Raw genomic sequence first — 249,459 nt, 5'->3', positions numbered from 1 at the left:
GGCAAGCGAATGCGCACAGAAACGCCGGCTTATATATAGACATCCAGAGTATGTATGCCGCCCCATAACAATAAAAAGAATTTTAAATACTGCACTCAAAAGCCAAACTTCAATTAAATATTCCTAAAATATAGCAATTAAAATTTAGACTACATTTTGACACAAACTAAGGAATATCAAATTCTTAAAATGCTTTATACAAAAAGCCAAATCGGCTTGAGCTTCAACTTTTTACGAACCCTGAACCGATCCTAAAGGCTATTTCATTTGACGAATCCAAACACTGTACATATTCCTTTTTATAATATTATTTTAATTAATACCAATTTGATATATTTCAGTTACAATAAATAAATAAACTTAATTAAATTTATAATAAACTGAGCAAAACAAATTTATATTTGGTTCAACAAATTTGTTTGGCAATTAATTAAAAAATATTATTTTGTAATACATTAGACTAAAATTGCATATAAAATATAATAATAATAATGATATAAAAATAATATATAATTATAATTAACTAAACAAAATTTAATAATTAATTCAACAAATTTAATTTTTATAAACGAAAATTATTGTGAAAGTGGCAAATCGAGTTTCTGAAGCGAATTTTAAGGCAAGGCTCTGGGCCTTAACTATTAATTAAATAAGTATTATTAGAAGAGTTTAATTATTCACTTAAATCAAGTTACGAGTTAAGAAAGAATAATATAAACAAATGCTTTGAGGCTTTTTTTAACTATGAACCAAAGTATGATTGAAAGAAACATGATTGGGTTTGATTTAGGGGCAACTGGTTTAATTTATGGGTTCGGCTCATAGTAAATATTAAATTGAAATTTCGCCTTCAAAACGGTTTATCTTTAAGCCACATATCCAACGGAATGTGTTATTTGTTGTCTATATTAGCCTATTCAAAACACTCACTAATGTGATTTTTCAATCTTTCGCAAGCACCAAAAAGTATGCAATGGAAATGTGGCTGCAGTTGGCTGAGAACTCTGCGAGCATGTGACTGCCACCAACATACATACATATAGATATGAATCTTCATAATTTAAGCTGAGCTTCTGCTCTATTGTCCGTTCGCAGTGGCCCAGTTTCTCATCAGCATCAGTTTAAAGCTTCATCTAGTCCATCATTGGCATGGACATTGCTCGTGTCACCTTTGCGACTGTGCAGCCTGGACGGGGCTTAACAATAACTAGCGGGGTGATTCCAGGGATGGGGGATGGGGGATGGTGAATGGGAGTGGGCTAAAGCCTAAAAGGAAAAGAGTACGAGCTGGCATAAGATGTCAGCCAGACAGAGATGCAGCATTATTGTCATCAATATGCAAAGGCCTCCACACGGCACAGGCAGAACCCAAAAAAAAAATGAGAGAAAGGAAAAAAATCAGCAAAAATCGGAATTGTAGCTGCCATTCAATGTGACTGCCGGAGATGCTTCAGCCTTCCCACACACACACACACACACACACACGCACACACATGCACACACACACATGCAGACAAAGCGACATACTGGATGCTGTCCAATTATGCCCTGCACATGCAAATGCAGGCTATCGCACCCTTCTCACCCCCTTCCCCCCCCCCCCCCCCCCCCCCCCTGGCAAACCACTCAGCGCGCTTGTTGTGCCCGCGAGGCTTGGCCAGCAGCGGCAATGCGACACGACGAGGCCGAGCAATGGCGACGTTCTCGGCCTAGGCCTAGGCTCGGTCAGCTCTCAACTCTGTTTCAATTTGCACCCACACGCCCACACACACACACACACACACAGGCGCAGCAATCACTCAGCGTGCAACGAGCCACCCTGCCACGCCCCAGTCAGTGCACTGCGCCCCTACAATTGCTGTCGTTTCCCCCTTCCGCAACCCACGACTTTTTTTCGCGTAACAACAATTTTCGGCGAACTGTGCGCCGAACGGACCTAACTGGGCGCACCTACCCCCTCCCCTTCCCTCACCCACCCATGCAGTGTCCAAAAAGCAGCTGGCTCTTTTACTCCACTTGCAGCGTTCGTCTTCCTATCCCCCCCCCCCCCCCCCCCCCCCCCCTCCCTTCCTCTGCTTGTTGGCTTTGGCTGCAACTCTGTCGCCGTGGCTCGTGTTTTTGCTGCCTCTCTGTCGCTCTCTCACTCTCTCTTACACGCGCTCTCTCAATCTCTCCTGGTGCGTTTGTTGAAACAATCGATTTATTTTCGGTTTCATTTCTGATTGGCAATATTTCATAGCGCTGTGTTTTTTCTGCTCGCCGCTCGCCGCTCTCCGCTCAGCTACTCTTTTATTTACTTTTCTTTCTTTTTTTCCAATTTTTTTCCCCAATTTTAATTTTTTTTGTGATTTTTTTTTTTTTTGGGTTATACGAGCGTTGTGTATCTGATTTTTTGCTGGCCGTTTGTTTGTTTAGTTTGAATGTGTTGCTTGCATTTTTAAATAAAACAGAGCACTGAGAGAAGAAGCAGAGAAAGCATCATATGGAACTACACTCTCTGTAGTTGGCAAGGGGTTTTTTTTTTTATTCAAAGCAATTTTTTGGTTTAGATCCTAAGCTGATAAAATGAAGAGCCTTTACAACAAACTTCAATTTCCTGACGCTATTTTAATAAATATGTACTACGCTAAAAATAAAAATAAAATAAGAATAGTAAAAATAATAGAAATAATATTGATATTAATGATAATAATAATAATAATAATAATAATAATAATAATAATAATAATAATAATAATAATAATAATAATAATAATAATAATAATAATAATGATAACAAACAATAACAATAAAAATAATAATATTAATATTAATAATAATAATATTTATACTGATTACAATACTGTTAAAAACAATAAAAACAACAATAATAATTTACAAAAAAATTAAAAGCACGAATAATAATAATAATAATAACACCAATAACAATAATATATTAAAATAAAACTTAAATACAGTTAAATTAAATTTTATTTCTTTCTTTTTGCTTTAATAATTTTTTAAGTTTTTTTATTTTTTAAATATTTGCATATCACAGATACTTTTATATCTTACAGATACTATATTAATTTATCTTTTAGAATTCGTAATACCTACAGAACTATTTGCATCTAACCGAAACATCTAAACATCAATATTTTTGACTTCGTCGCTCACAAATAGTTTAGCACGTTTTGTAAAATATGAATTATTATTTAATAAGGCAATATTTTAAAAATTAAACTAAATGCAATCAAATCAATTGTCACTTAGTTTATTCAATTTGCTGACGAAATTACCCTCAGGTCCTCTCACAAATCCATTTACAAATTTTTTTTGTTATTTATTTTCCCTTTCGTTTTTTATACATATTTGCTGTGAATGCTCAAACTCAGCGGTTCCTTTTTTATTTTTGTACTTGTATTCACACGTGCTTAACCCGTTAACGCCCACGGCTCGACCGCGCCCCTTTTGTTAATGAAAATTGCTTTTACAAAAGCGACGCCCGTTGACGCCTACAAAAATGTGCGTTGCTTTGACACTTTGTTGTTGCTTTTGTTGTTGTTGTTGTTGTTGATTCTGCTCATGTTCAAAGGCAACAAAAAAATTGTTTGCTTCGCTGGCTACGCGGCGTATGCGCAATATTGCCTCCAACTCACGATTGCCCAACAGTGTTGCCAACTGCCGTTGCGAAAAACTAGCGAGATTCAATATAAGAAACAGCTAAATAGGCACAAACTGTCCATTTTGGCGGCAAAACAGCTAAATCAAGTAAAAATTTCCTTAGTTGCCGTTTGACGAGCTTCGCAAATAGCTGCGCTTAGCTAGAAAAAGGCTGCATTGCCAACACTGAGCGCCGCTCGTATAAAGAATAACGGAATATCACAGTGTCTCTGTGTGAGTCCGTATGTGTGCGTGTGTGTGTGTATGCCTGGGCACTTATCTGACGCTCTGCCGGCAGCCAGCGACGAATTTGTCTTGTCATTTTTTTCCACACAACATTCTGCTCCCCACTTCCCGTTATATCTTGCATCTCTGTCTATGGTAACTCCGTTCTTTTACTGGGATTTTTTTTTCTGCAAGTTCTTTCAATGTGCGTGTTTCTTGTCAGCTTTGTGTTTGTTGCTTGTTTCATTTGTTTGCTAAACTTTGTTTGTTTGACGACATCAGAAAGTGTCAGGTGAAAAAAAAAGTACAATAAGGTTTTTATACCCTGAACCCATTAAAAATGGGTATAAGGGTATATTGTATTTGTGTAACAGGCAGAAGGAAGCATCTCCGAACCCATAAAGTATATATATTCTTGATCAGCATCAATAGCCGAGTCGATCTAGCCATGTCCGTCTGTCTGTCCGTCCGTCCGTCCGTCCGTCCGTCCGTCCGTCCGTCCGTCCGTATGTATGAACGCAAGGATCTCAGAACCTATAAGAGCTGACACTTGAAATTTTAGATGTAGATGCTCTTAGTTCCCGCGCAGATCGAATTTGTTTCCGATAATCGATAACTTACTCGATTTCCAATCAATCGATAAAAATCGATATCGATATCCTGTTTTTTGGGCAATTTTGGTAAATAATAAGAGCTAGAGTAAAATTGAATTGAATTGAATATATATATGCATTTGATGTTGGAAGAAGAGGGTTCAGGGTATCCCCTAGTGCCGACTAGAACCTCTTACTTGTTTAAATATAACTCTATTCTAATTCTGATCAAAATTCAAATGGTCTTAAAACATTCAGCTATTCTCTTATTGCCATGCCAGACATCTATTGTAGCGCCCATTTAAACTGAAATGCGGTTCTAATCCCTCGAAACGTTCCGCATTCGTTATTCATTTATTTATTCAGAGCCCTTTGAGGCAGGCTGCTTTGTCTGCGCGAAACATTTTTGGTATTTTATAATTATTTTTTTTTTTATGGTTAGCCAATTATTTAAATAAATAATGGCCGGGCTGTTGCTGCCACAATATGTTGGGGCTCGGACTGGGTCTGAGTGGAAAGCCCGAATTGAAAATTGCCAAATGCCAATTGAGGCGGCAAAGTGCGATGTTTGTGTTGTGCAACGCGGCATGAAATATGCCATTATATTTGCAGTACCTATATAAGCCATTATATAGATATATATATATATATATATATATCTATACATGCATTTGATGTGCCTCCATACATGTATATATAGCTATGTATATATTGCATATACTTGCCGCATTTTGCGCGACCGCAAAAGTTTCGTTTTATGTTCGGCCACAAACAAAACCCCTTCCCTCACCCCCTCTAAATACAACAAATGCAACAAATAATATGACATAAACAGCGCCAAATGTCAACAATTTTTGTTCAGCTTCTTCCCCCGTACGCGACAAGGATTTATAATTATGGCTGCGGTGTCTGTTCGCCCTGTGTTCTGTGTTCCCAAAATCTAATTCGCCTTTATTTCAACATGCAATTAAATTGTGATTCCTTATATATTAAATATATTTTTCAAAAAATCTCTTCTGAAAATGTTGATATTAAAATAGAAACACAAGATAAATACACACAACGATAAAAAAAATCAAAATTGATTTCGCCAACTAATATTAAATTATTTTATTTTTGCTGGTTCAAATCGGATGAGTTCAGGCCGCTCCGAATGTTCTCATTTAAATTAGTCAAACGGCGGAGCAAAGGGTGGAAGGCTGTGCAAGTGCACAATTTGCATAACCTGCGCGACAGAAATTGTAATTCATATTTTATTCCAAAGAAAAAACAACAAACAAACCCGTTTAAAACCTGCGCGCACAACAGAGACAGCAATAGCGGGCGAAAAAAAAAGCTGTCAATTTTCGCTGCAATTGAATTCGCCCAATTCGCTGCTCACTTACAGGCAAAAGCCTGTGTATAAAACGCATTGCCAAATAACAGTTAATGCAAATGCGACGACATCAGCGGCAACAACAATAGAAACAAGAAAAGAAAAACAGTTAAGTTGAAAACGTCGCAGATTAAATACCCTAACAAATGTTATATTTTTGATTTTTCCCTTTCAATTATGTTTTAGGCGAATAATAAAGCTCATCGTTTGCCATACATAAAGTGATTCTTAATATACTTATACATATACATATCTAGATATACATATATACCATTTCAATGTTGATAAGATCAAGTTGAGAGGCGTCTTCTTCCATGCCCTGCACACTGCCTCGCGACAGATTAATATTGCCCGTTACAAGGGTATAACAAGAACAACAACAACAAATACTTCTACATATCTGTTCACATTTCCGTTATTCTTGTTGTTGTTATTGCTGCAGTCATTGCATTTGAATATGTAATAAAAAAAACATTTGGTACATGGGCTGAGTATTGGCTGCGGGTGGTGGTGTCTGTGAGCGTGTGTGTGCATGCGTGCGTATGTATGTTTGCCTGCGTGTGTCTGTGTGTGTGTGCGGTTTAGTTTGGCATTTTGTTGTAAATTGCCTTTGGGGCAGACCTATGTAGCGCGTGTTGTTGTTGTTGTTGTTGCTGTTTCAACGAGGCAACGTTTTATAATCGGCCCTCGCAACACGCTTGCAGGCGACTTTTGCGGTTTGTTCGGGGCAGTTGCAAAGCTCTGCCATCATATGCTCTATGCGTATTGTTGTTGTTGCCGTTTATTTGGCGTTGCCAGGCTGTCAGTTTTTGCATTGGCTGTCGCCTAAAGTATGCGCGCATTTTATTTAACGCCTTTTTTGGTGCAACAACCACCCTGCCCCGCCCCCCGCTCCCCCCGCCCACTCACAGTTAATGGTTGGCTGGTGAAGTCCGTGTCAGCGACTTAATTGCAAACTCATATTGGCCGGCTTATAACGCGTCAATAGCACATTTGTGCCCCGACCCTAGCCTTAAAAGAGTATTTTCACATCTGCCAGAGTAGAATTTAATGGAATTACGATCTATTTTTAAATCAAAACTGATTTTGACTTTAACGGGGAAATAATGTTTGGCTGGGCGCAGCAAAAGTTTCCTTGCCTGCGAGCACAGACAAATGTTAGATAATTAGCTGTTGCTGACAGGGCTGCTAACCAGAAAAAGAAATGTCGCTGGTTCGAAGCAGGACGCAAGCTAACTTTCTGCTTTAAATGTCGTATCGTGAAGTTGGGTTTTTATCCGCAGAGAAATGCAAAGTTTCGACTTGGACTCGATAGTTTCTTGGTTCGGCTGTTTTTAATTAAAAGATAGAATAAATGAATGTGATATTTTTGTTTTTTAGTATTAAAATTGAACCTTATAATATTTAATTTATAAGTGTATATACACTTTCTTAAATTTAAATGAATATAAGTTTTCTTCATTTCAAATTTAACTATGTTTTCTTAAAGTAAAATGTAAATATATATTATATTATATATTTATAAAAATCTTTAATTAAAATATATATTTTTTTGAATTAAAATGATTTGTTTTAGATAAAATTATTAACATATCTGAAATTCTCGAATACTTAAAGTAATTTTAATTGACAAAATAAAATAAAATATAATAAAAATAAATAAATAAAAATTGATTTATCAATATATGCACATTTTCATTGCTATAAATAGAAATATAAAAAATTGTTACTATAAGGTTTTTATCTTAATTAAATAATTCAAATGTTTCTGTAAGAACTCCATAAACCAACCCTCAACACTTTTAAATCTCATCGCATCACTGCCAAAAATATATTTCAATTATATTTAATATATTTTGTACTTAATCAAGCAATTAAAATATTTCCATTTGCATTTTGATTTGTTGTTGTTTCATATGCATGGAAACAGTTTAATTGTAACGCTTTTCCCATTTTAAGCACAATTTCTGAGCACTTTGTTATTAAATGTCTGAACGCAAATCCCATTAAAATAATTTGCCAATAATAATAATATGCAAATTTGGCCAAAACCAAGCAAAGCAAAAGCACTCGAAAAAATGTTGTTATCAAAATAATTGTTGGGCAAATTGCAAAATGTCAAAAAATTAAAAAAAAAATACATTTTACAATTTGCAATTAATCTCTAAAAATATTTGTAAGCCGCGCAGAGATCACATGCTGTTACCTCAGACACCGCTCAGCCCCGCCGCTGCACCCCTACATGCTTGCATTGCTTTATTAATATTAATTGAAAATAAATGCAGCATAAGCTGCGGCGGTCAAAAGGGGGAGGGGGGGGGGGGGGGGGGGGGGGGGGGGGGGGAAAGCTGGCGGCGGCGGCCGAAAATTCAGTAAAATGCAAATAATTAAATGGCAACCAATAAAATATGCAAATGAGTTGCGCGGTGTCGCGCACAGGACACGGGACACACACACACACACACACACGCACACACACACGCACACATACAGAGAGAGGCGCGGAACATGCACAACAAATGCAGCATGGAGGACAATCATTCCCAGGCACATAGAACTGCGGCTCGCGCCTGGCCATGGGCGGGGCTGGTCCAGCATAATAAAGGGTGGGGGGAGGGGGGTTCGCCGGCTCACTTTATGGCATATTCACAAACTAAACAATTTATACGTGTATCTGGCAAGCAGATTTAATTTCCTGTGCACCCAATTTTGTTAAATATGCTGTTGGCCAATGCAATAACAACTCAAGTGCGAGCGAGACGGCATGCAGCAATTGCCGTTGCCGATTGGCTAACGGCATATTTTTGGTTGCCTTTCATAATTAGTTGATATATATATATATAAATATACGCACATAAACTATATATTCATATATATATATAGTTTTGGGCGATTCAAGCAATAAATGCACGTGCATTTAGCCTTAGATTAGGCCCAACTGCATTTGTTGTTAGCCAAAAGTTGCTTCTTGAGAGTCGATTTGTTCTGTTTGTTGGACAATTCGACAATGGATCAGGTAAGCCTGGTCTGCATAGTCGTAAATTATGTAAAGGTTAAACACTTTTGACTTTCACTTTTCACAACACAGAACTTTAAGCTGGGCCTAAGATTTACTTATGCGAACTTTAATTAATATTGATATATAATATAATTAATTGGTTAATTATTCAACACATTAAATATACTTCTATATAGTCTCACACAACAATCCTTTTAATACACCTTTCACTTTGACTAAACTCTGATATATTGCATATAAAGCCTTAGATATTCTATATAATAATTAGCTAAGCTAAAGTAAACTATATAATTAAAGAATATTCAATTTGTTCAGACTAGAAAGCTAAAGTTTTTATTGTTGCTATCTTATCTGGTAAGTGCCAAAAAGCCAAAAGTGGCAGAAACGTGAAAAACATTTGTATTAATCCTTTTTGCTGGGGTTTAGCTCAAATTCACGCCTCAAAGTGGAATAAACGTGTAAAACTTTCGTATGAAACTTTCGTGCTTAACATTCGTTCAGCCTTAACCCAAATTCAAGTGATCTTTCTTTAAACTTCTTTGAGGCAGATCAAAGGTTGTAGAAACAAAAGTTAAGATTTGCTTCGATCAGCTACAAAATATACTTCTATATACATTATTTAGCTTTCCCCCGGCGGGAAATGGCCGAAAAAGTGAATGAAATTAGCAAAAATTTGTAGAAAAAATTGACAAAACCATTTAATATCCGATATATATATACATATATATATATAAACAGAATCATTAAAATCTCCCAACTTTCAATCTCTAGCCGATCTATTAATTACTCCCTCTCTCTCTCTCTCTCCCTCTCTCTCTCTCTCTCTCTCTCTCCCTCTCTGTCTCTTGACAGGCTTTGGATTACGATTGTGAGATGCAGGGTCAGCAGGACATACCGCAGGCGATTCAGCTGCTGGGCGAGATGAACAGCAATGTGAAGCAGGTGACGGATCTGGTCGAGGGAATGCTGCAGCGCGTCAAGCGCGGCGAGCTGAGCACAGAGTACGGCCTGAGCTTCCTGGAGGTCAAGTACCATATGCTGCTCGATTACTTGATCAATCTGACATATGTGGTGCTGCGCAAGTGCTCCGGCGAGACCATCGAGGGTGATCCCTCGATTGAGCGCCTGATCGAGATACGCACCGTGCTGGAGAAGATACGGCCCATAGACCACAAGCTGCGCTATCAGATTGACAAGCTGGTCAAGACGGCGACAACTGGAGTGTCGAGCAGCACAGATCCCATACTCTACAAGCCAAATCCCGAGGAGATGCTCAGCGCTGCTGGTGCCGACGCTGCGCAGGAGGCCGATGCGGCAGCCAGCGACAGCGCTGAGGATGACGACGAGGAGGGCGACGAGGAGGCCGACGGGGCAGGCGCTGCGAAAAAGCCGCGCAAGGCGGCCACAGCCGGCAAATCGGGCGTCTATGTGCCGCCGCGCATTAAGCCCGTCTACTACGACGGGGATGAGCGGGACGCGGACAAGGAGCAGAAGGCTCTGGAACGTGCCAAAAAGCGTGCCATCACGTAAGACCATATCCATCCAATGCAATCCATATAGATGTATATATATAAATCAATTATCCCCATAGCTCGTCGATGCTGCAGGATCTGAAGGAGGAGTACTTGGATGCGCCCACTGAGCTCTCCTCTGGCTCGCGCGCCCAGCAGCTGCTCTCGCAGGCGCAGAAGGAGAAGCAGGAGTACGAGGAGACCTACCTGGTGCGTCTGCCGGTCACCAAGGCGGAGAAGCATCGTCAGCGTAAGCTCACCACATTGGGTAAGTCATCCTCATCTAATCATGTTTATCCTTAATTTATTCATATTATGTGTTTTACAGGCACTCTGGGCGATGAAATTCTGGGCGAGATCAATCGCGAGTCGGCGCTGCGTGGCGATGGGCTAAGCAAAAAACGCAAATTGGCCAAGAGCCGCGGCAAGGGCAAGAAGCGTGTTGGCAAAAAGCGCAAGTTCCATTAATACGCCGGGGCCCAGTTCAGCTTTGAAAGAGTTTTCCAATCGATTCAAATAATTTGAGTTTTCCATTCGCAACAGAATGCAATTTAAAGCTTAGTTAACAATAGTTTCTGAACTTTTCGATTGTTTCTTCAATTAAATTTAATTAACTTTATTAAAAAAAACAAAATATTTTGTTGCATTTGCATTGTTTTAACCAAATTCTGTTTACATTTTTCCATAATGTTAAGTTTTTCACTATCCGAAACTTGAATTTTTGCTTAATTATAATTTGCATTAAATCAATTTCATTGTTAAAACTTTGCTTTACTTGGATATTATCAAAATATTTATTTTATATAGAATTAAGCAGGCAACAACAACAAAATGCCACAAAAATGCGTTAGAAAGAAACCGAAAAAAAAAGAAATTAACAAACAAAAAAAAAATCATGTATATGCGCATTGTAAACTGCATTAAATTTAGGCCACAAAATTAAGTACATAATATTTTCTTTCGACTTACGCTAAAAATGTATTTTACACTAAATTAAGCAAATGCAAAATTTAAAGGCGAAATTGAAAGCAAAATTCAAAATTAGCAAGAAAATAACAACAACAAGAAGAAGAAAAAAAAACCCCTTCTAGTATATTTATAAATGAAATTTCCACTTAAAACTAAACTTTAAGGCACAGCAAAATTTTTGCATTTAGCAAAAGAAAAGAAAAACTAAAAAACGTTTCGTTGTTTTTAGGAGTCCAACTAAAATGATTAATCAACACATTTTGGCTGCTTAAAATATGCTTTCACAAAATACTTGCTAAATAATGTTAATTTCACGAAAGTTGAGCAACAAAATTCAATGTCAAAAATGCAGTTCCCAGTCACATGTAAAAATGCAAAAACTAAAAGCCTAAACAAAAACAAAATACAAAAAAAAAAAAACAAACACAAAACTGAACACAACAAATTACAAATTCTGTAACAAAAAGCAGTTGCCTTAACAAAAATACAAGAGACCGGTTATACTTACAGTAAGAAAGCTTAAGAAGTGAACAAAAATGGAGGAAAATATTTGACAACAACTTTTCTGTTGCAACACATAGAAAATCAAGCAAATCAAGCAAATCAAGCAAATATACCTATATAGCATATGATAAACGTAAGCCCCACCCAAAAGTAAATTATACAGAAATTAACCAAAAGCTACCCAAAAAAGATTCTGAATTTTTATGGTACGTTCCATTCAAATGTGTGAGGCTCTGGATATTTTATAGTTTCGGGCCGTTTCTTGTTTTACTCAACTACAACAAAAACAAAAAAAAAAGTGAAGCAACAACAAAAACAAAAAACTGAAAAAAAAAAAAGAAAACTCCTAAAAACAACTGAATTTGGACACAAAATTTTATATATTTACTATACGAATATTTAATGTTTAACTAAATTTAAGCAACATTTTTGAATAACCCAAAAAAAGAAGAAGCAGAAATGGAAATTAAGCCAGCGTACGTCCAGTTAAGAGAGAGTTGAAAAGTTTCTTAAATTTAGCAAACGCAGAAAAATTAAACGAAAAAACCAAGCAGTTTATGAGACGAAGGCGCATATGAGAAAGAGTTGAACCAGCGGGTAAATGGAGTCATATGAATGATATATAACAAGCATATATAATTATTACAATAATATGTAAATGATAAAAACAGAGAGAAAAGAAAAACGTAGCAACTAGAATTAAGTTAAAGTACGATTAAACAAAGCAAAGCAAACTTTTGGCTTTTACAACAAACTTCGACTAAGGATGAAAAATTGTTCTTTTCCAAATTTCCATCAAAACGCGATCGAAGACGCATCGCTGTTTGAGATATAAAACTAAATGACTTTTTGGCTATAAACTTGAAAGAGCGCAAAATAAGGCAGACAACGGAAATTACCACATAAATGCAATAGAACACGAAATTATTTACAGGCAGCACTTGAACATTTTGTAATGCGATTAAATAAATTAATTTAATTAATTTATTTATGTTGAAAGCTGAAAGACTGAATATGTTAAATGAAACACGATACGTAAACGAAACGAAACGATACGAAACGAAAACGAAACGAAACGAAAACGAAACAAAAAACAATGTGTAAAACTTTTCTCAAGCAAACAAAAAAGTAAGGTTAGAGTGAGACGTGGAACTTAAATAATTTTAATAGCCGAATTTCTAGCACAAATTATTAAAACTAAAAGATATTACGTTTTTTTTTCTTATATTTTCAATATTGTTTTGTTAACATTTTCTGTTCACAATTTTTCGGTTCTACTTCCATTCAAATGCAATTATTCGTTTTTTGTGTAAAATGAGAAAGAAAAAAAGCCGCAACAAGAGACAAAACAGACAAAGAGACAACGGACAACAAGACAAAAGAGACAACAGAGAAAGCAACTAATATTGTTGAATATATTGCAAAATGTAAAACACAAAACGATAAACAAAACAAAGTGAAAACAACCAAACAAAAGTCGCCTTAGCCTAGCACCAAACACAAACAAAACAAAACGAAACGAAACGAAATGAAATGAAACAAAACCAAATAAAAAAGAGAAACAAAATGGAAACGGTATGAAACATTTGTGAAACATTCAAAAACATTCACGCTCTAAAGCAAATACTTAAACTTAAATATCAATTATTTGTTGTAATTTAAACACACACACACATGCACACACACACATGCACATGCACACCCACACACACATGCTCACCCACACACACACACACACACGCACACACGCACACACACTCATGCACACACACACACACACACACACACACACACACACACACACACACACACACACACACACACACACACACATGCACACACACACGCACACACTCATGCACACGCACACTTGTGCAAAAAGTTCAAAAAGCAAACCTACAAAATGTAACTTAATTTTTATAGCCAAAAAAAGAAGAGGAAGCAGCAGGTAATAGAAGAGCAGTTGGAATAGCGGGATCTTAGAATCTTAGATTAAGTTTAAGCAACTCCAATCAATTGGTTTATTAGTGATAGCTGAGACATGTTTTTAATAACAAATTCGAGCTTACATTTATTTCAAAAAAAAATAAAATAAAAATCCACACGCACACACACACACGCACACACACACACAGCGAAAGAAAAAGCCTTCGACATTAGTTCTCTCCAAACTGGAATTGTTTAAAGCAGAAGTAAAAATTACTAAAATGATGTTGTATAGCAGCAGCAGGTGAGTCAAGTTTAAAAGTAGTGTTTAATGTGCACATTGCAATTGTGTGTGTAAATGGTTGGCAGTCGAAACTATGTAAAATTGATATAATTCGCATTAATCTACCATTTAATAATAATTATAATACTAATAATACTGATAATACTAGTAAGCAACAAGTAAAATCTAACTAATAAACCAAAACCACAATGATAAAAATAAAATTTAATTCTTACAAACCTAAAACTATCGACAGCTAATTTATTGTTTATTTCCTGGTGTATTGCGTTCAGTCTTATAGCTATTCCTCATACATTGTCTATATATATATATGTATATATATTTATACATGCATACATTCCCGACTTATATAAAACAATTTTGATTTTAGGTCAATTTAATGCGCATCATGTAGCTGGGAGTTCAGAAAGGTATGTACCTTAAAAGAAAAAGCTATAGCTCAGTCATATTCTTATAGATTTTTCCTATTTTACGAGATTTAAATCCCTTTTATGAAAATGTTTATAAAAATAATAATTTGAAGAGCTCGACCATGTCAGTTCTTACTTTCGATATATCAATTTAAGTACCCTTTTATACTAGTACGGATACCGACTTTAATATACTATATTTCCAAGATCGAAATTTATTGACCCACTATTGAAATACATAACCATGTCTCACAATCTCTGCCTAAACTTGTAAGTCATATTTTCTAGTGGGGTCAGAGAATTAAGCTGAGAGAGCGCAAAGCAGACAACAAAAAAACTGTGCACAAAAAATAGAGCACGTCGTTTGAGCGCTGTGCAGCAGTAGATAACTCGCTCATTTGGTGAACCGCTTGCATACACTTGCTTGTGTGTGTGTGTATACTCCTGTTTATCTACTAAATCATGCTCCCACGAACATATGCATGTGTGTGTTGTTGTTTATCGCTCTCAACAGAAATTGCTTTCCGCTTGCGACTCCGCAACAACATTCTGCTAGTAGTAAAGTGTATTGCAAATTTTTGTATCTTATTGTCTCATTAAAATATTATTTGTAGTAATAAATTAGACCACCTAGTTAACAGTTTATTTACCCGAAATACGATCATTTGAAGTCTTAGCATAATTTAACCCTGCACAATTACCATATCTAATAATAACACTCAACCAACAATGCAAATTCTTTAGCCTGCCTGAATGTGTATGTATGTAAGTCGAATTGTCTAGTGGGGCTTAATTGACACAGAACTATATTGAGAGGGCGCAAAGCGGAGAGTAAAAACGACGCACAGAAAGAAAAAACGAGAGTTTTGTATGAAGAGATAACTTACATATACACACGCATATGTATATATTTGGCAATCCTTCTTCATACGCCTATTTATGTACATACGTGTATGCTTGTGAGTTATCTACTTAGGCATCGCTATCAATAAAATTTGATTGTATGGATGATCATTTGCTTGCTTCATTCAGCTCGACTTTGCTCTTAGTTAGTCTTACGCCAGCAGTCAATACGATCTGCTGGTAAGCTGCGCGTTGAAGTCGATTAAAGCATTTTAAATATTAAAGTTAAATCTAGGTATAGTGCAATTTCTCCGTTAGCGTGCGTTCTGTATTCGAATGGTAGACTTAAAATAATTGCCTTTAAAATATTTCAACTTTAATGGTGGAAAATTCAATTTGAATGTGTTGCGTCCTGGCACGACCGATTAAAGCTAAAGACGGAATTTTAAGCCTATTTGGTTGAGTAAGGTATTTCGCATATCACATTGACTACAAATTAACACAGAATTAAGTGTGGTGCAGAGCATATTAATATGAGCGCGATGCACTTGTGTAGCAGATAACTCACAAGAAGAAGACCAATGAACAGATATCCAAAACAGGCTATCTCTTTTTTTCGCCCATGAATTTACGTGCGCTTGTTTGTGTGGGTGTTTGCTTTTAAGTTATCTACTACACTTGTGCAGCGCGCTCTTCCGAATTTACATTCTTATTCGGCTGCTTTTTTATGCACGATGCTTTTTTGTTACTTTGCCCATTATTTTGTATCAATTGACCCCAGTAGTCAATATGACGCACAGCAAAAAATTGCTAATTGTGTTTCAAAGCGTTGCATCGCTTTAATACTTATAGACTGTAAAAGGAAATAGTATATAACTTTAAAAAATAATATAAATATAATTTATTTTGTCAATTAAATTGTGATCATGGCCAATGCAAAGCCCCAATCCTGCTCATTAAAATGTCCACATTTAGTTATTCATCAGATTGTCACACAAGTCGCAATTAACAACGGCTCTTAAGCCTGCTGCTGCCGAATTCTCTACTGGGGTGAAACTATCACAAAACAGCGTTGCGCGGGCGCAAAGAGGTCAGCAAAAATCAGCGCGTAGACAGCAATAATAGTTCATACACATGTGTATATTTATGTATGTATTGGTCTGCATAAACTTGTTCGTGCATTTGTTTCTTTGTGCGTTGTCTACTTATTAATGTGTGTCTGCTTAAACGTTATCTTCAAATAGATCGCACTTCATCAAAATTTGTTGTTGCTCATCTGGAAGGAATTTATCTTATTACCGTTTATTTGATCTCTTTTATGTGTGCCGTTTCTTCGTCCGTTATTTAGGTATGTATGTGCGCATATGTAGATAATGCATAAGCACGCATTTACACATGCACACATACATACAAATGCTCGCTCAAATTGGACAGTCTCATCTCAGTCTGTGTTAGTTTCACTCCAAAAATCAATTTACTCCAGTGCAATTATGTGATCGCAATTGAAGAGGGCTTTCTGCTATCTGGCGCCCGTCTGCCGCTATCCATAAGATGAGGACATGGCTTGTGGATATCCTGTTTCGACAATTCTGCACCTGCTGCTACCGCTGCCACGCCCTCCAGATTTCTGGTATTCTTAGCCTTAAATTGTGACTCTCCCTATTTTCTTTTGTATTCGGGTATAATCAACTACGTAGTAGCCGTTGATCTAGTCTGTCTACCGCCAAATTTACTGTCAGATATCATTTTTCCGATTTGCCAAGCCTCCAATGAGCGTTATTTTCGATTGAGCTAAAGTTATTCGTAAGGATATGTCCAAATTATGGCTATAACTAAACAGGCATTTGCGTACTCAGAAATTTGCTAGCAACTCGGACTAACCATGCCGGGATCAGTTCTACAATCAAAATTGAAAATGTTCTGCAAAACTTAATTAATTATGAATTTTGTATAAATAAAAATGCATAAGTGTGCATTGCCTTCGTAGACAATGTTTAAACGAGCATATACACATTCATCTATACATATCCATATGTACGTATATGCATGACAATTCCCTTTTCATAGACTTGTTTGTGTGTGTATTTGCTTGAATGTTATTCATGTATGCATGTGTGTAATTGCCATCAGAGGAATAACTTGCGCGAGTGGACACTAGAGCAAAACTTGCTGAGAGCGACCGGGAGAGCGCAGTGCATACGCAGATAATGCACAAGCAGTCATATGTCACATGTACACACGTTGCGGTTAGCTCTGCTAACCTCTTGTTTGGGTGTGTGTTCGCTGTTGTGTTATCTGCATATGCTCTACGCTGGTCGCTCTCGTGCTGATCGCTGATTGGTCCATGCAAGAGTTGGCTTTGGACGAATTTATCTTAGAATAATTTGCTTTCTCAATTTCTGTGCGCCGGTTTTCGTTGTCCGCTTAACGCAATATAATTCTGTTTTAGTTAAAAGGCAACTGCCGTGTTAAGCTGTTTACAAATATATTAAGTGCGATTTCTCGGATAAATACCGTCCGTTTCTCTAATGGCATAAATTATTAGACTCTAACATGAAAATTCTGCACAAATCGGGAACAGTTAAAACAAATTTATTTTTTGTTTTGTGTAATTTAAAGACTTACAAAGCCTCAAGCTTTTTATAAATGTAATTAACTTTTTCTTTTTCCATAAGTGTGTTCTGCATGCGTAGACATGCCTGTACAATCAGACATATATACATACATACATGCATACGTATACACATACATACATGCATTGCATACACTTGTTTGTATGTGTGTTTGCTAAAATGTTATTTATGTATGCGTGTGTGTAATTGCCATGAGAGAAAGAACTTGCGCGAGCTGACACCACACAAATCTTGCTGAGAGCGATCAAAAATTCGGAAGAGCGCAATAGATAATGCACGAGCAGGCATATACACACACATGCGTATACACATATTTGGCAATTCCCTCAGCATGCACTTATTGAGTTGTGTGATATACTTATGCAGGTGTGTGGCTTTTTGCACGTTATCTGGCTTTGAATTGCGCTCAGTCGAAATTTTGGTTGCCTGCTCCACTTTCTGTATGCCCATCTTTGAGTGCTTTTGGCAACATAATCATGTTTAAGTTAAGCCGTGAGAAGCTGTTAGAAAAATATTTAACTCGTACGAATCGTGATTAACATTTAAAAATTCGCAATTGGTTCCTTAATCAGAGTTATAATGTTGTGGGAACTTTAAAGACTTACTATGCTTAAGGGTATATATTTTCCCAAATCGGATTAATTCAACCGATAAAAAGCGATTCTAAGCTTACAAAAAAATAATTTCTTGTTTTTTTTTTTAAACATTGGCCCGTTTTATGCGTAGACTTATACGCAAATCTTCATATTTTGCACCTGTTAAAAATGTTCGTATGTAATACAATAAAACTTAGTCAGTCATTCACTTAATTTAATTTATACCTTATTCCATTGAAATATTTGTACAATTTTCAGATTAACGGATTAAAGGACTCGTCGACTATAAGGACTTCCACAACTTGTGGACTTGTCAGGTTCGGACTGTATATTAGCCAAATAAAGTCTTTTATTAATCAAGTTCTTATTTTCAGATTCAGCTAAATCTGTAGCTTTCAAGGAAAAAAACAAATCAATATTGTTGGTACCTAGTTGACCCACATATCCTTGGTTATTCCATACAATGGATATAGTCCTAGTGAACCTAGAGGACCGAATTTTAGCAAATGCCCAAGAATATGGTCCAAAAATATGTATGCTTTTTCAGCCTGGTTTCAGCCTTGGTTCCTAGTTGACTGTCATATCCTTGGTTCTACCATACCATCGATATAGCCCTTGGCAACCTACAACAAATCCCTGCGAAATTTGCATTGAAATGATCCAAAAGCATTTATTTTTCTTTCAGCAGCGCCTGTAAATAACCAGCAGCTGCAGCTGCTAATTAACAGCCGATCTTACAGCACTCGTTTTACATTAACTGCTGTTTAACATAACTCATTTTAAATGAGTTACATTTTTGCCCTTACGCGTATGCAACACAAATTTTTATTCGAAAATATTCGGCGACCTTCTGAGCATTTCTGTTCGCCTGGTACTTCAGCAAATTTGGGGACCCAGCCGCCGACGAGGGCGCCCCTTTCGGGTATGCAACAGAAAATTTTTGGACGCTGAAAAATTTTGTCGACCTTCTAGACAATTCTGTTTGCCTGGTATTTCAGCAGAATTTCAGAAGCCGGCGCCTTTAACGGACAGATTTTTAACGACAGTTGATTTTTGAATTTTTTGCAATCCCATATCCTTTAGAAGTAAAAACAGGAATTTATTTAATAAATTATTTTATTTATTTTTGTTTAAATTAACAAATTTGTTGTTTTTCACATATATTTTCAATTTTAACTTAAATGTCTATATTTGGCTTAATATATATCCGATCCTGGAAAAAGTTGCCTCGTTAGATTCGTAAATGTCCTTAGAATCGATTAGAGTCCTTAAATCCTTCAATCTGAAAAGATAAAAACAAATTTGAAACAAAAATGTCAAAAGAGATATGTAAGGGTATTTTGAGGAAAGAAATGGCCATAACTCGGCCATATCCTTGCAGATTTTCAAAGGACATGGTGCGTTAGGATCGTGGGGACCGACTTCATCGAACTGCATTAAAACATTATGGGGTCATCTAAGAATCCTGGACTTGGTAATTTTTCAGTCGCGGGCCCCAAGGAAAATTGGTTGAAATCCCACAATTACAGTAAAATCGCGATATCTCTGAAACTACAAGGACGATCTTGATGTCCTTTGGCCAGATGGTAGTCCTGGTCAGTACAATTGTTTTGACACAGGACTCGTCAGGATACGCCAGGATATGGTCGAGTTATAAGCCATTTTCGGTTTACAAATTTGTCCTTAAAACTTTTTTGTCCGAAGGACTTTCGTCCTTTGGGATGTATATTCGTAAATGGGAGGCTGAGGACTATCTACAGTTCAAAGGACATCGTGATAGTCCTTCAAATGGCGAAGTTAGTCCCGAATTTTTCGATTTTTGGCAATTTTCTGACTAAACCCCTGTGAAAATTTTTAGTGAAATTTTTTGTCGAATCCTGGAATTCCTTGAATGCCAATCGATAGTCCTGCTCCCCACGACTTCAGAAAGGTATATCCTTTGGGTATCTCTAAGGATATGACCAAGATATGGCTATAAAAAGAATATCCTTTTTAGAAAATAAGCCATATCTCTGAAACGACTGGGACGATCTTAATGTCCTTTGGCCTGATTGAAGTCCTAGTCCATACACGCTGTTTGACCCAGGACTTGTCATGATCCGCACGGATACAGCTGAGATATAACTATTTCAATGTACAAAACAAATGTCCTTAAATCTTAGCTATTGGAAGGATCTTCGTCCTTCTCATTGTGTTTTCTGAATGGGCAAGACAAGGATTATCTGATGGTCAAAGGACATGCCGAAAGTCCTTAACATGCCCAAGTTATGTCTAGTTTTATAATAGTATCCTTTTAAGAAGAATAGCCATAACTCGGCCGTATCCTTCGGGATTTTCAAAGGATATGGGGCGTTAGTATCGAGAAGAGCAAGCGCATCGATCTACATCAAAAGGTTATGAGGTCATCTAAGAATCCAGGACTTAGTAATTTTTTGAGCCCCGGATTGCAAGGAAATGGCCATAAGACACAAAATTCTTAATCTCTCCGAAACTACAAGGACGATCGTGATGCCCTGGTCAATACAACTTAAATGACAAAGGACTTGTCAGAATACGAAAGGATATGTTCGAATTACTAGACAATTTTATGAGTAAGCAAATGTCTCTTTTCTTAACTCTTGTAAGGACTTTTGTTCATTTTGTTTTTATATCTTGAATTGACAGGATTCTACATTGGGCAAAGGACATGAGATTAGTGCTTGAAGTAAGCAAGATATAAAATTAATGAAATGAGCGAGTTGTGGCAATTTTTCTTAAAAGTTAATAGCAATAATTTGAATTACTGAATCTCGTTCGAAAATAACGCCCATTGGAGGCTTGGCAAATCGGAAAAATGATATCTGACAATAAATTTGGCGGTAGATAGACTAGATCAACGGCTAGTAGTCGATTATACCCGATTACAACAGAAAATATAGAGAGAGTCATACTTGGAGTTGCGAATACGAGAAATTCTGAAGGGCGTGGCAGCGGCAGCAGCAGGTGCAAAATCGCCGGCCAAGGATATCCACAAGCCATGTCCTCATCTTATTGGCAGCGGCAGACGGGCGAGATGGAGCAGAAAGTCCTCTACAATTGCGATCACATAATTGCACCGACCTCTTTGGCAGACTAGTACAAAGGCGTTGATCCAAAATAGCCCAATAGCCTAAAATATGTAGGTCAATTTTATACAAATTCAAAGGCCTTTAACTTATGCTCTTACCTTGTTTTATGTCAAACAACTTGATGTGGTGCAATATATGGAATCAATCAATGGGATAAGTTAAGTATTCACTCGCCGTCCAAGCGCACGCGATGAGATAGAGAACCGAGAAATGCTGTTCCCCAGCTGAAGGCAACTAAATAAAAGAATAAGTGTTATATTTTATTACCATCAATAGTCCTGATACGTACGCATCCGAGAAGGTATTTAACCAAGACATTGCAAATTATATTTTGCAATAGCTTCAAACGACTTTAATTCGCAACAAAACAACACATCAAATTGACTTCTGGAGTAAAACTAACACAGAATGAGATGAGAATGTCCAATTTGAGCGAACATATGTATGTATGTGTGCATGTGTAAAGGCGTGCCTGTGCATTATCTACATATGCGCACATACATAAATAACGGACGAAGAAACGGCACACAGAAGAGAGATCAAGTAAGCGGTAATAAGATAAATTCCTTCCAGAAGCGATGAGCAACAACAAATTTTGATGAAGTGCGATCTATTTGAAGATAACGTTTAAGCAGACACACATTAATAAGTAGACAACGCACAAGGAAACAAATGCACGAACAAGTTTATGCAAACGAATACATACATAAATATACACATGTGTATAAACTATTATTGCTTTCTGCGCGCTGATTTTTGCTGTTCTCTTTGCGCCCGCGCAACGCTGTTTTGTGATAGTTTCACCCCAGTAGAGAATTCGGCAGCAGCAGGCTGAAGGTTTGGCACTGCCGCTGTTAATTCCCACTTGTGATTGTGTCAATTTGATGAATTCTTAATGCGCGGATTTTAATTTAGAAAATAAATAAACATTATAGTATTTTTAAAAGCTTGAAACGAAACTGATTAAAATAAAGTTTTAAAGCTATCATGAATTAAAACACACGCTAGCATTTTTTTTGTGGTGTGTCATATTGACTACTTGGGTCAATTAATACCAAATGGTGTGCAAGGCAGACGAAGCACCGTACAGAAAATAAGCGGTATGAGCGCGATGCACAAGTGGAGTAGATAATTTAAGCAAATTGACGTGCGAAAGAAAGAGATAGCCTGTTTTGGTTGTCACTTAATTTGGCGCTTCCTGTTTTGCTTGTGCAGGAGTTCTTATGTTGATTTTTTCTTGCTATATTTTGTTGTCTTTTACAAAAAATTAATATTTATATTATTACTAATTATGGGTATTTATCGTCTACTTTACGGCCCACTCGAAAAATGATTTGGTTTTCTGACTTTACATAACTTTACTTGACAATTTTCGGTGCATTTCTACTAACAAGGGTATATAATCTTCGGCGTGTCAATAGTTTTTGTGTTGCGTGATTTTTGGTAAAAAGCGCCATCTACAAGAACTCGGTATTCGATAGCGCCATCTCGATAAACTCTTTGTTCGATAGCGCCATCTACAGAAAATCTTAGTTCGTTAGCGCCATCTACAGAAACGCTTTGTTAAACACCGCCATCTACAGCAATGCAGCACAAGTAGAATCGTAGTTAATTTAATGACCGCATGGCGTCGCCCCTTCCATTGCTCATACGCCCTGCGCCACAATTGCGGTCGCCATGAAATGTGATTTGAAATTGCAACTCGCCGCTGCCGAATAAAAAGCCCGTTACATTGCAATCAAGCAGAATGCTTGACGTAATCTATGGCCATCTCTTTCTGTCAGTCGCACGCTCTCGCTCTTTGACTAATTTTCGGCTGTGCTGGGAAACAACTCGAGCGACAATTTCGCCGGCGCTTGGTGGGCGTAGAACAGGAAATGGTCGATTTGTGTGCCATTTATAAAGCGCACCGAGAGGAGAGATCGCCGATGTGAATGCGAATACATATGTGTATATGTACGTATATGTACATGTATGTAAAATAACTGTTGCATAAGTGTTTTACTTAGTTCGGGCACATGCAACAATTCCGCAACTATTTTAAGCAATCAATGGCTATCAATAGCATTAGCTGCTGCAGTTCGCCTTAGTTCTAGCTAATATACACACAGAGAAAAACGTTGTTCGAAAAAGTCTTCAAAAAACTTGAACTAAGCCCAAAATTATTAAAAACATGTCCATACTCTATAACTACTTATTTAGATTCCAGTACTATATTTGTGTCTATTTTAACGAATTGGGCTTATGTGTCATGCTTTTTCTCTCAGTGTACTTTAATAGGTACTGTGTGCATTCATTCATTCAATGGGCAAAACGTAATTGCATTTCACATTGCACTTTTTAATGCCTCATCATTGTCAGTTGTCACAATTGCTTTTGTTTATTTCGAAATGGGCTTTGAGAATCGCATAGAGGAGTGTGTGAAATGAAATGTTTTCAACTTGTCAAAGTGCGTTTAATAGACCAATTCGCTTGATGAACTAAGTAAGCGAGCATTAATTGCATTTAAGGCTTTTCACGCTAATAAATCACTAAGATATATTTCAATCAGAGCAATTAAAGAGAAACAAATATGTCTGATCTAATGGCAGGTATTGTCCTGTGATCTGGACTCTATGGCAGTATTTCTTCTATAGAAATGACCTCAAACATTCTCAAGCTCAAATATAAAAACATACTCACTTTTGCCTGAGCCTCGTTGCCTTAATGTATCCCTGCCTTGGAGAATTCAGCTCCAGGCTTTGATCTAGGCCAGATCCTGCCAGATCAGATCTTACTATATGCTTTAGTCTTGGCTGTCTTCGGGCTGTGCAATCGCTTCCTTGGACAACTCATCTTTGCAGGCGAATATAGTTTCTGGAACGAAATGTTTTTTGTAAGAATATTTAACTTGTCATGACCACAGTTTGTACGCAAATTCCAATAATTATTATGAAATAAAAATTATTTTGCACATAAATCCGACAAAATGTGCCCAAGTCGAGTTTCCGTTTAAAAGCACAGCGGAATCTAATACTAAATTGCTGCAAAAAATAAATAAACAAAAGAATCGATGCCAAATGCGTTTGTCAGCAGAAACCTTTCCCGCAATTGAAATATAAAACAGGAATTTAGTAATCACACACATAAATGTATATAGATATAGTTGATGGTTAAGCCTAAAACCATTTCAAGGCCGAATACATTCGATTTTGTTATTATTGCCAAACAATATTGATTTTCTGTTTAGCTGGAGATTTCCCTTGTGCCCATTGCTTGTCTAAACTATTCCCTTTGAATGGATGTCAGTCGAGGGAATATTTATTTGAAATTCTATCCATAATAATCTAGCAAATTCAGAGGAGACACTCGAGAGGCGTTGAAAGACAATGCTCCTGTTGTTGTTACCCGGCGGCTTTCAATTGAAAGTCGAGCTCGTGGATGAGGCAAACGCACATACACAGACACACATACTCAAACATACTCATACACAATGGGAGCATACTCATATGTATTCATATATACTCACTTCTACTTAAATATACTTGCACTTAATACACGTATTTGTGCGAGTCGCGGCAGGCGGACAAACCGAATGGAAAACAGCCGCAACTAACAATAAGAATTCTAATGGACATACTTATAGCAATAATAGTAATAATAATAATAATAGCAATGAATTACATAGGCTGAGAAATCAAGGCAGCAGCCAGACGAGACGGGAGGCGACTTTATAAAGTGCGCTCAGTGTCAAAGGAAATCATATTTCATCTGGCAATTAGCCCCGACGAGCCGTGAATTTCTTTTCGTTTTTGCTTTTTTTTTTTTTTAATTGGCCACAGAGTTTCTCCCGGCTAGGGAAAATACTGGAATAATACCTACCCCATACACTGTACATAATCAGTGTCTTCCAGTTCAATTAAACGAAATTGTGTCACGCGCGTGTCTCCATGTCGCTGGACTGAAGACTTATTCCAATACTTGCCCAACTTGCCTGCCAGAATGGTAGGGTATATACGCGCCTCTGTTGGCAGCTATACGTGCCAACTGTAGGGTATATACGCTTCTCTGTTGCCAAATACATCTATTGTAGGGTATATACGCTTCTGTGTTTGTACTATTTGTGCGTGCATTTAGTAGGGTATATACGCATTTCTCTTGGCATTTGTGCTTCCATTTGGTAGGGCATATACGGTTCTGTTCTGCTTCATTTTGTATGGCATAAAGCTTGTTTGACAGCGAATGTTATTTGTGCCCTGCAGAAAATGAGTAGAAAAAGGTAAGAATATTAGTTATAGAATATATACTTATTTGTATATAAGAAACTACTTCAAATTGTTAAAGTTCTTATAGGATATTTTGCTGATATTCAGGAACAGACATTTAAGATTTTTTTGTGAGTTTAGTTTTGGACTGTTTTTAATACTTATGTGTTATACTATATTTTATGATATAATGTTAAATGTTTTGAATAATTTTCTGTATATTATTTCTTGCACTATATTCAAACTCTATAAGTTCCTTAATTCTTCAGATAATTTCTCTGATATTTAGGAATATATCTATCAAAGCAACCGTGACTATGTCTTTTTTGTACTAATTTGTTGTACTATATTTATAGTATTAGGAAAATGCTTTAAGTATTGGTCGGTACATAAATTCATTAGTCTCTTTTCCTTATATGTATAAATTATAATGAGCAGATCTTGGGAATTTGCATTTTGTGGACTGTATTTTAGGAAATTTCTTCTTTTTTTTTGTACTAATTTGTTATATACACAGTGTAAATCTGAATGTATCTTGATTAAGACCGACACTTGTTGCTGTTGTTCAACACGTCGCACAATTTTGCATATGAGAAACCAACTGCGACGTCGATGCCGACGCCGACGCCGACTGAGGCTGAACGGCTGCGTCGGCGTCGCTGCAGCAGAAGAAAATCTGTTGCGGCCCTCTGTGGCAGTTGTCAAAGCGAGAGAAAAGAATCTACTTGATTGAATGTGTGGCACGATGATTGCTCTGCCTGATGCTGCTGATGATCATGATGGTCATGATGGTCATAATAATGACGATGATGATCGCAGCGTTGGGGATAATGATCAACGCCTGCGACTTGAAACGTAGGCGTCGGCGACGCAGCTCTGGGGCTTTGGATTGGATTATGGCACGAGCTGACGACTCAGTTGAGTCCAATTTCTGGAACGGGAAGTGTCGATCAGTCTGTCACCGCGAACGCGTGCGCCGCATCCGAAGAAAAGGAATATCTAGGATATAGCATAAAGCTATATAGACCCGATATATCAAAGGATACTCCATTGTTCAGACGCGGCAAAGTCGTGGAAAAGCGTGAAAAAATGCCAACCATAACCGAGGACTGCATCGATGGTTTTCAACAATATTATTCGCGTCCGCCGGAGCCGCCCAAGAAGAAATCGTTCAAACAGATGATTCACGATCCCGAGGATAATTCATATTTTGGCAGGACTATCGAAAGCTGGGGTAAGTACGGCTAAGGACCAGCCAGGGCCAGGGAAAAATGCCATTGTTTGCTTTTATATTTCTTCAGTTACGTAAAGCGCACAGCGTAAATCTTAATAGATGTCAAGCTGTGCCAGTTTGGATTTAATCAAAATCTTTTGTTGCCGCATTAGCGCAACACACAGAAACAGATAGGCACGGATAGAGATACACACAAATACAGAGAAACGCGGATCCACACAGATACAGGTACAGGTACAGGTGCAGATACAGATACAGATACAGATACGGATACAGATACAGATACAGATACAGATACAGATACAGATACAGATACAGATACAGATACAGATACAGATACAGATACAGATACAGATACAGATACAGATACAGATACAGATACAGATACAGATACAGATACAGATACATAGATACAGATACAGATACAGATACAGATACAGATACAGATACAGATACAGATACAGATACAGATACAGATACGATACAGATACAGATACGATACAGATACAGATACGATACAGATACAGATACAGATACAGATACAGATACAGATACAGATACAGATACAGATACAGATACAGATACGATACAGATACAGATACAGATACAGATACAGATACAGATACAGATACAGATACAGATACAGATACAGATACAGATACAGATACAGATACAGATACAGATACAGATACAGATACAGATACAGATACAGATACAGATACAGATACAGATACAGATACAGATACAGATACAGATACAGATACAGATACAGATACAGATACAGATACAGATACAGATACAGATACAGATACAGATACAGATACAGATACAGATACAGATACAGATACAGATACAGATACAGATACAGATACAGATACAGATACAGATACAGATACAGATACAGATACAGATACAGATACAGATACAGATACAGATACAGATACAGATACAGATACAGATACAGATACAGATACAGATACAGATACAGATACAGATACAGATACAGATACAGATACAGATACAGATACAGATACAGATACAGATACAGATACAGATACAGATACAGATACAGATACAGATACAGATACAGATACAGATACAGATACAGATACAGATACAGATACAGATACAGATACAGATACAGATACAGATACAGATACAGATACAGATACAGATACAGATACAGATACAGATACAGATACAGATACAGATACAGATACAGATACAGATACAGATACAGATACAGATACAGATACAGATACAGATACAGATACAGTACAGATTACAGATAAGATACCGATAAAGATACAGATACAGATAAGATAACAGGGACAGCTACAGATACCGATACATACAGATAAGCACAGATACAGATACAGATACAGATAACAGATACAGATACAGATACAGATACAGATTACGATACAGAACAGATACATATACCGATACAGATACAGATACAGATTACAGATACGATACAGATACAGATACAGATTACAGATACAGATACAGATACAGATACGATACAGATACAGCTACAGATACAATACAGTACAGATACAGATACAGATCAGATACAGATACGATACAGATACAGATACAGATACAGATTACAGATACAGATTACAGATACAGATACAGATACAGATACAGATACAGTACAGATACAGATACAGATACAGATACAGATACAGATACAGTACAGTACAGATACAGATACAGTACAGATACCAGTACAGATACGATACAGCTACAGATACAGATACAGATACAATACAGATACAGGATACAGATACAGAGATACAGATACAGATACAGATACAGATACAGATACAGATACAGATACAGATACGATACAGATACAGATACAGATACAGATACAGATACGATACAGATACAGATACAATACAGATACAGATACAGATACAGATACAGATACAGATCAGATACAGATACAGATACAGATACAGATACAGATACAGATACAGATACAGATACAGATACAGATACAGATACGATCAGATACAGATACAGATACAGATACAGATACAGATACAGATACAGATACAGATACAGATACAGATACAGATACAGATACAGATACAGATACAGATACAGATACAGATACAGATACAGATACAGATACAGATACAGATAAAGATACAGATACAGATACAGATACAGATACAGATACAGATACAGATACAGATACAGATACAGATACAGATACAGTATACAGATACGATACAGATACAGATACAGATACAGATACAGATACAGATACGATACAGATACAGATACAGATAAGATACAGATACAGATACAGATACAGATACAGATACAGAATACAGATACAGATACAGATCAGATACAGATACAGATACAGATACAGATACAGATACAGATACAGATACAGATACAGATACAGATACAGATACAGATACAGATACAGATACAGATACAGATACAGATACAGATACAGATACAGATACAGATACAGATACAGATACAGATACAGATACAGATACAGATACAGATACAGATAGATACAGATACAGATACAGATACAGATACGATACAGATACAGATACAGATACAGATACAGATACAGATACAGATACAGATACAGATACAGATACAGATACAGATACAGATACAGATACAGATACAGATACAGATACAGATACAGATACAGATACAGATACAGATACAGATACAGATACAGATACAGATACAGATACAGATACAGATACAGATACAGATACAGATACAGATACAGATACAGATACAGATACAGATAGATACAGATACAGATACAGATACAGATACAGATAAGATACAATACAGATACAGATACAGATACAGATACAGATACAGATACAGATACAGATACAGATACAGATACAGATACAGATACAAGATACAGATACAGATACAGATACAGATACAGATACAGATACAGATACAGATACAGATACAGATACAGATAAGATACAGATACAGATACAGATACAGATACAGATACAGATACAGATACAGATACAGATACAGATACAGATACAGATACAGATACAGATACAGATACAGATACAGATACAGATACAGATACAGATACAGATACAGATACAGATACAGATACAGATACAGATACAGATACAGATACAGATACAGATACAGATACAGATACAGATACAGATACAGATACAGATACAGATACAGATACAGATACAGATACAGATACAGATACAGATACAGATACAGATACAGATACAGATACAGATACAGATACAGATACAGATACAGATACAGATACAGATACAGATACAGATACAGATACAGATACAGATACAGATACAGATACAGATACAGATACAGATACAGATACAGATACAGATACAGATACAGATACAGATACAGATACAGATACAGATACAGATACAGATACAGATACAGATACAGATACAGATACAGATACAGATACAGATACAGATACAGATACAGATACAGATACAGATACAGATACAGATACAGATACAGATACAGATACAGATACAGTACAGATACAGATACAGATACAGATACAGATACAGATACAGATACAGATACAGATACAGATACAGATACAGATACAGATACAGATACAGATACAGATACAGATACAGATACAGATACAGATACAGATACAGATACAGATACAGATACAGATACAGATACAGATACAGATACAGATACAGATACAGATACAGATACAGATACAGATACAGATACAGATACAGATACAGATACAGATACAGATACAGATACAGATACAGATACAGATACAGATACAGATGCAGATGCAGATGCAGATACAGTTACAGTTACACATGCATATATAGCTGCAAATGCAGATGGATACGCACATATGCAGATACAGACATGCAGATAGATATACAGATACGCAGATAGACATACAAAGATACCGTAGTTTTGCATATGGTCCAGCTTTTTATTGCCTGACTTTCACGCTCGGTACTTTGTTGTTGTCTGTGACCTTTGGCGGATACACACACTTGCGCTAACACACACGCACACAAATACCACAGGGTACTCGACCAATATGCCGGTCAATTATGTCATTATGCAATCAAAGCATGCACCATGGCACAACAATAACAACAACAACAACAACAACTCATAGCTGAGCATATAAAACACGGTCCCACATTTGCTGACATTGAGTGCAAATTCTATTTTATGTTTTCGCAATTCGATTAGGGGAAAATTTGGTATTATATTTAATTAAAATAAAGGAAATTAAAGCGTATAATTTAAACATTACATTTTGATATTAGCTTAAATCCCAAACATTCAACATGAGCTTTTCCATTGACACATTCAAGATAGGTTCTTTTAGAAGGTTTCAAGCAGTTAAAAGAACAAGAATAAGTCTTGCAATAAGAGAAGAATACCTTAGTATAAAAGTGATGAAAACGCACATGATTTGAACAATTCCACTCGTAAGTGTGGAAAATGGGTGTAAGCATTTGTATGCAATTTTTCTTTATCATCGTTTTTCAAATTCGCTTGAATGGTGTTTCACGCCTTTAGGGAAATCCACGCCTTTTGGGTGCAGAAGAATATATCTTTTTAGACATATTTTATATCCCGGGAAAAAATTGGAGGCAATGGTTGTACGGGAGAAGACTCAAATAGCGTCTGATGCGATTTCAGTCTATTTTCACAACTCCAAAAAAGAAATTTAACACTTTGTGGAAAATAAGAAAATAATTTTGAATAATAGAGCTCAAAAAATGCATATGTGGCGAGTAATTGTGCATAAGTTTTAACTAATTTCGAAAGAAGTCTTAAAAGTCGTGAATTTTGATTTTAATGCTTTGCTGATTTAATTAAGCACTTCCCATAGAATTTCTTTTTGTACAAAAGCTTAAAATTGAAATTGAATATAATCTGATGGGCTTAAGCCTGTTTGTGGCATTAGGCGATTATGAAATGCAATCTCATTGTGTGTGTCTCATGTAACTGATGGACAGCCCGTCCTTAGAGCGGAGTGCAGCTAACGGTATACATAACACATAGCATAAGACAATGCACATCTTGTTGGCCATTCAATGGGAACGTTTAACGTTTTAGCCATCAGCCATGAGCCATAAGCCACAGGCCATAAGCCATAAGCCACTTCCATGTCACTCATTGAAAGGCTATCCATTATGCCACAAATGGACGGCTGTCAGTCAGAGATTGGATACAAAGGACAACACTGAGACCACCCCCAGCCCAGCCCCAAGTTGGCATGTCGCACATGTGTGTGCACACTCAACGGACGACAACTAAATAGATAGAGTCTGTGCTCGCTTTTTGGTTTGAGGACTTGCTAATTGGAACACGTCATTCGGTCTGTGCCACCGCTGGACACCTTTTTGTGTAGCCTCTGCCCATTCTGCGACACGAGCTCTTTTATGTTTTACAAAGAAGCAGAAAAGAGAGCAAAAAAATTAAAACCGTTTTAAATGCGAGCGACTATGGGAAAACACAAATCTGGGGCTTGTCACACATTTTGCATGAAGGCTTGCGCGCGCACACACACACGCGCAGATACGCACACGCATACACACACACACACACACATGCTCAACCTCATTCAGGCCCAATCCACACACAGATTCCACGCAAATATTTGCCGCTTTTGCTAAAAAAAAAAAAAAGGGAACGGAGTATCTGCGTAGTAAAAGCCGCGTATTATGGCCAGAACAACCCTTAGCGATAGGCAGCAGCAACCCTCGTGTGGCAAGCGGCAAGCGGCAAGCGGCAAGCGGCGCTGGAAAGCGACAGAGTTTGAATGAAGTTGTTTGAAAAACTGGTTTATGCGGCCACGCCAAGCTCTCCCTCTCTCTCTCTCTCTCTCTCTCTACCTCTCTTTCTCTGTTTATTTGACTCTGCCCAACTCCGCTCGCTGTTTCTGCTGCTCTGAAAGTGGCTCAAAGATACACAAAACACTTGCTGGTATTTGTATAAGTAGTGGCCGTTACTTTCCAGTGATCGCAATGATCCTGCAATGTTTACAAACTCAAAGAGAGAGTGCGTAGAAGAGTGGGCGCGTATAAGAGTGTAGAAGAGCTGCACTCAAGGCTACTCAATAAGCGCTGCAATTTGAGTGCGCGCTCGACTCTGGCTCTGCAATTGTCCTCAGGGCCGCAACACTTGCAAAAACTACAACAACAAAAACAACAACAACAACAACAATTGCAAACAATGAAGTTGCGGACCGCAGTTACCTGTGCATTTGCATTTGACAAAAGCATTTGGAACTAAGCATTGCCGCTGGCACGGAATGGCAGCCTTTGAGCGCATATACTATTAATGCACTGCAAAAAATTAGGGAGTACCAGAGTTGTATATAATATAATATAGCATATTATAAATGAGAACAATTTTGAAATAATAATAAAATCACAAAAAAAAATTAACAATTAATAATTATAGAAATTGTTTTCAAGTGAATTCAGAGTTTTAATTTGTTGATTAAAAAAATATAGCATATGTTATACTCTCAAATTAATAATAATATTTAGGTCGATTGTCTATTATTCATTTACACTGAACCAAACTTGTTATTCTATATATACATATCGTTGACATTTAAAAAGCGTCAATTGTTAACTGAAGCTATTCAGTACACTTGAAGATTTTGTTTCAACGCATTATGATATCGCAGTTGATACAAAAAACTGGATATAATAATATGCAGCTGTTGCAACCGATGACTCTTGCATTGAGCTCTCTCTGTTTTCTGCAAGTCTCTCAAATTATTTGTGCTAATGAATCATCATTAAAAACGTAAACTCTGCTGCAATAACACATTTCTTTAAGCAAGCAACACTGTAATTTCGCTCAGTGTAGCACAAATGTACAGCGGCAAACATAATTTGCGTTGCATGCGCCTAATTAAAACAAGTGCAGCAACAACAACAACAACAACAACAGCAACAACAATGCAACATCAATTACTGGGCAGGGCCCAGGCCCAAATCCCAAGCCCCAAAAATAAAACCAATTGCGAGTCACTCAAAAAAATGTAAATGCCGCCAAAAGCGGGTTTTGCACTCAAAACAAACTCAACGAAAGCAGCGAGAGCGCGAGAGAGCGCAGCAGAGACGCCAGGCTGAACGGTTGTTGTTGCTGTTGTTGCTGCTGCTGCTGCTGCTGCTGCTGCTGCTGCTGCTGAGCCGACTCAACTCAACTGAAACTGAACTCAACGCCAAGCCAAGTCTGTTTTGTTGGCGGGCTGCTCAGTGGCCAGACTTCAGTTTCGGTTTTCAGTCTGAAATTTGTTTTGAGCGTCGACGAAACGTTGCATTAGCGAAGCGGGCAGCGGTCGCAAAGCCAAGCGGGGCAACTTATAAAAAAAAAAAAAAAACAAATAAATTAATATAAAAAAAAGAGGCAAAAGCTAAACTCTGCTTTGTGCAGCAAAAGAAGCCCCGGCCTGGTTGTGTGTTATATTTTTGTGTGTTCTTCAAGTGCCTGGAAAGAAGAAGCAGCAGCAGCAGCAGCAGCAGCAAGTGAAGTGTGCATGTGTGTGTGTGTGTGTTTGAGTTTAACGTTTGTTATTGTTGTGCTCTGCTCTTGTTCATCTGGCACGAGTTGCTGCTGCACGAGCTAAAGATATAAACTGCAAGCTAGCTGCAAGTTTAGGGCCAAAACGTTTCACTAAGATATTCATTCATGTGCTCAAGATATATTTCTAAATTTTGTCACGCCCGGAATGTACACATACGATACACACACACGCACACGCACACACACACACACACACACACTTAGCGTAGCTATTAACATTTATGGGCGCTCGACGCGTAGCTCCGGCTGCTGCTACAAAAAGGTGTGGTTGTGACGGCGGCTTTAAGAGCGGAGCCACTCAAAGTCAAAGCGGCAGCTAAGAGCTACGAAACAATACACAATATGCTCAAAAAATGCGCGCGTGTGTGTGTGCGTGTGTGTGTGCGTGTAGTCGCAGTTTGTTTAGCTTCAGCATAAACATTAAGCTAAGCATAGGGCTAAAGATACAAATGTATCTAGAACGTTCAATGTCAAAGTCAGCACAAAAAGATACAAAATGCATGAGACGGCCACATTTGCAGGCGGCTAACGAGGCAGCAGTCTTTTTGGCCCAGTTGCCGCATTGTTGCACTCTGCGGCGGCGGCGGCCAAGATACATTGTCATTGTATCTGTGAGATACGCGCTGCGGCAGCTCATTGGAATATGTGCTAAGGGCTGACACGTACTTTTCGGGGGGTGAAATTGCCAGCACGGGGGCAGGACAAAAAGGCGCCAAAGTTTTCGTACATCTTGTTATTGTTGCTGCAAGATTCGGGAACGAGTGTACAGAATTTAATGGGAAGCAAAACAAAACAGAGAAGTTGCGGCACAAGAGAGCGAGACAGATGCCAAGAGCAACAGCGAGAGCGAGAGCGAGAGCGAGTGACAAGATACGAATAGGTGTAGAAAAGTTGTAAAGTGTGTGAAAAAAAAAAAAACAGAAAAAATATAAAAAAAATCTGTGCATAAGAAATAAAACAGAAACAGCGCAAAACTAACTGAAAAATGTGTGCAAGATACAAATATAAATAATAAAATAGAAGAAAATATGAAATATTAATATGAGAAGCAAAAATATTATTTTGTAATAAAAGAAAATTAAAAAAGAGCTAATTACTCAAAGAACTTTCTTTAAATGATCAAGTAAAGGCATTAAGCATTTTATATGCAAATTAAATGCTGTAAATAAAAGAAATATTTGCAAATAAAATACAAAAATTGGCAACACAACAATTAATTAATGCATAAAATATTAATTTAATCTTTAAATATATTAAGCTTGATTGAAAATGTGTGTCAAATATAAAGTATAAAAATAAATATAAAAATAAAAAAAGCATAAACAAGAAAAATAAGAATACATTTTACTAAAAAAAATCAAATAATTTAAGGAGTTTAAATTAAATATAAAAAAAAACATAAAGAATTTAACATGTTAATTTATAAAAAATAATAAATATTTTAAAAAGAAAATCTGATATGAGCTAACGCTTAAATATTAAAAATAAATTAATAGAGATTGTAAATAAAAAACAATAAATTATTTTAAATAACAAAAAGCACACACTTTACAATGAAAAATAATAATAATAAAACGTTCAGCACAGCAACAATAAATAATAATAATAATAAATATAAAAATATTAATAAGCAAATGCTTAAAATAATATTAATTCAAATATATCTACAGGCTCTCCAAGTTGGATAGTTTTGTAACCAAATCAAGCAACGAGCGAGTGCATATATATATTAAATTATTTATTTAAACTTGCGTCGCCTAACTGCACTTCATATTTGAAGTAAGCACAAATTAAAATTAATTAAACAAAAATAAGAAAACAACCCACCAAAATGTCGAAACCGGTACCAATGCCATATTCGGAAACGAACGATGATCTACACAATATACGTAAACCCAAACCCTTTCATTTCGGCAAATTTTTATACAACTCCGAGGAGGGCACGGTCATGGGACGAGATCGCGCCTCATGGGGTAAGTTCAAGGGAGTGCAAAGCATATATTAACAGGAGTATAAGGATATAGAGAATACAAATGGAGTTCAATATATATACTTGCAGTACAAGTGCTAGAGAATGAGTTCAGCTCAGCTGCAGATCCTATATAGTTTCCCATTCAAATGGGACTCCACATACATGCAAATATTAGTAATAAAAATAATTACAAACTTAATTGAAAAACCAGGCATTACAAATAGCCTTCAGCTTGATTTATATGCCAAAAGGCTGGGCTGCCGGATGTCAGAAGTCTCAGCTCTGGAATTAGACTGTCCAGCTAGTAAATGTCACTCGGAGCCAGTTAAACAAATAGACTTTATTTCATACATCACAATAAGTATAGCCCTTGACAAATCACTCATCAAGCTAATGCACTCACAAAGTATTCACCTTTTTTTTTCGAGTAGTTGCGAAACATTTCAATTATGAGAAGCGCTTGCCAGTTGATAGACTTTCAGACGTTAGAAGTACCTAAGGTAACAAGATGTTAATGCCCCAACTGACAACTATGGGAAAAGAAGTTATGGCACATAATTCTAGGGGGCAAAATTAGCGACTCTTTTGTCTCATTTTGGCAACAAGTTGAGAAAATTAGAAGTTGAAAAGGCATCTTATATATTAAAGATTTAGTTGTGCGTGGGAAAATGAAAATAATTTTGCTAAATAATATTTTTGTGCTTTACTTGAAAACAAATATTGATTTTATAAAGGCAAGAATACTTTGGAGTGCCAGAGATCTTCGCGTATTTATGATTTTTTTTTAGTTATCATTCTATTATAAATCTAACTATATAGTCAACGTATATATATTTTAAATGCCTTTTTTTTATTTTGCAAAATTTTTGAATAATTCTTTTATACTAAAAAAAACAATACTAGCGAGAGATACATATGAGACCATATTTCATATATGAAAAGTCTAAATAATTTCAGCGGGATATAATTGAATAAAATCATATTTCAAAGTATGATAAGCCCAATTGAAATATATATCTCATATATATATTATTAATTGATTTAATTAATTTAAACAAATTTTTTATTTACGAATATGTTCTTTTTTCTCTCTGTGTCAAAAAAAATATCTAAAATTAAAAACAAATATTGTTTTATTGAAAGCAAAAATCGTTCAGAATATTTGTATCTGCGCGTATTCACGAACCTTTTTTTGAATTCTGCTTTGGATTAGTCTGAACTTTGCGGCTCTAATGCCAAAAATATTAAGAGGAGACTAGCGAAATATATTTCCTACATGATAAATATATAATAAATCTAGCAAATCCCACCAAAAATATTATCATATTTCATATATGATAAAACTTATTTAAAGACTCAGCAAATCTTATTTTGATTTCAAGTGTTTAATTTAAGCATTAAACAAATCTCTTAAGAATATGTTTGTTTCTCTTTGTCTACTCGACCCAAAAACAAACTCAAGCGTCTCTCTACACGAGCTATTTACCGCTTCCGCTCTTTTAAACACTCGCTCACGCTCTCTCACTCGCACTTGCACTCGCAAACGCAGTCTCTACGGCCACTTGTTAAAGATGTTGGCCAAGTTGAGGTTATGTGCACAGCGCTGCTTGTCAATGTGTGCGTGTGCCCGATCGGCAAAGAGAGCGCAGAGCAGCTTGTATGTGCGCTCTTGAGTGACGGCACACAACGAAACTTCGCTTACGTGTCGCTGAGCAAGACGTGCAAGTCTTATACTTGGACCAACGACTTATACGCTCATGATTCACCGCGCTCTGCTGCCATTCTTATACACATCTTTTGTTTACGATTTGCTGAGTTAAAGTCTGGCGCTGAGCGACGACTCCGCGCTTCATCAATTAAGAGTTTAACCCATTGACGACTTTTGGTTTTTTAAGTGTTTAATTTAATCAGCTCAATTGAGCGCGCGACATTGCAGCTACATGAATCTTTAATAATGCTTATTTAATGGGGGCCTGTTCAATCTAATTTGGAATCGTAATCTAATAATGCCCTTTTGCTTTCAGCCAAGATCGGCATCTTCTATATAATCTTCTACGGCGTGCTCGCCGCCCTGGTGGCCATATGCATGTGGGCCTTCTTTCAAACTCTGGATCCACGCATACCCAAATGGACATTGGACAGCTCGATCATTGGCACGAATCCAGGTATAACTAACTATAAACTATAATCGAAGTTGTAATTTACATTCATAATTTCCAACCAGGTCTTGGATTCCGCCCACTGCCGCCCGTTGACAATGTGGAGAGCACATTGATCTGGTACAAGGGCACGCAGCACGAGAACTACAAGCATTGGACGGATTCTCTGGACGAGTTCCTGGCTGGTAAGTATCTATAGCTGGTGTAAAAGTCTTTCAGCCGACATCCCTAGGCAATTGGCCAATTGCGTGTTTCTAGTTCATGTTCGAAATGTCCTTGAACTGATTTCTTTTTTATTGCGCGCATTGTTGTTGCTAGGGTCTACTTAATTGGGTCGCTTTACAACACGCAAACTGTTTTGCATTTATTTTAATTAGAATAAAATATTATAGATTTTTTGTGGTGGGCTTTCAAATCGGGGTCGTAACTAGGCTGAGCACATATCGAAATAATAAATAGTTGAGCGGAATACAAGGCTAAGTAAACTTTAAGGAACTGCAATTCCAGAGATTAAAAATAAGGAAAACATTTACAAAATCTTCTTTAATCAATACCAAAAGATGTGAAGAGCTAAAGAACATAAGAGTTCAATTTTCAATCTTGAGAAAAACTCAAGCAGATTATCAGAAAGAAATAACAGATATACCGGACAGATAAATGGATAATAACTAAATAAAAGACCAGTATAATATTGTAAAAATTGAAAGTTCAATACTCACGTTTGACATTTGTTTCCCATAGTGTACAAAGTGCCCGGCTTGACACCGGGCCGTGGTCAGAACATCTACAACTGTGACTACAACCAGCCCCCGCCGAAGGGTCAGGTGTGCGATGTGGACATTAAGGCCTGGTCGCCGTGCACCAAGGAGAACAATTACAGCTACCACAAGAGTTCGCCGTGCATTTTCCTCAAGCTGAACAAGATCTACGACTGGCTGCCAGAGTTCTACAATAGCTCACAAAATTTGCCAGGCAATATGCCCGAAAACCTGAAGACCTACATAGGGCATGTGGAGAAGACCGAGCCGCACAAGGTGAGACGGCAAATTGAATAACGATGCATTAGAAATAATATTGAGAAATGAATGAATGAAATGAACTTAAACATAATTTTGCTATTTGGAATACAGCTGAACACCATTTGGGTGTCCTGCGAGGGCGAGAATCCTGCCGATCAGGAGAACATTGGCCCCGTCAACTATTTGCCGATACGCGGCTTCCCCGGCTATTTCTATCCCTATCAGAACTCCGAGGGCTATCTGAGTCCCCTCGTCGCGGTGCACTTCCAGCGCCCCAAGCGTGAGTACAGCGCACATATCTTTCGATATATCTGATATATATATATTCCATTGATGCCCAACAGGCGGCATTATCATCAACGTGGAGTGCAAGGCCTGGGCACGCAACATTGGGCACGATCGCAAGGAAAGAATTGGATCCGTGCACTACGAGCTATTGATTGATTAGGCTGCACGTTGAATGAAACTCAAGCAGATGAGAAATCAATCAATTAAAGGACGCTCCTTTGTCTTGTGTAGAGCGAAAAATGAGAAAAATCAACACCAAAATGCAGTTTTTTCCTAAGAAATACTATTAAATAACAGACCATAAATTATATACAAGAAAAAAGACACCGACAACAAACATTTTTGGATACAAAACAAATTTTTGAATGTAGCTTCTTCTTATACAAAATACGATTTAAAACGGATTATATATATATCTTTATATATATATAGCAAGAATGTAGTCTAGCGCCTAAGAGGATTTCTTTAAATTACGAGCGATTTTTGCATTAAATATAAAAAAAGACAAACAAACAAACAAATTATATTATTAAATTGAAATTATAATAATTTAAAATTAATTATAATAATGCTGAATGCCGTTTTGTGAAATGAAAACTCGATAGTTGAAAGCTGAAAGAAGCAAACCCTAAACTTTAAAAGCTAGCCAAGTACGAATCTCATTTAGCGCTGTTCCAAAATGAAACGACACAAATTTACAAATGTTTATTGCTTATTTTCAATTACAAAGCTAAACTGCCACCACAATCACGCATTAGTTAACAACAATTGAAAGTTAACAATAATATAGAGAAAAACCTTTTGACCAAAAAATGAAAGAGAAACTTTGTACGAACTAAAGCTGCAGCTGACCAATTTCGTAGCCAAATACCAATTTTTATTAACCAAACAATTTTGCAACTAGTTTGTAGCATAAATTAAAAAACGTTTCTCCAATTTAACCTAAACAATCTTATATACAAAACAAACCTTATACACACGGCAAACTATATAAAATGTTTTACATATTTACAAACTATTCATATAAATCTAACCCGCAAGTCAAAGTGAAATGTTTAACAATCAAATGCGAGATCAACAAACACAAATTTGCAGCGTTTAGTTATTAAGTTTATTAATGTTAAATCAAATCAAACAAACAATAAAAATGAAAACTGAATAAAAATAACAACAAAATCAAATAAAACAGCAGCTAAGGCTAAACGAATTCATTTCAAGCTGTTCTCAATAAAAATGGGCGATACAAAAAAATAAATAAATTCTTTAAATCTTATTTTTAATAAAATGCCTAAGAAATTAGAATGCAAATTAATTAATTTATTTATTTAAGTAGCACGCACATGTGCTTAGCAACGAGCTTTTCACAGAGCATAGCAACCAGCTTTTGTATGAGAAGCGTATTTGGGAACAGAATACTTTAGAATTTAAGATCTTTTATAAATAAATTTAATTACAATATGAAAGGGACATAGCATAGCAACAAGCTTTTGTATGAGAAGCATATTTGGGAACAGAATAGTTAAAAATTTAAGATCTTTTATAATTAAATTCAATAACAATATGAAAGGGACATAGCAGCCAGCTTTTGTATGAGACGCATATTTGGGAACAGAATACATAAGAATTTAAGATGTTTTATGAATAATTTTAATAACAATATGAAAGGGACATAGCATAGCAACAAACTTTTGTATGAGAGAGCTTTAAATTTTTATTTATTTAAGATCCTAAATATTATGGATATACCCAATGAACTCCATCGAAAACAGCCTTTATAAGGGAAAATGGAATAGGGTTTAAAGAGCTAAGTCTATTTTAAAAAATTAAGGATCAGACTGATCTTCTGCTTAACAAACCCAAAAAACAGTTGAAGTAAATTGGGAAAGCGGAAAAATGTTTAGCCGCGCAATATTTGGCGATAAAAAGCTTCAACTTACGAAAGGGATTTAATTAACAATATAAAATTGTAAGCAATTCTCTAGGCTTGTCGAAAAAGTATTTAACTAAATCTGCTCGTCAGTTGATATCTGCCATGATTGTGGTTGGGCAGAGGGCGCACTCATAGTTATATATTTTGTCATATGCCGTTATTTGAGTTATATAAAAATAATAATTGCTGTCGCAATGTTGCGTAGCCACATGCTGGCTAGATAAGATAGGAAGTACGACAATGCCCGTAGCACTCGTAACCCAGATAATAATCAGAAATCTGTTCAGTCTTTTGCCTTTGGTCAGCCGCGTGGACAAAGTAAGATCGATATATATATATATGTATGTATGTATGTATGGACATAGTGTTTATATATTTTCATGTACTTTATAGATATCTTATCTGACAACTTGGTCAATTGCGTCATTGCAGCTCATTAATAGAAATCTCGCCGTTTACTCATGATATGTTATTTATTTTTTAATGACTTGTCGACGGGTTTTCAGCCCAGAGAGGGTTGTCACCCTGTCTGCAGGTTTTTTTTATAGGGTATGCGCTAGTCGTATACGCTCAACAATAATTCCCAATTTTATTTTAATATTTTTATTTAAGACATTATATCGAAACAAGCCATAAAACTATTTCAGCTTTTATGCATCGATCTGAACGGAAGATCAAACAGAGTTGAGGCACGACTTGACTCGGCTGCGGCTCTTGGAGATTGGCCGCTGCCCAAAGTCAACATTAAGGTGTTAAAATTCGAGCAGGTGAGCCAAATTGTGGCTCTAAAGCACTTCAAGTGCTTCACTCATGCTAACAGGTTATTTCTGGAATCAAGGCAAACAATATTTGTTGTCTGATATTGGTGTTAGGAGAAGCATTCGATGAAATTAATATTGCGCCGATAAACGACAACATGAGTGCCTAGAGTTAGTGCACTACATCAAATAATACACAATCATAGGACTATATATAATATATTTCTTGAGTAGAAGACGAAAGTTTTTATGACTTATGTAACTCCATTTTAATAGAAGAACTGTGATCATGAACAGAGAATCAATGTTCGAAGTACTGTCTATCGAAATAGTTGAATACCATAAGCCGTTCAAGTTTACTTGAATTTATCGATAACTATCGATTTTCAGTTTTAATATTTATACTATTTCAAAAGGAGAACCGTCTAATACGGCTATAGATTAGTGTATAGGAGGCACAGATCAAGAATATATCTCGTTCTGCGAATCTTCTCCTCATGCATAACATTATTTTACTCAACATCGATAAATATCGATTTTCCTGTTTGATTTGATTAATATAAGGAATAAGAGATATTATTTTCGAATGGTTGTCCATTAATTGGTTAAAAATCACATGCAGTTTGCGTTTTTTTCAAATTTATCGATATCTCGTTTTGCAAATCTTCCCCTGTTCCATAGCATTATTTTACTCAACATCGATAAATATCGATTTATGGGTTTCATTTTTCTTAAATTTCTAGAAGATTTTCGAAATTAGAACCACCAAATTCGCCATACTGGTTCAAATTGAATCGCCAAGCGATTTAAACGAACAATATAATATGAATAATAGCACGAATATAAAATATCACGAAATATGCAATTTAATAACAGAGTATGTGATTGATCTGATATCTCTTTCAACTATAGCTATTATTATCAGACTTGGGCAGACTTGACGCTGTCGACTAATTGAGAGCTAATTAGCTGAAACCCAGACGCTTGGCTGACTGCAAATCAGCAAAGTACACAACATACGAAACGGCAAACAATTACTTTTAAACAGGAAAAAAATCAAAACTTCGCTTAATGAGGAAGCGTCCCGCTCGCCAGATCCATCGATAGATGCGCTGTACTGGAAAAATCACACACATTTCGGTTCGAACAGGATAAACTGGTTTCGCTAGATATCACAGAAACCCAGGCAACTGAACTCCCCCTCCGAGTATTCCGAGTAGCCCTGTGCCTTTGTGTTTTATGATTTGCTTAAGTCCAACTTGAATTCAAGCTAAAGCTGAGCCCCAACAAGGGAACTCTTTCATGTGTCGCCTTCGCACCAAAAAGATTATATATATATATATATATATATATATATATATATATATATATATAAGTGTGTAGTTGGTTAACACGAGCCGGTTTTAACCGACTTCAGTTTCAATTGAGCTCTGAGCAGTTCCTTTGCCTGTCAGTTAAATTCCATTAATCCATCACAAGTAAACGCATTCTGAATCTGATCTTTTCTTATCGTTTAGCCTAATGCTGCATTTTAATCTATTTAAATGCTATTCTAGATACTTTTGAACTTAAACTAAAGTTTTGCTTATTTTTTTAATTAAAGCTGTTGACCTAAAATCTTTCCTAAGATTCTGACAGTTTTTAAGCTTTTGCGTCTTTCTGTAGTTCTCTAATTTATGCATAACCAGAAGATGTTTCTTTTGTTAATAAACAGAAAATTATCCTCTGCTTTAACCTATTTTTGTTTATTTAATATTATTTATTGGTTTACATAATAATATAAACATATATAAAATAATAATAATAATAATAATAATAATAATAATACTAATAATAATAATAATGATAATAATAATAATAATAATAAAAAAAAATAATAATAGTAATAATAATAATAATAATAATAATAATAATAATAATAAAAATAATAAAAATAATTATTATTTTTAAAATTAATGAGAATAATAATAATAAATTAAAGCATAAAATAATAAGCATAAAAAAGCACATTTAAGTAAATAGTTTTAATTTAAAATTTATTTATTCCCTCCCCTAAGTGCGTACTGAGAAGAAAAATGTTATAAATTCATCAAAATAAATGAAATTAAAATATGTTCTCTCCACACACAATACCCAACACACAAAATACCCCATTTCAGTCAACTCTGCCAACGCATTCGGTTTTATCTAATCAGCAGATTATAAGAACGGGCCGTTTATGGCCACGTTTATATGGTACATGCATGAGGCCCAAATAAAACTGACGACTGGATGTCTTAGCTGGGCCCAGATGAATTCCTAAGCGGCTAATGAGATGCTCGACAACAGTGACTGGGCGGAATAAGCGGCGGCGTTGTCAAGTATAATTTAATAAATTTATGATGATTACAACAATGAAGCGCACAGATTGAAAGACTGCAGCGTACACCCCACAAAGGCGACAAGATTGAAAGACTGCCATGGTGCTCAGCTTCTCTATAGTGTAGGGTATGGGGCGGGGGTCAATGCTGGAACTTATTTGCAATGGCAACGCGCTCGAGTTGAACTCGAGTTGAACTCGAGTTGCGCTCGGAAATGCTCGCTAATGCGAATTAATAATGTAAAATTGCTGCGACACTTGACAACGGCTTTTAGCTCGATGACTAATGCAAAAGCCCTTGATGAAAAAACAGTAACAAGAAACGTTTTTTTCAGTTTCGCCCTTAAATTCACTTATTTCAGCAAACCACCGCAAAGCAAGCACAAAAGCTTACACACATGTATACAAAACACGAAAATGCAACCCAAAAAAAAAAAAGGTGTTGTGATGCACAAACATAAAAACAGTACACAAAACATAATGTTGGCGCTCCCATGAACGAATACACACACACACGCACTCACGCATTAAAACAAAGATAGAAATCTAGCTGTGGGAGAGTTAGAGCGAGTAGCCGAACATACAAAAGCCAATGTACTCTCAGTCCTTGTCGCTGTATTAGTGTGCATTAGAGAGTGGGAGAGTGCACAAAGAGAGCACATTGAGTTGAATATGTGTGCGTTCGTCATTGCTGCTTTGTGCTTTATTTTAATACATATTAATAAAGCAACAGTTATGCATTAGAAAAAAGCCACAAGGCGTAGCTAAAACTGTGCGGGTTGGGCCGCTGCCTCAATAATTAAAGCAAATGAACATATGTTTATAAAACAATTTAGCTATAAGAATTTATAAGGCTGCATTAGTAAGTTGGCACTGAAATTCATTCGCAGTTGGGATAGTTTTCATTTATAATATTACATGTTATATTGTGCATATATTTTATTTATGGTTTATTAGCTGAGAAAGTCTTTCACCGCAGCGCTCCTGTGATTCACCCTCAACCGTTGCTGTCTGGCCACTGTCTGCAGTCTATCAGCCGTTCTATTTGCGTAGCCACAGTGCAGTGGGCAGAGAGCGCGAGAGCGAGCGAGAGCAGGAGCATTGCTCGCACCTTACAAGAAGCGCTACCAACAGCAACAATAAACACAACAACATTGAACCTAACGATGACGCTCGAAAAGCGCCCACCCACTGCCCGAGCAGCGTCGCCAAGAAGCTTTCTGCTTTCAAAAGCGTTCAACAGCTGTCTGTGCGCGAATACTCGTACTCGTATCTTTTAGCTTTGGTTGCGCTTGTGTGCGTGTTGACTGAGAGGCAGACGTTACGAAAGTGTGAGTGTTGAGCGGCGCAGTAACTGAAGACTGCGCTGTCGACGCTGTCGATTTCGATGTCGGTTTGGCCACCACATTTTGTGGTTCAGTTGGTGATCTTTCGCCGAGAGCGCAACACGCAGCACGCATCACGCAACGAGATTCGAATACCAGTCGCCAATACCTTAATAGTGTTTCGCTTGTGCCTTTTGTGTGTGTGTATGCGTGTGTATTACAGAGTATTCTCGTAGCGGCAAGTTTTAGAATAACAAATTAACTAAAACTTGAAAAAATAATTAACGAAAAGAAACAGCAAATGCTACGTGCTGATTTTTAAAACGAATCACCTTTACAAAGTGTATTGAAGCATTATTGAAAATTGTTCAAATTCTTACGTACCCCGTCCACCGTCCACGTGAGCAGCAAATAGCAAACGCAATCAAAATACGTGCATAAGTACCTACACATATATACACATATATATATATTATAAATAAAATCCACAGCGTGCACTCACGATTTGTAATAACTGTTTGAATAAGTAAAATAATAAAATAATAAAATAATAAAAAAAAACAGAAAAAAAAGCGCCAAAATGTCGAAGAATAACGGAAAAGGTGATCAGTACGAAAATCAATTTCCGCAACCGGCTGAAAAGCAAACTTTGTCGGAAATGATCTACAATCCGAGCAAAGGCACCATCTTTGGTCGCACTGGCAAAAGTTGGGGTAAGTAAGCCAATAAATAGGAGGATCGAGCGGAGTTCAGCGAAAGTGCAGCATCGCTCTCTCTCTCTCTCTCTCTCTCTCTCGCCACACAAATTCAAAGAGTTTTCGAAACGTCAAAGCTGAGCTTAACTGCGCATGGAGTTGTTCTAAAGGACAGTGCGGAGCCAATAACAGACGAGCTCTACTCGACTCTCCCGCTCTCTTTGTTACACTCGCAACGTGAAAGCTGAGCTTAACTCCTTGCATAGCTTATCATCAAAGGGCAAACTCAAGCAGTAACCCACTCTTCCTTTTCTCTCTCAATCTCTCGCTCTCTGTCTCTCACACTATCTTTATTATGGCAATTCGTAGGTGAGTGGCATATGCATAAGCTAGCCCTACATTAATCGAATGCAAAGTCATTTGAGGTACAACAACAAAAAAGGCATCAAAAAGAACGAAATGAGTAAAATGTTTATATTTACATATGCTGAACGTGTCTGCATGTATGTGTGTGTGCATGTGCACATGTATGTGTACATAAATGCAATTCGGTCACTCGGAAACCAGTGCGAGTATAAGCAAATAAAATAAAAGAGCTTATCAGCTACTGCTGTTCGCTCTCCGTTTGAGTGTGAAATGAAAAACAAGCTCTAGATGTCATTGCCATATGTAAAATCTTTTATGAGGAGATAAAAGTGGAAAGGCTGGATACAAATATGCATGTGCTGGCAAATTGATTAGACTAAGCATCTAAATTCACTATAAATTGTCAATATGTATACAGGCACACACACACACACACACACATGAATATTATTTTTAAATGTGTTAAATTTTATGTAAATCTCGCTTTATTTTATGACGCTGTTCAACAGTTGCTAACCGCGTAATTAGTATACGACATTTAATTATTTTTCTAGAAATTTTGCTTGAAATAGATTGTGGTTAAGAAATTGTAAGGTTTTTAAATGACACCTTTTCAAAACTGAAAAGCTTACGCTTACAAATTATTACTACTTATGTATATACAAATAAATTATTATTTGGAAATACCCGAAAATAAATTAAAAGAAAAAAAAACTATTTTATGTTGTAAAATTCTTCAAAACAGTATCAATTTGTTTAACCTTTAAAATACCAAAATACAAAAAATACCAAAATACAAAAAACTACCAAAATTCTGAATTAGTAAATTAAGAAATCTTAATTATTTAAGTCTATTTTGAATGTTTTATCTTGATTAAACAATATTCTAAAATAAATTGTAATTACAACATTTGATTTATTTTCTGGCTATTCTAGAAATTTGAACAGCATTTTTCTCCAAGTGTACTTCCATTGAAAATAACTACATGACTAACCATGCCTCGAAAATACATTATTCACGAAATATATATTTATTTTTGAGAGTTTTGTGTTGCCAACTTCCAAGGCTCAAAAAATAAATTAAATACATAATTACATATATTCTAGTTATGTACAGACGATTGGGCAATTTTATATAGATTTATGTACATATATAAAAAAGTCGAGCAACATTAAAATTTCATTTTGGGTGCTCACAAAAGCAAAAACCATTTTTTTTTCAAGCCAAAAAAAAAAAAAGATAAAAATTGTATGCCAACAAACACGGACGCACGTTTCTATGTATAGCTAAGGAGGGAGCGAGAAAAAGAGAGCCACTGAGAGAGAGAGAGAGAGAGAGGGGCATATAGAGAGCAAAACAAAATATAGATCGTAAAAGAGTCGGGGTCTCAGCAACGGTTAATATATCATCATATTCGTTTTGTAATAAGTTCTGCAAACAAATTCAAGGTTTCGCCCGCTCTCATGCTTACTCTCTCTTCTTTCGCTCTTCCCCTCTCTCTCTCTCTCTCTCACACTTTATCTTAATTTTGGCCGCAGCAAGGCAATTTTTTTTACACATTTCCACGCATGAAAAAACATATATATAAAATAAAATATACTAAAATAAAAAAAGTTATCAAATATATGTTTAATAACACAAAATAATTATTAGATAATTGACAAAGTATTTTTGTTTATTTGTTTAGGAATTTAGAGCGTAACACCCGCACGTAATACCTAACTTATTTGCATTAAATGTGTTCTAAATTAATGCCTAAATTAGTTTGCATTATTTTGTGCTCGTAAGCTCCGTAAAAAGCCCAACAAATTTCTTGTTAAACTAGACAGTATTTTTTTTTCTTTTATGGCCAAGTTTTCATGATCCTCATTATTATGGCCTGTCTGTTGGCCATTTGGCCTTGCCTAAGCCAACTAAGCCAACAAATACACAAGGGTCCTGCCCTTGGAACCCCAGCTGAACCCTTCCGCAGACACACCTGTCGTCTGTGGCATATTTAATGCACCCGTGTGGTATACGAAAACACAAATGGCATGGTATTTACCCGTATATATAGAGAGGGAATATATATAAATGGGCGGGGCCCATTTAGTTTAGTTGGCTCTATTCCCGCCATCTGTATCTATCATTTAATCTATTTCATGGCTTCAGCTATAGGTTTGCCAACTATAAAAATAATAATCATTGACATGTGCATTAAATTTTCGACTTTTTTTTCGAGGTTAGGCCAAAATACTAAAAAATTCCTTAGCCCAATCAAAGTTCAATTTAGTCGAAAACAAGCACGCTTATTGGGCGGTTTAATAAAATACATATTAGAGGTCAGGCTTACAGATACAGATACAGATACAGATACAGATACAGATACAGATACAGATACAGATACAGATACAGATACAGATACAGATACAGATACAGATACAGATACAGATACAGATACAGATACAGATACAGATACAGATACAGATACAGATACAGATACAGATACAGATACAGATACAGATACAGATACAGATACAGATACAGATACAGATACAGATACAGATACAGATACAGATACAGATACAGATACAGATACAGATACAGATACAGATACAGATACAGATACAGATACAGATACAGATACAGATACAGATACAGATACAGATACAGATACAGATACAGATACAGATACAGATACAGATACAGATACAGATACAGATACAGATACAGATACAGATACAGATACAGATACAGATACAGATACAGATACAGATACAGATACAGATACAGATACAGATACAGATACAGATACAGATACAGATACAGATACAGATACAGATACAGATACAGATACAGATACAGATACAGATACAGATACAGATACAGATACAGATACAGATACAGATACAGATACAGATACAGATACAGATGTAGGTACTTATAGTCAGACATAGTTCAGATACAAATAAATCTATTACAGTCTAGATATCCAGGCATTGCTCGGAAATTCAAAATTGTTTGGAATTTCTAAAACTCTTTCCAAGAGAATTATTAAATTGTCTAAAATGAAACCCCATTAAAAGGTCTACAAAAAAATAATTTTCTCGACCATTTTGCGCACATTAATTATATTAAAAACAATTAGTATTGCAAAATGAACGAATGTCAAGTAAAAAATAAATAAAGCGAAAAAAAAGGCCCAAGATCAATTCATGGAACTCATTAGAATGTATCTGTTCTGCGATATCTATGCCATGATTAAAACAAATAACAACAATAACAAAGCATAGACACGCTCGATGCACGATGCCGATTCGGCGTTAATTTCGACTCAGTTCCAGCTAAAAAAAAATAGTTAACAAATGCTACAATTTTTGTTGTTGTTTGTTTTGTTTTTTTAACTTTTAATTTTTATACAGGCCGTGATAAATGAAATGAAACCGGTTCAACGTCTTTTTGATGTGTCTGGAAATGCTTTCATTACAAATGCTGTTGCCAGCATTTTGTATTTGTACTCTGATTCAGAAGTTTTTGTATTTGTTGTTGTTGTTCAACCCTAGAACAACAACAACAAGAGCAACAACAACAACAACAACAGTTGCGGGCACCTGTATGTCAATTCAAGTTCTAGCCAAAACCAGTTTCAGCTGCTAATTGCCAATTCGCGGCATAGAGGGTCATTCCCGCCCCTGGATTTAAATGCAACCGCCGCCCCCTCCTCTCAACCGCATTTCCCCTCATCATCGCGAATTTAGATTTTGAGAGATGCAACAAATTGTTGCATTTAATACACATGCAACACGCAGCATATGCGACCCAGTTAACATTTTTAACTAGCATTTTTTTCCATTTAATTAATTCACAGGAAATACTGCTAATTGTTGGCAAAGTATTCTCATATTTTTTGCCCCCGCATGATATCTGCTTTATAAACAAATTGAATCTGCAAAAATTTCCAACATTTAGTTTTAAATATAAACAAAGAGCTCTTCAGCTGCAATTAAAATGCCAAAACATTAAGTTCCTAGTATGTAAATTAATTTAAAAATTCTTTTAATACAAATTGCGAATTTACATAAATACATAAATGTATATATATAGATGTCCGTTAGATTCAAATAGATCATATAACACATCCTCATTAGAAGTTTATTCAACCCAGATACAAATATTATATATTTATCAAAATAAAATCGATTCTGAAACCGAGGCTTTGTGATTTGCGATCAAATCAAATATTCATAGCCATTTTTTAAGCACAGTAATTTTCAAAGAAGAATTCAAATTTGATCGACATTAATGAAAACATTTGCGCTTGTGAAAAATGCTGTCAAAATATTCAATTAAATTTTCACATTTTTTCCAGTTTTGCCATAATAAAAATTAATATTGAGAACACTTTTGAGCACTTTTTTGATGCTAAGAATCTTGTTCGCAAAAACTAAAGTTAAAAATATAAAAAAATTAAAATTTTTAATAACCGGTTCTTGTTAAAAAATATATTTGTAAAAACTAAAGCGAAAACGATATGAGCCCGAAAGATATGAAAATTTCAAAGCGATTAAAATTTTTATCGCAAAAACTAAGGCTACAAATATTTCAAATCGACTAACTTAAAATAAGTTCATTGCTAAAAAATTATTTGCAAAAGTTAGCCAAAAATATTGAAAATTAAAAAGTCTTGAACATTTTTTCTTTGTTCTTTTTTAAAAAAAAAAGAACTTAAGATTGAACGATTTAAAAACGATATTGAAAATTAGACTGAAAACCCGGTATTTTATTATTATTCAAACGAAAAATTGCTCTTTGTTAAAAACTGTATTCACATAAAGTAAAGTCCATCGATTACTAGGGTGTTTTTTTGCATTTTTTTTTTGTATTTCTCACAAATATTAAACTCAACTTATTAAATTTAAATATTTTTGAGTACTCGAATAATTTTATTTAATTATAATCTTTATTATTTTTATTCTAATTTTTATTGTATGCATAAATTTATTTTAATATATTATGCATTTGAAACAATAAACAAAAACTGCAAACTTGCCAAACATAATCCCAAAATTCCTATAATTCCTATTCGGCTTAATATGCTGGTCAACTATTTTTTAATCTATTTTTGTGTTAAGCAGACTTTAATAAAGCATAAAATGCAATTGAAAAACTCTTAGCAGAAACTTAATTAACTGCCCAATTTTATATGCAATAAAAAGAAGAACTTTTGCAAAGCAAATGTGGCCCCCAAAAATGGAATAGAAAACTTGGTCAAAGTTGGCCGAAATATTTACAATACGTTTAGCCAATCAAGCGGAAAGCTGAACCAAGATCTAATCAGGGGGAGGGTGCAGGGTGCAGGATAAATATGTGAAATTAATTCACTTAAAATGCCGCAAAGTATGCTATAGGCATATATATTGCTGTATATATGAAGGAGAGAGGAGCGAGGAGATGGGTGGAGTGGGAATAGGTAGGGAGTCGCCGGAGCATGTACTTACAAATGGCAACAAACGATGACGATGACGCATGGACAAAGGGTGTGTCGGACAAACAAACAGACAAACTAAACACACGAAGGATTTGGATTACCAGCTGGGATGTGAAGGGGGGGCGCAGGACGGTTAGTTAGTTTGCGGGTGTGGATGCTATATAACAAAGTAGGCGCCGCTGCGACGCCTCGAGGGTGGCATCACCCAAGCCGCCTCCTTGACTGCGCATAAATGTTTCTCTTATCATTGTGGCCAGTGTGGGCGGAGCAGACAAGGAGCGGAGGAGCGTAGGAGGTGGCTGCTCTAATGAGTATAATGATGACATAGACCGGGCAAATTGTTGCTACGCCTTCTAGGTGCAACAGGCAGCGAAGGGGCCGGGTTGACGAGGGATTCGACTCGCGCCTTATAATTGTTGCGCCTGAAAAAACGTCATCGTCGTCGTCGTCGTCGTGCTTGAGGCACATAAATCAAGTGAACTCAAGTGTGTCGCCTTTGAGGGGCGGCTCTAGGGTCAAAGGTTGGCTCTGCTTTCGCCAATTGAGGCCAATTGCAGCTAAGTCGGCTTAAGGAGCAAAAGCTACCTGAAGGCACAATTATAAGTCTCAACGGGCTTTTGCTACCAGACAAGTTACTCAGACGGAGTCATGGTTCCAGGAATTCCCAACACAACTTGGGGCCGGCACGGATGAAAGTCCAGGCTCAAGCTGCGTTAAGCGGCTCTGAGAACCTGTTGTCATCCAGCTTTCAACGGACAGAGCCATGTATTTCATTGGGGAAAGATTATTCTAAGAAAAAGATTGTTGCTTATAGAAATGGTTAAAATCATCTAAAGATGTGATCCAAGAATCTTTTGTTAAAACCTTTAAAATCTTATCCCCTCTCATTGTCGTAGAGGGGAATATTATACTGGATCTACCAGGAACTAAGCGCTCTTTATGGTATATGTTAAAGAAGCTGACAGGAAATGACTTCATTACTTGTTCCCATTTCTATATTCCTTCAAGAACTTATAAGCCCTTTGTATACTTTTATCTAAAGGACTTAAAATAAATGTTATTGGAGTTATGGATGTGTAAAACCAGCTGCACGCAACGAACCTTAAAGGAGGTTGCCGGTTCGAACCGTCAGTAAAATAACCGATTAATTGCCAGTGTCTGGCAGCCCTAGCAGGAGACTTTAAAAAATACTTTCGCTAGCAATTAAAAAAGAACTATATTGCCACGCCCAATTTAAGTTTAGCAAGTTCTTTCATTAACAGTTCATTTGAACTAGATCTAAATCGTAGTCAGCTGAATATGGCATCTATCACAATGCCATTAAGCAAATGAATTGTTCGCCCATTTGCGGTCCTTAAACAAACCTCCCACAATTATGCGGCTGACCGTGCGGTAAACAATTGGGACTTTTACCACAAATGGTGTGAAATCGCACAACTAGCCAAAGTTAACACTGAGAAAGAGAACCCGCAAACGAGTACAGTGAAAACTCGCACAAATAACCGACAGCTGCTTTTGAGAATACTTTATATGAAGTCTTAAGCTTCTTTCTTAGTTTTTAATTGAATGTTATTTGAGTTTAAACTTTCGACACAGTTCTAAAATAAATGCTGAAACAAGCTCATAAAGACCTAATATTGAATTAATTTTTTGTAATTGTTATCACTAGAGAGGCTTTACTGTACTTTTGCAGCATATGTGCGTTCAGCGGTCAGCTAAATTATTAACTTTATTTGGCCTTCGTTGGGAAGGGAGCTTTGGGGGCTGCAGACACGAACGTGGACGCCAGCCCAAGCTGGTCCGAGGAGCCGCAACTGGGGCTGGGGATTCGTCGGTCGGTCGGTCGGTCGGTCGGTCGTGTGGGGTTGGTTTGGGCTGGGTCGGGTTGGGCTGGGTGTGTGCACCCGCATTCTTATATAGGTCACGGGCTCTTTAAGTTTGTTTACCGCAACGTCAGGGCCCAGAGCTGGAGTGTTATTATTGAAACTTGGTCATTGAGTCGCGTCTGGTTGCACAATGCGGCGCCCTTCTACCAAATCACCTGCCCTCCCGCCTCCGCGCTCTCCCTATGTTGCCTTGGTCAGTGCATGTGCCCCATAAACAAAGTTCCAGATGAATTGTGTTTACACACAACTCGTGCTCAACTTTTATATAAATGCAAAACAGGCTCCTGTCGACAGCTGGCCCAGGGTATATAAATGGATTTGCGGGGGGCGCGGCAAGGGTTGCAAGCCCTACATGTGCCACACGCACACACACACACACACACACACAGTTTATTGGTATACAAAATACGTGACTTATGTGGCTTTGGGGGAAACATTTTCATTGTTTTTCTAAACATTTCTTGAAAAAAGTTGAAATAGAATATTTAAACAAATAAAATCAAATTAACCAAAGTTAATTGAATACAAATTTGCTTACGTCAGGAGAGAGAAGGAGAGAGAGAGAGAGAGAGAGAGAGGAAGAGAGAGGAAGTGAGAGGAAGAGAGAGGAAGAGAGAGGGATGGCATTATAATTTTGAAGGAATTGCAATTTGTGGACATTAAAAGTATTTGTATCTCGTATATGGTAAGAAACTGCCCATATGAACTCAATGTATCTTAAAGATATCTTGATGAAACTTGCTGCAGCTGTTGGTACTTCTTGCAGATTATATATACATATAGCAGAATCGACTATAAAATAATGTTATTCAGAGAAATCTATCAAAAAACGAATCTAGACCAAACTTATGCAAGTTTTAATATTTCTTATGCTCTTCTAAAGTGTATTATAATTTTGTCATTAAATGTGTAACGCACAGAAGGAGATATCTTCTACTCCAAACGGTATATATATTCTAGATCAGCATCAACAGTCGAGTTGATATATCCATGTCTAACTTTTGTCTGTCTATCCATATCACCGCCTGCCTGTTTCTATGCGAACTTGTCTCTCAGTTTTATCGTCTTGAAATTTGTGTTAGGTCCGTCTTTCTATTGGAGGCAGTACATATAATGTAATCGGCCGGATCGGACCACAATATATAGTTGCCATAGGAACGATGGGTCCTAAAGTAGATTCTTGTATTGAAAGCCTTTTGGTTTATCAAGATACCTTAAACACACTTGACACTTCTACGTTTTACTCTGCTTCCTACATATGTGCAGAACCTTGTCAACATCGAGCTACTATATCATATGGCTCTACAGGAAGTTTTCTCAAAATTAGTTGGAACCTCTTCAAAATTAAGTTGGTATACAAATTAATTCATAAAATTTTCCAAGCATTTTGCAAAATAAAAATATAATTCATAGATCATTTAGCTGTTGGCTGAGCTGTCATTCAACAGGCCAAATGTTGGCAAAAAGTAGAGTATATTTAAGTCAAGAGCTGCTGATGTCTGCAGTATTTCACGCTGTGTCTTTCACTTTTGCTTCGCATAAATCTATTTGCTTTGCTTTTCAACTTGGATTCGCATACGCAAGATGATTACAAATATCGTATATAGATCTGCTTTGGCCCGATTCTATAATGCCACTCATCGTTCGGTCTGAACATTTGGCATTTGCCTGGCATCTTGCCTTGAAATATATATTATAGATACATTCACGCTCTCTCAAGTACGAAAATAGATGCCAAAAACATGAAACCAGCAAAAAAAAAACAACACTTGAACATTTATTACGAGTTCGCTGTGCCATTTTGACAGGCACCAAAGAGTTCAGCTACCCTACTTCAAACTGAGAATTAGGGTGGCATGAAAAAATCAAGAAAAATGTTTTCTCGTAGTGCGCACTTTTTAATACACTTGCAGGCAAATTGTGGCCAAGGAACTTAGAGAGAAGCTCACTTTTAGAGAGATTTGTAGATACTTTTACTTATTGCTAGAGATAAGTAGAGGGATTGCTAGATGAGATACTTTAATGTGTTGGAGGAAAAGGAAAAATCAATTCTGAATTTCTCGAAACTATTTAATGCTAGCTTTGTGCGGCCTTTCTGTTTTATAAATAGTTAAAAAATGTATTAAATACTTTTTCTTGAATATCCTTTGCAGGGCTCTGTTTTATAGCTATTTGTATATATTTTTTCTATTTAAGTCCTTCATATAGAATATAGTTTACAAATTCAGTCCAACCTTCCAAATACCAAGGCCTTTAGCTAACATTCAGATTAGATCATTCATATAAAATTTGCGGGTTTGAACCAACGACTTCTCCGCTTAACAGCGCAAGAAACCTTGAATTCACAATAGTTTTTCGTTCAGCTATTATTTATGCCAGCTATTTAGTTTTATAATTGACTTTTAAATCAAGTATTCAAAGGATTTTGGCATTGAACTTTCAATAAAGTCCTTGGCCTCTCATCGTAACCTTTTGAACTTGTCCCAACTGCAGCTCCACGGGAACTTAATGGCCTAAACTGCCAGACGTAAAACTAATTGGACGCGACATTTTTCACAGGCCTCAATTTACAATCGAATTTATGCAAATGTGCGTAGAAAATGGGAAAACTAGCAAATGAGAAATGACAATCATTTGGTTTGATTTAGACAACAAGGATCTAGGCGGGTTATAGAAAGGTTATATATATGCTATACAGCATATATATGTATATGTGTGTGTATATATATGATATGATATGGCATGTACAGTGGGCTATCCATCATGTTGAACTAAGTAATTGTTCGAGTCATATGCAAGTGGCTAGAGGCAAATTTATCGATTACGCGCGGAGACAGGGCAAAGTTTTAATATCTAAGTGTGTGTGTGTGTGTGTGTGTAGTATGTTTGTGTTGTTGTGCGTCTGTAATTTCACATAGCTGAAGACATAAGAATGTTGACTGGCCTGTAATCGTAGTACACACGCCTTGATATTGGTAACACATGCGCCGCAGGCGCCCACCTTGGCAAGTTCTGTCTGGACAACTGAACGTAAGGGCGGGCAGGCGGGCGGACGGACGGACGGAAGACGGACTGGTTGGTTGGCGTCATAGCCCGGCGATAGCCCGGCGTTGGCGTCTGGGCCCAAATGCCCGGGGGGCAGCGCCAGCGTGTGGTCATTGCCAAACATATTTCCTTGTACTTGAACGCAAATCATTTTCCTCGGAGAGGGGCGCCTGGTAACAGCAACCGGTCGCTGTGTCTAACAGGCAAGGCTGCCAGACTAGCAGATACCCTGTGCACAGAGTGGCCTTTTGACTTGTACTGCTTTTCCCTTCTATACAAAAATCCCAACTGCAAATTGTGCTTCAGTTTAATCTCAAATATATGTCTTAAATATATAAAATTGTAAAAAATTAAAAAAAAAAATGTTAAAATTGTAAATCCCTGAAACTTTTTTGTTTAGTTTAAAATGAGCAGTAAAAATATATAAAAATTAAGGTTATGAAAGCCAAACGATAAATTAGCTGACATATTGGCCTTAAGAAATTGCGAATTTATGCTCTAGAAATCAAAATCATCGAGATTTATTAATTTTAGCAACGAAAATTCGCAGAAGCTTCCCTGCCTGTTACAAACATTGGCTCAAGCACAGCATACCCTGTTTGTTCCTTACGCCATTTTTATTGGCTACAGGGTATTAAATTTTGATAAACCTGTACAAAGAAAAACTTAAATAGCGAGCATGAAAAGTCGCTGGCTGACATTGATTATTTATTGATAGATTTTCGATTTTCACTTTACGCTTTTGTTGTTTGCTTTTTGTGGCCTACTGTACCCGTCATCGTCGATTCGTGCATTGTATTCGATATTCAATCAAACGATTAATTTGTTTTGGAAATTCGAGCCGCAAGCCGCGAGCCGCGAGCCGCGAGCCCGTAGCCACTTTTGGGTTTGTCGACGTTGCGTTATTTATGCAACTGGCCCCTAATGAAACGGGGCTGGGTCCCATTCAAAAGGGGCCAAATGCTGGATTCTAGCTGACGCCCGTCAATGCCATTGGCATTGAAATGCTCGTAAACTCGTAAACACACTCGTACAATACCTAGCTATATACAAATAGCAGCTATATACACCTATATACTAGCCAGGCAGTGCACAGTAGTTGCCGCTGTTTGTTTTTACTTCCTTTCTGTTTGTTGGTTTTATTGTAATTATTGCATTTGCTGCGGTTTCTATTGGTTTTCAATTTCCCCCTTCCCATTATAACAACAAAAACAAAGGCAACAAAATGTGTCAAAACAAATTTGATGTAAGCGGGCGATATATCGATTTTAATTGCTTAAAATTGTTATCGATAATTAAGGTTTTCAATTAATTTGATTAATTGAGAGTGGATTATTTTCTATGCATTTTAAAAGATAATTGAACGAATTTGAACCAGCGACTTCTTGCTAATCAGTTCGACGCTCAGGCAAATTTAAACAAGTGGGCGAGATATTGAAAATCGATAAATATCGATAATTGAGGTTTTCAATTAGCTTGATTATTTGAGAGATCGGTTTATTTTCTATGAACCAGCGACTTCTTGTTAGTCTGTCCGACGCTCAGGCTCTTGCTACTAACTATAGACTGCTGCTGTTGTTATTTTGGCAAGTAGCTGATCGTATAACCAAAACCTAGTCTTAAAGCTCACTTTTGACAAACTCTTCTATATATATATAAATTGGTATACCCCACAGCATAATTATTAGTAGTAACGACCTAAATAAATTGGCAGTTTTTCAACAATAACTTTTTGGATTTTTTCAGGTCAACTCTTCTTATTTTATGCCATATTCTATATCGTGCTTGGCATACTGTTCACCATTTGCATGCAGGTCATGCTCTCGACTGTGGATAATCATCAGCCTAAATGGAAGCTGGATGAGTCTCTGATTGGCACCAATCCCGGATTGGGTTTCCGACCGCTAAGCGAACAAACCGAACGCGGTTCGGTTATTGAATACGATAGAAAGAAGCCCGCCGAATATGAATACTATATTAGTTTGGTCGATGAATTTTTAAAGGGTACGTAGAAGCGCTGCCTTTTGGCAAGTAGGAATAATACTATATGTATATATTTAATACAATATGCTACAGATTACAATCACACCGAGGGTCGCAAGATGAAGCACTGCGATTTCAAGCAAAACCACAATGACAACGAGGTCTGTGTCGTTAATATTGATAACTTTGGACCCTGCACAGCGGCAAATGGATATGGCTATAAGACTGGCGAGCCCTGCATCTTTCTCAAGCTCAACAAAATATTTGGCTGGGTGCCCGATTTCTATGAGTCGGCCATCAATGGCATGCCCGCCGATCTGCAGGAGCTCATCAATGCTACGAGTGCCGAAGAGGTTTGTTAGGCATTTACCTCTAAATGATGACGCCGCCTTATAGCAGCTAGCATATATCTAAATATACCATGTATTTCGTTACACAGCGCCAACAAATCTGGGTCTCCTGCAACGGTCACTTGAGCAAGGATAAGGAGCAGTTCCATAACATTAGCTATTATCCCAGCCAGGGCTTTCCCTCCTATTACTATCCCTATCTGAATCAGCCCGGCTATTTGAGTCCGCTTGTTGCCGTCCAATTGCACGCCCCGCCCAAGGGCAAGATGTTGGACGTGGAGTGCCGCGCCTGGGCCAAGAATATCATCTACAGCGGCAGCTTACGCGATCGCAAGGGTTCGGTTACCTTCCAGATTTTGTTGGATTAAAATGCGAACGGATTGTTAAGCTAGAAGAACTTGTGATTGCAACAACCTAAGCTGCTAGCCTTATGCGAAATTCTCGTCCCGAGACCAACTACAACAACAACAACAAGAATGAGGAGATGAAGAAGAGTTAATTTTTAGAGCTTAGGCGCCTTCAAGTTTTAAATGTATTGTATATATTTATATGAAGAGAAACGAAATAACAACGCGCACCTATAAACAAAATCAGCCCAAAAAAAAGAAAGAATTATAATATAAAAAACCAGAAAAATTTAAAAAAAAAAAAACCGAAATTTTCACAAAAGTTCAAATCGTACACCCGTAATTGTTGTTATACATAGCTTCCGGCTTTTCTATTGCTATAAGTTAATAATTACAATAATATTAACATTATAATTTTATAGATTCTTGTAAAGCATATGGTTAATTTGTCAGTTGTATTTAGTTTGTATTTATGTACTATGTTATTAATGCCATTTAAATTTGTTCTCCAGTCCAAGTACTCCATTATGCCAGCAGCATACTTTTTAATTTTACAAATATAGAAATCAATCCTCTTTTTTTTAAGTTGTTACATTAAATTTCAGCAACATGCAAATTTGTAAAAATGCGAGAAAAAAAAAACCTCAGCAAGCTACGTAAATAATTTATTTGTTATATAACAATTGCCACGCCTCTGTAAGGATGTGTAAAAAGTATTGAAAACAAAAACAAAAAAAAAAACTAAAAAACATATACATATATCTCCTTTAGTGAAATTTTAGTCATAGCAGCAACAATAACAAAAACAAATTCCAGGCATATTCTTGTTTTACATTTTTAAGCTTCTTTTTTTGAGATTTATATCAATGGAAAATTTTTAGTAAATTCTTTTTTGTTGCATTAATGAGTAAATAAAATTAAAAAACGAAACAAAACCCAAGTACTTTACTACATATAGCAAAATAAAATTATACATAATTTGTGTGCTCACATTTTAAGTTTAAAAATGGCGCCAAAACAATTGAAAATTGCCGAATTAGCTATTCGGACAGTGTGGCAACGCTGCTGACATGCACGGCGCTGCCAACCTGTTTGGCACACAGCTGTGCACACATCACAATTGCGCTGACAGCTAGTCGATATATCGAGCAAAAAATTCATCGGAATTTTTCAGCTTTTTGCTGTTTACGCTATAAAAATTACAATAAAATACAGAAAATCCTATTGAAAACAAATCACTTGACCAATTGAGAGTTGTTAATATAAAAAGCAGGCAGTGGTGTTGCGCCCAGCTGCATTGAACATGGCACAAACGATAGACGTGGGCTGCGTCAAGGAGGAGCACTGTGAGGCGATTTGCAATATGTTTAAAGCCCAGGATTGGCCACTGACCATGCGACACAGGGACCTGGGTCTGGTTAAGATCGAGCAGGACATGAGCTTTGTGTGGCAAAGCAGCCCCAGTGTCACCCTGGACGGCAAGGACCGACAACCAGAGAAGCAGGGCCAAAAAAAGTACGTCCGTCATTTTCATAATAATCGAATCCATAATTATGCTGTATGCTCTTGTGCTCCACAGATTCCAGCACGGTGGCAAAACGCCGTACAGCGGGTCGGCCAGCGAGAAGCCTTTCAAGTGCGCACACTGCCCCAAGGATTTTGCCACCAGCAGCAATCTGAAGGTGCATCTGACGCGCACCCACTCCGGAGATCGCGAGCGCCCGTTTTTGTGCCCCAACTGCCCCAAGTCGTTTGCGACCAATGATAATCTGCAGAAGCACATACGCAGGCATTCGAGCGAGCGCAACTTCAACTGTCCACACTGCCCCAAGGCCTTTGCCACAAAGGATAATCTACAGAAGCACATACGCCGGCACTCGAGCGAACGCAACCTCATCTGTCCGCATTGTCCCAAGGCATTTGCCACCAACGACAATCTGCAGAAGCATATACGCCGGCACTCGAGCGAGCGCACCTTAAATTGTCCACACTGCCCGAAGGCATTTGCCACCAATGATAATCTGCAGCGGCATATACGCGGTCATACGGGTGAGCGACCCTTTAAGTGTCCCTATTGCCCGAAACCCTTTGCCCAAAACAGAGATCTCAAAGCGCACATCCTAGAGCATACGGGCGAGAAGCCCTTCAAGTGTCCACACTGCCCCAAGGCGTGCGTTCGCAGCGAGGGCCTCAAGAAACACATACTGCGCCTGCACAAGGACATCGAACCCGAGCAACGACTGACGGCGACCAAGCAGTGAGTAGATCTCTCTGAGAAATCCGAGCACACCATTTATCTCTTTTTGTTTGTGTCCATAGATGGCCAACGGGCGACCCAAACGGCAGAGTCTTTATGTACAAATACGATCTAACCAAACACACACGAATGCCCACCGGCGAGGCGTAAAAGTTAACCACGCCTTGCCCAGGAAATTGAGCTCAGGGCACACACTGACACACAGACACACACACACACACACTCAAAGCGGAAAACCTTGCAGTTCGAGCAGCCGGGAAAATAGAAGGGATTGGAAACCGACTTGCAAACGAGCATTTGATTTTGAAATGTAACTTTTGAGCGCTTCAAAACTTGGCAAAATGGCAAAATTGATATAAAACTAAACAATTATGTAGCTTTTATAGCCAGCGAGATCTAAGGCTTTCCCACAACCATATCAAAGAATTATGTTTTGATATGCTTTGCATGGGACACTAAAAGATATTCAATTCATTTGTTGTATAAATTTATATATATACACATATATATATATAATGGGCTCAAGCAATCGATTTGATGCAAAAAAATAAAACGCATTTTAATGCTAAATATAGAAAACACAATAAATAGAAATTAATAAATTGCGAATGTAAAAAATAAGGTGGAATATTGCTAGTACAACTCGGTAGAAGACCTGGTTCAATTTAAAAACGTTTTTAAAAATCCAACAAATTTGCAATTTGTCATATTTAAAACAGCTTAAAACATTTTAAATTTAGTTTTAGATTAGTACAAATTAGTTTTGTGTACCATTGTTAAACTTTATTAGTAGGTTTTTATTAAATGTGAGTTATTGTACCTATATTACAGATATTACAGAATATTTCTTTAGTTCATTATTTATTTTTCTTTGTGAATTCTGGGATATTTATTTTATTTGCTAAACTTAGTTGTTTTCTCTTTACTTTTGATATAGTATAAAGTAATCACAAAATATTATTATCACAATTTGCGGATATAAATATTGTATGCTTTTCATATTTGCTATCTTTTTTATTTTAATATATTAACATGCATACATATCTCGTCTGTGTGTATATTTTAATTATTCATTCATTTTTCGTATAGAGTCAACAATGCGAGTTAAAATTTTAACTACATCAAGATTTGTTTAAGTTTGTAGCTTTCTTTAAAGTCAAAAAGTTTAGCTTCAGCTGAGACGAAATTTGAAAAGTTTAGTTGATAGTTTTTTTTTTTTTTTCTTGTTCTGGGAGGCATTAAACAAGTTGGGATTTCGTTATGGTAGAAAATTTAAGTTTGACGAGCACCCCACAGTTCCGTCTCATGATACATACGATAAATATTGTCCCTGATCAGTTTGGCTTTGTCTGTAATATCGTTATAGGAATGTTAGTAAGGCGTTAGTTGGTATTAGATGCATGCTAGATAATTAAATTAAAATGTTTAAACTAGATTTAAATACATATAAGCTGTAGACAAGTCTGGAGATAGCTGCGCAGCATATTTTCATATTCTGTAACTTATCAATTTTTGTGCCTGACAGAAAAATATGCCCATTTACATGATCTGCTACATATGAAGGAGCTAATAACATTAACCTGATCTGGAGAAAACTAGATGGAACAGCCTTGGTCTTAAGTACACGCATTTCTTTGAATGCCATCTTTGTGCGCAGAAAGTTGCAAGGCAATCGGACAAGAAACACCCAAGTTACTTAAGAAAGTAGATTGCTCTGAACCCTAAAAACGATATTAAGCACACTTCCTAAACAATGCTAACAGTAGAAACTATCTTCGGCACTTGAACACACTCTCAAGTTTCCTCTAAATTTCATATAAATGATATAAAGATATATACGATAGAAGGATAATATATTTGTGTTGCACTCACCCTTGGATAGATTGAGCGCCACAACATGTTTCTTTAGAAAATCGAGACACAATTCCTGGCTAGTGCCCAGCGAGTGCATGTTGCACGTGAAGGCACTAAAAATAGAGAACAGATTATTCAGTAATTCGCTTGGGCTACTCTTAAGATGTAGAGCTAACAACCTCAATTGCCGAAATGCAATATCGTCCTGCTCCTTGGCCGATTGCGGCTGGCCCAAGCTGCATTTGCTGGATTTGAGTTTGGCTGTTGCCAACGTCGCCGCCGGCGCGCTGCCCTGGTGCGAAGAGCTTGAGGAGGAATCAACGCCGTTCTTGCGAGCATCGGGCACCACTGACTCCGGCGCTGTTCCTGCTGGGGCTGCTGCAGCTGCAGCTGCTGCTCCGGCTGCAAGGCGCTGCTGCTGCCTTGCCTGACGGCGCTGCTGGCGGCGCAGCTGCGAGCTGAGCCGATGCTCACGCTCAGCCTGCATGGCATCCTGGAAGATGGCGTTCCAGAAGCGCGGCTGCTGCCACAGCGGCTGCTGGCGCAGCGATATGAACAAATACTCGCGATAAGGATCACAGCCAGGAACTTCAACTGCAATGGGGAGCAAGAGTTTAATATAAATATGCGTGCGTTAGTCGAGAGTGCCCGACTAGAAGATACCCCATAAACAGATTCGAGTTGCAGTAGCTCCCTCAACTCACCTTCGTGATAGAACAAGAAACAGAGATTCATAAGCACCGCCGCTGGCGCATGATCCTCGCACTCGCCGCATTCGAACAGCGCCAGGGCAAAGTATTGGGCAAGTGCATTGAATGTTAATGTTTCCAGGCGTTTTGATTTGTTGCGCTGCTCGCTGAGAAATCTGGTGAACCACAGGCGGCCCATCTCCAGACGCAGCAGCACACCAAGCTCGGACTTAAGCTCCAGATTGACAGCTGCCGAATTGCTGAAGAGCAGCTGGGTGAAATGCTTCATGAATTCCTTGACGGGCTCCTCGCCGGCACGACAATCCAAGCTTATGGAGGATGCCCATGAGGGCACCGAATTTTGCGATTCGGAGCGTATAAAGTTGCGCCAATCGCTGGACTCCATGCTGGGGCTGGCCTGCAGCTGATCGGGCTCATCCCGCAGGCTGGTCAACGTGCTGCTGTTCGAGGTGCGACTGCGTGTGGGCACAACTCGCATTGAGCTGTTCGCGCCCCAGGGCTGGCGTGTCATCAAGCTGCCGCCGCCGCCTTCTGTGGGCGGCTGCACATCAATTAGTGGAGGCATGGCCGTGGCCTCAAGCAGCTCACTAATGCGCTGCATATCCTTTTGCATGTCCAGCTCGCTGCGTCGAGCGCCCGCAATGGCTCGGGGCCGCTCATAGCCACCCGAGTGGCGCGACTCAAACTCCAGAGAATTCGAGTGCGTGGTGCTGCTCACATCGTGCGAACGTGCGGCCGCCGTTGGCTCCGGCAGCGACGCGGAGCTGCTGTCGTCGCTGCTGCTGCCGCCGCTGCTGGACGAGGACGGCGAACTGGAGCGCAGCGGGCCGCCCAGCTTGTTGGAGTGACGCGTGCGCGAGAGCTCCAAGCGTGGACCTATAAGTTAGTTTAAGATTGGAGCAGCATATAAATGTAGGAATGTGCTACTCACGCGGCGCCAAATTGGGCTGTCTGAAGCGACCCGAGATGATCTCCTCATGCGCACGACGCGCCTTCACGCGACGCGCCTCAAAATCGATTTTCGTATAGTCAATAGTCTCGTCATCTGGAAAGGGAAAGTGGCAGTAAAAAGGGACTTGTGCAGCTTCTTAAATTTACTTACACTTGGGCAAATCCTCGTCATCGTCGTCGCAATAATCTGAATCGCTGCTGCTGCTGCTCAGCGTTAACTGTAAATGCACAAAAAATGCAGTTATTAGACAATGTTGCCACCCTACAATGAATTACGCATACATATGTATGTATGGCAGCACTTTGCTAAATTTCTTTGAGTTTTGCTTAAATGTGCTCGACTGGTAGATATGCTGCAATCTGGTCTGAGGAGGACGACTAGAGTAAGACAGAGAGGGTGGGAGAGAGAGTAGGTACGAGAAGAGAGAGGGAGAAAGAGAGAGCGAGAGAGATACTCGAAGTCAGAGTGGAGCAGAAAAAGAGTTAAGTTGAGTCTGTGCGAGAAGGAAGCAAGGATAGTGGGAAAGGAAACTATAGTTAGCGGGATTTGGACAGCCAGAAAGAATAAAAAGAAAGAAAGAAAGAAAGAGAGAGCGAGGTGAGTGGAAGAGAGAAAAAGAGCGAGTAAGAGGGATACTTGTCTACTTTAAAAATATACATATGTATACATGAATATACCACGATCAGGGCGATCTTCATTTTCAAAAACAAAGTGCCTGTCGCATAAGTAAATGATGTCTATTGATAAAAAAAAGTCAGCAACACAACAATAGGCAGGCCTTAAAACAAACGAAATTTTTACTCAGCAATCTCTTTAGTTGCGACCTTGGATAAGCGATGCAGTTGGCAAGTATCAAGCGAGTCAACGTAATTGATTGCTTTTGCACTTGCAGCAGCACTTAAGGTACATGGTGTGAAAGAGACAGAGCGAGCCACATAATCCACAATTAAGAGCTCGTCAAATAAAACGAGATGGCAACTTTGTGCCATTTACCGTTGCGATACGTTTACTCGTTTTAACTGAGGCGTGAAGCACTCGACAGCCACTCATATAATTAATTTGAATTCAAGGACGAGTCGAGAGACGAGCATCAATTGTGCTGCAGCCAGTGCTGCAAAGCGCCGTCAGACAAGAGTCAAGTACAATGGCAACAGCTGTGAGCCTGCCCAGCCCCCGAGCAGCAGCAGCTACCACAACAATAATATCGGGGCCAAGTGAAGGTCAAACGAGTGCAGCTGCAGCAGCAGCAGCAGCAACAGCAAAAAAAGAAAGCTATCAAAATGTGGGTTGTATTTGGCCAGCAGCTCCTTTCATTATCAAGGCCTTACCTTGTTTGATATGCCATTGAACAGCTCATTGCTGTTGCCCAACACTGTCAAAAATTTGGACTTTAGCGCACCGATGCTCGGCGTCCGTTCCATAAATAATTTTATTTTCGATCTCTCGCCGGCAAATGCAGCCGGCGGTGTGCCCGGCGTGGGCGTGCGTGTGGGCGGTGGCTTTGCGTCGACCATGGTTGCCACGTGTATTTAGTTGCTTTTGTTGTAGCTGTTCTAACTGTTGTTGTTGCTGTTGTTTTGTCTATTTTTAGCTGTCATTTAATAAGCGTTTTCGTCTGCTGACGCTGACCGCTGACGTCGATGTCGACGTCGACTGCTACGATGACTGCTGCTGCTGCGGCTTCAAGTATCGATTTTTCGTATATATGTATGTATGTATGTAGCACAGCAGCAATGCGCCCCAAGCAGCTGCTTTATTCTTCTTCTGCTTTGCGCTTTGCTATTTTTTTTTCATTTATCAAGACTTGTGCCGTTAGTTATTTTTTTTTTCTTTTAATCTTGCTGAGACAGGAAACAATCTATGTAGTTGGGTTTGGTTAGGTGCAGCTTGTTGTTTAAACGATATCCCATATTATGCACATTAATTTCCGTTGCTTTTCTTGTTTGTGACACATATTTTATTCCATGTTTTCCAGCAACAATTGCATTTTCTTATTTATTTTTGAAATTTTTAACTTCTTTTTTAGTGTTTTTATATTCCAGCACAAAATGTTGTTTTTTTTTTTAAGTTTTATTAGTTCACGTATAATAAAAATGTTTCATTATTGAGGCACCTATAAATATGTGATTTTTTATTATTAGTAATTTAAATATTTTATTTATTATTTAATTTTTTGCTTAGTTTAGTTAGTTTTTTCTTTGGAGCTTTTTTAAGTTTTGTACATATGCTTAAATTGTATTTAGAAAAAATTAATTTAATTTTTTGATGTCATGTAATCATTTATATTAAAATGTTTTGCTTATTTATTTTTTCTTGTTTTATATTTAGGCCTATCATGTGTTTTTCTTGATCTTTTATTTTATATTAATGCAATTAATTAAATTTACATTTGTCATTTAAAGTTAGTTTATTGTCTTTACATTGATTTGTAATATTAAAATGCTTTCTTAAGAGTTTCAAGCATTTGCGTTTAATAAATATTTAAATATATCTCATAATTTTGCCTGTTCTTAACTTGACTTCAATACTTATTATATTATATTCTCAGTTGCATGGTTAATTTTTTTAAATTATTGTTAATAGTTTTTGTTCTTTCAGATTTGTGTTAAATATAATATGTATTTCCCAAGGCTTCATTTGCATTTACATTTATGTATAACATGCTACTCCATAGAAACGCACTTAGTATATAACATTGAATTGTGCTTTGCATTTTTTATTGTCTACGAGCATTACGCAAATGAAATTATGCGCACGGGACACAATTAAAGGCACAATTTGACGCACTATAAATATGTATTTGTGTAGATTATAGTGCTTTAATATTGCACAAGGAGCACATTTAACTGCTATTTTTCTTTAGCAACGCAAGCGGGGTGAGAGCGCAGGGTGGCGTTAAAAAAATCGTTGAATTTTCCGCATAAACACACGCGTTTCACTTGCGTTTCCTGCAACGCGCGCTGCGCAAATGCAGCCGAAAATGTAGTTTTTAGCTTTAAGAATCCGCCGCGTGTGCCAGCGTAATTTCTCGCATGCGATAGAAAATGGCAAAAGCTTTTGCAAAGCTTTTCCGTTAGTCGCAGCAATAACAATAACAACAGCCGGCATTTTGTTTGTTTACGAACAGCTGAGCGAGCCGAACGTGGCCACGCGATACTCGACTTCGGCTCGGCCGCCAAACAGCTGCAAAACGTTGCGCCAGGCATCGATTTGAGACGCAGCAAGCGTCGACGTCGACGTCGACGTCAGCGGCGGGCAAGGTCGTGTTCCGAGTCAATGTGGTTTGCTGCCAAGCAGCGGCGAAGCGGCGAAACGGCGTGGGCGGAGCGCAGGCTTATCAAAAATGCGTGTCTGCAATTATTGGGCTTCGCCTTCACCCTCGTCTTCGAAGCCGACGTCGATGTCGACGTCGACTTTGGCTTTGACTCTTTGACAAATCCGTTTTGCATGTCATTTACTGCTAGCTCAATTTGCACTTATTACCGCGTGCACACACACACACACACACACACACTTATATGAATATGTAACAGTGTGTGTATACGTAATTTTGAATGGCATTACGCATACCACATGTTGCGCCCATGACTGGACTTTATCGTGCCTCGCGCCACGAGGCGCTAATAATAATGACCATAATTCGCAACAGCAGTGGCTAATTCGCATTTATAAATAAATATTTCTTGTATTTATTTATGCATACAAACAACCGTTAATTGTTTTTTGATTTGTATGCACGCTGCCGGCAGGTGGCGCTTTTGAAGCGTGCGTGGTTATTATTTAGAAGTGTACATAATGGGTTTAATAAATCTGTTAAGAGTATATTTTTAACAGCTAGCAGAACATTAAATTCCATTGAATTTATTGTGTTTTCTATTGTATATAAATGTTTAACTGATTTATTTAGGTAGTCCTTTATTAGAAATTAAAAAAAATATAGTTTTTAAGGTGTACGAAAAAGTTCTTCTAATTTCGCGCCTACAAATATTATTATATATTATTATTAGATATACTCGATATACGCGACAATATATTCAGGGGTTTTGGACTAACATATCACTGATATTCAAGAATTTCATTCACCTTTCGTATAAAATGGCTTTATTTTTATACCCTGAATCCATTAAAAATGGGTACAAGGGTATATTCTATTTGTGCAAAATCAAAATGTATGAAACAGGCAGAAGGAAGCTTCTCCGACCCCATAAAGTATAGATATTCTTGATCAGCATCAATAGCCGAGTCGATCTAAACATGTCCGTCTGTCCGCCCGTCCGTATGTATGAACGGAAGGATCTCAGAACCTATAAGAGCTAGAGACTTGAGATGTAAGTCCTCCTAGTGTCCTCGATATTTTACTCCGTTTCCAAGCAATCGATAAAAATCGATATCGATATCCTGTTTTTTGGGCAATTTTGGTAAATAATAAGAGCCTAGAGTCACCAAACTTGACATATAGCTTCTAAAATAGAATATATATATGCATTTGATGTTGGAAGAAGAGGGTTCAGGGTATCCCCTAGTCGGGAGCTCCAGACTAGAACCTCTTACTTGTCTTATACTGATTTATTGAGGAAAGAATTGCAGGCAGGGCCATATTCAGAGAAATCCTCGTGCTCCATTCTATTTTACTCGCAATTTTTATTTTTAAAAGTACATTTTTTTTTTGCAAAATACAGGAAGAAATACGCGCAGACAAAAAAAAGATAAATAAATAAATAATCCGCCACTCAATGTCAACGTCACAAGCAAAACAAGCAACAGATTAAAATGCATGCAAAATGTTTAACAACAATAAGAGAAAAGTTAAGAAAAACCAAAAAAAAAAAGTAAAACAAATTTCAGAAACTTTTTACACACGCGTCAAGCCCGAAAAACTTGAATATACGAACGCTTCGTAGTATTTTTATAAGATAATGCGAAAAGCCGAAAATAGACGCACAAAGAGAGAAACGCACATGATGCAAGAGATTGGAGACACATAGAGAAACTGAGAATTAAGAAAAAAAAAATAGAACATAGGAAAATAGAAAAATATTGCGGCGACAACGTCCCGAAACTGGGGGATTGTGGTAAAAATGTTGTTTAGATGTCCAATAGACAAATCAGTTTGTTGGGAGACGATCGCCGAACGAGACCGTAGCAAAAGTATAATTCATGTCGAGCGGCGCGCACACACATCTTTATATATAGTATCTATAGCTATATATCTATATATCTATATATCTATATATAAGTATATATGTTCATGTGCTAACAGCTGGCAGCAGCAATTTTGAGTGCGGCGGTACGCGAAAAACAAGTAAAATCGAATTATGTAAGTGTTCTTTATAGAGGCTCCCACAACGCACAAGCCAGCCATATATTACAAAAAAAAAAAAAAAAATCAATAACAAATAAATTGAAAAAAATGAAGGAAATATAAAAGAGGTGTGTGCTAAAAATAAACACAACTAAATTTAAACTCAAGCAAAAAATTCAATATATTCAGCTAAAAGTTCAAGGCATTTCGCATTTTCGATAAATAAACCAAATTTATGCATTAAATAAATTAGTTTGCATTTTTTTTTTTTGCATTTTGGCTAATTTGCGGCACAAAAAAAGTTCTATTTAAATTGTGCAAAAAATAAACGCAAAATTTGGGCAATTAACAAGAAGGCAAGAAATAAAGTGTTTAAAAATAGTTTCTGCGCTCGTTTGCACGTGTGTGTGTGTGTGTGTGTGTGTGTGTGCGTGCGTGTGTGTGTGTGTGTTGTGTGTTGTGTGTGTGTGTGTTTGTGTGTGTGGCTGGCTCCCAGGGCAGCTGCCACTTGAAGCTGCCAACGACAACGTGGCAGAAGGCAGAGTGAGAGAGGAGGGAGGAGTAGAACGCGTCGATCAAGATACTTTATAAAAGACGCAAATTAAATTAAAAACAATCTAAAGTTTTTAAAGAAACAAAAATTAATCAATATTTTTCAAAAGACTATTCTATGTTCTTCAAGAAAAACTTTGTTTGAACAAAACTTGTTGAAATAAAACGCAAAAAGAAAACTTTTGTTAAAAATAATAATAATAATCAAAAATATTATATTAGTTGATATAAGTGAAATAATTAATAATTAATAATGGAAGTATAATAACTACAATAATAATAAAATAATCATACAAAATGTGAATTATCCCAGCTATGTAAAAAAAAAAAAAACATTTCTACATGAGGGACTATATAAAAAGGAAAGTTTAAGAAATTGACTTAAAAATATATATACCAATATTATTATATTAATTCATATTAGTTTAATTATTAATAACAGCGTATGTAATAATAACAAATAAATAAATATAATAATAATAAATTTAAATTAATCCAGATATTTAAATAAAAAATATCTGATTGACTATAAAAAAGGAAATTTAAAAAAGTAACTTAAAAAGGATGTATTAAAAATGTTATATTAGTTGATATAACTATAATTATTAATAATAATGAAATAATAAAGAAAAGGGAAACATTAAAAAATAATATTTAAAAACTATATGCAAAAAATATTAGTTGTTTAATTATTAATAACAACAAATATAATAATAACAAATTTTCAAATAAATATAATAATAATTAATATGATAATATTAATATAATAAAAATCAATTATGAATTTTATCTTAAGGACTAGAGAAAAGGAAAACTTTGAGAAAGTTTCTAAAAAATATATAAAAAATGTTATATTATTTGGCATTACTGTAATTATCTATATAACACGACTAAAAAATATTAATTAGCATTTTTGCTGTGGAATTATTTGCTGATCAAAGCATAAAAAGAATTATTTAACCCTTATGCTGTAAGTAAATACCAGCATGGGCTTTAACCCATACGCGAGCCAATTTGTATACACCTTTCTATATAAACAGTTGTCGATTTTAAGCTACATGCTTACTCAATAATAATAATAGATTGCATTAAATTCACTTTTCTGGGTGGAAACGGCGTCCGAGAAAGTATGGAATAATTTGAAAAAATTCACAAATTGGATTATGTTGTATTCAAATTCGTGAATAGAAATGATTAAGTATGGGAAATTCTTTGATTATGCCAGAATATGTTATATGGATATATTATATTGATCAATACATATTCCTAGGGTATTATTAGATATTTGATATATTTTACATTAAAATTAAAGATTATATTTAAATCAAAAACTATTTAAAAATATGTCTATAGTAATTTCCTGTTTCTAAACCTTAGCTTCTTCGACATTTGTCATGCAACATGCGTCAATAGATTGTTGCATATATGCGCGGGCTCTCTCTCTCTCTCTCTCTCTCTCTCTCTCTCTCTCTCTCTTTTTCCCTCTCTTTTCTTCACTCTCTCTCTCTCTCTCTTAAGAGCAACTTTTAATTAGCTATTTTTATCACCTATTCATTTATCTCAATCCGTTTAATATCTTTTGATTTCATTTACTCTTGACTAGTTCATTTCTTATTTGCATTTCTTATTTACTCTTACTTTTTTTTGGTGCTACTCTTTCCATACATTTTCAATTCTCTTCGTCTCTTTCTCTCTCTCTTTGTATTCAAATGCACTTAGACACGCTGTCAGCTCGCACTAATTGAGTCACACGAATTATTTCCTTTTGCTTGTTGCGCCTCGTTTCATAAATAAACAACAAAAATGTAGGCACAAAATTGCGTTTTATGGCAGATCGCCTTAATACCCTGTAAGTTTTGAATTATGACAGAAATGCTTGACTAAATATTGGCATAGTTTTTATGGCAACTCTTTTGAGCATTTCATAAAAACCTTGCATATTTCCAGGCTCAGCTGGAGTTCATTTTGAAATATAAATATTGAAAGCCAGAACTATACTTATATATTTTTTTTAAGTCTATATAGAGAGTATCTTTTAGTCGCGTTCAGCTTGCATTTTAGACTTGTTTTGAATCGAAATATTTTGGCCTATATTTGTACGGTTTATTCGTTGAGCAACTTTGGCGGCGATTGGGCGGATTTTTGTTGCATTATTTCGCATTGCAAACCGCTTTTACCTAGGAACTTGTCTCAAAATTTAGGTGAGCAGGCTAAAAATATTCTAGAAATATTTGAAAAAAACATATATATGAATATATTTTGTTGGCAGTTGTGTGTAATTGAATATGAAGTCTTTTGAAGTGTCCACAAGATATATAGATATATAGATATATATATATATATATATATATATGTATAAATATATTGAAATTTGCACAAAAGTCGCTTGGTTTCTTTTTGAAAATAGATTTATAATATTCCAAAAGGAAAAGAAAAAAACGCAAAGAAAATTCGAAAAGCAATAAAATATTGAATACAGCCATAAAAAATGATGCTTTATCTAGACTTAGAGCATGGTTCCATAAATAAAATAAAAATAAAAAAAACAGTAAAAGCAAAAATTTGCTGGCACATAAACAACTCGTTAAACAGCTCTTTTATATAGGAGAAGCTTCTCCACATACATATGCTTCATTTTTGCTAAATACTTTTTTTTAGATTGAAATAGAAATAAGAAGAAAAAGAGGAAGAAGCAGACGAACTGTACGACAAAACGGCTGCAGCAGACGCAGGCGAAGAGAAAGATGACGACACCGCAATTGCTCAATAAAAATATACGCACAATGCCCGCCTGGGTGGTGAGTAGACCCCAGAGTAGTCTCGGAGTTGGAAAAATTCGAATTATCGATTGTCTTGCATATAGAGCGAGGCGAACGATCGCATTGGACCCAAGCCGCCGCCTACGCCCATGAATGGTAATGCGGCGAGCAATGGAAGTCAGCTGAAGGTGCCGACACTGCCACCCAAGACGAAGAACACACCCGAGCCCGACTACGAAGTGATCGAGTTCTCCAATCAGCAGCAGTACTCAAATGAGCCCATGAAAACTACACAGATTCGTACCAAAACGCCAGGCAAGTGATAGATTATAGAAAATTTATAGAAAATACTAGACGTAATATGTTGTTTATAGAAGAGAAAACGCTAGAGATAAATGCTAGATTATAGAAGAAGAAGAAATTGCCTGAAGAACAAACAGTAGTAGAAAATAATATCTTGAAGTACCAGAAGAAGTAATGATAATACTTTTAGAAGACCCAGAAATACTAAGGAAGTATTACTAGGAAAGAACTTCTAGAAGGCTAATAAAAGTACGGCAGTACACTAGCAGAACACACAGAAGTACTTTTAATAATAATTTTAATAATAGAACTACAAAAATTACTAGAATACTAAAAAAAATTAGTCTCTTACAAAATTAGGGAGTATCGCTACGTAACAGAAAAAAAACAGGCTTAGTACTTAACCAGAAGCAATAGAGTTAGATAAAACTAAAGTTGTACTTCAAGAACTATCAAAAATACTAGAGACGCAATTTTCTAAGAACTATAAATAGCTTAAAAGTGTTTTTCCAAGCGCTAGGGTTAACTGAGCAGTAGTATTACTAGCTCCAGAAATATTAAGTAAGTACTTCCATAAGACCAATAATACTAGGAAACTACTTCCAGATGGACTATGATAATACGTTAGTACTTTAAAGGAATACACAAGAGAAGTACTTTTAGAAATAAAAGAAGCACAAAATTCCAAAATTAACAAAATTATTAGAGAAAAAATTCTGATTGTTAAAAAAACAAATTAGGCAGATCTTTACCAGAAATATCAAATGAAAACAATACCTGACTAGATATATACTAGACTAGATATATAATTTATTATAATATAGATATATAATCATATCTGGAAATACCATAAAGAAAAGAGTATTATCCTTCAAATTCTAGTAGTTCTTCGAGAACTATTGCAAATGCTAGAGTAGGAATTTATCTAGAATCCAAAAATGGTTGAGAAGTATTTATAATAGCACCAGAATTAATACTAATTTATGCTTTTAATAGTTCCAAAAACATAAAGAAAATGGTTCTAGATGAAGCAGAAATAACAGAGTCGTACTTCCGGCAGAACGAAAGATCAGTTAGCTAAAAAGTTTTGCATGAAATTGAGTTAAAAAAAGAATCGTGTAAAAAGTTACATTTAAATATTTATATATATAAATATATTTATCACTCGATATAGATCTATATAGTTACGTTCGTATATCTCTATATAGTATACCAGACTTTTGGCTTTTATCTGAGAAAATAGTTTTGCAGAAATATCTAACATATCGAGGCTTTTTTTCGTGTAGATAACAAACTGAAATGCACACTGTGCGGCTCACAGAATCCCTGGGTGACCTGTGCCGAGTGCGCGGGTCAAATCTTTTGCGCCAGCTGCGATGACATGTTCCACAAGCATCCCAAGCGGAAGCAGCATATACGCAAGGTAGGTTGCCATCGACTGCCCATTTAGAGTATATCAATAATGTGCAAGCCATATCGTATTGCCAGGCTGTGGAGCAGGGCACACCGCCCGTGCCACCGAAGGCGGCGGGAGGTGGCGCACCGCCGGTGGCGCCACCGCGACGCAGCAAGCGCGGCTTGCTGACACCGTTTCTGGGCCGCAAGGAACAGGTACGCCACTGCACGATTTTATAAAACCAAAATACAAACTACGTACTAGTACAAGTGCCTAGGGCCAAGCCAAGCCAAGCCAGCCTAGTTAGCTACCATTTAGTACAAGTTTGTAATTGATTTTTGAATGCTTCAATAAAACAAAAACAAAACAAAAAAAAACCAATAAAATATGAAAGAAAACCTTAATGCTGCCTGCCTCCTGCACGACAAGAACTAGAGAAATGCGAAATGGAAATGCAAACCGAAAAACTCTTTTACAGATGTTGCCACCGCCCTCGCCGACGCCCTCGCACAAGTCCAATGCCAGCGTCTGGCGGGGCACAGGAGCGCCCCAAATGAACAATCGCCCATTGCCGGAGCCGCCACGCTCGGTACCGCCCAGCGAGGGCGGCGGCTCCTCGCGCTCCGGCACGCCCAAATCAGTATTCGACACAATCAGCCGGCCGCCCTCGGTGCAGCTGGAGAAGATCAAGACCAAGGCGAATGCCACACTGGATCGCATGGCCCAGCTGCAGATGCGCTACCGCCAACAGAGGGCGCTGCACGAGACGACGGGCAACTCGAGCAGCTCGGCCCTGGGCAGCGAACAGGTAAGCTCAGACTCTCCCGCCATTCAAATTCCCACAATGTCCCTCATTTAAATCGTGTTCGTATCGTGTGCGTCAATGTCTTGTCCTTGTCTCAACCCACACACGCACTCGCTCTCTCTTTCTCTCTTTCTCGTTCTCTTTCTCGTTTTTTGTGCATTTTCCACACAAACGCAGCATTTACCGAACTTCGAGCATTGGTCAAACAACATTTCACCATCGCCCTCGCATTTTCGTTCCGGCAGCATGTCATCCGGTTTGAATTCATCGCATTTTGATCTATCGGATGATTCACACAATTTTCACAATTCCCTGTTGCTCCAACAACAACAACGACAGGCAGCGAGCGGCCAGCGTCGCCAAATGAGCACCTCCGTCTTCAACTTGAACAGCCTGAACTCGCGTCGTCCTCTCTCCGAGAATCAGCCGAACGGCGCCTGGCTGTCCAATCAGCGCATGCAACAGGTAAGTTCGTTCCTTTTGGGTGAACCTTCATCCTTTTGTCCTTATTTTGTTAACAATCTAAAAACTGAGTCCTGCCCTCCTTCTCGCAGGCCCAATCCATGGCGCAGCTGAACTGCGCCGGCTGCCAGAGCCATCAACAGCCCAACTGGCCGCCGCCGCATCCACATGCCCAAATGCCTGGCGATGAGTGGTCACAGTTTGGCTCCCAGCAGCAGTTCAATCATTCGAATCTGTCGCTGAACCTGGGCGCCGGCTACTTGCCACAGCAGCATCCGGCGCACTATCCGCCGCCCGTGTTCATGACCCAACGCGGCATGATGCCAAATATGTATCCGGGCGCAGCGGGTTATCCCATGATGCATCCAGGTGAGCAGAGACAATGAAAACTATTCTCGCTTTAATTTATACCATGCACATTTACACTCTTAAGGCGTCATGGGCATGCCACCCACAGCTGCCTCACGTGCCACGTCGCGGGCTCGTTACGCCGCCTCGCCCACGCCCAGCCGCAAGTCCGTGTCCGCGCGACGCAAGCGCAGCAGCTATGTGGACGATGAGCTGACCGACGATGAGGACTCCGATCAGGATGATCGTCGTTCCCTGGTCTCGAATCGCTCGGGCATGACCAGCGCCTCGCGCGCCCATCAGCATCATCAGCGTCAACGACGCTTGTCCAGCGCCTCGCAGCTGATCAGCAACGGGGCCAACGATGAGCTGGATTTAGAGCACCAACAGCGACATGGCGGCAGGCAGCACAAAATGCGCGATCGTCGCGGCTCCGTAGCCAAGTCCGTGCAGAGCGAGTGGCTGCCCGAGCGGCGGGATTCCAATGCAGGCGGCACTTTGAAGCGTCATCAGCAGGAGCCATCGAAAACCAGTCGCATCTATTCGGACCTGGAGTCAGAGGGTTCGGGTGCGCGTGCCTTGGTCCAAGCCAAGATACAACAGAAACTGCAGGAGGCAGATCAGCAAAAGACCAAGCGAGCAGAGTCCAAGCGCAAGCCGGAAATGAAGGATGAGAATACGCAGGCCGCCGCAATTGTGCAGAAGCTGACAGACAGCACGCCAGCCAAGACAGAGCAAAGCGAATCCGAGTACGAGGAAGTCGTGGAGGAGGTCACCGCCTCGGAGAGCGAGGCGGAAGCAGAAGTTCCAATAGCACCAATAGCTGCAGTGGAGGAAGCGACGGAAGATGATTTAGGTCCACCGCCCACCACGCCCGACCACGAATGGGAATGCGAGTTCTGCACATTTGTCAATGAGCCCAACATTAAAATCTGTGCCATATGCTGCAAGACGCCATGCAAGCCGCCCGTCAAGCCAAAGGCAACCAACCAGATGGAGACTAGAGCCACAGTTGTGTCCAAGACGACAACAACCCCATCAGAGGTCAAGCTTGTGCGCAAGAGCTCCATTAAGACCACAAGATCCGTGGAGCAGGCTGTTCCGGCCACACAAAGCACGTCCAAGCTGCCAGCTGCAGTCAAGCCCAAGCAGGCAATACAAGCCAACGCCAACACCTCCAACATTAAAAAGTCCACAACAGTTGCCAAGTCCAAGCTGAAATCCGGAAGGGACAATCAAACGGATAGTTCACTCGCCAAGGGTTTCGTACACAAAGGTAGGATTCTCAAGAAAATCTCATTTTTCGAGGGCACCAAGAGCTGAACGGCAAAAAACACACCCTCTCCATTTAACAAGACAAGACTTTAACTTGTGTATACCCTGTAATAACCAACTGTCACTGTTAGAACTACAATTAACGCATTTAATGAAACTATACGAAATACAAGTCAAGTCCCAAACTAAACATCCTTGAGTTTTGTTTTCGTTTTGTTGTCGTTTTGTATTGTGTGCACCACTAAAAGCTCTCATCCATACCTTCCAGAATCCGTTGAGAATATATGGAATACACTGGATGAGAGCATACAGGCACAGGCGGAACAGGTACTCAAACAGGCACAGAAAGTCTCCACCGGCTGTGGCGGCACCCCGCCCAGGGAGCTGGCAGCCCCGAAATTGGATGACCCGCTGCGACAGGCGCGCGAAATGGGCACCTCACCACCACCGCAGCACATCTCCACACAAGTAACAAGAATTCGCATGCAATTTATTCAAGCTCTGGGTTAAATAGAAACTTTTGCAGACCTACGATGCGCTGCCCTTTGGCACGCAGCCATTGGAGGAACCAGCAGCTGCTGCGACTTCCCTTCCTGAGTTGGAGCGGAAGACCTACTATCGCAGCAGCTCACGAGACCCGCAGGAGACCGAGCGGGATTTCAGAATGCAGCCGGAAGCCGCCGCAGTTCAATTAAATAGCGGGCAGCTGACGAGACGTCCGAACTTCATAAACGATCTTAGAACTCTGCAGCATGTAAGTCCATCTGCCAGATGTAGGAAGCGTATTTTCATGTTTATTCTGGTTAACAGCAAACCTCCTCGCCATTTGATTTGCCGCACGAATCGGTTGGCTACAAGCACGAGCCAGCACGAGATCCCGAAATCGAAATGCACATCATACTCAAAGAACTGGAGCTCTATAAATTTACCGTGGAAGAACTGGAAGCAGCACTGAAATATTGCGGCCCGGATATGCATCCCATACAATGGCTACGCGAGAACTGGCACAAGCTGGTCCAGACCGTACAGAGTCTATCCACAAAGTACGGCCAGGAGCGGGCGGCGAATACAATTGGAACTATCTCACAGAACGAGGCGCGTGAGGCGCTTCGGAGTTCGGCTGGAAATGTTTGGCAGGCGGTGGCCGAGTGCATACAACAGCGACAGCAAAAGTATCGCAAGCTGGCGGCCAAGGGCAATTTTCTGAGTGAGGACATTGTGAATGCGTTGACGGCGCATCAAGGTAATGTGGAACAGGCATTGATGGAACTGAATCGCACACAGCTCAAACCATTTCTAATGCGCATCTGGGGCTCGCCGAATGGCGTGGAGAATGAAAGTGCGGCCGTAGATAACAAGTCGGGTTAGTTTGTAGTTCGAAATTCCATATATATATCACTCACTATTCATAGATCTATTTCATCTCTGTATAGACATCCATGAGTTTCTCAACACACATGCTTTGGACTGTTTGCAAATGCAGCACAGTGAGAGTCCAGCGCTTGCCAATCCATTCGATGCTCTGTACACTGATGACACACATAGTCCTGCCAAGTCTACATATGCCACTCCCAGTCCTTACCAGCTAGAGGATAGTACGCTCAAGAATCTCGAAATACTCATTGGCAACATGGAACAGAATCAGGCCAAGCAGAATCAGGAAGTACTTCGTTCAATTGAAACCATGCTGGAGACCTTTAAAGGCAAACCCGATCAGGAGTATGAAACGGATCCGGAAGTCATGCGCATTCTTACCAAAAGTCCGATTAGCACACTGAAATCCCCATCAGCTTTGCCAGACAAGTCCAGCGACGATGTCAAAAACTTTGTCTGGCAGCACATACAGGATATTGTGCCCAATTTGGTGCAGCAGGTGGAGCAAGAACTTATGGAACCTATGGAACCCATAGAAGTAGTGCCAGCAATAAGCACAATTGCGAATGAGCCAATTCCAGAAAAGGAGCCCACACCACCGCCGCCTCATCCTGGGCTTTATATCATGGAAGAGTTTATTAAGCCAAATTTAAGAGAGAGTGTCATGCGTGAGGAATTGCCACCGAATTTTATTTATGCCACGGAAATAGCCAATTTTAAGCTGGAGTTTGATCGTGGCATGGAGAGATGGCATGAATCGGAATTCGAGTTGGATGACCTCGAGGATGCGGAGCATATTGTCTACAAGAGCTATATGGCACCCAAGGTGGACGCTGTAAAGGAAGAAGATGTTCCAGAGGCCACTGTGAGCCAACAGCAGAGCCACAATTTGCCCAATCTGGAGATTGATAGAAAGCCCAACGACAGAGATGCTAGCCCAGCTGCAGTTGTGGAGGCAATCGCGGAGCAGTCTTCTATTCGCTCGGATCCTTCTTCATCTACTGAAAAATCTGCGGAAATAATCCCAAAGGAACCCATCAATAGGCCGACAGACAAGCCATCAACTCACAGCTCTTTAATCCTATCGTCAGAAGAGACTCCACCAGAAGAACCTTCAGCTCCTGAGTCGAGGGTTACAGCTCAGACAACAGCTGAGCTTGATGACAAGCCCAGCCCAAGTCGAGAAAATAGTAAAAGAAATAAAAGATCCCAGTTGACGAAAAAAGGCAGAGCACGCGATCAAAGTCAAAAGCCGGTAAACAGAAATAGGTTGCCCAATAATGCAGCGAAAGTGTTGGAACAAAGCGAACCTAAGGAGCAGATAGAACAGGCCCAGATAAACACAGTGCCAAACATAACTGAGGTTGTAGCAGAGTCTGAAAAAGCAGGAACTGAAGGGGAGACAGAAGCTGTAGAAGGAATTGCAGTAGCTGTAATGGAAGTAAATGCAGAAGCAGGAGTTGCAAGAGAAGCACAAGCTAATGAAGAAACTAAAGCAGTTGTTCAAGATACAGCTGAAGAATCGAAGGCTGAACTAAAAGTGGAAACGGAGGAAGTACAAGCAGTAGAAGCCATGGGGGATGCAGAAACCGAAGCGCTTTTGCAACCTGAAATGGAAGCACAAGCTGGAAGTCCTCCATCAAGAATTCAAATTGAAACAGTTGACACAGCGACAAACAACGAGCACTTTGAGCTATCTGAGACTTTGGCGAATGTTGTGGAAGTCGAAGGAGCTTTACAGGGCTCTGAAGATAATTCAGGGTCCCCACAAGTTCCACAGTTAGCTGCAGCCGAAAACGAGGCAACTAAAGCTGAGGAGAGCTTTCCGAGCTCAGAAGCAGCTGATATACAAGTAACAGAAGCTGCAGAGCAAGCCGAAGCAATGCCATCCTTAGCCGCCCTAGCCCAAGCCGAGCTTCCCACAACCAGCACAATTGAGTTAATTCCAACGATCGCTGTGGCGTCCTATCAGAAACGTAGTCCTAAACGTTTCTCTAAAATACCCGTAAGAACTCTCAGCACAAATAGTCTGCGCAGCGAAAGCCGAAATAGTACGCATACGCCAACAGCAGAGGTTGAAATAACCAACACGAATTCCGAGGAGCATAAGGAATCCAGCACGGAAGAAGGCATACCAGAAGCTCACGATGTTAGCTCCCAAGCAGAACCAAAAACCGAGCGGAGCACACCTGCCGAGGGAGTTACACCCAACGACTCGGAGGAGGTCTTCGAAGATGCCACAGAGTTCGGCAGTGAGGAGCAGCAGGCACACGATGAGTCTCCCTCCGACACAGAGCTCTATAGCCTGGACAGTGAGGAACACCCACCTAAATCGCCACAAAGTGAAGTGCTGCTCGTTCTCAACACTGAGGAGCCAACGAAGAGCTTGAGTGTAGTACAATCTCCCAGCAATACCACAATCAGTTCGCATTCAAGTGAATCTGAGGCAGAGCCGGTGGTGTTTAAGGAGTTCATACCATCGGGAGATCCTAGCAAGCAAAATCTGAGCGAACTTGTGGAAGACACCCAACGTTTGATCAAGCAAATGCGCGATGAGATAAGCATGGATGAGTTTGAGTCCACCGACGACGAGGACTACTCCGAGGACTATTCCGATGAGTACGACGAGGGCGAAGAGGAAGACTGGTATGACAGTGAGGGTGAGGAAGAAGGCACCTATAACGAGCACGCCTCGTTCATTGAAGAGGCCTCCAGTGGTGCAGCTGCTGGTTTGGCGGAAGGCGACGAAGAAGGCACCGAAATCGAAGACATTATGGAGGAGGATGAGCTTGAAGAGGAGGAAGACGCACAGGCAGAACAAAGACAGTTAGCTGACACGCATGAAGCAGTCACGAGCACCTCATCAGTCACGCCCACAAATCATGAGCATGAAAATGAGCCAAGTGAGGAGACTGAGACTGTTTCTTCCACAGGCAGGGCAGTCGAGGAAAGCATCAAATTAGACGCAGCAGCTGCAATTGAATCCGAGCCAGTAGTAGCTTCTCCTTCGGAAGAGCTTGCAAATGCAGCTGAGACTTCAGTCGGAGAGACAGTGAAAAATATTTTCCCAACAGCGGAAACCATTATAGCTCTTACCGAAAGTCGACCAGTAGAACTGCCCGCTGAAATTGTTTTAGAGCCGGTGTCTCAGCCAGCTGAGGAGCCAACTGCCTTGCCCCTAACTCCCGCTTCACCCATTGTCGACTCCGAAACCCGTCCATTGGAACCACCTAGCGAAACAGTATTGGAAGAGCCCAAAAAGGTAATCCCCAACAACACACACGCCACAAAAAGCAAAAAGACAACCAAAACAGAGACACCAACAACTACCAAAGCACTCAGCACACCCAAAACCACCAAGACCCCGGCTAGCAAAATACCTAAGCTCACAAATGAAAGCACAAACAACAACAAGAAATTGCCGTTGCGTTCCAAGTCCTTTTCCGCGCCCATGGGCATCTCCTCGGTCAAACGCATACAGCAGGAGTTTCTGCAGAAGCAAACGCTATCGAGTCCAACGCCAGCAAGCCGTGTGCCGCTCAAGAGTAGCCCCAGCAATAAGAAATCCTTGACTGAGGCCATCAATAAATTCAATACAAAAACCACACTGGATGGGCCCAGCACAAGTGGGGCAGCGGCTGCGGTTAACGCTCTTCTGAAGCCCCGAACTCAGCCCCGGATACCCAAAAAGAAATACCACGAAACCTGTTTCTCGGATGATGATTACGAGACCTCGGCCTCAGAGGAGGATGAACAGGAACAGCTGCCGGCACCAGTCAAGGCAGAAATGCTTCAGCGTAAGCTCAGCATGCCCGTCTTTCGCGCCTATCCCAGTGTCCAGGAACCAGTCATTGAGGAGCCAGCGGTGTGTAGATCCACACGACTAGCTCAGTAAATGCCTGATACAATTGGTTCTCTCTCACTCTCATTTACAGGTGCTGGCGCGCAAATATGTGGAACAGCAGCTGGTGACAAACATTGCGGAAGCACAAATAGCCGCCACTCTAGTGAATATGAAGTTCCAGGAGGATGTCGCTCTGTGGGCTGCCAGAGAATGCTCGGACTTGGATCAAGCCATATCCATGCTGCAGCAGGAATGCGAGCTATGCATGAATAGCTATCCAATGAATCAGATAGTGTCCATGCTGAAGTGCACCCACAAATGTTGCAAACAGTGCGCCAAAAGCTATTTCACCGTGCAGGTGGGTGATCAAGCGACTCGACGGATTTACTCCTACGTAATAATAATATTAAGACAGTTTGTGGACAGCACTGCAATTGAGTCATTCTTCTTCCCTTCCTTATAAAAGGTTGCTGAAGTAGACCTGATTTGAGCTGTTGAGACATTCAAAGACCAGCTGCTTCCTTTCGTCCCAAGCGAAGGCTGATCATTCACTAAGGATGTTCAAAGTTTTATCGCCTGTCTCCAAGCAGAACCTAAGCTTTGCATTTGGGAAGAGACGCATTTTGTGGAAATGATTTCGAACTGTCTTAAGTTGCCTCCGAAGTCTTTTCCTACAGTAAAAGCTTCTCTAATTCCTTCAGGGAATATAATGGTGTAGCCTTAAAACTTTATATTTTTCTAGCCAATTAATGGAGTTTTACTACATCTCCAGTTATTAGTATTTTGTCATACTAAATTCCTTTAGAATTTATTGATTTCTAACCCTTGGAGGTCTTGTTCTTCCCCTAAGCTATTAAACAAGTCAATTACTTCTCGCCGATAGAAGAAGAAGTTTATTCCTTTTAATGCATCCTGAATCTACATAGAAATTATTCCCCTGCTTGCCTTCTTCCATACAGATAACCGATCGGAGTATAAACGATTGCAGCTGCCCGTACTGTAAGCTGCCCGAGCTGAGCAACGAACTGCAGCATGAGGATGAACATTTGGAATACTTTTCCAATTTGGATATATTTCTGAAAAGCATTTTGGACAGCGATGTCCACGAGCTGTTCCAGCGCAAGCTGCGGGATCGTACACTGTTGCAGGATCCCAATTTCAAGTGGTGCATACAGTGCTCCTCGGGTTTCTTTGCGCGACCCAAGCAGAAGCGTTTGATATGCCCCGATTGTGGTTCGGTGACCTGTGCCCAGTGCCGCAAGCCCTGGGAACGCCAGCACGAGGGCACCAGCTGTGAGGCGTATCTCGAATGGAAGCGGGAGAACGATCCGGAGCTGCAGGCACAAGGAGTACAGGAGCATTTGGCGCAAAATGGCATCGATTGTCCCAAGTGCAAGTTTCGCTATTCATTGGCCAGGTGCGCAGCTACTTTTGGCATTTATTCTATATAGAATTATTTCTAATATCTTGCTTTCAGGGGTGGCTGCATGCATTTCACCTGCACCCAGTGTAAATTTGAGTTCTGCTACGGCTGCGCCAGGCCCTTCATGATGGGCGCCAAGTGCAACATTTCCTCCTACTGTGCCAAGCTGGGCTTGCATGCCCATCATCCACGCAATTGTCTCTTCTATCTGCGCGACAAGATACCCTTGCAATTGCAGTTCCTGCTCAAAGAGCACAAGGTCAAGTTCGACACGGAGCCTGTGGAGCTGCAGGACGAGCCAAGCAGCTCCAGCAAGGCGCGCGCCCAGGCACGCTGTCCCATACCGTTGCAGAAGGAGACACCTCAAGGCCTAGTCGACACTGTCTGCAACAGCGAAGTGCCCGAAAAACATGCGGGCATGTGTCGGTAGGTGTTAGAATAATTTCCCGACATTTCCTATTCGAGCACTGCTCCGTTTCATTTGCATTAAACTAGAATACTTAATCGAGCTTTTGAGTTCGAACTGCTCGAGTGTGCAACATGTTCGAACGAGCTCAATCGCCCGAATCGAACGACAATTTTTTTTTTGTTTGCAACTCGAACAGTTCTTACGCTCGATAGAAACAATTTTACGCGCATTCTTTTCGATTGACTAGATGCAGAGCTCTTATGCTTGTAATTGGATCTATGGCTAATCTGTTTTCTTTTTACAGCACACATTACGTAGAGTATTTGGCTGGGAAGGTGGCCAAGGCCAGCATCGATCCGTTGCCCATTTTCGATTTGACGGACTGTGTACAGGAGTTGCGTAGGCGTGGCATTGCCCTGCCCGAACGTGGGCCCTGGGACACCGATGAGATCTACAAAAACATGTGCTCTGAGGTTAGTTAAATGCCATCAGTTGGCGATTTTATAGATATTGATACACTAGAGCAGCAGGGTATATTGATGTGGTAATGAAATGTGTGGAGTATCAAGACCTATACAACTCTGTAGAGTAGATTTTTGAAAATAATTGTCTCAGTTTGGAAAGAAACTTGAATCGAATGAAATTTTGGTAAAGCCAGCATAGATACATCATATAGTTCCCAGAGAAACTACCGATAGTTTCAGAATTTGGGATAAAAAATACTTGCATAAAAAATAGTGCATATCAGAAACTAGATGATGCATAATAAGCTCGTAGCCTAACTTATCAGACTAGCATATCGTAGAGTAATCTATTTTTACGATCAGCATAATATGTTTAATTGTGAGAGTGTATATAAATTTCGGTATTGTGGTCTGCTTGTTGGTTTTCCCTTTCACAAATTGTTTGGCTTTGCGTGTTACTTTTTATTGAGTTTGTTTTACGCGGAAAAACGCATTTCCTGCGGCTGTTTTGACCCGATGAATCAGTTCACGCCCCCGCTATAAATAGCCGTCGATCGATTGAAAACAAAAACATTTGGCTAATACGTACGCCTAAATTTAGCCTCGACTCTGACGTATTTCACACGCGTCTTAATTGATTTTTTTTCTTTCGCCTTTATTAGTATTTAATTGTAAACAAGGAAAATAGCAAATACAATTGTTTACCTCTCGCCTCTTTCTCTATAGGTAATCAAACAACATATACCACTGAAATCGGCCTGAGTGCGATCGTATCTATATATATATATATAGCTGAACCCGGCTGGATATGACTCTTCCTGAACAACTTGGACGTCGCTCTTTGAGTGTTGCACTTTTTTTCATATCATGCAATTCTTTATGATTTATCGCATACATTTTTATATAGACATTTTTATATATACATTTACATATAGAGCATACACACTTACATACACATATATGTTTATGTAAATTTTAGACAGCTTTTTAGACATTCACACGCCTCCGCCCCCGTTCGTACACACCCACATATCTATTTGTTTAGCTAGTAAGCAATTTGAAATGATTTTTGTTTTGCACATCAGCCGAGACACAAACCATAGACTTTATATGGACAGACAGACAGACACGTGGCATTAATGGCATCCAATAAACAAGCTTTTGTGTGTGCAACAATTTATTAATGAATGCATTTTTTTTTTTGCGCTAAGCGTGTTTTAAATATATTCCAAATATTTTCGGCCAGATGCCGTTTACGATGCCAAAATAAACCAATTTATAGAAATCAAAGTGGCTGCGCCTCCAAAAATATTCAAATGTTGATTTAAGAAAAAATAGAAAAAAAAATATGAAAATATGGAATATTTTGAAAAGGTAAGCGTTTATTTGTTTTAACAACATTCGCGGCAGCATCTGGAGAAACAGAATTAGAAATTCTTTGGGCAACGCTATGAAAGGCAATTCTCTAGAGATTGTAATTTATATGGCAGGAACAGCATATTTCGGCATATCAAAAAAGGATTTAAGAACAACTATAAAGCATCCATTAAAAGCTCAATAATGCCTCGATCCGCTATACATAAATATTACATTTAATCTCGATAACAATTATTAAATAATTATAATATAATATTATATTATATAATATTATATAATAATTAAACAAGGATAGATTTAAAATATGTCTCTTGATAAGGCAGTCATCGGAAGATTCAAAGAGAAACATTTACTATTATTTAGTTAATAATTTCACGAGTTAATAATTTCTATTAGGCAGATTTCATATCGTACTTTTACATTATTATTATTTACATATATAAGAAGAGTTTTCATGAACAAAAACAGGGATGTAGATATTGTACAGGGTATATCGCAGTCGAGCACTTTTTCAAATGATTTATAAAATCAAAATCTGAACAACTTAGATAGGCGTCTGCAGTTAACCTTTTTAAATTAGTATAAGTGCATAGACAGGGCTACCTACATCTTACCCTGTATATTTTAGAATAGTACAGGGTATACCTGACACATATATGATATATATAAGATATACAGATGTCTGAATCGATAAGAAAAAAGTGAAAGAAAGACGCAGTCAAGTTTCTTGAAAGTATCTCAAGAGCGGTTCTTCCATTTCCCCGAATCGAAAAGATCTTTCCGAATTGTTGCATACTTTTCGGGGCTGGCATTAACATTAAAATAAGTGCCGCCAATTGGGACACTCGGGCGGACGCAAGATGGAAAATGCGAAATGGCAAATGCGGCTCATAAATTACGCGCGAACAACAACAACAACAAGAGTTGGGCGTACGTGAAAAACTCGTGAAAATTCGCATAGGCGACGCGACTCGTTGGATAAAAGTTGACTCGTAAAAACCTATTTTTGTGCGATTTGATTTAATTTATGCGCGCGGCACAAAACATGTTTTTGCATTTCGTACAGTTTTACACCCATAGAAACCAATTAAATTGGCCAATTTGTATATTTATCGAGATTCCAAAGATCAGATGACTTTCAGCTGGACTGCAAAGGGCGCAACAGCCACAACTAGACGCGTCGGCACGCGTCAGCTCAACTGTTTAAATATAAAACGCATTAATTTTAATATTTATTTCAGCTGACTTCTCACATAAAACTGCGTTAAGTGTTAACATGCGCGCCGAGGTATAAAAATGCGAAAAGTATCCAAAAGCAAATCATAAAAGATGTCTACTGTTGAGTGCCTACACCCTGTAGCCGTAGAAACAATGGGTAAACTAGGGTATTATCAGTTGATGGAGGGACTATTTACACTCAAAAAAGAAACATGCCGTACTTTGCCCTGAAAGTCCCTTTTTCAATATGTCTTTGACATTAAAACCAAATTTTGTGAAATTTATATGGATTAACTATAGTAAAGATTATATCTGCATCTTTTTTTATATTTTTGTCAGCTGTTCCGCTTTTTAATCGAAAATATAATAATGTACTTTGCACGCTTCGAATTAACATATTAAAATGTCTTTTCAAGTTTTTGAAAATATTAAATTTCATTTGATGAGAACAACAGCTACGAATGAATACACATGCATGGCGATACATAACAGGGTATTTTGTCGTCATCAATTGTTTCTTTACTTTTTTATTTGTACAACAAAATAAACAAACAAAAACACGAAAGAGAAGCAGGCACGTGTCGCACGCTGAACCCAAAATTTAATTACAGGTAAATGAACAAGCGAGCAATCAACCAATCAGTCAATCAATCAATCAATCAGCTGGCAACACTTTATTTGATTTGCTTGAAAATTGTATTGCGAGTACAATTTGAAAAAAAGCAAAGGTAAAAGGAGAAAAAGTTAAGTCAATAAAGGTTAACAAATTTAAAAATAAATTAAACCAAGTGCAAGAAGAACAATAAAATGAGGAAGAAGCAATCGAACAGGCAAGTTCACCTTTTGTTTAATCAACCTTCGTTTCTGTTTATTAGATACAGATTTACGACAGCGTCACATCCTGTGCAGGTCCACAGAGCAGCGCAAACAAAGCCGCGAGAAACAACTCGAACAACAACAACTTAAACAACAACTAAAACAACAACTAAAACAACAATTGAAACAACAAGAAATTCATTCATAAATTGTCTAGCCATTATTTTGGCCGCAAAAACTATACAGCCCTGACCGCGGCTGACATTAGACCCAAAACATCAGCTGCCCAACCTTGAAAACTATTGGCAAAAACAAAAAAAGGCCAAAAACGAAAAATATCCATAAACTTTGGCTATATGGCATGGCCCCTGGCAGACAACTGAACAATAATAGATAATTAAAAATGTGAGCAACAATTTTTAATGCATTTAATAATAAATATTTATTGTTAGTTTTTGCTCCTGTTCCCCGCTCCACGCGCTTTTTTTTTTTTTGTTGTTTTTTTTTGTTTTTAAACAATGTGCCACATTTAACAACAAAACGGCTCGTTTTTGCGCACATTTTTATGATGGTTGGGCAAATGTTTAGAAATTTCGCTTTTACGACTAATATCGTGGGCAGACAGATATATATATATATATATATATATATTCTCAAATATATACGATATGTAGGCAAACAATTATTGTCTATATTGTTGTAATTGTTATTAGTTTAAAAGACTTAACTTTCAGGGCAATTGTTGCATGTCGCTGCTATTTACAGAGAGTTTTAAGACTTAAAGAGCTTACGATTTTAGCTGATATACATATATATATTTACATATATATTATCTCTAACACATTCAGTCAATCAGTCAGTCAGGACAAACAGTTTTATATATAGCGATATATGTTTTTGCTCAAGACATCGAGTCAACTTAGTTCGGCGAGAATTTCGATATTAACAAAAACTAGAGACTAAACATTTGGTATATATTAAAGTTGTGTCGTTTAGTTCAGACCAAGTTCGGTTGAACGGATCATTTAAATGAATAACTGAACTTATTCAGTGTTTAGTGAACCAAATCTGTCATTTAGTTCACTCGTTCAGCTATTCAGTGGGTCATGAACGATGTATTCTGTACTCGTTCAGTCGGTCATGAACGATACATTCTTTTGAGATGTTAAGTTCTTAATAAACATAAAAGATATTGGGATTGAATTTCAATTTTGATTTGACTGCATAACTGAACTTAGCGAATAGTTCACGGCCAATGAACGAGTTAACTTATTCAGCAAATTGAACTAGAAATCCCCACTCTAGTATACATATATTTATATATTTCCTATACCATGCGCAGAACTAGCTTATCTTTTTTCCGTTATCTTCTTCCTTTAGCTTAAAATTTAAAACATTTACTTTATTAAATGTTATGATATCTGACTAGTTGATCGTATTTGCCATCAAATAATATGAAAATTGAGATTATATCAAATATGCGCAAGACTTACCTTTGGATGATTTTTATTGCATTTCCAATCGAACAGTTTTAGGCATTGAAATTCTGTGCACCAAGTTTGAAAAGGAACTGAAAAATAGTTTAAATAGAAACAAAAATAAACTAAATAAATCAAAAGAGATAACTGATTAAATATAAAGTCAATATTATATTACTTTATGTTTGTCAAAATGCATAAAATAAATGGAATTAATTAATTGAAGAACCTTTTAACATATTTTGCATGTTGAAGTTTCTATATTTGTTTGCATTTGGTGTACATAGATCATATATATAAATATATTTATACATATATAGATATATAGGTAGTATAATATGGTAAGATTATATACAAGATCGTAGAGTAGGCTAAAAAGTACACATAGATATAAATAAAGTCTAACATATACAGGTGTCGGCATAAACGTAAATATATACTCGGTATAAGTTTAAGACATAGGGCTATGTACTCTATTCAATGTATAATATATATAGATAAGACAACACTTAGATAATAATTGGTCATACATATAGTTTATATCCTTTCGTATAACTAAACATTTAATTCTACATAATTGCATTAGTTGGTATCGTTTATGACGTCTATGTATAAAGTAAATAACGCGTACATCACACAATAAATAGTTTAAATATATATATATATATAAAACTACATATACATATAGATGGATATATATATATATAGATAGATAGATATATGTATTTAATAAAAAACCATCGTAGCGGAAGACTAGAAAGGTAACACTAGTGGAAAGTTAAGTCCATTAACGTGTTTTGCTCTAAGTGGATTTACAAATTTCATAATATACATATTTCTTTCTGAGTACCTCTTGGGGTTAATTTGTTACAAAATTTCAACTACTTATGTAGTTACATACATATATGTGCATAGCAGAAAAATTCGTCTATAAGTATTATGGGGTATTCCGTACCCAATAATATAATTTCAATGAGAAATTACTTTTCGAAATTTTTTTTATCTTATAGATCTCTGAAAAATTTCGTAATTCCCAGAACAGACCAGACTTGGGGCAGCTACTGCGCCATATCCAACGCGTGAAGACTTTCGATCTCGGGATCAAAGTTGGCATCACATGTGGATAGCCAATCCCAGACACGTCGTCGCACCATGGTCTGATCTATGGGTATATCCAGTCCATAGCTGGACATCATGCGTTTGAAGCGCAATTTGTTCTCATCGCCGGAGAGGCGTCCCTCGCGCTGATTCAGATAGATGCACGAGTCCTGATACTGCTGATTTGGTGAGATTAACGTGGCCGATTTGGAGGCCGAGATGCGGCACTCGACCCAGCGATCCTTCATGTATTTGTTCACTTCGGTGATTTTGCAACGATCCTCAGCATCGTGACTCAAATACTTGCGAAAGCAGCGCATAAGACGTGGTGAGAATCGACGGAAATTGTCCGGCACCTTGGTCGTTTTACGCTGTTCGTATTTCATAAAGTTTGCGTAGGCCTGATCCTTGCCCCAATCGGCGGCCTGCCAGGGCGGATTGCCGGTGAGAATGTTGTACAAGAGGATGCCAAACTGCCAGGAATCGCTGATGGGCAAGCACTGGAAACGCTCGTTCTTGATCAGCTCCAGCTGTTCGGGCGGCACACAGCTGGTCCACGTATGCTTCACCTTGTGCACGGGCAGACCCTTCTTGGTGGTGGCACCAAAATCGCACAGCTTTACGCGCGCAAAGTCCGGCGTGAACACCAGCACATTCTCGATCTTGAGATCACGATGCACCAGATTCTTGGAGTGCATAAAACCCAGAGCAGAGCTCAACTGCTCCGCAATCAGCTTGCAGGCCGTCTCGTGCAGACCGTTTGGACCAATATTCGAAGCGAGATCTCCATAGGGGGCATGCTCCATGGCAAAGACAAAGTAGTCCATGGTCTGAAAGGCGACCGCATAGGCGCTGAGTATGTGACGATGATGGGATAGCTCGTAGTTGTAATGGAATTCCTTCTGGAACTCCTTAATGGTCGTCAGCTCGGCGTGCACAGCCTTCAAGACCACGGTCGTGTTTGTGGGTCTGTGCCGGCACAGCAGAATCTTGGCAAAACAGCCCTCGGCCAGCGTCTTCTCGATATTGTACTGATCGGCGAATGTCATCAATGGCAGTTCCACATCGGGTATCAAATGGATTTGACCCCCATCATTCTTGTCCGGCTTCCTGTAAATGCTGCTACGGCGGCTCACCGAGGCACCAGGCACCTCCAGTCGGCCGGTGCTCGTGCTGGTCGGTGTTAAAGGTGTGCTGCATCTCTTCTGGTTGTTATGGTTGTTGTGATTGGTGCAGGTGCTGCTGTTGTTGTTGCTGTTGCGGCTGTTCGTGCTGCCGCCATCGCCGAACGAGCGACGCAGCCGGAAGGAGAAGGAGCGTTTCTCTGTAAGAAATTGAGGAAAAACCTGTGTTAGTTAAATATTTAAAGAGCCACTGAGATTAAATATTAAGTACAACTACTCTAATTTTCTAATTTATTGCAAAAAAGTTCATTAAAAAATAAGTTATGATAAAATATTTATTCTAAAAAAAAAAATATGATTTATTTCTTTGCAACTTTTAATACAAATTAATTAGCACGATTATTTTATTTGTTTTCCTCGGACTATATAAAATATAGCTATTTAATTTAAGTCTTTATTCAAATGAATGTTAGATTTTAAATAAGTTTTCTCTTTCCTATATAAAAATAAATCAAAAATTACTCTTAATCAAAACTCCTCAAAAAGAAAAAACAATTAAGGTTGAAATTTATTTAAAAACTTAGTAAGAATTATTCTCAAGGTAGTTAGAAATACAAGAAATTCAGTTTTATTTTAAATATAAGTTAAATTTAAGAATTTTTATAATTTCCTCAAAAAATAATATTAAGAATATAATTAAGTAGGTGGAAAACTTATTTTAATAGTACGAATTTTTTTTCGAGAAATATAAAAACTGCAACAATAAAAATTAAGTTAGAAAAAAATGTAATATTAGTATAATATATTTTTTTTTTAAATAAATAAACTTGCATTTTTAGTTAAAAACTTTGTTAGTTCGAATAATTTATGTTCCATCCTATATGACTTAACTAATTATTTGATCCTATCTAAAATAAATACTAAATTCTCTTATGCCATACCATTATCATCCCATTCTATCACATCATACCTATTGCTATTTTATCCCATTCGTTTGGTAACAAATATCAGTCTATTCTAGCCTATTCATACCATTTGATATCTGAACCCATTTCATCTGATCGAATTCGATATGATATCATCTTAACCTATCGCATCCCACTTCCATTCCATCCTCACATAACCTGAAGGCGGAAAACAAAGTTCAAAGAATCCAATCTTTTTCGAACTGTTTTCTAGATGCATTCCAATTAAATACCAAAATGCGATTAGACGCTTTGTTTATAAGAAAAAGTCATTTGAAGAATTTAAAAAAAAAATCAACAACAGTATTTCATAAATTATTGATAGATAAATGCTCAGAAATATTTAAAAAATTTCAAATATTTGTAACAAAGAGCAAATTGCAATTGATCAAAACTAAACCTTGACCTGTTGCCCCCGCACAGGTGCCTGGGATCAGTGTCCAAAGCAATTGCGTTCGCACCTCTGTGCTGGGGGGAAGGGGGAGGGGGGCTCAGGCACTTGCCAGTTAAAGTGGCCTCTTTTGAAAAATGGACCAAAGTATTTTTTAGTTATATTTTGTTTATGATTTATAACCGACTTTTGATGTGAACATGCTGCTTTTTGCTTTTTATGTGCCACATTTTTTGCTGTTATTGTTTATTTGGCGAGAATTATTAATTTCGCAGCTAAAATAATAATACAAATAAAAAGAAAACATAGAAAATCGCTTTGTTTTACAGCCCTCAAAGAGACGCCCACGCCCAGAGACGAAGATGTCGCCGAATTGTCTGTGACAAATCTGGCGAAAAACTTGGTGCAAAATTTACGTAAATCGCAGCAGATAAGAATCAGATCGAGCTATATATTTATATATATTTATAAATGTACAGACGTCAGAGTCTGATTGTTAGTCACGGTTAAGTTTTGGAATCCACAAATGTTGCCCCCGCCCCCGCCTAACGAAGAGTGTTTGATTTGAAAATTTATGGCCAGCGCGAAAAATCATTTGATTTTCGCTATAAATGAGACAGCAACTAGATAGATAGGAAAGATCTATAAATATGTATACGCACAGCCACAGATCGTGGCTGGCTGGAGGCAAATCTTATACATTTATAGGGCGTGATGTGATTTGAGAATTAAAAATCGTTTTGCGCTCATTTGAATTTCATTTTATGTCGCCGCCAACATCGAATCAGTGCAAATTAAAAGCTGATTACACGGCTAGAAAAATATTGAAATTTATATATAAAACAAATTATGGCCAAAAGCAAAAGGTATGCAACAACAACAACTAAAAATACATGCATTGCTTGGCTCGACTGAGGTGGCATTTAATTTATGGCTTGTTGCATTCCAAGTGTTTGGGAAACGATATTACAGTTGTACAGGAAGATATTGCTGCATGAGTTATGACCTGTTACATATTGGATAGAGATGTAAATGTGTATAGGAAAGAGTATTTTTTGTTGTTGTTTGCTTATAGACTGATTTCTCAGTGAACAGAAATTTGTTGTTGCTGCAAGACATACAATATTTATTTATATCTTTTTATGAAGAAAACGAGAAAGTTGGGAATACTTTATAAGATTTGTGATAGTTTACTGAAAATATTTTGCCATACGAAAACTCATTTGTCAACCGATTTTGCCTATACAAGAATCCTATATATATAAATTGATAGGATTTTATTAATGTATCAGCAGCATAGTTTAATAAGTAAATTCCCAGATTGTTTCCGATATCTTGACATATAAAAGTTTTTCATACAAGCACCGACTTTTCTACTGATTGTTCCTATAACAGATATATGATATAGAAGTACGATCTTGACAATATTTTTGCAAATATATAAAGAGCATAGTCAAATTAATAAATGCCGAGCTTGATCAAGATATCTTCACCAAAACATACAATAACTTTATTTTTGACCGAACGTACCCTCAACTATATGATATAGTGTTCCGATTCGGTCGGTTCCGACATATGTACTCCCTAAGTTACTTGTACTCCCTTAGTTCGCATAGAAAGAGACAGCCGGACAAATGGATAGACAGTCAGACATTGCTATATCAATCGATTGTTAGAATATATATACATACTTTATAAGGTCATAAGGCTCATAAAGTATATATATAAATTAAATAACAAAATTCATACTATTTTATAACTTATCAAGGAACAAAGCAATCTTATTTTTTTTACTAAATATATACATTTAAGGAGTAATTTAGATCGTTCATTTTTGAAAGGTTTTGGTTATACTAAATTCACTATTCTTAAAAACATTCACAGCCAATTATGACTTAATTTAATAGATTATTTTTGGAAATAAATTTGAAATCTTAATTAATTTCATTTAATCTTAATTAATCGCTTAATTAATAATTTTGTTTAATTACATTTCCAGCTAATTTTGAATTAAATATTTTTTAAATTATTTTATAAGAATATAGATAATAATATATAAAGCTAACCCATTTATTAAAGCATAAACTAAATACTAATAAATAATAAAATATTTCAAATCTTTTAAATGTCTTAATAAACTAATGTAATGTAGTCAAAAACACGTTCCCTCTATCTTTGCTCTACAAAAAGTTTTCTATGTCAAAACTTTTTAAAATCTTTTTGATTTTTTTCAAAGTTCTGCAAATCTCGCCTTACATATATAATAAATAGATGTTATTTATGTTTATTAAGCCATAAATAAGCCATAAACTGGCGTGTTAACTTGTGCGTTTTGATTCGATAAACTTTAATTCTTAAGAAAAGCAGCGTACAATAAAACAAACAATTGTCTCAATTAGCTAATAGATCAATCATATAATGACGTGCCATATACACACACTTGCGTCACGCACAATCCTCAAGCTGGACAGAATTGAGCCCATTAACCCCCACAGCATGGGGACACACACAGGACCGAAATTTAGTGAGATTTGTGTGTGTGTGTTCTTTTTTTTCTATTTAAATTTCTATTTCCGTTCCAGAATTGATTGGCTCGAGGCCAGCGGGTCGCGGCTGGCGGCTAAAACAAATCCAGGCCCCTTAAAATTAAAAAAAAAAAAATAACAAAACAAAAGCCAAGAGTTTACAAAACTAATTATAAACCATTAAGAACCATCAGCAAAGATACAAAAGCCAGCGGTCCGCGTGTGCTCATAAATCAAACTTTCACTTTTTGTTTCTACCAAGCCCCCCTCCCTTCCCCTTCAATGCAGAATCCCGCCTAAGCAGCACACTATATGATAAATTCGTTATGCCAATTTCAATTATTTGTTTGGCCAAAAACAAACACACACACACACACACACTTTGCATGCCAAGAATAGATGCCGTCAAAAGGGTCAACAGGCGAAATGCAGTTTGTGCGGCTAAATTTAACGCGCAGAATTTCCTTATAAATGGACTGAAAAGCAATGCAAACAGTGGGTCAACAAATGCACGGACAGGCAGTCAGTCAGACAAACAGACGGACGGACACGCACATTTAGCTCCAATTGTAAAATGCAATTGCATAAAGCAAGAAGAAGAGCGACAATGACGCCAGGAGATCGACCTGCATAATGCATGAGATATTCTAGCGACAGCCAAAGGCAAAAAACAAAAAAAAAAGAAAAAGATTTATCGAAAATAAAAATGTAATATGCCGAATATTGCATACTCTTTTTGTTCGAAATTTGTACATTTAAATATAATTTATTAAATATAATACTATTCAAAGCTAAATATTTATTGTTTTATGTATATTTTTATATTTGTTTTTTATTTATTAATATATTTTTAATATGATATGACATTTTTAAAAAAAAATGTAATAAAAATATATACAAAATAATTGAGAAATAGATACTTTTTGATATCAGAGATGCTTTCGTACCTTTACACTATACTCTTTAGGACTATAATGTTTTATGGCGAAAAAAAATACAACTTATCTAAATAATAAACTAGTTTTAAATATTCCCTGTACATTTTATTGTTATACTTGGTTTTAATATTCTCTATATACTGTCCTTTTCCAAACACGAACTTTTTAGAATATTTAATCCATAACAAAACACTTATTAGCCTTGACTTTCGGCAGATTGCTTCCAGCGCATAAGTCCAAAACATAATATCGGAAACCCGTTTCCAAAAAAATAGTTATTCTAATGCATATTCATTACTAGAATTCCCTAATGTTAAGAACTAATATTTGTAGCGGGTATAAAAACTAACTCAAATTGTATGTAAGAACTATATCCTGTATTTATAATAATAATAATTTAATTGTTAATAATATAATATAACATAATATTGATAGTAGGCTGTAGAAAAATTCTACATACATATATGCCTAATAAGAAACTATCTTTCATAACTTAAATTAGCTACTAGCAGCGTTTATTCAGTCTTTATCTAGAAATATAGCGGAAAACATGCTCAGGTAAGACTTATATAGTAAATTATTAATACTATTAAGAAAATTGAAAGAGTAGCAGATAATGCTTAGAATCCCTTGCATGTGTCGCATGCACACAGTTCGTTTCAATTTAAAATGGAAATATATATTTGCGCTAATTTACATTTGCTCAAAGCTCAAGTGTCGCAAACGCAATAAAATAGTTGTGTTAACCCAATTTGTAAGTCAAAAAAAAAAACAGCAGCAACTGTTGGGTAGATAGCCTGGCGCAGCATCAAATTGTATGACTGACTGCCAAAATGACTGCGCTCCGGCCCCGGCCGGTCTACCCCTGGCCCCCGGCCCCTGGCAACGCCGGGTTTCCTCCTGCTGTGTGCTACGGTTCGTTTTTCGGTCCGGTCCACGCCCTCGCCCCGCCTGCCTGGCAGCCCGCCCGCCACAGTTTGCGACTTTGGGGGCATTGCTGACGTCAATCGGCAAGTCGTTGTCGGTCGGCGTGCCACATATACAAACACACACACGCACGCACGCACACACACAAACGCACAGACGCACGCATGCACACACAGATTGAAATACATGTATACTTAAATGTATCTTTGGTGCTGCTGCGTCTATGCGAGGCAGCCGCGCGGGCGTCTAGCAAAGAGTTTTAGTTTTTATTATTGTACAAATAATACCTATAGGCAGCGCATGTATAATCGGTGGGGCCAGGGCCCCGACGGCTATTGCCACAATCAGCGTGCTTAATGATAAATTGGCCAACTCCGAGCACGTCGGCCGTGCTGTCTGCGATATTAAATTGGCCAGTCGCTTATATAGCTGCCCCAGACTCAACTCAATACGCCATAGCTGGAGCAGGCATATACATATATCAGAGCTATGTCTGATGTGTACATAAAAATTGCCACAATTGATATTGCCTAAGATCAATTATACACATATCTAATGCTTAGCTTTGATGTGGCAAAGCGCATATCGATTAAACATAATTCTCATAGAGCCGTAAAATCTGTGGGAATTACATTCGATTTGGCTTTATATATATCTAAATATATATATATGCATGCATATTGAATGCTGCTTCAATGTTTCCATTTGTCGTTTTTGTATTTTTAAGTACTATTGTTTACAATTTTAGAAACTAGGTCAACAAAAGATATTCTGTTACATTTACAAACATTTCTAAGGGCAAACGTTGCTTTATATTGCGCGAGCAATTGATTTGGAAGTGATTACGATTTTTAGCAGCTCATTTCTTTTAAATTTTATGTGCTCTTAGTTGCTCTCCGATTTTGTTTAATGTTAAGCTTAATTAGTTACAATTTTTATTTATTTTTATAGCTTTTTTTCTTTAGAGAAAATTTCTATGAAATTGTGTATAAACTGCGTTCAGCTTTTAAAAGATAATGTCAGTTGTTGGCCTAATGTAAATAGGTTTAAGGTGATTGTAATTAATTAAACTTAATTGTAATTAAAGGTGTTTGCTTATGAAAGCTTGGAATCCAATTAAAATTATATAATAATAAAAATAATAATAATAAAAACGATATAATACCTAATCATCTAATAATTGTTAAAATAATAATAATGATAACAATAAAATTATTAATGAACAATTTTCCTGTTTTTAATCTAGATTTCTTATTGTTAAATTATAAAAAACTGTGATCTATATTCAATTTCTGAATTTGTTTTAAAAAGAGCATAACAAATTATTTGAACATTTATGTATCTATTTAGACGAAAGATGCCCTTTATAATAATATGTAAGATTTAGGAAAAAAGTTTAGCCTGCATTGCTGAGGGATTTCTTTGGGAAAGTGTATAAAACAATTAAAGAATTTCCCAGACAGCCGACAAAAGTTGTACTTTTATGCGCCCAGCGAGAATTTTCTATTTGAATAGAGTGATTTCCACAAATACTAAACATTTTAAGTGCCCATTAGATATTATAATATAGCTTGATTTTTTTCAACAAAGTCTTCCTTCTGCGCACTAAAACAACAATATAATAAAATTAAATATATATAAGGCGAGTGTAAAACGAAATTTCCGTTGCGCCCACAACAAAAACAAGTGAAAAGAAATTTAAAAAAAAAAAAAAAAAACATTTATATATATATGAAAATAATATAATAATATACAATAGAATGAACAATGGTGGAACAACAAAATTGATATTTTTAATAATATATATAAGTATAAACAAATGTGTGTGTGTGTGTGTGCGTGTGTGTGTGTGCTTTGCCGTTTTTTATGCGGCGTATTGTAGAAAATAAATAGATTTTATTTATATAAGAAATAAATATAACTAATTGATTTTCTGTTTTGATTTGGGGTGTATTTATAAAAACACGTTTAATTCTGGGATTGCCTCGTCGGATTGGATATATTTTTAGCAAAAGTGGGCATGTCCATGATATTGATATATAGAGCAGCACTTCAGACGGGCAGCAGGTTCTGGGAAACTGCGCACATGACCAGCACACGATGAGCACAATAGGGCGCCACAACTGTGCGAAAGAGAGAGTGCGGATGGAAGGGGAGGGAGAGCAAGGGAGAGAGAAGATTTTGACCTGGCCAATCTTCAAGCCACTTTCCAAGACCTGACAGCGGCCCTGCACCAAGTGCCATGTCACGGCTAATGAGGCCTCAAGAGTGTATGAAGAAAAGTACATGAGCACACACACACACACGCACACACTCACACTCACAGTGAGTGCTGGCAGTATACGTACACGTATTCGCGCACAGGTTAGCGCCCACGCAACGCCAGCTAGCGCTTTATTTTCCATAATTTATTTAAATAGTTCCGCTTTTATGATATATTTAATGTTATTTACATTTTTATAAATAGTACGCTGTAAACATCATCGGCAATGGCTACAATTTTAATTACGCGCGAAAAAAAAATATAAATAAATAACGCCGAAAAAAAAATGTTGAAAAAGTAAAAATGTATCTGCCGGTTTTCAAGGCAAGCGCCGACGTAAGAGCCAAGCGACAATATCATTAATCAAAATTCAGTAGATTATAAAGACCGTATAACTGTAGCGAAGGCTTACAAATGTGTTACACGCCAAATGAACGTAATTAATTATAATTAATTCGTTTAAGGGCCGCTAAAGGAAAGTCGTTGTACGCATATTTTTAGCAACAATTGTGTCCGTCGACGGGGAACCACTTTCTGGCACTCGCAACCACTTTGAGGGTCAGTGCAAAATAAAAATAATAAATAATATAAAAACAATAAATAAACACAAAAACTGTTGGAAACAATTGTTCGTAGTGTGCACTGGTTAATATCTTTGAGAGCATTTTATCTGCTCGTTTTCTCGGAACACTCAGAATGCATCAGTGCGAACGGCTGCTCGTAAATAATTGTAAGTAATGCCTATAATAATAATATTATGATTGCAATTCCCTCTAAATGTTTGGGCGAACGAATTGGGGCGCAACTATTTGACGTCAACCGGCATCAAATTTGTTGCTCAGTTTCAGCTGATCATTTCTTAGATGTTTAGCGGGAAAAGGAAATGATCAGACTATTCAAATTGATTAAGCACGCGATACTTGATTTGTGTGCTTAGCAATCGATAGCTATCGATCAACTTTACGTGCTGCACTTAATTTAGCAGGATGCCGATTGTAAGCATTGAAGTTTAATCGAATATCTGTCAACAAGTGTGACCACATTCCTAAAACAAGTTTATTTAAAAACAATTATTGCTAGTCTTGCTTAATGTTGAAAGTTAAAATGAAAAAAAACCTAAGTTAAATATACCCAGAAAATCTCATATTTTTATACTCTGTAACGATTAACATAATCGTACAGATAAATATAATTCTAATCGATAGCTATCGATCAGTTATAATTGCACTTAATTTAACAGGATTAACTGTATATCCGCCAATCAGTGTGACCATATGCATACATATGTTTAAAAAATAAAAAAGTATTTGCAAGCGGGAAATATATCCTATAAAATATTTGCATCAATTATAATTGGACTTCATTTAACAGGATGCCATAAATATTTGCAAATTTGTGTTAATATTTTAGTTTATGAACTAATTTTATTAGTTTTATTTATATTGAATTTTCTTCCTCATAAAATAACCATGTATAAGCCGAAACGAATCATGTGTAACTGCAGATTTTTGAAATTAGATTAAAGTATTTCAGATATAACTCGCTACAAAATTATTTCCAGATCGTGTCTAGATAGTGTCAGTCAGATATAGCTAAAAAAAAAAAAAACGTTCGCATTTAAGCAACTTGATACAATATGCTTTCCGTTAATATATTAGCCACTTGCTAAACGCATCAGACTGTTGACGCCTTGAGAGCTCATTGAATATCGTTGGAAGAAAGCAAAAGCGACCATAAAAAGCCGCCGCCGACAAACAAAAATAAACAGGAAAATTGTCAATTCAATAAAAGACAGAAAAACACATTGCTCTCTGTTTTAGCAGTAAACACAGCGAAAAAATAAGAAAAGTAATAACAAAAAACAAAAACAGCGAGAAAACCAAATACAAAACTCTGGGAAAGGCGAGACAAAAACAATAACAATTCAAGTGAAAAAGCGAAATACTCAATAGGTTCAACATATCATGTGCTTAGAGTATAGGAAAATCAGTACGCAATAATACGCCCAATACATAACCGCAGAGACAAAGTTCTTGGCCGGCTATTGCGCCGGTTAAGGCCAGTTTCTGTGGCAGTCGACCCAATTATTGGCTGATTACTTTGGGCCATTTCGATTGGGCATCATGCAAATTGCCATTAATCGATTGTTTGTTAATGTTTTATTCTTGTCTGAGTCGCTTTTATGGCTTTGCGCCCACTATTCTATGTCATTCAATTTGGCTGCTCGGTGATTTTCTCAAAACAACTAGCAATTAAATCACAAAATATATTTTTGGATTTCGAGCGAATTCGCTTTTATGCCATGCGTTGGTCTAGCCCAGCTACATAAATTAGACCAATAATTTTCAATCGAATTTGTGCGGGCAACCACCATAGATATAGGCTATAGTCGAAGTCTGTTAATCGCAAACACAACCTCCGCCGATCTGACTTTATATAAGATGTTTTCTATCTTTATCTTTTGTTGTTTCGCCATGTCATGTGTGCGCCTCTGGCTGACGAGCGAAAATTAATAATTTATTAAATACTATATATATATAGTATAAATATAAAAAAAAAAAAAAGAAAATTAAATAAATGCTCCGGGCTATGGCTCTGGGGTGGGCCAGGAGTACGGGAGACGGCTAAGAGCAGAGCAGCGCCAACGACAAGGCGACACCTACGCAATTTTTACTTTCGTGGAAGACCAAAAATAACATTAAAGAGGCATCGAAATCGGTGAGAAATGCTAAGATATGATATGGAAAACTCAGTTATCAGCGGGAATAAGAAAATGAAGTATCCTTATATCAATTACATAGTTAACATAATCTAAAGCAACTAAAAAGTTATCTTAAATGCGAAGTAATTCAGTATGCCTAAAAGTTCCAATCTCGAAGCTAGATTGAAAATCAAAATATTTAATAGATAGATAATAATATTATACAAAATACAATAATAAATAAATTATAAATTATGGATTGCGAAATACAAATTTAAGATATCTAAATACAGCCTACAATATTTTATTCTTAAAACATAAAGTAATTTACTTCCATATTTAAAAACTATTGTTTGCGTGTCGAATGTAATAGACTCAATATATTCTATTACACAATCGATATTAATTTAAGAATATTTGTAAATACTCTAAGTATCGATATATCAATACAAATGAAGAGAGATCTCTTTCGAGAAAAATATACTCTATACTTTCTGAGCAATAGCTGCCTTATGATAATAAAATGCAATTTTCATTTCACGTTCAATAAATCGCAAGCAAATATAACTTTAACTTGTGCTTTATAGATCTGTTTATGATATTTTCATATATATTGGCATAATTTATCGCCTATATCTAGTTTAAATGTAATTCTAAATGGAAATATTTGTTTTAATGTTTTGTTTTTAATATTTATTACTTTAATTTAATTTATAAACATTTGACATTTTTTTTTTCATTTTTTATTTATTTTAATTTAACTTTAATTTTTTTGAATTTTTAGTTTATAATTAATTTTTTATTCATTTATTTTTTTCAATTTAAATCAATATTGTCATATTTATTTCAATTTGTTTATTTCTTACAATTTTTATTTTGCGACAATTTCGTTATTTTGTATTTATTTTAATTTCATTTAGTAATACAGTTTAATAAAATTTTTAGTTTTATACATTTTTTTTTTATTTTTTTTTTAATTTTTTTTTTTTTTTTATATGTAAAATATTCAAAATTTGTAAATAAAAGCAAACATGCCCTCTGACAGCGTATTTCTAGTACTAAAAACAAATTTATTGGCATAGACTAGATTTCTTCTAAGTATTAACGAAATTTAAAGCTGCTTGGAATTTACCTAAACTTAAGTTTATTTTGTTTTTCAAAACAGCAATAAATTAAAGACTAGATATATTTTATATAAACAATAGACTAAATATGTCAAATAATATTTGACAAAAAAATATAATATATATTATATATAATATAATATATAAAAATTAGCTTACAAAAAGAAATGAATTGCTTAGACATTTGAATTATTAAATAAAAGTAATTAAGCAAATATTTAAATGCATAAATTACATTTAAATAATATAATATATATGCTAAGTGACCCTGAGGAATGGCAACATTTAGACACATGTAATAGATGAGCTAAATACAAGTTGTGACAGTCGATTTGTCCCTGATTTGTCAGATCGTCAGCTTTTGGCTCGTCTCCACGCAAACAATTAATAAATAGGCCCAAAAAAAAAATAATGTTATATGTATATGAGCCGAAAAAAAAAATATGTAAATTAATAAAGATATGTTGTGCACATTAAAAATGCTTAATTTTTACAATTTTTAAGTACATATTTTTATTGCGTGTCAATGGCAAAAAGCGCGTCACAACGCACAAAACGACAGACAACCGGCTGCCAGCCAGACAACACAGTTGGCCAAAACGATTCGTTCTTATTGTTGTTGTTGTTGTTAATGCTGTTCGTCGTGCTTATATATTTTATCTTTTGGTTAGCCGTAATATTTCTCGCGCCGACAGGCGACGGCGACCTTGTGCCACGGCTCAACGAGTCGAAAACGAAAAAAATCCAAAAGACAAAATAAAACAATATATCGAAAAAGAACAACAACAAAAAGATATAGTACGAAGAAAAACTACTGCTAACATTCGTCAAAATGATTTTCACTTGAAAATGCAATACAATGTGTGTGCATATAAACAATATAAACATTTTGTTATTGTTTTTGTTTTCGCTGTGTTGCAATATTATTTAGTTTAAGTTGGGTGTTTTTTTTTTGTTTTCTTCGGTTCCACGCGGCGTATGCGCAACGTCTGCAAAGCACTCTGCGCTCTGGGGGACTGCACTGGACGGGCATTAGTTTTATGGCAGCGCATTAAAACAAAAAAAAAAAAAAACAAAATAGAAACAAAATCAAATAAATATATGTGCGGCTTGTTTGCTCGTATCCATTATTTTAACCTGGCGCATTAAAAAACAAATTAGCATAAATCAAGTTTTTACGGCAGAGCTAAACATTTTGCTTGACATTTGCATTCAAGAAGAAGAAAAATAAAGGAAAGGAAGAAACAACAGCCGGAGAGTGGGCTGCCGGATCTGAGCGATTGTACGCTTAATAAGCTAAGTGGCTTTCAAAAAGTCAACAAAAACAAGTAAGAGGTTCTAGTCGGGAGCTCCCGACTAGGGGATACCCTGAACCCTCTTCTTCCAACATCAAATGCATATATATATTCTATTTTAGAAGCTATATGTCAAGTTTGGTGACTCTAGGCTCTTATTATTTACCAAAATTGCCCAAAAAACAGGATATCGATATCGATTTTTATCGATTTCTTGGAAACAGAGTAAGTTATCGATTATCGGAAACAAACAAGATCTGCGCAGGCGCTAGGACAGACAGACATGGCTAGATCGACTCGGCTATTGATGCTGATCAAGAATATATATACTTAATGGGGTCGGAGAAGCTTCCTTCTGCCTGTTACATACATTTGAATTTTGCACAAATACAATATACCCTTATACCCATTTTCAATGGGTTCAGGGTATAAAAAGCGTCAATAAGCTTGCGTAAAGCAAAAAGTTTAAATGCAGTCGAGCATCCCAACTGAATTGAGAATGAAGTAAGGATGAAATTCTAAGATTTTAACTATGCTGCTCTTGTGTCTAAATAGATATCAAATAGCAAATCAGCCCATGTAGCATATTATCTACGCTCTAAGGAACAAAGGATGGTCGAATCTTCCCCAAGACACAATGTTCAAAACTGTCGAACTCTATTTCGAACCTAAGGAAAAGACAACGCTATACATATATAAGTAAAATTTAATTGAATTTATTTAAGCAAATATGAAATTGAGCAAAGAATCACAAAAAGTTTCCTCCAGAATTCCTTAATCACAGTTCTTTCAATTCCCAAGTTTATTAGTAGTATTTTATAATTTTCATTTATTATTTATATTTGAATTACAATTAACATTCGTCGCAATTTTACGATATTCTTGGAATATAATCCGACGATTTTATTTATTTTATAACATAAAATTTCGCCAAGGCTGGACACTAAGTAAATGGAAAAATCTCGAAACCTTTTAGTTGTAAAATTTTGCATTTTCCAAGGAAACACATGCAAATACAATTCACGTTAATTCTGCAGAAAAAAATGTAAATGAAGTCGAGCAGAAATCACATTCACATTAAATATATATATGCACACATCAATCGCTTTACAATTTCAGCTCACGCCAATTGCAAACGACGTCAAGTTTCTGCATAAATCAAGACGTCAATTAAGGGCTTTTAGCCCGGCCCAAAGAGAAGAGAACTACTGATAAAGGCGAACAATTAAGCAACTGAATTGGTTCGTTGCACTCAATGGCTGAAAGACCGCAGCCATAACTCGGACGGCAAGAAAACTCTGTGAATTAATTGCATAAAAGACGCGCTGAAAGGCGCGCAATCAAAAGGCAACTTACACGAACTGAATGACAGATGGGCGGACAGTTGGACGATTGGACAGTCGGACAGTCAGAGAGGCCCATTAGCTGGCGCTGATGATAAAAAACAGCTTGGGCACACGCACATACACATAGAGAAGGAATGGCTTTAGTGCTTCGAAGACATTGCGCATACGCCGCGTGGTACCCAAAGCAAAGCCAATTAAAATTTATAAACAAAATCAAATTGAAATGTGTGCAAAATGTGCGTCGCTTGGCCATTTCATTTTCATTATTCAACATTTCACTTTGCTTTTCTTTTTGTTGCTCTATCTCAAAGTGGGGTCATAAAGACTATGCAAAGCAGCTTGCAATGAACGAGAGTTTACGTCTTTTAGATAAGAGTAAGGCCTGAAGCTAATTCAAAGAACTGCAAGAGATCAGAGCTAAAGCTGACAAAGGTTAAAGCAACAAGCACTGCACAAGTTTCCAAGAAGTTTAGCTAGAGAAAAGACAAATTGTTAAGCGCAGTTGAGCATGCTCAGAATAAAGTAATATTATAATGTAAATACGGAATAAATTATAATTAAATATCATTATATTAATTAGTGCAAGCCTGAAGAAAAAACAAGCACTGAAATATATTTTAAAAATTCACCATTTAAAATAAAAACTTTGATTAAATATATTATTATTCAAATGTGAAGTAGAAAAAAGGATTCCATAAAGTTCTTCCAGATTTCAAGTATTAAAGTCCTTTGTAATTCTAGGATTTCAATTTGGTTTTTCATGAATCTCACTTTTAGAAAAGTGAAACTAAATTTGCAGTTTAGTAAATTATTATAAAATAAAAACTAAACCATATGAACGCCAGCATTAATGCAGAAATTTGTAGAACATTTTATGAAAACAACCAAGCTATAAAATTGCTTTGGAAAAAGTCGTCGCACAAGACTTGGCATTAAAGAAGTCCTAAAAACCTTTGCAAAATTTCATTTAGTATATATTCATCTTCATTAGCTCCAATTAACATTTTCTACGGGGTAAATATAAAGAAACCTGTCGCTAATTGTTAAAAATATTAAAATGTAATTAATAATTATAGAGCATAAATTTAATTCGCATAATTAGCTCGCATTTGCTTTGATTTTTGCTTTTAACCATATTACTAATTTATTAATTAACGCACGCATTCAAAGCCTGGTAAACAACAATTCCATTTGTTTATTTGTGTAATATTAAGAAATATTTTGAAATGTTCGAAAAAATGAGCAATGCTAGTTTTTTGTTTGCTGAAAAGTGGATTGAGGATGAGGTGGGGGGGTGGTGAAGGGGGTTAGCTAAATGCTGCCATATGTTTATAGCTATTTATATACAGTGTCTACTATTGAAATTTTGCAAGCGGCAATTGGCTTCGCACTTCATAAATGCGCATCTCTCTCTCTCTCTTTTCTGCCTCTCTATCGCACTCTTTGTCTGTCTGCCAGTCTCTATGCCCATTGCTTAACACTTTTTACGCATTTCAGAAATATATAGATATATGTATATTTATTGAATTCCAAACGTGCAAACTGGGTGGCCGCAGCCAAAGTGGCCATTTTGGGCTGCCAACTGAAATTGGCTAATTTCAAATTACGTTTTTGGTTTCGCAAGCCACAAAATGTTGTATCTAATCGAAATCAATCAGAAGATATATTCACTGCTCGACTGACTTTTGGTTCGCTAACAAATTCACAGATTTCTACATATATATACATATATATACATATATGATACGGCAATCACATGTAGCTGTACAACGTGACGTATTAGTGATATATTAATTGTATTCGACAAATCTATTTTAAATCGATTTATGTGAATTGCACGCTGCGCATCGCTTGACTTTTTTATTACGCATACCCTACACTAAAAATATACTTAAAGGGGTATCATATTGATACAAAGGATAACCATAAAACACGTATAGTTTTTATCAGCTTGAACAGTTGACAAAAGTTCGACTTAAATAGTCAGTCAGTCAGTCAGTCAATCAGTCAGTCAGTCAGTTAATCAGTCAGTCAGTCAGTCAATCCGTCAGTCAGTCAATCAGTTAATTCGTCAGTTAGTCAGTCAGCCAGTCAATCAGTCAATAAGTCAGTCAGTCAGTCAGTCAGTCAGTTAGTCAGTCAGTCAGTCAGTCAATCAGTCAGTCAGTTAGTCAGTCAATCAGTCAGTCAATCAGTCAGTCAGTTAGTCAATCACTCGGTCAGTCAGTCATTCGGAACAAACAGTTTGATATATGAAGACATATATTATCAATTTACATCCACAGTTTATTCTTCTATAGAAGCTCCAATTATATCACATATTTTATATACTGAATGAGATATTTTATTTTGTTTAAATTTAAACATATTAAACTTTTAAGCATACAGTATCTCACAATATATATAAAATTGAATTGAATAGACCAAATCATTCCCATTTATTTCCCAAAGGAGAACAAGCCATATTATATGCCATACATTTCTTTAACTAAATCCACAAAGCATTAAATTCAAATTTCTTATTCTTGTCTTTCGTTTTCGTTAACTTAATTTATTGATGGCCACAAATTAGATTAACATCAAAGTCGAATGCAAATTGATGGGCTTGATTTTAATTAATAGCGAGAATTTACGTTCGGACATTAATTCAAAGTTAAGCTACAAAATTCACCAGACTAAACTTAGTCTGATATGCTCTGGATTTTGTGTCCCGTTTCAGTAAAAAAATTCATATTGTATAAAAATTGTAGACACAACAACAACCAGCACAAAATAGATCATGTCTAAGGACGAGGAAGCCCATTTGACGCCCCAGCTGAAAGATCATTACGAAAAGGAGGCAGAAATCTTGGGTCTATTGGTGGATATGGAGAAACGTTATTGTGATTATTATCAGTTCTATCAATGCGAACTCGAGACACAGAAAATAATTATCGAACGTTTGTGGCTGTTAACCCAACGATATCTGATACTGATCAGCTCGGCGCCAGGCTGTCGTTATCCCGAGGTGTATACACTCTCCGCCGAGGAGGCGATTATCAATGAATACGAGGAGAAACTGGAAGTTTTGCGCTGCTCCAAGTAATGTCTTTAGATATTGTACATTATATAATCCCATACTATATGCTATATAATTCTATGTTATAGCAATAGCATAAAACACGCCATTTTAGATATCAATGTGGAGTGTAAGAAATTCTATGAGGCCTACAATCAACTGGATCACAGCCTGGAGACGCCCTTCATAATGGGCGATAAACATCATCGGAGCATCAAATGCCACAAGCTAATGGTCATCGATATCTTTAATTATTTCTATTCAGCAGTGCTCAAAATGAAATGCTATATGCATCAATTGGATCCAATTAGTTTGGAGAGCGTCGAGGATTATCGCGAGCTGCTCAAGGCGGACAGCAACAATGAGGATTTTTACGAATTTCTAATGAAATCTTTCGTATACTGCAAATGCCTCCAGCCGAAACCCACCTGTCCCATTGTGAAGGTACAGTGTATGCATGACAAGATTGAAAATCTAAAATATGTTAGCAGAGTCTAAAAATAGACTAAAGCCAGCTGCAAGTGACTGATACTACTATTGAAATAAAGTTTGAAATGTTTAAATTGAACGAATTTTAAGAGATGCGTATAGATCGTATATATTTTTTGGACGTATATCTTTGCCTGGTCTTAAGAACCTACTTTTCGACCGATTCTTCCATGGAGATTCTTCATTTAGTAGTGCGATCTTGTTAAGATTTGGCTGACTGAATTCAGACATGGCTATATCCACACGTTTATTGATGCTGAGCTAGAATATATTTAGTTTATGGGGGGTTGGAGATGCCTGCTCCTATGCGTTACACATTTCTTGACAAAATTATAATACCCTCACACACTCGAGGGTAATGAAAAGAAATTATATTCAACGTCATTCTCATTGTCCTGATAAATATATTTGCTTACAGCTTAACGCAGTCATTAACTTGGCCATTAGCTGAATTTTATCCAGAAACCGTGGCCATTGTCTGCCATCATATTTATTGTTATTAAGAGCTCGTAATGTTCTCCCGTAATTGTCTATGTATTATTGTTGTAGTACTTAATATTCGAGTCAATGGAATCTGTTTATTAAGCAGCGACCTTCAGCGATCTTTCACTGGTTTGTCAATTTTGGGCTTCCTCTTACAGAGCTGTGCGTATATATATATAAATTTTGTGGTTTATAATTTCGTTGCGGCGAATGACAACAATTTACCGATGAACTTTACGCAAATGTCAAGTGCAAATGCGTAAATCCAAGCAGCTACACATAATTACACTGAGCTACATGATTTGGGTACTAACACAAGCTCCTCAAATAAGACACGTTATCAAAGAAAATATGGTCTATATAGTGAACTGACATTACATTTAAATGAATCAAATGTTCATTTTTTATGTTTGTAAACTAAGTGTGAAACATAAATATAAATAACTAGGATAAATAACTAGAATTTTCCAAACAGTTTTGCCATAACATCTATTTTGCAGAATCTTACGTGTTTTACAACACTAAAAAGGCTATTTACCACAGTAGTACAATATGATGAAAAACCATTAAACCCTTCTTACCCATTTTCAATGGGTTCAGGTTATATAACTGAACATTGCCCCTTATTTTCAAATAAGATATTGCTGCGACAAATGTTGAAAAGGCATTGGAGTAACAAGCCTAGGCGTTGTACAACACTGCCAAATTTTTTTCAACTACTGGCAACACCTTTTTTACAAGAATAGACTTATGAAGGTAACTGCATGACTTGTTTCCTTTACAATATATATGTATTTATTTATTTATGTATATATTAAGAATATTTAATTAACGACTGCAAAATAATCATAAAAATTTGAAAAATTATAGCTTCAAACTTCATAAAAATAATATATAAATTTGCTCAGCTAAACTACGATTTGGCTAAGCTTTACCTACAATTTTTGTAAGAAAACTAAAGACAATATTATTTCCAAGTAGAAATCAAAGTATTTTCTGCCATTACTTAACACTTAACGTAATTTGTTGCAAAAACGCAATGCGCAGTGTTGGTTAAAACAATGGCTTTTGTAGAATCGATGGTCACATTCAACTCTGAACTTTTGGGTGACGCAAACGAGAAATTCGCTTGGATACCCGGGTCGGGCTGGCAAACAGGCAAACAGGCAAACAGCATTGAGCAGCATATCAAGCGTGTCTAATACATAGAGGCAAGCATACATAGAACACACCCACACACAGCGGCAGAGGCACACACGCACAACAAATGGCATACAAAGTAGCAACATTCAGATGAAAAACCCCGCTTCTAAAACCGACCCCGTTCCCGCTCCCGTTCCCGCCTAACAGACACTTGTGTCCCCATGGCACAACGAACCCATTGAGCCAAGTGGTTGCCACTGTCTGCTGCCCCTCCTGCTCCTCCTCCACCTCCGACTGGCTGGCTGGCAATCAAAGCGCATTTGTATCTCTAAAGATGGCCGGCTGAGGTGCGGTGAGGTGTGCCAACGAAAGGACACTGCCTGTTCAAGGATAACACGGACAAACACACACACACGCACACACACACACTTATGTATGTATATAGTGTCTATAGGGTTTATTTTTAACTATAGCATAGAAATCAGAGCCGGCACATTTGCGTGCGTCATTCGATTATGACTTAGGTCGGTCAGGTTTTTTTTTCACTTTTCACTGGTTTTTTTTTTTATTTGGATAAACAAAATTTTGATAGAATTAGCGGCCGGAACCTAGACCATGTTTATCATAATGACGTCGTTTGGCATTTTGTCGCGCGAGTGTTGAAAAGCGCCAATTTATTGTTGTGCTTGTCGCTGGGGCTGCTTGTTGTGCGTGCTTGGTTTATTTTTAGCTAGGATAATTGAAAAGCAAACACAAACACACACACACAAACAGGATATGACAACGCCCATTGTTGGGCAACGCCCACATGTAATAATTGAAAAAAGAAATAGAATAAAATCTCTGCTCCTTTCTTTTTGCCGGCATATTGTTCGACTGGCTCAATGGGGTTTATTTATATAATGTTATTAAATTTTGTATTCAAGCCGGGCATCTAAACAGATTACATTTCAGCTCATTTTTGTGGCAAGCTAGTTTAATCAAGAACAATTGAATAACTGTATGAAGTCAACTGAAGTTAATCAACATCCTTAAAATAATTCGAAAGCAAAACTTGGAAGGATTTACTCACTCCGAATACAGCGAAAAATTTAACTGCTTGGCAACTTAAATTAACTTAAAATTAACCAAGGCTTTCCACATTAAACTATATCATAATTAAATATAGAAATTGCAACTGAATTCTAAGAAATAAAATTTAATGAATCGCATCGATTTTAGAGCTGAATTTATACTGTCAAAATTTTAATACCCAATTAATTTCATAATTTTCCAAACATAAAATAGTTTAAATCATTTTTAAAGTTTTCAATTTTGAAGTTCCATTGATTCAATTAAATACAAAAATAAGTAAAAATCTAGTAGTTAAATTCCGCAAGTTTCTGCGCATCTGAGATAGGATCTGATGTCTTTCAAAATATATTATTATGATAGGATTAGAAATCCTGGTTATGTTCGTAGCATAAGCTCTAGTAAAAAATGTGCACAACTAAAGAATAGATTATCTGGTCTGGGACCCCCAAAACTAGCCCTCATATACAATATTTTAATTTGGAATATAACACAAATTAATATAATATTTCTCTACTTCGTTTAAAGTAGAAGACAACTTCATATAATAATTTTTGATGATCATTTTTATAAAATTAAATTTTCTTTAGTTAAATAATAAATGTCTAACCTGAGCAGGCATCTTTTATAAGCTTTTCTTCAAAAAATAGTTATATAAATTTATGGATAAACTGTTTCGTATATTATAATACAATTTTATATAATATTTATCGTTGTTCATTTGTATATGGCTTCTTTCTATAATCGGACATAAAATAGCTAAATTAAACTCAGAACCTTAGCATACATATGTTATACATGCATATACATATGTATTATAAGCTTTACTTAAGCCAATTAACAGTTTCCAAAAATACTTTAAATAAATGTTCAGACAATATTTTAATTTCAAGTAGAGATACGCAAATAAACATGTCAACACAGCCCACTTTAAAGAACAAAAATATTTCACAGATACAAAAGTGGAAGAATCTTTCACCAGGTGCCTGACCTTTTATAGAGTTTAATATAATTTTAAATTATTTTAGCTGGTCCCTGAACCCCAAATCTAGCCCCAACTATTGTAGTTTCATATAATTTTAGATAATATATGTTGAGCTTCACTTTGAGGCATGCATTTTTTCTCCATTCAAATAATAATATATCTAAATTTAGCAAAAAATGTTAGTATACTTCTTAGACATAAATAAACTCTCTACAAAAGTAACTTTAATTTTGGGGATAAATTGTTGTAATTTTGAATGGAGGTACTCACCAATAGTGCCCATTTCGTGGTATTGGCAACAGCTGCTCTTCCCTCGCAATAATCCAAATTCGACTTGAAAACCCACTTTGCAGATTTTTAATTTGTTTTGCTTTCTTTTTTTTCTATTGGGGCAGCAGCGCTTTGATCAATTGGAGATTTTTGTAAGAATTTTTGTTTTGTTTTTGTTATTAATATTATTTGTATTTTTTTGGCAACACAACAAAGTACAATTGGCGGGCGGGTCACGCACACTTAAAAAGTCACATTGCAAATGGCGATTGTAAAAATACTTGAATTTTATTGCACTTGTAAAATTGACAAGTTGTTTGTTTCCAGCGCGCAAATCTTCAAGGTTGTGCACAATGCAAAAATCAAGACGCGGCAAAATAACGCAAATATTAGATGAATGAGAATTTTGTTGTTTTTTTTTTTCGCAGATTATTTTGTTTTTGGTTTTTTAAAGATAAGTAAGCGTAGTGAGAAGCGAGTTGAGCGCGAAAAGAACAAGACGCGTGCTCACAGAAATAATACACAAAACACAAGCAGCGAAAGACGTGTACAGAGATGGAAAGCACGACGCAACACGTCCGTACGTCAGGAGTTTTCCGTTATGAATGTTTTCACATTTTCCAAGCGTTTCGTATTTTATATTTGTTGCATCGTCGCGACTCGGCAAATGCGGCGTTCGGCTCTCGCGCTCGACGCTCGGTTCGCGGCGCGGGGCGCTCGTGCATGGATATTCGGCACTCGTCCATTTTCGTTCGGCCTGGCCGAGCATCATGGGCAACTGGACTTTATTTCTCTTTCTCTCGCGCGCGCTCTCTCTCTCTCTCTCTCTGTCTCTCTCTGTTATTATTTCGCTGAACTTTTGCATGTGGCGAAAAGCTTTCATGCGTTTGCTGCTCAGCTAAAAGCTTTCGATTAACGCAAAGTCTTGCGCTTTGGGTTCAATGCATTGTGCGTAAGTTTTGCATTTCAAACAGGAGCGGATTTGAGCTTAGACAGGTTTTTGGGCTCCATTCGGAGCGGCATAAAATCAAAATTGAATTAATTCAAACATGATACATCATATAGAAATTAAACCATGTTTATTATAAAAACAAAAAAAGATATTTTAAAAAATTTTGAAATTATAAAAAGTTTGTAAAAGATAGCTAAAGATCACAATTTTTCTATGATTTCGGACTAAAATTCTCGAAACTAACGAAACAACTTTTTAAATATAGGAAAGGGGAATATACTTATTTACTTTGATATGATAATATAATGTTTAGTTTACTCGGAAAGTTCCCCTCGAAAAGTTACTAAAGTTGTTTTTATTCTTCAGCTTAATATAATATTAAAATTAGAATTCTAGATTAATTGGTTTCATTGAATCTAAAATATAAGCAAAACCACCAACGAAACTATCAAAAATATTTTTAAAAGAAAGCGTCGTCTAATATCATACAAATGCCCTATCTGTGCGAAATATTCACACAATAATTTCAATAATTTTTTATTTTTTTTTAATAACTTGTTAATCCCATAAACGGATTACATGATTACAAAGAAATGGCCCAATTTTAAACGTTCGTATACTTTTACTTTATTTCGAATAAAATTCGTGCAATTAAAAGTTTTTAACTTTTATTTATTGTCCTATAGCACAGTTCATATCACTTTCATCGCTCCTTCTACAGTCTTCCTTCCCCCCCCCTAATCGTAAACACCCCTGACCTCAATAGACAACTTTTAAGCAACTCCGCCTTAACTGGGCGAAAGTTTATAAAGCGCTTTGACTCACATTACCCCAGAGCGATAAAGCTGCCGCAAAACTATTTATACGCCAAGTCCATTGGAAATGTGTTAAAAGGGGATTGATGTGTTTGGGCAAATGTATGTAACGGACAGAAAGAGGTTCTTGTAGAGTATGCACATCCATGGTAAAGACTCATTATCTTCCAAGATATTAAAGATCACATTTCCTATAGAGTTGGCCTGAGACAAGAAGAAGCACAGTCGCAGTCTAAACTGTGCGACGTGCGTTTGAGTTTTTGTGTGTGAGTATTTAAAATATTTTCAATGATTCAGGATAACTCCAAGTCGTGCAGATTATTTTTTACCCCAGCGATTGAAGCGAAATTAATTACCGTTCCACTTGCAACTACAACTACAACAAGAAGCAGCAAAGGTATCTCGCTCTATACGCTAAATACCAGGTAATCTATAAACAAAATAGTCTGAGCCAAAGATTCGCAAAACTTGAACAGCACGCAAGGACACGACAAGCGGCATAGTTCCGCCGCCGCCGCCTTGACGTATGTGAGGTGTTGCCGTGTGGTTTGGTTGGCACCACCCAACAGCCAACACCCAAGCAACCAACCACCCAACAGCACAGTTGCCACCTGTCATAGCAAGTCGCAACCTGTGCAGAAACTTGCCGCAAATTAAGTTTTGCGGCTGAGACGTCCTTGAACCAAATACCCCAAATTAAAAATATAAAAAAAAAATAGACAAAGCCATGGGAAGGAATGAATTGCCTGACGTAAAGCCTGTCCCTCCCCCAAACCCTGATAACCCTTTGCGGTGACAGTTAACTTGATTATTTTACAAATAATTGAAAAGGCCGCCATTGTACAAATTGCGCAAATAGACGACACTCGCACACCCATCCACTGCCAGCTCGTATTCTCTCGCTCGAACGAGCATTCATATTCATATGAGCCGCGCACGTCACCAAGGCCTGGCCTGGCAGCACCTGTGACGACAAACAACGATTCCAAACAACACCCACAACATGAAGTCAAAAGCAGACAACAACAACAACAAGAACAACAACTGATGTGAGCACAAGCAAGTCGCATTTAATGTCAGAACACGCCAGAGATTCACTATTATCCTTGAATCCTAGCCGAATACTTTGTATATCTGTCCTAAGCATAAATACCCAATTTTGAAAATTATATCTAATTTAAGCTTAAGGAGTTAAAAGCACTAGCAGAATATTATCTTTCCTCAGTAGACGTTATCTATTTAGGCCCAAAGTACTATAAAAAAATAAAATAAAAAACTCCAACTTATCATATTCAATTCTTTTCCCTATCTTTATCTTTTCAATAATACGACGATAGACTCCGCTTTCTTAAAATACCATTTAAATTGCGTTATTTCTGCTTTTTATTAAATCAACATTAAAAGTTCCTCTCAGAATAGGAAACAGAAAATTGGAAAAGAGTATTATCTATGTATTCTCTATAATTTGAAGCGAATCAGAGCTGCCTTACTTGGGCGCTATCTTAAATCTTCAAATTATATATTTATAATTGTCTTAAATCTGTTATATATGATCAAATTTGCTTCCGTGTCATAAAAATCAACTTCATCCTTTGATCAATTTACATTGAGCTCATTTTTATCAAAACCTAACTATTTATATCCTGTTTTCGCATGGTGCTACCAGGTATATCATATTAAGTATCCTACATGTTTCTGAAGCTTTTTAAATGCTTTAATTGAGGTGAAGTTTTGACTAGGATAGTTATTTTTTGTTGCTAAACTCAGCTAATCATTCGCTGTTCTCTTACACTGTCTGTTTTTATTTTAATTTATATTTTATCCTTCATTGTTTCCTATCATGAATATTTTTGGAGGCCCACTAAGAACTGACCTCATATTATCACCTTCTATCTTAAAATTCTATATGTGCCTTAGTCTGTTTTAAATTCATTCAGATTCTTAAGAATTCCTTCTATAATCCCCACGGATGACCCAAGGTCACTAAGGTCACACAAGTCTAGTCTGCCCAGAGATAGGCCAACAAACCTTCACTCAAGTCGACCTAATCCAATGTTAACTCTCAACGAGAAGCACTTATGGCTATGACGCGAATCGAGCTCCTTCAAAGCGTTCGTTTCCGCTTCCGCTCCCGCTCCGGATGGGAGAGCACCTACCTAAGAGTTTTGGCTGGTTTTGTTGCTATTAATAGAGTCGTTTGAGCCGAAACTGAAGTTATGAACTCAACTGGCTCAAATGGTTGCCAGGCAGCCCCCATATGAGGCCCGCCCGTAGTCAAAATTAACAGACACACACACAGACACCCCAATTAGAGATGAGCGCGAGCCAAGCACGACCACGAAAAATGCACGAGACCAATAAAAATATATTTACATTTTTAAATTCTGAAATTTTTGCCGTAATTTTTTTTAAATTAATTTTTTAAATATAGTTTTCTCTTAAGTAATTTCTCACAACTTGTTAAATATGAAATAATCTAACTAACAACTAGACATTTCGATTTGAAATTGCGTGTTTTTAGTAAATTTTTTGGTTTCTTTTCCTTAAATTATTTTTAAAGAGAGTTCGTGCCCTTATCATACCTTTATTTTTCGTGCTTTTGTGGTGTGACGCAAGCACGCACGAAAATGAATTCGGAGGCCCGAGCACGTCGTGCTTGTTTCGTGCTAACAAGAAAGTAAGCACGCCCCGCGCCCATCTCTAGCCCCAAATCACCCAGTGGCCCAGTCAGGCAATTTGTCAGTTAGTCAGACAGCGATTCGCGCTGCGTTCGGAGTGGCAAATCGCATTTGAATTTGCATTTCGTTTGCCAAACGCATCTGGCCACGAATTAGTCGAGGGGCATAGCTCAGCGGGTACGCTATGCACGAGTTGTTGCTCCAAAAGCAGACGCGTCCGAGCAGTGAGCCACATGGAAGCAAGGAGCAGCTCAACGGAGCGCTAAAGCAGCACAAATGCTCGAGTGCCACATTGTGCAATGGGGCAAGGACATCAGACACGCCCACAGCGCCGCCCACAACAGCCGCATTGACAGTGCCCAGCATACAGCTAACGACAGCGCGTGTGCCGGCCCAGAAACCGGACAACAATAACAACAAGGAGAACAACAAGGAAAACAACAAGGAGTGCAACAAGGAAAACAACAAGGAGTGCAACAAGGAGAACTGTGCCAGCCGGCAGCAGGGCGCACCCAACAATTATGTGGCACGTCGCGCCTGGATATCCACGGAGCGCATGAACGAGCTGCGGCGCAAGGCCCAGGAGGCGGCCAAACAGAACAAAATCTTTACCATACGCGGCTGCTTCAATTCGGTGCGTAATGCGCTGCTCGCGCGCGGTTGGGTGGAAAAGCTGGACATGCATCGCAAGGTTGTGCCGCTGGGTCAGATGACCTATGAGGATCTGACGCAGCGGCTGCCCAAACGCAAGGCGGGCGAAACAAGGCGTCAGTATGTGCTCAAGTGCGAGCGGAATATAATGTCCAGATTCTTGGAGCACATGCCCGTTGATTTTCTGTGGACCAATCGCAAGGAGAAGTGCGATTATATTGATCAGGCCAAGAATCCCGGCATGACCATCAATAAATTCCATCGTGCGCCCTTCACCTCCAAGGAGGGTCTGTGCAGTCAACTCCGCGATTTTCACTGGTTCTTCGAGGAGGGCATGGCCGAGATGTATTTTCCGCGCTGCTACAATGTCTGGAGTCCCGAGGAGTTGGGTGAATTCGTGGACAATTTCAAGCTAACCGCCTGCGTGGCCTATCTGCGGGCCATGCTCTGCAGATATCATAAACATGGCGCCGATTCGGTCTTCTCGCCCAGCGGCAAGATACCCTATTCCTCGATAGACTTTGCCTACAAGCGTCTGGTCGATTACATCGATAGCTGCCAGCACAATGACATTGACTACGAGGATCCGCCCAAGGTATGGGAGCACGACTGGGATGCGTTCCTCTACCAGCACCAGCAGCTGGTCAACGAGGATGGACGCATCCAGCATGATGGCCAACGGACGCTCGACCACATGGTCAAGAGCTGTGTTACGCTGGTGGAGAAAATGAAGGTGCATTGGCCACAGTACAGCCTGGATGGCTATCAGAATTTGTGGATTGTCAAGCCGGCAAATAAATGTCGTGGGCGTGGCATATTACTAATGGACAACCTCAAGAAAATCTTGGGCGTCGTGAATCCATCGATAGCCTCCAAGAGTCGCTATGTGGTGCAAAAGTACATAGGTATGTAAAAAAGAAAAAAAGAGAGAAATCTCTGATTTCATTTGCCAAGTATTTACCCACTAAGATACCCTGTAAGGGATGTATTTCAAGTCAGATAAGCATATAATGCAAGGGAAGTAAATAGACTGTTCAATATACAAAATTAAATTGTTTTTAAATGAGCATAGTCGACTAGGTGATACCCTGTAAACCTATCCCCTTTAGATAAGCAAATAATTCAAAGGAACTCAGTAGAAAGTTCAATGTAAAATATTAAAGTAGTATAGAAATGAGCATAGTCAACTAGTAGATACCCTGTAAACAGTTTGAAGTATTACATCCAAAACAAATTTATTTGCTTGCAAACAGCGCTCGACCATAAAATACTCTGGATAAATATCTGAAATTAGAATGCTTGACCTGACGATACCACGGATAAACATAATGGAGCTACCCTGTAAACAGTTTAAAGGTTCCCTATAAAAGACTTTAAGTGATTTAGGTCTTGACCCACTTAAAATAAACTATCGTGACTGAGCCATGTTCGAAAAGGGATATGCCAAATAAGGAGATACCCTGTAAACAGCTTGAAGTATAGATTGCCATAATCGAAAATACTTTGCCTCGAAATACCCAGGAAAAGTAACTAAAATTCTTGATATAGACTATAGAAGAAAGTGATAACCTGGGAAAAAGACTAAAATTCGCTTTATAGACTAGTCAAGAGCTACGTATATGGCAGTGAGTCTTCAGTATAAAGGAACTGTATTTTAACAGATTTTAGACTCTGATGAAAGAATTAATGCGATAGTCAACCTATTTCCAAATTGCTTAAATTCCTCCAAATCTATGCTGTTTCTGTGATACCCTATTTATTGATACAACTTTAATAAATGTGGGCTCTTTTCATATGATTTATTTAAAATTCGCCAAAAATACATACGCTACTAAATATATTCCAGCTCTGGAATAAAACGACATAAACAAACACAGCAAAAGTGGGTCAAAAATCAGGGCGCTGACATTGTTGTGGCTGTTGTTGTTGTTGTTGCTTTTGATGCCTTGGCAGTTGGGCGTAAACCTACGAAGTTTCCACCTACCCGTGACTGCATGGCACGCACATGCCCCACACATTTGTACAGAGATACCTATACAAAAAATATGCATATATGTATGCAAAGGCTAAGCTAAAATGCATACAAAGTCGACTGAAAAGCGCAGCTACTCGTAGTTGTAGCTGTTGTTGATTGCGAATAGAATTCCGAATTTGTTTTATGGGTTTTTGTTGTCAATAAAATAAGTAGTTCATGCAACAGGTTTACAGCGGCAACAGGCCATAAACTGGAACCCAGAAAATAGAATGGAGAGCTTCGAGTAGACAGAGTGGCATAAAGGTGAGAAGACATCGAAATCTACAGCATAAAGCCTAGATGATTGACAAACAAACTAAAAGAGTATTTCATTATAAAAACAAAAAAAAAAGGGTGGAGACTACAAACTGGAGACTATAAGACACAAAAGACTCAAGAGTATAGGTCAAAAATCAAAGATAAGTCGCCGAGAATCGAGATAAAAACCCAGAGTATAGCATAGAGAGAAGCGAGTATTGAAAGAAGCGCACAGAGTAAAAAGGATTGAGAGTTAAAAGTAACGAGTTAAACAACCGGATGGTAAATGGAGCTTAAGAAGAAGAACTTATAGTCTAAAGACTACAGAGTATGGGGCAAAGGCATATAATTAAGCGACTGGAGATTAAGGACTCTACGCAACACCTAATTCCTGACATGACTTGCGTATATTATCATTACCACATATCATTATTAATCGAATAGCTAAACAATTGAGACTGAAACCAGAGAATCCAAATGATGAAGACTAAGCGCTTAAAGGCGTCAATTATAAAAAGTTAATAATTAAATTAAACTCTTAACGATATTCTTGACAGGAAATAAAGGAAACTTTGATCCAAGGCAAGAATTTGTGAATTTTAAACGTACATAACGATAAGTTTAGAATCTTTTAATTGAATATATACGTTAATAACTAATGGTAAAACTTTATAAAAATATATAAATATTTTATGATTCTCCATAGTTAAAAGAAAGTTTTACTCTCCTCATAGCTCTCCACACAAACCTGTCCGCCTAAGCTTACCAATTCTCTCTGATATTTATTCAATTTCTTCTCAAAACTCTCTCTTCAAGAACGACCCTTAATAGTCTTCCAAACCAAGTTCGATATACGCCAATGGTTTCTGATAACCAACACACAGCCTCTGGTGGTCTGGTTCTATCGCGAGAGCTATTTGCGCTTCAGCTCGCAGGAGTACAGCCTGAGCAACCATCACGAATCGGTGCATCTTACCAACTATGCGATACAGAAGAAGTATACGAATGGCAAGCGAGACAAGAGGCTGCCCAGCGAGAATATGTGGGATTGCTATTCGTTTCAGGCCTATCTGCGGCAAATTGGCAAGTCGAACATGTGGCTGGAGCGCATATATCCGGGCATGCGTAAGGCCATAGTGGGCACCATGCTGGCATCCCAGGAGAATATGGATCGTCGGCCCAATACGTTTGAGCTGTTTGGCGCCGATTTCATGATATGCGAGAACTTCTATCCGTGGCTAATTGAAATTAATTCAAGTCCAGATCTGGGCGCCACGACTAGCGTAACGGCGCGCATGTGTCCCAAGTGCCTGGAGGATGTGGTCAAGGGTGAGTACAAAAGCATCTTCGGCTTGTCGTAGATTTACAAATGAGTCTTAAATGCGTTTTATATGCTCAATGTTCCACGATTGTTTCCATGGGTGCTATGTGATAAGGTAGTTCTCAGAGATTGTTTCCACAGGTGGGATCAGATCAGATCTCGTTATTATTTTGTGGTCCGATAGGGGAGGATCCATTTCGCCAGAGATTGACAGACAGGCTGACGAACAAACTGGACTAGGTCGTCTCGACAAGACAACTAATATTAACTAACTATTTGTTCTAGTCGTAATTGATCGCCGCTTGGATCCCAAATCGGATATGGGCAACTTTGAGCTGGCCTATCGTCAGGTGGTGCCGCCCACGCCCGCCTACATGGGACTCAATCTGTTTGTGAAGGGCAAACAGCTGCTGCACAAGCTCAACCATGGCCATGTCCATTACTATCAGCAGCAGCATCATCAGCGCAAGGAGCGCAGCCTGGCCACGAGCAGTGTATTCCGTCAACGTGCCGCAATTGTGCCACCGCCAGCCAATATGTCGCGCATACATCGCGCCATGCCCACCTTCAATGCCACCGAATACATGGAGAAATACATGGTGGAGCCATTGAGCAGCAGTCGCAGCAGCATTAGCAGCAGCACACAGCCAGCAACAGCTGTGCCTACGCTCAAGCCCACGTCGGTGCCTGCAGCAGGAGCAGCAGCAGGAGCAGCAGCGGCAGCAGCAACAACGCCCTGTCCGTACCTGCTGAAGCAGGCGGGTCGCTCCATAACCCAACTGTTGAGCGTCACACACAAGCGCAACACCACAGGCGCTCCAGAGGCAGCTGCCACAAATGCGCTGCCACCGAAGCGACAGCGCAGCTGCGGTCCACGCTTTGTGCAGCAACATGGGGAGGGCACAGAGAAAAAGTTCAAAATACTTATCAAAAATTATGCCTGCAATGCTTCAGATAATCTGCTCGAGAAACAGGAGGCGCCCAGTGCGCCGGCCACGGCGCCAGCTAACAGCGAGCGCAAGTGGCGCAGCCTGCGCAGCATAACCAACAACAACAACAACAACAACAACAACAACAGCAGCAGCAGCTGCACAGCCAACAGCTGCTCCAGATCCCGTGGCACACTGTTAGATGGCATCAAATGCTCACAACGTTTTGCGCGCACCAAATCCGAAATCGAGAGCTCGGCCAGCTTGCATGCCATTGGACGCACCTTCGGGCGCAGATCGTATGGACCCCGGCTGCCCATCAGCATCTCGGTGCAGGCGCTGCATCGTGGCGAGCCCATTGTGTCTGCCATGAAGCAGGCCTCCAGCGAGCTGCAGCTCTCGCAGACGCCACCAATTAGTCCACGCACCGCACAACTGGCCAGCAGCAGCAATAAGTTGACCGTTAACACATTGCTGACAGTGCCACCTCCCACTTGTTGAACCACCCACAACCCCACACACTCCAGCCACAGCATCCACTTAACCACCCACTGCCATTGTTTATGGGGAAAACGTTTATCCGTATCTGAGAGAATTTCAAATATTCAGACGGAATAATATTCGCATTAATACAATCTCTTTGTTTAAGTTCCCGTATCTTTAAATTAAATTTCAACATTTTCAAATATTTCAGAATCCAGCAGCTAAGACTTATTTCAAACGATATAAAAACTCCACTCAAAAATCGATTTCCAAATATTTACTCCAATTCTTAGGTATGAATACATTTTGATGCAACGACCAAAACTATTCTATATATATAAGAACTCCAAATCCTCTAAAAACCCATTTCAAACAAAATAATTTTCGAATTTAAGGAATAACCTGGATTTCAAATCCACTCAAAAATGTACTTCCAAGCTTTACAAATATTCCCAAATCTTAAGTACGAATACATTTCGTTTTTCCAGCTAAACAATATCCTGAAATTGGGAACTTAATAAATCTAAGTCAACGAAAAATGTAATTTTAAATTTTTCAAGAACAAAAAATTTATGCAGCAGCCAAAAAATTTCTCAAGCGAAATAATATGCAAATAAAAGGAATCTCTAAGATTGTAAATTCTTTCAAAATGTATAACTAAATTTTTCAAATATGAAGAGTTTCAAAACTTATGAACAGTATTCGATTCAGCAACTGAAGCTAAATTAACTTTCAAAACTTTCCAACCTACAGCATATATTAGACTAGACTTTTTCAGCATCAAGCTTATGTTCATGGATTCGTTTCGGATTCCGTTCATTATTAAAGAAAAATGTAGTTCCAAGCTTGAACCGGTTCGATTCAAAACAGATTCCGAGTCTTTTCGATGTTTTTATTTTTGATCTAACAAAATTTGTCAGTGGTTCGGTTCACGGTTCTAACCAACTCCTCGAATTAGGATCTAGATATGCTACTTATGTTCATATAAAAAATTTTACCGAATTTTTCAGTGAATCGGTTCAAATTTCGAACCAACTCCCTAAATTTTGTTTTTATTCGTAAACCAGGTTTTTCACATCCATGAACCAGAGTTACATATTTTAGCATACAAATTTGTATCCCTATCCAAAATTTGTCGCCACCCAATATGTGTTAGATCAATGATATAGGTTATTTTTAACCAATCCAAAATAATTTGAACATTTTAGTTGGAACCGACAGTTAACAATTAACTCTTTTGAGTTAACTCTACGGCAAAATGAATATTTTCTTAAAGAATTCTCTTCCCAATTTTCTTAAAAAGTAAAATGAATATTTTAAGTAATTTCGTGCTGACGAGTCAGTAGGTAAACAAATTCAGATGTAAATTTAAAGAGCGTGGAAATAAACAAAATAATAATAAAATAAAATAAAATAATAAATTATTTAAATGTAGAGTTACTTTTTGTTAATAGTACGTGGTTCGGGTAAAAAGTTGTGCTTGGGGTTTTGTTTTATATACCTTTATTCTATAGCATTTTACAAAACATGGATATGTTTATGATTTTTGTTTTCTGAAATAAATCGTTAACTCATTGCTTGCGAGTGTAGTTGAAAATTTACTAATTTACTAATTTGCTTGCGACTTTAACGGATCGATAGCTTGGATAAGCTATTGATTATTGAATGGGATATCAAGTTTGTTAATTAGTCGATTGTTAGCAGTTTAGATGGTTGCAAAGCTTGCAGCTATGTACAAATTGCCTGATGCTATTGAAGGGTTAGGGCATATATTAGTAGTTAAAACTAAATAGAAATAAATGTGCATAAACAATTGCTTACCAGATGTTGTCATTTGGGTGCCGTATATTGTAATGCTAGATTCTCGCGCGCCTTTGAATTCAATGTTGTTTTGTTGCCCACGTGAATAACCCTCGAGTTTCCTTTGGACAGTTTCTAGGGGGAAATGAAAATGATATATATAATGTATAAGAATTGGACTATGGAGTCTCACCTTCATTGCCAGTTTGCCCACAATCACCTTGGTCGGCAGTGTTGATGAAGATTTAGCTTTATCCTTGCCAAATTTACGACTGGTCGTTGTTCTGACATTGTTCAGTATTTTGCGCAACAGGCGAGTCCGTGGAGTATTCCGTAGCTTTGGCATCGAGTCAAATAGTTTCATTTGTGTACCGTTTAGCTCTAGAGGTCTGGTACCGTCAACCTCCTTGTTGACATTGTAATTAACTTGAAAAGCGCGCTCGAACAGGCCTGTTGCGGCCAAGGGATTCCTGGGCACATCCAATACCACACGTATGCAGTCCTTTAACGCCAATGGGCATATTCTCGCTGTTATCTCTGTCGAGGCCGATAGATCTGGCGTCGAATTGATCTCAATCAGTATGGGATTATAATGCTCATCCAACATAAAATCGCAGCCATATAATTCGAATGCATTTGGCACCAACTCCGTCTCGTCCAGGCTAGCCAAAACAACAGCCACCAGATTCTGTTTGATCCCATTGTATACTTTGGACCATGTCCCTTCCGGTGCGCCCACATGACGCAAATGGCATTTAAATTGATCCAATGACCACATATTATTTTTCGGCAAACGCGAATCACGATTTACTTTATTCTTATAGCGCTTCTGCACCGAATTATTGGTTAAGTGTATCGATTCCCGCAGATCATCCATCGTGAACTCCTGGGAGCTAAAGCGCAAATAACAATCGCGATATGTCCAAATTGTCACCTGCGACTCGCTTATTGTAAGCAGCATATATTGCCGAATATCAAACTTGGTGCGATAAATGAGATATGGACGTTCTGAAAATAATTGGAAAATAATAACAATTAAAACAAAGGCAATCAATTAGGTCGAGGAATCATTTTTGTATGATACTTCAAGTACAATATTTTTGGTAGGTAGAATAGAAGCTCTCGTAAAAAAAACTTCTGAGATATGGCCAAAATAAAATAATAACGAAAAAGGTAATCAATCAGCTTTTTTTAATGCATACTATTTTTGAATAAAGCCAAGGCTTTACATTCATTGTAAAACGAAACGAATCGTAATTCATATATTTTATATACCCTGATGTAATATTGAACCGAACCATAAAGTGGATTAGCTCATATCACATAATTGTATCTAATTGATCAATTAAAGTTTGATTGAAATGATTTTTGCTTCTTTTTTAAATATACAAATATACAAAATATAATTGCAAGTCTTAGAACATGAAAAAAAACCCTTCAAAAATTTTGAAAGAAACTAAATAGTTATATTAAAAATTGCTGAGGATCCAATCCTGGATTAGAGTTCGCGAACCGAACCTCAAGCTAAAACCTTGGTTTAAGCTCTGAACACAACCAGCAAGAACGTTTAGAATAGGAAAAGGTTACTTATTTGGAAAAATTATATATAAACAAGTAAGAGGTTCTAGTCGGGAGCTCCCGAATAGGGGATACCCTGAACCCTCTTCTTCCAACATCAAATGCATATATACATATTCTATTTTAGAAGCTATATGTCAAGTTTGGTGCTCTAGCTCTTATTATTTACCAAAATTGCCCAAAAAACAGGATATCGATATCGATTTTTATCGATTGCTTGGAAACGGAGTAAGTTATCGATTATCGGAAACAAACTCGATCTGCGCGGGAACTAGGATACTAGGAACTCTTATAGGAACTTATAGAAACTCTTATAGGTTCTGAAAAAGTTCAATTATAATTTAATAGAAAGTTTAGGTTTTAAGATTTAAATCCTTAAAATTGCGAAAATTAATGTTGATAAAGCGAACCTAATGCAAAGGTCTTGAATGGCTTTGCAAGCTAAAATGTATGATAAATATAATGTATATATAATATATATAATCTAATACTATATATATTACTAAAGAGTATACTTAATATATATTGTATTATTTAAATAAAATGGACATTGTATATAAAATACATAGAATGCAAGAAACTTTACTCGACATTTTAAAAATTGTAAGCTCAAACAAGATAATCTTTTCAAAAACTTGCAATAGATTTCATTTTAAGGAGAGAAGTATTATTGATCTGAGAGCATTAAGAGCTCTGCGATCAAAAGCATATACAAATATGCATATATGTATCCTTTTCCGTTAAATGGCAAATCCCATAGAACTCACCAATATACTTTTGAACAATGTATTTGCGGTTCTGATTGTTAGATGTCCATTGCAGTATCTCATCCAGGGAGCTACGTATAACGATCCCAATGCCACGCGATTGATAGCCTGGCTTCAGTATCCACAAATTGCGACAGCCATCCCAGCAATAATCCTGACGGAGCGACTCGATCTGATCGAGATATTGAGCGGCGAGGCGCGCATACTCCGCCATCACCTTCTCGTTGACCTTGAACTTGGCATGCGTGTGGAGCACCTTGGTCGACTGAACCATGAACGATTGATTCTCGATCATTTCAGTGGGCGTGGGCAATTTAATGCGCGCATCATCTAGAGAATAATGCTCCTTCTGTCTGATCATGTTCTTCACCTTATTCAGGGCAAAGTCAATCGTAATGCTCAGCACGGCACCATGTTCAGGGTCGATCATGTCGGCTGGACGGTGCTCCTTAAGGTAGCGTAGCAAAGAGCGCGCCTGTGTTTGATGGAAATCCTCAATGAATGCCGCACGCTCCTCCATGCTATTGGCGCCCAATCGATAGAAACGTGGATAGCTCATGCCGCACACGCCGTCCTCACGAAACCAGCGCTCCTGTTCGGCGCAACCGACCAGACCCACCTTGGTGGAGAAGTCAAGCAATTGACTGCGTCTCACCCGATTACGATATGGCTTCACCTCGGGGAATAGGTCCCTCTGTGCCTTACTCTGCCAAATGAAGAACGATGGAAAATTGTTGATCATTTTTGATATGACAACTGCTTCATAATCATTGCCACGTCTTGCATGCTCCAGCAGTGAATCCTCTGACATGGCCTGCAGCTTGGCATGCCGATTAGCCGGCAATTTCTCTAGCCAGCCGCGGCGGACAAGCGCTCGCCTAACCGTATGATAGTTGCCATAAACGGTAAATATGCGACGATTGCGATACGCATCGATCACACGCGTTCGATATGTATTACGCAATTGACGCCTATGCGCATCCGGCGCCAAGCCGGCCGTTGCCGTCGATTGGGTCGTGGAGCGCGCCTGGGCCAATAAATTATTAACGCTCGTCTGATGATGCTGGCTGCCCGATTGCTGTGATATGAGACCATTTTGACTATTGCTGGCGATATTCTTTGGCAGCGAACATTGTTTGCATAGGGTTATCAATTCCGCATCCAGATTTTGTATCAACGACTGTATCCTAGAGACAGGATTATAATACCGATTACGGTGTGTATTGAATGCACTCGAGGACGCCTGACTCATGATGTTGTTGTTGTTCCTGTTGTTGTTGTTGTTGTCGTTTTGTTTGGATTGATTTTTGTTATTTTAAATGCGCATGGGAAACTGAAACCGGCTGCCTATAGGATGGGCTTGCTTCGTTAATTGTTCTTCCTATCTCGAGCTGTAGGCGTCTGATGCTATGTTTCAGATTTGACAGTTTTTTTTTCGATTTTTATGCAGCCAACTCTTGTTGCTGCAATTGACGAGAAATTTTGAAGCAGTAGCCAAACCTTTTTCTAACAGTATCGCATTTAAATAGGCAATATCTTTATTGATTTATGAAACATAGCTTCGCTTAAACGGTTAAAATTTGAGACCAAAAAAACTTGTAACGAAACGAGTGCAAGACGAAATTTGAATTAAACATACAAGCGCCTATAAAATACAAAAAAAAAAAAAAATCAGTCGTTATATAATGTTAATATCACAGCTTGCTAAACCCAATCCCCTGGAAGCGTTCAGCAACTGCCATGTGCTACGTTGTTTCTATACAAGTTCTCAGTTTTTTACGCAGTTCGGCGTTTAGGGCAAACATTTGCCCGTGTCCGGGCACAATGTGCTCACACAATTCCGCCAGACGATGCCGCTCTTGAGCCTGCCGCTTCTCGTCCTCGCTGCCCGCAGCCTTCCAAATCTGTGCATCGTCTATGTCCTCGCGCCGCTCGAACAGATCCCCACAAACGCCCACCGTGCCGCTCAACTGTGTATTGTGCACGATGACCGAGACACAGCTCAGCGTGTGTCCAGGCGTCTCCTCGACCAGCACCTCGCCATGTGCATCCAGTGGGCCGGCATGCTCAAAGTATAGATCACGATTGGATGCACACGAGCCGACAATATGCAGACGCGCCTCCTGGAACAGATAATTGCAGCCAATGTGATCCGAGTGTCCATGTGTGCACACGACCACATTTATATCGGCCGGGTGCAAGCCCTGCGCAGCTAGCAAGGATTTCAATTGGTCGCCATCCCAGGCGGTTAGGGTGTCCACAATGATGTTGGTGCCATCGCGACAGCGTATCAGCGTGCAGCTGCAGTTGGCGCGCATTGCATTCGGCTCATTTGCATCCTTGTGCGAGTAGCCTGCCTGCAGCACAATCACCTGATTTTGCGACATTATTTCAATTTACTTTCATTAAATGTTGCCAATCGAGTTGTTTTTTGTTTTGATTTCAAGCATTAGGGGTACCCGTAAAGAAAGTTGTTAAAAAAACCAAAAGCTCATGAGTGAACTGAGCCTGTGAACAAGTTCCTAGCTTTGAACTCTTTTTTTGCACATCTCATTCATACGTCATATTTGCATACACCGTATTTGCACATAATACTTAAATTAACATTTTTTGAAGACTTAACAGTGAGTTAACATTATATTTACATGTTAGTGTGAAGTGTCTGTTTTGTTAACACTCACTGCTCACTCAGCTGAGCCAATGAACATTGCGAATTTTGGGTTCATTTCATTTGTTCGCTTGCGTACGTTCATTTGAACTTGTTTCTATTAACTCGTTTTGGCACAAACAGCTGTTGCAGGGCTGTTAACAGGGCTGCAGCAGATTAACATACAGCTGCTTGCCGCACACGTTGGCAGCACCCATAACGGCTGTTGGTCGCATTGCTCACATTTCACAAGTCGCAATTTGTTTATTATTTAACACATTTTTTCTGTATAAAAGTTGCAATTTTTGCAATGTATTTAAACTACCTGCCGCGTGCGCCATGCAAGTGTCTACAATATTTGCTGCAAATGCGGCAACTGCAACTGTTGTGCCGGCATGTAAACAATGGCGCCAAGCCGCCCATTCGAGACGCCTCCTGGCTGTGCGAGCCGAGGTTGGCAACTGGGCAGCTGCTGCTGCCGCTTCCAATTTCTCACAATTACAGCAGGCGACGTGCGTCTAGCACCGATATCCAAGGCACAGTGGAACAGCAACAGGTGCTCAGCAGCTTGGAGGAGCTGGAGGATGGTTGCGAATCAATTAGCCTGCAGAAGGATGCACTCAGTTTGCGCTTGATCGCAGCACGTAGTCCACAGGAGCTCTTGGATTTGTGTGCGCCGGGCCAGCTGCCGTCTACGCATCAGGTGCAGTGCATATCGCTGCTCTGGCCACATTTTCAGCGTCTGGCGGCCAGCGAGAAGGAAGCGCTGACAGCCCAACTGCAGCAACGTGTGCCGAAGACCCTGACGCCCCAGCTAGTAGCCGCCTTGGATGTGAACGACCTGAGCTGCTGCTATTTGTATCTGCGCAAAATGCACGTGCCCAATAGCGATGACACGCTGGAACGGATTCTGCTGCGTGCCCTAAATATCATTGAGCTAGCAACTGAGGGTCAGCAGCTGAGGCTGGTGCCGCTGCCCGCACTTTCTCGCCTACTGGTGGCCATCAATTTGGAACGTGACTTCTTTACGCCGCTGGTCTGTCGCAACTTTATGCCGCATCTGGAGCGGCATGTGGCCAATTGCCACAGCGAGCAGGATGTGCGTCTGTTATCCACCTGCCTCTTCCAGCTGCATCCGCTAATTGATGCCGAACTGCTGGCGGCATTTAAGCAACGCGTCCAGGAGCTGCTGCAATGTGGCACGTTAGGCAGTGACACGCCCAAGGCGTTGCTCAAGCTGCTGCACATGCTCAATATGCCCAGGTGGTCGCATCTAAATACGGCTCTGATACGCCAGCTATTGTTGGGGTTGCGCAGCTGCCTGCCAACGCTGGAGCCCAGCGATCTGAAGAGCGTTTGTCGCACCTTTCTGCATCATCAGGAGCCGGTGGCACTGATGCAGCCACTGAAAATGGCCACAGAGCGACTGCTGCAGCAGGAGCCCACGCCAGATGCCCTGTCCTGTGCGGTGCCATTTGCCTCGCTGCAGCAACGCGATGCCTACATACAGCAGTTCCGTCAGCTGTTGCACTCCAAAGCCGCCTGGCAGCTGCCCAATGCAAGCGGGCATTTCTTCAGTGTGCTGCGCGCCCTGAAGATAGCCGATGTGCGGATCTGTGATGCGTACTGGTCAGCGGTGGTTGGTGTGCTGTCAAATGATCCCCAGGAGCAGCGGCATTTGCGTTTTTTGCGCCATTGTCAGCGCTACATGAACTTCAACAATAATCTTGGCGGCACGTATCGCCATCAGGGCGTGGAGCGCACGCTCAGTCGCATGTGCCTTGATGCCATTGAACGGGATGTGGCGGGCAGATTGCCAGCGCAATTCGCACGTCTGGCTTCCTTTGTCTTGGCCTATGGCCAGACACCGTTTGGCTGGAAGAAGTTCCCAAATCTGCTGCTGAGCAAAATGCTCGCCATGGCGCCACAATTTGATATACAGGATTGTTTTCTACTCGGTCGCGGCATGCAGATCGCCTGCGAGCTGCGTTTCCGCCAGCATGTACCACATCTGCTGGCCATGCAGCTGTCCACCATGGATAGCATTCTGATTGCCTGTGCCGAACGGCATTTAGGCAACAGCGAACAGCAGCCGCTAAATGCCAGCGATCTGAGCGTTTTGGTGCGCACACTAAGTCATCGGAAAAGTGAGTCCTTCCATAAACTTGACAACGCCTGCTCCTTATCGTAGCTTAATCCTTTACAGCGCTAAAAAACACCCAGGTGTATAACCAGGCGCTGTTGCATTATAAAACCCTTCAGTGCAACGATCTCAATTCGCGTGTGTTGCGAGAAATGGCATATAATTTTAATGCTTCGCACTTTTTTGTGGCCGGCCTGTTGGAATCCATGTTTGACTATATCGCCCAGCAGCATGAGCACATCACAGGCGACACCGTCGAGAAGGTGCTCACCTGTGCCTACAATCTGGGCTACACACCTGCCTCACTGGAGGCATTGGACTATGCTGCTTTGGTGCTACTACGGTGCGTCTCGATTATTTCTCTTTTGACTATCTTTTTCCACTTCTTCAAAAATGGAGTACATTCAAAAGGCTTTACTTTGAAATTGGGTATAGATCCCAACTTGAATACCATCTTTAAAAAAAACTTGATAATTTCATAACGATCGGATAAATAATTAATTTGACTAATAGTCGAGCGACTATCCATGCTAATAAGCCTTCTCTCGCTCTCCTCAATTTCGCAGAGATTTTGATCACATGAGCGGTTTGTCCTTGGTGCAGTCGTGCCTGGCGCTGTGCTTCTATAAGACCATTCCGGAGCAGCTGGTCAATCGAGTGTTCTGCGTCAAGTTCATACAGCGCATCGAGGATGAGATACAAATCTGTTACTCAAAGGCGACCTATCCGGGGCTGGTGCTCAATCGCGTGATGCAACTGAATCGCACCGTTTGCCTGGATCTGCCCGAGACAAATGTGCCCTGGTTTCAGCAAAACTACGTCGAGGCGCAGCTCAGCAAGAGTGGGTATTAAGAAAATCCTAGTTGACCCAGCATAACCGAAGCGTCTCTCTTTTAGAACCGCTTGTGCCCAGCGCTTTTAGTGCGGATGTCAAACATCTGCTGCAGGATTTGCTCAAGGATGAGAACTATTTTCGCTGCAATCACACAACGCCCTATGGCTATCAAATTGATTTCGTGATACATTTCGACAAGGATAAGAAGCTTATACCAGCGCCGCCAATGGAGGCCACCATGTTGGACCGCATAACCAAGTAAGGCGAGGTTTCTTTCCCACAAGTGTGGAAGAATCAAAGCTTGTGTACAGCTCTTCAAATATCAAATTCAATTTGAGAGGCGTTTCGCACTTGGCGGGAAATCCACCCACCAGAGTGAGGTGTCAATAATTAAAAGAGTAACGATTGGTGCTCAAATTAATTTTAGAGATCTTTGCGAGAATACGTTAGACTTTTTTCCCTTGCATGGCCGGGGCATATCCGTTGATATTTCTATATCTAAGTTAAACTAATATGAAATATTTAATTTCTTACCAGGGTGGCGATTCTGCTGCTCAAGCTGGACTCATTCTGTGAGAACGATCTGACTGCGTTGCGTGGTCCCGAATCGCTGAAGATCAAGCATCTGGAAATGATGGGCTATAAGGTGTTGCATATTAACGAACATGACTGGAACTCCAAGTACATGATGGCGCCGGGCGCCAAGGCCAACTATTTGAAATGCCTGCTGCAAATTTCACGTTAGATTAATAATTGTTAAAAACAGTTTAATTCAATTAGGGCTTACGTTTAAATTAGTTAGCTTGTGATGTTGTTCTTTATGTTTTTGTCGTAATTAGCAAATGACTTGTGTATATATTTATCTATATCTACTTCTAGTCACATAAAGCTTGACTTTGAAACATAGTTTGCGATTTAAGAGAAGTTTTTATATTTGAAACAAGTGGAAATTAAAATAGCGATGAGTCTTAAAAAGTGTGAATGTATGAGTGGAAAATTAATTGTAATTAATTCCAAATTCTATGAAATATGAGTGAAAAGTGAATGAAATATGAATAGATGTGAATTATAGATATGACAATAACTTTAGCTTAATAAACGCTCTAATTAAAACAGATATTTTTGTTATGTTTAAAATCGCGTAGAATATAAGTCAAAAGTAAGAAATAGGAATGGCAATTTAGGGATTGCAAATGGAGTAGGAATGTAAACCCTAATTGACTCCTTATATTTTGTTTTAAATCGCGAAAGGTAAATTATGTAAATATAATTAATGCGAATCATAGGAATAGGATTCCTTATATTTTTCTATTTGAAATCGCGTGGAATATATGTGGCAAGGCTACTGGGAGCAAGTGTTTAATTGGAATGAAAAGACATTTGTCAAATGCTATTACTCCTGCGATGCACACCATTTGTAGGCATTGTTGAACATAAGCTGCCAGGGACTCTCCACTTGCGTGGCGGGCACATCAAAGCCCGGCGGCACATATGGCCACTGATACATGGCGCTGCAGCGTTCCGGATGCGGCATCAGCGCCAAATGTCGGCCATCCGGCGAACAGATGCCAGCAATGCCCTTGGGGCTGCCATTGGGATTCATGGGATACAATTCAGTGGGCGCACCCTTATCATCGACATACTGCAGCGTTACAAGCTGCTCGTCGTGCAGCTGGTTCAACAGCTCCTCGCGCTGGAACGCAAAACGTCCCTCGCCATGGGCCACCCAACAGCCCAGAACCAGATCGTGCATGTTGCTCAGCATTATTGCGCGACTCGGCGGTATACGGACCGTCGACCAGCGACATTCAAAACGCTTCGAGCGATTATGAAGCAGTGCCAATGCGGGCAAAACAGGCGTCTTGTCCGTGGCCTTTATGCTGCCCACGTAGCCAATCAATGTCATCAGCTGGCAGCCGTTGCAGATGCCCAGCGAGAAGCTATCCTCGCGCATTTTAAATGCCTCAAATTGCGGCTTGAGCAGCGCGTTGTGCAATATGTTTGCCGCCCAGCCCTTGGCGGAGCCCAAGGTATCCGCATAGCTAAAGCCGCCCGGAAAGACCAGACCACGATACTGCGACAGATTTGTGGTGCCTGTAAAGGGAAACGTATTCAGTTTGAATATTTTAATGTTGGAAAACGGATTCTTTGGCGACTCACCTGCCAGCAGATCGGACATGGTCACATCGTGCACCTCAAAATTGGCACGCAGCAGACTGGCCATCATCTCCCGCTCGCTGTTGACGCCCTCCTCGCGCAGCACAGCCACACGCACGGTCTGAACGCAGCGCTTGAGCGTGAGCTCTGATTGTAATTGGGCGGGCGCCTTATATTGCGGCGCCTGGCGATAGTTGAGGCTATCGTATTCGGATTGTGCGCACTCAACGTCCGCTTGCAGCTTCTCCAGCTCGTAGCTGGTGCGCTCCCATTGCTTGTAAAGCTGAAGCAGTGGTTCGGAGAGCAAAGTGTTGTCGCCATTTTTAATCAGCACCTGTGCCGTGTCCAAGCCAAAGCCATGTGTCTGGCCGAGATAATAATTGGGCACATTCGCAGCCTGGAAGCGAGCACGCACTGACTCCAGCTGGTCTGCATCCACCTCCAGCACCCAGCCGCACTCCTCGCTAAATAACAGGCACATGTTCACGCCAATTGTGCCACTGACAGCATCGTAATCGGTAATGCCAGCCGCTGCCTCCTGGATGTCCAGCTGCAGGCCACTCAGACCACCAATGGCCATTTCCAGCAGGCAGACAATTAAACCGCCATCGCTAACATCGTGCCCGGCGAGCAGCAGTCGCTCGCCCAACAGGCTTTGGGTGAGCTCAAACGCCTGGGTCAGCACTTGGGTCTGTTGCATGTTGGGTGTGGTTTCGCCCTGCTGGGCGTAGGCTTGCGCCAGCGCTGAGCCGCCCAGCCGTGCACTGCGCTCAATGTTAATCCAAAGCAAGGCGCTGGCTTTACCCCGCGCCGGACCCTTGAGATCGGGCGTAACGCGTACGCGCACATCCGGACAGGGTGCATAGGTGGAGAGGACGAGTGTGCCGGGTGATTTGATCACTTCACCATCCACTTTGGCGGCCATGGAGAGGGAGTCCTTGCCGCCATCGATACCAATGCGCAGCTCCTGAAGCACCTTGCTGAGCGACAAACAAGCCTGGTACATTTTGTAACCCTCGCCTTGCAATTTGGCTGCCCACATCCAATTGCCGGAGCACTTGATGTCCGCCATTTCGGTGATCTTGACAAAGACAAGATTACTGAGCGCCTCAGCGACGCACATGTGCGCCATATTCTGAGGACTGATCAGCCCCATTATGGGCTGTGTGCCAATGGAGGTGGCAATGCCGGCTGTGCTGAAATGAGAGACGGTGGTCAGCGCGTAATCGGACAGCGGTGCCTGCAGTGGACCCACACACTGCTGCTGGGCTATCAGGCCGCCCACACAGCGATCCACCTTGTTGGTGAGGAAGCGTTTGCTGCCCACCGCAACAATGCTCAGCACACGCTCCAGTGCATCCGTTAGCTGTATATCGGTGGGTAGCTGGAGCGGTTTGCATGGATTCATTACGGATTTCAGCTCATAGGTGCGCTTGGGCATGTCACCCAGGACATGCGATAGTTCCAGATCGAATGGCGCGGCGCCGTAGCTTTTACGCGCCTCGGGCAGCAATGCCTGCTCCATGTCGTTGGGTGCGGCGTGTTCCACCAATGTGACCCGGCCATCGCCGGTGACCACGCCCACAAAGCTTATGGGACAACGTTCCCGGGCGCAAATCTTTTCGAGCAATTCACGATCCTGCGGCTTGCAAAGAATCGCATTATTCTCCTGATATTCGGCGCCCCACAGCTCCAAAGCTGTAATGGTCGGATCACCCAGTTTGAATTCCTCCGAGAAGATGATGGCGCCTGCAAAATCTGGCTCAACCAGTTCCTTCAGCACATTACCGTTGCCGCCAGCGCCCTGATCGTGTATGGCCAAGATGGGATTAAGTGCGCCAAGTTCGATGCAGGCGCGCACTACACGATTCAGTTTATTCTCCATTTCCGGATCGCCACGTTGCACGGCATTGAAATCGAGCTCAGCATCTCCGGAGCCTTGCACCTCCACGGAGCTGGCAGCGCCGCCACCAACGCCAATGCGATAAACCGGACCGCCAATCTTGGCCAGCAGCTGGCCACGTTTGGGCGTTACCTTCTGGCGCATGGCAGCGGGCATGGTGCCCAGGCCGCCGCTGAACATAATCGGCTTCACATACTCCTCACGCGTCTTGGTGTTGGGCTGGCCGGCATTGTACAAGCCATACGATATGGTAAAACCGGATATGAGTGGCTCCCCAAACTTGTTGCCATAATCGGAGGCGCCATCGCTGGCCTCGATGAGCACCTGCAGCGGCGGTGCAAAGGAGCCGGGATACTTGAGGCCCACCGGCTCATACGGCTGACTGTAGCCGGGTATATGAAGGGCACCCACGCAGTAGCCGGCGGTGCCAGCTATGGGCAGGCCACCACGACCCACGCCCTGCACATCACGCAAACGGCCGCCGGTGCCGGTGGTGGCACCACTAAAAGGCGCCACGGCTGTGGGCATATTATGCGTTTCGGCTGTGAATATCAAATCCGATCGGACACTGCGCAATTCCACAATGCCGGGCGCACCGATTTCACGCGGCTGCAGTGCATCATGCTCAAAGCCGACAATGGCGCTGCTATTATCGCTGAATTTGATGGTATTGTTCGGATTCGTGTTCCGCTGCGTGTCCATAATTAGGTCAATCAGCGTGCTGGGCAGCTCCTGGCCCTCGTACACCATGCGGCCACGGAAGAACCAATGTCTGGAGTGCTCGCTATTGCTCTGGGCGCAATCGAACAGCTCCACTGTGGTGGGATCACGTTTCAGTGTCTGCGAAAATAGCTTGTAATAGAAGTCCAAGTCGTAGTCGCTAAAGGCCAGGCCCAACTCTCGATTAATCTCCTCCAGAGCGGCGCGCCCTTGCGCCATCATTGGCACATAATGCCAGGCAGCCAGCTGTGCCGGCAGCTGCTCATCGAAACTCTCGCGCGGCATATTCGCTGCCGTATACTGGCAGTGGGTCATCCGATCGCCGAGCAGCGCCACAAAGCTGGCGACCTCACGGGTCGCTGCCCGGCCAAAGGTCAACAGATAACGGATAGAGCTCTCCATGCGTCGCACCTCAGTATAGCCCAAATTCTGAAATATATTCACACAATTGGTCGAGTAGGGTGTGGAGAAGTTGAAACGTGGTCCAATCTCCACGAGCATTTCAAGCTCCGCATCGTTTAACTCCAGTCTCGTCTGCTCGTTAAGACTGCATATCCTTTGGAGCGGCTGCCTCACCAGCCACCTCAACAGATGCTCCAGCGCAAGCGGAAATCTGCACATCTCATGGTCGTACTCCAAGTGATAACAGCGCTCCATGCGCACCGAGATCAGCTCCGGGTCGAGCGTCTGCAAGCGCTGCAGTACGCGCTTATCCTCGGCACTATCGAAGGCGGCCACATCGTAAAGTCGCAGAATTCCCATTATCGATTAGCTGGTAAAAATTGAGAAATTATATAAATTAATTCTACTAAGAAAAATGTCCGCTTAGAAGTCAATTCACATAAATATAAGCTCATCCTTTTTAGGTTAATAATTAATAAATAAATTATTCTTTGAAAACTTATTACTTTCGTTTAAGAAAATAAATTATAAATAAATAAAAAAAAATAAATCTCAAATATAACTTATTTGATAGTTCTATAGATTGTTCCATTTACAGAGTTTTCACTGTAGGCTTTTCGGCAATCGGAAAAGCACATCACATAAGTCTTTAAAATGAGCTTTAAATTGATCGCATGCTAAAAAAATCTAACTGCAGTTTTCTTAACTGCAGCTGTTTTTAAATAAAAGCTTCTCAGCACACACACACACTTGCACATACACTCCCACTCTCTATTCAGGTAGCAAATGTGAAAAAGCTCTACACAAAATATTGAATGAAATTCTTCAAATTGGTTAATATACCTTAACGGATGCAGAGCGAGGGGATGGCTAATAATAGTAGTAAAACATACACACGCGGCATAAACAAAGCGCGACGCCGGTTAATAACATTTACTTTATTTAAAAACGATTTTACACCCACGCGCGGAGGACACGACCGATCATGAAGATAAACGCGCACAGACTAAATCCTCTCATCAAGCACAAGTCTGTGCTAAGCCTGCATTTGCACTAATACACTAACATTTCTCTGCGCACATTATCCACAATGCCTTTTGCTCACACAATAGCGCTCTCGGCTGTATAGATAAAGACAGAGAAATGTGGCATCCCACATGCACACTGGCACCAACTGCAGCGCGCAGGTAACGGGATCAAAAGCATTAGCACCAGTGGCGTGTCAGCAGCGGATAAATGAATTATTTCTCACGCTCAGCTAGTGTACACTTTTTGGATAAAGGCGCTCTGCCAGTGCGATTATCCGTGCTAGTGCAGCCACTTGAACATTGGTCTTTATTTAAATCCCTTCGCTCCACTTCATTATATTGATGGAGTGTTAAAATTAAGTTAATCGGATAAAAATATATGTATGTACAAAATATATGTACATATGTAACTGTCGCCTGAACAAATCGACATACATACACACGCATACAATAACAAATAGCACAGTTTGAAAGGTTTTAAACACACGTTTTGACACGAAATATTGCTTCCACGCCCACTTTACAAAGGTTCTTGCCTACTCGTGTTTCAGCTGTTTTTATGCCTAATGCCAATTGCATAATTCTTACTTTTGTTGTTTTTTTTTTTGTTTGTTAAGTCCAATTTTTATACGTGCGTTCCTTAGACGCTTCTCAGCCAGACTGAGCTCTGGCTCGAGCACTGGAATCTGGTGAAGCTGTCAAAGCCGTTGACAACCGGAGCGGTAGCTGCCTACGAGCACCCTGGCAGGGGGTTATCAACCACAGATCAGCGCTTCAAGTTACAGCAGACGCCCAATTGCAATTGCAGTCGTTGCATTGGCGTCACAATTTGTTGCTTGTTTTTGTTATTGTGACTGGAACGCGCTGATAAACAGCAAAAGCGTAAACATATTTTTTTGCCAGCACAAACACGACCAGTTATTGCTAATAATATACAAATGCTAGTAGATTATAAATTAACTAACCCAAATTGGAATACAATAAGCGACGCGCACGTGCACGTGCAAATGAACAGCGCAAAGAACACTGGGACTTAAAGAGAGCGAGCAAGAGGGAGAGAGCCTAAGCACAATGCGCACGTTTTATAAGCGTCAAATTGCCAACTGGGGCTGAGAAGTTCACAACAGCTGTTTAAAGCTTTTGGTTGTCCTGTGTTTGAGTAGTAATGGCATAAAGGGTATACATGATCCAAAGGGTTAATATAACATTTTAAAACATTTTCTAGGTAACTATTTTATTTTCCGACAAAAGATCACCTTTCAATAAGACCCGCATTTTTAATACTGATACTAATACTAATCAAAATAAACACAAAATAGATGATTTATATAGATAGCTGTAACTAGCATAGCAGGCACATAAGCTGTTAGCCTAGATTTTATATAGCTTTCATAGCGATGACTTTATTTTCGTTAATTACAGTGAATATTACAAATTTCCATAGGTACAAATATATGAAATAATCAGCAAAACTATTTTTATATAAAATTGGAACTGGAACCTCATTCAACGGATCTTAAAACCTGGTTGACGAACTGAACTTGGTTTGAACCATGAACCAGCGACAATTTTCTTCTTTTTTTTTTTGTTTAGTATTTAATGCCATGATTAATTGATTTTATTTTGGCAATTGAATGCCTTTTGCACAATGTAATTATTTGGCAGATATTCATATATATATAATATACATATTTTTTTTTTTTACAAATATATTATTCAACAAACTGCCTATGTTTAATTGTATGTCACGCGCTCATCACTGTGCAGGGTATAAAGCAACAAGAGAAGAGCTTTTAGCTGTGCATTTGTGTTGTTGTTTTGTGACGCATTGCCGTCGGACTCGTATAGCAACTGCTGCGGAATCACATGCAGCAACATCACAAAAAGCTTTCCGAAACAAAAAAACGTGTGCACTCACACAGCTGCACATTTGGCTTATCTTGATTTCATTTGATGTATGTATGTATGTATGCGCATGTATTCCGATCAATTTAGCGGTCATCAGCGTTGATAGTTGGCAGCCAAATCAGCAATATATGCAAGCATATATAACATATTTATATTCCAATAATGAAAAGCGTTTGTACTTGAATATGTATTTTTCTTGAGCGTTTTGTTGACATTTATTTAGTGCTCGATTTATGTGGTTTTTTTTTCGATTTTGGTTTCTTAAAATTTTCTGCATATTACAAACTATATATGTATATATATATTTATTTTTAAATAAATAAATTTGCTACTATGCTGATGTTGGTGTTGTTGCGCGGATCTTGTCATTGCCTGGCTGCCTGCCTTATCGGCTTTGTACATTGGCCCAATCTAAACAAAAAAAAAAACAAAAAAAAAAACCAACGCGCACTTGACTGATAACCATGGGAAAAGTTCCACATTTCCTTCTTTTTTTTTCGATTTTTTCAATTTGCTTTTTCTTTTCTAATTGCTTTACAAAAAATATATTAAAGCAGACGAATAAAATATTTCGCTTGCCATTTTGCAAGGAGAAAATATTGTAATTGAATATTCTTATTGTTCGTTTGCTGCTTTGTTGTTGTTGTTGTTGTTAATGTATCTATGTTCCGTTTATTTGTTATTGTTATTGTTGTTGTTGTTGTTGTTGTTGCTGTTGCTGTACTACAAAGCAGCGTACCCGACGTTGCGCCTACTACGGTAAATTCCTATTCACTACGCCCAACAGTCCCCACATACGCATGGAGATGACCGCCTTTCCATATACATCTATGTTATGTGCATTGCTTTCGCCGCCTTGGCTGCCTGGGCACCAATCTCGTCCATACTCTTTCGCGCACTCTCTGTGACCTCGTCGATGGATCGCCGCGTACTGTGTATTAGTTCGTCTGTGCCGCGTGCAGCCGAATCGGCGATGCTCTTCACTTCCGTATTGATGAGGCCAATTACCCATTCGAGGCCTTGACGGCCCTTGCCCGCATTCGAACTGATTGTGGAGGTCAGTAAATCTTCCATATAGTGTGATAGTGGGACACCATAGACAGTTACTGTCGCCTCCTGCTTGAGCAGGGTCTTGCTCGAATCAGTGGGATGCGGCTCATAGTAGAGCACCTCGTCGACACTTATGTTACGGCAAAATGTTAAATTGTTTGTCTTTAAGACCATCTGCTTGCGCTGAGGATCCACTGTGGAGCGTTCGCTGGCAAAGCACGTCTTGGCGGTGCCAATTAACGCGTGCGTCCACTTCGGAAAATACCATTTGGATTGAACCAATCGATGTGTGTGTAGCACACCGTTAACTACTCTGCGCTCAACCACATCGGTGCCAATGATTGAGGGTGTCATGGGATTTGGATATTTGCGCCATGCCGCCTGTGTAACCGTCTCCCACGGATGGTTGAAGACATGCTCGGACGTCCAGATTTTCATTATGCAAGCGTCGTTGGCGTTTTCGTCACCGTTCGTGAGTGTGAAATGATATTTATATTTCTCTCTCTCGTTGTTTCGCAATCGGGTCGCGACACTGGACTGCCTGTTATTCGCCGAGGCAACAGGGCAGAATAAAATATAAAAAAATGTATGTGTTTAGGCACGTTTTACAAAAAGAATTTTGAGAAAAAGTTTTATATATTTTTGTGACAAGTTCAGTGGACCGACCTTTACTCAGGTGTTCTGCGAGTAATGTGACCGACTGCTATCGATGCCTCTGTTCGGGCTTGGGCTATCGATAGTCAAATAATTAAATGTGTGGCCACTCTTAAAACGAAAACCAACATCGAAGTGTATCGACATCGTTGGACGAGGGGCAACACTGAAAACGAACAACACTCGCACCTGGCATTTCAAAAGCAGCATAAATTATGCTACCCTAAATTGCAATTCGTAAACAAGGAGCAGAGGACTTTCTTCAATTGGACTATACTTTCTATTTTTACGTTTTAATGATATAACCCTTAACATAAACACTAACTTTACCGATTTAACGTGAACCTATTCTACACCAAACGTTCGCATGTAAGTCTCATAAGGACGCGAGTCAATGCGTCTAAGGCGCTCCTCCAAAAATTTTCGAAACTCATGCATATCATCAGCATCCTTGACTATTTTCGTCAACTCTGCATTGAGGCAATCCTGCAGCGCCACTTCATTTGGAATGTGCGCTTCCTTCTTGAGCACTTTTTCCATACGCCGTATTATTTGATTGCGTATATTAAAGTTCTCATAGTCCATGATTTTAGTCAGTGCCCTGGCCGGCGTACGACGTAAACTGTTTGACGTTTTTGGTAGCACAATTGACGATTCAGGTTCAGCTGGACTATTCAAACGGTTTGACTGCTGCTGCTGTTTCTGCTGCTGTTCCTGTCCATTCTGCAATTTGTCGCTCTCGTACTCCATCATTTTGGCCAGCGCACGGACAGGTGTGCCGCGCAGACTAATCGTTGAGGGAACAGTTGGTGGCTGTGGCTGGTCATGCCCGTTCTTGTCGGTTTCAGGGTCCGATTGCTGTTCAATGTACTCCATTAACGATGGCTCCTCTGGGTGCGCCTGCAAATCGGTTTGCGCTGCTGTCATCGATTGTTGAAAGTTGATCAAATGAAATACGCCATTCGTATCGTAAAACTTATAGCCCAGCATTTCGAGGGCAATTTCAGTAAGTAAATAAGACATCTTAGCGAAGTTTTCAACTTGATATTTCTGCTTAAGAAGAAGACTTCTACTAGAGATGAGTTACGCTCGATAGTCAAATCACAAAAATTGTTTATTTATCTAAATTTGGTGTGGCTACATCGGTCGATGTCAGAAACATATGTTTTGCCTACGCTTATGCATTGATGTAAGCATCTACGCACATAGATATGTAAATACATTTGTGCCTATTACCAAATTAAAGCAAACAAAGCGCATTTTAAATGTTTGTACGGCCCAAACATTCTTAGTTAATGAGCCGAACGCATCAAAATGAAAATCAACGAAAAGAACCTCTGTGTGTTTGCCAGATCGCCGCCGTTTGACATGGAAGGTTAGTTAATTAACGAAATATACATATATAAATACATATCTCACATATGCTATTATTAATCATACGCACAGGTTTTCTTAACAAGCGAGGCGAAATAAATAAGGCATTTCAACGACGCTATTTCGTGTTAAAAGGCAATCTGCTCTTCTACTTCGAAACGCGCCTGGACAAGGAGCCACTGGGTCTCATCATAGTCGAGGGCTGCACCATAGAACTATCCCAGGAATCGGATGCGGATAATTACTGCTTTGAGATAGCGTTCAATGGCAATCGCACCTATATACTGGCAGCCGACACACAGGAAAGCATGGAGTCATGGATGAAGGCCCTAACCTGCGCCGGCTACGAGTACAAGCGGATTATTGTCGCCGAGCTGCAGCGGCAGCTGCAGGAAATCGAAGACTCACGGAACAGTAAGTAACGCAGCGAGGCGACTAACAAACCTGCTGACTTTAATTGTTAAACTTAATTACTCTTTTTTGCTGCAGAAATGCACAACGATCGCCGTGATCCCTCCCAGGCTGTGACGGATGCGCCGGGCAAGCCCAAGCCGCCGCCCAGACGCCAAAATCCATTTAATCGTCCAGCTCCGCCGCCGCCGCTGCCACCTTCTGATGCGTCTGCGGCGGCGGGCCTGCGCGGCGGCGTAGTCATGTCACCTATGCCTTTTATACCCGGCTACTTTGGCTCGAGCAATGCGAAAGCGCAACAGGAGCTCCAGTTTCTAGGTAAGCCAAGCCGCATGACGTCATCAGCCGAGTCACTCGTCAGCTGTTTACCGAAGGTTTTTGCCTCAGGCTCAACGTTACACGGCGCGAACGAAAGTGAAAATAAGCAAAGAACGCGTTATCTTCATAATATCGAAGATTAGATACCCTAAATTATGTTAAATTGCGTCTATTGTAGGCATATTTTATCTTAGTTCGATGTTGATAGGCTTCTGTTCTTCCCAAGACAATTTACTTATTTTAAACTTATTAACTTAACTTGCCACCAACACAATCCTAGGCATGTAGAATATATTTCGTAAAATAACAAATCTGATTCAAAATAGATCTAAATTTTGAACAAATTGTTCCGATTCAAATGGCAATCATATATCCTTTGATCCGTTCCGGCAACAGAAACACGAATCTGTGCAAAGTGCCAGCAAGACTTTAGGACCGAAACCAAGAAATAGGCAGCCAGGCGCACTTTGATGCCCCTCTCCACGGTGTGTTACAAATGTGGTCACAAAGTCAATATACTCGCGGCGGTAGCGCTTAGTGCAGATAAGCAATCAGTTTGTCATTACCGTTGCAGCCAGCAAGAACCGTGCTTTAAATAATTGTTCGGCGCAAGCCAGAGCTTATCTCAGTTACTTTTGCATTTTCGTTCGGAATGCCGTTTTGCGAGCTTATGACAAAAATCTGCTGTATATTCCCAAAGAAAGGCTATAAATTGTTGCGTGTTACAGATAATGGCAACGGCAATGGAAACGGGAGTCCACAGTCAACGCCCCGGGCACAACGACGTCAGGCAGCAGCAGGTGCATCGCCGAGCATCTTCTACAATGATCTGCCCGTGGCTACGGCCAGATCTACAGTATTAGCCAGCTGCAATAACAACAATAATAGCAAGCCGATCGATCGCTTGGAGCAGCAGCGACGCGTGGCCAAAGCCGTTGAGGAGTTTAAGCGGAATCACGAACGATTCCGACAGGTTGTCATGCCCGACATTGTGGCGTATCGGGAGCGCCGAAAACAGCCGCTGATACAATTCTAGAATATGCAATTGCGAATCATGCATTGGGCCTAACTTTTTAATTATACAATTCATGTGCTAAACGAGAAATTTACCTTTAAAATTATATTTATGTTCGATTTCCATAATATTTAAATATACAAGAAAAGACCTATCAACTATTCAATTATTGCCAATACAATCGCATTACATTAAGAATTTGTATGAAGCCTAACCGATTCGTTTATTTATCCTATGGCTATAACTGTGCGAGATACTCGCGCAGCAGATCGTTGCGTTCACGCTGTATCGCATTGGACTCTTCGATCCGTTTGCTCAGCTCTCGTATGGCAGCGATGCGATTGCGCTCCAGGATTAGCAGCTGTCGCTGCTGCTCCTGGCTCACGGACAGATCGCTGGCATTGTCTGTGGCCAGGGCTTGTGCGTCAACTGTTGCGCTGCACATATCCGCCAGTGCTGTATGCTGCTGCTGCTGCTGTTGCTCCGCTGGCAATGAATCATCTTCCAGCTTTATGGTGGCGGGCGCATTTTCATTATGAAACATTTCATCGAATGTGTCATAATATTCCCAGCCAACGCGTTTGCGTCCGGTTTTTCTGAGCGTTTCACGGCATGTTCGATACGTTTTCTTCATGTTGCGCCATTTGCGATCACAGATATCCTCATTGATGCCCTTGAAGCCGGCACGCTCCATGCCATCCACAATCTCTGTCCAGAGGGCACGTTTGCGGGTTTTGGGATCACGAAATCTGTGACGCCGCTCCGAATAGAGTTCGACCAGCAGCTTGGTGCTCTTGAGATTCCAGTGCCATTCCTCTGCGCCGACCTCGCACTCCAAGTAATAATGTGTGGTTTCAGTCTCGTCGTTGTCCATTTTATCCATATCCTGGCCTAAAAGCCAACCACTTTTTTGCGCTCCAAAAATAACAATGTTCTTTTGTTGTTGGGCCGCGATTACTAGGGCTACCGACTACTATCGTTAGAGACACATACAAAAATATCGATAGTTGTATTTTTATGAATCGAAAAAAAAAGTATAGAGCCACTCCATGTGGTATTTTTGATTTTAGTTATTTTTGTGTTGCGAACTGTGCACACACTTCATCCTATTGCTGGTTAGCGTTTTGTTGTTTTTGCTGCGTACGGAACAGGAACGGTATACGAAAAGTTATTAGTTGTAAAGCTTGAAATGTAAGTTATTAGCGCGTAATGTAGCCTTAAATTTAGTGATCCTTTAAGTTTCGGTGTGGCTAAGCATTACGTCTTTCAAGCAATGTTTGATTAGCTACTTGTCGCGCTGTCTTTGTATACGCTGTGTGTTTTGTAAAAGTGACGCCAACATTTCAAATTTGATTTTAAGCCGCCGTTCAATTAAATCATTTGTTTGAGATAGCAGACATTAGTTACCGCCTTATTAGCTGACAGATGGATAAACAGATATTTTCATTTAATGCGAATTTGTGTGCTTTTTCAATGAAATTGCAAAAGTACCGCAGTCGGCGTTAGCAGCGCATCGGGCTTACTTTGTTGGCGTTCATTTTGTTTTTCCATGCTTGCAAAACCACCACACACACACACACACATACGATGCACGCACACATAGAACGAACAGCGCGTGAGAGCTACGATTAGAGATGAGCGCTTCACAATATTCGCAACAAGACACGGGCAGTCATTTTGCAATACTTTAAATTAAATTTCATTAAAACTTTATAATTTTTGATGAGCAAACTAAAGAGTACCGTTAAGCTAATAAAAGCGCAGCTTAGATTTTTAAAAGTTGTAATGCCTAAATAGCCAATTGTAATAATAAATCAATTACAAACACGTACGCGTCTTGTCACGCACGCAGCACTAACGGCAACCGCTACGCTCTGCTGCGTACAAATTCTGGTTCTGGTTCTCAACGCTTGCTGGTCTCTTTACAGCCGCAGAGAGACAAAGATAGAGAGAGAGAGAGAGAGAGATAGAGACGCATTACTGCTAATTGAAAGATGTCGGCTAAGCGCAAGGCAGGTGGTAACGGGGCCGGTCCCAACAAGCGTCACCCAAAGAAGAAGGAATCGGACTACGAGGATGAGTTTAGTGATGAGTCCGACGATGATTTGGCCCAACAGCAGGCGGCCGGCCAAATGGAGGTGCTAATACCACATGATAATCTGGATCCACCCAGTAAGCTGCCAGAGGATCTACTGGCCACGCTGGAAAGGACGCCGGGACAGCTGCTGCTGGCTGGTATGGTTACCTGGGATCTAACCGGCAAACGGGATCGAAAAAATGTCACAAAAGTGCGTCCCAATCTGTATAGCTTTCATCGCTTCACGGATGAGAAGGTAAGTCCTGCTGGAAGTGTGTATTGATATGAAATGAAATTCATATTTTGCCCTTATGCCAACTTGCAGTACCGCTCCGTGGCCAGCGGTCCCACTGCGGCGCACACAATACTCATCAATATGGATCGCAAGGCACTTGGCTTTGGCCGCAATCCCAGCGGTCAGTTGGGCTTGAGTCAGGACATCAAGCTGGTGGAGAAGCCCACAATCATTCCTGCACTGGAACAGCTGAACATTGTACAAGCCGCCGCTGGGCGTCATCATACGCTTTTCCTTACCGACACGGGCACAGTTTACGCCTGCGGCGAGAACAAGTCCGGTCAGTGCGGCGTGGGCAATGCACATCCCAATATCTTTACGCCCACTCCGATTAATTATCGTGGACCGCCTATAATACGCATTGGATGCGGAGCCGAATTCTCAGTTATTCTCGATATCAAGGGCAATTTGCACACATTTGGTTTGCCGGAATATGGCCAATTGGGTCACAATACGGATGCCAAGTATTTTGTGAATGCCAATAAGCTGTCATTCCATTTTGAGACATCACCGAAAAGGGTTGTACTCTACATTGAGAAGAGCAAGGAGGGACACGTGACACCCGTGGATGGTGTACAGATTGTGGACTTTGCATGTGGCAACAATCACACGGTATGTGCCAGGATTTTTATAAAGATGCGGCACACTAAACGTTTATGTCTTAATTAACAAACAGGTGGCCATCGACTCCAAAAAGCGCGTTTACAGCTGGGGCTTTGGCGGTTTTGGGCGCCTGGGACACGCCGAGCCCAAGGATGAGATGGTGCCGCGTCTTATGAAGTTTTTTGATGCCCAGGGTCGTGGCGGACGCAGTGTCTACTGCGGTTCAACATTCAGTTTGATTATCAACGAGCTGGGCCTGCTCTATCTCTTTGGGCAGAACAAGAAAACGGGCGAGGCCAACATGTATCCCAAGCCAGTGCAAGATTTAGCAGGCAAGTCCACCTAAGCATCCATGATAAACCTTACTAAAGCCCTTTCTCTATATATTCATATACAGGCTGGAACATAACAGCAATTGGCTGTGCCAATACCTCAATCATGATATCGGCTGATGATACACTGATTGCCTGGGGCGCATCGCCAACCTTTGGTGAGCTGGGCATTGGCGAGTTTCAAAAGTCGTCGACGGTGCCCAAGGAGGTGCCCAAAATGGACAACATTAAAATACCTCAGGTTACCATGGGCTATTCCCATACAGCATTGCTTGTGGACACCACACACGAGGCTACCAAGCAGAAGTATGAAAAGATGCCCGAATATACTATTGAAGATTAGAGAAATGGGTGCTCTTCATTCCCCCAAAAGCAAGAAAACAAAAAGAAATGATTTATATATTTAAAAAATGAAAAACAAAAAAAAAACACACATTAAGTATACCGCTGCCAACAACAATACTGCTCTATATACATAGATACTATAAAAAACTTGAACTGATCAACGAAACTCTGCTGCTACTTACTGAAAGAAAAAACACAAAACACAAAAAAAAAAAAACAACAACAAAAACAAAAGCAATTAACTCATCAACATTTTATGCTATAAGTTTAAAGTACTTTACTACTCCGAACTTAACCATCATCCAAAAATCAAATATCTCAAATATCGTTTGTGTATTTATCAGCTGTACGATTACGATTCATAATTTGGTAATTAGTTTTCGTAATTTATTCTCTATTTATGATCTAATTTGTATAATTCACTGTCTTTAATTTATTGCCGCCCATAATTAGGCTTAAAATTTGTCCAAAACCTCTATTCCAATCAAACAAAAATACATTTTAATATTTATATATATATATATTTTATAAAATATGCTGCTTAGTTATATAAGACACCTTCATTTACAGTATTGCATTGTCCATTTGCGACAGCATCATGAACAACAACAACAACAATAACAAGAACAAAACAAATAAACACAACTACAATGTATAATTAAGCGCATAAGTTACATAAATAAATATATATACAAAAACAAAATCGAAGTATACAACGGAAGGAAATCCAATACAAGTTGCAACTATTTAAGTACATCATGCATTAATATATACAAAAATATTTAAATAAAGAGAAAAAAAACATGTTAGTATTTAAACTGAAATTGATTTATTTATACCGATTGGTTGAACACGTTTTAATTGAATTTTAGAAATAAAAATCCACAAAATTTAACAACTTTTACGAAAACTATTTTGCCAACAAGAGAGTTTCAATTCGAAAAGTTATTCTAAAATATATTTTTTGATTTGATATAAAAACACACAAAAACTATTTTGTATCAAAAAAAAAAAAAGTTAATCCAAAATTTCGATTTCAATTTTCGAGCGTTGATTGTACGTTTTTGTCATAGTATTATTCTTCCCTTTTGTCCTTTTTATCTCTATGTATATCCAAAACTCGTATTAGCCCTAATCAGAGCGCAGCAGGGTCCTGGCGACTAAATGAAAGCGAAAGTCAAGCACTTGAGAAAGCAAAAAGCTTTCTCCCTGACCCAAAAAAGCTTCCTGATTTCGGCGCCTGTCGGTGTCGGCGTCTCTCGCGACTTTTAACTCCGAACTCTGCTCTCTGGCTGGCTGGTTGGCTTCAGCAAAATTTTCACTGTCACAGAGGACAGTCTTCCGCCGTAGTCCTTTCGTGTTATGTGCGCCATTGAGGAACAATTTCTGCACATCGCACATTGAGTTTTATTTTAGTTTTTTTCCCAACACACACACACACACAGACACGCACACCAACACGCACACACACGCAAGCACGCACACGCATCCAAAGATTTTTTAAAACAATTTTATAAACGAAATCTACATTAAAAACCAAACAACAACAAAATGTAAAAAAATATTTGCTAAAAGTGTATTTGATATATAAAAAACAAAACAAAAATACAACAACGACTCAGACGCGCCCGCTGCAATAACGATATTTAAATACTTATATATATAAAACAAAAATAGTACTAACTGTAAATTACAGTGCCTTCGATAAAGTAAACAACAACAGTCGCTACACAAAACAACAGCAAATAAATCCGTTAGCTTTTTTCATTTTACATGAAGCGCGCAACAACAAAACTGTAAGTTATTACGTATACGCAACGCGCGTGCATGTATGTATGTTGTGCTTATATGTGTGTGCACGTGTGTGCGTGTGTGTGTGTGTGGGAGTGTTTGTGTGCGTTGGCGTTGCCGTCTACTGATTCCACACTAATTGTTATTCAGCTTCTTTGGCCACGCCACGCATTTTTATGGCTCGTAATTATAGCGTCGTTTTTTACACGGCCAATAGGAGTTTTTGTCTCGCTCTCTCTCTCTCTCTGTCGCCCTCTCTTTATGTTAATGTATGTGTGCCGTCTTTGCCTTTGCCCTGCCCACGCACTTTTCATTGTTCGCCGCTAAACTTTACACAAGTTGCCGTTCCCGAAAAAGTTTCTTTTTTGTTTTTTTTTTTTTTTTTTGGCTTTCAAGTGAAGAAGGGCAAAGACAACGGTAAGCGCTCTCACACGCACACTAACTTGTTTGTTTGCCATTTTGTATTGTGGCAGGCACGAAGTAGCTATAAGACGCCTGGACATTCACCAACACGCTCGCACACGCACAAATTGTTAGCTGTCAAATCAATAAGAACAGACAAAAGCAGCGGGCGAACAAAACGCCATCATCAAGTTGCTTCTCTTGCGCGCTGTGTATATGTGTGTGTGCTGTGTGTGTGTGCTGTGTTCTGTGTGTGCTGTATGTGTGTGCGTGTGCTGTGTGTATCTTGTGCGTGTGTATCCTTGCGCCTTGTTATTAAATCACCTGTGGCTGACAGTTTTCATATTAGGGTGCAATAACAACAATCGAAGCCATCTCTTTCCATCCCACGCATTACGTATACGCCCCGGATCCTGGATTTTATCTTATTGGCTTCACTTTTGTCCATTCAAACAGCAGGGAGCTGGCGGTGTGCAACGGCATTTTGTCACCTTTTATGCCTGCTGCCGACATTTGAGTGACGTAAATTAATATAGATTCACATTTAAATTTCCAATAAGAAAATCAAACACGCCTGCGTTAAAAAGTTGCCTTTCTTATTTGCAGGGGTATCTCTTAACTGGCTGCTCATTTTATTTGGAATTTTTTACTTATTTGATTTTTATAGGTTTTTTTTTATATTCAAGCTACTTTCCATAAATTATTGATTCTTATTCTTATGATAATTGGAATAGATATTTTTAACGCCTAGAGTTTAATAGATTTTAAAAAACTGCAACAATGTGACAAAAGCTAAGCCAACAGGTTATTTTTATTATGCTGCAGAATAAAAATACACGGGCACACTCATACACACACACACACGCATTACTTTACACATGACTTTTGGCCTAAGGAAACCGACAATATGTGAACATACACACACACACTCACACACGCAGGCCGCGATTAAATTAACGCAAATTAAGCAGATTAAGCAAACGTCAGTCACATCATCCACAGCAGCCGCACAATGGGCAGAAAGCAAAAGCATTGACGTTGACAAAAACTCACACACACAGGCACACGGGCACACACATGCACAAATTGCGCTGAACAATGGCGGCGGCTGAAATGCCAACAACAACAAAAATTGATACACACTAGCGCGAGACCAAACCACACAAACTGACGCAAGCAAACGCCACACACACACACACACACACACACACGCGCGCACAGGCACGCAGACAACAAAGCGCGCTGTCTGCCAGAGCTTTTGTGCATACACGCACACACACGCGTGTGTGTGGGTGCCTTTTAATCATTGCTGGAACAAAACATGAGGGTGACTCATGCCGCGTGAGCAAACAATTACTTTATGGCAAGTGTTGCGCATTGTGATCAAATCTTGAGTCACCCTTGCGCCTGATGTTTTGTTTCCGCGCTTAATGAGCTTCGCTTGGTCGTTCGCCCGCTTGTGATAACAATTTCAATTAAAGTTTTTAATAGCTCAGCTTGCATTTATTGCTCCTGCACATGCAGCATCATTTAAATTTGCGCCTTGCGTCTTTTCTGTTGCTGTGCTTTAACGCGCAATTAAGCCTCTAGTACGCCCCCGGAGCCGCACATTTTCTTGATGGGCTGCCGCACAGCAGCCGGCATGGGTTTGAAGGTGACGTCAATCCTTGCGGTTGTTTGTCGTGGGCGCAAAGTGCAAGGTTGCCATTCATTTTGGCTTGGCAAAATGGGGCACGGCGGAAGGAAGCACAGCACTAATCTCTGAGTGCGCCCTGTTCGCATTGCATAAGTGTCAGTGTCAGGCAAAGGCTCTTGTACAAGAGTTTATGTGTGCGTGTGTGTGTGTGTGCGCCAATGTGTGTGAATGTGCGCATGTAGCTGTCACTTTGTGTGTCCTTGTTGAAACAAAACAAGAATGAATGCAACACCATTTGCTCGACTTGCTTACACCTCGTAATTAACAGTTAAGAAATTATTGATTTTATAGCAAAGGTGTCGATTTTAAGCAATATTTTTTATTTTTGTTTTCCTTTGCCCTTTACTGCTTATTTCTTATTTCATCTTGTTGAAACGAATGTAATTAAATCTTTTATCACGCATACGTCGTGTTTGTCGTCACAATAAAATGTAGTATATTTATAGGGGCGCGTAAATTTCAATTTCATTCTTAGAAATATGTTGTTTATAAATGCAAAAGCCAGAAATTAGTTTAAGGCGTTGTGCTCCCATTACCAATTTATCAATAATAGTATCTACTCTATGCACTCAATAAGTAATGGGTATAAAAGACTGATGATGATGGCATTTTGTTACTTGCTACCTATTTTTTGTTCCTCCAAGCAGCACCAGCACCTAGCACCTTTAGTATGCAATGAGGCAGCCAGACAAACGCATCGACAACGATCGGCAGCGCCAAGTATTAGTAATAAACGAGTTTGATTAAAGGATGAATAGCAACAACCTGCAGCAATGGTGGGAAAACTCATATCGACGACAGCACCAACAGCAACCGACTGTCGATAGCAATATCGATAACGATAACTATAGCGATACCACTGAACAGCTGCACTATGCGCTTCTCGAGCAAAACCATTTTGGCGGGGACAGCGGCGGCATTGATGGCAATTTTGGCGGTCAATTGGCCAGCAGCTTTGACTACGATAGCTATGGCAACTTTACGCTGACCAATCCCTATGATATTGAAAGTGGCGCGGATACTGAGCATGCGATTCCATCATTGACTATTCTACTGCTGGCCATTAGCTATGGTCTGGTTGTATTTGGCGGCGTTGTGGGCAATTCAACATTGGTACTCACCCTGTGCTCGGCATCATCGGTGCGTTTACGAAATCCTTTGCTGCTGGCCGTTTGCATTGCCGATCTTCTGGTTACGGGCATTTCAGCGCCAGTTACGCTGCTGAATCTGGCCATGAATCGGGGCACTAGATCTTTACCACTTTTACTATGCAAACTTATACACTATGTTCAGGTAAGCACAAACAATGTTAAAAATGATTAAATTTTGTAAAAACTTCACTTTTTATTAAAAACTATTCGTGTCCGATTTCGCGCACTTCTATGGCCGCGTTTCTACTGAAAATAAATCGATTAACACTATTAGAAATATCGTCTTTTAACAGCACCAACTGAGCTTAACAGCCAAATGTTAAAAGCCCAGGACTACAACTGATCATTTTTTAAGACGCCAATTTTTTTTATTTTGTTTTTTTTTTTTTTGTAAATGGTTTATTTCGTTCTCAATTTTATGTAACCCACAGGTCATGCCAGTGGCAGCCAGCACAATTTCCTTCTTCATGCTCTCGCTGGATCGTTATGCCACCGTAAAACATCCGCGCTTGGCCCAGTTGCGACAGCGTCGCTATCTGCACGTCTCGCTGGCCATCCTGTCGTGGATTGCCTCGGCAGCTATCAGCACGCCATTCTTGTTTGCCTATAAGATAATAGCCAAGTCGGTGATCATCAAGGGCGCCGAAACGGGCACAACGCCAAACCCAGTTAGCATTAGCTGCACCTCAGAGTTGGGAGCCAATGCCATGTTCATGTCGTTTATCATCTTTCATACAATTGCGGTGTTTGTGCTGCCCGGCGTGGGTGTGCTACTCAATCATTATGGTGTACGTCGCAAGCTCTGTGCATTGTCGCTGACCGCCCGAGCGGCGCACGGCGAACTGCCGTTGCCCATGCCGATATTGCGCCGTCAGACCCACATGGTTATAGTTACGGGTTGCGCGAATGCTCAGCAGGCAGGCTGCGGTGGAGCGACCACAGTCGATGACACATCCAATGGAAATGGCAATGGAGGCGGCCAAATTGCCATCAATCCGGGAGATATACAATTGCATAACTTACAGCCATGTCGGCCGGGCTCCAGTGCGGCACTTGAGCCGGGCTCCTATCGCTCCAGCAATCCCATTTCGCCCAGGTAAGCCAATAAGCCCAATCAATTTAAATGTAGCGAATCAATCAGGACAATGCAATCTTTCAGGGCAATGCGGGAGATTCGTGCTCATTCACAACGGCAGCGCATTTTTCGTGCGGGCCGCGGTCCGGCTACGCCTGGTATACCTCTGCCTCAGACGTCCACATTACGATCGCGTCGTCATCTGGCCAATATGCTAATTGCTTCCGCCTTAATCTTCATCGTATGCTGGGCACCGCACGTCTTCTGTATATTCTATAAGAATTTCGGTTATAAGCAATACTGCAGCAAAACTTCCGTCTACTTCAGTCTGTTATTGGGTAAGTAATGGCTATATATGGGTTATATTATTATTTTAACGACCCGGGTAATTACTAATTTTGGATTAGATACAGTATTTAAGCTTGGATTTTAAAAACACTCAATGTTTTCCATTTGAGATAAGTCACATTCGAACATTTTTCCAACTTTCACTTATATGACTAGACGCATGAGTTCACATTCAAGGATTAATTTGAAGGCCAAGTGCAATCTTTTAGTCTTGGTCCAAAGAAGGAATCGCTACCTCTTTGAGAAATTCTTTTTTGAATTCAGTCCTCTTCACAGGGAAGATTGGCGCAAGGCCAATTTTTTAAACGCGCCTTCTACATTGCTCGGGCTCCGTTTGCGATTCTGTATGCCATTTATATACCTTTGGTGGATTATGAGCTGAAGAAGAATGGCCGGAGTAAGCTGCTCAATTGCAAACTAATTTTCCTCAATCCGGTTGTTACAATCGCAATGGGCAAGGCCGTGGTATTCAGAGATAAATTGAAGCTCTGGTATTATAATGTACCAAATGGCGTTTTGATGCTCGTTCCTGTGTGCCTCTAAAATATCTTTGATTATGGAAGTGATTTGGTAACTTAATGAAAGTTCCATCCGATTTCATGGGTGCCACTGATTTGGTAACCACAATTTCCATGGCCATTACAAGGCTATCAGAAAATGGAATATGCAGCTGTCATTGGCGGTCCATATTTCTCTATAATTCTGGGCACTGCCAGTGCCGTTCTTGGAAAGATTTTATCTGGCGCTAATCACGATATAAAAGTAATTGGTGTTGACTCTGGGATTTCTATCAACGTTGCTGTGGACATCTGTGTTGAATTTTAATGCACGGCGATCTGTTTATAAAGGAAGGCATTTTTTGACATTGTAGACATGAGCGATGAATATGCTGTTCTTAATATGTAACTAGTTAATATTGATATTCATTTGAAAAGTAAATTAACTATCATGTGTGATAAATACTTAAAGATATAATATAACGCACTTCTGCATATATATATGCATATATACAGGGACCCAACGAAATATTTTGAAATCTACTCTATTCTAAATCTTTTTGAAACTGGTTGAGAACTATTGAAAAATGGAAAGAAATTTTCAATGTGCCACTTCTATGAAGTTTGAGTCAGTAAAACGGTCAGCCTTAATCAAAATTTCGGTTAAAACACGTACATAAAAAACGAAAAAAAAGAAAAAAAAATAGCTTAGAATCTAAACACTTCAATGTGTATGAACTAAATTGACAACCATGGCAGGAATAAAGAAACCAAATATGTTGGACAAGGAATTTAACGATTTTACTGCAAAGGCAAATTGTTATGCTGTGATGTCCTTTCCATTTAGTGAGAGATGCGATTTTGTGAAAAAAGCCAGCAACTGTCTAACCGGTACGAATATCGTGCCGTATATGCACTTATTGGCATGCGATTTTAAATGCAAAAACCAATTCGAGGAGCACATCTTTGTTGCCTTTTTATCGATTGTATGCTTCGAGTTGCTACTATGCCTCGGCTATGTGGTGCATTTTTACTACAGTCCAGCATTGAAAGCCGTTTCCCGAATGCTGCACATGAGCGAACATCTGGCTGGGGTGACGATATTGGCATTTGGCAATACAACGACAGATTTGTTTTGCAGTTTAACGACATTGAACGATGATTCTGCCGTTTTGGCCAATAGCCTAGCTAATTCATTGTTTGTGGTCATGTTTATCGGTGGATTGGTCTGCTATGTCAGTCCGTTTAAAATGAGCTCATATAGCACAATGAGGGATCTACTTTTCTTCATCTTTGGCTTGGTACTACTCGATTATATGCTTAACACGGATGAAAAAGTTGATTTTATTGAGTGCATCGTGTTAACAATCGTGTATTTAATATGCCTTGCGGTATGCGTGATCGATGTATATTTGGTACGCATTACCTTGAATTGTGAGTAGCGTTTGTGTCTAGTTGTTGCTATATATATAGTTAAAATCTGTGCTCACATCTTAGCGCTGAATCGTCAAATAAGAGACCTGGAGGAAATTGAGGAAATGGAAGATTTGGATGATACACATGAGATTGTTATTAAGCGTAAACTACTAACAAGCAGATATGACGCACTGGCTGAGGATGATCGCGTGGATATACTAGAGCGTCGAACGACATGGAGGCCCCTGGAAAAGAGCCGTACATTTACTTATATGACCAGGCGGACTGAGAAACGCCAAGCCGTTCATATAGCAGCCAATCGATTCAACTATAGAGGCACCAGTAACAGGAATCACAATCTCTTTAGGGAATTCTTCGTTGCACTCAATCCGATTCCTTTGGCTGATTGGCGTCATGCTGGCATGCTACCACGCATCTTCTACATCGCCGTGGCCCCAGTTTCGCTGATTTGTACGATCTATATACCATTGGTCGATTTTGAACTGCACAAGAATGGCTGGAGCAAGCTACTCAATTGCATACATATTTTCCTAAATCCGGCGATCACCCTGATAATGGGCAAGGCTATGCTGTTTAGAGACAAATCGGAGCTCTGGTATTACAATATACATGAGGCTTTCATGTACGGCGTCTACTCCCTGGTAATAACGGTGCCGCTGGCCATCTTTGTGATGATTCACTCAAGAACTGGGTGTCCGCCGAAGTATCACTGGATTTATATCATAATGAATTTAACTTGATCCATGTTTATGACATTTCAGTGTGCGACTGAAATATCTTTGATAATGAATATGATCAGTAGCATATATAAAGTTCCGAACGATTTCGTGAGCGTGACTATACTTCCCATTGCCACCGCTCTGAGCCAGCTCGTGGCCAGTGTTTCCTTGGCTTTGCAGGGATATGAGAAAATGGCCTACGCAGCAACCATTGGTAAAGCCTATCTCAATGTCATGATAAACTTTAACATAGAATTTTTCACCAAGAGGCTAATTGGCAGAAATTTGACTTATGAAAGTGTTAATGGAACTTATGGCGAGAATGCGTATATCTTGTTGATTCTAGGACTTGCTACAACGGTGCTGTGGACATTGATATTGAATTTTAATTCACGACGCTCGGTTGGCATATTCTCTATGTCCGTCTACGTTCTCTTCCTTATATTCGCTATACTTATAAAGTCTGGAACTATTCATTCATACAATACGGACGTCTTTTTAGCGGATTACCGTAAAAGTTAACAATTCAATTTGTTCTAAAAGCAAAATAGTAATTAAATAACAAATGTGTGCACGATGAAAACAAGTTGAACTAATGCAGGAATATATCTTAATAATATATGAAAATTTTACAAATTAAATTGTTAAAAAGCCTTTATTGAACCAATCGCTTTTAGAATTTTATAGAAAGGGGATCTGTAGCTGCGTTTTGCAGTCTAGAATGAGTGAGTGGGAAGGAGCAGAATATATCCTTAAGAATATTGATTTGATCTAGCCTGGTTTATATCTCATATAAATATATATCGTTCTTCGGATAAGCACAGACTAGTTTTGTCCACAACTTTTATGTGTTATAAAGTATCCAAAAAATTTGATTATGTTCGAAAAACAATCAGGTGATCTTTTTGTTTTTTGCTGTGTGGACAGAATTTTAAAGTCATCATATTCAGTAGACATATTTTGAACGCAACACAAAGTTTAAACATCACAGTTCAATATACAAAAACACAATAATATACATACCTTTATACTTAAGATCATGGCCGAAATATATAAGCCAAATGTTTTGGATAAAGAATTCGACGAGTTTTGGTCAAGGGTCAATTGTTTTGCTATGTTGGACTTTCCGTATGACCAAAGATGCGAGTTTGTGAGAAATGCAAATAACTGCATACATGGCACGAACTTCGTGCCGTATATGCATTTATTGGCATGCGAATTCAAATGTAGAAACGTGTTCCAGGAGTACATCTTTGTGACCCTCTTCCTGATTCTATGTTTCGAATTGTTGCTCTTCTTGAGCCATGTGGCGCATTATTATTACACTCCGGCATTGACAGCAATTTCCCGAATGCTTCATATGAACGAGCATCTGGCTGGCGTGACGATCATGGCACTTGGCAACACACTTCCAGATATGTTTGCCAATATGTGTGCTATTTATGACGAGATACCCATCTTTGGCAATTGCCTTTCTTCGGCATTATTTGTAACCATGTTCACTGGGGGATTGGTATGCTATCTCAGTCCATTTCAAATGAGTGGTTATAATACCGTATGCGATCTACTCTTCTTTATCTTTGGCGCAATGCTGTTGGAGTTTTTCATAATCAGTGAAAATGGGGTTTCAATTGTTGAGTGCATCGTAATGATAGCGCTGTACGTCATATACATAACTGTCAACGTGCTCGATGTGTATTTCTTGAAACGTACCCTACACTGTGAGTATCGTGTTTTCTGAATTGTTACGTTGCTTGGCTAAATTTTTTCGCTTTTCGTAGGTTTGAGACGAGAAATCAACGAAATGTACGAATTGCCACAGTCAGAAGAAGTTAAAGAAAAGCGCAGGATACTACAAAAAAAATATGACATCCTTTCCCAGAATAATCGCGTAACAATATTGCAGCGCAAATCGTATCAAAATGATAATCGAACTTTCAGCTTTTTGACAAAAGTCGGAAGCGAACGTGTCACAATTGACATGGAAGCCAATCGCAATATATATTACACCAGGGACCGAAGCAAGAATCACCATCTCTTTAGGGAATTCTTCTCTGCAATTCAGCCCATTAAATTGAATGAATGGCGCCAGGCGACCATGTTAGTTCGCGCCTACTATATTGCTCGGGCCCCAGTTGTATTTTTAAGTGTCATTTATATACCCCTGGTGGACTACGAGCTGAAGAAGAATGGCTGGAGTAAGCTGCTCAACTGCATACAAATTTTTCTTAACCCAGCGTTTACAATCACAATGGGCAAGGCCATGCTATTCACAGATAAGTCGAAGCTGTGGTATTATAATATACCACATGACGTTAAATACGGCCTTTACTCCCTGGTGGTAACAGTGCCCATAGCAATAGCTGTGTTTTTCCACTCAAACACCAGTGTCCCGCCGCCGTATCACTGGTTGTTTACAATTATGAATCTTACTGGATCCATGTTTGCGATATTCCAGAGTGCCACCGAAATAACGTTGATAACGGGGGTCCTTGGCTTTATGTTAAAAGTTCCTCCTGATTTTATGGGTGCCACTGTATCATGCGTCGCCACATCCCTGAGCGATCTTATAACAAATGCATCAATGGCCATGCAGGGGTATGAAAAAATGGCATATGCAGCAGCTATTGGGGGTCCATTCTTTAGCGTTCTTCTGGGTACATGCAGTGTGATTGCTGTCAAGATTTTGTTAGGCCTTAGTACTTCAATGACTGATTTGATTGGATCATATGGGGAAAATGCATTTGTCCTATTGATATTGGGTCTCCTATCGACGCTGCTATGGACATCGGTGTTGAATTTTAATGCTCGTCGCTCGGTGGGGATTTTCTCCATGTCCATCTATGGTCTGTACATCATATATAGCATTCTTATTAGATTTCGAATAATCCATCCATATGGTGTGGATATTCTTCTCACCAGTTCCCATGCAAATAATTAAAAAATTTATAAGTTGACAAAATAACTTACACTACGCTAACTCAACAATGTAAACATAAACACATATGTAATCGAAAAACTGTCCAGACTTGAAAATATAGATGTTATTATTTACGACGTGTGACATTTGATTTAAATTAAAAATGTCTACCAAGATTATCAGGTAAGAGGCTTTAGTCGAGAGCTTCCGTCTATGGGATACCCTGAACCTAGAAGAGAGTCCAACACCAAAAAAACGAATTAAAATAGCAGAACAGAAAACAATACAATCGCAATTGCAATGCTGTTGATAGAATTCGAAGAAGACGCGCAGTAATTCTTGGAATTTTCGCTATCGGCCGCAAACACGTGTGCAGTTAAAACACAACTTTTTATACCCTTGCAGAGGGTATTATAATTTTGTCGTGAAATGTGTAACGCATAGAAGGAGACATCTCCGACCCCATAAAGTATATATATAGTTCTATACCTCCTCCCATTATTTCACACTCCTCTCTCCTATTAACTATTAACTCTATAAAATCTTCTTACTCTCCTGGGCCGGACAATATTCCTAGTTGTCGAGTGCACTTCTTCCCTTCTTTATCCATTGCTAAAGCTTTTTAATCTATCTCTTAAAACTTCTGTCTTTCCATCTCTTTGGAAAGAATCTTATATCATTCCTCTTCACAAGAAAGGTGGGAAGTCTGATATACAAAATTACAGGGGCATTGCAAAACTGTCCGCTATTCCTAAATTATTTGAAAAAATAATCACTTCGAATTTGCAGCATTTCTGCAAATCAGTTGTTTCCCCTGTTCAACATGGATTCGTAAAGAATCGGTCAACTACGACCAATCTGCTTGAGTTTACTTCCTTGGTAAATGATGCTTTCCTTTCGAATATTCAAACTGATGTCATTTACACTGACTTCAGTAAGGCGTTTGACTCTGTGCACCATGACATTTTACTTTTTAAACTTGACCGAATAGGTCCACTGCTCTTTTGCTTTGGATTAATTCTTATGTATAAGGTAGGACCCAAAGAGTAATGCTGAGGCTGACTACCTCTATACGGGTTCACGTTACTTCTGGTGTTCCTAAAGGTAGTCATCTTGGACCTTTACTCTTTACTCTTTTTATAAATTATCTCCCCTCTGTTATATCACATGCCCGTGTACTCATGTATGCGGACGATGTCAAACTTTTTCTATCATACACTAATCCCCTACATCATTCTCGTCTACAAGACGATTTGAACGCTATGAAACTTTGGTGTTCGGCCAATCAATTGCATCTAAATGTGTATGTTAAAAAATTTGTAGCAGTTCAGGATCTAGGCGTTATTTTTTATTCTAAACTCTGTTTCAATCTTCACATAGATACCATCGTTAATGAGTCAAAAGGAGTACTTGGATTCATTAAACGATGGTCTAAGGAGTTTAACGATCCTTTTATAACAAAACTTCTGTACATCTCTCTTGTTCGCCCTATCCTTGAATACTGCTCTTGCATCTGGTCTCCACAGTATAACAATAGCCAGGATCGTACTGAATCTGTTTAGAAGCAATTTCTGCTTTTTGCCTTACGTGGTTTAAATTGGGACCCTAATCTTCGGTTGCCATCCTACTCCAGCAGACTGCTTCTTCTCAACCTTCCGTAGGACAAATCTCGGTGTTGTCCTTCTACATAAGTTGATTATTGGCGACATAGATTCTCCTTTTCTGCTAGGGCGTCTTCAATTCTCTGTTCCGGCTCGACCAACTAGAAATTATCGTCCCTTGTTCCTATCTACGTGCACAACAGACTACGCTATGCACAATCCTTTTCGCGTGCTATGTAAAAATTATAATAGTTTGCATCACGTTTCCTCTACCGAACTGTCTCTACCTCTAATAAAATCGTTGCTTTCAGGATACCTTCGGGAAGTCGCTGACCATTCCCAGCTATGAGTAGGGGCATAGCTTGCCGGACAGGCTGAAAAATTTTCCCCCTCTCTAATAGCGTCAATGACAAAATTAGCTGTGAAAAGGGGCACAGCTGGCCGGACTGGCAAATAAAACACCTCCATCGGTCGGTGATGCTAGTTAGAAAATTGTATTATTTAACTAAGCTTTTAGCATATAATTCTATTATATATATTTTGTCGACCATTAATAAATAAATAAATATTCTTGATCAGCCGAGTCGATATAGCCATCTCCGTCTATCCGTCTGACTGTTTCTATGCGAACTAGTCTCTCAGTTTTAAAGCTATCTTAATGAAACTTTGCAGAAGTCCCCCTTTTTGTTGCACGCAGCACATATGTCAAAACCAGCTGGATCGGACCACTATATCATATAGCTGCCTTAGGAACGATCGGTCGAAAATTAAGTTTTTGTATGAAAAAACATTTTGTTTATCAAGATATCTTGACCAATCTCGGCATTTATTAGTTGTACTATGCTCTTCATATAAATGCAAAATCCTATATATCATCCAAAATATCATATAGCAGCCATAGGAACGATCGGTCGAAAATTAAGTTTTTGTATGAAAAAACATTTTGTTTTTCAAGATATCTCGACCAAACACGGCATTTATTAGTTTTACTATACTACTCATATATATGTAAAATCCTAGTAAGATCGGACCACTATATCATATAGCTGCCATAGAAACGATCGGCCGAAAGTTGTTGTATCGAAAACCTTTTTGTCATTAAATATATTTTGATTAAACACGACATTTAGAGATTTAACTATGCTCCCTTCATTTTTGAAAAATCTTATTTACATCGGACTACTATATCATATATATGCCATAGGAACCATCAGTCGAAAACTAGGTTTTTGATTAAAAACAGTTTTTGTTTATCAAGATATCTTGACCAAACTCGGTATTAACTATTTTCCCTACGCTTCTTAGATACGGGCAAAGCACTATTAGCATTAAGAAAAGGTTGGATCTGCAAGGGTATTAGATCTTCGGCGTGCCGAAGATAGCCTTTCTTTCTCGTTTTCTCAAAAAACAGAGTTTCGATATCGATTCTTGTCGATTGCTTGAAACAGTAAGTTATCGAATATCAGAAACAAACTTGGTTTGCGCGGGCACTAGGAGAACCTACAGCTAAAAAAAAGTCTCTAGCTCTTATAGATTCTGAGATCCTTGCGCTCATATATACGGACGGACAGGCAGACAGACATGGCTAGATCGACTCGGCTATTGGTGCTGATCAACAATATATATACTGTTACGTACATTTGCACGAATACATTATTATGGTATTTCTTCAAACAATTTTTTTCCTTTTTCTCCTAAGCAAAAAAGTTTGCAATTTTTGCAAAAAAAAATGTCGGATGAAGTTGAACCGAATTAATCATTAAACAGGGCGATGCCGGTTAATTGGCTCTATTACTTATTTATTAATGGTCGACAAAAACGAGCGTATTCCTAATTATTTAAAACAAGAATTAAAAATAATCTTAACTTACTATATTATTTAAGAAAATACAATGAATAGGAAAAAAGAAAGAAAGGTTTTAATGTTAAGTACTTCGTACTAGATGTATAAAGATATTAACAGATAGGATAAAACGATAATAATGGGAAACCATCGACCCTGTGGAAGAAATTTATAGCCTGTCCGGCAAGCTATGCCCCTACTCATAGCTCGGCATGGTCAGTTAGTTCCCTAAGGTATCCTGAAAGCAATGTACACATGTACTTCAACCTTTTTCGGCCACAATTTTAAGCTTTATAAACTAAACTGGATAGTTTGTAGTTTTCGAAAAAAAAATCAGGTGCTCTTTTTACTTAATTTCTGCTCTAGGTATGATCTTAAAATTCAATTTTAAACGGAACACAACACATGTTGAAATAAAAACACAGTACAAGTTCACTTACCTATACACTTAAGATAATGGCCAACATGTATGAACCAAACGCTTTGGATAGAGAATTCGGCGAGTTTTGGACAAAAGTCAATTGTTTTGCTGTGATGGACTTTCCGTATGACCAAAGATGCGAGTTTGTGAGAAATGCAAATAACTGCATACATGGCACGAACTTCGTGCCGTATATGTATTTATTGGCATGCGATTTCAAATGTAAAAACGTGTTCGAGGAGCACATCTTTGTGACCCTCTTCCTGATTCTATGTTTCGAATTGTTGCTCTTCTTGAGCCATGTGGCGCATTATTATTACACTCCGGCGTTGAAGGTAGTTTCCCGAATGCTTCATATGAACGAGCATCTGGCTGGCGTGACGATCATGGCACTTGGCAACACACTTCCAGATATGTTTGCCAATATCTGGGCTATTTATGACGACACGGCCGTGTTTGCCAATATCCTTTCTTCGGCATTATTTGTAACCATGTTCAGTGGGGGAATAATATGCTATATCAGTCCATTTCAAATGAATGCTTATGATACCGTACGCGATCTACTATTCTTTATCTTTGGAGTGATGCTGCTTGAGTATATTATAATCACTGGAGAGTCGGTTACGATCGCTGAGTGCATATTACTGATGGCGGTGTACATCATATACATAATTGTCAACGTGATCGATGTGTATATCATGAAGCGTAACCTAAAATGTGAGTATCACGATTTCTGAACTGTTTCTGTGCTTGGCTAACATATATTCGCTTTTTGTAGCTTTGAAACGCGAAATCAACGAACTGTACGAATTACCACAGTCAGAAGATGTTAAAGAAAAGCGCGATGCACTAGAAAACCAATACAAATTACTTTCCCAGAATGATCGAGTAACTATATTGCAGCGCAAATCGCATCAAAATGATAATCGAACTTTCAGCTTTTTGACAACGGTCGGAAGCGAACGTGTCACAATTGACATGGAAGCCAATCGCCATATACAATACCTCAGGGCCCCAAGCAAGAATCACCGTCTCTTTAGGGAATTCTTCTCTGCAATTCAGCCCATTAAATTGAATGAATGGCGCCAGGCGACCATGTTAATTCGCGCTTTTTATATTGCTCGGGCCCCAGTTGTATTTTTAAGCGTCATTTATATACCCTTGGTGGATTACGAGCTGAAGAAGAATGGCTGGAGTAAGCTGCTCAACTGCATACAAATTTTCCTTAACCCAGCGGTTACAATCACAATGGGCAAGGCCATGATATTCACAGATAAGTCGAAGCTGTGGTATTATAATATACCACATGACGTTAAATACGGCCTTTACTCCCTGGTGGTAACAGTGCCCATAGCCATAGCTGTGTTTTTCCACTCAAACACCAGTGTCCCGCCGCCGTATCACTGGTTGTTTACAATTATGAATCTTACTGGATCCATGTTTGTGATATTCCAGAGTGCCACCGAAATAACGTTGATAGCAGGGGTCCTTGGCTTTATGTTAAAAGTTCCTCCTGATTTTATGGGTGCCACTGTATCATGCCTCGCCAACTCCCTGGGCGATCTTATAGCAAATGCATCAATGGCCATGCAGGGGTATGAAAAAATGGCATATGCAGCAGCTATTGGAAGTCCATTCTTTACCATTCTTCTGGGTACAGGCAGTGTGTTTGCTGTCAAGATTTTGTTAGGCGTTAGTACTTCAATGACTGATTTGATTGGATCATATGGGGAAAATGCATTTGTCCTATTGATATTGGGTCTCCTATCGACGCTGCTATGGACATCGGTGTTGAATTTTAATGCTCGTCGCTCGGTGGGGATTTTCTCCATGTCCATCTATGGTCTGTACATCATATATAGCATTCTTATCAGAGTTGAAATAATCCACCCATACAATATAGATGCTTTTCTCATCTCGTCCCATGCATAGTTAAAAATTATAAGTTGACAAATTTTAAGTCGCAATAAAATGTATGTATACTGCACTCTGAACAATGTAAACAAATATGTAATCGAAAAACTGGCCAGACTTGAAAATATATAGCTGTTATTATTTCAGGTGTATGACATTTAGGTTAACAGGAAGGAAAGGCTATCTTCGGCACGCCGAAGATCTAATACCCTTGCAGACCCAACCTTTTCATAATGCTCATAGTGCTTTGCACGTATCTAAGAAGCACAGGGAATATAGTTAATGCCGAGTTTGGTGAAGATATCTTAATAAACAAAATGGTTTTTAATCTAAAAACCTAGTTATCGAAAGATCGTTCCTATGACAGCTATATGATATAGCAGTCCGATGTAAATAAGATGTTTCTAAAATGAAGGGAGCATAGTTAAATCTCTAAATGCCGTGCTTAATCAAAATATATTTAATGACAAAAAAGTTTTCCATACAACAACTTAAATTTCGACCGATCATTTCTATGGCAGCTATATGATATAGTGGCCCGATCTTAATAGGATTTTGCATATATATGAGTAGTATAGTAAAACTAATAAATGCCGAGTTTGGTCTAGATATCTTTATAGACAAAAAAGTTTTTCATACAAAAACTTAATTTTCAACTGGGAGCTAATTTTTCTAGCCGGGAGCTCCCGACTAGGGGATACCCTGAACCCTCTTATTCCAGCACCAAATTCAGCTCGCGCTACGTCTTGAGTCTTAGTGGAAAAAAAACGAATTAAAATAGTAGCACAGAAAACAATACAATCGCAATTATAATGCTGTTGACGAATACGAAGCAGACGCGCATGAATATTCTTCGAATTTACGCTGGTGCCGCAAAAACGTGTTTCTTAAACGATCTTAATCTACAGTATATATATTTGTACCATCGAATATTTGTCTATTCTGAAAAAGCAATTTGCATAAAAATTACAACTTAAATTGGTGGGCAATACAAGTTGGGTTATTAACTTGATTTATGGCTATGAGGTATGGATTTTGCACAAATACAATATACCCTTGTACCCATTTTTAATGGGTTCAGGGTACGAAAAAAACAAGTAAGAGGTTCTAGTCGGGAGCTCCTAGCTAGGGGATACCCTGAACCCTCTTATTCCAACACCAAATAAATTAATAAAAAAAAGTTCCCTTGGCAGGGCTCGAATTTGCAACTGACCGCATTACTTATTGTCGACTCTACTCAACAGCCACACCAGCAAAAAAAAAAAAAAAATAATAATACTTTCCCCGGTAGGGCTCGAACTCGCGACAGACCGCACCACTTGCTATGCCTCTACTCAGCAGCCACACCAACAATTAAGTACTCATGATATAAAAGGAACTAAAATAACATTACAAAAAAAAGATGCAATTACCATGCCACAGAATGCGAAGCAGACGCGCATGAATGTGTGTGTGTACATGTATACAGAAATTCTTAAAGCTGCTGCCCCATTCAATTGCGCAGCTGCATATAACTTTGGTTTTTCTTAACCGATCTTTATGAAATTTTCTACAGTATATCTTATTGTACCATAGAATATTTGTGTATTCTGAAAAAACTAATTGCATTTAAATTGTGGTTTAAATTGGTTGGCAATAAAAGTTGGGTTATTAACTTGATTTATAGCTCTGGGGTGGTAGCGGGGAGGTGGCGATAGGTATGAAATGAAAGATACTTGAAATATTTTTTAATATTCTAGAAGCAACATATCATGTTTGGTGGCTCTAGCTCTTATTATTTACCCAATTTGCTAAAAAAAAAAACAGGATGTCGATATCGATTTTTATCGATTGCTTGGAAACGGAGTAATTTATCGATTATCGGACGGATGCGCGGACGGACGGACGGACGGACGGACATGGCTAGATCGACTCGGCTATTGATGCTGATCAATAATATATATACTATATGGGGTCGGAGATGCTTCCTTCTGCCTGTTACATACATTTGGATTTTGCACAAATAGAATATACCCTTGTACCCATTTTTAATGGGTTCAGGGTATAAAAAGAATGAATGAAGGTTATAAAAAAGAAATTCATACTTGATATATAAAGTTATTAGCAGATAGGATAAAACGATAATAATGGGAAACCGTCGACCCTGTGGAAGAAATTTATAGCCTGTCCGGCAAGCTATGCCCCTACTCATAGCTCGGCATGGTCAGTTAGTTCCCTAAGGTATCCTGAAAGCAATGTACACATGTACTTCAACCTTTTTCGGCCACAATTTTAAGCTTTATAAACTAAACTAGATAGTTTGTAGTTTTCAAAAAAAAAAATCAGGTGCTCTTTTATTTAAATTCTGCTCTAGATATGATCTTAAAATTCAATTTTACACGGAACAGAACATGTTGAAAAAAAAAACACAGTACAAATTCACTTACCTATAACCTTAAGATAATGGCCAACATGTATGAACCAAACGCATTGGATAGAGAATTCAGCGAGTTTTGGACAAAAGTCAATTGTTTTGCTGTGATGGACTTTCCGTATGACCGAAGATGCGAGTTTGTGAGAAATGCAAATAACTGCATACATGGCACGAACTTCGTGCCGTACATGCATTTATTGGCATGCGATTTCAAATGTAAAAACGTGTTCGAGGAGCACATCTTTGTGACCCTCTTCCTGATTCTATGTTTCGAATTGTTGCTCTTCCTAACCCACGTGGTGCATTATTATTACACTCCGGCGATGAAGGTAGTTTCCCGAATGCTTCATATGAACGAGCATCTGGCTGGCGTGACGATCATGGCACTTGGCAACACACTTCCAGATATGTTTGCCAATATCTGGGCTATTTATGACGACACGGCCGTGTTTGCCAATATCCTTTCTTCGGCATTATTTGTAACCATGTTCAGTGGGGGAATAATATGCTATATCAGTCCATTTCAAATGAATGCTTATAATACCGTGCGCGATCTACTATTCTTTATCTTTGGAGTGATGCTGCTTGAGTATATTATAATCACTGGAGAGTCGGTTACGATCGCTGAGTGCATATTACTGATGGCGGTGTACATCATATACATAATTGTCAACGTGCTCGATGTGTATTTCTTGAAACGTACCCTACAATGTGAGTATCGCGTTTTCTGAATTGTTACGTTGCTTGGCTAAAATCTATTCGCTTTTCGTAGCTTTGAGACGAGAAATCAACGAACTGTACGAATTACCACAGTCAGAAGATGTTAAAGAAAAGCGCGATGCACTAGAAAACCAATACAAATTACTTTCCCAGAATGATCGAGTAACTATATTGCAGCGCAAATCGTATCAAAATGATAATCGAACTTTCAGCTTTTTGACAAAAGTCGGAAGCGAACGTGTCACAATTGACATGAAAGCCAATCGCAATATATATTACACCAGGGACCGAAGCAAGAATCACCATCTCTTTAGGGAATTCTTCTCTGCAATTCAGCCCATTAAATTGAATGAATGGCGCCAGGCGACCATGTTAGTTCGCGCCTACTATATTGCTCGGGCCCCAGTTGTATTTTTAAGTGTCATTTATATACCCCTGGTGGACTACGAACTGAAGAAGAATGGCTGGAGTAAGCTGCTCAACTGCATACAAATTTTTCTTAACCCAGCGTTTACAATCACAATGGGCAAGGCCATGCTATTCACAGATAAGTCGAAGCTGTGGTATTATAATATACCACATGACGTTAAATACGGCCTTTACTCCCTGGTGGTAACAGTGCCCATAGCCATAGCTGTGTTTTTCCACTCAAACACCAGTGTCCCGCCGCCGTATCACTGGTTGTTTACAATTATGAATCTTACTGGATCCATGTTTGTGATATTCCAGAGTGCCACCGAAATAGCGTTGATAACAGGGGTCCTTGGCTTTATGTTAAAAGTTCCTCCTGATTTTATGGATGCCACTGTATCATGCGTCGCCACATCCCTGAGCGATCTTGTAGCAAATGCATCAATGGCCATGCAGGGGTATGAAAAAATGGCATATGCAGCAGCTATTGGAAGTCCATTCTTTACCGTTCTTCTGGGTACAGGCATTGTGGTTGCTGTCAAGATTTTGTTAGGCGTTAGTACTTCAATGACTGATTTGATTGGATCATATGGGGAAAATGCATTTGTCCTATTGATATTGGGTCTCCTATCGACGCTGCTATGGACATCGGTGTTGAATTTTAATGCTCGTCGTTCGGTGGGGATTTTCTCCATGTCCATCTATGGTCTGTACATCATATTTAGCATTCTTATCAGAGCGGAAATAATCCACCCATACAATGTGGATGCTCTTCTCGTCTCGTCCCATGCATAGTTAAAAATTATAAGTTGACAAAATAGCTAACTCAACAATGTAATCACATATGTAATCGAAAAACTCCAGACTTGAAAATATAGCTGTTATTATTCACGGTGTGTGACATTTGTTTGACTAAGATTAACAAGAAAGAAAGGCTATCTTCGGCACGCCGAAGATCTAATACCCTTGCAGACCCAACCTTTTCATAATACTCATAGTGCTTTGCCCGTATCTAAGAAGCACAGGGAATATAGTTAATGCCGAGTTTGGTAAAGATATCTTAATAAACAAAAAAGGTTTTTAATCAAAAAACCTAGTTTTCGAAAGATCGTTCCTATGACAGCTATATGATATAGTAGTCCGATTTAAATAAGATTTTTTAAAAATGAAGGGAGCATAGTTAAATCTCTAAATGCCGTGCTTAATCAAAATATATTTAATGACAAAAAAGTTTTCCATACAACAACTTAAATTTCGACAGATCGTTTCTATGGCAGCTATATGCTATAGTGGCCCGATCTTAATAGGATTTTGCATATATATATATGAGTAGTATAGTAAAACTAATAATTTCCGAGTTTGGTCGAGATATCTTAATAGACAAAAAAGTTTTTCATACAAAAACTTAATTTTCGACCGGGAGCTAATTTTTCTAGCCGGGAGCTCCCGACTAGGGGATACCCTGAACCCTCTTATTCCAACACCAAATTCAGCTCGCGCTACGTCTTGAGTCTTAGTGGAAAAAAAACGAATTAAAATAGTAGCACAGAAAACAATACAATCGCAATTATAATGCTGTTGACGAATACGAAGCAGACGCGCATGAATATTCTTCGAATTTACGCTGGTGCCGCAAAAACGTGTTTCTTAAACGATCTTAATCTACAGTATATATATTTGTACCATCGAATATTTGTCTATTCTGAAAAAGCAATTTGCATAAAAATTACAACTTAAATTGGTGGGCAATACAAGTTGGGTTATTAACTTGATTTATGGCTATGAGGTATGAGGTCGGAGATGCTTCCTTCTGTATGTTACATTTGCACAATATTCTTGATCAGCATCAACAGCCGTATCGATCTAGCCATGTCCGTCGTATGTATGAACTTAAGGATCTCGGAACGTATAAGAACTAGAGACCTAGCTGTAGGTCCTCCTAGTGCCCGCGCAGATCGAGTTTGTTTCGGATATTCGATAACTTGCCCCATTTCCAAGTAATCGATAAAAATCTATATTGAAATCCAGTTTTTTGAGAAATTTTGGTAAATAATAAGAGCTCGAGTTACCAAACTTGACATGTATCTTCTAGATTTACCCTTCTTACCCATTTTCAATGGGTTCAGGGTATACAAATGCAATAAATAAAAACAAGTAAGAGGTTCTAGTCGGGAGCTCCCGACTAGGGGATACCCTGAACCCTCTTCTTCCAACATCAAATGCATATATATATTCTATTTTAGAAGCTATATGTCAACTTTGGTAACTCTAGCACTTATTATTTACCAAAACTGCCCAAAAAACAGGATATCGATATCGATTTTTATCGATTGCTTGGAAACAGAGTAAGTTATCGATTATCGGACGGATGCGCGGACGGACGGACGGACGGACAGACAGACAGACGGACATGGCTAGATCGACTCGGCTATTGATGCTGATCAAGAATATATTATTAGTTCCCTAAGGTATCCTTAAAGCAATGTACACATGTACTTCAACCTTTTTCGCCACAATTTTAAGCTTTATAAACTAAACTGGATAGTTTGTAGTTTTCGAAAAAAAAAATCAGGTGCTCTTTTTATTTAATTTCTGCTCTAGGTATGATCTTAAAATTCAATTTTAAACGGAACACAACACATGTTGAAATAAAAACACAGTACAAGTTCACTTACCTATACACTTAAGATAATGGCCAACATGTATGAACCAAACGCTTTGGATAGAGAATTCGGCGAGTTTTGGACAAAAGTCAATTGTTTTGCTGTGATGGACTTTCCGTATGACCAAAGATGCGAGTTTGTGAGAAATGCAAATAACTGCATACATGGCACGAACTTCGTGCCGTATATGTATTTATTGGCATGCGAATTCAAATGTAGAAACGTGTTCGAGGAGTCTATCTTTGTGACCCTCTTCCTGATTCTATGTTTCGAATTGATGCTCTTCCTGACCCATGTGGCGCATTATTATTACACTCCGGCGTTGAAGGTAGTTTCCCAAATGCTTCATATGAACGAGCATCTGGCTGGCGTGACGATCATGGCACTTGGCAACACACTTCCAGATATGTTTGAACATATGTGGGCTATTTATGACGACACGGCCGTGTTTGCCAATTGCCTTTCTTCGGCATTATTTGTAACCATGTTCACTGGGGGATTGGTATGCTATCTCAGTCCATTTCAAATGAGTGGTTATGATACCGTACGCGATCTACTCTTCTTTATCTTTGGAGCGATGCTGCTTGAGTATATTATAATCACTGAAGAGTCGATTACGATCGCTGAGTGCATATTACTGATGGCGGTGTACATCATATACATAATTGTCAACGTGATCGATGTGTATATCATGAAACGTAACATAAAATGTGAGTATCACGATTTCTAAACTGTTTCTGTGCTTGGCTAACATATATTCGCTTTTTGTAGCCTTGAAACGCGAAATCAACGTACTGTACGAATTACCACAGTCAGAAGATGTTAAAGAAAAGCGCGGTGCACTAGAAAACCAATACAAATTACTTTCCCGGGATGATCGAGTAACTATATTGCAGCGCAAATCGTATCAAAATGATAATCGAACTTTCAGCTTTTTAACCAAAGTCGGAAGCGAACGTGTCACAATTGACATGGAAGCCAATCGCAATATACATTACACCAGGGACCGAAGCAAGAATCACCATCTCTTTAGGGAATTCTTCTCTGCAATTCAGCCCATTAAATTGAATGAATGGCGCCAGGCGACCATGTTAGTTCGCGCCTACTATATTGCTCGGGCCCCAGTTGTATTTTTAAGTGTCATTTATATACCCCTGGTGGACTACGAGCTGAAGAAGAATGGCTGGAGTAAGCTGCTCAACTGCATACAAATTTTTCTTAACCCAGCGTTTACAATCACAATGGGCAAGGCCATGATATTCAGAGATAAGTCGAAGCTGTGGTATTATAATATACCACATGACGTTAAATACGGCCTTTACTCCCTGGTGGTAACAGTGCCCATAGCCATAGCTGTGTTTTTCCACTCAAACACCAGTGTCCCGCCGCCGTATCACTGGTTGTTTACAATTATGAATCTTACTGGATCCATGTTTGTGATATTCCAGAGTGCCACCGAAATAACGTTGCTAACAGGGGTCCTTGGCTTTATGTTAAAAGTTCCCCCTGATTTTATGGGTGCCACTGTATCATGCCTCGCCACATCCCTGAGCGATCTTGTAGCAAATGCATCAATGGCCATGCAGGGGTATGAAAAAATGGCATATGCAGCAGCTATTGGAAGTCCATTCTTTACCGTTCTTCTGGGTACAGGCAGTGTGATTGCTGTCAAGATTTTGTTAGGCGTTAGTATTTCAACGCATGGTTTGATTGGATCATATGGAGAAAATGCATTTGTCCTATTGATATTGGGTCTCCTATCGACGCTGCTATGGACATCGGTGTTGAATTTTAATGCTCGTCGTTCGGTGGGGATTTTCTCCATGTCCATCTATGGTCTGTACATCATATTTAGCATTCTTATCAGAGCGGAAATAATCCACCCATACAGTGTGGATGCTCTTCTCGTCTCGTCCCATGCATAGTTAAAAATTATAAGTTGACAAAATAACTAACTCAACAATGTAATCACATATGTAATCGAAAAACTCCAGACTTGAAAATATAACTGTTATTATTCACGGTGTGTGACATTTGTTTGACTAAGATTAACAAGAAAGAAAGGCTATCTTCGGCACGCCGAAGATCTAATACCCTTGCAGACCCAACCTTTTCATAATACTCATAGTGCTTTGCCCGTATCTAAGAAGCACAGGGAATATAGTTAATGCCGAGTTTGGTGAAGATATCTTAATAAACAAAAAGGTTTTTAATCTAAAAACCTAGTTATCGAAAGATCGTTCCTATGACAGCTATATGATATAGCAGTCCGATGTAAATAAGATTTTTCAAAAATGAAGGGAGCATAGTTAAATCTCTAAATGCCGTGCTTAATCAAAATATATTTAATGACAAAAAAGTTTTCCATACAACAACTTAAATTTCGACCGATCGTTTCTATGGCAGCTATATGATATAGTGGCCCGATCTTAATAGGATTTTGCATATATATGAGTAGTATAGTAAAACTAATAAATGCCGAGTTTGGTCTAGATATCTTTATGGACAAAAATGTTTTTCATACAAAAATTTAATTTTCGACTGGAAGCTAATTTTTCTAGCCGGGAGCCAACACCAAGTAAATTAATAAAAAAAAGTTCCCTTGGCAGGGCTCGAATTTGCAACTGACCGCAATACTTATTGTCGACTCTATTCAACAGCCACACCGGCAAAAAAAAAAAATAATAATACTTTCCCCGGTAGGGCTCGAACTCGCGACAGACCGCACCACTTGCTATGCCTCTACTCAGCAGCCACACCAACAATCAAGTACTTATGATAAAAAAAGGAACTTAAATAACATTACAAAAAAAAGATGCAATTACCATGCCACAGAATGCGAAGCATACGCGGATGAATGTGTGTGTGTACATGTATACAGAAATTCTTAAAGCTGCTGCCCCATTCAATTGCGCAGCTGCATATAACTTTGGTTTTTCTTAACCGATCTTTATGAAATTTTCTACAGTATATCTTATTGTACCATAGAATATTTGTGTATTCTGAAATTGGTTGGCAATAAAAGTTGGGTTATTAACTTGATTTATAGCTCTGGGGTGGTAGCGGGGAGGTGGCGATAGGTATGAAATGAAAGATACTTGAAATATTTTTTAATATTCTAGAAGCAACATATCATGTTTGGTGGCTCTAGCTCTTATTATTTACCCAATTTGCTAAAAAAAAACAGGATGTCGATATCGATTTTTATCGATTGCTTGGAAACGGAGTAAGTTATCGATTATCGGACGGATGCGCGGACGGACGGCTATTGATGCTGATCAAGAATATATATACTATATGGGGTCGGAGATGCTTCCTTCTGCCTGTTACATACATTTGGATTTTGCACAAATAGAATATACCCTTGTACCCATTTTTAATGGGTTCAGGGTATAGAAAGAATGAATGAAGGTTATAAAAAAGAAATTCATACTTGATATATAAAGTTATTAGCAGATAGGATAAAACGATAATAATGGGAAACCATCGACCCTGTGGAAGAAATGTATAGCCTGTCCGGCAAGCTATGCCCCTACTCATAGCTCGGCATGGTCAGTTAGTTCCCTAAGGTATCCTGAAAGCAATGTACACATGTACTTCAACCTTTTTCGGCCACAATTTTAAGCTTTATAAACTAAACTAGATAGTTTGTAGTTTTCAAAAAAAAAATCAGGTGCTCTTTTATTTAAATTCTGCTCTAGATATGATCTTAAAATTCAATTTTAAACGGAACAGAACATATGTTGAAAAAAAAAAAACACAGTACAAATTCACTTACCTATACACTTAAGATAATGGCCAACATGTATGAACCAAACGCTTTGGATAGAGAATTCGGCGAGTTTTGGACAAAAGTCAATTGTTTTGCTGTGATGGACTTTCCGTATGACCAAAGATGCGAGTTTGTGAGAAATGCAAATAACTGCATACATGGCACGAACTTCGTGCCGTACATGCATTTATTGGCATGCGATTTCAAATGTAAAAACGTGTTCGAGGAGCACATCTTTGTGACCCTCTTCCTGATTCTATGTTTCGAATTGATGCTCTTCCTAACCCATGTGGTGCATTGTTATTACACTCCGGCGATGAAGGTAGTTTCCCGAATGCTTCATATGAACGAGCATCTGGCTGGCGTGACGATCATGGCACTTGGCAACACACTTCCAGATATGTTTGCCAATATCTGGGCTATTTATGACGACACGGCCGTGTTTGCCAATTGCCTTTCTTCGGCATTATTTGTAACCATGTTCAGTGGGGGAATAATATGCTATATCAGTCCATTTCAAATGAATGCTTATAATACCGTGCGCGATCTACTATTCTTTATCTTTGGAGTGATGCTGCTTGAGTATATTATAATCACTGGAGAGTCGGTTACGATCGCTGAGTGCATATTACTGATGGCGGTGTACATCATATACATAATTGTCAACGTGCTCGATGTGTATTTCTTGAAACGTACCCTACAATGTGAGTATCGCGTTTTCTGAATTGTTACGTTGCTTGGCTAAAATCTATTCGCTTTTCGTAGCTTTGAGACGAGAAATCAACGAACTGTACGAATTACCACAGTCAGAAGATGTTAAAGAAAAGCGCGATGCACTAGAAAACCAATACAAATTACTTTCCCGGGATGTTCGAGTAACTATATTGCAGCGCAAATCGTATCAAAATGATAATCGAACTTTCAGCTTTTTGACCAAAGTCGGAAGCGAACGTGTCACAATTGACATGGAAGCCAATCGCAATATACATTACACCAGGGACCGAAGCAAGAATCACCATCTCTTTAGGGAATTCTTCTCTGCAATTCAGCCCATTAAATTGAATGAATGGCGCCAGGCGACCATGTTAGTTCGCGCCTACTATATTGCTCGGGCCCCAGTTGTATTTTTAAGTGTCATTTATATACCCCTGGTGGACTACGAACTGAAGAAGAATGGCTGGAGTAAGCTGCTCAACTGCATACAAATTTTTCTTAACCCAGCGTTTACAATCACAATGGGCAAGGCCATGCTATTCACAGATAAGTCGAAGCTGTGGTATTATAATATACCACATGACGTTAAATACGGCCTTTACTCCCTGGTGGTAACAGTGCCCATAGCCATAGCTGTGTTTTTCCACTCAAACACCAGTGTCCCGCCGCCGTATCACTGGTTGTTTACAATTATGAATCTTACTGGATCCATGTTTGTGATATTCCAGAGTGCCACCGAAATAACGTTGATAACAGGGGTCCTTGGCTTTATGTTAAAAGTTCCTCCTGATTTTATGGAAGCCACTGTATCATGCGTCGCCACATCCCTGAGCAATCTTGTAGCAAATGCATCAATGGCCATGCAGGGGTATGAAAAAATGGCATATGCAGCAGCTATTGGAAGTCCATTCTTTACCGTTCTTCTGGGTACAGGCATTGTGGTTGCTGTCAAGATTTTGTTAGGCGTTAGTACTTCAATGACTGATTTGATTGGATCATATGGGGAAAATGCATTTGTCCTATTGATATTGGGTCTCCTATCGACGCTGCTATGGACATCGGTGTTGAATTTTAATGCTCGTCGTTCGGTGGGGATTTTCTCCATGTCCATCTATGGTCTGTACATCATATTTAGCATTCTTATCAGAGCGGAAATAATCCACCCATACAATGTGGATGCTCTTCTCGTCTCGTCCCATGCATAGTTAAAAATTATAAGTTGACAAATTTTAAGTCGCAATAAACAAATATGTAATCGAAAAACTGGCCAGACTTGAAAATATATAGCTGTTATTATTTAAGGTGTATGACATTTGTTTGACCAAGATTAACAGGAAGGAAAGGCTATCTTCGGCACGCCGAAGATCTAATGCCCTTGCAGACCCAACCTTTTCATAATGCTCATAGTGCTTTGCCCGTATCTAAGAAGCACAGGGAATATAGTTAAGCCGAGTTTGGTGAAGATATCTTAATAAACAAAAAAGGTTTTTAATCAAAAAACCTAGTTTTCGAAAGATCGTTCCTATGACAGCTATATGATATAGTAGTCCGATTTAAATAAGATTTTTTAAAAATGAAGGGAGCATAGTTAAATCTCTAAATGCCGTGCTTAATCAAAATATATTTAATGACAAAAAAGTTTTCCATACAACAACTTAAATTTCGACCGATCGTTTCTATGGCAGCTATATGATATAGTGGCCCGATCTTAATAGGATTTTGCATATATATGAGTAGTATAGTAAAACTAATAAATGCCGAGTTTGGTCTAGATATCTTTATAGACAAAAATGTTTTTCATACAAAAATTTAATTTTCGACCGGGAGCTAATTTTTCTAGCCGGGAGCTCCCTACTAGGGGATACCCTGAACCCTCTTATTGAAACACCAAATTCAGCTCGCGCTACGTCTTGAGTATTAGTGAAAAAAAAAAACGAATTAAAATAGTAGCACAGAAAACAATACAATCGCAATTATAATGCTGTTGATGAATACGAAGCAGACGCGCATGAATAATCTTCGAATTTACGCTGGTGCCGCAAAAACGTGTTTCTTAAACGATCTTAATCTATAGTATATATATTTGTACCATCGAATATTTGTCTATTCTGAAAAAGCAATTTGCATCAAAATTATAACTTAAATTGGTGGGCAATACAATTTGGGTTATTAACTTGATTTATGGCTATGAGGTATGAGGTCGGAGATGCTTCCTTCTGTATGTTACATACATTTGCACAATATTCTTGATCAGCATCAACATCCGAATCGTTCTAGCCATGTCCGTCTGTCTGTCCGTCGTATGTATGAACGTAAGGATCTCAGAACGTATAAGAACTAGAGACATAGCTGTAGGTCCTCCTAGTGCCCGCGCAGATCGAGTTTGTTTCGGATATTCGATAACTTGCCCCATTTATAAGTAATCGATAAAAATCTATATTGAAATCCAGTTTTTTGAGAAACTTTGGTAAATAATAAGAGCTCGAGTTACCAAACTTGACATGTATCTTCTAGATTTACCTTTCTTACCCATTTTCAATGGGTTCAGGGTATACAAATGCAATAAATAAAAACAAGTAAGAGGTTCTAGTCGGGAGCTCCCGACTAGGGGATACCCTGAACCCTCTTCTTCCAACATCAAATGCATATATATATTCTATTTTAGAAGCTATATGTCCAGTTTGGTGACTCTAGCTCTTATTATTTACCAAAATTGCCCAAAAAACAGGATATCGATATCGATTTTTATCGATTGCTTGGAGTAAGTTATCGATTATCGGAAACAAACACGATCTGCGCGGGAACTAGGAGCACCTACATCTAAAATTTCAAGTCTCTAGATCTTATAGGTTCTGAGATCCTTGCGTTCATATATACGGACGGACGGACAGACAGACGGACATGGCTAGATTGACTCGGCTATTGATGCTGATCAAGAATATATATACTTTATGGGGTCGGAGAAGCTTCCTTCTGCCTGTTACATACATTTGGCTTTCGCACAAATACAATATACCCTTATACCCATTTTTAATGGGTCAGGGTATAAAAAAAAACAAGTAAGAGGTCTAGTCAGGAGCCCCCGACTAGGGGATACCCTGAACCCTCTTATTCCAACACCAAGTAAATTAATAAAAAAAAGTTCCCTTGGCAGGGCTCGAATTTGCAACTGACCGCAATACTTATTGTCGACTCTATTCAACAGCCACACCGGCAAAAAAAAAAAATAATAATACTTTCCCCGGTAGGGCTCGAACTCGCGACAGACCGCACCACTTGCTATGCCTCTACTCAGCAGCCACACCAACAATCAAGTACTTATGATAAAAAAAGGAACTTAAATAACATTACAAAAAAAAGATGCAATTACCATGCCACAGAATGCGAAGCATACGCGGATGAATGTGTGTGTGTACATGTATACAGAAATTCTTAAAGCTGCTGCCCCATTCAATTGCGCAGCTGCATATAACTTTGGTTTTTCTTAACCGATCTTTATGAAATTTTCTACAGTATATCTTATTGTACCATAGAATATTTGTGTATTCTGAAATTGGTTGGCAATAAAAGTTGGGTTATTAACTTGATTTATAGCTCTGGGGTGGTAGCGGGGAGGTGGCGATAGGTATGAAATGAAAGATATGTACTTGAAATATTTTTTAATATTCTAGAAGCAACATATCATGTTTGGTGGCTCTAGCTCTTATTATTTACCCAATTTGCTAAAAAAAAAAAACAGGATGTCGATATCGATTTTTATCGATTGCTTGGAAACGGAGTAAGTTATCGATTATCGGACGGATGCGCGGACGGACGGACAGACAGACGGACATGGCTAGATCGACTCGGCTATTGATGCTGATCAAGAATATATATACTATATGGGGTCGGAGATGCTTCCTTCTGCCTGTTACATACATTTGGATTTTGCACAAATAGAATATACCCTTGTACCCATTTTTAATGGGTTCAGGGTATAGAAAGAATGAATGAAGGTTATAAAAAAGAAATTCATACTTGATATATAAAGTTATTAGCAGATAGGATAAAACGATAATAATGGGAAACCATCGACCCTGTGGAAGAAATTTATAGCCTGTCCGGCAAGCTATGCCCCTACTCATAGCTCGGCATGGTCAGTTAGTTCCCTAAGGTATCCTGAAAGCAATGTACACATGTACTTCAACCTTTTTCGGCCACAATTTTAAGCTTTATAAACTAAACTAGATAGTTTGTAGTTTTCAAAAAAAAAAATCAGGTGCTCTTTTATTTAAATTCTGCTCTAGATATGATCTTAAAATTCAATTTTAAACGGAACAGAACATGTTGAAAAAAAAAACACAGTACAAATTCACTTACCTATAACCTTAAGATAATGGCCAACATGTATGAACCAAACGCATTGGATAGAGAATTCAGCGAGTTTTGGACAAAAGTCAATTGTTTTGCTGTGATGGACTTTCCGTATGACCAAAGATGCGAGTTTGTGAGAAATGCAAATAACTGCATACATGGCACGAACTTCGTGCCGTACATGCATTTATTGGCATGCGATTTCAAATGTAAAAACGTGTTCGAGGAGCACATCTTTGTGACCCTCTTCCTGATTCTATGTTTCGAATTGATGCTCTTCCTAACCCATGTGGTGCATTGTTATTACACTCCGGCGATGAAGGTAGTTTCCCGAATGCTTCATATGAACGAGCATCTGGCTGGCGTGACGATCATGGCACTTGGCAACACACTTCCAGATATGTTTGCCAATATCTGGGCTATTTATGACGACACGGCCGTGTTTGCCAATTGCCTTTCTTCGGCATTATTTGTAACCATGTTCAGTGGGGGAATAATATGCTATATCAGTCCATTTCAAATGAATGCTTATAATACCGTGCGCGATCTACTCTTCCTTATCTTTGGAGTGATGCTGCTTGAGTATCTTATAATCACTGAAGAGTCGGTTACGATCGCTGAGTGCATATTACTGATGGCGGTGTACATCATATACATAATTGTCAACGTGCTCGATGTGTATTTCTTGAAACGTACCCTACAATGTGAGTATCGCGTTTTCTGAATTGTTACGTTGCTTGGCTAAAATCTATTCGCTTTTCGTAGCTTTGAGACGAGAAATCAACGAACTGTACGAATTACCACAGTCAGAAGATGTTAAAGAAAAGCGCGATGCACTAGAAAACCAATACAAATTACTTTCCCGGGATGTTCGAGTAACTATATTGCAGCGCAAATCGTATCAAAATGATAATCGAACTTTCAGCTTTTTGACAAAAGTCGGAAGCGAACGTGTCACAATTGACATGGAAGCCAATCGCAATATACATTACACCAGGGACCGAAGCAAGAATCACCATCTCTTTAGGGAATTCTTCTCTGCAATTCAGCCCATTAAATTGAATGAATGGCGCCAGGCGACCATGTTAGTTCGCGCCTACTATATTGCTCGGGCCCCAGTTGTATTTTTAAGTGTCATTTATATACCCTTGGTGGATTACGAGCTGAAGAAGAATGGCTGGAGTAAGCTGCTCAACTGCATACAAATTTTCCTTAACCCAGCGGTTACAATCACAATGGGCCAGGCCATGATATTTACAGATAAGTCGAAGCTGTGGTATTATAATATACCACATGACGTTAAATACGGCCTTTACTCCCTGGTGGTAACAGTGCCCATAGCCATAGCTGTGTTTTTCCACTCAAACACCAGTGTCCCGCCGCCGTATCACTGGTTGTTTACAATTATGAATCTTACTGGATTCATATTTCTGACGTTTAAGTGCTCCATCGAAATATCATTGATCACGGATGTTCTTGGCCATATGTTTAAAGATCCTGCAGATTTTATGGGTGTCACTGTCAAATCCATCGCCAACTCCTTGGATAATCTTGTAACGATAATGTCTATGGCTCTGCAGAGGTATGAGAAAATGGCATATGCAGCAGCCATTGGGAGTCAATTTTTCAACGTGCTTCTGAGCACCGGCATTTTGCTTTCCACCAAGATTTATTAAGCCCATAGCATTGAAATGAATAGTGTGATTGGATCCTATTCGAAGAATGCATTAATACTATTGATTTCTGGTCTCTTAACCACACTACAGTGGACGTCGTTGTTGAATTTTAATGCCCGACGCTCGGTAGGGATTTTCTCCATGTCTATGGTCTATGCATAGTTTTCAGCATTCTTATTAGGATGGAAATGATTCACCCATACGATGTGGATCTTATTCTCACCGATGCCTATGAAAACAATTAGGAATTTTATACTTTTAGTGATAAATTGTTTACGAAAAAAATCCAAATTATTTGCGACATAAATTACATCTATTGAACAATAAAAAAAATAAGTACACATTAAAAGCAGGTCAAAAAAGTGGCCAGACTGTTGAAATCGAAATATAAAATAAATAAAATGAAGGGGTAACACTGAAAACGCCACAATTAGCAATAACTGTACACTAACACTATTATACAAATGAAATGAAAATAAGTATTTTTCTGCAAACATAATGAATTGTTTTGTTTTTTTTTTATATCTTGCATATATTCCCAACAGGCTACTTTTATTCGGCTATTAGTCCGGTCATCTATTGGGCACTCAACCATAATACGCTACGACAATCGCCCTGTGCGCCTATCATTCGCCTGAGGTCCATGCAAAATTTTCTGCGTTCGCGCTTTCGCTCGCACACCGTGCCGCCGGCAGCCTCGTCGACAAATGAGGCAGCATTGGGGGCCTTCAATCCTAAACTGATAAAGCTAACACCGAAGCAGTATAGAGCTCAGGCTTCTTCGCATTATCTCTACTAGTGTGATACTAAACTAAAACCTTAACATATTTACTTATGACGACACTCGAACCCCGTTCTAAGAAACTTGATGTTTTTTCTCCATAGCTCCTCTTCGCAATTAGTTGGCACAACTTAAAAATACACAAAAATACAAAAAAAAAAAAAAAAAAAAACTGCAAGCGAAATTATACATAATATACATAAATACATAATACATACATAGTTTATATAGCTACTATACATAGGTAGTTGTTAACGCTTATTTACAACACAATGTTAGTATCCCAAAAGTATTGCAATCCAAACCAACAAAAAACATATACGAACTCATTTAGTGACTTGTTTAAAATGTTGTTTAGTCTTTAAGCTGAAACTAAAAGAAATTACATAAATGCATAATAATATTGTACTATGTTCCTTCTCATAGATAAGCAATAAGTAACGCTTTAAGCCAAGTTTAACAAACAAATCAAACTAAACATGATCTAAAACTAAACCAAAAACAATTACACTAAAATCAAATACATATTTAACAAATCTACGTACATATAAGAAACACGAAAAACAAAAAAAAAAATTGTATATATGTGTGTCGAAAAGCATTCTTTCTACACTTTTTCTAACATTTTTAATGTTCATTCAACTGAATACCTTTAGATTGAACACCTGCAAAGTTCAATTTATACGCAATAGAATATATTTCTTACTTTCCAAAAACTGAATGTGTATGTGTGTGTCTTATGTAGAACAGTTAATTTTCACTTTCCATTTGGTTCTATGTATTGTCTCTGTCTTTGATGTAACTTTCCATATTATAAAACAAAACAGAAAATTTAGTGGTTGATGTTCAATTACGTGTAGATTGTTTTCATAATTTACAAATTCACTATCGCAAGCCGAACGAAGGAAACTTAAATACATATATATATATACAAATGTAGAGCGGGCAACTAACGTTAAGTGAAAAGCGCACTTATCAAACTATTTAACTGGGGTAACTGTCAGACTTTTGTCTAATAAGCATTTACCTGTTAACTGACTGACGCTGTTAGTTGCGTTAACATTGCATTAACATTTTAATATTAAACCTAACCTTTGACATACTCAGCAATAGATAAATGTGTTCTGTTAGCTAATTCTCATTACATAATTTAAACTATTTTTAGGACTATTATTTTGTACTCAACTTAAATTTCACAAAAAAAAAAAAATAACAAGAATCTATAAATGCTATAAATATGCTACCATTTAACAGTTGTTTTGGCCGTCAACACTATTTTAATCGTTTTTCGATAAACGATTAATCATATTTAGATAATTGCAAGTCGTGTGAGTACTTGATACTGCTAACCGCCAACCGGGAAGACAACGGGATGGCAATGAAACGTTGTTGCATTAATTATTCATATGGCAATAAAATAGGTAATTATATGTGCAAAAATTCCAGACGTTGCATAACATTTGCATATTTTAAATGGGCCTTAATTGTTTTAAGACCGCGATTTGCAGCAGCCAAAACAGTCGATGATCAAACCTAGAAGCCAAAGCAAGCAACAAGTTTTAATAAAGAAAAATGTTTTTAAAATATTTAATGATATGTCTGGTGCTGGTGTTGCAGCTAGCACACTGCATTCCAGCTAGGAAGTAAGTACTAATTTGCTGGGAAATGCAACACATATAAATACATATTAAATACAGATATGAATTCATACCGGCGCGCTGCAATAATTATCCAGGCGTGGAGGCACAAATTGGCGGTCCTCTTAGTCTGTGCAGCTTTCCGCCCAAGTATGAGACACCTGATAATGAGGACATAGAAGCCGTCATCAAGCACATACAGGGATTAAATTTAAATTAAATGACATATTATTACATTTATTTTTAGTTTAGAGAACTTTACACTTTATTTGCATAAACGACGCGCGGTTAAATGAAATCAAATATAATTAGCTATAACATTATTAATTAATTACTGGCGCGCTTTGTCTGCTGCGCATGCTGCTGCATTCGCTTCTCGATCTCTGGCCTAAAGTGACGAATGAGTCCCTGCACTGGCCAGGCGGCACCGTCGCCCAACGCGCAAATCGTGTGTCCCTCAATTTGTTTGGATATCTCCCACAGCATATCAATCTCGGCGGGTTGAGCATCGCCCTTGACAAAGCTACAAAAAAAAAAACCAACCAACCATCAGCTCAGAAAATCAGTTTTACATTGCAAAAACTCACCGCGTCATAATCTTGTTCATCCAGCCAATGCCCTCGCGGCAGGGCGTGCACTGGCCGCAGCTCTCGTGCTTGTAGAACGAAATCAATCGCGCAATAGCCTTGATCACATCCGTGGACTTGTCCATCACAATAATAGCAGCTGTGCCCAGCGATGTTTGCGCCGCAATCAGGCCATCGAAATCCATAATGACATCATCGCACACCTTTCTTGGTATGATGGGTGTCGAGGAGCCGCCGGGTATGACGCCCAGTAGATTATCCCAGCCACCAACGACGCCGCCACAGTGACGCTCAATCAGCTCTTTCAATGGAATGGACATCTCCTCCTCCACTGTGCAGGGGTTGTTCACATGTCCAGAGATATTGAACAGCTTCGTGCCAGAGTTACGTGTACGTCCAAAGCTGGCGAACCAGGTACCACCACGACGGCAAATTGTTGGCGCCACCGCAACTGTCTCCACATTAGTTACCGTGGTTGGGCAACCAAAGAGACCCACATCAGCGGGAAATGGCGGCTTCAAGCGTGGCTTGCCCTGTTTTCCCTCTAGGGACTCAATCAGTGCAGTCTCCTCACCGCAAATGTAGGCACCAGCGCCGCGATGCATGAATACATCAAAGTTGTAGCCACTGCCGCAAGCGTTCTTGCCGATTAAGCCAGCCTGATAGGCTTCGGCAATGGCCAATTGCATGTTGGAAGCCTCATTGTAGAACTCGCCGCGTATGTAGATATACGCAGCCTGTGCACCCATGGCACGCCCAGCTATTAGACAGCCCTCTACCAGCTTGTGTGGATCATGACGCATGATCTCGCGATCCTTGCACGTGCCTGGTTCGCCTGTGGCAGAATAATACTACATTTTTAGCATGGACATTTTATTTTTTTTTTTGGATTGGAGGCTGGACTTACCCTCATCAGCATTGACCACCAAATACTTGGGACGTCCATCGCCAGGCTTATTCATAAAAGACCATTTCATACCGCTAGGGAAACCAGCGCCACCACGTCCACGCAGACCCGAGGTCTTGATCTCGTTGATAATCCAATCGGGGCCTTTTAGTACAATCTCCTTGGTCTTGTACCAATCGCCGCGCTTCTGCGCACCCTTCAATCGCCAATCGTGACGTCCATAGAGATTGGTAAAGATGCGATCCTCATCAGCTAATGGTCCGAATTTGGTTTTTGTCTGTGGAGGCGGGGTGCCTGGTGGAGGTGCTTGCGTGCTCTGCAAGCGCAGCTGCAGAGAGGCCGGCAGAGCCGCAACTGCAAAAATTGCAATTATAATAAATCAATATGAATATGCAATATATGCGCCACAGCATTTGTTTTTATGTGCGCAGAAATTACATAATTTGTTTGCAACTGAAATTTACAACACAACTTTATATAGCATGGCTGCCAACGTCACGAACTGTCCAATGATATTGTAAGGCATTTAAAAAATAGTCTACAACTAAAACGCTACTGTTTATTTACCAAATTGCGGTTTTCCTAACAAATTAAATCGCACTATTGCAGCCATTTTTGATACGACACGACTGACAGCTGCGACTTGACATATACGTGCAGCGTTGCCACACCGTTGCACCTTAGTGGCAGCTGTGCGATATCTAAGTAAAAGTTATCGATAGCCATCGCGGCAGGAAGGTTCTGCTGCATAAGCCAGCAGCTGATACATTTCCTGGCTTTGTTTATTTTGCAAAATGGCACAAGCTCAACGAATTAATAATGCTGAATGCGCAAAAACTGAGACTTTGGAGGAAACAGATGGCGCACAAAAAACGGAGTCCACACCTACATTGCTGCTGCGCCTGGAACAGCCGCACGAGGAACGCCGGGTCGTCTTCCACGATGGTGTCATAGACAACGAGCATATGAATCGCATGAAATCGAAATGTGAGTACACAACTTAAAACCATTTTGTGAAGTAGCATATTTACATATTTTATATATGTCTTCAGGCTGTTGCATATACCGCAAACCGGTGGCCTTTGGCGAAAGCTCGTCGGAAGATGATGACGAATGCGAGCACTGTTTTGGCCATCCCGAAAAGCGCAAGAAGAACAAGAAGAAGCCCACCAGTGGTGACTCATGCCCTATAGATCGGCGTGCGGATCAGCCATCCACGTCCGCTGATGCTCAATCAGAGCCGGATCAAGGAACATCGGAATCAGGAACAACCGCTCCACCACCAGACTTCGAAACGACAGTGAAACCTTCACTTTAAACCGTCTCCCACAACACAAACCCAAAATAAATTCGATTAGGACGTAACATTTAAAATAACACGAAACAATTTGCATCTTTTCATTAAAAGCTAACACCAAAATGAGCAGTATATAGATTATACATATACATACATGCATGTATGGACTAAATTGTTGGCAGCAACAGGTACACAGGCAGTTGGCCTATTTTTTGGGCTTCAGCTCAAACGATTCGCTCACATTGACAGGAATATTGTACGCCTTGGCCTGTGCTCGCGAGCGCCAAACCTAAATAAACAAAATATAACAGCAAACAAATTTGTCTATGGCTTCATTCAACGCACCTTGATGGTATAATCATCACTGGTGGTGACCAGCATCTGGGAGTCTTTTGGGTTGAATGCCACGCTGTTAACCACATCTGTGTGCTTGAATTTAGCCAAGCTTATGCCATAGTAGCGATCCCATAGATATGCATGCTGATCCTCGGCGCCACTGGCCACATACTCCTCGCACACATCCAGAAATATGAAGAAACATTCTGTACTGGGCGTATATGCTTTGTGAGCGCGCAGCATGTTGCCCACACGCTTGAGTGTCATTAAATCGATCACATGTATATCGATCTCCTGGGCAATTGGCGGCGGCTCCAGCGGATTAGTTATTATATAGTTCTTGGGCCATGGCCGGGTATTGACATACAGATACCTATGATCCGGGCTCAGTGCCATGCCTATAATATGGCCATGCAGATCAATCACCTTGTCCACCTGATCAAAACGATCTTTCACGGACTCATAGTCCCACCAGTCGGGATCTGTGCGTGGCGATTGCTGCTGCTGTTGGTCTGCTAAACGCTTGGCAGCAATGCGCTCCTTCAGCGTCGGTCCTGGATCCAATTTTTTCGGAAAGTTTACATTGCGTATGCGCTTAAAGCCAATCTGATGTGGCGTAAAGGTCTTCGAGCCAGTCGAAAATATAAGATACTTGGGCACACTGTTCTCCATTTCATCGTATTCGTCATGCACCTCCGAGCAGGACTCGTACTCCTCCTCAGTGTCCTCATAACAATCATCAAGACCAGCATCGGTGGCTGCCGCAGCTGCTCGCCTATACTCCTCCAGATAGTGTATCGTGGCATCGGATGTGTGGCCGGGCCGTGCACGCGATCTGCGCACCTGACTGTGCTCGCTAATGTCCGGCAAATAGTTATCCTCGGGCGTCGCACTGCGCGTACGTCGCAAGCTGGCCGCATGCGACAACGGATTGCCACTGGCCACTGCGGCGGATGTAGAAGGCTGATCACTGCCGCTCGTTGTGGCAGAGCATGCATCTTGCTGTGCCTGTGGCAGTGGATAATTGCTTTCGTCCAGCCATGGACACCTGGCCACCATAATGGCGCGAACGGAGCTGGCGTTACGATTGTAGAATTTATACAGTTGGCTCATGATGGGCACATGCTCCGAGTCGATCTCCTGATTGGCTTTATTCAGCCACAGCACCGAGGTGCTAACCAAATGCGCCAGCCAGTGAAGATCCCCCGATAACAGATACTGATCACTGAACCAGGTGCCAAAGATATCATAAGGCCGATTGACGACACGACAGCGCAAGTGAGATTCTGTAGCGCCCAGATAGAAGACAGCTATCTCGCCAGATGTACTCTGAGGTGAACCAAAATGCACACCCGAAACCAGGAGCAATGTGTCACTCTGATTAAACTGAGAGTATTGGGTGTACTTCCAGCTAAACTGCTTCATGTTGTGCGCATACTTTTCTACAAGTACAACTGAGTATTAGTCCATTGCTTTGGCAGCTGCAATTGCCTACCTGTACAGGGATGTTGTGCGTTCCAGATAATCACATAGCCATCCTTTGAGCAGGTGGCAAACATCTCGCCGTTGTGTGCAAAGCTCACATGCAGCACCTGATGTGTATGTCCATGATTGTATTCGGTGCACGGCTCCAAACGCTGAGCCTGCACAAAGGGTATTTGCATGCTGAGACGCTGATATTCGGCGCGCCAGCTACTGGCGCCTGGCTTAAGCGGTATGCTAGGCGAGGCTCTAAAGTGTTCCTGGAACTTCAAACGCCAGAGGAAATCTTCGTTGGCAATGGAATTCCAACGCCGGCAGACTAGACCTGCTCGAATTAAATCCTGTACATCTAAATAGACAAAGATCTGTAGCAGGGCTGGCTCCGGCAGTGCCCACCAGCCGAATTCGATCGCATCGTGCTCGTTGTCCGCATCGCTGTAATCTTCGCCAACAGCATCTGCAGCCGCAGCTGTGTTTGCCCTAGTCACCAGACGTGCCTTTTTGAAGGTCAATTCCATTTGAGTACCAATAATATATTTAGCCGTAGCCTAGTTTCCTACAACTTCAACTGCTGGCTGGTTAATGTTTAATATTTTTAGCGACAGAGATGTAAAAACGGGTTCTGTCTTTTTTTCTTTTGCTTTGTCTTTGTTTCTTATTGTTGTTTTTGCCCAATATAACGTTATACAAATTGAAAATAACTTTCACTGTTGCGTTTTGTTATTGCACAGTAAGAAACAGCTGTCAAGCAGTGTTGCCAGCTGCCGCCGCACAAAAATAGCTGAATTCAATGTTCAAAATAGCTAAAAATAGCTGTATTAGTTTTCGACCTTAACTTGGCACTAAGCATTACCAATAAGTTGCCAAAAACAGCTAAGCACGTTAAAAACGTTAGTTTTTTCTCGCAGTAGACTCTGAAAAAAGGCGAAATGTAGCTAGGAAATAGCTGTATTGGCAACACTGCTGTCAGCAGCAAGCGCTCATCTCTAGGTTTGACAGCTGTTTTGTGTTATCGAAATCGAAAATTTAAATCAACAACAATAACAACTGTTTGCGAGAATGCCAGCAATATTTCGGTCGCAATGCTTAAAAAGGTGAGCGCGTTCTTACGTGCAATCTTCACTTATATAATTAATACAATTCATATATATTTTAGCATATGGCACCTGGTGCGCCACCACAGTCTAAGGCCAAATCAGAATGCGGTGGTTATTGCTGCCGCCGTGCGTACGCCCAGCACGTTGGAGTATACCAAAGAGGATCAGTTGGCTGGCATGGTCATAGATGAGCTGGTGAAGCGCACTTCAGTGCCGCGGGATGAATTCAAGAAGCTAATAGTCTGCACCTCTAGCGAGATTGTTAACAACGATTCGCTGCGCAGCGTTGCCAAACATCTGGGTCTAAAAAGCTGTCAGGCACACGCCATCCGGAATGAGGCGTGTTCGGTATGCGGACTGCAGATGTCATTGGAAAGCCTGCAGAAAGATCAAGATGGTTGGATCATATTGGGAGACACGCGAGCGAACCTCAAACAGCAGGAAAATGATGTAAAGCACAGCGAGTTGTTAACGGAAGGTATGCCGCTCAGACATCCACGAGCGAATCTGCAAGAGAAGCCAGCCTCATCAGAGTGTCCAGGCGCTGCAGCCGTTGCCCTGACCACCGCTCAAACAGCAGAGCGCCTACAATTACAGCCATTGGCGGTGGTGCGCGAATTTTTCATAGAGCACGACAATGAACAGGCAATATATCGGCTAACCGGCGATCAGCCAATTAAGTTAAATGACGTGCACAGCTGGCAGCTAGTCATAAAAGAGGAGCTGAAGGATCAGCTGGGCGCGTTGGCCGCTCTGGACGTCAACGAAGTGCGCACGCATGATATTAGGCAAATCACTGCTAGCCATTTGCTGACGCACACAGTTCATGCCCTACCCGCTGGCAGCCTGGGCTGCGTCATTATGGAGTCGGGCGATGGGCGATGCGTTCTGATGGTGCTTGAGAAAATGTAATTGTGTGTTGCTTGGGCAAAATTCAATCTCTAATCGATTGTGTGATCCTTTTTTTTAGCATACCAACGCCCAGTCAAGCTGAAAGCTTGCCGCAGCTGACGCTCTACACCAAGGAGCCTTGCCCGCTTTGTGATGAGCTGGTCGATAAGCTGGAAAGAAACTTTTCTGGCGAGTTCGAACTGCGGAAGGTGTTTATCGATCGCAAAGAGAATGTGCGCTATCTGCGACTCTTCCGCTATGATATACCCGTGCTCTTTCTCAATGGCCAATTCCTCTGCATGCACAGTCTTAATGAGCAGGTGCTGCGCGAACGACTAGACGCCCTAAAGGCCACTGGTAGAGAACATAAGAAAACTTAGCCAGCGCATATAGTTGATTATATGTTGAAGCTCCGTTTATTTTATAAATCAAATTCTAAGTGCAACCTAAAATAGTTCACCCATTGGCTTTATAGTTATTTCGTGTATCTGTAAAGCAGAGAGTCAGTCTTTGAGTTAATCCTAAACGTAACCCATTTACCTGTACATGCGGCGGCGTGCGTAATGCATAAAGCACGGCATCGGCTATATTGGCCGGATCCAGGCGTACCATATCCTTGACATAGAAATGTATTTCCTCTGGAAATATGTTGGTATTGACTGCACCCGGGCAAATGCCTGTGACGCGCACCTTGCTCTTGTGCAGCTGAAACTCCTGACGATATGTTTCCGTTATGGCCGTAATGGCAAACTTGGTGGCCGGATATATATTGAACGATGGCAATACATCAATGAAATTCAGCACCTGCTGCCCCGCAATGCTGTTGATTATCAGCACATGTCCCTCAACATCGCGCTTTATCATATTATTAAAAGCTGCCCGTGTGCACCAAATGACGCCCATGATATTGGTGTCGATGACTTCGCGCAGCTTATGCGTATTCCCCGGCGTCACCAGTTCCGTTTCACGTGTAATGCCCGCATTGTTCAGCAGTACGTCCGCACCCTCCAGTTCACGTTCAATCCAGTCGAATGCGCTCTGCACCTGCTCCTCCCTGGACACATCACAGCGTCTTGGTATAAAGTTTTGCCGCAAATTGCTGGGCAGACTGTCTCGCAGCTCCTTGAGCTTGGCCTCGCGACGCGCTAGGCCCACCACACGTAAACCAGCGCCAATCATGGCACGGGCACAGGCAGCCCCAATGCCTCCACTGGCGCCCGTGACAACAGCGAGTTTGTTGTGCCAGCGTTCCATGCTTTCAAGCAAATGAATGCGAGTTTTTAATGTATACACAATGGTGGTCTATGGCGCAGTTGGACGGCTTCCGTGTGCCGGCATTTTCTATCCCAATCTAGGCTAATCCCTTTAATGGTCTAGATTGCGCTTAGCGCACATTCAATAGGTAAGGTAAAAACAAATTATGGTGAAATTAGCTACTTTTATAATTATTGTACTTTACATTCAACATCTACGTATTCATAACTTATTCTTATTATTTCTATAGTCTCTATGAAACTAAAATGTGACTTTAGCTCATGGTTAACCCACGCAAAATAAATTAACATATTCGTTATATGCTTACATTTAATGACTACATGCATATTACTAACTTTTATTCATAACATATATTATTTGTATAATCTCTACAATAGTCTAGACACAAAGAACAAATCATTAGTTTGTTGCCTATTTGAACACATTTGTTCCTAACTTTCAACTTAGTTACTGACTACAAGCATATTACTAACTTACATTAAATGCTTTTTAATTATTTACAAGTACCCTAACACAATTATATTTAAATAACCTGAATTTCAGTCTATTATCGCTTCAATTGTGCTTTCTCGTATTTAAATAAGATTTCGCTTATTTTTTCCCTTGCCTCTAAGTTGAGATCCGGGTCAAGCTTATCCAAGCATTGACCAACATAGCTACTATAGTAAAAGGACTGCGATTCCTCTCTTTTATTCATTTGGCTTGCCATGGTGCCCGTAAATTGATTCACATTGTTCACCATCGAGTGGAGCAAAGTATTTTCCGACGTGTCCGTAAGCTCATTATTTTTTTTGCGTTTCGCCTGAGGGGAGTCCGGTAAAGATTGATGCAAATCATCTAAATTTGCATTCGATTGACTGCAATCGTTATCCTGAGGTTCATGGATTGAAGCTTCCACCAAAGCGCTGCGATCGCATGATTCCATTTCTGATTCTCCATTTGAGTCGGAAAAGCTGGTTGTCGTATCAAACACCTGAAAGCCAGGGTAATTTGAATTAAGAAATTGTAATCAATATTTGTTTAATTACCGATTGTTCGCTATTGTTGAATGTATTTACAGATATCTGCGGCATACGGGTACCAATCAAAAAGCTCATTTTTGAGCTATATTTCCAGCCGCCCCCAATATTGTCATCAGCATCCGAAGTGCCACCGTTATTTTTGATCTTGACGGCCTTGACTTCTGCTTGGAAATACGTACGTAAATTGTTCCATTTCTTAAAACAATCATCTGTAATAAACAGAAAAATACAAATTAACTTATTTAAATACAAGTCTTATATATATTCCAAGTACTTCGTGTGAATGGAGTCCGTGGTCGTAGGGATTTATTTATTTTGTCGGCAGCCTGCTCCCAAAACAGGGCTTTCTTATGCTTCTTCTTGAAATCGGGCACAGAACTGTTCCAAACATAGGCATTGCTCTTAACCAAATCAATTAGATAATTCACTTCTGCTTCTCGCCAATTTACCATCCTCTGTCCTGCAATATCAGAGTTAAGTACAATTACATATTTATTGCCTGCAATGCTTTCAAAACAAGCAATATCTTGAAATGATGTTTTCCAATTTTTACAATTTCCTCTTGCAGAGTGTTGTGCATTGATTTAACTTGCCTCTATGAAATCTGTAAAATATAACATATTGATATAGTTCTTGTTCCCATTGAGGAGTTCAGTTAAAATCAGCTTACGGTTTGGGTTGATGCTGCTTTTGTTGTGTCTGCTCCCAGTGCAATTCCATTTTTTCAATAATATTAAACTCTGACATCTCATCCTGCTCTATTTTGACAAGCCCAATATCAATATCGCTAGCAAGCGGTTGCTTTTTATCGTATGGAACTTTGTTGTTCTCCATTTGTTGCCAATTGAAGTTTTCGGTCTATGTTCTAGAGCGTTCAATATTTACGTTATTTTTGCTATTATTAACAACATCAGGATGTGAAATCCGTATGTGCTCCTTTTGCCCAGGTATGAAGAGCCAGCAAAGACACCAAAGCCATAACTTTTATACTTTAATTAAACAGTACACACGGTTCTGCAATACACAAACAGTTTAGTTTAGCCTGGACATGACAACTCGAGTCAAACACCATACGAAAAACAGCTGTAACTATGAACGAATCGACCGGAATATATTTAAAAGCTCTCATATTTGTCTATCAACATTTATTTGTAGCTTATATGTTGGTATGTAAGTGCGGACAGTATTAATAAATAAATAAAATTGTTATTTTATGCATTTGAATATACATATATTAATATTCAGCTTTGCAGTAAAAAATATCGTTGCAATATAAAATTCTATCGGCCGACCTCCACTATCTACTTATTTATCAGAAATATACATCGTTTTATCGGCCGACCTCCACCATCTATTTATGTATCGCCAATATTAATCGTTTTATCGGCCGACCTCCACCATCTAATTATCTATCTACAAAACCCTCAAGTATACGCAGGTGTTTAAATTTTCATAGAATTAGTGCGTAAAACAAATACTTGAATATATTTATAAGCAACAGCCCAAAGCTCAAATACAAAATGGCACAAATGGATATGGAATTAAAGAAGGTAACGTAAATATACAGGTCAAACTCAACCAAGCGACTGCCGGTAGGCAGCGCGTGGTGCCCCCAAAGAAGGAAAACACTCATCTGTTTTTAACCCAACCCCCAAATAGGCCTTCGCTGAAATGCAAGTTAATAAATTGGAAACCACGAAAAAGATAAACATGATTGACATGAAATGCGACATGGTCAAGACGGGTAAACAGAAATATACGCTAACCGAGAAGAGCACCAGCAATTTGACAGATGACACAAGGTAAGTCTGTCCGTTATAGGCAGTAAAAGCTGTGAATGCAAACTCATAAAGATGCATTTATTCAGGGTCTACATGTCCGTTGGCCGCATGTTTCTGTTGACTGATTTGGACAACATGCGTAGCGAGCTGAAGAGCAAGCAGGACAAATGTGATAAGGCCATTGAGTTGCTCGAAAAGAAGAAGGAATTTCTGCAAAAGTCGCTTAAGGATCAAGAGGATGGACTGCGTGAGCTAGTGCAGCAGCGCAAGGAAGCGGATGCACCGGCAAAATAAAAATGCATACACAATTTCCATTCAAGGCATTTAACAGTCTCCGTTGATACGGACAACCATGTGTTATTTATTATTTTCAATATAATGGTCGAAATTAAAGTTGGCAAAACAAACAAACTCATTGCCCAAATTACGTTCATGCTCCGGCCGAAAATTGCATTTGTGCAGCGGCAAACTGGCGACTAACCACGGTTCAACCACTTCGCCAGAACAAAATACCAGCTTGGATGCGCTGCTGCGCTGTAAATTAATTATTATCTTTGACATCTTGCTCATGCACTCCTCGGAGAGAAATGGTGGATCGGCAATTATCAGATCATAGCATTTATGGTGCCCAAGTAGGTAGTCCGAGCAGCTGTCCACGGCATTGAAATCATAGTGCACAAAGTCAGTGCCATAGGCAGCGAATCGCTGATCGTACTCAAATATGTTGACTGAAAGTGGAATGGTTAGACAGTCAGGAAATTCTCTACACTCTGCCATTGCATACCCTGGTCATGCACATCCTTGATAGTTGCATACAGCGATGGACATGATAATAAAGCAATGCGAAAGTCTGAGCTGTTATGTTCCTTTACAAGTTTGGCTACTGCAGTGCCTATTGCACGTTTCGTACGATCGCTGTACCAAAATTGACTAAGTTGCTGAAACAATTCACTAATTAGCAATAAAATACCGATTTCCGGATTAATCGTTTACCCAATCCTCTTCGAAATGTGCATCTTTGCCCGTTTTGTTTAACATACGCTGCTCTTCGTCATGTTCACGCTTTGAGCGTTCCGCTAAGAATTCATTCAATATAGCTAAGGTGTCCGCTGGTAATGTTATGTCATCGTTGTCCATGGCTATGATTTTATTAATCCTGAATCCATTAATATAAAGTAACGCGGTTGGCCTGTTGCTGTATTGCAATGCAAATTGAAAGGTATGTACACACTGGCATAGCACTACCATTTGGTAGTTGAAAACATGGTATACACTGGTTAGTAATCGATACACTTCACTGTATAGCATTAGTATTTATCGATAGTCATTCAATCGCAAGTTCGTGTCGACACATTTATTTTATTTAATTTAATTTCATACAGTTAAACAACGCTGTGCGTTAGTTGCATTTAAGCGGGTAAGTTTGCTTCAATTTCAAACTACGTTTACGTACATTAAAAAGTGTTAGCTTTAAAACATTCGCAAGTTGTTTCACAACTGCAGCGTTCGCGGCAGCTCCTGTGCATTAGTGTTAGTGAGAAAGGGGCTCCAAATCAAAAGAAGAAAAAAAAAAGGCGGCTGCAATGGTTAATAACCCAATTTACCCATGATATCCACACGCTGGTGTACATAAGTGAATATTTATTTATGTGTACAAGCAGGCTAGGCATATGCAGGTCGCTGCCATTAATGCTGCTGCACATTTGCTTTGCCGGCAGTTGCTACGTGTTGCCCAAAAAAAAATAAAATAAAATAAAATAAAAAAGTCGGAAGTAGCCAATTTAAGTGCCGATTTTGTGCGTTTTTTCAGTGGCCAGCGAAGCTATAAATGTAATTAAAGTGCACTTTGGTATAAGCTTTGATTTTGCTCAGTCATGTTCATTTCATACGTGGGGTCTAAAGAGTTCAACAATGCCAATCAGCGCAATCAAATGTCGCACAATAAGAGCGCGCACCTTGTTCGCCAAATCTGTGTGTGTACGGCGGCTGACACTGACGTGTTCCTCGTGGGCCCAGACGTGACGTCATTTGTTTACGCATTATTACATAGATTTCATCATGTTCAGCTTGATTTAACCACCAATGTTGCCCAAATACTTTGGTTATTAAATTTCAGTTATTAGTCGACCTTATTCTAAAATGCGCATAACAAATGAACAATTAATTATCTAGCGCTGAACTCGACCTAGTTTGGTATCGAAAGGACATCATTTACCAAAATCAATATTGGTTCTCGGCCCAACAATATGCATACGGTATGATTGCCCCTAATGACCACCAGCAGCTGTCAATAACGTTTCGATTCACCTGTGCATTATCATCAGTGTTGCCTCACTATTTGACTGACAAAAAAGCTGCTAAAGTTGATGAAAAAAAAACAGCTAAAATGAGTTTAGCTAATGTTGCCAGACTTTTGAAATTGTAATTACATTTCGTAGTTCTCTTTAATTATGTTCAAATGCATGGTTAAAAAATAGCAAGCGAACGATAAAAAAAATTTGCTGTTGTTAATAAATATATTACTTCTTTCATATGTTTTGTATATTAAATCCAATTGCTCTTAAAAATAGTCAATAATTGCAAAATTTTTCCGCCAGTTTTCAAGCTCGTTTTCTGCCCACGTTACGCCGTCGCACTTTTCTTTGCACTCTCATTCTCTCTCTCTCTCGCTCAGCTCTGACGCCCCCTCTCTGTACGTTGTGTGCCTGCCACCTGTTTGGGCAATAGCCTGTATGTGTGTGAGTGTGTGTGTGTTTGTTGTTATTTTGACGTGTATGTCGTAACGACATGCACATTGTGGTTACTTTGTCAGTGGTTTGGCTCTCATCAGTCTGTTTTGTTAATCGCTGAAGCTAAGCTGGAAACCCGTAACTTACGGCTGCACAATTGAAGTAATCTTAAACATTATTGTGAATTTAGTTAGAAACTCATTTAATTGTTGTGCCTCGTTAAGCTCATTTTTGATTTCAATAAAAACTTTCTGTACGGCTTTTAAAAGCCATAATAAATACAATTAAACTCTTAAACAATTTCTTCAGAAAGTTGAAGTCGTTTTTTAAGGCTTCTTTAAATTTGAATTGGTTTATATTTATGTGTGGTTATTAAACTAGTCAAGTTACGTTTGCTTTTTCAATTGACATTTTATTTTTGTGTGCTTTTTTGTTGTTGTTGTGACTCTTACAAAACTTGGCCATAATTGCAGTCAAAATATCTGCCGCTACTTTATACATAGTTGCCAGACCCGAACATTAACGCCTCTTTGGCAACGCTGTACACGCCTTCGACATTAAGCGTAGCTCTGTGTGTGCGCTTGTGTGTGTGTGTGTGTGTGTGTGTGTATATGTGCTTATGTGTGTCAGTGTGTGTGCAACTTTCCATTCAACTGGTTTTTGTTTTGTTTTTACGACACACAATACTTATGTCTATGTAAATTACAATTAAAATCGCGTTTCTTAAAAAAAAAAAAAAAACCTACCAAAGCTGACGAGTGCAGCGAGAACAGTTATCTTTTGGGTCTACCGAAGATTGTTATACACGTATAACAGATATAAGATTTCTAATCCGAATTTGCTGACTGATTGTAGGTGTTATATGGTACTTGAAATCGAAGTAAATAGTATTTAAAAAAAGATATATCTGAATAAAAAAAAAAAAGCTTTTTTATACACATATTTGTCTGTGATGTCAGAATGTTTAGCCATGTCTTACATATTGCTTGTCAAAATTGTAAAGCCCTAGGCAAGGGTAAACATAAAGAAATGTACCTAAACTTGATAATGCATATCAGAGTCAGGAATTGAATCTTATTCTCAACAATTTATAGTCTATTCTCACAAAGAAGCAGTTTCTTAGTTTAAAGTCATATCTATATCAGAGTATATTTTGTGAAATGTGAAAAGCAATAATCATACTCGTCGGCCCAGTTTGCCTTTTGGACAACTCTCAGTTACCTGTTGAACTGCCCTCGTTTTAGCAACTTTATATTAACCAATTTTATCATGACAATGCACGTTCTGGCCTATACAAAGGGCAATATTAATTGTATTTAATAGCTGAGAGCGGAATATTAAAAAAAGGGGTAGAATCTGTAACCAGGCGAAATACTTCAAGCGTACGTTTTAACGTTATTCTCTTAATTAGTTATATTTCTCTATTAAAAATTTCTTTAGTTATTAATATTACCTGCACCAAATATCAGTTGTAGACCAAGTATTTAAAGTTTATCAGGCCAACGATTAGCAAAGTGTTGATAAGAGGCAGCTCTCTGTTTGCATTGTCACAGTGTGATAAGGTTTCTAATGGTATTTATTTGACTTTTTTGATAACCAACTTGCAGACCGGAATATCAGCAGAGAGCTCTAGAGGAACACTACAAGCATGAGTGCAACAACTGAACAGCAACAGCCGAGCTTTGACAGCGCCCAGGGCGATGCACAGCCAAGCTCATCCACCACATCCCAGCCGCAGCAGCAACAACAACAACAACAACAGCAGCAGGAACAGCAGCAGCAGCAGCAGACAACACAAAATGCTACGGCAAGGCTGCTCCAGCATTTCCAAACAAACCGCATCGATTCGGCGCTTTGGGCGTTACGTCTGCTAGTTATCTTCTTTACCGTCAGCTATGTATTGCCCATATTCACGTAAGTACTTAAAAAGTCTGTATAATTTTTGATCACCTACAAAACTGAGAAATGGGTGAAACATGTGTAGCCTGTGTCGGAAGGTCTTTTACATTTGTATTTACTCAACTACGTTCACAAATTCTTATGTAAACACATTACTTTGCCTCAATTGATATCATGAAAATCGCATAGAGAGGCGACATTAAGCTGAAGAAATATTTAGAACGGAAAGTCTAAGAGCGAGGGTGAGTGTGTATGTGAGAGTAAACGAGGGAAATCCAGCTAATACAGTCAACATTTGCATACTAGTTGGAAAGAGTTCAAAGCTAGCGGTTAGAAACAAGTTATAGTGAGAGAGGAAGATCACAGAGAGAGAAAGAGAGCGAAAGTAGGCGAAAGTAAGATGGTATCAAGGGTAATATAGTGTCAATTCAATATAAAAGCCTTGAAGCTCTTGTGAATCGCATAGAAAGGCGTTGTTAAACATAAATACGGTTAATAGGGAAAGGAACCAGAGGGAAAGTAAGACTAGGACAAGACTAAGTAAAAACCAGTTTAAATAATTGCCTTACTCAAAGGTTTTGCGAATCGAATAGAAGGGCATTATAAAATAATTAAATAGGGATAATCTGTGTATGCTAATTCTAATAACCTTTCATATGATCGCGTTCATAAAGACAGGCAGGCCGACATCTATTTGTAGGCTTGGTCAAGATTCCTTAACTCTTTATATGTTTCAAACTTAAACAACTACAACAACTAACTGACTAATCCTCAACTCCATTTAATGTCTTTTTAGCTCACAGCAGAGCGCTTTCAACAAAGTGTTGCTTGCGAATGCGGCCATCTCGGCGCTGCGTTTGCATCAGCGTGTGCCTGCATTCTCGTTCAGCCGCGAATTTCTGTCACGTTTGTTTGCCGAAGACTCGTGTCATTATATGATGTACTCGCTGATCTTCTTTAGCATTCGTCCCACATTGCTGGTGCTCATACCCGTTGCACTCTACTCGGTGCTGCATGCGTCCAGCTATTCGCTCAAGTTGTTGGATGTAAGTAAAATGTTAAGTGAGCCACTTGGATCAGCCTGATAATATAACTTGTTCTCCCTTTTTAGCTTATTGGTCAAAATTCTTGGTGGACCGCACGTTTTGTCATCTCAATTGTGGAGTATAAGGCGGCCAATATACTGAAGGCCATCGCCTTCTGCGAGATTTTCATTATGCCTTACGCCATTGTGTTGACCTTTATGTGAGTACTATAAACTATTTATGTATATATGAATATGGCTGCAAACCAGGATTTGAAACGGTGCGATCAATATATATATGTATATATGTATATCATATATCACACATGCTAAGCCGTAAGAGCTAAAAGCTGTACTTACCATATGTGAAGTAAAACGAGGTTTTTGGACATTTTATGAAAATGTTGCTTACCAGCCGATTTTTGTTTAACGCCCTTCGATGCGATTCACAAAATCTTCAAGTAAAGCTAATATAATATGACGCTTTCCAACTCTTTTTCTGGTCTTATTTTCCTTACGCTATCTCCTAATAGCCCAAAAGCCGTTCTATGCGATTCGCAAAACCTTTAAGTAATATGGTAACTGGTTCTCTCTAATTATTGTCCAAGTTCTACTTGCACTCACGTTCGCTATCTTTTTAAACTTATTTTTGTTTAACAAAGCCCTTCTATGCGATTCACAAAACCTTCAAGTAAGGCAAACTCATTTGGAAAGGAATTTTGGATAAATACAGTTCAGACGTAAAAAATGGAACGAACCTTTTTAAACTCATTCAAGGGTCTTTATATATGATAGGTTGGTTAAAGAAAAGAAAAGCTTTCGGAAAATGGTGTGCCGGCCAGCCAACATACATATATACATATTTATATATTATTGCTAATCTTTGGATATTCCTTTTGAACAGGGCCCATGCTGGTTTGATGACGCCCATTATCTACTACCACTACCTGGTCATGCGCTATAGCTCGCGTCGCAATCCCTATCCGCGCACCGCATTCGCCGAGCTGCGCATCACATTTGAGACGCTGGCCGCTCGGTCGCCGCCAGTCGTTGGCAAGATCATACGCGGCGGCATTGGATTCGTGAATCGCCTGGCACCGCAGCCACAGCCGGCGCCGGCGCAGTAGAGCCCGGACGGCAGCATCAAATCTAAGAACCACAATCAAATTGACAAGCAACCAGCAAAATCATAAGCTAACTAACTCTATTTTAAATACAAACACACTACTGCACACACATACACACACACACACACACACACACACGCACACGCACACGCACACTCAGGCACACACACAGGCATATACACACCCACACACATACACAGAGACTCACATCAGTGTTAAGGCTCACATTTTGAATTGTTAACAAAATTGTGTGACGCACTCGTTGGAACATAAAATTGATTGGTTTACAGTAGACATTTTTATTGGTCACTTTTCTTTTACAACAATTCCGACAAGAAAACAATCGATCTACACTATTTTTGATATTTGAAAATTGTTGGAAATTTCAACGTTCGTATTATTAACGTTAATGCAGACAATTAGTTAAAATTTGTTGTTGCTTGCTTCAATGCAAAATTGAACAGAGAGAAGATTATGAAACAATTGACGCTGATTATAAATATTTATACATATAACATCCAATATATATTTTTTATTAAGCTACAAAGAAAACGACCAGAAAGTTGTAATTAAATAAAAAACAAATGAGAAAAGAAAACAAAAACTGGCAACTAATTAAATTGTTCGCGTCTTATGCTAATCCGATTATCGTTTGTAAACAACAATTACTTTTAATATATTTTAATGTAATATATATACTATGAATAGTGGACTGTGTGTGTGTGTGTGTGTGCTTAGGCAGCTATATTAAAGTCTAGTTAGAATATTTGTTACTTTGCGAACTTAACAAATTATGAAATTTTCGACCTGAAATCGGACAATATACAAGCGCTTACAAATTGGATTAAAATAACAAAATCTATCAAAATTTAAATATTGGATGACACAAGAAAATAAGAAAAACCAATTTTTCAACTCAAAATAAGTAAGTTCGAACAACTTTCAAGTTAAAATGTACTCACAAAAACTTAATTCTCTTAGACGCCGAGTCAATAGATGATAAGGCATGACCAAAATTTGTGCCCCATATCGATTCATTCACAATATGCCACAAAATATGCAACAGTTTTTTTCATCAAAATCAACAAAACGGATAATTTTTGATATTTTTGCACACAAGCATTTGTCAGCATCAATCATAAACAAATTTTGGTTATTTCAACAGTCAGGAAATTTATGGAATTCAAATAAAGTATTATGTAAAATGGAAAATTGGAAATGTCTGTAAGTAGCTAACACACAAATTTCCATCTTATTTTACATTTGTTGTATATCTGTTTATTCAGCTGAATTCTTGACAAAATTTTATAACGTTTGGGGTTATTCCACTGACAAGGGTGAAAATTAGGTGGAAAACGGTTTTTTTTTAATTTTTCATAGGGCTTTAAATTAAAACAAAAAAAAAAACGATGTGGAAATTCGTTTAAAATTTCGTTTCACCTATTTCGATATTCCGCCGACATGCGTGAAAAATGAGGGAAATTCTTAGTTTACATTCAATTGGATTGATACTTAAAAAATCTTGTTTAATTGAAGTCTAGTTGATTTCAAGTACAGTTCAAAATTGTTTCGAGAGTGCTCATGTCGATGCTGACCGACTAGCAGATACCCTATAACCAGCTTTGTGAGTAAAACTATGCACAATGTTGTTAGCTGTGCAAATACATGCTGCCCAATCGGAAAATGTGTGAAAAGCTAATAAAATGAGAACAAAAGCAGGTCAAAATTTGCTGGTAAATATTTTGTGTACAAGAAAAACCCAAGAGCCTTATCCTTAATGCCTCACAGGAAAACGGGAAAACTCGTTGCATACGTAAATTATCCAATTTGACAACAAAATGTGCGTGTGTGTGTGCGCGCGTGTGTGTGTGTGTGGAAACATTTCAACCACCAAGCGGCCAGCATATCTCTGCTAATGTGGGGTAGACATTGGGCTCCACTTGCGAGAACTTCAACAAATGAATTTTGCTTCCGAATTTCCAAACAAGTTCAATGAACTTCGGCGCAGCCAATGCTTTTCTTGTGCTGCGCCAAAAAAAAAAAAAGAAAAGAAAAATGAAAAGGAAAACCAGAACTTTTCTAGCGGGGAGATTTGTGGGTGCAGGGAAATGAGGGGGCTGTTAAGCACAAGACTCACTTTTGTTTTTGGTGAGTGTGCGGGGAAATTTGTTAGTCCATTGCGTAGAGGGGAGGTCGCGCTCGCCATTCAACAGTGAGACAGGCAGTGCTACCCCTTGGCCCGCGCCCGGCAACAACCCCTCCCACTCCCCCACCTCCGCCCCTCCCGCCTCGGGTGTCGATGTATCTGCGCGCTGACGCTTTCATGGGGTTCTTGAACTTTCCCTTTTTATTTGGCCAGATTCGCGGCGTTTGTTTTCTTTTGGCTTTTCGGAGCAGCGCACGTACATATACATAAAAATATATCTATATAAATATATATATATACCCAAGAATTTTTGAATGAAGCTTATTTTACGTTGAATTTTTGATCGCTTTCTGCTGCTGCATTCGAGTTTGACGTCTTCGTTTTCCTGTTTTTCGAACAGCTTGATTTGTGGCTTCCCTTGAAGAGCTGCCTATTAAGCCTATTAAAGCCTATTCAAATTCTAGAGTTCTCGAACCATATTAGCCCGTGGGAGTATCTTGTTTTGAGACGCATAGAAAAAGACATATCCGAAATCTATAAAATATCCATAAAGTCTTTCTGTTGCAGGCAGAACATATGTATGTCGAGCCTGGCTGGATCGGGCTAGTATATTATATAGCGACCATAGGAACAATCGGCAGAGAAAGAGAGAAACTTGTGAGAACAATTTGGTGTTTATCCATAAATCTCAGCCAAACTTCACATTGTTATGCTTCACTATGCTCCTATATAGCTGCTATAGCTCCTATATAGCTATATCATATAGCTGCCATAGGAACGATTGATCAAAAAGTAGGTTCTTGTATAAAAATCTCTTTTGTGTATCAAGATATCTTGTTCTTGAACTAGTTAAACTATGCTGCTTATATGTTAGCCAAATCGCACTGCTATATTATATATTATATATATTATTATATATATATAAATATTCTGTATTCCAAGTTATTTACCAGCTTCGCTCTTTTCACACGTCTGAGAAATATTCATAAGGGTATTAAAACTTCGGCATTCATTCTTACTTTCTCTTGTTTATTTGAATATAAAAACAATTAATAATATATTTCTTACATTTTTAATTGGCTAATAATTATAGTCTCTTAGGATTATGTTTTTTCCGAACAGTTCGAAAAGCTTTCAATAGTAAAAAGTAAACTATTTTAGTAATTAATATGTATACTGGCTTAACATAAACGTAGATATTAGATATTAGCTGAATAGTTGGTCTTGCATTTTAATTAGGAAATTCAAATATATTTTTCTGAATAAATATTAAACTAGCTTGTTGTCCTGCCCTATAGAGACAGTCCAAATTGTATGTTGTACTATCAAAATCATCCCATCAAATCAAATGAGACACAAAATTATAATTCATCAAATGAACAGAGTCCGCTTGAATATGGGTCAAGCTAAGCCATGTAACAGAAATCAAATTGGACAAGTACTTTGTTTTTGACTGTGGAGGAGGGTGGTGGAGAGCTTGATAAGGGGGGTGGGGGGAGTCCGTCCGCCTGTCAGCTAGCAACCACCATGATATGATAGCTTACCAATGCACAGCTTGGGACACGCATTAAATGGAAGACAGCGCGAGCTGATTATGCATTTCCACCCTGGGCTATCCACAGGCAAACAAGCCTATAAGTGACATCATGAGCGCCCGCCCGGCCAGCCACCCACACAACCAGAAAACAGTTGCAGTTGCTGTAAAAACAATATATACACATACATATATATATGTATATATATATTATATTAGATACAGAAAGTAAAAGGCATAAGCCCCCATGTTTTTTGGGGTTCGGACTCGCCGCATTCTGGAAGCTCGCCCGCAAAGGTCTTTGAACTCTGCGCCCCGTAAATGGGTCATAGAAGAATTATTGTTTTTCCCAAATTTCCCTGGTGTCCATTATGTTTTGGTGGTGGCACGGGCTCCGGTCTCCGTCGCGCCGCAAAACAACAAAATCAATTTCAATTGCATTGCGTAGTCGCTTGGAGTTTGCGCATTTCAAACAGCTGTTCAAAGGGAAATTTTTATTTAATCCCGTTTGAGTGTGTTTTTTATGCGCAAGTTCGGATTAGTTTGGCCGTTTGAGCAGGGTAATTGTTGAGCGCTAAAACGCAAATAAAATGTTGTTATGGTCGAATTGTTAGAATAGCTTCATGGGCAATACTTAAAAAAATATTCATTTTATGCAGTTATTTTAAGAAACATTCACAGAAGTCTACTTGGAAAGCGATTCATTTATTTTATTTATAGAACTCACTTTTGAGTCAACAAGGGAATTTTAGAAAATTACGTTTTTGTTAAATTCCTAATTAGATTAAATTAATATGGGACTTTATTTGTATATAAAAAGTAATTCATTCCTTATTTGTCCTCTTAAATTTTTTCCTAATATTTTAAGCTCTCTCTGAGGTCTGGCATAAAATTGTAGCAAGACTTTCTGTTTTTTTTTTTCAATCTCATAATATTACTCAAAAAAAAACTCAACGGCAGCAACAAATTACCCGCATAAACGCGCTCAAAGCATTTCAAATTTCCTCCCCCCAAAATAAAGTACGCAAAGTGACAACAAAATGCCCAACAAATTGGGCTGCATAAATTACACTCAAACGACTCGCACTCAAATGTGATAAAACGCTCAGCTTAAATTTCCCACCAATTGGATTTAATGTGCGTGACATAACCGCCGGCTGAGCATTGTTGTTGCTTGTGCGTGAGCGAGAGAGTGCGTGTGCGAGAGAGTGCGTGAGCGAGAGAGTGCGTGCCTGTGCTTGTATGTGTGTGTTTGTGCGTGTCGCTGTCATCGTCTGTTTGTTGTACACAAGTGCAGTTCCCTGTGTGGGCCAGTGACCTCAAGTAACGGTATCCATAGTATTAGATAAGTTCGTGGACATGTGCGGGGCCATTTCTCGTTGGCGCGTTGCTCTCTGCTCTTTGTTCTTTTCGGGTTTTTCTAATTCTATTTACTTTTCGAAACTCAGCCATAAATCGGGGGGGCGTAGACAACAATATATTGTTGGGGCCCTGCGTTGATCATTTTGGAAGCTTTCTTTTCCGCACGTTCGTTAATTTCGTTGAGGGTGTAATTACATACACATATATACATATATGTGTGTGTGTGTGTCTATATGGTATCTCTTTATAAGGGGAGGACGCTGCACTTGACTCTTGCGTTAGATTTCAGTTTCCAAATGTTAATTTATGGCAAATCATGTAAAGTACTTTGATAGAGTTTTCGAGCAATCGAATATGTTTGGAGTAGCCAGAGGAAATGCCTGGTAATTTATAGACTAGTATTTAACAGAGGAGTCGAGTAGTTAATAGCTTGGAAATAGTTGAAAATATGCAGTAAAAAGTGCATTTGATTTGACAAGCAGTTAGAAAACGTTCTGTTTATTTTAAGTTAAATTTGACAATGGAATTAATTTCTAGTTAGGCTGCTATATAATAAATCTTCATCATCTTAGCTGCTGTCAAAAATGTGCATTTGATTTGACAAGCAGTTACAAAAACTTTTGTAATTATATGCTGTTGATTTTGAGTGTAATTTGACATTAGAATTAAGTTCTAGTTAGGCTGCTTAAATATAAATTTATCATGTAAGATGCTGACAAGAAGTGCATTTGATTTGACAAGCAGTTAGATTATTATTAGTGTGATTTGACAAGGGAATTAAGTTCTAGTTAGGCTGTTAACGTATTTTATTGAAAGAACCTGAGCCAGAATGACAAGAAGTTTACGGCTCAAATGCATTTTAAAGTTTCAAGAGAGAAGTTTCTCGGAGTTCATATGACAATATAGTTAAGTTTCTGACTAAGAGTTCAAATTTTGACAACAAGTTTAAGGGTTAATCTACAGCGAAACACTTTTCATGTCTAATGAGTATTAGACAATCCGACAATTAATTGAAGTACCTATTAGACATTAAATAGATTAAAAAGCAACTGCTTTGATTTAACAGGAAGTTAAACAGAAGTTAAACCCTTTGCCCCATTCTCAACCCAGCTGTCGTAAACCCATTAATATGTGCCCCAATGCAAACCTAGCCGGCCGGTGTATGCTTCGAGAAAAGTCCCCAAATGAAAAGCAAACAAACCAAGACAATCAAATGTTCTCGACCCTTACCCCCAGCCCGCCTCCAACCTACCAAGCGTGTGGGGGAGAAGATCTCTCTCCACATCAAAACAAATGATGCGCATGTCATGCAACCAGAAGAGGCAGAGAAACCACCCTTGGCTTGCCGCAAGTCGACCCAACCCCAAATGGGCTCAAGGAAATTTTGTGTCAAGAAAGCGAAATGAAAGAAAATTGCAAGGTCATTGAACTTGAGCCAAAATAAGTAAAAGCCAAGCCGGAAAACTCCGGCCAAAGGCAAGTAGCCAAAAACCACGGCCGCAGAAAACCAACCCCAATAGGAAAACATATGCAAGCCCAAGAGCACCCGGGGTTGGTTCGTACACCTTGAGTCCGCGCCAGAAGACATCGAGTGGGTGGCAATTTGACACACATCTGAATGTCGAAACAGATAAAAAGGCCGGAAATGAGAGCATTAAAACGCATAACAGAATGGGATACAGGTTACTGCGCCTATTCCTATCTAAATCGTAAAATTTGTAATTTATGCCAAAACACAACCAGTTGGCGGTTATGTGCTTAAATGCCAAAACTTTTCAAGTGCCATGCCATTCGTAATCAACTTAATGTGGCCATAACTGCGGGCATGCCCAACTTGAGCCTGAGTTTGCCAATGCGTAAGGGTTGAGGCATCTTAGCTCGACAGCTTTCTATACACATCTTCAAATATATTGATTAGATCCCAAGCAGCTAGAACTTTCAGTAGCTCCCTCGCACTAACAAGTGCTCATATAGTTGAATACCCTGTAAAGCTCAGGAGTGCCTAGTTTGAGGTTATGACCAACTTAAGCTTAAGGGTTGAGGCATCTTAGGCTTAACACATATTAATAAGCTAGAAAGAAGCTAGAACTATCAATAGTTTCCTTGCACTAACTAGTGTTAGTATAGTTGAATACCCTGTAAAGCTCAGGAGTGCCTAGTTTGAGCTTATGACCAACTTAAGCTTAAGAGTTGAGACATCTTAGGCTTAACACATATTAATAAGCCAGTAAGAAGCTAGAACTATCAATAGTTTCTTTGCACTAGCTAGTGTTAATACAGATTAATACCCTGTAAAGCTCAGGAGTGCCTTGTTTAAGGATAATTTCGAACATATTTGGGTTTGAGCATAAGCTAACTTTAACTTCAATTCTTCAATTTCTTGCATCGAAAAAAGCTATCAAAACAGTTAATATTCTCATGGTTGGATACCCTGTAATTTTGAACATTGCGTAGTAAGAGGGTATCTTGGTTCAAGTTATATGTAAAAATATTTGACGCGGTAACTACGGGATTATAGTTAGCAACCGAATCATCAATTTTATTGTTTGATACCCTGTAAAATGTGTTTCGATTTACATCAATTTGTCTAGTTCTGTACATCACAAAAAGCGTATCTCTTAAAAGGTATATATTTACACTGCTTTTATTCGCATAGTTTGATACCCTGTAATTTGCACATTTACTATGAAAAGGGTATCTAGGTTCAGATCAAGTTTGACTTATTACTGAAAATCCCTGTGTCAACCTTTTTTTCTATCCTAAACTTTCTTCTCATAACCTAGTTTTGAATCTATTTCTGTAAAATCTATTATTGCCAGCACCTGTAAATACCCTTGAATATAACGAGCCCAGAATCTGGGTATTATGCACTCAAATTCGAGCTGCTAGCGTACAATAATAAAACTATTAAGCACTCCAGGCAAATACCAGATGATAAGAGATATTACATATGGCGCTCGTCATGCCGAGCGTAATATAAATCGTATTATATTAATGGGCTAATCGTTAAGATTTTATTTATAGATTATGCAATTACGTCGCATTATCGCATCGACAGCGTTTCAATGTGCTTCCTCTTCTTTATTTTCCTTCCTTGAACAAAAAGTTAAGGCAGCCAAAAAAAAAAACGTTGACATGCCTTCGGGGCACAACGAACCCAACTGCCAGCGAGCCATAAAGTAAGCCATGGAATTGCCTTTTGCGACTTATTTATTGGCTACGTAATTTTTTATACATAAGTATATATATATATATATATATATATTGTCCATATACAAATGGGCATATATGTATTTGTGCACATTTTTCTTAGCAGCAGGCAAATAAATTCTAGAGTTTAACGAAAAAAAAAGAGGCACAAAGCGCAAGGAAAGCGGAAATATGTTTAGCAAACGTCAATTTCCTTCTGCCTTATACAAAAAGCCTCTTAAGCTAGCAGGACACCGGTTCGAAGCGTATTTAAATACTGCTCATATAGCCTTGCTTATTGATTTGTAGTTAGTTTTAAAGCAGGTTCGAATCCATTTGAAGTCGTAAATAAGGCAGGCTCAGCTAATGCTGCTGATTGGAAGCTTGACTTAAAGCAGGACACCGGTTCGAATCCATTTGAAATAAAACACGTCGAATAGAAACCGGGCTACTCATTGATTTAACGTTAGTTTTATGGCTAGACACCGGTTCGAATCGAATATAAACCAGGACCAGCTACTTTTTGATTTGAAGCAGGACACCGGTTCGAGTCCATCTTAACTTAATTGAAGCTAGGTTTAAAGCAGGACACCGGTTCGAGTCTATTTCATAAATTAATTGAAGCTAGGCTTAAAGCTGGACACCGGTTCGAGTCCATTTCAATTAAAACAATATGTCTTCGATTGAAAGCTGGACACCGGTTCAAATCAAATAAAATATACCGCTACTCATTCATTTGAAGCTACATTTAAAGCGGGTCACTGGTTCGAAACGAATATTTTACTACATACAATACTACATACTTAATAAATACGCAATATTTTGGTAATATCATCATTCATAAACATTTCTATTCTAATCTCTGGCCAAGTCGACCTTTGGCCTTTGTTTATCAGTATAGTTTCTGAAGCGTATAGCCTCAACACCTAACTGGTTAGTTGCATAGGTCTAACTGTCTATCTAATAGACTGCCTGCATGCGGCTTTATCTATGGTCTATAGGTCGGTTGCTTCGCACACTCATCCAGCTTTGGATTGAGTAATGCACCCAACCCTTGTCTGAGTGTATTATTCGAATTTGTACTCAACAATAAGTATAACAACAACAACAACAAGTATAATAATTACGAGATCGATGCTAAATCGTGATCATTGTATTATCATACTTTGAGAGTTGAAAACGGCGAAAATCGATATTTATCGGGTTATTGAAAATGTATGAATGCTTGCAAGATTGGGTTCCTCTTAATCTTCCACATAAGTGAGATATGCTTAACAAACAGGTTGGAAATCGATATATATCGCTATCGATACATTTTAAAAAAATGCTGCAAGATTATGTTTCTTTTTGTCTTATGATCTGCGATATACTTAAAAAAACTAGGCTGAAAATCGATATATATCGCGGAAAAGCTATCGATAATTTAATAAAAAAAAATTGTGGGATTAATTTCTCTGTCTAATCTGAGAGCTTTACTAAAAAAAAATCAATATTTATCGGTGGAAACTATTGACAGGCTTTATCTTAGGGCCGAAAATCGATATATATCGCGGGCGAGCTATCGATAATTTTACATCTTTCAGGAGCGACAATCGATAATTATCGATAGTTAAAAATATCCTGAGCTGCATAATATAAGTGTAAAAAGGAGAAATTACAGCCATAGTTACCTTTTATTTAGGCTTTTTTTCAGAAGAAACTTTAACGGATCACTGCAGATGAGTTAGGAGCTGATAAAACCTGAAGTCGATTTATAGTAAAAGCCTTGCTACTAGGCTAGATAGTACAAAAAGCGAGTCCATAAGAGCTAAATATCAGTTTATAGCAAAATCATTTAGCATATCTAACCATTTGAAACTGTTGTGGATCTGTCGATAACTGATCGATAAACGCTGTTGGATGAGATCGATAACATGTTTTTAAGTAATGCAAAAACCTTTTCGTTTGTAAATCCCCCAAAGCAGCTCCAGCTATAGAGCCTAGTTATTGGCTGCAGTCGCTGCAACAATGTAGTCCAGCACAAATCTATACAAAGCTCAGCTTTTTGCTTTGAATTATAATTTACGGCCATGCACCACATACCTACATATATATAATGGGAAACGCTGAGCGAATGACATCAGTTCTGTCAGTTCCGATAAATTCTGCTTATCGCAGGCATTATATATATATATATATATAATGGGGGAACTTTGCGAAATTGTTTGTCTAGGACCGAAGCGAGGCATAAATCAAAACCGAACCCCTCCCACGGCCCAAAATAGTTGAATGCATTTGAAAAGTAAATTTGTTTTGCATTTTGTACGACGACACGTTCCGGCAATTAACATAAAGCGTGCAACGGCACCGGAACCGCTCGCCGGAGTGCTAATAAAATCGGGCAAATTATTATATACACATATATCATACATATACTAGATATATGCATGTATACCCCATATCATAGAGAGCGTGTCGGTAATATACAAAAATGCATTTGTTTTTTCTTCGATATATATTCCATATATTTTCAGTTTTGACGATCGCGCGTGCAACGAGCCAAGCCGGGCGTTAGAAAGGGAGGCAGACACAGATAGAGAGAGAGGGGGAGAGAGAGGGGGCAGCTCTGGTGCTAGACTATTTCCCGAGTCAATGTACGACCATTTGTCAAGGTTGCGCCAAATCAAAGTACTCTATATACTATATGCCAACTAATACTGGATTCTCGTAGTGCCTAGGTGCCGGCATTACAATTTGCCCACATTGTGTGAGGTTCATAAATGAAATAACAAACTGTGTATGCACATTTACGTAAGCCGATTGCAATCGAGTGTCGTCCAGTTCAATTGCACAATTATTGGATACCCAGACATCCATTGCGTAGTGCCTCAATTTAACTGTGGCCTATAAGATTTGATGTTTGAAATAAACCGGTTGTCAAATTGATTTATTCACCTGTCTGGCAATCTAATTAGCATACACGGCATAAAGATTTTGGCTTTATAGCAATGTTATCAAATGCGAGGTAGGGGAGTTCACCTTATAGTGATATATATTCCAGGTACACAGACTAATACTAAGCACAACTAACTAACTAAAGTTTAAGTTCGTTCAAGTGACTAAAACTCATTCAAGCTCATGTAAAGATCATTCCGAATTCATCAGCTTAATTATCACCTGCATATTAACCTGTAATTGTATTTGGTTCTAATTTAATTGCTCGGGCATTTAGTTAATAACTTTTTGGGGCTTAGCACAACCGGAAATTGATACTTCGCACTTAATGACTGAGCAATAAATTTACAAATAATACGCGTAGGTAGAACAGTAGACCAATATACACTGCTGGTCATGTGAATAGGAAATGTTATATATACAACTGTTTGGCGTTATCTTAGGAGGGAGGCAGAGCTTTAAACATATTTTCAAAGATCTTTGTGAGATATAAATAATAATTATCATATAAATATACTTATATAACTGTTAAAACTAAGGCTCCGTTTACATTTCTGCATCTCACTGCAAATCCAACTTGTAAATATTTAACAGTTAGCTGCAATATCTTGACAGGCTTTTATAAATAATTAACTATATATATGCAACAATAACTGGTTTGACAACATGCGAAATATTGCTGTTACCTAAATGTATTTATTGCACAGTATCTATGCAAATGCCACGGAGTGTATGTGCACAAATATACGCCCAACCCCACTTTAGATTAAATACCCAAAGTATAGCCCTATGTTTTAGGTGCATAAACATTATGTGCGTGTAGTTGTGCATACATGTATGTATGTAGTTGTGTCTTAGGGCACTCGACGTGTGCTTGATATGTAGGCTTATAGGTACACATACATACATACATACATACATACATACAAACATACATATATATTTCTTTTTTTGAATGAGCCGCCCCATCGGAAGCTTAAATTTATGGTCAATATTTTAGTCCGAAGAATGTTGAACGCCTCTTATCATTATTATCAAAAGGTGTGTATATGTATATATGCACATACATATACACATACGCGCATATACAGTTGTTGATTCTATCAATTGCAAATTGCAATTGATCGCAAAATTGCGCGATGACTTAAGAGGCCTGCAATGTGGGTGCGTCGGCACTATTAAAAATAGCTGTAAACATCGAAAGTAGCCGAAAATAAAACGCAAAATTAATGCAAGTTACTTGAGAATATAACACACACACACACACTCACACAAGCACATACAGACGCGCGCACACTAGTGCAGGCCACGCGCAACTGCAAAGCAAGCAACAAAATTTAAACATCAACAACTACAAGCAAAGCCATTCAGGCGAGCTATAAAAAGCCGTTTCACACACACACACACAGACAACCAAGCGTATACCAACCGGCATCTCTATATATTGTATAGTTGTCATAGTGCTAGAGCGTGCAAAAGAGAGAGAACTAGTGACATGTGCATGCGATAAAATGCAACGTGTAGTGTACGCTTTGGAGGCAGTGCCAATGTTTTCAACAGACTCGACCAACAAATGCACGAGGATGTGCAATAGTTTTCAACGCACGTGCCGACGGTCAATGAACCGCACAAGAAACAAGAAGAGCACGGCTAAAGCAGATTGTAACGTAGCTAAGCGGCGAGGGAGGGCAACAGCGAATGCAGCAACAATAGCGTGCGAGAGCGATAGAGTGCAAGGTCTGTCTCTCTGAGTGTGTTTGTGTGTGTGTGCGCGAGAGAGTTTTTATATATTTATATATATATTTTTGTCATTGCCGCGTGTAATGCAGTTATTATTGACGCAGTCTGGACGTCGACACTCCCCCTGCTGCTGCTGCTGCTGTTGTTGTTGTTGTTGTTGTTGTTGCGCTAGCTGCTGCCTAATTGATATGTCGCTTATTTACAGAGCAGCTCAATTCAACAATTTCAGAACACAAAAAAAAAAATCTATTTACAATGTTACAAATGTCATTCGTTTTGTGCAAGCGTGCATATGTATGTACATTTATTTAACAGCTGGACACATTAGCCAAACGATTTTTCAATTTAAACTGTTATTGTGCAACAGTAATTATTAAAACGAAGAAGAAGAAGAAGAGGAGGAGCGAAAAAACAGCTGCCATAAAACTTAAATGCAAAGCTGTTTTATAATCACGCGATATTTGCATGCTTATTGACTAAATACATGCACACATGCATACACACGCACATACATATGCATATGTATTTATGTACACATTAAGCTTAATGCTGAAACAGTTGGGAACGGTCCAAAGCCAAAGAGAAGCGTGTTCACTCTCAACGTTCCGTTTGCGCTCTCAAGAGTCCTTAAAGCTTGCAAATTGAAACTTTAAGTTAAGAGAGTTATGCAGATCCTAAAACTGGCATTGAAAGGGACACTTTTGTTTACCCTAATTTGATCTGTTTAACGAATTATCTATAATATATATAACTACGTAATGTGCTCATCAATAATTATTATTAATTATATTAATTTAATTTATAATTATTATTATTATTTTTTATAATATTGAGGGTTTTTTTCATACATATCCTTAAGACTTTTCACTTAGTATTCTCCACAAGGAATGTCTTTAATCTCAAGTATTAACAGAAACTGCAAAAGAAGAACCATAAGAATAAAATCTAGATAATCCATAGGTATATTATATATTTTGTTGAGATTATTGCGCTCTTCTGTTCAGTAGTCCTCTCGAAAGTCCTCTCCGTAAACCCCAGACTGCAGTTTCTTTATTAGATGTGCCCATAAACGGATATACATAGATATATTTTGACGCTCGCCTCGTGTGAGGCCTGTAACGACGATATTAATGGGAATAACAAAAGTCTACGACTGGCACTGACATTGAATACGACTATACGAATAAGATAAAAACCTATTGTATATACGTATAGACCTATGTACATAGATTTGTGAGCGTTAAGCAAATGTTTTCATTTTGCCCGTGCGGCACTTCACAATTCGTTTGCTCTTCAATCTCTCGCACCCTCTCTCTGGTGGTTGCACGTTTTTGTAAACAAATAAATAACAATAATAACAATAATAGCAATTACATCAGTTCAGGAAACGTTAGATCAACTATTCTAAATCTATTTAACAAGAAAATGCAATAAATGCAAGGCGTAGCTAGAAAAGTGTTCACGGTGCGTATACGTAATTGGGCTCGTCTATTTCAAGAACTTGGGCAATGTTATCTGCACAAAATTATGCGACGCAGTTCTGTTTCACTGTTCTTTTTTTTTTATCTTAAGTAAATAATGGCAAGCTAAGTCTTTTTTTTGTTGGCTTAATATTTGGTTAGTTAGTTACCCTGTTAATTCATAGACAAAATTAGAAACTATTACCATTTTTTTTTTTATTTTGTATAACATAATTTGCATTTTGTCTGGTACCAAATATTTTAACATTTCATTAACAGTAATGTACTTAAGCTGTCCAATTTTTAATATGCTCTGTTAATAGAACAAATTACGCTCTGTTAACTTTGCTTCGCGCTTATTACATCGCTGTTATTTAACATTTTAGTGTCTAGTTTTGAATATGCGCTGTTATCAAAGTAGGTTATGCTCTGTTAACTAGGCTTCAAATTTTGTTTACATGCTCTGTTAATAGAGTAGATTATCTAGTAAAGTAAACAATGCTGTCCAGCTTGGTTGCTAGTTTTATTAAGTGCATATTTATTTAGTTAGTAACCCTATTAACTTAGAAACTTAACACTGATTTTATTATTTTTTAAAATGTATTTTCCAAAAAACAAGAGATTTTGTGGTTAGGTGAAATTTTTAATGTTTCTGTTATTTAACATGTCATTAAAAGTATGTACAGGCACTGTTAACAGAGCAGACTACCTAAAGTAGTCGCATATTGGCTATTTAACAGTTCATTAACAGTTTTTCGTACTTCTCATGCTGTTTAGTTTTTAACATGCTCTGTTAGGAGTGTAGTTTATGCTCTGTTAACTGGGTTACCCTGTATTGAAGCGCTGTTCTCCGAAGAGAACGCAATAAATGTTGTGCAATTTCACGAGTTGTTTGTTTCCTGACGTACCCCCCGTTTTCGCACGTGGCTATTGGCGCATTATACGGAATGACATAATGGCTAACGTCCAGGCGCCAGATAAGATTAGATCCCGCAGTTAAATATTATCTTCATTTTAATGGTAAATCAAAATCGCCACAGTCATTGATCTTTAATTTCAACACAAATGAAACACTTTTTTATTTTATTGTTAATTTTTTGTCAAAGACAATCGAAAAAAAAAACAGCAGAAGGGCCCTGAAATGACGCTAATGCAGCATGATTCATTGTGGTGCAATAAGTAGGCCCCATTAGCAACTGTTTTTGTATGTATATAGATTGTTTTTGTTTTTTTTTCTGTCCCACAAGTTCTGGGAAACGCAGCAATGTCGGAAAGTGCCTAGCATTAATGGGACGTCCCCGAGGTGTCAAGGCCTTGGTATGCCGCCCGGAAATATGCCAAAACTCATAACAGAAGCTTAGCTAAAATTGTTTTTAGTAATTGTTTTTCTGTATAGTATAGCTATTAGTATAGTATGTGGTATTATGGGTCGTAAAAATGGGGAGTTCTCTTCTAAGGTTGAGCAATGTTCTGATTGATAGCGAGTTTTTTATGTTCATCAATATTTAACTCTCAATATATTATTAGTTTGTTTTTATTTGGTAGGAAAATGTTTATTTTTGCAACTCAACTGTATATTAATATTATTAATAACCATATTCTTAGTATTTTTATTATACATATTTTGCTTAACTCGTTCATTGCCAAAAAAAAAATATTTAAAAAAATATATAATATTTATTTAATATATATTTTTTTTTCATATTATTTTTTCATTTTCTTATTTTTATGCAATATTTTTATTTTGTTTTATTTAATTAAATATTTAAATTTTTAATATAATATTTTTATTTATTTTTTTTTGTGTAATATTTTTTTTTATTTTGTATGACTATTTTTGTTTATATTTTCTCTATATATAATAATATTTTTAGTTAATTTTTTAATATATATATTTTTTTTTTCATATTTTTATTTCATTTTCTTATTTTTATGCAATATTTTTATTTTGTTTTATTTCATTAAATATTAAAATTTTTTGTTTGTGTAATATTTTTTTAATATTTTTTTTTATGACTATTTTTGTTTATATTTTCTTTTTATATAATAATATTTTTAGTTATTTTTTTTATATATTATTTTAATTTTTCTTTTAAAATTTAATTAATTTATTTTTAATTGCATGTCATATTTTTATTTTATTTTTTAAATATACTATTTTTATTTTATATTAGTTTATGTATTTTTATTTGACTTTTATTATATAAATCATTTTTTAAATAAAATCCGTATTCATAAAATCACATGATAATTTGTAGTATATGCATGAATATTATCATGAATTTGGCAGCTATTAGGCCGTTCAATGTGGGGGCTGTGGGCTGGTCCACGCCCACCACGTGTCTAATGACTCAAGCAGCTGGCGAGCGCCCAGCCGTAGTCTAACATGAACTGTCGCCTGCAGCCTGGCAACAGCCAATACATATGCACATTTGCTATCCGATACGTACAGAGAGAGAGAGAGAAAGAGAGCGAGAGAGGGGGTGGGTAAGAGTGAGAGCGCAGGGCAGACATGCAACAAACTCTTGAGTGTCCGACGCCGCCTGCGTCCTCTGCATGTGCAGCATGTGTTGAAAACTGTGGCACGGCCTCCGATGCCAGCTGTTGAAAACCGTTGCACGGCCGCCACACGAGCAGCTTTGGCTGCTGCTGCTGCTGCGCTGCGGCTGCTGCTGCTGCGGCTGCTGCTGCTGCGGCTGCTGTTGTTGTTGTTGGCGTTGGCATTGCCCTTTGCAAGCGACAACGTTGCAGACATTTTGGGTTTGAGTTTTATTTTGTGTGTGTGTTTTTTTTTTGTTGTTGTTGTATTTTTTGGCTCGCTGCTGTTTCTGTTGGTGTTGGTCGTTGCCAAAAAGGGATGAAGCTTGAATTTATTGCACCGTTGAAAAACGTACGCCCCCCCTCGCAGCAGCAGCAGCATTAGCAGCAGCGGCCGCGGCCTCGGCCTCAGCTGCGTCGACTGCAGCGCAGACAGCGGAAATGCTTGACGCAGGCTGTGCGCTGCTGCTTCAGCTGCTCTTCTTCTTCTTCTTCGGCCGCTGCATTTATTGAAATTTCTTCAACATTTTCGTCGAATTTCGCAGAACTTCTTATTTATGCATTATAAATTAAATTTGATTTTCTGTTGCTGCTGCTTTTGACTATAAATGTTGGCCGACAAAAGAAATCTCGGGTCAATGCACTACGTTAAACAACAACAACAACAACAACAACAACATATAATGGCTGCATTTTATGGAGTGCAGCAGGGGTGATGGGGGGCAGGCCAAAAGATACGCAGCGCTAACAGAGTGTCTGTTACCATACATTGGCTATAAAGTACGGGGCATTGACTGGCAGAACTGTTGGAAAACTTAACATTTTGCCCAATGTAAATGGGATAATTAATAAATGTTAACCATTTTACAATTTTAATTGAACTATTTTGTTAGCAATAATAACAGGCTAGCTGTATAGAAATTGATTGCTTGTCGATAATTTTTATAGCCAGCTCACGTGTATTTACTGTATCTCTTTTATTTACCGCTACAAAGTTCAAACTGTCCTATGCCAATTTACTGCGTCTTGCACTTTGTATCATGTGATCTTTAGTCTTTAGTTATCTGGGGTTTAACCGCGTTGTTGACTAAGGCATCGAATCATGCTAACAAATCACAAATTGAGTCTGTCTCTCAGCATTGCACACACACACACACACACACATACACACACGTATATACGTCACAAAAAACTGTGAAAACACAAATACGGCAAAAACAACTGACCAAATACAAGAAGCAATAACAACAACTGCGATAAGAACCAAAGCAAAGCCAAAACCAGCAGCAACAACAACAACAACAACAGCAACAAGAACAAGAGCAAAAAACAACAATGCAAATTGAACGACCAACGCCGCCGCACGAATTATATTCGTGTGCGTAGATATCATAATAAAAATTTTATTGAGTAAGTTGAGCGCGTTTGTCGCCGCTGACGCTGTCACTGCGCCTCAGTCGACGCTAACGCCAACGCAACAATGGCAATTGCCGAAAATAACATAGCAATCGCCGCAACAACAGCAACCCGCCATTTCGGCTGCAAAAAAATACAAAATACTGCCTGAGCCTCTGTGTGTATGCGTTAGAGGCAGCAGCTGCTGTCTCAAATGCCGGCTTACGCACGCACACTTTTACGTGCGCACAGATACACAGTCATACGTGCATACGCAACGCTTTCATTCTTCAGTTGTCGCTGTCGCTGCTGCTGCTGCTGCTGCCGTCGCTGCCGCCATTCAATACCGACGCTGGCTGCGCAGTCACAGCTGCGCCGCCGCTAGCTGCGCTGCCAGCAGCACGTTGTTCTCGGCAAATTTTGAACGCTGGCCGCCATTTCGTATTTCTCAGCGAGCTGGCGACGCGTCAACACAGCACACGGCAGCGTTTCTGTTCTTGGAAGAACTTTCAATAGTATTAGAAAGCTTTTAACTGTGCATAGCTAAGCAAAAAAAGCTGCTGTTTAAATAATTCAAGAAAACATTAAGAAAATTATAAACGTTATATGATCTCCATTGCCTTATTGTTTAGTGTAAAAGAAGAAAAAAGAAAAATCAACGCAAAAACGAAATCTGACAAATGTTTTTAATAATTTCTTCAACAAAAAAAGTGCAATTCTTAAATCAATTTGTGTTTTTCTATAAACTGTAAATAGTTTGTTTAACAAAAGACTGATAACGAATATATATATATATATTAACATTAAATATAAATTAATAAATGCAAAAGTGTATCAAGAATATTGCTAAAAATATAACCTAGAAAAAAGCTATAAAATAGTATGCGATAGGCAAACATTTACAGCAACAACTGAGCAAAGTATAAAAATCAGAAATACTGAAGTATACGTGTATGTATGTATGTATGCGCATATAGTATATAACCTAGGTCAATATTGTTTATAGTGGCGTGTGAATGTGCGCAACAACAAAGCGCTAATAGCTCAGCAACAACAACAACAACAACAACAACAACAGCAATCATAGTGCTGCGCAGCTACACATACATGCAAATAATCAAAAGCAGCAAAGATAATAAATAACACAAACACACACACACACATAAACAAATACATGCCAACGTTTGATACGGAAATTCGCCGCCGCAGCAACACTACCACCAAAAACAACAACAACCACGAGCGCAAATTAAACTTGAAAATATATACATACATATGTATGTATAAAAGCGCTGGCATTAGACGTTAGCAGCAGAACGAACGCCAAGCAGCACGTCGCTAAAGCTTCAGGCAGCGTCTCACACCCACACACAGACACATACACAGGCATATGCATGTATGTGAATATAATACGTAAATACGGCTCGCAATTATAAAACACAAATCTCTCGCTCTCGCTTACACAACGATTAAGAACAGTCAACTTTTGGCTGCGTCAACTGCGCCGCTCGATTCTTATACAATTTCAATATCAGACCGCAACGATCGCTTCGTTCGCCCAGTCGACGCTGTCGCCTCGCGTAACTTACTTCTGATTCTAACGGACACACACACACACACACACACACACACACTCGAAGCGCATTTGCCAATTTGCCCGAGCGACAAGTGCGAACTCGAATTCGCCAATAGAGAGAGAGAGAGAGAGGGGCGACGCTTACGATTAACGATTTGCGGCGACTCTGTGTTTTTTTTTTTCTGACTCGCCTCGAGTGCGCAACAGCGAAAAAGTTCTACAAAACATTTGCCCCTCGTCGATTCGCGCGACAACAAGTGTTTCTAACAAAATAACAGTACAATCAATCAACATAATATTTGTGACAAAACAATACAAAAACATCGACATATTTAAATATTTAAACAAAATACAATCCCAATACAACACAATTATTTGGAACTGCAATTTGGAATTATTCAGAGCGCCGCAAGGAGTACTTTATTAAGGTTTATTGTGGATTTTGTTTCAATTTTATGGTGAGTTTATAGAAAAATTTAAAATATTTAAAAAAAAATACGTATTTAATATTTAACAAAATTCGTACATGTTATTTTTGTTTCTCATTAAATTGTCTATTATTATTGTTTAATAATTTATTTATAAAAATAAAAAAAGAAAATTAAAACATTTAATCTAAACTTAAACTATTTAAATAAAAATATTGGAACAATCTATAATTTATTTAAAAAAACAAAACTTTATTTTAAATTAAAAAAAAAAAGAAAAAAACATATTTTTTTAGGTTTATAAATCTTTAAAGCTTTTAATAAAAAAAAATAAATTCAACTATTTCCTTACTATTTTTTGAATACTAATATTTTTTCAATATTTGTAGTCAAATAAAAATTAACTACTTTTTTGGTTTGTCATAAAAAAATAATATTTTTAATGTATAATCTTGTTAAAGTAAACGCATCTGCGTATACTTAATAAAAAGCTTATGCTATTTCGAGGTTTTCACAATAATGAACAACTTCTGGAAATACGCTAGATGAAGCTTTTGAGAAATGATTATTACATCAGGCTATAATTACGCATACGCCCCATGACTCGCAGAAAACAAAATCGGTTTCACTCGAATAATGAATTTCGCTAGACCAAAAGACAACCGCAACAACCACCCAACCGCCCACTTAGAGAGTCTAACTCGCCTAGACTCCTGATGACTCAGCCCATAGGCCATAGAACGCACACCTCTTGACTCACCATCATCATCATGCAAGTCCAATGGGGCTTACAAACTTAATGCTAAATGGTTCTTGATAATGATCAATTGTGGGACAATATATCAAGGGGTTTCCTAACATTGTGACTCATTTACTGCAATCGAATGAGTCACTTTCTTCAAGTGTCCAAGGATCGTACGATTCGTATAACGATTCTGATAATGAACAATCTAAAGATTGATAGCACCCGAAATTTATTATCAATAACTTGAGTTAATCGATTAATATCGACAGAGAACTCTGTAACTACAAATTTCGACCAATTTTAAGGAACACAAATTGGATAAAATATTTAAAAAAAAATTAAGAGTTTAAATTAAATGAGTCAATATCAGTTTAAAGATTTTCCCTGTAATAATATCTATCGGAATAACTGTCAATAACCTCAGTTAATCGATTAATGTCGATATATTTATATATATATTTAAAATAACGAGTTTAGAGTTAAATGCGCGAGTTTCTTGAGCATATGAAAATTCTCAAAAATAATTTGCCATTACTCAAAAATTCCCAAGTCTTAAACTTTTGAAATAGCCAGCATTATAATTTGGACTTTCACCTGTGCGATTCATTTGAATTGCCCATCAATCTGGGCAAAGAAATTATCTGGTCTGCTATATGGACTATATAACATTTATTGATAATACTTTTACTTGTGCAATTTCTATTGCGATAAACAAGTCCCGTGCTCAAAAATTCTTCTAATTTTGTGCCTGAAGGTCAGTACCAGCGTCAACAATATATATATTTATAAAAAACAATAACAATAACAAAATAATGGGAGGAACAGCGGCAAGCACATGAAATGCCAAAATAATCTTTGAAATTGATATTGGGGTATTTATGTGCGTTGCACAGGAAATTGTATCGATGCGGCGCGTCTAACTGTTAAGTTATAAAAAAAAAGTAAAAGCAAAAGCATATTTTACAGCTCTGGCATCGGGTAGAACCGTGTGCTTTGTTATCGCTATCGGAACCGATTCGACAGTTGATTTGCGTAGGTGGCGCACGGCTCGCTAAATTCGTGTTGCGGTTTCTCTCTGATAGGTAGCTGCGTTCATTCACGTTCCACCTGTTGTTATCGCTGGCCCGACAACAGTTTGTCTTATCGATGCGGCATTTAAATGTATCTGCTGTTGAGGGGCTTTGCTGTGCGCTTAGCTGCTTTTTATGAATGGGAGCTGTCGTGCTTGAAGTTAAATTTTTCACTTTTTATAGCCCAATTGATTGTGTTCGGCTTGATTATAATCGGCTATCGAACAATAATTATATAGTCAGTTAATGACAGCTTCAAAATATAAAGAAATTCATATTTCAATGCACTTCCTTGTTTGATTTTTTCTTATAAATATGTGAGCATTTGTATTCATATATCTCTGTTATGGTAACAGCTATTGTTACTGTTACTGTACATGGTAATGTTAATGATTATGTTACTGTTACTGATTATGTTATTATTACTGTTACTGCACAGGATACTGTTACATTTATTGTCACTGTTACGATTACAGTGACTGTTAACGGGAATGTTACAGGCACTGTTACTGTCACTGTTAATGTTATTTAAATTAAATTATGTCTATAAAAACATAAGCTCGCCAGAAAAACAACTTTCAAATCAAATCCAAGATCCATTAAAAATGTCGTATATTATTTCACTCAATTTAGGGAATTTCCATTCAAAGCAGAGCACAATTTAAAGATAATTTCATTTAACGTATTTTATCAAAATATCTACGCTACGTACAAAATTGCAATCTTTATAAGCACAATTTGTGCTGTCTTAATCGATTTATATTCTATGTGTTTGTTTTTTATGTACCCCGAGAACCTTTGCACTACCGTAAAATACAATTGACTCTCACTTATGAAGCATTCCTTAGGCACACACACAGTGAAACCCACGATTAACGACTCTGAAGTGCCGCCAATAAACACGTAAACTTTCCACCCAAAAAAAAATTGCGCTAAAAGCGAAGTCTTTTTAACGGTAACAAAAAAAATAGAAGAAAAATAGCATAAAAATTCCGTTTATGGCTTATCAGCAAGCGCTATTTTGTTTCTTAACCAAAAATTTGCTTATCTGCAGAGCTTACAGTTAATTCATAAACTCAAAGAGAAACGTTTTTGTTTTTTTTTTTTGAGGGGGGGTTGCAGTAGGAATTGACAAAATAGGTTTTGTTGTGTTTGCCGACCCTTTGCCTACCCCATTAAATTTCGTATTGCAACACACAAAACACACAAAAAATCAGTTGAGTATCTGACGGATACACACAGCGCAAAAGATGATTCTAATACAAAAAGCCGGTTCGCAGACATGCGTAAAGCTACGTTTGCTTTGTGTATAACTCTGTGTGCGTGTGTGTGTGTGTGTGTGTGTGTGTGTGTGTGTGTATCTGTGTGCTTGCTGCCGAAATTTTATGTGCGTGTGTGTGTGTGTATGTGTCTATATCATATAGCAGCCCGGACAGCCCGTCGCATTTCCTCAAAAACTGCCGACCCGATCCGCCATATTTATTATACCCTATACGAATTGCATATGAATAAAGAAGGGGTATATTGTTATCGTTGCAAATGTATTTAATGAGCAGAAGTCTGACTCTATTAAGAGCCCAGCCAAAGAGACTCACAGCGTATACATATATAATCACCGAGTTTTTGCGTGTTATCGAAATCGATAAATATCGATATTTAGCCGCGCGTTCAAGAGCTCTAGATCTAGATTCTAGAATCTGTTAAGGTTATAAGTATGCGCGTTATCGAAATCGATAAATATCGATATTTATCGAGAGCTCTAGATCAAGATAGGACATCTTAGTGTTTATATAAAGAATACTTACATTTCACATATTGCATGCTGGCAACCCAGCTACAGGGTATCTCCTAGTCTGACCCCTTGTTGTTTTTTTTTATTTTCGTAACATTCACGTTAGTTTGTTTGTTGTTGTTACTGTAAGAATTCTTGAAAGTTCTTTGCCTGTATTTCTGTTTTATCACAATACTATATAAACATATCTGCTTTGACCAAACGGTTTTTTGATATTTTTGGGTTTATTTGTGAAATCATTTTCTATGTAGAAAAAATTGTTGACCTTGGTTAACAATTTGCGCATGTATTGCTTATATAACAAGCCGATATCGCGTTCAGCTTTATATGGCATACATATGCATATGTATATACATACATACGTATGTATGTATGTATGTATGTATGTATGTATGTACATCCATACATATGTTTCTTTCTTTGTTCTAATTGCCAATTCTGACTAAATGAAGTGAGCTGTCCCGTCATTCTATTGGCTTTCTGTTTGATTCATAGTGTTTTTGTGCTCTGTGGTCAGGTTTTTTATTTTATTTTTATTTTTTTGAGAATGTGTTTTTTTATTCTTTTCGCTTAGTAACGGCTCTTAGACATTTTATCATCACTTTCGTGGAAATTTAAAAAATCACTTTTTTGTGCATGGTATTTTTCGCAGATGTAAGTGTGAATATGCTCAGAATGTTGAAAATGACTTTTCATAACAATTCATTGATGGTCTCCAGGGAATTTTATAAACAAATGCATTTTACTTATGTACTTCAACATACATACAAATGTACATTTCCACTGATTAACCTTGACTGTAAAGTATCCTTGTTTTCAATAACAGACCGCCATTTTGCTTTGTTCTCATACAAGCATACATTGTACATAGTTTTAACAGAATTCATCGATACTCGCAGGCACACGCACACGTATACCAACACAGGCCTATAGGCATAACACTTTGAAGCCATATGCATGCAGAAAGCATTGCTGTTGCGCTTTGCTCGGCGTCGCTGCTGGCGTCGCTGCTGCTGCACATTAATAAAGCAAATGGTGGATACAGCTTTTGCATTCGATTGCCTGCCTCTGCCAATACTTGTGTGCGAGTGTGTGTGTGTGTGTGTGTGCAAATGCTGCTGTCCTTCGTTTGGCCAAGCAACAATAACGACCGCAAAAAAAAATGTTTACCAAGTTCAAGGACAGTTGCAGCGGCGTCGTCGCTTTTTGACGCTGGCGTTGGCTGTACGCGTGCATTGCAGAAGCTCTCCGACTCTCACTCTCATATTCGCCCCACACCCTTTCGCACACACACACACACACACACCTACTTGCGCTCCCTCTCTCTCTCCCTCTCTCTGGTGTTGCTTGCGTTTGTTATGCGCATTTAATTTTCAATTTGTTCACTGTACCGAACTTCATTTGAAGGCCGCATCGCAGTCGCAGTTGCTGCTGCTTGAATTCAAGTTCAAGGCGCAGCTGTAGCTGCTACACACATATGTATGCATGTATGTACATGCATGCAGGCTGTCTCTTTCTAATGCAATTAACATTTGCATGCTATGTAAAAGCTGTTTGCTTACATTTTTTCCTATTTCCCACAGCATCATGGCCGATCAGTTAGATAATGCATATGTATGTATGTATAAACAGTTATGCCTTAGGCTTGGTCAGTATTTCGAGCATCAGTTCTAAAGCTTTTGCCCTTTAACAAGTCACAGATTCTAACAAAAAAGCTGCTTTTAAGCTTAAAGCGAGGCTTTGTCGTCAAACAACCTGCAAAACGGGTTTTTGCCGAAAAAAGTAGAATGTACATACATACGTACATATGTACATATGTATGTATGTATACTTGTATATGCTTCTGCAGCAAACAAACTGGTATTTGCTTATGTATATGTATGTGTATGTACATTGAAATGTATCTACAGGATATTGCATTTATATTTGATAACAGGTGTTGCTTTATAGCAATAGGTACATTTATTTTCTGCTCAAATTAAATTTAGTTATATAAATTATAGTTGTAGTTACTAAGTTTAAGCGCTTCGGCTAAGGGCCTGTTTTTAAAAACTAAAATACTTCACATGCCTTGATAGTCAATATGAAATTCTAGAACATTCTACATTCTGCATGTTAAACATGTACATATGTACATATGTATTTGTGCTTAACTGCTGTTAAACTGATTATCTGCATTCCTTATGTTATTTAACATTCCGTTTAGCGCGCGTGCAACTTATCGTAAGTTATTGCCAATCCCCCAAGTTACACCCAGCTGCAACGCCCCCAAAAATTAAATCATAATGTTATTTTCATCACCGGAAGCTCAGCAATATGCACACCCTCCCCCCGTGCAACCTTCTTCTCCCTCCAGCTCCTTTCATTTGCGCATATGTGTACATGTAAAATCCTATATGTCATATGCTTATTTACACTTGCAAACTTGTTTTTTTTTTTGCTTGTAAATTCTGGAACCGCTCCTCGTTTGAATTTTGTTTATTTTTGATATGTCATTTTATAAATATACATTTAATATAATTATTTAACAACAATAATAATATAAAATGCAAATACAATATGTTCTCTCTCGCTCTCGCTCTCTCCATCTCTGTTACGCTTTTTCGGTACTGCAGCGCACAAAGAAGTTAAATTCGGCACGTATAAAAAAAAAAAAGCGGCGAAAAAAAAAACACTTGTGCATGCCGCCTCTTTTTCGGCTGTCGTCGTCTCCGTGTCGAATTATTTGTAACATGTGTGTGTGTGTGCGTGCGCGTACTGATGCATACATATGTACATATCTGTATTTATTTTGAGGTTTCCACAAATTTTTATGTATTGACTGTGGTTGTTGTTGTTGTTGTTGTGTCGATCCAGGCGACAGCCGAGACAACAACACGATCCCCCAGCCCCGGCAGCAGCTGAAATTTCGACTCTGGCTGGAAGCTTCACATTTCTTTTTACACACACACACACACACACGCGCACGCATGTGAGTGTAAACATGTTCACTTTGTTTTCGGATTTCTTTTCTTTACATTTTTCGAAAATAAATACGAAAAGAAAAAATGTATTATCGTCGTCATGAGCTTTTCGTGGGTTGTTGACCCTTTTGTGTGGCGAGCGCGGAATGAGGTTGCTTTGTCGCCGCTTGGACTTGCGCTGAGCGCAGCGTCTTTTCGTGCTATCAAAATGTAAATGAAATTTAGTAATTTTGTAACTGTTGCCGACGAAAATGCCCAACATATGCACTATTCTAGATTATTTAACAAGCGCTTTAAAAAAGTATGCAATGCAAATTTTTGCAACGTTCACATGCACACGTACACACGCACACATGCGCATAGAAACCCCCATTAGCGGCAGAAAACTGCACTGCGCTGCTAGCGTGCACAGCGACGCTGGCGTCAGCTGCAGGCAGCGTACAACGGCAGCGACAGCGGCAGCAGCGCAATCTCACACTCCACACAAAATGTTCTCTCTCACACTCTCTCGCCTGCATATCGCTCGTGTACTTTGCTCGTCGTTTTGTCATGAACTTGAACTACACGTGGAGGGCGTGCAAGTGTTTTCGACAGCACATTGCCTGGTTGCTGGCGTTTTACATTGCTTTTGCGTGCGCGTCCATAAGGAGGCCGTGCGTTTGTTTTCGACACCTTCCACAGCAGGCAATGCGCAACTGTCGCTGTCGCTGTGTGCATGTGTGTGTGTTTGCATTAATTGTATGTGCAGTGAGTAAGCACGTCGTTGCATGTTGTTGTTGTTGTTGTTGTTGTTGTTGCAAATTGCAGGCTGGACTGTGGGCGGATGGCAAGGTGACTGGAAAGAGAGAGACAGTCAAATGAAAGGGAAGTGCTTGCATGTGGGGCTGCTGCCACTGCGAAAGTGAAATTCTTCTTGTTGGGGTTGTTTTTGCTGCAGCCTTGATTTCCTTTCGCCTGCTACCTTGACATGGAAATAATTAAGTGCACAAACTAACGCAAAAAAAAAAAACAGAAAATAAAATAAATAGAAATCGCTATTGCAATGACAAATTGCGTCAGATTTTATTATCTGACTAACTAACTGCCGCAAAACTGTTAAGTCATGCTGTTATGAAAAGTCTAACATTAAAGTTATTATTTTAATTTGCACACGCGCTGCCATAACAGCTACCTCCCACAGCACCCACCAGCTCCCCCCACTCCATTGCCTACTAGAACACCAGCCGTAGCCGCACACGTTCAGCGCTCAGTACGACGCGTCTTGTCTCGCTGGCGGCGCGACGCGTCGTTTTGACCTAGGCCAACCGCTAGACTATATATGTATGTATGTATGTACACATAATTTGTTGGATTGATTCCCTCTCTCCTTTTGCCAACGTTTGCTCGCTCAATCGTACGCACGCATACATAGGCACGCCTATGCTTGTGTATGTATGTGTAGGTGTCCTCTGCTGACGCTTCTGTTAATCTCTTCGTCTAGACCTTCGCAACTTTTTGCGGACACTGGAAATGCAGATCCTTCAAACGGTATTGGAACTGGTTCCATGTGAACAAACAGTTGACTTTATAAATTGACTTTTAATTCAACTATTTAATTACTCTTATGAAAGAGTTGTTGTTGGCAGTTATAGACGTAATTATAATGCAATAAAAATATGGTCAAATTAAAAATAAATTATTGTTAACTATAATTTAAGCCACAAACTAACTTACAAAAAGTATAAAAGTTGTATACTTTGTTTAAAAGGAATAAAATCATAAATTATATTATATTCAATTCTGTTTGCTGGAATATTCTGATTTCCAGAGCTAGCAATAACAATTCGTCTGGGTATTTCCAGTAACATGCGCTAAGTTCCCGGTCACACGATTCTCTACTCTCTTATCAATATCTTATCGGTCATGACAGTTTCTTTTTTTTTCATTTTTTTATTTTAGTGCGTCCCTGAAAGGCTTCCGCAACAAAATTTCATTCAGTAGTTTTCCCACATTAAAATTTCAACTAGACTAAACAAAAAAAAAAAAAAAACTTAATGAATACGCCGCAGGCGAATTCTATCTTATCGCGACCGTAGCGAAAATTTTTAATTGAAAGCTCAAATAGAAAAAACAACAACAACAACAGCAATAACAGCAACAATAAGAAGAAGAGTTTGTTGTAATGGATACGCCAGACAAATGGTCAGAAAATATGTAAACAAATCACAGAGACTGCGACAGACAAGGCGAGAGAGAGCGAGCGAGAGAGAGAGAGAGAGAGAGCGAGAAAAGCTTACAATTTGCTTCAATTTAAATGTTCATTGACCTCCCAAAAAAACAACAACAACAAATTGTAGCTCTATGGCACACAGAGTACATACCCATACATATATGTATATGTATGTATATATGTATAGCATATTTATGTATGTAAATGTGTCTGTTCCCATTCACAGAGGTGTGTGCTGAGGGTCTGGGTCTCGGCTATTTTGAGGAGCACTCACTAATTGCTGGAAATTGTGGAACTTGTGCGTTCCAGCTTTAAGAAGATTGAATATATAAAAGACCTAAATAAATTATAATACAAAATCTATAACTTAAACTAGAGCTTCAATTAAGAGCATAGAACAGTCGTAAGACTAGGCATAGCTTTAAGTAAAACTATATCGTGGCGATATTTGTCAATTTCAACTTTTTACATTTTTATGATCTGAACAATCTTGAATCTATATTATATAGATTCTTCAAATACATGCCATATATATATATATATATATATGTGTGTGTGTGTGTGTGTATTCTCCTTCAATAACTCCTTCTCTATAAAGCTTACAATAACACTATTAAATTCACGCGAGTCTTATGACAAGGGGGGTTTTTTTTTCCAGTTAAAATCTGAAGTTTTTAGTACACATAATGCCAGCTGTTATTATCAGATATCAATATCAGTTGCACTTGTCTGTGTATACAACTAAATTTCTAACAATTATTATTTTAATTTACTGACTAATAGTCTGGCATTTAATAGATTGAAAATTTAAGAGAGACTAACAAGTTTTTAAAAATAAAATAAGCTTACAATTATAGAAAACTATTAAACGCCAATTAAACAGCTTAAAAGAATTATTATTAAGTAAATTAATAAAAGTCACCATGTTCCACTCTTTAATTTCCCATTTGCATTATCTGTTCATAAATCTTGTGGCTCTCTCATCTTTTATGCTCTCTCTCTCCCTCTCTCTCTTTCTTACTCGTTTCTCGCGTCGCTAACGCTCTTTCTCTTTTGCTCTTATTATCGGTTATGAGTCGCCTAACTGATCTATCCAACATACAAGTTAGCTGTTCCCAGACGGCGCTCGATCTGTTCCAAGACCAGTTTCAAGCGCGTTGCGCTCCATTTCTGAGCTATCCCAACAAAAATAACGGTAAACAGCTTGATTTCAAACGAAACATACGAGTATTGCCCAGCACTAAATGTGCGAGTGGGTAAGGTGTACCTGTCTCACAAGGGGTGTGGGAGGGCGAGAGGGGGGGGGGGGGGGGTAGGCAGCAGATCTACACGATCATTGACCGAGCTCTTATTGTGCGCTTCTCGTGCTTTTAAACTCATAAATAGATAAAAAAAAAAAAAAAAAAATTATTTCGGTGTGTTTCTTTTGGACTTACCTTCAAAGCGCAGTATGAAATAGAGCAAGAATGGGAAAGAGCGCAAGAGAGAGAGAGAGAGAGAGAGAGAGGGAGAGATCATGCATACACACATACATATGTGATATGTATTTAATTTCGTTTCGACAGACACACGAAAATAGTTTTTGTGTCGAATGTTAATGAACTTTTGCGCCAGTTTAACGAATTGTGTGAGGCACAGTCCAACAAACACACACACACACACACACACACATGCACACACATACCTGGCACTGTAAAGCAAACAACAACAAAAAACTTGAAAAAGTTTTTTGAACTTGCGTGCAATGAAAAAATTATTCTTTTTTTCCATTGGACTTTTCATGCTTTTAGCGCTTTTCAAGTTTCAAGTTGTCGAAGGTGGAAATGATCACAAAATCAGGATCAGAAACTGTTCTTTATATGAATAAGAAGAAGCTGTAGTCAAGTATTGTATTAATATTGTATTTTTTTTCGATTTCGATTTCGAAATACTTTCTATACGCATCTTTAGATTATGTTGATAATCAGTGAAATATTTATAGGGTATTCTGCTTCTTCTTTTTAGTTTTATTATTGAGACTTTGACATGACCAGCTGAAATAGAGTGTTATATATATGACATATGCGATCGGTAATCTAGAAGTGCTCTACCCTATTTCAAAGCTATTGCGTTAGGCCCGTCCAGCCGTATCTAATCTAATCAACTGATTTGCAAAAATGCTCGCAATTTACATAGTATTTTAGTGGCTTTAACTTTTATGTCATCGTTACTATTTCTGGCGCATATATATCTATTTGAATGATATTTATAAAGGGTATTATGTAGATTAATGTATCAAATTCAGCATGACTCAGTTGAAAATCAAATGTTGTCAAATGATGGTATTCTTTTTTGTCTTGTTTTTTTTTTGATAATATGATAAGATTTGGATTTTTGGTTGTTGCGATGAGTCATAGCACTCGTTTAGCACTTGATATGTTCATATGCTCAGATGTTTTCGCTCAAATTCGAATGAACTCAAATAATATGCCACTTCATATAGCTCGTAAGTTTCTAGTCATAGGTTGCTCGACTCACATCCAGAAAGTACTCGCATAATTTCCCTTTCAAATTGCCCTTATTTGTTTACTTTGTAGCTCAAATAGGAAACCACTCGAAGAGTCATTTCTCCAAAACTCCCATAATTTCCCTTTTCAAGTTCTTTGATTTTACTCTAACAATTCCTAACAAAGTAGTTATTTCCTCCTCATATGTTTCTTAACACACATTAAGAAAGTACTTCAATAATTTCCCTTTCAAATTGCCCTAATAAAGTAATTTTATTTATGAAACTAGCTCAAATTTCCCACTCAAATTGCCCATCCTAAAGGCGCTCCGAATTTCCCACTCAAGTTGTTGCGCTCACTCGCTCAAACTCGAAAAAAGTCGCTCAAATAAGAGACTAGCTCAAATTAGAAACCACTCAAATAATTTCCCGCTCAACCTAATTCGTTTAAAATACCATAAACTCGCTTTTCCCAATTGAATGCACGTCGCGTCTCGCACTTGGGAAATTCTGTTTGTCAGAACACAGATCAATGGGCCGACGGCTCATGTTGTTGGTGGTTGGTTTTTTCTTCTTCTTTCTGTTCTTGGTCTGGTTTTTGGGTTTGGGTACGGGCTCTCAGCATATTTTTCGGCAACTCACCCACCAGTCTCCGGTGCACCATCAAACGTAGAACTTCGCGTGCGGCAATGTGAGAGCTCTGCACAGTACTCGCCTCCCAGTTGAGTTGTGCGTGCGTGCGTGTGTGTGTGTGTATGTGTGTGTGTGCATGAGTGGAGCTCGAAAATGACCGATTTCCCAATGAACGATATCCTAAGATCGTTTAGAAAAATGCGCATGCATAAGTGCTCCGGTCAAGGCACTCACCTGATTCCGCATCATCATCATCATCATCAGCATCATCATCATCATCATCATCATCATCATCAGCAGCAGCAGCAGACCCAAAACTATCCGCACTATCAACAGCCGCCCGTTCAACAGTCCAAAGATCTGAAAAAGATTATCAAAATTATCAAAAAGAGTGTTATTAAGCAAAAAATTACGCGAAAAATGAAAATTGTTGTCTAAACGCAGGCAAAGAACTAAAAAGTTTAACAAACAAGAAAGTGCAAAAAAAAATATATATATATATATATATATATATATTAAGAAAGATATAGGAGGAATTCAAATGAAATACGCCTAGAACTTAAGACTGTCGCTATACAAAAATTCAAACTCAGGACTGATTTACAAAAAAAAAACAGTACAAAAAAAAACAAGTCTGAACTCAAGAACTTTATAATACTATATAATATACCCAAAAAGATCTCCGAGCACATAGATAACCTAAGACTAAACATGGACTGCCACAAAACTTTGGACTAAAACCAAGAAAATCAAAAATTCGACATCTTTAGTTTTGGGCAGCATAAAGAAAAGCATATTATCGGACACCATGACGGAGCGAACCAATGAGAAAAAGACTTGGGGGACCAAGCAAAATTGGATTAAGGATGCGCTGAATAAATCCGGCACGGAACTGCTCGATGTATCCAAAACTAAGGCTAAAGCAGCGCCAAAGAGAACAAATGGCAAAGGTAAAGAAAAGCGCCAGTAACAAGCCGGGAAAAACTTTGCCGTAATCCCCCCCCCCCCCCCCCCCCCCCCCCCTCCGAGCAGGCCAAAGCGTACGCCATTTTGTTTTGGTATACGCAGTTCAGTTTCTCTTGCTTGTAGAGTGATGGGAGTGGTGGGGTGGAGGGGGGGGGTGCGTGTGTGGGGGAGCAAATCAAAATAACAAACAAAAGAGAGAAGTCGCAAATGCCGGTTTCCGAGCTTCACAAGCTGCGACAAATTTCCCTAGATTAGGGAAATTTTCGAATAATTCCCGCATTTACCGTTCATGCTAGTGCGTAGTTCGGGGTATAAGAAACCCCACCCTGCCTCTCTCTCTCTCTCTCTCTCTCTCTTTTTCTTTGACACTCCTCGCAGTCCTTACCCCTCAAGCTTATGCGTTTTCCTTTCCATTTATTTTTTTTTCGTGAAAACTTGGGCCGGCAATAACAGAAAATTGCGTAGTTCGAGTGCGTAGGGTGGTTTTTTTTTTCAGTTGTTGTTGTTGGTGCCAAGGGGGCCCCCCACCCTTAACGGGTTTTCCGTTTTCCCAACCACCAACGAACTTAATGCGCGGCTACCTTTTGGGCTTTTGCGTTGTTACTCATCGCTGCTGGCACGGCCAAGGAAAATGCGTAATGCAGGTTGTCAAGTTCTTAAACAAGACCAAGACCAGGGTTGCAAACACCTCGAAAGACTCTCAAGTCCTCTCTAGAGTGCGTAGAAACTCTCGTCATATGCTTTGAATTGACTTTCGGAAAGTTCGATGAACAGATACAAAATGGTTTTCTTTTAAGAAGAACTAAGACAAAGTTTGCTAATCTTTTCTCTTCTTTAAATAAATTTTTTTTTTATAGGGTTTAGTGATCTTTCTTAATTAAATTATGGAGGCTGCTTAGTTTGACTCTCACTTAATAGAATAGAAGATCAATTTAATTTTGTAAATTGTTAAATTAAATATTCCAAGTTGATCAATTTTACTTAAACTAAATTTAATTTAAATTTCGAGTTATTTTTGGCATATTAATTAATTTAAAACTTTTTTTTTATATTTTTGTAGTTTTTTTTTTTAATAATTATATTTTAGATTATTAAATATATTTTATTATATTATATTAATTTTAAAATAACGTAAATCTTTTTTTCATTATATTTTTTTTTTAATTAAGCAAACATATTTTCACTTTAAGGTTAGTTTTTTTTAAACTTATATTATGGATATTTATATTTTTAAGTGTATTTGATTATTAACACATTTTTAGTAATTTACAAGTTTTTAAACTCATTTTAGGTAATTTTTTATTGCTTATAATAAAAGTTAGATTAATATTTTTTTTTTTTTTTTATATTTTATACTATTTGAAAATATATTTGAAAATATACTATATATTTGAAATTATACTGTTTGAAAATTTCTAATTAATATTAATTATTTATATATATTACTTATTAATATTAACTTTGCGCTTCCCTTTGTCCCCATCTCTTTGCAGATTCATCCACAACCAACATGGTCTACTATCCCGCTAATCAGCTGCTTATAAAGACGGAGCAGCCCAGTCAGACGCAATTCTGCCTGCAGACGCCACTCACCGCAACGAGCGGTGGCGGCATTGGTGTTGCGCCACCTGGCGGTCAGCATGAGCACTACGAGCTATTGCAGACGCCGCAGCAGCGACAATTGCAGCAGCTGCAACAGCAGCAGCAGCAGCAACAGCAACAACAGCAACAGCAACAGCAACTTGCCAGCTATCAATTGGTCCTGCAACAACAACAACAACAACAACATAAAAGTATTACAACAACAACAGCAACAACTACAGCAGCAGCAGCAACAACAACAACTGCCACACAGCAGCGCATCAAAACAGAGCTGCCCTTGGCGTATGGCTCAGCGGCGACAACTAAAACGCTTGCCACGCCCCGCAAGCCCAACATCAACAAGCCGCAGTTCAAGTGCGAGCAGTGCGGCATGACCTTTGGCAGCAAATCGGCGCACACCTCGCACACGAAATCGCACGCCAAGAATGCGGATCTCGCACTGGGCCTTAAGGGTGCCACAATGGGCGCCAGCAGCAGCTCGAGCAGCTCCGGCATGCCGCCGATCGAGCTGAACGAGTCGGGCCTGCCGCTGGGCATACCCAAAAGTCCGACCATCAAGCCGCTGGCCAATGTGGCCGCCGGCGCCGATCCCTATCAGTGCAATGTGTGCCAGAAGACATTTGCGGTGCCCGCGCGTTTGGTAAGTGTCATGGCTATCATAACTAGCTAGTCTGAATGGGGTTAGCCCGGGAGAGGGATGGGGTTGTGGGCTGTTCTTTAAAATACTTATTTTCCTGTGTTTCACCCATTTTCCGCACATTTGCGTGGATTTGCCAAAGTTAAACAATTCGAATAAGTATTTTATGTTGAGCTCTGAAAATGTGCTTGCAAATATTTCACATTTTGGCATACAAACTTTCACGTACATTTCCACCCCGATGGGTGGAATTGCCGAATTTCGGTTAAGTAGCTTTGCAAATAAGTTTTACATTGATCTTTGATCTAAACAAAACAAGAAAACGCCAACTTGCTGATTTAAACCATTTTCCACTCTTATGTGTGGATTTGTTATTTCCACTGAAACGAAAACCCGCTCTAAGTCTGGCTTTCACATCATTTCTCTTGTGATATAAGCGAGAGAAAAAACTGATTTTCACAGATTTCACTTATTTTCCACACATGTGAGTGAAAATTTGTCTTTTTTTTTTAAAGAAATTTCCACACTATGCAGATTTTTAATTGAAAATCTAGAGTTATTATTCAGAAATATGAATTTAAATATTAGGGTGGAGTTTGAAGAGCTGCACTCATGCCTATTCCAATTGTTAATCTTACAGATCCGGCATTACAGGACGCACACGGGCGAGCGTCCATTTGAGTGCGAGTTCTGTCACAAGCTGTTTAGCGTTAAGGAGAATCTGCAGGTGCATCGGCGCATCCATACCAAGGAGCGACCGTACAAGTGCGATGTGTGCGAGCGTGCCTTTGAGCATTCCGGAAAACTGCATCGTCACATGCGCATCCATACGGGCGAACGGCCGCATAAGTGCTCCGTCTGCGAGAAGACATTCATACAGTCCGGCCAGCTGGTTATCCATATGCGCACGCATACCGGCGAGAAGCCATACAAATGCCCGGAGCCCGGCTGCGGCAAGGGCTTCACCTGCTCCAAACAGCTGAAGGTGCACTCGCGCACCCACACCGGCGAGAAGCCCTACCATTGCGACATCTGCTTCCGTGACTTTGGCTACAATCATGTGCTCAAGCTGCATCGTGTCCAGCATTACGGCGCCAAGTGCTACAAGTGCACCATATGCGATGAGACCTTCAAGAACAAGAAGGAGATGGAGGCGCACATTAAGGGCCATGCCAATGAGCTGCCCGAGGATGAGGTGGAGGCCGCTGCAGCCGCTGCAGCAGTCGCAGTTGCCTCATCCATAGCCAGCAACTCGGAGAGCAGCAACAATTCGCCGCCCAGCTCGCCGCCGGCTGTCAAAAAGCCGCGTCAGCCGCGCAGCATTAAGGCAGCCGCAGCAGCCGCTGCTGCCGCTGTGGCAGCTGCCAGCGCAGCGCCGCTTTCGCCCGGCTCCATCTCATCCATATACTCGCCGGCCAGCAGTCAGGCCTCGACGCCGCCGCAATATCTGGCCACAACGGCGCCCAACGAGCCGGATGCGCTGAGTCGCGATAGCGGCGTCGCCAGCGCCCCTCAGCTGCTGTCCAGCTATGCGGACGAGGAGCTGCCCACGGACTTGAGCATGCAGCAGCAGCAGCCGGCGCCTCAAATGATCTACTATCAGCCACAGACGCCCAGTCTAGTGGAGCTGCAGCCCAGCACGCCCGCACCTGCGCCCTCCGGCCTGTCGGCGCTGCTGCAGGCGGCGAGCATGGCGCGAGACGAACACGCCGATGACAATGACAACGATGAGGATGTGCAGGTGGCTGCCTTGCAAATGATGCAGCTGCGACGCGGACATGCCGCCACGCCACAGTCCCAGCCACAGGCACAGGCACAGCCCCAATCCCAATCCCAATCCCAGCCCACGTTGCATGTCAGCGATCTGGCGGCCAACTATGATGACACGCACGAGGCGAATGTGCTCATCGAGCACTTCAAGCGCGGCGACTTGGCGCGTCATGGACTGCACAAGGGCTATGTGCCGGTGCCCATGTATGAGTAAGTAGCAGCTGCCATTCGACTCGACTTCGACTTTTATTAACTGAATCTCTCTCTCTCTCTCTCTCTCTCTGCCTCACACAGATCTGCCCTGCCCAATGCGGACATAGTGCGTCGCGTTGAGGCGGCCATTGGACTGCGCTCCAGCACCGAATCGCCAGAGCGCAGCTCCTCGCCCGAAAGCGATTCCCTGATGATGGCCGATCGCAATGTGTTGACCCTGCCGCTGCGCAAGCGCAAGCACTACATGAACGAGGGCGAGGCCAGCAGCGTTGTTGGTGGCGGCGTCGGCGGCGGCAGCAGCAGCGGCGCCAATAATAGTGCAGCGGGCGGCGTCAACGAGACGGTGGCAACAATAGCCACTGCACCAAATGCCACAACAGATGTTGCCGCCAATGCTGCCGGCGCCAAGGTGATGCGCATGAGCTCCGTCATCCAGTTTGCCAAGGCCACGTAGTGGAAGCAGCGGCAAGGGCAACGGCAGCGGCAACTAATCAGCATAAAGACTGTTCAATAAATTCTAACTGAAATTAGTTTTAGTTTACAAATTTAATGTTTAATGTTGCATGCAGCAATGTTTTGTCAATGTTTGTGTTTGTGTTTGTTTTCTTTTTTAAGCAGCGAGAAATGCCAAAAGTATTATAAAAAAGCAAAATATCTTTTAAAACAAAAAGAAGAAAAGCAACAAATTGTATGTCCTATTACGTTTATATACTTTTAATATGTGTATTTTGTTAAATGTTTCGTATATATGTTTTTTTTTAACTTTTAATTTGTGCGTTGTGTTTTTTGTTTAAGTCACATTGCAACAACAATTGGCATTGCACTTCAAATTTAAAGCAAAATCAACAATGAAATCCAACAACAACAACAACAACAAAAACAACAACACATAACAATAATAAGCTACGTACATAATGAAATACATTTAAATATTTATGCTAATTAAGGCCATATTGGCAATATGCAGCAGCAGCAACTAAATACAATTAATATACAATACATACACATATAATTCTAAACTAAACCTACATATTACATATAACTGCAATTATATAATTATGTAACTAATGCGCGCCCATCAATTCATTATATGTTTAAGTAATCATCCAAAATTTAAATCAATTTGATATGCATTTTATATTTGATACAAGCAAAAACTAAAAAACAAAAAAAAAAAAAACAATAATATAAAGAATTGAAATGAAACGTAAGAAACAAACATCATGCAACAAAATTCACTTGAAATGTAAATCACAACAATTTAATACACTATTTTACTATACGGAGAATAATGAACTGATAAGCAAAGAGCAAGCAAGCATAATTAAGTTTAAATTAAACAGACAAAAAACAACAAATAAAAAAAAAAAAAAAAAAAAAAACAAAGCAAAAATCTATGTAAAACGCATATTTAGTGTGCGCCATAAATAATTTTTTGTAAACGCTAAGTAATATACATATAGTTATAAATTGTAGCATGAAATATTTCAAGCAAGCGCAAGCGAAATAATAAAAAAACCAAATAGCATAAAAATAAAAAATAAAAATTCAAATTCAAATACAGCAACAGGCGGGAAATGTAATGTGATAAAACCTAAGCGCGCCAATCGAGTAAAAATGTTAACGTTTTCAGTGAACGGCAACTTTACGTGTACAGTGAATCGGAATGTTAAGCAGCTGTTAGCTTGGCCACGCTTAATTAACTGCGCGCGCGTGTGAAAAATTGTGAAAAAGTAAGTGTATAAGCAAAATTAATAGATTAATCAAAGTGCAAAGCTTTTTTTTAACATATATACCAAGTAGTTCTTGTGTTAATGTCGGAAAGTGTCAAGTATATGTGCGTTTTTGTAAGAATAAAAATGAAAACCTGCAAACAAGCGGGAAATGTAAAGTGCTAGTGAAGTGAGCGCTTACAATTGGAGCAGACATGTCAACGTTTGCAGTGAACGGCAACCAACCCAACTACAGCGATATGTACTGTTAAGTGACTCTTACTTAACAGAAGCTTAGAAAATAACGCGCGCGTTTGAAAGCTTTGAAAAATAAGTGAACTATTATATTACAAATTGAACCATATTTTTAACGGCGACTTTATTATTGCCTAACAGAAGGAATTAACGTGTAAGTAAAAGCTCAGTTTTTCGTTATGTATATTCCATTTATTGCTATATAACTGCAGTTCATTCACCTGTTTTAATTTATATTTTTTTTTATAATAATCAAATATCAATTCGATTGCAAGCTATTTACTGTCATATAACAATTATGAACGATAAATTTGAGATAATTGAAGCAAAATTATGATACAATAACGAAAGCTACAGTGAGTGTAGGAGATAAGGCAGCCGACACAAAAAAACAACTATACACTTAAAATAATTAGTGGGAGCTAGGTTCATGTGGGTGATGGTGGTGTAGGAGGGTATAGCCTATTACAAAACTAAACATTGTTTATGAACTAATAATGCAAATTGATTCAGCCGGTCGAGCAGGCAGTCTTCAGATGCCAATATACGAGCAGAACACAAACACCACAAATATCATGACAATCATGAAGAGAATGGCAAGCCAAGCGGGAATTGTGCCTGCAAAGAAATAGGGCATGAGATTTGCTATTGATTTAGAGGGAACTTCCAAGAGATACTTACGCCGCTGCGGCAGGCTGTGTATGCAAACTTTATTGTCCACGGATATGGAGAGCACGGCTGCCTCGGTATCGCTGGAGATGGGCGGTCCCTCCTCGTTGGTAATGGGCAGAAACTGTAGTCCGGTCACAAACATGGAGTGAGCATGGGGAATATGCAGCACACGCTGTTGTTGCCAAAGAAAACAAGTTAATTTCTAGTACAAATCCGTGCGAAAACACGCCGCTCACCTGCAGACTAAACGCTATGTACATGGATACGCTGCCCGAGAACATGGTGCCCACGGCCACAAATCTGCCATCATCCCTGACGGCCAGCGAGGACAGACTCTCGTCAATGGGCACCGCGGCGCGCAGCTGACCGCTCGCACAATCCCATTGCTGCAGATAGCCACGTTGCTTGCCCACCTTGCCGAACGGATTGGCAATGGTGTAGAGCCTGTAGTTATCCTTGTGCGCCTCCACGGTGCCGTAGCGACAGCGCTTGAACAAATATTTGGCACCCTCTGGCGTTTGCCATTGCAGCTTGTGATGCTGCTTGCCCGTGCTCAGATCCCAAACGATGCCCTGCGCATCCTTGGAAATGCTCACAATATATTTGCAGTCGGGACTAAAGTCCAGATCATCGATTTCCTTGGTATGCGCCGCCAGCTGGGCGCTCAGCTTAATCTGTGGAAAGCTCCAGATGCGCAACTGTCCGTCCGTGCCGCCCGTGGCCATCAGCTGTCCATTACCACTGATGCGCACCACGCGCTGCAGCGGCTCCGCGCCGCTCAGGAAATCCGTTTGCACCACATCCGCCGCTTGGATATCGAAATGCAGACGCTGGAACTGCTTTAGAATATCGTCGGCAGTCGCCGGTTTATTGCCGGGTCTATTATGGCCATTGGGTAGCGCCTCCACGCCGGAATGTGCTGCGCCCCGCTGCCGCACGCCATTCTCATGCGGACGCTCGACTGGCGCTGGCTTTCGGTCCCGATCCGTTTCATCCTCGGATGCGATGCGTGGCTGAACGTAATACATTTGACAATGCGCCTCCTGGCCGGCGCACAGATACGCACGCCGTCCGCTGTTGCGAACCGCAAAATTCATGACCACATTGGCGCCCGTCTCGTGGCGCAGCACCTCCTCCGCGCAAAAGTGGCTGCCGTTGTGATAAAGCTCGTAGATTTCCTAAACAAAAAGCCATAGTTACAGAGATGGATTCAACTGGCTTGAAGAGAGTCGGGTTCTTCTATATTTATGGCCCGCATAGTTGACCACTTGGACATATATTCGACACACTTACAAAGCCATTTGCAACGCCTGTTTTGCTGGAACCGCCGCCGCCGGCAACCAAAATGTGGCGACTGGTGAGCATGTCCACCGCGTAGAGCGGAAAATTGACTCTCGCCAGCAGGCCGTCGCTGGGCCTGCGTGTGGGTGCCATTATCAATAATTAATAGCTATCGAGCGTTTTGTTGTGCTTGTTTTACTGGTTTCTTTTCGTTTTATCAGCAGCTCTGAGTCAGGCGCATTTAATGTGAGAGACCGTTTTGTAGTTATTGTAGAAAATATATATTTAAATCAATTTTGTTGCTTTCAAACGTTTACTTTCATATTCTAGTTGTTATTGTGAATTGTTTACTATTTACACTACTAACATTTGTTAATTTTCTAATTTGTTTGTCGCGTCGGTGTCGTGAAAGTCGTCTAAAATCCACGTACACTTGACCCGATTCAGACATTCACTGGGCAGCGCAGCTGTTTGCCAGTCACAACGAAACGTGTACAGCAGTGTTAACATTATGCTAAATATTTAATAGCGCATTTAAGTGAAAGAAGCGTAGTATTATAAGCTACTATTTTGTGCATATATACTTATTCTTATTCTTATTATTATTTAAAATCTGCCCGCTTTTTGGGCAATCATTTAAAAGCGTACAGATTTTAAATAAAAAATAACAATTCAAACATTTGCGCACGCAGATAAATGCAGTGTTGCATTTTTAACAGCGGCAGCTGTTTCCTATCGAAAACCTATCGAACTTTCACAGCCGCACAGAAACTGCAGTATTGCATTTATGTTTGGCCAGTTTGTGCTCGTTGAAGTTTTGCATAAGGCAAACAATAAATTCGATGTAATGCAATGACAAGCGTACCAAAAACTCGTCAAAAGTTGGCGCATATGGACACAGATAAAAAAGCTGATCCGCTAACAGTGAACGATATGGAAATTGGGCCCATAAAAGTTGAGCAAGACACGAGCACAGATGATGAAAGCAACGAGGAGTCGGA

General features: G+C 38.9%; 38 protein-coding genes and 2 long non-coding RNA genes across 55 annotated transcripts; 26 read left to right on the top strand and 14 right to left on the bottom strand.

The window, feature by feature from the left end:
* The first annotated feature begins 9,709 nt into the window (after window positions 1–9,709).
* Window positions 9,710–11,371, top strand: LOC115758662 (neuroguidin). The gene is made up of 3 exons (XM_030699401.1): window positions 9,710–10,380; window positions 10,446–10,633; window positions 10,694–11,371. The coding sequence occupies exons 1-3, from the start codon at window positions 9,728–9,730 to the stop codon at window positions 10,831–10,833; spliced, it is 981 nt and encodes a 326-aa protein (XP_030555261.1). The 5' UTR covers window positions 9,710–9,727; the 3' UTR covers window positions 10,834–11,371.
* A 4,195-nt stretch (window positions 11,372–15,566) lies between these two features.
* On the top strand, window positions 15,567–19,631 carry LOC115758953. The gene is made up of 3 exons (XR_004017472.1): window positions 15,567–15,789; window positions 18,809–18,867; window positions 18,925–19,631. It is a non-coding gene; the product is annotated as an uncharacterized LOC115758953 (long non-coding RNA).
* A 98-nt stretch (window positions 19,632–19,729) lies between these two features.
* Window positions 19,730–22,541, bottom strand: LOC115759196. Its single transcript, XR_004017510.1, has 3 exons — window positions 21,756–22,541; window positions 21,481–21,698; window positions 19,730–19,832 (listed from the first exon to the last, which is right to left on the bottom strand). It is a non-coding gene; the product is annotated as an uncharacterized LOC115759196 (long non-coding RNA).
* A 4,301-nt stretch (window positions 22,542–26,842) lies between these two features.
* On the top strand, window positions 26,843–41,445 carry LOC115759194 (sodium/potassium-transporting ATPase subunit beta-2). Of its 2 annotated transcripts, none has more exons than XM_030700073.1 (6): window positions 26,843–27,135; window positions 38,752–38,892; window positions 38,952–39,071; window positions 39,628–39,920; window positions 40,017–40,185; window positions 40,250–41,445. In XM_030700073.1, exons 1-6 carry the CDS (start codon window positions 26,991–26,993, stop codon window positions 40,351–40,353), a joined length of 972 nt encoding a protein of 323 aa, XP_030555933.1. In that variant the 5' UTR covers window positions 26,843–26,990; the 3' UTR covers window positions 40,354–41,445. The 2 variants fall into 2 exon arrangements, with proteins under 2 accessions (XP_030555933.1, XP_030555934.1); XM_030700074.1 differs by lacking the exon at window positions 26,843–27,135 and adding an exon at window positions 36,426–36,728.
* Window positions 41,446–46,662: 5,217 nt separating this feature from the next.
* LOC115759195 (sodium/potassium-transporting ATPase subunit beta-1) lies at window positions 46,663–61,446 on the top strand. Its single transcript, XM_030700075.1, has 4 exons — window positions 46,663–47,278; window positions 59,772–60,029; window positions 60,102–60,361; window positions 60,448–61,446. Exons 1-4 carry the CDS (start codon window positions 47,146–47,148, stop codon window positions 60,724–60,726), a joined length of 930 nt encoding a protein of 309 aa, XP_030555935.1. The 5' UTR covers window positions 46,663–47,145; the 3' UTR covers window positions 60,727–61,446.
* A 154-nt stretch (window positions 61,447–61,600) lies between these two features.
* On the top strand, window positions 61,601–63,504 carry LOC115759193 (gastrula zinc finger protein xLCGF3.1-like). Of its 2 annotated transcripts, XM_030700072.1 has the most exons (4): window positions 61,601–62,220; window positions 62,285–62,754; window positions 62,830–62,962; window positions 63,025–63,504. In XM_030700072.1, exons 1-4 carry the CDS (start codon window positions 62,009–62,011, stop codon window positions 63,110–63,112), a joined length of 903 nt encoding a protein of 300 aa, XP_030555932.1. In that variant the 5' UTR covers window positions 61,601–62,008; the 3' UTR covers window positions 63,113–63,504. The 2 variants fall into 2 exon arrangements, with proteins under 2 accessions (XP_030555932.1, XP_030555931.1); XM_030700071.1 differs by having other exon boundaries at window positions 61,603–62,220; window positions 62,285–62,962.
* A 478-nt stretch (window positions 63,505–63,982) lies between these two features.
* LOC115759192 lies at window positions 63,983–68,496 on the bottom strand. Its single transcript, XM_030700069.1, has 7 exons — window positions 67,807–68,496; window positions 66,629–66,695; window positions 66,458–66,571; window positions 65,521–66,402; window positions 64,996–65,410; window positions 64,835–64,929; window positions 63,983–64,311 (listed from the first exon to the last, which is right to left on the bottom strand). The coding sequence occupies exons 1-7, from the start codon at window positions 67,990–67,992 to the stop codon at window positions 64,235–64,237; spliced, it is 1,836 nt and encodes a 611-aa protein (XP_030555929.1). The 5' UTR covers window positions 67,993–68,496; the 3' UTR covers window positions 63,983–64,234.
* Window positions 68,497–71,672: 3,176 nt separating this feature from the next.
* Window positions 71,673–88,367, top strand: LOC115758543. 5 transcript variants are annotated; one of them, XM_030699237.1, is made up of 18 exons: window positions 71,673–71,795; window positions 74,991–75,130; window positions 75,196–75,406; window positions 76,681–76,817; window positions 76,883–77,005; window positions 77,269–77,598; window positions 77,773–78,060; window positions 78,150–78,426; window positions 78,491–79,681; window positions 79,949–80,148; window positions 80,207–80,434; window positions 80,491–81,043; window positions 81,114–84,919; window positions 84,990–85,256; window positions 85,858–86,315; window positions 86,376–86,747; window positions 87,035–87,203; window positions 87,921–88,367. In XM_030699237.1, exons 2-18 carry the CDS (start codon window positions 75,077–75,079, stop codon window positions 87,954–87,956), a joined length of 8,700 nt encoding a protein of 2,899 aa, XP_030555097.1. In that variant the 5' UTR covers window positions 71,673–71,795; window positions 74,991–75,076; the 3' UTR covers window positions 87,957–88,367. The 5 variants fall into 5 exon arrangements, with proteins under 5 accessions (XP_030555097.1, XP_030555098.1, XP_030555099.1 ...); XM_030699238.1 differs by lacking the exon at window positions 71,673–71,795 and adding an exon at window positions 74,456–74,533 and having other exon boundaries at window positions 77,935–78,060; XM_030699239.1 differs by lacking the exon at window positions 71,673–71,795 and adding an exon at window positions 74,456–74,533 and having other exon boundaries at window positions 83,988–84,919.
* Window positions 88,368–92,809: 4,442 nt separating this feature from the next.
* LOC115759017 (serine/threonine-protein kinase meng-po) lies at window positions 92,810–116,862 on the bottom strand. Its single transcript, XM_030699829.1, has 2 exons — window positions 116,280–116,862; window positions 92,810–94,505 (listed from the first exon to the last, which is right to left on the bottom strand). The coding sequence occupies exons 1-2, from the start codon at window positions 116,290–116,292 to the stop codon at window positions 93,142–93,144; spliced, it is 1,377 nt and encodes a 458-aa protein (XP_030555689.1). The 5' UTR covers window positions 116,293–116,862; the 3' UTR covers window positions 92,810–93,141.
* On the top strand, window positions 111,476–112,389 carry LOC115759018. The gene is made up of 2 exons (XM_030699830.1): window positions 111,476–111,861; window positions 111,928–112,389. Exons 1-2 carry the CDS (start codon window positions 111,560–111,562, stop codon window positions 112,334–112,336), a joined length of 711 nt encoding a protein of 236 aa, XP_030555690.1. The 5' UTR covers window positions 111,476–111,559; the 3' UTR covers window positions 112,337–112,389.
* A 4,046-nt stretch (window positions 116,863–120,908) lies between the features above and the next one.
* On the top strand, window positions 120,909–126,398 carry LOC115759304 (tubulin glycylase 3A). The gene is made up of 4 exons (XM_030700209.1): window positions 120,909–121,079; window positions 121,173–122,280; window positions 124,464–124,976; window positions 125,254–126,398. Exons 1-4 carry the CDS (start codon window positions 120,909–120,911, stop codon window positions 126,396–126,398), a joined length of 2,937 nt encoding a protein of 978 aa, XP_030556069.1.
* A 1,468-nt stretch (window positions 126,399–127,866) lies between these two features.
* On the bottom strand, window positions 127,867–132,134 carry LOC115759183 (tubulin glycylase 3B). Its single transcript, XM_030700059.1, has 4 exons — window positions 130,526–132,134; window positions 128,374–129,188; window positions 128,202–128,315; window positions 127,867–128,129 (listed from the first exon to the last, which is right to left on the bottom strand). The coding sequence occupies exons 1-3, from the start codon at window positions 131,775–131,777 to the stop codon at window positions 128,211–128,213; spliced, it is 2,172 nt and encodes a 723-aa protein (XP_030555919.1). The 5' UTR covers window positions 131,778–132,134; the 3' UTR covers window positions 127,867–128,129; window positions 128,202–128,210.
* A 104-nt stretch (window positions 132,135–132,238) lies between these two features.
* LOC115759184 (metallo-beta-lactamase domain-containing protein 1) lies at window positions 132,239–133,095 on the bottom strand. The gene has a single exon (XM_030700060.1). The coding sequence runs from the start codon at window positions 132,910–132,912 to the stop codon at window positions 132,271–132,273; it is 642 nt and encodes a 213-aa protein (XP_030555920.1). The 5' UTR covers window positions 132,913–133,095; the 3' UTR covers window positions 132,239–132,270.
* A 335-nt stretch (window positions 133,096–133,430) lies between these two features.
* LOC115759182 lies at window positions 133,431–136,914 on the top strand. The gene is made up of 5 exons (XM_030700057.1): window positions 133,431–135,319; window positions 135,379–135,658; window positions 135,882–136,156; window positions 136,213–136,408; window positions 136,688–136,914. Exons 1-5 carry the CDS (start codon window positions 133,483–133,485, stop codon window positions 136,893–136,895), a joined length of 2,796 nt encoding a protein of 931 aa, XP_030555917.1. The 5' UTR covers window positions 133,431–133,482; the 3' UTR covers window positions 136,896–136,914.
* A 622-nt stretch (window positions 136,915–137,536) lies between these two features.
* Window positions 137,537–143,369, bottom strand: LOC115759181 (phosphoribosylformylglycinamidine synthase). 2 transcript variants are annotated; one of them, XM_030700056.1, is made up of 3 exons: window positions 143,326–143,369; window positions 138,311–141,702; window positions 137,537–138,244 (listed from the first exon to the last, which is right to left on the bottom strand). In XM_030700056.1, exons 2-3 carry the CDS (start codon window positions 141,690–141,692, stop codon window positions 137,544–137,546), a joined length of 4,083 nt encoding a protein of 1,360 aa, XP_030555916.1. In that variant the 5' UTR covers window positions 141,693–141,702; window positions 143,326–143,369; the 3' UTR covers window positions 137,537–137,543. The 2 variants fall into 2 exon arrangements, with proteins under 2 accessions (XP_030555916.1, XP_030555915.1); XM_030700055.1 differs by lacking the exon at window positions 143,326–143,369 and adding an exon at window positions 142,176–142,266.
* Window positions 143,370–144,440: 1,071 nt separating this feature from the next.
* Window positions 144,441–145,976, bottom strand: LOC115759212 (protein slowmo). The gene has a single exon (XM_030700103.1). It carries the CDS (start codon window positions 145,754–145,756, stop codon window positions 145,097–145,099), a length of 660 nt encoding a protein of 219 aa, XP_030555963.1. The 5' UTR covers window positions 145,757–145,976; the 3' UTR covers window positions 144,441–145,096.
* A 209-nt stretch (window positions 145,977–146,185) lies between these two features.
* On the bottom strand, window positions 146,186–147,022 carry LOC115759211. Its single transcript, XM_030700102.1, has one exon. The coding sequence runs from the start codon at window positions 146,993–146,995 to the stop codon at window positions 146,318–146,320; it is 678 nt and encodes a 225-aa protein (XP_030555962.1). The 5' UTR covers window positions 146,996–147,022; the 3' UTR covers window positions 146,186–146,317.
* An 84-nt stretch (window positions 147,023–147,106) lies between these two features.
* Window positions 147,107–149,133, top strand: LOC115759210 (sesquipedalian-1). Its single transcript, XM_030700101.1, has 4 exons — window positions 147,107–147,347; window positions 147,419–147,760; window positions 147,836–148,075; window positions 148,804–149,133. Exons 1-4 carry the CDS (start codon window positions 147,287–147,289, stop codon window positions 149,109–149,111), a joined length of 951 nt encoding a protein of 316 aa, XP_030555961.1. The 5' UTR covers window positions 147,107–147,286; the 3' UTR covers window positions 149,112–149,133.
* A 1,016-nt stretch (window positions 149,134–150,149) lies between these two features.
* On the top strand, window positions 150,150–153,530 carry LOC115759209 (protein RCC2 homolog). Its single transcript, XM_030700100.1, has 5 exons — window positions 150,150–150,281; window positions 151,019–151,423; window positions 151,493–152,074; window positions 152,139–152,397; window positions 152,463–153,530. The coding sequence occupies exons 2-5, from the start codon at window positions 151,085–151,087 to the stop codon at window positions 152,738–152,740; spliced, it is 1,458 nt and encodes a 485-aa protein (XP_030555960.1). The 5' UTR covers window positions 150,150–150,281; window positions 151,019–151,084; the 3' UTR covers window positions 152,741–153,530.
* Window positions 153,531–154,527: 997 nt separating this feature from the next.
* LOC115758700 (alpha-2A adrenergic receptor) lies at window positions 154,528–188,196 on the top strand. Of its 2 annotated transcripts, XM_030699449.1 has the most exons (5): window positions 154,528–154,538; window positions 157,279–157,924; window positions 158,214–158,878; window positions 158,942–159,195; window positions 187,825–188,196. In XM_030699449.1, the coding sequence occupies exons 2-5, from the start codon at window positions 157,382–157,384 to the stop codon at window positions 188,076–188,078; spliced, it is 1,716 nt and encodes a 571-aa protein (XP_030555309.1). In that variant the 5' UTR covers window positions 154,528–154,538; window positions 157,279–157,381; the 3' UTR covers window positions 188,079–188,196. The 2 variants fall into 2 exon arrangements, with proteins under 2 accessions (XP_030555309.1, XP_030555308.1); XM_030699448.1 differs by lacking the exon at window positions 154,528–154,538 and having other exon boundaries at window positions 157,233–157,924.
* LOC115758702 (mitochondrial sodium/calcium exchanger protein-like) lies at window positions 160,340–161,902 on the top strand. Its single transcript, XM_030699451.1, has 2 exons — window positions 160,340–161,136; window positions 161,200–161,902. Exons 1-2 carry the CDS (start codon window positions 160,455–160,457, stop codon window positions 161,877–161,879), a joined length of 1,362 nt encoding a protein of 453 aa, XP_030555311.1. The 5' UTR covers window positions 160,340–160,454; the 3' UTR covers window positions 161,880–161,902.
* On the top strand, window positions 162,837–164,880 carry LOC115758696 (putative sodium/calcium exchanger 7). The gene is made up of 2 exons (XM_030699440.1): window positions 162,837–163,579; window positions 163,640–164,880. Exons 1-2 carry the CDS (start codon window positions 162,898–162,900, stop codon window positions 164,797–164,799), a joined length of 1,842 nt encoding a protein of 613 aa, XP_030555300.1. The 5' UTR covers window positions 162,837–162,897; the 3' UTR covers window positions 164,800–164,880.
* LOC115758699 (putative sodium/calcium exchanger 7) lies at window positions 168,593–170,669 on the top strand. 2 transcript variants are annotated; one of them, XM_030699447.1, is made up of 3 exons: window positions 168,593–169,360; window positions 169,422–170,486; window positions 170,547–170,669. In XM_030699447.1, the coding sequence occupies exons 1-3, from the start codon at window positions 168,679–168,681 to the stop codon at window positions 170,573–170,575; spliced, it is 1,776 nt and encodes a 591-aa protein (XP_030555307.1). In that variant the 5' UTR covers window positions 168,593–168,678; the 3' UTR covers window positions 170,576–170,669. The 2 variants fall into 2 exon arrangements, with proteins under 2 accessions (XP_030555307.1, XP_030555306.1); XM_030699446.1 differs by having other exon boundaries at window positions 169,422–170,669.
* Window positions 172,920–174,983, top strand: LOC115758698 (putative sodium/calcium exchanger 7). Its single transcript, XM_030699445.1, has 2 exons — window positions 172,920–173,681; window positions 173,743–174,983. The coding sequence occupies exons 1-2, from the start codon at window positions 173,000–173,002 to the stop codon at window positions 174,894–174,896; spliced, it is 1,836 nt and encodes a 611-aa protein (XP_030555305.1). The 5' UTR covers window positions 172,920–172,999; the 3' UTR covers window positions 174,897–174,983.
* LOC115758697 (mitochondrial sodium/calcium exchanger protein-like) lies at window positions 176,703–178,776 on the top strand. Of its 3 annotated transcripts, XM_030699444.1 has the most exons (3): window positions 176,703–177,474; window positions 177,536–177,645; window positions 177,696–177,778. In XM_030699444.1, the coding sequence occupies exons 1-3, from the start codon at window positions 176,793–176,795 to the stop codon at window positions 177,732–177,734; spliced, it is 831 nt and encodes a 276-aa protein (XP_030555304.1). In that variant the 5' UTR covers window positions 176,703–176,792; the 3' UTR covers window positions 177,735–177,778. The 3 variants fall into 3 exon arrangements, with proteins under 3 accessions (XP_030555304.1, XP_030555301.1, XP_030555302.1); XM_030699441.1 differs by having other exon boundaries at window positions 176,708–177,474; window positions 177,536–178,776; XM_030699442.1 differs by lacking the exon at window positions 176,703–177,474 and having other exon boundaries at window positions 177,575–177,645; window positions 177,696–178,776.
* Window positions 180,488–182,514, top strand: LOC115758694 (putative sodium/calcium exchanger 7). Its single transcript, XM_030699439.1, has 2 exons — window positions 180,488–181,240; window positions 181,302–182,514. The coding sequence occupies exons 1-2, from the start codon at window positions 180,505–180,507 to the stop codon at window positions 182,453–182,455; spliced, it is 1,890 nt and encodes a 629-aa protein (XP_030555299.1). The 5' UTR covers window positions 180,488–180,504; the 3' UTR covers window positions 182,456–182,514.
* Window positions 185,541–187,640, top strand: LOC115758701 (mitochondrial sodium/calcium exchanger protein-like). Its single transcript, XM_030699450.1, has 2 exons — window positions 185,541–186,307; window positions 186,369–187,640. Exons 1-2 carry the CDS (start codon window positions 185,626–185,628, stop codon window positions 187,277–187,279), a joined length of 1,593 nt encoding a protein of 530 aa, XP_030555310.1. The 5' UTR covers window positions 185,541–185,625; the 3' UTR covers window positions 187,280–187,640.
* Window positions 188,197–189,384: 1,188 nt separating the features above from the next.
* LOC115758907 lies at window positions 189,385–189,968 on the top strand. The gene is made up of 3 exons (XM_030699703.1): window positions 189,385–189,481; window positions 189,555–189,703; window positions 189,758–189,968. Exons 2-3 carry the CDS (start codon window positions 189,633–189,635, stop codon window positions 189,915–189,917), a joined length of 231 nt encoding a protein of 76 aa, XP_030555563.1. The 5' UTR covers window positions 189,385–189,481; window positions 189,555–189,632; the 3' UTR covers window positions 189,918–189,968.
* Window positions 189,962–191,834, bottom strand: LOC115758899 (NADH dehydrogenase [ubiquinone] flavoprotein 1, mitochondrial). Its single transcript, XM_030699696.1, has 4 exons — window positions 191,759–191,834; window positions 191,192–191,545; window positions 190,285–191,119; window positions 189,962–190,220 (listed from the first exon to the last, which is right to left on the bottom strand). The coding sequence occupies exons 1-4, from the start codon at window positions 191,802–191,804 to the stop codon at window positions 190,025–190,027; spliced, it is 1,431 nt and encodes a 476-aa protein (XP_030555556.1). The 5' UTR covers window positions 191,805–191,834; the 3' UTR covers window positions 189,962–190,024.
* A 133-nt stretch (window positions 191,835–191,967) lies between these two features.
* On the top strand, window positions 191,968–192,680 carry LOC115758904 (uncharacterized protein ZK945.8). Its single transcript, XM_030699701.1, has 2 exons — window positions 191,968–192,178; window positions 192,244–192,680. The coding sequence occupies exons 1-2, from the start codon at window positions 191,986–191,988 to the stop codon at window positions 192,507–192,509; spliced, it is 459 nt and encodes a 152-aa protein (XP_030555561.1). The 5' UTR covers window positions 191,968–191,985; the 3' UTR covers window positions 192,510–192,680.
* Window positions 192,674–195,192, bottom strand: LOC115758898 (F-box/WD repeat-containing protein 5). Its single transcript, XM_030699694.1, has 3 exons — window positions 194,320–195,192; window positions 192,834–194,266; window positions 192,674–192,777 (listed from the first exon to the last, which is right to left on the bottom strand). Exons 1-3 carry the CDS (start codon window positions 194,822–194,824, stop codon window positions 192,694–192,696), a joined length of 2,022 nt encoding a protein of 673 aa, XP_030555554.1. The 5' UTR covers window positions 194,825–195,192; the 3' UTR covers window positions 192,674–192,693.
* A 90-nt stretch (window positions 195,193–195,282) lies between these two features.
* Window positions 195,283–196,736, top strand: LOC115758900. The gene is made up of 3 exons (XM_030699697.1): window positions 195,283–195,400; window positions 195,463–196,311; window positions 196,374–196,736. Exons 1-3 carry the CDS (start codon window positions 195,366–195,368, stop codon window positions 196,672–196,674), a joined length of 1,185 nt encoding a protein of 394 aa, XP_030555557.1. The 5' UTR covers window positions 195,283–195,365; the 3' UTR covers window positions 196,675–196,736.
* Window positions 196,703–197,696, bottom strand: LOC115758902 (farnesol dehydrogenase). The gene is made up of 2 exons (XM_030699699.1): window positions 196,835–197,696; window positions 196,703–196,782 (listed from the first exon to the last, which is right to left on the bottom strand). Exons 1-2 carry the CDS (start codon window positions 197,546–197,548, stop codon window positions 196,741–196,743), a joined length of 756 nt encoding a protein of 251 aa, XP_030555559.1. The 5' UTR covers window positions 197,549–197,696; the 3' UTR covers window positions 196,703–196,740.
* Window positions 197,697–197,715: 19 nt separating this feature from the next.
* LOC115758901 lies at window positions 197,716–199,756 on the bottom strand. The gene is made up of 5 exons (XM_030699698.1): window positions 199,262–199,756; window positions 199,185–199,195; window positions 198,866–199,051; window positions 198,598–198,800; window positions 197,716–198,542 (listed from the first exon to the last, which is right to left on the bottom strand). Exons 1-5 carry the CDS (start codon window positions 199,423–199,425, stop codon window positions 198,117–198,119), a joined length of 990 nt encoding a protein of 329 aa, XP_030555558.1. The 5' UTR covers window positions 199,426–199,756; the 3' UTR covers window positions 197,716–198,116.
* A 213-nt stretch (window positions 199,757–199,969) lies between these two features.
* Window positions 199,970–200,783, top strand: LOC115758905 (prefoldin subunit 1). Its single transcript, XM_030699702.1, has 3 exons — window positions 199,970–200,141; window positions 200,251–200,393; window positions 200,459–200,783. The coding sequence occupies exons 1-3, from the start codon at window positions 200,112–200,114 to the stop codon at window positions 200,664–200,666; spliced, it is 381 nt and encodes a 126-aa protein (XP_030555562.1). The 5' UTR covers window positions 199,970–200,111; the 3' UTR covers window positions 200,667–200,783.
* On the bottom strand, window positions 200,681–201,588 carry LOC115758903 (protein-lysine N-methyltransferase CG9154). The gene is made up of 3 exons (XM_030699700.1): window positions 201,366–201,588; window positions 201,157–201,310; window positions 200,681–201,100 (listed from the first exon to the last, which is right to left on the bottom strand). Exons 1-3 carry the CDS (start codon window positions 201,507–201,509, stop codon window positions 200,730–200,732), a joined length of 669 nt encoding a protein of 222 aa, XP_030555560.1. The 5' UTR covers window positions 201,510–201,588; the 3' UTR covers window positions 200,681–200,729.
* A 107-nt stretch (window positions 201,589–201,695) lies between these two features.
* On the top strand, window positions 201,696–207,714 carry LOC115758683 (Krueppel homolog 2). 4 transcript variants are annotated; one of them, XM_030699424.1, is made up of 5 exons: window positions 201,696–201,789; window positions 204,709–205,015; window positions 205,797–206,046; window positions 206,112–206,245; window positions 206,929–207,713. In XM_030699424.1, the coding sequence occupies exons 2-5, from the start codon at window positions 204,750–204,752 to the stop codon at window positions 207,149–207,151; spliced, it is 873 nt and encodes a 290-aa protein (XP_030555284.1). In that variant the 5' UTR covers window positions 201,696–201,789; window positions 204,709–204,749; the 3' UTR covers window positions 207,152–207,713. The 4 variants fall into 4 exon arrangements, with proteins under 4 accessions (XP_030555284.1, XP_030555286.1, XP_030555285.1 ...); XM_030699426.1 differs by lacking the exon at window positions 201,696–201,789 and adding an exon at window positions 204,466–204,483 and having other exon boundaries at window positions 206,929–207,714; XM_030699427.1 differs by lacking the exon at window positions 201,696–201,789 and adding an exon at window positions 204,652–204,673 and having other exon boundaries at window positions 204,725–205,015; window positions 206,929–207,714.
* A 599-nt stretch (window positions 207,715–208,313) lies between these two features.
* Window positions 208,314–245,183, top strand: LOC115758680 (Krueppel homolog 1). Of its 2 annotated transcripts, none has more exons than XM_030699421.1 (4): window positions 208,314–208,375; window positions 241,810–242,558; window positions 243,196–244,535; window positions 244,620–245,183. In XM_030699421.1, the coding sequence occupies exons 2-4, from the start codon at window positions 241,827–241,829 to the stop codon at window positions 244,990–244,992; spliced, it is 2,445 nt and encodes an 814-aa protein (XP_030555281.1). In that variant the 5' UTR covers window positions 208,314–208,375; window positions 241,810–241,826; the 3' UTR covers window positions 244,993–245,183. The 2 variants fall into 2 exon arrangements, with proteins under 2 accessions (XP_030555281.1, XP_030555280.1); XM_030699420.1 differs by lacking the exon at window positions 208,314–208,375 and adding an exon at window positions 226,583–227,483.
* Window positions 239,504–239,788, top strand: LOC115758685 (POU domain, class 3, transcription factor 3-A). The gene has a single exon (XM_030699428.1). The coding sequence runs from the start codon at window positions 239,504–239,506 to the stop codon at window positions 239,786–239,788; it is 285 nt and encodes a 94-aa protein (XP_030555288.1).
* A 1,511-nt stretch (window positions 245,184–246,694) lies between the features above and the next one.
* Window positions 246,695–248,883, bottom strand: LOC115758682 (prolactin regulatory element-binding protein). Its single transcript, XM_030699423.1, has 4 exons — window positions 248,471–248,883; window positions 247,414–248,355; window positions 247,187–247,349; window positions 246,695–247,123 (listed from the first exon to the last, which is right to left on the bottom strand). Exons 1-4 carry the CDS (start codon window positions 248,609–248,611, stop codon window positions 247,038–247,040), a joined length of 1,332 nt encoding a protein of 443 aa, XP_030555283.1. The 5' UTR covers window positions 248,612–248,883; the 3' UTR covers window positions 246,695–247,037.
* Window positions 248,884–249,459: the final 576 nt, after the last annotated feature.

This window comes from Drosophila novamexicana, unplaced genomic scaffold, assembly GCF_003285875.2.
Source record: "Drosophila novamexicana strain 15010-1031.04,08,12 unplaced genomic scaffold, DnovRS2.1 tig00000193-arrow-pilon, whole genome shotgun sequence".
Taxonomy (NCBI): Eukaryota; Metazoa; Arthropoda; class Insecta; order Diptera; family Drosophilidae; genus Drosophila; species Drosophila novamexicana.
Note: the sequence above shows the minus strand (reverse complement) of the source record. Positions and strands in the feature narration are given on the sequence as shown.

What these genes read in the sequence shown, in the direction of transcription:
- LOC115758701 (XM_030699450.1), top strand. Translation starts at nt 185,626, where the DNA reads ATGGCCAACATGTATGAACCAAACGCATTGGATAGAGAATTCAGCGAG. An exon ending in CTTGAAACGTACCCTACAAT is followed by an intron (nt 186,308 to 186,368) that starts GTGAGTATCGCG and finishes CGCTTTTCGTAG; the next exon opens with CTTTGAGACGAGAAATCAAC.
- LOC115758902 (XM_030699699.1), bottom strand. Translation starts at nt 197,548, where the DNA reads ATGGAACGCTGGCACAACAAACTCGCTGTTGTCACGGGCGCCAGTGGA. An exon ending in GCACGCCGCCGCATGTACAG is followed by an intron (nt 196,783 to 196,834) that starts GTAAATGGGTTA and finishes TCTGCTTTACAG; the next exon opens with ATACACGAAATAACTATAAA.
- LOC115759192 (XM_030700069.1), bottom strand. Translation starts at nt 67,992, where the DNA reads ATGGTCGACGCAAAGCCACCGCCCACACGCACGCCCACGCCGGGCACA. An exon ending in TTTCTTGTTCTATCACGAAG is followed by an intron (nt 65,411 to 65,520) that starts GTGAGTTGAGGG and finishes TCCCCATTGCAG; the next exon opens with TTGAAGTTCCTGGCTGTGAT. An exon ending in GGCGCTCAATCTATCCAAGG is followed by an intron (nt 64,312 to 64,834) that starts GTGAGTGCAACA and finishes ACGATATTACAG; the next exon opens with ACAAAGCCAAACTGATCAGG.
- LOC115759211 (XM_030700102.1), bottom strand. Translation starts at nt 146,995, where the DNA reads ATGTCTTATTTACTTACTGAAATTGCCCTCGAAATGCTGGGCTATAAG.
- LOC115758899 (XM_030699696.1), bottom strand. Translation starts at nt 191,804, where the DNA reads ATGGCTGCAATAGTGCGATTTAATTTGTTAGGAAAACCGCAATTTG. An exon ending in GTTAGGAAAACCGCAATTTG is followed by an intron (nt 191,546 to 191,758) that starts GTAAATAAACAG and finishes CAATTTTTGCAG; the next exon opens with TTGCGGCTCTGCCGGCCTCT. An exon ending in GGTGGTCAATGCTGATGAGG is followed by an intron (nt 191,120 to 191,191) that starts GTAAGTCCAGCC and finishes ATTCTGCCACAG; the next exon opens with GCGAACCAGGCACGTGCAAG.
- LOC115759304 (XM_030700209.1), top strand. Translation starts at nt 120,909, where the DNA reads ATGCACGAGTTGTTGCTCCAAAAGCAGACGCGTCCGAGCAGTGAGCCA. An exon ending in CCACAACAGCCGCATTGACA is followed by an intron (nt 121,080 to 121,172) that starts GTGCCCAGCATA and finishes AACAACAAGGAG; the next exon opens with TGCAACAAGGAAAACAACAA. An exon ending in TGTGGTGCAAAAGTACATAG is followed by an intron (nt 122,281 to 124,463) that starts GTATGTAAAAAA and finishes TCTCTCTTCAAG; the next exon opens with AACGACCCTTAATAGTCTTC.
- LOC115759182 (XM_030700057.1), top strand. Translation starts at nt 133,483, where the DNA reads ATGTATTTAAACTACCTGCCGCGTGCGCCATGCAAGTGTCTACAATAT. An exon ending in CACACTAAGTCATCGGAAAA is followed by an intron (nt 135,320 to 135,378) that starts GTGAGTCCTTCC and finishes AATCCTTTACAG; the next exon opens with CGCTAAAAAACACCCAGGTG. An exon ending in ATGTTGGACCGCATAACCAA is followed by an intron (nt 136,409 to 136,687) that starts GTAAGGCGAGGT and finishes ATTTCTTACCAG; the next exon opens with GGTGGCGATTCTGCTGCTCA.
- LOC115758904 (XM_030699701.1), top strand. Translation starts at nt 191,986, where the DNA reads ATGGCACAAGCTCAACGAATTAATAATGCTGAATGCGCAAAAACTGAG. An exon ending in GAATCGCATGAAATCGAAAT is followed by an intron (nt 192,179 to 192,243) that starts GTGAGTACACAA and finishes ATATGTCTTCAG; the next exon opens with GCTGTTGCATATACCGCAAA.
- LOC115759195 (XM_030700075.1), top strand. Translation starts at nt 47,146, where the DNA reads ATGTCGAAGAATAACGGAAAAGGTGATCAGTACGAAAATCAATTTCCG. An exon ending in GGTCGATGAATTTTTAAAGG is followed by an intron (nt 60,030 to 60,101) that starts GTACGTAGAAGC and finishes AATATGCTACAG; the next exon opens with ATTACAATCACACCGAGGGT. An exon ending in ATGCTACGAGTGCCGAAGAG is followed by an intron (nt 60,362 to 60,447) that starts GTTTGTTAGGCA and finishes TTCGTTACACAG; the next exon opens with CGCCAACAAATCTGGGTCTC.
- LOC115758903 (XM_030699700.1), bottom strand. Translation starts at nt 201,509, where the DNA reads ATGGACAACGATGACATAACATTACCAGCGGACACCTTAGCTATATTG. An exon ending in CACATTTCGAAGAGGATTGG is followed by an intron (nt 201,311 to 201,365) that starts GTAAACGATTAA and finishes GAATTGTTTCAG; the next exon opens with CAACTTAGTCAATTTTGGTA. An exon ending in CAAGGATGTGCATGACCAGG is followed by an intron (nt 201,101 to 201,156) that starts GTATGCAATGGC and finishes TTCCACTTTCAG; the next exon opens with TCAACATATTTGAGTACGAT.
- LOC115758905 (XM_030699702.1), top strand. Translation starts at nt 200,112, where the DNA reads ATGGCACAAATGGATATGGAATTAAAGAAG. An exon ending in TGGATATGGAATTAAAGAAG is followed by an intron (nt 200,142 to 200,250) that starts GTAACGTAAATA and finishes ACCCCCAAATAG; the next exon opens with GCCTTCGCTGAAATGCAAGT. An exon ending in AATTTGACAGATGACACAAG is followed by an intron (nt 200,394 to 200,458) that starts GTAAGTCTGTCC and finishes GCATTTATTCAG; the next exon opens with GGTCTACATGTCCGTTGGCC.
- LOC115758702 (XM_030699451.1), top strand. Translation starts at nt 160,455, where the DNA reads ATGGCAGGAATAAAGAAACCAAATATGTTGGACAAGGAATTTAACGAT. An exon ending in GGTACGCATTACCTTGAATT is followed by an intron (nt 161,137 to 161,199) that starts GTGAGTAGCGTT and finishes CTCACATCTTAG; the next exon opens with CGCTGAATCGTCAAATAAGA.
- LOC115758901 (XM_030699698.1), bottom strand. Translation starts at nt 199,425, where the DNA reads ATGGAGAACAACAAAGTTCCATACGATAAAAAGCAACCGCTTGCTAGC. An exon ending in ACGGACTCCATTCACACGAA is followed by an intron (nt 198,801 to 198,865) that starts GTACTTGGAATA and finishes TGTTTATTACAG; the next exon opens with ATGATTGTTTTAAGAAATGG. An exon ending in TCAACAATAGCGAACAATCG is followed by an intron (nt 198,543 to 198,597) that starts GTAATTAAACAA and finishes CCTGGCTTTCAG; the next exon opens with GTGTTTGATACGACAACCAG.
- LOC115758698 (XM_030699445.1), top strand. Translation starts at nt 173,000, where the DNA reads ATGGCCAACATGTATGAACCAAACGCATTGGATAGAGAATTCAGCGAG. An exon ending in CTTGAAACGTACCCTACAAT is followed by an intron (nt 173,682 to 173,742) that starts GTGAGTATCGCG and finishes CGCTTTTCGTAG; the next exon opens with CTTTGAGACGAGAAATCAAC.
- LOC115758898 (XM_030699694.1), bottom strand. Translation starts at nt 194,824, where the DNA reads ATGGAATTGACCTTCAAAAAGGCACGTCTGGTGACTAGGGCAAACACA. An exon ending in CGCACAACATCCCTGTACAG is followed by an intron (nt 194,267 to 194,319) that starts GTAGGCAATTGC and finishes TTGTACTTGTAG; the next exon opens with AAAAGTATGCGCACAACATG. An exon ending in GTGATGATTATACCATCAAG is followed by an intron (nt 192,778 to 192,833) that starts GTGCGTTGAATG and finishes TTGTTTATTTAG; the next exon opens with GTTTGGCGCTCGCGAGCACA.
- LOC115758682 (XM_030699423.1), bottom strand. Translation starts at nt 248,611, where the DNA reads ATGGCACCCACACGCAGGCCCAGCGACGGCCTGCTGGCGAGAGTCAAT. An exon ending in CAGGCGTTGCAAATGGCTTT is followed by an intron (nt 248,356 to 248,470) that starts GTAAGTGTGTCG and finishes CTTTTTGTTTAG; the next exon opens with GAAATCTACGAGCTTTATCA. An exon ending in ACATAGCGTTTAGTCTGCAG is followed by an intron (nt 247,350 to 247,413) that starts GTGAGCGGCGTG and finishes TGGCAACAACAG; the next exon opens with CGTGTGCTGCATATTCCCCA.
- LOC115759018 (XM_030699830.1), top strand. Translation starts at nt 111,560, where the DNA reads ATGTCTAAGGACGAGGAAGCCCATTTGACGCCCCAGCTGAAAGATCAT. An exon ending in GAAGTTTTGCGCTGCTCCAA is followed by an intron (nt 111,862 to 111,927) that starts GTAATGTCTTTA and finishes TCTATGTTATAG; the next exon opens with CAATAGCATAAAACACGCCA.
- LOC115759210 (XM_030700101.1), top strand. Translation starts at nt 147,287, where the DNA reads ATGAAAATCAACGAAAAGAACCTCTGTGTGTTTGCCAGATCGCCGCCG. An exon ending in GCCGCCGTTTGACATGGAAG is followed by an intron (nt 147,348 to 147,418) that starts GTTAGTTAATTA and finishes TCATACGCACAG; the next exon opens with GTTTTCTTAACAAGCGAGGC. An exon ending in AATCGAAGACTCACGGAACA is followed by an intron (nt 147,761 to 147,835) that starts GTAAGTAACGCA and finishes TTTTTGCTGCAG; the next exon opens with AAATGCACAACGATCGCCGT.
- LOC115758907 (XM_030699703.1), top strand. Translation starts at nt 189,633, where the DNA reads ATGTTTTTAAAATATTTAATGATATGTCTGGTGCTGGTGTTGCAGCTA. An exon ending in CACTGCATTCCAGCTAGGAA is followed by an intron (nt 189,704 to 189,757) that starts GTAAGTACTAAT and finishes TATTAAATACAG; the next exon opens with ATATGAATTCATACCGGCGC.
- LOC115758900 (XM_030699697.1), top strand. Translation starts at nt 195,366, where the DNA reads ATGCCAGCAATATTTCGGTCGCAATGCTTAAAAAG. An exon ending in CGGTCGCAATGCTTAAAAAG is followed by an intron (nt 195,401 to 195,462) that starts GTGAGCGCGTTC and finishes TATATATTTTAG; the next exon opens with CATATGGCACCTGGTGCGCC. An exon ending in CTGATGGTGCTTGAGAAAAT is followed by an intron (nt 196,312 to 196,373) that starts GTAATTGTGTGT and finishes CCTTTTTTTTAG; the next exon opens with CATACCAACGCCCAGTCAAG.
- LOC115759184 (XM_030700060.1), bottom strand. Translation starts at nt 132,912, where the DNA reads ATGTCGCAAAATCAGGTGATTGTGCTGCAGGCAGGCTACTCGCACAAG.
- LOC115758697 (XM_030699441.1), top strand. Translation starts at nt 176,793, where the DNA reads ATGGCCAACATGTATGAACCAAACGCTTTGGATAGAGAATTCGGCGAG. An exon ending in CATGAAACGTAACATAAAAT is followed by an intron (nt 177,475 to 177,535) that starts GTGAGTATCACG and finishes CGCTTTTTGTAG; the next exon opens with CCTTGAAACGCGAAATCAAC.
- LOC115759181 (XM_030700056.1), bottom strand. Translation starts at nt 141,692, where the DNA reads ATGGGAATTCTGCGACTTTACGATGTGGCCGCCTTCGATAGTGCCGAG. An exon ending in CATGTCCGATCTGCTGGCAG is followed by an intron (nt 138,245 to 138,310) that starts GTGAGTCGCCAA and finishes TTCCCTTTACAG; the next exon opens with GCACCACAAATCTGTCGCAG.
- LOC115758699 (XM_030699446.1), top strand. Translation starts at nt 168,679, where the DNA reads ATGGCCAACATGTATGAACCAAACGCTTTGGATAGAGAATTCGGCGAG. An exon ending in CATGAAGCGTAACCTAAAAT is followed by an intron (nt 169,361 to 169,421) that starts GTGAGTATCACG and finishes CGCTTTTTGTAG; the next exon opens with CTTTGAAACGCGAAATCAAC.
- LOC115758680 (XM_030699421.1), top strand. Translation starts at nt 241,827, where the DNA reads ATGGTCTACTATCCCGCTAATCAGCTGCTTATAAAGACGGAGCAGCCC. An exon ending in TTGCGGTGCCCGCGCGTTTG is followed by an intron (nt 242,559 to 243,195) that starts GTAAGTGTCATG and finishes TTAATCTTACAG; the next exon opens with ATCCGGCATTACAGGACGCA. An exon ending in GTGCCGGTGCCCATGTATGA is followed by an intron (nt 244,536 to 244,619) that starts GTAAGTAGCAGC and finishes TGCCTCACACAG; the next exon opens with ATCTGCCCTGCCCAATGCGG.
- LOC115758685 (XM_030699428.1), top strand. Translation starts at nt 239,504, where the DNA reads ATGACCGATTTCCCAATGAACGATATCCTAAGATCGTTTAGAAAAATG.
- LOC115759183 (XM_030700059.1), bottom strand. Translation starts at nt 131,777, where the DNA reads ATGAGTCAGGCGTCCTCGAGTGCATTCAATACACACCGTAATCGGTAT. An exon ending in CATTGTTCAAAAGTATATTG is followed by an intron (nt 129,189 to 130,525) that starts GTGAGTTCTATG and finishes AATTATTTTCAG; the next exon opens with AACGTCCATATCTCATTTAT. An exon ending in TGGGCAAACTGGCAATGAAG is followed by an intron (nt 128,316 to 128,373) that starts GTGAGACTCCAT and finishes ATTTCCCCCTAG; the next exon opens with AAACTGTCCAAAGGAAACTC.
- LOC115758683 (XM_030699426.1), top strand. Translation starts at nt 204,750, where the DNA reads ATGAGTGCAACAACTGAACAGCAACAGCCGAGCTTTGACAGCGCCCAG. An exon ending in ATTCGCTCAAGTTGTTGGAT is followed by an intron (nt 206,047 to 206,111) that starts GTAAGTAAAATG and finishes CTCCCTTTTTAG; the next exon opens with CTTATTGGTCAAAATTCTTG. An exon ending in GCCATTGTGTTGACCTTTAT is followed by an intron (nt 206,246 to 206,928) that starts GTGAGTACTATA and finishes CCTTTTGAACAG; the next exon opens with GGCCCATGCTGGTTTGATGA.
- LOC115758694 (XM_030699439.1), top strand. Translation starts at nt 180,505, where the DNA reads ATGTTGAAAAAAAAAAAACACAGTACAAATTCACTTACCTATACACTT. An exon ending in CTTGAAACGTACCCTACAAT is followed by an intron (nt 181,241 to 181,301) that starts GTGAGTATCGCG and finishes CGCTTTTCGTAG; the next exon opens with CTTTGAGACGAGAAATCAAC.
- LOC115759194 (XM_030700073.1), top strand. Translation starts at nt 26,991, where the DNA reads ATGCCAACCATAACCGAGGACTGCATCGATGGTTTTCAACAATATTAT. An exon ending in GATCATTGGCACGAATCCAG is followed by an intron (nt 38,893 to 38,951) that starts GTATAACTAACT and finishes ATTTCCAACCAG; the next exon opens with GTCTTGGATTCCGCCCACTG. An exon ending in AGAAGACCGAGCCGCACAAG is followed by an intron (nt 39,921 to 40,016) that starts GTGAGACGGCAA and finishes TTTGGAATACAG; the next exon opens with CTGAACACCATTTGGGTGTC.
- LOC115758696 (XM_030699440.1), top strand. Translation starts at nt 162,898, where the DNA reads ATGGCCGAAATATATAAGCCAAATGTTTTGGATAAAGAATTCGACGAG. An exon ending in CTTGAAACGTACCCTACACT is followed by an intron (nt 163,580 to 163,639) that starts GTGAGTATCGTG and finishes CGCTTTTCGTAG; the next exon opens with GTTTGAGACGAGAAATCAAC.
- LOC115758700 (XM_030699449.1), top strand. Translation starts at nt 157,382, where the DNA reads ATGAATAGCAACAACCTGCAGCAATGGTGGGAAAACTCATATCGACGA. An exon ending in AACTTATACACTATGTTCAG is followed by an intron (nt 157,925 to 158,213) that starts GTAAGCACAAAC and finishes TGTAACCCACAG; the next exon opens with GTCATGCCAGTGGCAGCCAG. An exon ending in AGCAATCCCATTTCGCCCAG is followed by an intron (nt 158,879 to 158,941) that starts GTAAGCCAATAA and finishes GCAATCTTTCAG; the next exon opens with GGCAATGCGGGAGATTCGTG.
- LOC115759212 (XM_030700103.1), bottom strand. Translation starts at nt 145,756, where the DNA reads ATGAAAATCTGGACGTCCGAGCATGTCTTCAACCATCCGTGGGAGACG.
- LOC115759193 (XM_030700071.1), top strand. Translation starts at nt 62,009, where the DNA reads ATGGCACAAACGATAGACGTGGGCTGCGTCAAGGAGGAGCACTGTGAG. An exon ending in GAGAAGCAGGGCCAAAAAAA is followed by an intron (nt 62,221 to 62,284) that starts GTACGTCCGTCA and finishes TGTGCTCCACAG; the next exon opens with ATTCCAGCACGGTGGCAAAA. An exon ending in CGACTGACGGCGACCAAGCA is followed by an intron (nt 62,963 to 63,024) that starts GTGAGTAGATCT and finishes TTGTGTCCATAG; the next exon opens with ATGGCCAACGGGCGACCCAA.
- LOC115759209 (XM_030700100.1), top strand. Translation starts at nt 151,085, where the DNA reads ATGTCGGCTAAGCGCAAGGCAGGTGGTAACGGGGCCGGTCCCAACAAG. An exon ending in CATGTGGCAACAATCACACG is followed by an intron (nt 152,075 to 152,138) that starts GTATGTGCCAGG and finishes ATTAACAAACAG; the next exon opens with GTGGCCATCGACTCCAAAAA. An exon ending in GCCAGTGCAAGATTTAGCAG is followed by an intron (nt 152,398 to 152,462) that starts GCAAGTCCACCT and finishes ATTCATATACAG; the next exon opens with GCTGGAACATAACAGCAATT.
- LOC115758543 (XM_030699237.1), top strand. Translation starts at nt 75,077, where the DNA reads ATGACGACACCGCAATTGCTCAATAAAAATATACGCACAATGCCCGCC. An exon ending in GGAAGCAGCATATACGCAAG is followed by an intron (nt 76,818 to 76,882) that starts GTAGGTTGCCAT and finishes TCGTATTGCCAG; the next exon opens with GCTGTGGAGCAGGGCACACC. An exon ending in CGCAGCACATCTCCACACAA is followed by an intron (nt 80,149 to 80,206) that starts GTAACAAGAATT and finishes AAACTTTTGCAG; the next exon opens with ACCTACGATGCGCTGCCCTT.
- LOC115758662 (XM_030699401.1), top strand. Translation starts at nt 9,728, where the DNA reads ATGCAGGGTCAGCAGGACATACCGCAGGCGATTCAGCTGCTGGGCGAG. An exon ending in GCCAAAAAGCGTGCCATCAC is followed by an intron (nt 10,381 to 10,445) that starts GTAAGACCATAT and finishes TTATCCCCATAG; the next exon opens with CTCGTCGATGCTGCAGGATC. An exon ending in GCGTAAGCTCACCACATTGG is followed by an intron (nt 10,634 to 10,693) that starts GTAAGTCATCCT and finishes TGTGTTTTACAG; the next exon opens with GCACTCTGGGCGATGAAATT.